This window comes from Argiope bruennichi, chromosome 8 (genome assembly GCF_947563725.1).
Source record: "Argiope bruennichi chromosome 8, qqArgBrue1.1, whole genome shotgun sequence".
Taxonomy (NCBI): Eukaryota; Metazoa; Arthropoda; class Arachnida; order Araneae; family Araneidae; genus Argiope; species Argiope bruennichi.
Window position 1 is genome coordinate 21,156,062 of NC_079158.1, and position 243,669 is coordinate 21,399,730.

A 243,669-nucleotide genomic window follows, 5' to 3' on the forward strand; every position below is an offset into this window, starting at 1 on the left:
TAGCCCATTGATTTGAGTGAGAAGAAATTATAAATGAATTTTCCAGAATCTATTCTCCAGTGGTTCTAACAAATAAATAAATAACACTATGCAGCTCTTTTGAGATATTTTTATAAATGGCAGAAAGGTATTTGATACTTGAAAAAAAATCTACAAAACATCCAAATAGATGGCATTGGTATGATAAAAATTATCACAAAATGGATTATTATAAGCAATTATGACTAAAATAAAAAAACGTTTTAAATTTAAACAATTATTTGTTATTTAAAAACATTTCTAGCGTTTCAACCTGTTTTGCCACAGAACTCTTGGTTTAGTTATATTTATGAATTTGATGTTGAGGGCCTACTTATAAATTAGTAAGATTGACGTTTTTCTTTTTTTGTTTTTAATTATATCTGGTTTGACTTCTATTGTAAGAATAAATACATAACTATACATCTGTTATTATATCCCCCCCCCTTCTGTTGTCAATATATTATAAATGCAGACAAATAACATAACTCAAAAACATGTTGAAGGAATGATTTATTTATAGTGATAGAAATTGTACTTCAACATTTTCTGACGCATAGTGACACTGAATAATTACATTGCAATCAAAATCTTTTTAATATACTGTGTATATGAATACAGTGAAAAAAATTTAAGTACATCACTTACAATTTGCGAAACAACTTGCAAAGAATTATTCATTTAAGTTAGTTAAGATCACAGTGTAATCTAACAAAGAAAAGCTTCATCCACTGAGTTACTGTTTATTATATATATATATATATACAAGTTTAAATGATAATATTTGAATAATTAGAGAAATCAATATATATGAGCACTGAAGGAGCAAATTACTTATGATATTACAGATTAAGTATTCAACTAGAAAGTAGTTTCGAATTTGTAAACTTGTCCAACATTTTACAAGAAATATGGGCAAGCTCTAAACACCATATTTAATGCATCAAGTTCACTATTTATGGTGACAGGACTAGATAAGTTTATCAGCCACATTTATATTCCATGTATATTTTAAGTGCAAAGCAATCATAAATGATATTTAGGATGTGAAACTGAACAATTTATGAAATTTACTGCAGAAAAAAAGGAATGGATTTATTCAGTTTCAGAACAAATATTTTAAGAATTATTATCTATTGGTCTTATGAGATTATGCTTGATGATATAAAAATTGATTTATAAGATTATTGAGAAATATTTTAGGAAATAAACTCCTGCTTTGATTTGATGCATAATGAAGCATGGCAACAATTATAAAATTTTCCAAACATGATTAAGATATTTGTAATATCACATATATAGATATGGATTTCCAATTATTATTCCAATATAACATGCATCACATTTTTAAATATACTGTCTTACAGACATCAAGCAATACTTATTATCTGTACAGACAGACTATTTTTCATAGCAGTTTCTTCAATAACACAATAAAAATAATGTACATTATATACATTTATTATCAAACATGCAATAGTAAATTTTTTTGTTTTAAAAAGCTGTTATGATTTATTTTCGGGTGTGTTTTATAAATATTCTTCTGTAAATGACCAATTATATAGCAAGAAAATATTGAAAAAAAATTTATAAAGGCATAATATAATATTATTAGTTTATTTTTTCTCTTAAATTGCATTAAAAATCCTGAAGAACATTTTGGTTCTAACTTCTGTTTATAAAATTAAACAAATTTAATTATCTGAAAGACTGTTTCTGAGGCTTAAAATTCAAAAATACTTTCCAAATTATTAAATATATTCTTATTGAATTCGAATACATCATTATATCTTAATATAAAATGCGGTTATTGTGGTTAAATTTGTACTTATTTGGCATTGATATTGCACTAGATTATTTCCAAGCGCATATCAAATGAAATATCACAAATATTTGGTTCTTTTCATTGAAATAGTAGAAACAAAAAACTGCTCTTAGCAAACGTCGATGAATATCGTTTTATCTCTTGATATTTATTCACCGATTTGCAAGAAGCCAATTTTCATTGTTTTATTTCACCATGGCAATAGACATATTTCACAGTAAATAGACATAAAAAACATATTTAAAGGTTATTATTTACCTATGGCTATGATGTGTTCAACTTAAATCGTTCGAACACATTTTCCTGAAAGTTTGCATGCATTCGGAAACATTTGTAAGAGTTCACAATTTCTGGAAGTGTTTTAAAATAATCTATTTTAGTTCAGTCACATGTGGCGTCTTGGTACTGCACCGAGTACGAGGATGGAAATTCATATTCAAAGTTACTGCGTTCTCAGCTGCAATATAGCTAATTTAAGCGGAGTGGGGCTGTTTTTTCATTCTTTTACCTTTGTCTTTCTGATCGCGGGTCTTTTGTTTTAAGGTTATGTTTTCCTCTATGGAATTTTTTTTTAGAAAACACAGATTCCGCTTTTGCATTTGTGGGGATCAGTCATTCAAGTTTTAGTGATGCTGTTTCTCTTTTATTTAAATACCGATAACTCAGAGACAATGTTTGAAATTTATTTCTTCGATTCCAGTTTGTTGTAGCAGATACATTTTTTTTTTTTTTTTTTTTTTTTTTTTAACCTGGGAAGAAGGAACAAATTTGAACTCCTCATCAAAACACAAGTTCCTTTAATTATTATATGTAATCATCCATAAAGTGAATAAACGACCACCAAGTTTGTTATCAAGACGAACTATAATGTTCTCTGAACACATACAAACTTTCAAAATAAGTATGAAAATTTTACGGATATTGTTGAAAAGGTTAAATCTTTTTATAATAATAATTTCTTTCAAGATAAAGATATTAAGTTCGCGTAGGCACAGAAAAATAGTTGAGCTAATTTTGATGAGCATTATTCGGAATAGATTTTTTTTCATCTTTTGCAAAAGTATTTACAACCACCATTCATTATTATCAAACAAACACAATGCAAGGTATAGAAAGCCGTATATAATCAATCTAAAACAGCCTTACTTGAGCTCTTTTACTAATCAATCTAACACAGAGATGAAAAATTGAAGTTAATGCTTTGCAGGTGAAACTTAACAATCTAAATGATGGAACCTCTTTAGTACTAAGAACGTACTGATGCCACAATATTAATTATCGAGAATAAATTCAAACCACGAAGAATCGATTTTATGTCCAGTGTCGAAATCTTGTACATTTGCTGAATTCGTGCTTAAAAAATTGTTCTCTGGGAATGAATGCTGCAATTAATTATTCGATAAATTTAAACACCTTTTCCTTTAAAAGCATTTGTGTATTTACATAAGCCGTGTACAAATTGAAACTAACTAAAATACTCTTTTCTAAATAGATGTTAACGAGTCGTATTCTTCAGTGTATGTTTTACTAAAAAATATCACTTAAGATTTGTGATCTAAGTGATAAGAAATTATATCTTTTAAGCCTAAATACCTTATAAAGTTGTGATTATTAAAAAATATCGATTTTTTTGAAAAATTGTTTTTTAATGCTTGATACTTTAATAAGTAATTGGCCCAGAAAACAGAATGGAGCATCTTTTTTTTTTTTTTTTTTTCTTCCGAATTTAAAGTATTGTTATCGTCAGAAAGTCTGAGCTTGAGATTTCGCTATTGGTTTAGAACCAAGTTCGAAAAACTTTGGAATTATGTCTGTCCGTCTATGAACAGGAAAAACAGAAGAAAAAAAAATGCAACAACGTGGCATGATGAAATTTGGTATGCGGTTTTAATACCACAATTGTTGATTTCTGTTAAATTTTAGACAAAATCCATCTGCAGGAAAGCTGTCTTATATATCTGTGTATCTCAATTGGTAACTCAATGGAAAGTATGACGGATAAAATTAAGGATTTATTTTTTATCATCAGAATTGCAGACCTATTCCATATTTTGTATAAAATTTCATAAAAGGTTCGATAACCAATCAATTCCCGTACATGTGAAATCGATTGTTTGAAGACTCAACAACTCGAATAGATTAAATTTGATTAGTAATCTCATCATCAATGAAAATCGATGGAAAAAAAGTCCAAAATGCGTATTCATATTTTTTCATTATATTAGTAAAAAACGCGCCATATTAATATGCGAGAAAATTAAGAATAACACTCCTGCTGATTTTTTTCTCGCTAGTGAAAGGACATTAGAGAATCACTCAAATTGTTTGTTTTCTTTCATCCACATTTTTTTGTTTGTCTTCATCCTAATGAAGATTATGTATTCTTATATATAGGAAATCTGAAAAAAAGTTAGTTCATTTCTAAAGACACATCATAAGATAGTCAAATTATCATTTGCTAAAAGTTTTCTCTTCTAATCATGGGTTAACCTTGGCGAATGTGCATTTCAGTAGTATTTTCACATTTTTGTACACTCGGAACTTGCAGCGTAAAATATTTCTGGGGCCAATTACTTAGTAAATCACATGTAAGCAAATTATGACTCAATCTTTTTGAAAATAATTTTTAATATTCTCTTTTGTTGAAATTGCGTCGATTGAAAGAGAAATTAATGTCTTTTTCCCATATTCTTAGAAAAAAGTGATAGAGTCATTAAATAGCTTATCAATTATTTTTCAACAAATGGCTGTACAAATACCAAAGATATATTAAAGAGTTTGAAAATGGTTTTAAAAAGGATGAAATTTTTTTACCTATCAGCCTTAAACCATTATTCCGAAGAAAAAAAAATATTATGAAGTAAAATAAACTAAGAAATTTTCAACTTCAAGTAAGAACATAAAAATTATTGTTTTAAAGAAATTAACTCCGTCCTGAGTCTAATGAAATTGCACACGGAACAATAGATAAGCATAGTACAGACAGCAAGATGAACTTCGTACAAGTAAGAACATATAATTACAAACAAAATTTGTATTCCAGCTATTATTGACTCAACTACAATATTCAACGTCCGTCCAGGCAAGTCCTTAGGTAATTTGCACAACATTCTGCAGCTGATTTTGACCGAATACAAATTGGTAGCATAAAATCTCATTGATAAAAAAACATCTTTATCTAATGTGCAGATAAACTATAAGATATCATTTACAACTTTTTAAAGACTATAAATTCATGTTTATATTTGACATAGCGTTCGTTTTAAAAAAAATCCTGTTTTAAATATTTTTATTGATAGAAGATTCAGTTTTCATAAAAGTAGCAGCAACACGAGATTATATTATAAACTTACATTACAACATTTGAATGTACAACTTTGTAACGAAATAATTTTTTATTTAAATATATTTTAAGAACCATCTTGGAATTTTTATTTGCAATCATAAATAACTATTGGTAAAGGGAGCAATGTTATAAACATAAATATATTTTTCTTAATTTAAAATTTTCTGACACTATTTACTTTTATTTTTTTTTTATTGTTTAATAATTTTGTGGTTCAATATTATATGTATATATATATACATAGTTTGCGTTCAATAGTTGTGTTTTACAAACTTTTAATTACTCCAATATATACAAAATATTTGAGCAAATAAATGTGCTGTGGAAATGACTTTCAGCCACAGCGAAGGGATATCATATTTCTTGAGTGCTTATTAGCGGTTCAAAACATTCCTAATATTTTTCGACTAAAGTAGGTTTTGCGCATCCTCGAAGAATCTCCGAATCTTTAAATTGTTTGAATTTTATCTAATTAGTCCTTGATGAAGTTCTAGGAGATCTGTGCTCTGGTCAATTCCAACCGACTGCAAAGTCCCAAACATGATTTCACTCCGATTCCGACCGATTGCAAAATCCCAAACATGACTTCTGGCCGATTTCAAAATCCTAAACACAACTTCTGCCCGACTGCAAAATCCCAAATATAACTTCTGGCCGGTTGCAAAGTCACAAACATAACTTCTGACCGATTGCAAAATCCCAAACATGACTTCCGACCAATTGCAAAATCCTAAACACAACTTCTGCCTGATTCTGGCCGATTGCAAAATCTCAAATATAACTTCTGACCGATTGCAAAGTCTCAAACACATCTTCTGGCTGATTGCAAAGTCTCAAACACATCTTCTGGCTGATTGCAAAGTCCTAAACATGACTTATGGTCGTTTCCGACCGATTGCAAAATCTCAAATACGACTTCTGCCCGATTCCGACCGATTGCAAAGTCCCAAACATAATTTCTGACCTATTTCGACCAATTGCAAAGTCCCAAACATGTCTACGCGCAACTCAAGAGATGCCCAAGTCATGGAAACAAGATGCAAGATCAATGGGTTCGCGTCTCAAAACTTTTTCCTTTTTAAAACTAGAAGCTCCTTTATCCAAACGAAGCGGTAAATATTTGAACAATCATTTTTTATGATATCCATTTATATGAAACAATTCTTTGCCTTCTTTATTTGGAATAATAAAAGCTCACCGAAAATAAATCCTTTTTTATGGATTTTGATTTGTTTATCCTACAGTTTTCAATTTCACAATCTTTAAAACATTATTTCCTTGAGATTCAAGTTTCAAAGATTCTCCTGCAAAAAGAGACTACTTTTTAGAAAATCGATTATTCTTTATCATGTTTTTAACGTCAAGTTTTTCTAATTTTTATCAGTTATATTATTATACAGATCTCATCATCAGTTTTGCCAACAAGCACTTAAGAATATGTAGAACATACTTATTTTTAAGAAAGATAAGTTTGTACCTCCATAGCACGATGCCAATATAAAAATCTAAGTGGTCAGAATTATTTCACAATAGTGTGCGATTTTTTAATAATGCTACGGGATAATAATACTAAATGTTCTCTTTATATTTCTTCATTTATTAATAACAAAACTTGAGGTCATTCTTGTTTTTATAACCTTCATAGAATCAATGGAAATCCGATGCAATTGTAAATATTTATATAAAAATTCAGAAAATGAAAGCTAAAGAAAAAGATCAGTCACAAGTTGACAAAAAAAATTACATAATACATAATACTAATAATAAAAATGAGTTACATAATTGCATGTTAAGATTTAAAGTGAAACTAATTTTTTCAATATCTGACATTTTTAATCAAGACTTTAAAAAAAAGGTACTGCCAGCAAATTTTAATTGTGTAGCTATTACTTGCCAGATTTGATACCTTAGAAACAATTGAACGTTTGGCGAAAATGGCGCGAATTTTTCAACTGGGCAATGCTTGTACTTAGTTCTAATCCTTCTTTATCTAGCCTCTAATGAATGAGATTCTGGGGCATTTCAAAATTAGTTAGTTTCTTTCCATATTGTTATGACTGAGTGGATACATCCTTAATAGCGATATTACGAACCAAGTTACAGAACAGAGTTGGAGAGCAAAAAAAAATTTTTATGCAACAATTCCGTTCCCACCAGAGTGTTCGTCAATATCAGAGCAGAGTTTGCGCCAATAGCGCAAAGATCACAGGGTTAGAAAGGAAAGCGGTCTAGGTCGATGCGTTTGGAGAGAGGAGAAAGGAATGTGTCAAGTATTTCTGAGATGAGCTGTCTTTTTGAGAAGAGGAACAGATGTGCTGGTTACGCGGACACGCCTGGACTTATATTTCTCAGATCTCTTTACACAGGCAGACGGAAAAGATCATTCCGAAAATCTGGAAGGAAAAAAAACAAGAGTAGCATTACTCCAACATCTGCTTAAGATATCAAACAATATATTAACCCATCAGCAGACGCAAATATGCAAGATATTTATCTCATACATATAACAGAACAGATAACATGTTTTTATAGAGAACAAAAATTTAAGGGTTTGCTGTAAAAAGGAGGTAACTCAAATTATTCAGTTTTGCAGAAAGCCATAAAAAACGCTTGAAAATTCTAAATTCCAAATTGTGTGAAGATTTGATGAATCTTCTTAATTGTTCCTACCTATTAAGACAGTATTTTCATTTAAAAATATATTTCGAATATGCGCGGCATATGTTGGAATGTTGGAGCTACCTCTTTCTTACACCAAATAGATAGTCTGTCTACCTCTGTGAAAAATATTTCACAGTAAAAATGCAGTTTGCTATAATATTATTTTATTTAAAGTAAACCAACAAAATATACATACAACTTGGCTTTAAAAACGAAATTATATTCCTATGAATCATCACATTCTTCCTCTGTAACGCCAGGCTCATTTGCTGCGTCGTCGGGTTGTAGGCCATCGTAGAACTACATATCATTTTGTGGGACGTATTTGCGAGCTGGTTCCATTACATTTTTATATTTTGGGCTCTTAAGTGGAAAGGAGTGGGAGTAAGATGGCTGAATTTTGTTTAACTTATTGTTTTGCTACTGACTAATCCAACACTTTCTCTACATAATAAGTTTCTTGCATTAATTTGAGATTTTTCATAAGTAAAAACTCTATATTTCGTTATCAAGTACTTTTGTTGCCATTAGAAATGATGTAAGGAGTTTTCAGGAAGAAACCTTTTAATATGTCAACGAAGTTGAAAATCATTCCTTGGGTAACTTTAGTAACAACAAACTTTTCACTTGTCGTCTCTATGATACCAGTATATGCACAAGGTAGAAAAACTCTTTTTACTTCCTTGTTTTTCAATGTTTTCAAAGGTATGATCGATAGGGGGAAATGGCGGTAACTCCAGGAGCTACCTCTAATGCAACAAACTAATGAGATAGACAACTCCATCGCATGAGTAAAGCGAGAACAAACAATTGCAGCTACATCTTTCTGGCACCAAACAAATGAAGTTTTTTTTTTTTTTTTTTACACCATATGATAGTATATGTAATTTCAAATTCCCGTAGGTTGGAGCTACGTCCTTTTTGTTGCAAATCCTTCAATTGCATTTATTTTTATAAAATCTGTTAAATGCTAGCTTCATATTGATTATATCAAAATTACAATAAGTGAAGTTAAAAAAATATATATGTTTCTACATTAGCATATCTGGAAAATATGTGTGATCTTTCACTGCGTGCCCGCTGGAGGTTAAAGATATTTTACGGATAAAGATAATTCAAAACTGTCCCAATTATAAGTTAGTATAACTAATTGCTGAAATAAGATGGTAAGATTTACCGATAATAATATACGGAAGTTTAGTTTCGTCTGTCGTGGAAAAAGTATAGTGAATAAGAATACGATGGCTAGGGTCGGCTATAAAATTTTTTACCTTTTTGTGTAAAAACTTTGCTGTATTTCAGAGCTAAAGTCGTCACTTCACTCCTAACCCCCCCCCCCCACACAAACACACACGATAAAAAGTAAAGATTTTAAAAGTTGAAGGGAAGGCAATTTAAGTGTCATTTATTTAATATTTTTAATTAATAAATTTTATCTCTATTTGTATAAAATTATATAAGCATCCATAAAAAAAATATCAAAGAAAAATATCTGAAAACTGATTACTAAAAACTTTATTACTGATTATTAAAACCCTCTCGATTCCAGCGCGGCGGTTTGGGGCGGTTTGAGAATTTGCCCTATAATATCCACGTGGGACGGTTTGGGGCGGCTGGCTAGCTGTTTTAGGGGAGATGGGTATTAAAAGAGGCTGCTCTACTGAAGACTCCAGGAGGTCCTCGTTATCTTCGACAATCGCGGCTTTTTCACAGTAGTTTCCCCTGTGCCTTAGGGCGGTAGGGGTTGAGGAGGGATTCAGTAAATAGGTTGTTGGCGTACATTTTGTATTTTGAAAGGGTTTTAGTTTCTATTTTCACGTGTTGTTAGCTCAAAATTGGAAAGATTTTATGGCCATTTATAAAAGAAATTTTCCACTGAAGCTCTCTGGTAACGATGAATGATATATAAGGATACCGACACGTTGTTTATTTTTCGGACAAGCATCAGAAGCCCTTTTCAGTAGTAAGACTATTGTAATGATATAAAGACAAACCATTGCATTGACACTGCGGCCTATTCACATCGCAGTTTTCTCACAAAATGGGTAGCGACAGTTGTTACTATGGAAGGAAGTCGTTTTACACTCCAAGCATCTTATTCTTTCATCAAAGGACTGTCGGAAATTCTGAGGCCGTGTTCAAACTACCGCTTTTAAAATAGAATTTAAAAAAAAGATTGAGAGTATTTTTTATCGCCCTCTTCAAAGAGTTATATAAATACTGAGTTCCTTTTTAGAATGCCATTCTGAAAATTTCTCTTCAGTTGTGAATTGCTACTCTTTATTTTATGTACTGCGAATCGGGTGTTTGGATTATCAGAGTAATTTTTCTATTGAAACGCTTATTATTTCTTCATTATGAGTAAAAGAAATCTTGAACACACTGAAGAAGAAATTAAAGCAATTTTACTTGATTCTGATGAAAGTGACAGTGATCTATCAGATGATGGTTGGTCAAAAAATGATACTTTAGCTGATCTCTCGTTTATTCAAAGCAAAGAAGCAGGAGATGAAACTAACGTCGGTCAGATGAACGAGAGAGAGAGAGATGAGGAGTCAAAAAATGTTATATAATGTACATATTATCAAAAATTTGCAAATGATTCCCTCGTGTGTAAATCTGGGGAAATTTAACATGAAGCTTTCGTTTAAAAATTTATCTTGTCTTAACAATACTATAGAAAACTTCACATAACATTTTAAAATCAGAAATTCAGCTTGAAAAATTCAACATGACAGTTCATACTAAAAAAGTAATATTTATGATTAATGTAATTTTAAATGTGTAAAATCTTCATATTTAGTTTATAAAGAATGTAATGTTTTAGTAAAATGTTCAGGCTGAAAACTGAAGGAATGTATTTTCGAAATATATTTCGCTGAGTAATTTTTCCTCCGAATTTTATTTCATAAATGTTTGTATTTCATTATTAAATGAAGTTTTAAAAATATGTTAACTCATCTATCGAAACAATTCGATAGATGAGGTGGTTTTGGGGAAAAAAAATGTGAAAACTTCTTTAAAAATTTAATTAAAGTTCTAAAACTTTTCTCTTAGTTTCACTATCGTAAATGCAAAATAATATTTTATATTTAAAAATTCAATAAAGATAATCGTTTATACTGAAAAAAAAAAATGCTAAAGACAATAAAAAAAAAAATCTTAGCTGAGTGTTGAAAGAACATATTATTTTCTAAACATCTTTCAAAAAGAGCAATAACATTTTTTTTATCCAACGAATGTTTTTATTTTGGTATTAAATGAAGATTTAATACATTATCTTGTTAATCACTGAAAAGCATTCACATCTATACTATGTTAAAAAATGAACTAATTGCATTGATATATATATAATGTATGTTTTACATTACTATGTAAAAAAATTTTACATGGTAATATATGACATATTATTTAATTTTGGCAACAAAAAAATGTAAAAGCCTATTGAGAATTAAATGAAACATAAAAATGTTTTTGAAATTGCTAGTAAAGCAAGTTTTTATTTAAATAGTTGTAAGCCTAACATAAAACTTACAAAAAAAGAAACATATTTTCTAAATTATAGAATAAATTTCAAATTTTTTGTAAAAAAAAAAAAATACCCCACAAAGATGATGAGCGAAACACTTCACACTAAAAAATATAAATACATTGGAATAAAACTCTTAAGCTGATGGAAAATTAATCTCGTTGTCGAAAACCGCAAGGCAATTATTCAAGGTAGAGCGTCGACAGTTTTATTACTTCAGAGTGAGGGGTTAAACTGCCCCTCAGCTAGGAAGAGTCCATGTCTTTCAGAGCCATGCTGAAAAAGTCTGGATGTTAAAGGGAGTGCCACTTGAAAAGTGCTTGGATGTTAAAGAGTTAAAAAAAAACTAAAAACTTATTAAAATGTAGTTTCCAACTAATACGAAATTCACACAATATTATGACTTTAAAATGCTATTAAAGAAATTCTATAAATATTCCAGAAAATGGAGCATTTTTAACAAATAAATTTTACCTGTGCATGCGGGAATATAGCAAATTTTTTTCTTTCACAATTTCAAAACCAGTTATCTAGGACAAATTATATAAAAATCTCAGTCGAATACCATTAAGATTCAGAAAATGTATGATGCTTCATTTACTGCAATATATGATATGCAATTCATTTATAAATATGAAGTAGCATTTAGAATGTTTCTAGCCTTTAATAGAATCCAGAAGAATTACGAAAGAAAATCTATTTGTGGAAAGACCCACATATTGTAGGTTTTCTTGATAAGCAAATGAAATTCCGCTCAGTATGATGCCGATATCTTTTTGAATCTTAATGGTATTCGGCTGGAGTTTTTATATGAATTGTTCTAAATATCTGGTTTTGAAATTGTGATAAAAAAAAAAAAGAAATATGAAGATACACTATATTTCGCACATGCAGAATTAAAATTAATTTTCTGAAAATGCTCCTTTTTCCTCGAATATTAACAGAATTCTTAATGAGGCCTTTTTAGAATAAAATAAGATAAGATCTTTATGTTAAGAATAAAGTATTATTGTTTCAATTCGTATTCGTATGTTATATGAATTTCGTATCATTTATTTGGAAATTCTTCATTTTAATAGTAAAACACTTGCGGTAAAATTTATGATTCTTAAAAAAAGCCACTTTGTCATCCTGAAAATATGTGTTATGTTTATGAAAATGCACAAAGAAAACAAAGAAAGAAATCACTATCGAAAGATTTGAATTAATATCTATTTTTTTAAACGAGGTAAGCCAAAAATTTTATTTATTTATTCATTCACCCCTTTTTTTTTTCCTTCATCAATTTCTGGGCGATTCCCTAAATATAATTTCGATTAAATAATCTTCGAGTAAAATATAAATTCAAACATACTTTTTGCAAGGTTAAACTTCAAAGACAATTCTGTTATTGTAGTTGCTTATGGCACTTGTTATAGACAAGCCCGCTGACCAATTCAGCGATTTTAAACCGAGTTTTAGAGTCTATTGTTTCAGTAGCACCTTTCAGGATCAAGAGTACGTCTTGGCTACTCATGCGTCATAGCCCTTTTCACGGGGCGGACTTCATTCCTATATTTCATTCACTCCTCTACAGATCGTAATTTAGACCTGAAACAGAGAACGATCACCTCTGATCCAGTACCCCCAATGATATTGTCTCGATTTGAAGAAATTTGTGGCTAATTCAGATTTATATGTGCACTAGCCACCTTATACACGGAGAGTCTTCGGCCCCACGGGTTCGAACTCACAACCCAAGGGATGTGAATTCAACGCCCTACCAACCAGGCTATCCCGGCCTCAAGATAATTTATAAAGATATTCTATAAAAAGCCTAAACTCGCCGAATACGTTTGAGAATTTAATGTATATCGCGCAAGTTTTCTTGCTTTTAGGCATTGAAGAAATGATATCTATTGGCGATATTAAAGAGTATTGAAGAATGCTTTTCAATCAAAAGAAATTTTTTTTATATTATTTTTGTTTACACTGACGATATAAATAATCTTTTGGAATTTTTACATACATATAAATGTACTTACTTCCAGAGCTGCCACTATGCATCCGAGACCAAGGAAAAGCATACTTTCCTCTTTCAAGTATTCTTCCAATTTGATTTTACAACCCTTGAAAAAACATAGATGTTAGATCTCTTCACACAACTAGAAGATTTTAGCATAAATCATTTCTTAGAAAATAACGTGAAAAATCTACTCAATATCTCTTAGTATATTCATAAGGTTATTAATAGAATGTATCATTAGCGAACAGGGTTTTTTTTTTCGAACTCTAATCTTAATGTAAAGTTAATTACAGAATAGAAATATTTAATTTAAATGATTATCTCATAAAAAAATAATAATTTCATCATTTGAATTTTAATATGCTCTAGAATTTTATTATATTTATGTTGAAACTTACTTATAATATGCTTATGAGCAGATTTATAAATGTGCATTTTGAGTTGTATGAAATTCAAGATTCACACACAAGAATCAAAATGAATTGAAAAATAATTTCCAAATCAAAATTAATGTTGTGTTGGACGATTTACAAAAATAAAGATGTTTCAATTTATGAAAAATCCAAAAAATAATCTTGAATCGAAATAAAATTTAGTATGATTTGATACAAACAGAAGAGAAACAATAAAGAAATTATTACTATGTTTAAGAAATTGAGAAACTTTTGAAATATTCTTCAAAATTAAATGAATAATGCAGTTTTCTACTGAGACAGTGAAAATAATTATAACTGGTCTCATCTAATTCAAAGGCATATAATGTATACCCGCAGTTCATGAATACAAGCATCCTATCGTGGAGAAAGATATCTTTTCTTCGACAACAAGGAAGGTTGTAAGCCAAAATTTAATTCAAATGGTCGCAAAATCGGTAAAAAAAGAAAGCATTATAGTCTTTAAACATCCAAATGATCCGATATGTTATAAATAACCAGAACTACGGAAAATCAAGTTGTTGGTTTTCCACCACAATATTACTCTCACAATTTCTCCTGACGTCAAATTATCTATCAAAACATCACATTTCAATATTCTAAAAAAGCTACATACAACTTTTTTTTAATGTAAAATTTGTTGAAAGAGCAACGATTCTCAAGTTCCAGAAAAGTGCAATGAGAAGCTACAAAAGCACTGGAGACAGATAATTGCAATATGCATTTACATTTTTGTATTAGCAATGATAAGAATGATTGTTGAATGGGAACTCCAAGTAAATTGGTTCTACTTCACTTGTTCTTCGGTAATAAAAAAAAAAAAATCTGGATATTTTTTTGACATAATAGTACATCTTTACTTGTTTAACAACTAAAAGCACTTAAAAAATATCCGTTCCATTCATCTTCAGTTATCCTATTTTTTTTTTTTTTTTTTTTTTTTTTCCTTCTCTAAATTAGGAATAAATCACATTTTCGAACACTTGGATACTTGGCCGCGCATTTTTTCTTTATTTGTGCTTATGCAATTTCCATTTTCCCTGATTTAAAATGATAAATTAGGCATTAATATTCGACTTTCGTTTCTCTTTTCGTTTTTCTTTTCAAAAACAAATGGCACGCGATGAATATTCCTGACGTTACTTGTTTAAGCAATAAAAAAATTTAAAAAGAAATGAAGGCGCTGAATTTAGTGAAAGTAAGCATTCAAATTTTTTGTTCCAGTGGCTGATTTAGGCATTTTATGGCCCCAGGTACCAGGCATTATAAAAATCTATTTTTTTTTTTTTTTTGACTGGCCAATTTAGCTTCACACTACAAATTTTTTTTTAATTGCTAAGACATGTTGTTTAATGCATGTTATTGGTTTATTTTTTTATTTTAATAATTTGTGAAAATATTTATATATTTAACATCTATATCAAAATTGCATTTATTCATTGCAGTTGATTATGAAGAAATAATAAATTTCAAGCAATCGTAATATTTAAAAAATATTATTTTACAGGATTTACTGAATGGAATATAACATAATCAGTTAATTGAATTATTAATATTCAATTCTAATACATACTTAAATATATTTTACTGAATTTAATAGCGCTTCAATAATTCGTTATAAACATTCATTATTGTTCTAATATTTTATAATTTATAGAATTTGTATTTTTTGCAAATTTATTTGTTAGGTAATTCGGCAAATAATATTTTTAAACTGGCCATCCTGTGGCCGCTCCTCGGCTCGAAAATTAGAAAATCGAAACAAATTGCCATTCGTTTTGGAGCCAAAAGGCAATCGTACTTATATAAAAAATAGCTAATAGGACATCTAGTGTTGGACAGATGAAGCACTTATTTTAAAATAAACAATAAAACTGAGGCCAGCCAATGATACTCACAGATTGATGTCTGAATCTCATGTTCATGCCGTCTTCTTTCTGGCACATACTCTCATTGAGGGGTTGAGGATCCATGTAGGAATCGGGCTGACCAGCATTCCTCAGGACGCAGCAGGTGGGACTGACGTTCTTCTCTTCGTTTTTCTTCTTCCAAGAGCTGTCTGCATAATCACCGCCGTCCCGGACGCCACAGCATTCGAACTATAATTGAAATAAGAGTTATGTAAAAAATGAATTCATACAAAATTACCATTTGAATAGTAAAAGATTATTTTACGAGCATTTATTGATTTTGAATCTGCTCTGACATATTGTCATGTTGCATCTGAAATACCAGAAATGTATATTCTGATGTATAATTTGCTTGAAAATCTTCAGAAAAAAAACACGATATTTACATTCTCACTTAGAAAATACAGAAGGAAAAAATATTTTCACAATAAAAAAAAATTGTCCTCAAGGTTTTCATGCAGCTAAACTCTTTAGAAACACCTGAATCAGAAAATTTATTTCTAGAATTATGTTTATCGATTTGCCGATTTGAGGGGAGTTTCACGGAGTACTTGAACTAAAGATTCTTAACCTCCGGAAATAACAGGTGAGATGGGTAATGGCATGGAAATAAGATTACTTACTAAGTGGTTGTGCAAGAATTAATTTAAAATATAACATAAATTAAAAATTAATTTAAAATATAACATAAATTAAAAATTAATTTAAAATATAACAATTAATTAATAACACATGTGAGAAAAAATTATGTTTATCAGCCTGTTTTTGAATATGATTATACAGGAATGGAAAAAGTTTTACATTTAAAACATTTAAATTTTGATAAGTTATTTTAATATTAAAACGGTAGATTTTTATGAAATTTTGCATATTATTCGCCAAATTTTTGAAATAAAATTCTAAGATGTTGTTGTTAAACTAAAAAAAAAAAAATTGCTTAGTTTCTATCTACTACTAATAAAAACGAACATGTGTGCTTGTTTTCTCTCTACAGGCTAGCCCCTTTGATCTACAATAGCCAAGTTCGATACATATATCTCTAAGGGTGGAAATGTGCACATTAGAGTGATTTTTTAAAATCTTAATTAATTGAAAATGAAGTTGAATTTCGGCGTTTTTCCGCCATAACTTTCGAAAATACTCATGCCGAAAAAATTTTGAAACGTTTGAAATTTTTTTTAAGGAAATGTCTTTTAATTCTACCAATTTAATTGCCGAGTGAATTTTTCTTGAATTTTGGCAATTAAAATTTTTAAGCATAATTTTCAGAAAAAAAATTACATTTTCTAATTGCAATTCAAACCGTTTTCACTGTTCCGTAAAATATTTAATATTTGATTTTCTTCCATTGTTAAAAGCAAAGGAAAAAGAATTCTGTTTAATATCTGTAAATTAAGCGAAGAATAAAAAAGAGAAGTTAGATGGCAGATTATCTGTATAGTTGCTTTTTAAAAGCAATATGATGTCTTGGAAATCCATATTTCTATTCAATTCCACTATTTCATTTCCTCTTGTAGGAAATATAATAAAAAGGAAGGTTTGTACTTGTCAAAAAATGCTACTTTTCGTTTTGATTAAGATTCTGTTTAATTTCAACGATTCTCAAAGTTGAAGGGATAAATCAATAGGATAAAGATTTTGCTTTAGAGACAACGATTCTCAAAATATGAAGGAATATATCAACAGGATAAAAAAATTTGCTAAAGTGGCGACGATTCTTAAAGTTGACGAAATGCATCGACAGAATAAATCTTTTGTTTAAGTGGCAACGATTTTTCAAGGTCTGGATAAATGCATTGATAAGATAAAGGTTTTGCTTAAAAGGCAATGATCCTCAAGATGTGAAAAATAGGAGGGATGCACTGGAGGAGATACCAGGAAGAAGACTTGTTATCTACATCAACATTTTTTCATGAGCGATGACAAAAATGCATAATTTCACAAGGTATTTCTTCGAAAAGAACATTACATAAATAGACTCTATCTATATTCGATCTTCCATAATGGAATAAATACCAGAACATTTTGAAAATAGTAGTGCATCTGTGTATTCTATTAGGTGCAGGATGACTAAAACTCAATTTTCATCCTGTGTGATCCACAATCTAATTTTTAGGTGTTATTCCTGAATTAACAGAAAGAAAGAATAGGTTGATTTCAGATCTCATTTTTTTAATAATTATACTGCTATTACTCACTTTTGTCTGAGCAAGGTCAATAGCTTTTGTGATGGGATCATCTAAGCCATACTTTGTCTTCAAAGTTTCTTTGAATTTGTCCTCGAGATCATAGGTGCCCTTTGAAAAAACAATACAAAAATGAACTGTCATATTGTTCAAGAAAATTAACCTTTATCGAAAACTTATTTTAGATTTTAAAAATTAGTTTGAGAATTATTAATGTTATTGCAACATGAACTAATCACATAAATGCAGAGATATTGAAAATAAATGCACCAATTGTAAGTGATTGTATTTTCTTTATACACAATAATAAGAAGATAACATTTAAACACAATACAGAAAAGTTTTATTGATTTCTTTTGATAAGACGAGCAGTATTCATGATGTGATTCAATTAACAGTCAAGTAAAGATTCATACATCTGCAGTCCGTTCTCCATTGGAAAACAAAGCAAACAATATATTCTAATGAAATGGAGAACAAAATTCAATAAAAAATATTTATTTCACATTGTTTGTTAAGAAATGAACTACCTTACAGATATTGCCCAAGTGACAGGACAAGTCGCAAAGGGCTCTTTAAGCTCCCTTCTATATTGTGTTCAATTATTTTTCGTTTAACCGTCTGTAAGTTACAGCCATTTGTAATCAGTGAAAATGTTTTGAATTACCAGGATATTCAAGTATCTAGATCCTTCCTGTTAAAATACCATTTGTTACATAATTATGATACTGTCAATTTTTATGTCTATAAGGCTTCAAAATTCGCAGCTCGACGTGAAAGGTTGCAGAAAATTTCAATATTATCCCTTGAACATGTGGTTTCAAAAACAGTCAGGAGTCAGAAATTGGACACAATCTTCTTATGAGATGCAAACACAAATTTAAAAGCGCGTCAGATATTCTATTTCTGCAAATTACAGTTTTTACATGCATTAGTAACAATGGGCACAGTTTCGAGCATTAATTGCAAAAAATACTTGTCAGCAATATTGCTGGTAAACAATATATGCATACTTACACGTGCATTTATTGTCTTTCGGGTCTCACTAAATCCTTTACACAAATAAATTTCTATGGAAAAAAGGTTTGTATTAATTTACTGTACCATCTATTAAAATCAGCCTGTTCTAATTCGTCTTGCATAGGTAGAATAGATATCACTATATAACCTGAATTTATACATTCTAGGAAGTAAACCAGAATCTTACGTGAAAAATATAATTTCATATGAGCGCAATAAAATTTTAATTTGACTTGATTTGCTGCTGATAAATAAAAGAGTCCCTCATACCTTTTCTTGGAAGACTACGGCCAGTACCCCAACAGTCAACTCGCAGCCGAGAATTATGAAAAGGAAAATGAAGTACTGAAAAGAAATTAAAGATATTATAAGTATACTGGCATTCACTAGCAGACTTAGTTCATTAATCAAGAATTTGAAATAAAAAATGCAAATTATTTTTACCAAATTCTCTTTTTAATTTCAGAGTAAGTATGTACCTTGCTTATAGTATATTTTCTTCTCGACAATTGATTATATTTTTATACATTTTTTTTATAAAATTAAATCAGCATAATGAGATAGAGTAAAAAAATGAACTTAAATAGCTGAAAGTAGAATTATCGCTAAAAGACCCTGGATGTGAAATAATTAATCGTATTTCAAATATATAAGGCACCTTGTGCAAGACTTTTACCTAATGTTTTGTCAAACTGTGTATTCATATAGGTATATTCTTGACTGAAATTCTTTTACTATAAAGTTAAATTTCATGCAATGACATAACGTATAAAAACATCTACTGGCCATGGAAAATCAGTTTTAAAAAACAGACGACTCGGATTCATGAAAAGCCAGAATTATTTCCTTAAATAGCGGTAAAAAATATCGACATTCTCTCTCTCTCATTTCAGCTTCAGGGAGAGTGACTTCAGTGCGATTCGATATCTTATAATACAGAACCGTTTATGGGCTGAAGCTCTGGGAGATCACTTTATTTGATCCTACCTGAGCTACTATTTTATCTTTTTGAATCATGTGCTGTTGTAGCTTTTGAACCAGAAGCTACTCCACATTGATGCACAGTTCCTTGTAGCTCACCTAACTGATGCACCCACTGATTTCAGGTGTGGCATACAGAAACAAGTTACGTTTACTTGGGCTAATAGTGGATCAGTCATGATGGTCCGGTGCATTGTCTTTCTTGATCGCCTGATATCTTCTTCTAGTGACATATCAAGTCATCTGACATGATGCTTCCTTTGATAATACTCATTGAGCATTGCAAGCATTTCAGTTGCTACTGAAAAAGACCAAGAAATTTCCATTCGCAGAATCTTCCAGAAAATTCATAATTCCTTGCATTCGGGTTGCAACTTACAGATGATACTTCGGAAACTTTCTTTGACCAATGCTGCTTGCCTTAATGATCACTAATTATTAAAACACATAATCCTTTGCATAATCATCTTTTAGTTTGGTATTCTTCGTATACCCTGCTGTATGTGTATTTTATCTCCGACGCTTCATTGAGTCAATCTAAGAAGTCTGGGTACATCCTGCCTTTCCTACAGATACGTAAATCTAGTCCCGAGGTACCTTAAGTGGGTGCATGTATTTAGTTCTGGGTGACTTTGCTGATTTCAATTATATTTACATATAATTTCACTCTTAAGAATAATAATATGTTTTGATGTAATTGCTTCTATCTTCCTATTTTAAAGATCATTCGAGTTCGGTTACCACAGAATTTTGTGATACTAGGGTTTTTTTTTTTTTTTCAAGGATGATAAAAATTTCCTGCCTCTCAAAAACTGGAATGATAGCTCATATTCTTTAGAGTTGGTATACAAAGAGCTCGCTTAATTTATGGCTTTTAAGCAAATGTATGATCAGACTTCCTTTGAGAATTTTTAGAAAATTTCCCTGTTTTCCAAACCAATGGACGAGCATCTTTATCGAGCAAAGCATGCACTACAAGTATTCAATTAGTCACACTTAAAGAAAGGGAGAGGGAATTTCATAATGATATCTAATGATCACTAGCGCCTGTTATAGTTTCGCTGTGCGATCATTTGGGGCCTTTCACTATAGATACAGTTAATTTGACGAGCATATTTTTATAAATGACAGCTGCATATAAAAAAAAAAAATTCGCCCGAGTTCCTGTAATTATATTTTCTATTTAAAATTTTTCACATCAAGTGATGTTTCTAATGATTAATATCACAAAATTATTCAAAATTATTTTTAAAAATTAAAAACCGGAGATAAGTAAAAATAAATCCCATTACAATGCAATATGAGCTGAATGAAATTGAAGATCGTAATAGCTTACTCACCATCACAAGCATGCACTTGTTTTCTTGCATGGCCCCGCAGCAACCGAAGAAACCAACGATGAAGACGAGCGCCCCGATTCCGATGAAGGCAAACGCCAGGTACTGCAGGTGGGCATAGTTCTCGTCCACCTTTAAAAGGCGGAACAGCGACGACTTCTCCTCCTCGATTAAGATGAAGATGCCGAACGCTATCAGGGCGCATCCGGAGAGCTACGGAAACAATCATCATTAAAAAAAATGAACGCTACAATTGTACGTCAAGAAAGCTTAGGGGAAAGAAATTAATAGGAATTCAGCGACAAGCTCGCTACAAACATTGTGACGAGTTTCTTATCTTTTAAATTATAGATTGTGGTGAAAGCTTATAAGCCAGTTAACAACTACACTACCGAGCAATTGCTTTTGTATTGTGGTCATGTTACTGAGCTGCAAACCACAAGGTCCCAGTTCTATCCCCGCTCACAACAATTCACCACATTGGTGACCTCTGACAATGAACCTTCAACCTTCGTACAGCTGTTGTGGCGCCATCTACCCACAGCAATCCAAAGTCGTTCGATTCACTTGATGCAGCAACCCAAAGTCGTCAGACTCACTTGACGCAGCAACAGCAACCACTCAGCTACATACGCTCGCCATAACGCTTGGTGCTACTCAAATGGGTACAGGCGCATTAGAATCAACAGCTAATACATCAGCACCCAACAGCCATATCGTTCGTCTCACCTCCGACTCACTGGAGGGAGAGTCTGTGGTGAAAGCTTATAAGCCAGTTAACAACTACGCTACCGAGCAATTGCTTTTGTATTATGGTTATGTTACAGAGCTGCGAACCACAAGGTCGCAGGTTCTACCCTCGTTCTTACCAATCCGCCACAAGATCGAAAAAATCTTCCTCTTAAAATAGATTACAGTTAGGAATCATAAAAACAGAGTTGCATTAGTTATGAATATAAATCTAAATTGTGTTGATGAGGTAATTTTGTTAGCTTTCAATAAAAATGTATTATTGCGTCATAGTATTTGATACTGCATAATACTTTAAGTGATTGCTTCAGCTTATTACAATACAACATCATTTACGGTAGTACATTTTCATTGTCTCTATTTTTATGTCAAAACTTGAAGAGATTTATCCCTAATTGCGAATTATATTGAGCTAACTTATTCTTTTCCTTCTAGCAAGATATTTAACTATGCTAAATGCCTGACATGGAAGGAAAATACATACTTCTGAAAGGAACAGTAAAACAATAAAATAGAAAACTATGCATAAGTAGATCATTCCGTACATCAGCTTCATAAGGGAACCAAGTATTAATGCTTTTTCAGTACAGCATATGTATCAGATCGTACGCAAAGAAGCAAAATCATTCAATGCAGCACCGCTGCGATTCTCAAAAAATTTACTTACGAGGAATGTCATTACCATGGCAATACCGCATTCATCTGCTATATTCGGAGGTTAAGAACCTAGAGTTCAAGCACTCCATGACAATTCATTAAATAAGTTATGCTAAATCATTGAAATGTTTCTTCAAAAAGCTTAGTATTGTCATATTTAAGCGAGGATGTGAAAGTTAATTAGTTGTGGTATTAAAAAAACTAAGAATATATCGAAAGACTATGATAAAGGCACTGTGTACAAACGAAAAAACGGATGACATGAAAACTGTCTATTAAAAATTATTGAAACTTTCCCATTTCGTGATGCAGAATAAAAGCCAGTAATCTAGCTCTATACAAATAAAATGTTCAATAAATAATAAAATAATTAAGGCTGAAACGAAAATAATATATATGGCGACAAAAAAGCTCAGAGTGTAGGTTTGCTATCAAGGGGTGTGGTGACTTTTGCTGCTAACATACGCCAAACACGTTGATTCATGCAAGACATAAGATTATCTGTGACGGTTTGGAGTATCTGCGCCTACGAAAGGAGAAGACACTGTCTTTGCTCGAAAAGTTCAAAGAAGAATCCGGGAAGGAATTTAAATGCCTCATTAGGATGTCCCATATATGTTCGATGGAATGAATTCGGGTGATCATGCTGGCCATTCTGTACGTAGCAGTATTTTACATTCTAAGTATTGTATGACAATATGAGTCTTGTGATCTTGGGGATTATCGTCTATAGAAACAGAATCAGGGCCCAAGCTTACAAGAAATGAGAGAATATATTGTGCAACGATGTTGCCTCTATAACACATAGCAATTAGAATGAGATAAAATTTAAGTGAAAATAAATAAAATAGCAAGGAATTAGTGAGATTATTTTTCTAGATTACAAAAAAAAAGCAAGATTGTTAGGCTTTGATGTATTCATTAAATATTTTTAAAACACCCATTCTATTGGAAAAATCCACAAAAACAATTTTAGGACTAAAGAAAACTATAATATGATATTAATTTAATTTTCTAAAATATCAAATCATTTTTTATTAATCTAATTTTAGTAAAATTTGACAAGTTCAAAGACAAAAAAAAAAATGAATTTTAAATTAACTTGGTTACATACATTAAAAATATTGAAAGTATTAAATAAATTAATAAATTAGGGTTAGAAGAGGGTACATACCCAGAACACAAGGTTAAATGTTATGAGCACTCCTTTAGCACATTTGGCACCACAGCTGAGCGCCATGTTTGAATTTGTCTTCAAGTTCTACTTTCCTGTAACACACACACACACACAAAAAAAAATTAACCAAAAGAAATATTACATAAGTAATGGGTGTTCAATATTTTTTATATAAAAGTGAGTTTTATCTGTATAGTGAATTATATATTATCCTTACTTAATAGATAACACTTATCTATATAGTCAATTATAAAGATAATTATATAATTATACTATCTATATAGTGAATTATATAGATTATGATCCTATCTCTAAAGAGTAGCAATAAACTAAATTAATTTTTTCAGTTATTTTTATTAATTTCTTTTCAAATACCTTACAAAAGAAAGGCAATATAGTTTATTTTTTAACTTATGGTATTTATAAGATTTTTTTTTTGCTTGTAAAAACAAAAGAACAATAAATATTTCATCAGGAAACAAAAAAAATCGCTCCTTCATTCCCAAATATTTCAAAAATTATATAAGAATAACTTAATTTTCTTTACAATATTCTATTGATAAAATAAAGAATATTTTAATAGTCTGGTTCTTTTAGGTTAGTCAGCGTAATTCATGTTTAAACCTTTATAACAACTTTTTTATATTTTTCTCAAATAATAATGCAAATTTTCTCAGATTTTCAAAAATTGAAAAGGCTATAATAAAACGTATTGATATTTATTTCACTTCCTTTTCACTCATGATGATTATTATGAAACATTTTCATTACAATGCCTTAAAAAGGCTCGATATGATTTAACGAGTTTGAAATACTTTGATGCATTTGTTTTTTTTATTGCAATATTACACAAAAATCTATCTCAGACGCAATGCAGAAATATTATTTTTCTCTTGTTTCCGCAGAATTTTCATAAACGCCTCCTCGCATATGCTAAAATGGCATAGAAAAATGTGCACCGACGTTGAAACAACAATTTATAATGATTTTAGATATTATCATGCTGTAAAGGGGTAAACAGAATATTAAATTACCATGTTGTTCCGAATCTACATTTTAGCATAATTTGGAATTTTCACAGTGTGCTCTGAATTTTTATTCATTTATTTATCTACCTACGAACGCATGAGGCACAAAGAAATTTTAAGGTAATAAGGGGATAGGGAGTTTGAGTACAAAAATTAACAAAAGGTTACCAATATTGAATTACATATAACTAGCCGCCTTCGGCGACCTAGATTAGATCTAGATTCACTTTTTAGGTAGGGAAACGATTAATATATATATATATATATATATATATATATATATATATATATATTAATTTAACATCCTATTTTAGAAGAATAAAAGACGTGAATTTAATTGAATCAGTCTATTATAAATAATAGGGGTGCAAGTTAAAAATTGTATATACTGCGAATGAAAGCAGGAGTGAAAACCTAACTTTGGAAGTGATACACAAAGGAGGCGATTTTTTAATCTTAATTTTAACATTAGTAAATGGATGCAATGAAATGTTTTGATGAATGGGTTTGAATTTAATTATAACAAACAGTTTATTTGATTTTTTTAACTTTTAGTTGTATTAACTACCTTTAAGCAACACTAAGGCTATTTTGGGACGACTTCGTCATTTTGAACCGCGGTGAGATGACGAGGACGATACCTGAGATGGCAGCCCCTCTCCATACCACACACCACCAGCGGCAGAACGTTTGACCCTGACAAATTTAACGTGCAACAGACCCCCTTACACGTCGGTTCTTCGGTGGAATAGGGTCTTGAATCTGAAACCCTACAGCTCACGACCCGAGACCTTACCACCAGGCCACCGTGGCCCTACAGTTTATTTGAAAATGTGAACGAAAGTATATTAACTGTTTCTGTATTTTTCATCTCATTTTTAACTTTTTGTGCCTAAGCGGAAGGATTAGCCTTGAAACCAAATTTCTTGCATTAATTTGTTTTTTTTTAGTAACCCTTAACTAATGTTAAAAGGAGGTGTTTGTCAGCGAGCTTGTCCATGGCAAGTGCCATTATAAACAACAATAACAAAAGGAGATGTTTTTGAATCTGAAATTATTTTACTTAATTATTATTGTTGATCATATTTTCTTGGATTTTTTTTTTTTTTTTTTTTGTTCAAAATGTTTTAGGTGTTGAAATTTATGTATTATATTTCTTTAATTTCATTCCTATAAAATTGTTTCCGGAACTGATTTATGTAATAAATTATACTGAAGAGCTAAATTATTAATAATTACAAAATTAGGCAAAATTCTTAGTTTTCCCCTCTACTCTAAACACTCAGTAAATTCTATTAGCTTACTTGAATTTATTTTCATCCTAAAACAATTAAATCGCCTGAAATTAATAACGAATGTACATTTTCAAATAGTTTGTCTTCCCGTTGATAGATTTGTCTCATTTCGTTACTAATTTACAATTTTGGTGATAAAATCATAAAATAAAATTAATACATTTAGCCTTTGCGGGTTTTGAATTGTTATTTTCACATAAAAACAATTAAACAGGCGGACAGACAATCAATTTAATTCTGAATCTGGACCAAAATCTCATATACATCTACACTTCCAGTGATTCCTTAGGCCAGGTACATCAGACACGGGAATAAGAAGTTTCCAGAATGGTGGTTGGTTCCCGCCGCCCTGGTAGATACAAAGATGGTATAGGAGTACCTACTCTCTACTATTCACTGGATTTGACTCACACAGGATGAGTATGGACAGTGATGGCTCATAGGACGTAACATTAGTTCCCTCCAGTGCTACTACAGCATCCGGTGGTTCAAATTTTTCCGTATTAAATGTGGCGGATCAGAGTAGCTATTTATAATATACTTGTATTGAAAAAACTAAACCAGATTTTATGCATTAGGCTTATTGTTTTTGTTATTTTAGTTTTTACATTCGCAAACTGACGTCCTTCCAAAAATCATTTTTATAGTTTCGTGGAGATTTGAAGCGTGAAGATTCATAAAACTCTCTAGATCGAATTATTGATGGTTATAATATTTTCATTTTGTGTACTCGCTATAGGAGAAAACAAAAAAGATAAACTGAGAGTAACATGCATTATGAGATAATTTCAAAATTTTAGGCGACATTGAGACACGCAAGAAAGGAATAATAAAAGGAAATGTAAGTTTGCATATTTATATTTATTTTGAGATCATTTGCAAACATCCGGAGGGAAAGCATTTGTTTGTCTCTTTCGGATTTCTAAACAGAAATTCCCTTTGTTGCCCTCCTGCCATTCAAAATGTCAGTAAGTTGAGAAAAAGGAAGAGCTCATAGTAACATGTCTTTCAAATAAATCGACCCTTTTTGTGCTCGAGTGCCTAATTAGCATCTTTTTTTTTTTTTTTTTTTCTATATCGATTCCTGCCCTTGCTCTTCAACTAGAACGAATGAGATGTGTCGGAATATTCTGAAAGGATTTATATTCGTGTTCTTTCCTTTCCCATGCTTTCAGGCACGTGATATTTTTTATTTGTAAATTGAGATTTCTAGAATAATCAGCCAATACATTGAATGAAAATGGGAATTTTCATAGAGGAAATTAGGTATCCTGAGAACATTTTGAAAAGTATTTAATTATCTTAAAACTACGAATGTGATAAAGTATAGGATATGTTCTTTTAAATAATAATATGTTAATTAATATAAATAAAAAAACTTTAAAAGAATATACTTTTTAGAACTCATATAAACACGTTATCCGTATTCTAAAAACTAGCTTTTTAAAAAAATTTAATGAGTGTGTTTAAAAAATGTTTTAAAAAATTTCTGTGAATTTAACTTATAATTCATCATTAAACTTTTTAAAGACAATTCAAATATATTTTATCACATTCACTATCACTACTCTCGTGTGAATCAAAATTTAATGAAATCAAATGATAAATTAATAATTAAAGGTTTGAATATACTAAAATATTATCATCGAGACAGTATAAGTGTATGAAATTTCAAAGCCGTAACAGTGAAAAATTGATTACAAAATTCTATCTTTACAATTATGAAGCAAGTTAAATATAAATTTTTTAATACTTAACACTACACCACACTTCCTTTCTAGAGCTTATGTGATCGCTTTCCGGTTTGGTATAGATATAGATGGATTTTATTTTTAAAAATTACACTGCAATCAGTTGGAAAGAAACAAATAAATAATAAAATGCAAATACATGAATGATGATGAAATAAATAAAAGGAATAATGATGAAATGAATAAAATGATGAAAACTTGAATGAAAATATCTGGAATACAATAAAATTGGATAAATGAGCATGATAATGTATAGTAGGAGTGAAAAAATAAGGCAATTATTAAAAGTTAGGTACTTGAGGATGCTTAAGGATATATTAAGAATTAAATGCGAGAAGTATTAAAACAATGCACGGGAAAATGGATAGGGTTAATCTAATTAAAGTAATTCTCCATGATCAATTAGGAATTTTATGATTCAGTTTTTTGGAAGATGAATTATTAAGGACAATTATTTTGTACCAAAGACTTTCTTGCGAAGATGAGGGTTTTTGGCGGTGCCATGAAAAAGTTAAAGAACAGGATGTCGTAAAGTAGATGTTATCGCTGACACAAGAGCAATAGTCAAACGATGATGAAAAGAAAGGAATGGAGCATGTCCTAAGACAAACAGGATTTATATATGAGTCCAGGAGAGTGGCTGCAATTTTACTGTTTTGTTAATTTTATAAACAAAACGGTCGGTATTTCCACTGTCCCAAGGATTTTGCTATTTTCTTATAAATATTTCTTGAAGGCACTGTTTAAGATGGCATTGGGGTTTTGCAACTTTAGTTAAAACACCTACGATGATGGCTGCTTTTGCGAGAATATTAACTTCTGCATTACTCCGAAAACGAGCATGGGCTTTGATCCATCTGATATAAATGCGTTAGAAAAAGGTAAAATTCTCTCACCCATTTTCAAGCAAAATCTAACTAATCTTCAAAAGAGAAGAAATAAATCTTCTTGTTTGGCTTTTCGACGAATCAACCATCATCCTATATACAGAGGTGCAACAGGATTGCTGAATCAAATTGTCTAGAAGACAATTAGAGTATATTTTCTGAACAATGATAATTGACATTCTAATATTTCAACAATAAAATATCTATTTCTATCTTATGCCGTGTGAGATAATAGATTGGTGCAACCCGTCAGAAATTGGTTCACTTTAAAGCTAAAAATTTATGCTTTCTTTTAAAGAGTAAGAAATTTTTGCTGTACAAAGGGTCACCGTATTAAAATTTAGCGTGACTCAATTTTTACATTTTTTTTATGCAAAGTATTGTAATCGTCAAAAAATTGGAATCCGAAATTTTGACATTTCAGACCATCCTGGGTCTAAAAAATATATTTTTTCGAATTATGTTTCTCAATATATCTATAATCACCATAACTGAAAAATATTTTGAACCAGATGAATGAATCTTGGTAATGAGCTTCAAAATAAATTTGTAGATTTATATATTAATTTTAATTAGATTAGATTTAATTAGATTAATTTTTTTAGAAATCTATTCGAAGGAAGTCTGTCTGCTCAGGTGTCCGAATACAAGTAAAGTACAATAACCGTGAAACGTAAAGAGCTAGATTAAGAAAATTCGATATACATGTTTAGAATTTAAAGAGGGTTTACACAGGTTTAATTAAAATGCATGTAAAAGCGAAAACTCAAAAATTCAAGAAGATAAATTAATGAAATAAGGTATGTCATCAAGTGCCTACAATTGTACATCTATCTGAAATTTTACATATCCGATATAATGTTTCGAACTCCAAATTATGGAGTTCTCAAACGTAAAAATTCGACATAAATCCCGAATTTGACTGTTTAGAAGCCCACATTTTTTTTCTGTTTCATATAGAAAAAGTATAAAAAGGAATCTGCTTTCCTCTTCTAGCTTGCATACAGAATTTACTAAAATCTTAACAACATATAAAGAGCATTGTATTTAATTGTCCAGTTTTCAGCCCTTTTAGATTATACGGGGACAATTAAAGAACCATCTTCTTAAGAATTGTTTATTGGTAGAAAGATGGCTATATAGACTTTGCAAATATAAAATTTTTCATTTGCCTTTTCATGATTTCTTTTCCATAAATGTACATGAAAATAAAAATACAGAAATTCTTATTCATATTTTAGTTTACATTTTTAAGGACTTTTTTTTTGAAGCAGCTAAAAGACCAGAAGGAAATTGTGAAATTAGCTAATAAGTAAAGAAAAGTAAAGAAAGGGTGATAAGAACGACTCGTATTTTGAATTATTTTTTCATCAAATTACATCAACATTTTTTTTTTTTTTTTTTTGTATTTCAAATGCGAGTGAAATTAAATGAAAATATATAAAGATAAGAATATGTCCCTTCAATTTTAAAACCCAGTCATCCTTTTTTAATTCAGCTGAATGTAGTTTTTTAATTTAACTTTTTTTCTGAAGCCAAACTTTGTATTTTTTGATATCATAAAAGTTGAGAAAACTTCACACTGAAAAGTGCTTTATTGACCTTCAGCCAACATCCATTAACGGAAGGATGAATTCTTCATCAAAATAAGCTTCATTGAATATCTTAAATGTCGCCAAATCCGGAAGAATTCCATAGAAAAACACTATAAAATGAGCAATTCTAACGTCTCTTTTATTAAATGCGAATGAAATTCAAATAAGACAGCTACGTCTAGAAATTCCTAGTCCACCATTCCATTTAACAGCGTCGTCCGTCTCATTTATTTTCATAAAAACGAATTTCACATTCATCGGAAATGGTGCTTTTTTTTTTTTTTTTTTTTTTCTGTTCGTAAATGAGTTTCGTCGCTAGTTTGACAAAGCTTATTTCGGAATGAGTGGCAACAACGACAGTAGCGGTTACAGTCAAGTCGGCGCCATATCCGGGCGTTTGCTTAGCAGTCCCTGCAGTGTCATGGCTCACATTAAGAGAAATGAAATGGCCTAAATAGTAATGAAAATAGATCCCACGGGCATTGAGTTTGTGTGCGGAAAGAATAGAAATGAAAAAGCCTTATGGTAAATAAGTCTATATAACGAATAAATTTTATCAGATATTGTGCTTTTCTTCTTTCATGTCAAAAATAAGTATAACTATTAAAGTTTTTCCAATTTATGAATTAAGTCTTTTTCTTTTCAAGTGAGAAAATGAAGTATTGGAAAAGTCAAAAAATTAGATTTCACGATTTTGGTTAATCGTGTTCAAATTGTCCCTGCATTTGACACTAAATTCAATTATAAAATTACAGCTCTGTTTAACTTTGACCAAGATAATTGAAAAGCGAAATGATTTAGACAGTTGAAATTCAATATGCGATCTTTATACTTTCTGTGAATCTGCAATTATTTCAAAATTGCCAAAGCAAATAAAATTATAAACGATATTCGTTAAGTGGAGGTCAATTTATTTATCCGCATTCATGTGAATATTTTAACTCCCAAATGTTGAATGTTTGCTAGATTAAATGTGTCATTTGGTTTTATTAAAGCATCAAATTTTGAACAAAATCTGTCAGTTTGTTAATTGACTAGTGATGTGCATATTCATGTATATATGAACTCAAAAATGTAAAACGAAAATAATGGAATTTGATAAGCGACTTCGTTACCGAAAAGGTAGATGTATATCAGATTCTGACCCATTACAATGAAGGAAAGAGGTTCAAAATGTATACATGTTTTTGTTCATTATACTATTAAACAGAAAAGAGACCACATCGAGTTAATATATGAGAATATCGACAGATGAACATTCCATCTGAATTTAACTCCTTCACATATAATGACGAGTCTGACTCGCGCCTCGAATTATTGAATTTTTGGGTGAACCGGAGTTTAACCCCCTTCTTTGCCAAGTTGCGATAACGCGCCAAAGCTGACAACCACCATTTTCTCTAGATTGGCAAACCTATTATCTTTCGCCTTTATTATGCGCTATGATTGGACATTTGCTCCCTCGCTTTTGAACATTTCGCAAAAAACACGGCGCAAGACCATTGTTGGCGAGTTGGCGATTTTTGAAAATTGCGCCAAGGGGTTACACGCCAGTGGTACCGCTTTTTTAGTTATAAATCTGCATTAAGAAATTTAAAATGAAAAAATCATTTAGAAGCGTTACAATACCTCAAATGCTCCTTATATTATTATAGGAAATAGAATAATGATAAATTTCCAAATAGGATGTGAGAGGCTAATATCTCCTTGCATCTTATAATAAATTGATATTAATTAATATAAATTTTCAAAATTTATATTAACTAATTCTTTTTAAAAGGTAGTGACACAGACAAATACTTGAAAAATGCATTCATTTTGAGTTCATTTGATTATAATTGTTAATCACAAGGAGTGGTTTTCTCCAAACCTTGCTTGCATACTGCCTAATAAATAGCCCCCATATAAAATTGTACTGCTACCCCCCCCCCCCCATAACTCGCACACTACCTACATCCTGACATAAAATTGTGAAATTCTGGGCAAAGTCGTGAATGCCATAAGTGCTCAAAATTTTATATGCACACATGAGTGTTGCGTGCTCCGTATTGTGTACTGAAGCATAGCATTGACGATCAATAGTTACTAAAAATTGATCTTTGACGTGAATTTAGCATTTTTTAATGAAAATCTACTTTAAGACCTTAATTGATTTCTGTTTGGCGATGAATCATTGGCATGAGGTTAATACACAAGTGCCAGAAATTTGAATAAGTATTTTTGGATACCGATTGAAAGTAAAATTTGACACAGAACCATATAATTATAGTCATGAGATCACATACTAATTTTCATTTATTTCAGTCATTGCATGTTAAGTTATTTCGCGCACATCCACGAGAAATACAGAATCGCAGATTGTCAACCCTTTAACATATTTGATTTCTTATATGATGCGGATCTATATTATAGATGCTAAGCATGAGTACCAAATTTTATTTATCATGCGTTTAACGTTTTTTTAGTTCTCGTACCCCTTGTACTCATACAGCCAAACAGAATACTCATACAGCCAATATCATTTAAGCAGAATTCCTTTGAATGGATTTCGTTCGAAATATGATAAAAATCTATACATTTGGTTTAAGAGTTATATACATAATTTCATCCTCCTATTTCAAAACGTTTTTGAGTTATCGAGTTTATAGAAAGAGTTAGCCTGGTTGGTAGGGCGTTGGATTCACGTCCCTTGGGTTGTGAGTTCGAATCCGCCGGCCGAAGACTCTCCGTGTGTGTGGTGGCTGGCGCACGTATAAATGTGTCGTGGTCACAAAGTCCTCCATATCGAGAGTAATACCATTGGGGGTAATGGTTCAGGGGTGATCGTTCTCTGATTCAGGTCTAAATTACGATATGTGGATGAATGAATTAATGTAGTCCGCCCCGTAAAAAGGGTTGTGACGTATGTGTAGCTAAATCGTTCTTTTGGCCTAGATGGCGCTACTGAAAAAACAACAGACGTACCCTTGGCTTAAAATAACTTCTTAAAATCAGTGGGCTTGTCTAGACAAGGGCCATTAGAAACAACAGAGAGAGTGACTGACAGGCATTGTTCCAACTATACGTTTTCCGGATTAAGGGGAACTGAACGAGGAGTTTCGTCAAATTCTCGATTTCGAATATTTTGATGATTACAATATTTTCTATTTGCATACTCTGTATATGAAAAAAATGATGAAAATTATTTCTTAATAAATCAATTACCTGTTCTTTATTGATTATCAAATTTGCTTTTTGTATTTCATGAACAAATCTAAATTTATGAAGACCAAATACTTTGATCTCAGTCGTATTGCAAAAAATGTATTGATTAAAAAAGATTTTTCAAAATCTAGCTCTCTATATATTAGATTTATTTTTTAATATACTTTTTAAACTTTTATTTTGTTTAAAATTAACTTTATAACTCAAAACTTTGATTCATTGAAACGTATTGTTGACGAGTTCTACGACAAAATATTTTCAATTTCTCTCTAGCAGAAGTTGTCTGCTCAGTAAATAAACAGGCGCAAGATTACTCAGTTGGAGTTGTTAATCTTCGACGGAGTTTCAATTTCTCTGGATATGTTTGCTGCAGAAACTTTCTAATAATGAGGGGATCAAATGATATCTTGGGCGTGCTATCTAGCTAGAAACTGAAAAGTTAGAACTTAAAGTTGCCAAGTAATATTGTCTAAAGTGACGCTTTAAATAAATATATGTATTTGAGGAATGACTTTCAGTGACTGCCATTCTGGTCAAATACGAAATCGCTCTAATCAAAGTTTTTTGAGTGGGATATGGAATTGAAAAATATTCTGTTGGACCTGCTTTCGATAAAACTGACAATTTATGTCATGGCATGAGAGTTTGGTTTAAAATCCGTTTAGTAAAAACAAACTCTAAAACAAAAATCGAATAAACCCACTTTAAATCAGTGTTAAGTATCCATTTTAGATGCACGCCATATTCTATACTTCATTATCTCTCTTTGAAAAACAGATGGTATTGGCTACTAATAAGTTGATAAGGTGTTATTACGCCACTAAATTGGCGAGAACATTGATGAAAACATTGCCAAAGTCGTAAAAAAATATTTCTAAATGCATCTAATATTATATTCTGGGATTAAACATTAAACATTTATTGATTGCACATGATTATCTTTTAAATATTTTTTGATATTTATCCGAATCATAGGAATTTTCATATTTCATATTTTTTTCAAATAACATATTTCTATTTTTTATTTTAAACTGTTTCTTCAAATTGTTTTAAGGTGCCCGTACACACTAGAAGATTTTTTTTTTAATTTTAACTTTAAAAATCCAGTTTTTTCACAGTAAGTCATTAATATACGTTTAAACTCATTTCAGTGAGAAAAAAACCATATTACACTAATTATTAATTCATTAAATAATATTTAATGAGCTAATTAGTATGTTTTTTGAAACATGATATCTTAAATTCTAATTTGTACAAACACACAATTCTAGTTGGAAATTATGCCTAATATTAGTCTTCATATTGTCTGCCTCAATCAAATTATAAAAATAAATAGTTTTTTAACAATTCTTTCATCAACGATGAATAGAAAAAGCGAGATTTTTTTCTGTCATTTTAACTTTTAAATAGCTATTAAAAATTTATTTCCATAAATATAATTTTGATGGAGGCACAAAACATCCGCTATTTCATACAGATTATTTTGATATATAAATAACTGTATTTGGTTCATTTCTTGTTGAGTTAGGATTGTTTGAAGGAAGCAACATAATGAAAAATGTCATTCTTCATAAAATGAGTTATAAAAAAACCGTAACTAAGGTTTTTAATGAAAGCACCTCAAGAAAAATAATTATAACACGAGAAATATTTCGAATATTGACAACATTTTGGTATCGTTTGAAAGCTAAAGGATCAGAGAACATTATTAAGCAATTAAAAAAAATGTTCGATATTTTGAACGATTTTCGAAGTGTGTACATACACCTTAATAATGAAATAAAAAAATTAATCAATATTTGAATTAAATAATAGCTATAATAGCATTCATTTACAGTCATGCCATCATCAGTTTTAATTTACCTACTTAACTTAGAAGTTAAGGAACTTCTAAGTTAAGTAGGTAAAACTTAGAAGTTTGAGTGGATGTACTTCTAAAAATGATCTTTTATTATTATTATCATTATTATTCTTAATGCATAGGATTTTTACTTTTGATTTTGATATTAATTGCTTCAGCTAAAAACATCGATACATTTTATTTAATTTATCATCTTCACTTGTTTCTTCAAATTTATCCATTGTTTTTCTCAATAATTACACTTCATTAATTTTTATTTAAAATTATTTTGTCGGATTGCTTCAGTTTCAAATTATTAGTATAAAGTACAACATTAATTATTACTGTAAACAAATTTTTAATTTTATAATTAATTAGATGGGCTAGTCAGCTGGTTGTATAAAGATGGCAATATAATATATATACGATGTTCTTAAAGACGCTACAAACCATTATTTCTCTAAATATTGCTGTAGGCATATTCTTTCAGTTACAAATTTTTATTAAATGATCAGGAGATCGGATTTTTCAACGATTAAAATGCTTTCTGTATGTGTTATGATATTTATAAATCATAATTAAATTCCTAATTTTTATCTTAATTCAACCCACATTAAATTCATCCTAAAATACTCCCTTCTTTCCAGATCCAATCACACTTTTTTTTGTTTAATTAATTCTAATACGCGTTTAATAAAACTGCTGATTCCGTGGTTCTCACACCTGGAACAAAAGGATAAAAATCCCTAAAACTTACACATACCTTTCAAAAATACCTAAGATTTCCCCTTTTCTAAGTGCACACGTGCCAAATAAATCCCTATCTGTAAAATAACTGAAGGGAAAATTTCTGTCACTTCGCTCTTAGATCGCAATATAAACATATGTCTTCTTATCATCACTTCTTAGTACACAAGATGCCTCCCGTGGTGAAATAAACCGAAGTAAAAATTCCAAAAGTTTCTTCTTTTCGACCACGTGAGGCCGCGGTAGTTTGGTGGTAAGGTCTCGGCTTCGGAACCGGAGGGCTTCAAGTTCAAAAGCCGGTTTCACCGAAGAACCGTCATGTAAGCGGTCTGGTGCACGCTAAATCCGTCGGGACCAAGCATCCTCTCGCTGATGCAGTGTGGAAGTTTGGAGAGGGGGAATGCCAGCTCAGGTGTCATCCTCGACATCCGACTGCGGTTCAAAATTACTAGGTCTGTCCCACAACAGCCTTAAAGTTGCTTCAAAACGGGACGTTAATATAACTAAAAAACAAAACTTTCGGCCACGCATCTTAAAAAGTATGATTACATATTATATATACCTCGTTCATACGAAATAAAACAAAAGCACAAAACTGTTTGCCTTTATACAGATTATTATAAATACAGATTTAAAAGTGAACATAAATACAAGTGGTGAGTAACTGTTCTTAGTAAATATCTCTTTTATAAGAAAATAATAAAATATTTCACAAATCGTTTAGGCATTAACATGAAATTTTAAAAGCTTTCTTTATCCGCAAAAGATTATGATCGAAGAGGGCTATTACTCAGAGAGACAACAACTTGCACTTATCTTCCCTCGACACAAGATGTTATTTATTTACTAAGCGGCCCGGAGATCAACAGTCGAGTATCGGATGGGTGTGTCTTTTATTGCAGTTCGCTCTTTCACTAACTCGCAGCACGCGAGAGGGCTTTTGAGAGTGTGTTGATGGAGTTGCTACAGGTGGTATTCCACCTAAATCGATATTTCCAGTAGCTGAGAGCAAATGTTTCTAGCTAGGAAGAACATCGACAATTTGAGCGAACTGGAAGATGTGTTCGTCTATGTTGGTTGTAATTTTATTAAGAACATCTCAGATCTGGGATTCAGATTAACTAACGAAAATTGTATCAAAAAATATCATTCACATTGGCAGAGTAGTATAGACAGTACATCTTAGATGTAAATATATATTTTTTCCCGGTTTAGGAATAGGATTTTCTGTATTCTTTATTTTCATAAACATTCAAATCAAAATTAATCACTAAAATTGGAGCGAAAAAAAAATAGCGATCCATTAAGAACATAAATGCAATGTTGAATACAAAATAAAAGTAATATTGAAAGAAAATATTAACAATAACCTTGAATTTCGTCCTGTGAAGGGAGAATATAATGAATAAGCATAAATTAATAAAAATTGTATACCGCCTTTCATTGGCCTTTGCTATTTATTTATTCATGTTTAGATCTTTCAGCACATAGATAAATTCAGTCAAGTTAAACGTTAAAAAAACTGTCTCAGTTATTAGACACCAAAACAGAAATTGAGATTTCGCATCAGATTGTTACACAGATCAAAAGGTTATGGATATTTTTTTTTCACTTCATCCATAGTTACAGACAGCGGTGAATGATTATATATAATTACTTTGGTCTGCTCATTCTTCACAGAATTTTCAAGTTTGCCAAAAATTTGCAATAGAATTGAATAAATTGAATATAAAAATAAATTTGATGAAAATAGTTTTTTAAAACACATTTTTTAATTTCTTGATACCGGAAATTAATTTATATTTCAATTTCTTTCCATGTTTTATTTGTTAATCCATAATTCCTTAATATAAATATTATGTAACCTTGCAATCGATTTTTTTCTCAAACATTTTATACACATATGGAATCAAAATTTAACAAAAATAATCGATTAACTGATAATTCAATTTTGAAAAATGTTGAAATATTGTATTGTTCTTGATAATAGTTATATGTAGAAAATTTTAAAGTTCTATTACGTCGAGGAATGAGCAAAAAATAGATTACAAAATTTCATCTGCACAAGTATAAAAGACGCCAAATTAAATAAAAGTATATAAAAAATGTATCGAGGGAATATATTTACGATCATTTTGCATCATATCAGTCTTAATTCTTTGTTTTGTTGATGTGTATTAATTATTTCTAATGAAAAAAATAGTGGAAACATTCAAGAAATGAAATAAATAAATAAATAATAATAAACGAAAAGATTTTAAATGCATCCATCCATTGTAATAGCATCGCTATTTTCAACAACCGGCATAACTATTTCGTGACTATTCATTGCGCTCTCATCTGATGACCTCCGAAAAGTAATCGATTTCTTTTTCTTTATAAGATAGAAAAAAAAGCGATTGTTCAAGACATTTATATCTAGGTAATTCAGTTTTTCCATCAGTCCAAAGAAAAGAATGCAATAAAGACGTCTGGGTAACGTCTTAAGTAATATCTTTGATTTGGAAACGCTGTCTATCAGACATTTTTATTTTAGTATGTCTTCGAACAGAAAAAAAAATTCTGCATTTATGATTCATAAGAATAAAATTTTGGTCTTTGGAAGCTAGATAAAAGCCAGTTGCCATTAATGATTTTCGGTGCCATATATATATATATTCAGTTTTCTCATTACTTTGACTTTATTGAGCATGAAATCGGTAAATTATTAAAACAGTTATTTTATGAAGTTTTTAATTCTGTAAGATCATTGTTTTCTCAGTGGCATCCTGCGACTATTGAAGCTAAGTCATATCACTGACTCTCCGACCAGCGCGATGGCACACGGATAATAAATACTGAATGATCGGACGGCTGCAACAGCAATACTGGCGGGAATTGTGAGTCCTAAGGGCCATCACCGGCTACGGTACAACCCTTCCCTAAGGAAGTACGTATCGATAAGAGGAGCCAGACCTCCACCTTTTCGTGTACCCTCCAGGATGTCGAGATCCAACCACCATGCCAGAAACATCTCCTCCTCATTTCGACGTACCCCTATTGGAGACTATAGACTCACACATAGGGACTATTAAAGTTAATGGCAGTCACACATTCGATCAATCCATTTCTATCGTTTGTGAAGAAGTTCTTTTTCCCATTGGAATATATCGTACAAAATATGACACATATGGAAAATACAATCAAATCTGCATAACTAAAAAAATATAAAATGTAAAAGAGCGACTCGCTGAACGAGCGATGTTTCGAAGAACGAGAAGAGGGGAGACACCGTGACGTCATATGCTGGATTGGCATGTATTTTCCTGTGTTGAGTGCTGATGTGAAGAGAACATCGATATCAACATGGAAGAAATGTTAGACAGACAAAATTGCCGAAGGTGACTTAGAAGAGTTCGAGGAAGTGTCTGTAGAACCTTAATCGACGATGTTTTATCTCTGGCCAATATTTTGCGTCTAGAAATGGGTAGCAACGATATCACTGAGCTGATTAAAGAACATAGCCAGAATCAGAATAAAATATGGCTCAGTAGAAGCAACAGAGCAACATATTCCATTGAAATAAAAGCGATACTAAAAGCATGAAAAATTATTGCATCGTACGTTGAAAAGTGTCACCTTTATTAGGCAGTAGTCAGGCATTCTATATATTTATTTAACGGTAATGCTGTGATTCATTTTCGCCGAATTTTGAAGCAAAGAAGACAAATGTCATTAAATAATTTTCTTGTAACGAAAAAACACATTACAAATAATAAATTACATTATTATAAATTTCTATGGGTATTTTTTTCGAATTGAAACACTTTGTCCTATTTCATATGGATTCATAGAAAAAGAAATGGCACCGTTTAACAAATATTTCGCATTACGAATATGATTAGAGGAAGAATTATGGTCGTTAAGTGATGTTCCATAATCTATATCTATATCTATACTTATAATAAAGCTCAATGTGTGTGTGTGTGTGTGTGTGTGTGTGTGTGTTGGCGCTCTACAGGCCAGGTCATTTGACATACAGCTACCAAATTTGGTACATGTATACCTTAGAGGTCGGGAATGTGCACCTGGGGTCCCTTTTTTGAAATTTTAATTAGAATTTTAATTATTAATTAAAAATTAACTTTCCCGCCAAAAAAATCTTCCATTTTCCCCACCGCCAACTTTTCCGCCAAAATAATCTTCCATTTTCCCCAACGCCAAATGATTTAGGCTTTAGTTCTTTTTTTCTCCCAACAGTAATGAGGCTAGGGTTAAGATTTTTCGGCGGATTATTTCAAACGATTCTGTTTATTTTCTTAATGTTTTATGCATTTAAAATGAAACATTGTTAATTAATCCATGTTTCAGATTCATTCTGAAGTACTTTTGAATTAAAATAACACAGAATAAAGGAAATTAAAAATGTATAATCTGCATAGCGTTACCCCAACTGGAGTAGAAAAATTCACGCATTTGCGTTACCGTAAAAGGCGAAGAAAATTCACGCATGCGCACTGTGTTCTGATTGTTGGCATGGCAACCATTATCAACGGACGATTTAAATTACTTTTAGGTTAGTTGTATGCTTTTGTAAGTAAATTGTATTTATGTTAGTTATATATTTTTTGTATATGCTTATAGTTTTAAGTACATCGTTTTTAAGTAGTTTTTTTTAACCTGTTTTCAATGATTTAAATTATTTTTAGGCTAATTGCATGCTTTTGTAATTAAATTGTATTTATGTTAGTTATATATTTTTTGATATATGCTTATAGTTTTAAGTACATCGTTTTTTAAGTAGTTTTTTTAAACCTGTTTTCGACCGATTATTTTAAACGATTCATTTTATTTTCTTAGTGTTTGATGCATTTAAAATGAAACATTGTTAATGAATCGATCCGTTCATGATGAATCTGAGAAAATTTTGTTGACAAATTCTTGAGATATTATATAAATTAAGAAAGATATTCTTTAGTGCCCATAAAGTTTAAACGCTCAGTGACTCTATTATCAGTAATCATATTATTAAAAAAAATGCTTTGTTTCAGTAAAAAATATTATTATATTAATTGCAGATTAATTCTTTACACTTTAATTTAAAGCATAAATTCTATGAGGGGTAACAGAAAATTAGAGAGATACATATCACGTTATGACTGAAGGCCTTTTTAATATTTTGAGTGAATTATATGACTATCAAAATTTCAAGTTTTATAATATTTTGCTGAAGAATCTATTAAAGTTGGAATTGCATAAAATATTTAATTATTAAAATTTTAACGAACATTAAGATTTGCGAACCGGCTGGTCGCCAAAGGCGGCTAGTACTGTAATAAAGATAATGTGCCATATGCATTATACTCTAAGTGATGGTGAGATCTGTTTTTTATACAGATGAGGAAAACAACATTTAAAATCCTCGTGATTTCCAAAGACCTGTTTGAATGGTAAGAAGTAAATAGAGACAGATAAATAGACAAAATATAAAAAAAAAATATTTTTTTCCCAACAAAAAAGATTAAAATTTCTTGAAAATCAGAGGTTGACCTTGTTAATGAATACGACACTCTTCTGTTTGTATTTCATATAAGAGAAAGTGCAATACTAATATTTCTATTTGTAGAAAGTTATTTCAACAAATACTAGTTATTTATTGTAGATAATATAGTTGTATAGTAGTTATTAAAATAGTAATTAGATAAAGTAGTAGTTATTTATTGTAATAATAGTTATTTATTTGTAGAAAGTTATTTAGATTTATTTCATTTTTAAGCCATCAACTTGAAATTAATTGGTTTTGTACGCTTTCAAAAATATTTGTACATTTATAATCCATTCAATTTCTGAAAAAATAGTGTACTAGTAGGGAAAGGGATACAATTAAATTTTCATTGTTTTTATCAAGTCTTCATTCATATTTGAAAATTCATCAAATCGAAGTTAGAGAAATGGAAATGAATTTAATAATAAAATAATTCTAGTTTAATATTAGAAGAATAACTTGATCATCTATATATTTTTACAAAAATGAGTCAATTTAAATTTGAAACATTTTTTACTCATAGATTCTGTTTCTAAAATACATTTTAGCTCACATTTTTATTGCATTTCCAATCTTCTAGCAATATTCAGTTTCATGACAGAAATAAAAAATTTTGTATGCAATTAATTAAATAAATTGACAAGACTGAACACGAGAGCTGATAAATCACTTATTTTAACGATTTTTATACCAAATTTGATGTACAAGACACAGATTTATTTCTATAAACTCCCGTTTTTCAAATTTTTGTTAAGAAAATTCAAAATTTTAATAAGAGAAATTAAATTAAACAAAAAAAAGAGAAGTTTTGACATACATACTCAAAAAGGTCATGATTAAATTCTTTTCAAAGAAAAAATGAATAAACATTTTTTAAGATCAGAAATTCATTAAGTCAACTGCCTACATAAGACTCATTACTGTTCAGAATTTTCCAAAGCATTTCTATTGTAATTTAAATCTTTCTTTTTTTTGGGGGGGGGGAAAGGGGGTATTGCATTTTTCACATTTGTTGCTGCATGGGATTTTCTTTATAGTCAGCAGTATATTGTTTTTAACACAACTTACTTTAAAAATAATTAATGACCCTAGACATTCAAGTAATCAGTCAAATGAAAATGTGAAAATGGAAACTTAAACTGTAAAATAAATTTATGTTTATTTTCAAATTATTATAAAATTCAAACTCAATACATGTTTTGAGAAATAATTTTTATTACATATACTGCAATAATTCAGTATATGTAATTTTTATTACATATACTGAATGACTTATTCTATATGAGTACGAAAAATAATGCTAGATTTATACCAGTGTCTTATGAATACTGCTTAGAAAAAGAAAATATCCATAACTTTAATGCATAAATGGAAACCTTGAAATTATCTTGTATAAAACAAATGAGTTTTGAATCAGTCAACTGAAAATATGAAATAGAAGACCTGAGCTGAAAAATAAGTTTATATCTGTGTATAAATTATTATGTAATTCAAAACGAGTATAGGTTTTGAAAAATATATTTATTACATACATTGCAATAAAATATTGACTTACTTATTCTGTATCAGTACAAAAAATAAAGCTAAAAGACTTATACAAGAGTCATGAATAATGCTGGGAAAAAGAAAATATCCATAACTTTAACGCATAAATGGAAAAACTTTGAAATAATCACGTATAAAACAAATGAGTTTTGAATCAGTCAATTGAAAATATGAAATAGAAGACCTGAGCTGAAAAATAAGTTTATATCTGTTTATAAATTATTATGTAATTCAAAACGAGTATAGGTTTTAAAAAATATATTTATTACATACATTGCAATAAAATATTGACTTACTTATTCTGTATCAGTACAAAAAATAAAGCTAAAAGACTTATACAAGAGTCATGAATAATGCTGGGAAAAAGAAAATATCCATAACTTTAACGCATAAATGGAAAAACTTTGAAATAATCACGTATAAAACAAATGAGTTTTGAATCAGTCAACTGAAAATATGAAATAGAAGACCTGAGCTGAAAAATAAGTTTATATCTGTTTATAAATTATTATGTAATTCAAAACGAGTATAGGTTTTGAAAAATATATTTATTACATACATTGCAATAAAATATTGACTTACTTATTCTGTATCAGTACAAAAAATAAAGCTAAAAGACTTATACAAGAGTCATGAATAATGCTGGGAAAAAGAAAATATCCATAACTTGAACGCATAAATGGAAAAACTTTGAAATAATCACGTATAAAACAAATGAGTTTTGAATCAGTCAACTGAAAATATGAAATAGAAGACCTGAGCTGAAAAATAAGTTTATATCTGTTTATAAATTATTATGTAATTCAAAACGAGTATAGGTTTTGAAAAATATATTTATTACATACATTGCAATAAAATATTGACTTACTTATTCTGTATCAGTACAAAAAATAAAGCTAAAAGACTTATACAAGAGTCATGAATAATGCTGGGAAAAAGAAAATATCCATAACTTTAACGCATAAATGGAAAAACTTTGAAATAATCACGTATAAAACAAATGAGTTTTGAATCAGTCAACTGAAAATATGAAATAGAAGACCTGAGCTGAAAAATAAGTTTATATCTGTTTATAAATTATTATGTAATTCAAAACGAGTATAGGTTTTGAAAAATATATTTATTACATACATTGCAATAAAATATTGACTTACTTATTCTGTATCAGTACAAAAAATAAAGCTAAAAGACTTATACAAGAGTCATGAATAATGCTGGGAAAAAGAAAATATCCATAACTTGAACGCATAAATGGAAAAACTTTGAAATAATCACGTATAAAACAAATGAGTTTTGAATAGTAGAAAAGCCTTTTTCATTAGAAACGGTAGCCTTGATTTTTTTTTCTCTCCATTTTCTGCAAATCACTCCCACTCCTTGAAATATTAACACTCCAATCGATACGAACTATTTTGCTGCTGCTCCAAAATAACTCGCTAGCTTTTGAAAGAAATAAAAGTTTCTTTCTCACGCAACTCTAGCGAGATCACGCAAATCTTCTCGCCGGTCTCTATTAAGTATCCTCACAAGTGCGGATCAATAGCAAAACACAAAAGAGCGAAGAAAAAAAAATCTGAAGAAGCGTGAAGTTATTTAACTAGTTTCTTTCTGACTTCATACAAGCACTTTATCTTTATTGGTATTACAGTCGGTACTGAGATATTCCTTGTAAAATCATGAAAATAATTATCTGGGCATCTTAAGAATTTTTAATATCTTTAGTGCTTTAATCTTATTCTTAATCTTCTCATTCTGTCGTACAAAGCCGTAAGGAGGATTGTCTTGATAAAATAAATATTCGCATATATATATTTTTTTATCTTTTTGACAACGAATTATACAAAAAAAATCATTGTGATCGTTGAAATATTTGAATATGAGATTTTGACAAATTTCTATTTTCAGATCTCGCTGAGTTCAAAAATCCATCTTTGGAATTGTCTGTCTCTGAACACAACAATTCAGAACTGCTTTGAAATAGACGTATGAAATTTGGAATATAACCTTTGCACCAAACTTTTTAAATATCTATCAAATTTTGAACAAAATCGATTCAGGGGAAATCTGTCTATCCGACAATCCGAGTAAACAAACACGATTGCTACAAAATGTCAAAAACTAAGTGGACGAAATTTAATATACAGATTTAATATCTGTAATAAAGATACGTGTCAGATTTAGAAGCAAATCCGTTAAGGGGTTCATTGCCTGTCTGCATTTTTTCAGGCATCTAAACGGAATAAATCAAAAATGTCTTGACGACTTAAATAAAATTTGGTATGTGATCTTGTCGCTATAATTATAATTTCATGTCAAATTTTGGTTCCAAGTAGTTGGAAGAAAAAGACGCCCGAAATGCATATTTCAGATCCTAGTATTTGTATATGAGCCGCTTATAAGCGATTAATCGCCAAAGACAACTAGATTCGTGCTAACGATTGATTGATTGATCTTCAGTGGCATGCAATTAAAACACAAGTACGAGTTTTCCATAATGTACTATGAAGCACGGAAACTCTCATGGGAGAAAATAAAAATCAGAGCTTTCTAGGCATTTACGGCCTTGACCACAGTTTTACGTTTGGGTGGGAAAGGGGAGAACATCTGTATTCGATTATGAGAGTATGTGAGGGAGAACATTAGCACTCATTTAGAATAGCGGTTATCCCAAATGAATTGCACTACCAAGAAAGACACATTTTTTAAAAATTTCGCTCATTCGAAATGATTGTACTAGATACATGAACATTTGTAATTTCTTTGTAAATAATAACTGGTAGAAAAAATATTCCGTCAGTAAGGTAATGGTTGATTGATTTCTTCTAGTGGTATGATGGAAAGACTATTTCCATCCTCGCCAGTATTTCTTAAGGAGCAAATTTAAAAAGATAATTTATTGTAAAGAGATCCCAAATGATGAATACTTTCGAGCAAAGCTCTATAAGTATAGATAGAAACGCCTTTTTATCTGAAAATGACTTTTCATTACTTAATTTCTAAACATTTCAAGTATAGAAAAACTTTTAGTATGAAAGTTGTTCTTCCCATGTCTTTGATAGAAATCTACACCTTTAACATTTAAGCCGCATATCACATTTTTTATTCATATCGTACATTTAATTGCATTTTTGAGGAATCTTATTCAAACAAACACACAAGAATACATTGTAAAAAAATAAGATGTACATAAAAAATACGATGTAAAAGAAATAGGTGTTAAACAGAAAATTGAACAAGCTCTAAAATAAGCTTAGCTGTTGTCAGGTGGATAATCGTTATGACTTAACTATTCCATATTATTCATTTAAAAAGTCAATAATCTGGGTAAACAACCTGGCTGCCAAAAGGAGGCTAGTTTAGAAAAAAGAATTTGTCTATAGTAAAAATTTAGAAAAGGCAAAAAAAGAAGAAATTTGCTTAAATTAGTCAACAGGATAATTTTCTGGGCCAATGAAATTCCAGATTTGGAAAATCTTCCTAATTTTAAGCATTGCATTTTGATTACAGATTGAATCTTTGAACCTTTTTCTTTTAAAATTATCTGAAGATTTATAAAGAAACTTTTCCACGTGGTGGCAATCAAAGAAATAATGATCTCTTTTCTCAGCTTTTCTGCAGAACCAATCATATTACAACACTTTTGAAACGCGAAGTTAGCGAATTATTCGGAGCATAATATTTAGGAGAATTGTAGTTGTATTAAAATAAAATCCAAAAACTTTATTCTAGAAAAAATAGGTGATTATATAAGAAATAATTACTCAACCTTTGTGCTTATTTTCTGATTTCGCACTTCACTATATTTTATATCACATTTTTAAATATATTTAATTGATATTAAATTAATCTCAACAAACATTTTTCACGCCAAAAATTTTAATTTTCGATTTTAAATGTTCGATCTTTGTTTCCATGACCGTTTCGATTTATTTCCAAACTCTTTTTTAAAAACCAGGTATTACTTTCGAAAACTTTTACCACATTAATTACCCATAACCGTGTGGCAACCGTACTTATTTATGTTCCGAAAAACAGATGGGCCTTCTCATTAACTGCAGACCACTCCGTCCCTAATTACTTACTCATTCTATAACTTAACGATTCCGGCGAGCTCCTAACTGTAACTTCAACTGGCGCCTTGATTACGATGAGTCGCCCATAAATAATAATCATCTCCATCGAAATCGAAAAAGATGCTCCGGCAGTAAACAGGAATGGGAGGGAGCGCATGCGCAGAGGGGATGGCGGTCAAGGCCATCGACTGCCTCTATCGATCCTTGCGGGATGCGGGGGATCAACGGCGGAAACAATTAGAAACCGAAAGAACCCACGTTTTCGGTATTTGCGCGGGACTTTTCGCTGCCAGTTATTTGAGGGGAACAACTTGGTTTGACAGCAAGGGTGGATATAGACATTTTGTGGTCTTAGACAGTGTATTTTAAGGTGTTGACAGTATATATTATTTTTATATATATATATATTCTAAACTAGACAATTTAGTTTCGGATTTCAAAAAAATTTTAACTTAATCAATACGTTATTGATTCACTTTTAGATACTTTTTATTTTAGTAATTTTGTGAAACTGTACAGATTTTGATTTTTATTTAATTCACTATGACTCCATACATACGTTTGTATGCAATTATTTTTAAATACAGTTTGTCGTTTACTAAAACCACTTAACTGTCTTATTTTCTTTACTATCAAATAAAATTATACCTTTTATTTTGGAAATAATTTCTTATTTTAATTCAAAGGGAAATACATTGCATACTTGACTTATCCATGTATTCGAAGTAATTTCAATATTGAATTATAATCGTTTTGAACGGCTTTTTTTTTTTTTTGCTTACAACTATCAAAATTTGATAAATCAATGCACGTATCGCATATGGGCAAAACAGTTAAGCGGTTCAAGAAACATATTGAAAAAGAAAAGGAACCGGATCATTTGTACTGGATGGTATTAATATTATATAATTCATGAATCTTAATATTTCATAATTCCTAGAATTTGTAATTTTTACTTATTTTTTAAAGGCCCGCAGTGGCCTGGGTAAGGTCTCGACTTCGTAACTGGTGGGTTTCAGAGTCGAGACCAGATTCCACCTAAGAACCGCCGTGTAAGCGGGTCTGGGGCACGTTAAATCCGTCGAGGCCAAATGTCCTCCTGCTGGTGTGAGGTGGAAATTTGGAGAGGGGAATACCAGCTCAGGTGCCGTCCTCGTCATTTGCCCGAGGTTCAAAATTAAGAGGTTCTTCCCAAAATAGCCCTAGCTAAAAATGCTAATTTTTTTTATTTTCCAACTAAGAAAACAACATTTTTAAATTGATCTATCTTGGCTCCAGGTAGATACCTAGGCGTATTCATCGTATTCAAAATAAAAATAATTCATCGTCAATAAAATCATAGTAAGAAGACGAAGAAAACAAATATGCATGATATTATAAAATCATAATATATACGAATGGATTATAAACGCAATGGAAAACGAATGCAAGGACAGTAGAATAAACAACACAGAGAACAAGTTGCAAAGATAAGCATTTTTGCAATAACAAGGAAAAATGATGACTTAATTTTTCAAAGAAAAAAAAGAAGCTCATTGTTGAAATTTTAATTTTTTATGGACACATAAAAATTTTTTGATCATAAAATTATTCTATTTAAATTTCTTCAAATTTAAGAAATCAACCAAAAATTTAAAACTCTCTTTTAAAAGCCATCGAATTGAAGCAAAACTATACAACACCTTTTAACAATCATGTTAGAGCGTACCTTCTTTTTATTTCCAATTTCATAGCGTAACATTTCATTATATACCTTATGTCTTCGAAGGAAGGTTTGCATATTCTTTTTAGAATAATTTCAATAGAATTCAATAAAAAAGATCTGCACTTTTGAATATTTACTGAATTTGAATTATAGAACTGATTCTTAAATAACACTTAGTTCAATTTTTTGCTATCAGCTCTTATAATTATAAATAATTTTCCGCTTTGTTATGAAATAAAACTAAGAAAAATGTAGATTTAATAAAAATTGAAAATTAAAAAAAAATTGAATCTCATGAAAACTGAAATTTAACAAAATGAATTAGAATATAAATTTCTATGTTTGCTTTGGAAATAAAGTAATTTAACCCTTTGTCCTCGGAAAAGTAATTGTTTTATGTTGAGTTCTCCCGTTTAATTAATTTGCATCTTCTTACTACTCTGCAGGTATTTTCAACAATCAAAATTAAATAAATAAAACATCAAAATGGGGCACCATCTTGAAAGGTAAGTAAAAATCACCATCCGAGAGCAAAGGGTTAATATGGAAAATCATATTTTGAATTATATATCTCCCAAAATTTGAAAGGTGAGAAATATTGCAAAATATATATTTTACTAAAAAAGTATTATATGAAAGTAAAATATGATGATACAGAGAAACTAAAACAAATAAACCTGAAAAAGAAACTAAATTCTAAAAACAGAACAAAGAAATATCTTTAAAATAATGATTGGGCATAAAACGATTGGACATAAAACACGCATTCTTCGCCAAATTAAAAAAATTTCTATCGTTTGCCCCAGAAGTAATCCGTTTTCAATAAAACACCAAGGATGGCGAGTTCTGGCTGGAAAAGAAATTCAAATTTTACTAGTTGTAATATTTATTACTCTAACCAAAATATCATTTAAGATTCTCCGTGTGTGGTGATAGCTGGCGCACGTATAAATCTATCGTGATCACAAAATTCTCCATGTCGAGAGTAATACCACTGGGGGTACTGGATCAGGGGTGATCGTTCTCTGATTCAGGTCTAAATTACGATCTGTGGATGAGTGAATGAAATGCATGAATGAAGTCCGCCCCGTAAAAAGGGTTATGATGCGTGAGTAGCTAAGTCGAACTCTTGGCCTTAGATAGCGCTACTAAAAAACAAGAGACGCAAAAATTTCGACTTAAACTCGCTAACTTAGGCAGCTGGCTTGCCTATGACAAGTGCCATCAGAAACAACAACAAATATCATTTAAAAATAAATAAAAATAAGAAATTTACAATAACATAATTTGTGAGTAGTAAAAGTTTTTTCCTATTATATTTATCAAACTATTTAAAAGAAAAAAAATTTGATTTATAGCAATTTTGAAATTATAACGCAATTAAAAATCTGCAATCAAAAACCAAATCATATTAAAAAAAGTATCAATCCCTAGTCGATATGAGACTATTTCATAATGCTTGGTTAACTTTAAGAATACAATTTCATTATAGATTTATAAAATAATTTATAATTTTATTATACAATTTTTTCCACTTTCTCGAATACGAAATATAGAAAAGTTATTATAATCGTCAAAAAATTCAAATTCCCAGAATTCGAAAAATACATCTTTGGCATTGTATCTGTCTGTCGGTTGGTCGGTCGGTCTCTCTGAACACAAAAACTCAAAACTGCTTTAAGCTAGACAAATGAAATCTGGTATATTTACACCAAATTTGTAGATTTCTCAAATTTTGAGCCAAATCCATTCAAAGGAAATCTGCCTATCAAGCTGTCCATGTACAAATGAGCACAAATACTATAAAACTAAGAGAGCTAGTTGGGTAAAATTTGGAATGAAATCCATCAACAGGCTGGCCGTTCTGTTGTCTCTACTTTCACCACCACGTAAACGCTCTAAGATGCAATAACAATTATATCAAATTTGGTATGTGATTTTCTGACTACAATCGCATTTCTGTATCAAATTTTGGCTTTAATCGATTGAAAACACGTCTAAAACAATTCGATTTTCGGGTACTGATAACCACATTTCATGGATTAATTGCCAAGGATCCCATGATGGAATGCGTTAAAGCGCTGGATATCCATTTTTCGTAATTATTGTTCGCCAGTACTGGGAAAAGGATACATGGCCCTTACCCGAGGTTTAAAATTTTATGCGAAAATCGGAATAACACATTTATTAGAAAATATGTGAGAATGTTTTAGAAAGCCTCCCTCTCCGCTATTTCAGTTAGATAGTTAAAAAAATAAAGCATATTATGGTTAAAATATTTAATTACACAGGGAGAAATAAAAGGAAGACAAAAAAATTAGCAACAAAGAAATGATTGATGTTTTTTATTCTCCATAAATAAATAAACAAAACGTCTTTATATTAATTGGAAATTTTACCAAAAATATTTATAAAATAAAATATCAAAGACAAATAAACCAATGCTAAAAATGGTTAAATTGAAACATAGAAATGATATATACATCTTGTGCTATAGTAATTACTGAGAAACAAATTTCGTCTCTCGAGATGTGATTAATATTGGATATAAAATTTCGAAGAAATACATCACTCTAAAAATTATAAAAGAAGCTGGATTTTTATTATTACAATGAATAATATTATTCAAAAAAATCATGAAAAATTAATTTGTTAAAACTGCGAAGGAAAATTATACAACAGTGAATCATTACATTCATAATTTTTTTTGGATTGTAAAATGGGGCAGAATTTTAGATAATGTTTTCTAGAAACTAATACAATATTTGCGTAATAGTGTAATAATATTATAGTACTGTATATAGTAATTATTATATTGTATGCAATAGTTTAGTGCAATAATAAATCTAAAATAAAATTTTAATTAACTTTTAGACATTTAAAAGTTTACAGTGATTTCTCTCATTTTTTAAAAAGAGTAAGTACTTGTTCATATCTCAACGAAATCGTATTTAAAGTGTATATTTACATAAAAGGCAGGCAGAGAAATATTCGCTTATGTTTAGAGAGAGATTTAATAGCATGAAGTGTATTAAAAAGACTGTCGTGGAATTATAAAAAAAGAATTTATCATTTATTTTTACTGTTAAGAACAATTTTCATCCTCTAAAGGCAAATCTTAGGTATAAATAAATCTTTTTATGTTTAATATTAATTCTCTAATTTTAAATCTTGTTTTAACTTTTTTCCATCATATTAAAAATTGGGCAAAAATTTGAGAAACTTTGTTTAAATTATTGGCCATGTTTTTTTAAATGAACGTATGATGAATGATTGACCATTTAATATGAATGAAATTGATGGAAATAGTCAAAACCAAATGGGGAAAAGAGAGGTTCATTTCCTTTAATATTATTTTATGATTTAGACTTGGTGTCAAAGACATGGAGTAACAAATTATATTCAATAAACAATATGAGAACATGACATGCAGTATGAAAATGATAAGCATATTTTTATATTTGTTCACATATTTTGAAATGAATAAATAATTATATGACAAAAAAGTAGCAAAAAGTACAACTAAAATCGGTTGTAAGGATAGTTAATAGTTTAAGATTGTGATGATTTCATAAAAACGAAGGATTTCTTTCTAATTCATTTTTATTGCTTTATATCTTATTCAGTATTGAATTAGCATAGAATTGCTTCATAAATATGTTTATGGGGCGCACTAGGTAGGTAATTTTTCTTACTATCTGTGTCTATTTATTTTCCGAACTTTCTTCGAATGCTAAGCCTAGCAAATACATCGCCCACTTCATCGTTCGCTCGAATGCAAAGTAAAGATGTTTTTCCCCTGCCGTAAGGTTAATGAACCCTAACAACGGAAGAAAACACAATCGTGGAGTGCTAAACGCTTTACTAAAAGAAATAAAAATCGATTTGTAGAAAGACGCTTCATATTTTATTCAAACGACGAAGTCAAGTTGTTGAGGAAGAATGGAGTGTTTTTCTCTATGAAAAATGTAGTTTGTTTCATAATACATGACTTCTTTGATGTTTATTCAGTTAGAATTCTGTAATCGGTTTTGTCACTCATTTTCTGATCGGCTGAGTTTTGAATATTCTTACGATCATATTTTGCACAATCGTGTAAAATTTGCGAAAATCCTTATAAGATTTTAGAGAGTCTTCACTATTTACTTTTTATTGGCTATTTTCATCTTTTTCTTGATTTCTATTAAGCACAGATGCTTTTCGACGTCAGGTTCAGGTGTAAAACCATTTGTAGTTTACCGAACGGACAAAATGAATTGAAAATTAAGAATGTGTATTGGAGCTAAACGTCTGAAAGCAGTAATAGTTAAAACCTTATAGTAAATAATAATTATAGATAATACAATAAATTAAATCGGCAATAACAGAAAATAATATTAAGTAGTAGAAAACATCAAGGTCCTATTAGTACATGAAGAAGTTGAAATACAGACTTTCTTATTGCAAAAAAAGTAAATTAAACTTATCTAAATGAAAGTAGTACAATTAATGCCTTTTGAGAGTTATATAGTCAATTAAAATGCATTGGACTGTCAATATGTTTCCCAAATGACTACTAGTTGGTACAACCTATACAAAACGCTCATATTTATGTGTATACTATGTATGTCTAAGTGATGTCGAGTTAAAATGATTCAAAATGTTTATTGAATTTAGAAATCCATTGTGAAAATATTGTTTCGATAACACGAAGTTATTTTTTTCCCTCTGCTCCCCCCTCCCCTTTTATCACCACTGTTTAATAGCAGAATGTAGATCAACAAAAACGATTAATCGTAGTAAGAAATTTTGTTATCGTAATCGTAAAAGATGGAGCTGACTTGCTATTTTCATAATATTCTCAACAACATATCTTAAGATGTTGATTTCCGAATCAGCCAGAAATTCAGATATGCACTAAGTTGTTTTAAAATCAATCTATACATAAAAAAATGCGAAATTTTAAATTTTTTTAATTTGTCATATAAATTTATTTTCATTTTACAAATAAGTCCTGTACAATGTTATCACGAATTTTATATTATACCATGAATTTTATATAACTTCCATTATATTTGTCTTAAAACAATTACTTTAATTTATTTTTAAAAATTAATTTTAAATTTAAACTTTTAATGTATATTATTTAATTGAAAAACTTCTGTTATTTTGTTAAAAATTCTTTAATTAATATTCATTATACTTCAAGTCAAAAATGTCACCAATGCATGATTCCATTCATTTATTGCTGAATTTAAAACTTAAGAATCGTTGGTGTTTGAAATATTTATTACTTCGCATTTTGATATTAAACTAATAAATGATTAATTTACAAAATTCATCAAGGACTTCGAAGAGTATAATTTAATATGTTGTGTTTTCCCCCATTTCGCTGATCAAAATTAGATTTTGTTTCCTACTGGAAGAAACGAAAACTTCCAAAATGCCTACGTGCTTTCTTTTAATGTGAAGCACAGCAGCGTCAGAATACGTTAGTATAAAATAAAGTTAAGGGAGAAGATCTCTATCCGGTTTGCTGTATGTAGCCCCTTTAATGGGCCCCGAACTAGTCTTGCATCATCCAAAAACTATTCTTTCTAAACCAGTAGTTAGGAAACTGTTCCATCCGGATGTGCCCAGACGTGGGGGTTGCCTCGTGACACGTTATCCATTTTCAATTTCTAGTCCAGAATGCTCTATTTAGAAGAAGCGATTTTCACGTCAAGTGACTGCCGTTCATTCATATGATTTCGACTGACGTCAGAGTTCTGACGTCATCCTTATCCGTGAGGAGGGGAAAGGAGAGAAACGAGATCTTCACGGATATCTTATCTCAAAAGCACCGACGATGGTGGATTTCGAAGGTTCATTTCATAATTCAGTTAGCAAGAGCTTGTTGAAGAATGTGACCGAACTGTAAATGTCGTACGGCAGAATTATAAATTTCAAGACACGTAGAAACACGAGAAAAACCTTAAAGTTTACAAAATTATTTATAACACGAGGGTTTTTAATTTTAACTATATTTGTGACTTTGCAATCTTTCATATCATTCATTTAATGCTCTATTTTTGCTATTTTTCTTATCTACAATGTCTTAATAGAATAGAGCTTCGCTTAATTAACAAAATTTATTTCCGAATCTTACTCGTAATGCAAAACATTTGTTAAGTGAAATCAGTTTTTTCCCATAAGAATCCATGTAAAATAAATCAATGCATTCCATTCCGAAAAAAATACTCAAACAAATTTATAATTTGTTATTTATAATACATGTTTTTTTTAAAGAAAAGTTTCTAAATACATTTGAATTTGCCTGTGTTTCAAAATTTAGCAAAAAGGAGACACAGCATTACACGAATTTGTAGTTCGCATAGCTATTGTTTAATTAAGATGATGCTTTTCAACGTACGATGCAATAATTTCCAAAGGTGTCAGCATTTCCCTTATTTCACAGGAAAGTTGTTGCTCTACTGAGGATATTATTTATTCCTTTCATGACCAAATCTCCTCCGCAGCGTTTTGCTGTGACATAAAATGCATCCCCATAAGTTCTTTGGTAGTTTTGGCTATGTTCTTCCATCAGCTCAATGATGTCACTGCTATCCATCTTTAGTTGTATAACCTTGACTATAGACACAATATCAACCATTATTCTTTCATGAGCACTTACTCAAATCTTTCAGAGTTCCGTTCGACAACGCTAACCGGCACAAATCTTCCATGAAAAATTAAAGATTCTCTTCAAACACATTTTCAATATAAACTAACAAGGGCCATTTCTGCATGTGATGTCAAGATGTCTCTTATTCACTTCTTTTGTTATTTACGCTTGTTAAGAGAGCCATTCTTTTAAATTTTGTTTTGCAGGTTACACGAATCACTCATCAAGCTGTATTTATAATTTATCATTAAAAACCTAAAACATATTCATTTTGTGTGTATTATACGTTTCCATAGTCTTGCTCCCACTGGGGGAGGGCACCTCATAATTGAGGATGAGAAGCTTCCGATATGGTGTTTAGTTCTCGCCACCTTGGTAGGTTCAGAAAAAGGTTGGGGTCGGTCGGCTACCACCCATCGGTGATGGGAAAGGTTGAACCGTAATTGGTGATGGCCCTTACGATTCAACCACAGTTCCTGCCAGTATTGCTGTTGTGGCGGCCAAATTTTTTGAAAATTATATTCATCGCGATGAATGTAATTTTTACAAGTCCTTATGAAAGTGAGAGAAATGGTATTAATATGCACCATGTAGGCAATCATTCATTAATCTGAAGGAAAGCTTTGAGGTTCACTTATTTCTCCAAATTTATTTTGCATTAAATAATTATAATTTAATAGCATAGAATTTAATATATATTAATGTAAAATACATATTTTCGAGCAGTTTCGTGGCCGAAGACAGAGAAAACATTTTTGAATTTTAAATTTCGATTTATTCCATACCCGGTGGCATAATTTATGTACAAGAAGCGAGGACGAACTGGCGACCGTTCACAAGCGATACAAAAGCAGAAGAGAGAAAACGAGTGAACGAACTATTTTCCCCAGTCATTATATACTATGAGATTCTGATAGAGATTTCTTTACATATGTCGCTTAAGGTAGCGGAAATTTGTATATTTTTTAAAAGAATTTATTTAGATCGGCAGATTTTTATCCCTTCACTCGGAGCATTAGAACCACTGATTTAAGCATTACAGAACTCTTGGAGTATTAATTAAATAAAAAAGGTGGAATTGGATCAGGATATAAGAGAACTTTTGTTAATTAAGTTAATATGTGCTAAATGAAGATAAAAATTTGGAAATTCATTAGGATTTAATTTAGATTTAGAGATATCATTACACACACACATACGATTTTTGACCATTAGAGATCGATAACTGAAACCGAAACTTCGTTAATTCCCATTCCTCAAAGGCCTAAGACGATAGCTTGAAGAGTACTAAATATGATTTCAAGATGGAGCGCAAACAATACCTAAGTGACTAGAGAGAGATGGACCACTCCTAATGAAGAGTTAATTATCTTGTCTAAAACTTGTCCCTTTGATGCAACATTTAAATGTTGATCCGAAAAACCATGTCTAATAATTGTTAACTGCTCTATATTTGAATAATTTCGTTCAAAATTGAATGCCTTCTTTAATGATCAAATATGCAGGTAGCAGAGGCGATAAAAAGAGCAAATGTGTTATACAACGCGATAAAGAAAACCAGAGATAACTTAATGAGCATAAACTTTTCTAAAAGAAAAGAGTAAAATATATAACAAATGAGAAACGAAAAGAGAATCATTCATTCATGCAATACCCAAGAGAGACAACTCAACCTTTTAGTTTCAGAGAAATAATTGGTTCCCAGGGAACAGAACACGCCAGTCAAAAAGATGTCAGAAGATACCAAGAAATGAAGGAATTGAAGTGCAATTATAAAATGTACAATATGACTGGGACTGAAAAAATTGTAAGAGGAAATCAAGGAAAAATGTGGAAATGTTTTAAATTTATCAATGTTGGATGGATTTTAAAATATACAAAAATACAACAAGTACCATAAATCTAAAAATACACCATATAACGAATGGTTAAAACTAACAATATAACTCTGAAAAGTTAACTGGATTTTACAAGAGTTTTGACAATGTAAAAGGGAGGAACTATCTTAACTACTAAAACACCGTTAAAGGCAAATTATTATTAAAGAATGTTGAATTAAATATTTAAAAAAATTGACATTAGATTTTTTTAAAAATTAGTCTAATAAGATATACAAAATAAATTCGATTTCTGCCATTTAAATGCAGTGACATTATCACAGTTTCGCCAAAAAACGTATAACTTGAGTGGTTTGCTACAGATTAAACAAAAATATCAACTTTCTGATTCGAGTAATTAATTGTCTTGCTATAAATCCAATTAGGTAAATTTTATATATTATTAGTTAAATTTTTGCAAAATGTATTTAAGATAAATTTATTGGAAAATATATTAAATTTTAAACTTTCTATGGAATTTATTCCATTTAAGATAAATTTATTGGAAAATATATTAAATGTTAAACTTTCTATGGAGTTTATTCCATTAAACTACTGATATAAAAATAATAAGATAGTTATCAATAAAATAACCCCGAATAATTAGCAAATATAAAATTCTTTCTTTAAATGCAAAGCATAATGGCCTAAATTTAAGTGTTTAGTTTAATTGTATTGATAATCAGTTCCGAGCGCACGAAAGCTATTTTGAGTCTGTGTTTTAAGCAGACTTAAAATATTTCTGAGCAGTGGTTTGATCACGAGAGCAACACCGGAGTCGGTACTTCCCTTCCAAATTTTCTAACCACATCAGCAAGATCATCTGACATTCTTCATAAAGATATTTAATGTGCACTAGGCCAACATACATTGTGGATTATGTTGATTTAGGATTTCGAGCCTAGAAATTAACAAGCAGCTCACTCTTCTTCCTGAACTTCAGAACAAATGTAGTTTGTTTGGGTTTTTCTGGAACGCAATGCATATGTTACGTTCTATATCATTAATCTGTTAAATTTATTAATAATAAAGATGAGTGCGAATGTGTACGTGTGTTTGCGCTCTACAAGCCAAACCGTTTGATGTATAGCTACCAAATTTGGCACATATATACTGTAGAGGTTAAAAGTGTGAATCTCGGTGAGATTTTTTTTTTTTTTTTTTGAAATTTTAATTATTAGGAAGTAAGCTGAATGTTGGCGCTTTTCTACGATAACTTTCAAAAATATTATTTCACAAAAATAAATTTTATAACATTAAAACATTTTAATGGATCTAATTCACTAATCATGCACATTTTTCTTGAATTTTAGCAATTTCTTTCATGTATTTTTGGCCTATCTCCTAAAAAATACATGACAATATTATCCTGAAATTCAAACTATTTTTATTTAATCGCACCATTTTCTTTCACTTTTGAAAGCTAAAGAGGAAAGATTCTGATTAATATGTGTTTGGTTTACAAGAAAAATAAAGGAGGTGAAGTTAACTATATCACGAAATTCAGAAAACAGATTAGCTTAATATTTACGTTTTAATAACACTATATAGTCATGGGACTAGTCTCCATTAAAGTCCATGTACACAATGGACAAAACATACGTAAAACAATTAAAATGACAGAGCTTTAATGGAAAAGTTTTTCAAAAGCATTTTGAAGGAATCATGATCACGAAATTGTATGTGTTGTTGCTTATGGCACTTGTCAAAGACAAGTCCGTTGTCGAAGTTAACGATTTTAAGCCGAGCTTTAGCCTCTCTAATTTCAGTAGCTCCATCTAGGGCCAAGAGAACATCTTAGTTACTCATGCGTCACAGCCATTTTCCCGGGGCGGACTTTATTCACTCCTACACAGATCGTAATTTCTCAAGTGATATTATCTCAAACCATACGATTGGCGCAGTATAGCCTACCTTTGGCTCTTGCGCCATTAAACCCGAATAAACCAACCACAGATCGTAATTTAGATCTGAATTAGAGAATGATCGATTTGATCCAGTACCCCTATTGGTATCTTCTCGACTTGGAGGACTTTGTAGCTATGACAGATTTATAGGTGCGCCAGCCACCATATACACGGAGAGTCTTCGACCACGGGGTTCGAGCTCACAACACAAGGGATGCGAATCCAACGCCCTACCAACCAGATTATCAGGACATGAAATTGTATGTAAACGATATAAATGAATGGAAATATAACTAGAACTACGCTGAACAAACTGGTCACCATAGACGACTAGTTAAGTCGATGAATGTAGAAAACAGATTAATTATTTTTACTAGATATTATTAATAATCCTATATATCATCGAATTTGATTTAACTATGCGCTAGGGAATCCATCATCAATACACGAATTTAAATTTTAATGCAAGAAACCAAATTTAATTCTTTACTATTTGCTAACAAAAAATGTTTTCATTCCTATCATCTGCCTAACAAGCCATTTACATTGCAATTGTTAATTTTTTAGAAAATTAAACACAATTTTTCTCTCTACTATTTTTCAAAATCTGCTAAAACAGAATAATGAGTCTTTTGAAATTGGTGTTGTATTACCCAATAATCATTTAATCACTTACTAGAATTAGTAACCAACTTTTGAGAAAATAATTTTCTAATCAGTTGTAGTTCACTTTCACAACTGTATAAAATGCTAACATTATTATTATTTTTTACAACTATAACAGTGACAACGGAGCGTTACATCTTCATTATCATTTTCTTGTCGGAAAATATAGAAAAAACCGGTCTTAGTTTTTGCCATGTTCATCAATAACATGCATATTTGATAGAACTTCATTAATAACCAACAGACGAATTGTGTTTGCATATAGTAGTGCATAGTAAACAAAGCGCATTTTGTTTCCCTCGCAATACATTTGGAGGCAATTAAAATTCCTCATCTTTAACTACGCAGTGTCCATCTTAAGAAAATTTACCATACCAAGGCAAACATGTATCTTAAGGTCAAATAAGTCGAATTCATCTAAGTCACGTACATTTTTCATTTTTAGGGAAATGGCGTGCCTGATATTTTATTAGATTCGTTAAAGGTACAGTAGACATCCGGAAATACAGACATCACAAATCTGGATCTTTCAGGGTAGCAAGAAAAACGGTATGGTTTCTTGTATAACTGTAATGATATGTTTCGATATAGAAATGCTGAGTAATAACATTAACATTCTATTTTCTAACAATTTCCTCTGCTTTTAATTTCTTTGTTTAAAATGCAGACGGTGGTTATATATTTTATTAAGCTATTGTAAGTGCAATTATTGTATTTTTCAGTAGGGTATTTTTACTGACATTTTATGGGTAGTTATGCTAATATTTTTGAAAGTCGAATTTTTCAAACTAAATATGTCAAGATGGTGTTTGCATTTTTATGATAGGTATTACTACAACTATGAGTTACAGTTTTTGCTAACTTCTATTTTACTTGTGTTGTTTCATCTTTATACAGACAAAATGAAATGTGATATTATCATTCACTTTTTAAATGAATTGAAATTTTATATAGATGTCTGGATGAAAAGAATCTTTTCAATAATTTATAAATTCCTTTTACATGTAAATTATACAGTGCCAATTTTCTTTGCTGTTAATTATTAGCTTTAGATAATAAACAATGTTTCGATTATTAAGAAGATAATAAACAATGTTTTCAGAATTATAGATTGCCGTTTTCCATTTTATCGATTAACTATCTAATAATCTACTTAATGAACAAAAAAATGCAGATATTTTCTTTTTATAGATTCTGTATAATCTTAAGCAAGAGTCACTAGGTCTCTTTTAGTTGATATTCAATTTCATTTTAATTTTATCAAGATGAAATTCTGCAGATAGATTTATCATTCATTTTCGGTGGATTAAAGTTTTGAAATTTTGATCACTTGCGCATTGTCGATGACAATACACTATTTTAAAATTTTCGGATTTTAATATTAAGTTAAGGGATAAATATCCTTCAAATTTTCATTCCGTACAAACTGTGATACTGAATAAGAATTTCGAGGAAAAAAATGATTCCGTAATATATGCAATAATACATATAATTATTATATAATCAATTATGAATTAAAATAATTCTGAATCGCAAAAACTCATTTCTGATATTATGTCTCTCTGCAAACATGTTAAATCAAGAAAAACTGCAATCAACAAGGATGAGATTTAATTAATTCAACAACGTAACTGTAGACTTTCCGTCAAATCTTAGAAAAAATCCATTTGAAGAAAATTTGTTCTCTGCATGCATGTGACTTTAAGAGATAAATAAATAAATTTAGCGTGCGATTTTATCAAGATAATTATACTTGATTATCATGCATTCAATGAAATAAGCCAAAAAAAAAATTACAGCTGTCGGTTTGTATACGTATTATATCTGAAGGGCCGAGTTTCGTTCAGCAGGTTTTTATTTTTATTTATTTATTGTAAAATCGTGTGTGTGTTTTTTTCGGAGAAAAATATTTAGATATGCATCAGTATGAGACATTATCAGTATATATATATATATATATATAATGATGAATATATATATATATATATATATATATATATATATATATATATATATATATATATATATATATATGAATATTTTTCAATTTTACCTACATATCAACTGCTCATTTAAATAAAAAATCATGAATGCACTTCATTTAATATGTTATTCGAAATAATCTGCTGTATTACAATACTCATTTTACAGCTTATCTATCATTATTTATATTTTTGAACTTACACTCAGTTTTATCATTGTGAAATCGGGTTCGATATGGCGCTAGATGACATTATCAGTATGAGAGCAGATAGATAAAGGCTCTAATAGTTATTATAAAAATATTTTTATATAAAATAGCGGGTTTTTTTTAGGAAAAATACCTAAATAGATAAATTTAAAAAGCAAAAGTATTAAATATGAATACATAAGTAAAAAAAATTAAATCAAAAATGCTGCTCATTCTTGTTGTTCTGACTACTATACTGCACTGTCCACATTTCGAAGCGGAAATTGAATTTTCTTATTCTAAAAGTCAGTTATAAAAAAATTTGTTTGTGTAAAATCGCATTTTTTTTTCTCCAGGAACGACACCTATATAGATAAACTTAAAAAGCAAAACTATCTAAATATAAAATTTGATCGATATCGTTAAAGTCGTTTCCAAAATACATGAAGTAAATTTATATACATACCATTATATAAAAATAGTACAATTTATGAATATGGTACAAAAATGGCGCGTTTAAAGTTATAAGATACGTGAAAGTGACAATTCAAATTATAATATCTTAGAAAAATAATATGTAGATTTACATGAAAGTACAATTACTCGAGAAAGATACTCCTACAGATTTGTTGTAAAGTTTGCCATTATGATAGACTCAATTCTTTTACGATACAGTTAAGCATTAAACGAGCCATATTCTATTAAGTACAGGAGAAAGTCGTGAGAAAAACACTCCTGAAGGTTTCTAGTAACGTTTGTTACAATTGTAGACTCAATAAATGCTGTATTTAACATTAAAGAAAGATTAAAAAATCATAGCATATTATCAATTTCCTACTTTATACTTAATTCAGTCAAATCGCGTGAGCACTGTTCTGCAGAGAATCACTCGCACACGATTGAATTGCTGAGCACGTTTTGTCAGCATTATGCTAATTGTGGCAAAATAACAGATCGGATTTTTGCGTTCGTTTTATTGTCGACAAAAGGTCACATCGTGCGTGTCGCCGAATATAAAGCATTAACTTCTTTTTTCGCGTCGCCCGTTGCATATCTTTGGCTCTCAGTGCTGCTCTTTGTTTATTGTCTCTTGATCTTCCTCCCATTTATTTATTTAAAATAAACTATTAATTCATTCACAAAAAAAGAAAATTGATTTAATATAAAATGTCTTCAAAGACCCTTTTCATTAGTGTGCTAAAATGCAAAATTTTAATTTATTTTAATTATTTTCTATTGTTTAGTCCTTTATTAAAATTTCATTACTATAAATCTTTTTTAAAACAAAATTGCTTTCCTCTCAAATTCTCAAACAGGTGTTATCATTCCCTGGAATCCAGAATTTAATCAAATGGATCGATTGGCTGGTATTTCAATTCAGGAAATACTAAAATAGAATATTGTCGCCGAGACCAAGCAACTGAGCAATATTCTAAAATTTGACACATAAGGAAGTGAATTAAAAAACGTTTGCAAAATTTTATATTTACATATAAATCAAGTCGGATAAATTTTTAGAGTCAGATAAGAGTTTTATTTTTCAAAACAGTATTTAACAAAATTTGAAACTAAATTTCTATCATCGATAAAAAATAGATCCCTGAATTTGAATCTAATTTTAGTGAAGAATATAAATTGAATTCATCAGGTTTGAGCAAAAAAAGAATTTGCCTGTATTAAAACATTATTCATTTTTCATTTTGGCTTTATACGAACCATAATTATTTTGGTTCCATTCTAAAATTCTAAATTAAAATCTTTCATAGAAAAAAGAGATGGCGATTTGGTGATTTTTTTTCACCGACAAGTAAATGAAAATATTTATATTTTCAAAAAGAATATAGCAGTTTTTTCCCTTCCAGTTTTTAGGAATTTGCATCCGAGTTTGTGACATTAAGAAACATTAATAATCATAATTTTCTAGCATTTAAAATATATAAAGAAAAAGAATTGTAACCACCTAAAAATTCGAACTCGGGAATCGAGTTGGAATTTTAGATCTAATGTTTCCAGATCTCTCCGACTCCGTAAAACATGTTTTTGGAAATATGTGTTTCAGTAACACAATAACCCGAAAAAGGATGAAATTTTTCATGTGGTTTTACCATCAAATTTGTAGATTCCTTCACATTTTACATAAAAAATATTCACAGGAAATTTTTCTGTATATTTTTACTACCGAAAAGGAATGTAATGTTAAGAACTAGATGGATAAAATTTGGTATACAGTTGTATCGTTTAACTGCAGATCTGTATAAATTTTAAACAAATTCACTAAAGAGTTGACCATCTGTCGATATGTATATTCGAATATATGTATATGTGATAATTTAGAAACGCAGGAATTTAAATAAATGAAATTTGGTACATTATTTTGATACTAAAAGTTTAGTTCAGTGTTAACTTTTGGTTTCAAAAAAATAATAAAAGTCGAAAATAAAGCATTCAAAATGAACACTCAGTTTGCTTTTTTTACAATGTTACAAAGCACAAAACAATCACGTGTCCGACCCTAAAAATAAAAGTTTCGAGGAGATCATTCTCGCTGGATAGAAGCCGTCATAAAAATCTCTCTCTATATAAACGCCAATGTTTGAGGCATAGAAATAGCTCTTATTACTTAATGTCAAATGGCAACAATCAAATGTAAACAACCTTTAGCCGAACGTTTCAGACTGCTTCAAAGAGCCTTTTTACAGCTGCACTTAATTCCATGCCTATTAGAAATGCTCTGAAGAGGGATCGCCATATCCCCAAAAGTTCAATTCAGTCAGAGGAAAGGAGATATAATAAAAATAAAAAAAATATGGAACAAACGGAAAGATGAATCGAACTTGCAAATTCGCTTAACCACCACAAAATGGTTAAATGCTCTAACTAACATATGGAAATGTATGTCCATATTTTCCAAATGTATCATCTGACAAAAATGGTTTTTGCATTATTTTAAATATGAAAAAAAAAAAATCTTCCTAAAGATATCCTTTTTATTTTCGCATTTTTTTTATTTTAACTTTTTTTAAAATTTAATTCGATATACAAATTATAACGATTTTTTTTTTATTGTTATACGGAAATTCAAATTCATCCGACGAAATATTTATTTGCATGCTTTTGTTAAAGTTGAAATGAAAAAAAAGGGGGTTTCTTTGCATTAGGGTTTATACAAAAATCGACTTTTTGAAAAACCGTTTTTCGAATTCAATATTTCCAAAAAAAAACCGGTTTTAGCCGGTTTTCGAATTTTTGTTAAAAAAATAGAATAGGGAAAAATATTTTATTTAATTTATATAAAATAACAAAAAAACGAAATCATTATCAAAGTCAAAGTTAAAATATTTTAAAAATTAAGGATTCATATACATATTACTTAGACAAAATAACAAAAATTCAAACAAAAACTTCAAATAAAATTTATTATTTTCACTCATTTTAATTTCTCCTAAAAAAAATAGGATTTTAAAAAACATAAAATATCCACAGAACGGTGGCTAAGTCTTGTTCTTATTTTGGACACAATATTGCCTGAAATTGAAAATACTCGTTCAACTAGCTACTGGGCTTGATTTTATAGTTTTCGTGGCATCAAATAACAAATCTAAGTTTTTTGTTCTTTTATTCGTTGCCTTAAATAATGAAAACTCAGCTTTCAGTGTCTTTGGATTTGTAAGTTTTCCTTCAGGGTCTTGAAGAAACTTATGAATTGATTTTTCCATGGCTTCTTTTGAAAAAGCATTACTCTGATGAGTAGTTTTTTCGATTTGCTCTTCATCAGAATTGGTTTCCACATAAGAATTCGGAAATATTCTAGACAATATCTTTCCAGATCACTTGATAATATCGGTTTTTGAAGCTAAAGAAAGTACACTAGATTACTTCGCTGAACTAGAAATGTTTTGTGGATTTTGCAAATACAGCAAAAGAGCTGCTAATTCAACTTTCTTGAATTCGTTCTTCTAAAGCATATAATAATTTCAAACTTATTTTAGTGTTTAAATTTTTTAGTTCATTTAACAGAAATTCTAATATACCTTCATTTGTTAATATATTGGCATCTCGTCGCCTTAAAGATGAATCGGTCAAAACCAATAAAATTCAAAATATTTGTTTGTTTTTATTGAAGAAGAAAAAAATCCAGGCGTTCTGGAAAACCGGTTTTCAAACGTGACAAACTTACTTTAAAAAACCGGTTTTTTAAAACCGGGTTTGAAAAACCGTCAAACCCTACTTTGGATTATAACTCCGAAGTAAGATTTCCACTGCTTTTATTTCACAATATGCATACATTTTAGCTTGCATGTACAGAGAGTTGAGTAGACTGATAAAATTAAATTCAAGTCTTTCGGTCTTTCTGCATGATAATTAAAAAAAAATAATGCATCCCGCATTAAAAATTTAATTGACTCGAAGGTCAATAATAGGGGCAAACAAGTTGGTTGCCAAAGGCGGCTAGAATAATAAAAAAGGTGTTACCAGTTAAGATTTTAAACAAATGTTTACAATTTCCGAAGGGAATTCATTTACTAATTAATTAAATTTGTATTTAACTGTTATAATAATATTCAGCTTAAAATATTCAAATGAGAATTTTTTTTAAAGGGAAATCTGACTTTTTACATGGCGACTAAAAAAATCCGAATTGTTTTTTCCGACCTTCAACGATGGTGAATGCAGCTGAAGCTTCTTTTTAAATGTGATTAATCAGTGATTATGAATAATCACCATTAAACTCATAAGTGATTATGAATAATCACCATTAAACTCATAAGTGATTATGAATAATCACCATTAAACTTATAAGTGATTAGGAATAACCATCGCTAACTACACATAATCACCAGCTTGTTACATTTACCGTAACATATGCATTCCTCAATGATCTGTGAAGAAAATTAAAAGGGCGTGAGACCATTGCTTTCTAATTTCGAAGAACGCAAAACGAAAGTTAAGCAATAAGAAATCAATATCAAAAGCGCACTTAAAGGATAGTTATTTTCGCAAACCATTACAGAAAAAAATTCTGATACTGCATTTTTCAATACTGCAGTATGATATTTCAAGTGAAAAGCTGTGCACCGGGATGCAATTGGTTCCCTTTTGGATGGTATAATACACATACACACAGGTAAAATTATCAGTGATGCGAGTTGTAAAATCCATAAAATCGTTGCTGGCTCTTATGTCTAAATATAGCCAAGTGATCTGAGAAACCACCCACGTCTAACGGAATGAATAGCCCCTTTTCATTATTGCAACCTTTGAATAGCTCCTTTTCATGTTCAATCAAATTTTAAGAATATTTTATCAGCGAAATTTTAAGCAATTATAAATATAAACATGAATTATTTTGAATTTGAAATGAAGACGGAAAAACAGAGATAGAAAATTTCTAATTGCTTTTGAAACATATTTTTCAGCTACAAAAACAAAACAACCAAAAAAGAGATTGCTTTTCTATAAGGTTTAATGTTTTATTCTGGTAGTGTATGAATTTCACATTCTTAAAAACTAACAGTTAAAGGCAAATTTGAAATATAATTTTTCATTATTTTGCCGCGAACTACAATTTTTATATAAGTTTAAACTCTGCGTTTGAGTTTTCAAAATTTTTGATAAATCTCTTAGAAAAATTTAAATAAATTTCAGTTTATCATTTGTTTACTAATTTGTATTTATGTCAAAGGATTTATTATTTCAAAAAGCTTTTCATTTAGTGGAATATCATAAAAAATGTTTGAAATTTTTATTAAATAATGCGGATTTTTTAAAAAATTTTTATATTTAGATACAATTAAATTAGTTTTTTTTTCGAAATTATTATATCGCAACTGGGAGCTGAATATTAGTTTACACATATAAAGTTCCCATTTTCATTTATTTAGATTATGCAAAAAAATATAATGGAATATGTAATTTTGTAACGTAAAAATCTTCTAACGTTTAAAGGCTGCCAATACATAAATATTAATTTTTAAGAATTAGAAAGGAAGTGTTTTACAGAAATTTCTAATTATTAAATTTAAAAAAACACCTTTTTATATGTTGGCAATTTAAATAAACTTAAAACAGGTCAGCATTTTTTTTAAAAATTTGTCGGTTAGAATTTTTTACAGTTTTGAAATCTTTCAAAAGAACATCAAATGAAAATCTGGAATGGCGAATATCAAATATAAACTTGGAATAACAAACTTCAAATTTAAATCTTGCAAAACAAACATTAAAATCAAACTAGGAATAATAAATATCAAATATAAACCTTGAAAAACAAGCATTAAAATTAAACTTGGAATAATAAACATTAAATATAAATATGAATTGAAGTCATTTCTAATTTTTAAAACGACAGGCAAAAAATGTATCTTTATGCAGAGAAATTCTAACAAATTTTTAACTAAGTATATCAGGAATTTTCAATATATTTTTGGAACAACATATTTTAAAATTATATTTAAAGCTAATATATAAAGTATTTTAAAGACTTTCCTTCATTAAAAATGGTTATAGTTTTCTAGAAACTTGCTGAATACAATAGTGATAGACTTACAGGTTTGATTTGAATTTTCTGCGGGACAATTTTTGATCGCATTATCAATATTCAAGATATTTTTCATTTTACTAATATGTGAAGCATAGAGAATATATTATAATATCACATATTAGTGAACCAGCCTATCTTGGTGAGTGTTTTTTGTCTATTCTGCCATATTCGAATTTATTCAGATGCTGACAACCAAAGATCAAGTTGTGATAAGTCTGCACCCGTTTTGTGACTTGCAGATTGAAATTTATTAAGAAAACAATTTTTTAATGTACATCGTCAGTCAACAATGACTAAGGCAGCCTAAATGAAAATTATATTATCACTCAATAGTAGCTAATGTGGCCTAAACGAAAAGTATAATATCAGCCACTAGTGACTGACGAGGTGCGAAATGAACGAATACTGCCACCAGTGATGGACGCTTTCAGTCACCAGGTAACTGACATAGTGCTTAACGTGCTGAATCCCAATCAATAATATTCGATTATTAGAACTTGCCACATGACTTCCCTTTCAACAATGCATGTTTATCAAAAGTCGCCATTTGACATCTCCGATCAATAATGCTTTAATATTGTAAGTTCAAAACGCTTCCACTCAGTAATATTTCTATACATATGGATAAATTTAACTTCTTACAATCTTTTTCATCATAATTATTTACAATTGGTTTTAAATCATAATTTGATAGCTAAAAGTTTGATCTGTACTTAGAAAAGAATTTTTTACCAATTTCCATATAATTTATAATACTAAAACATTTAAAAACTTAGTATAAGCATATAGTAATTTATAATATTCATAAGGAAATATTGTTAAATTATATCAATAATTACATTCAAAACAAATATATGTTTGAATCCAATTAATAACTCAATGGTATGGAAAGTATTTGTCAAAAATAGATCTATATTTGATTTTTCAACCATTAAACATTTTTAAAGACACATGGAAAAAAAATTCATCTTGTAGATAATTTAAAAATAAATTCATTTCTGGTCACAAATGCATCCACAATTCTATTTTAATAACAAATATATCCAGTGAAAAAAAATTGCACTCTTTATTTAATGAATGCATTTATAAATACCGAATACCTTCAAAATTCTTCGAAGTATTTCTATTATCACCTGCTCACGAACTGCGCAACAAGCTACTTTCGGATTCCTCTAATCCCAATGACAACAAATACATCCCTCCTCGCGATTCCATCACACAAACATTCACCCCTTTCAAGAACCCTTCCTCCAAGAACATAAACAAACAGCGATCCGCAGCGCAGACGAACCACCGACTTACCTGTAATCGAAAAATTCCGAGTCTTGGAGAGTGGGGAGGAAAGATCCAAAATACGATGACTCCAAACGATTTCGAAATGGAAGCTAAATTCCTCTTTTGGTGCCCGAATCACATTCTCTTAGGGAATTCTCTTCTCCCTGCTCTGGATTCTGGTGGCCGCTCTTGCGCTTCCCGGAGGTTGCTGGAGGCAGTTCCTACACATGCGCGGCCCTCAACATTCCGATTGAATTTGAGGTGGATACCGGGGATGGAGAAGGGAGTTTGGGGAGAGTGCCTGCGAGTTTGGGCTCCAGGGAGGACACGGCGCATGTGCGAAGATGGCTATCGATTGGACAGAGAGAAGGAGGGGTGTTTTTGTGCGGTTCAGAGCCTCCCAAGAAAGTGGTTATTGCCCTCGACCCATCTCTTCATCGTTTGTTGTTGACGATATTTGATTTTTTTTTCTTTACATATTTTATTTTTTAAGATGGCAGGTTCTCATAGATTCTGAAATGATGCTGGAAAGTGTTGCCACTTTGAGGAATTATCGAAATACTATTGTTAGAATAGAATAAAAAGGTTCCTTTTACAATTTTTGAAAAGGATTTCAAACAAATCAATGATAAATTCAGTTAAATTAGTAAAATTAAGAAATTACAGCAATTGGTTTCATTCTAAATGAAAGTAAGCCATTTCTTGTTTCGACCAGAATTGACAGTAAATTTTGAATATTTCGAAATTTCCTATGCATAGGAAATCATGATGTTTACTTTCTAATACTGACTGCACATGCATTGGTAGAAGAACTGTTTTCTACTCGATTTTCTAGAATATTAACACAATATGGACCATTTATACTTTTCAATATAGTGACGGAAACAGAATGCAATTTTGGACATCTTCCTTTTAACCGAAGGGAATTCAAATTAAACACAAATCTGCAATTTTGGTGCAGATCTGTGTGATTGATTTTACACTGCACAAACATTCGAACCACCAGACAATTAACCTTTTGATGGAATTGTTCAACATCCGAAGTAGATCTACTATTCTAAAAATAAAACAGTATGCAAAATTTTAGCTGATTAGCTAGAGTTATTTTTTTCTTCTCATATATAAAGTATTTAAAGAAAAAAGTATTATAGTCAAAAAGTTCGAATTTGAGATTTTGACAAATTTTTGCATTTCAAAAATTTCTAAGTCCAGAACACACATTTTTCGGACTGCATTTATCTGTCTGTGAACATGTAATCACAAAAACACTTAACACTAGATTGATGAAATCTAAAATCTGGTTTTAAAAACAGTTTTATAAATTTGTATATCAAATTTAGAAGGATATCTATTCGTAAGAAATATGCCTATCTCTCTATAAGAATGCAAGTGAGAACTATAACTTCAAAACAAAGAGAGCTAAACTGATAAAATTTGGTACGCAGTTTTCTCATTTAAAATATAACAATAAAATCCGTCAATGATTGATAGTTTATCAGTCTGTACGGTCGCTACATATGAAAATTCAAAAACGAGTTGAGTTTATAAGGATGCAATGATTCAATAACTAATGATTTGTGAATGAAATTTAATTTCTGAATAAAATTATGCTTCAAGTTTTTGTTTGAGTCGCTAGATAAAAAGTGTATACTCGTTTTTTCTTTTCATTTTTCCCCCTTAATTATAATACGAAGGGGAAACATGTGCGCGGCTAGGAAAAAAATATCTGTGTACTCTAGTGTTCACAGCCTGACCGAAAGTCCCTAATTTTTATCCGATAACGTATAAGGAGAGTAGATAATACCTTTATTAAGTAAAATGTGAGAAAATTTCCGATTGACTATTGTTACTAGTTTAGCTATATCCACACAGCAAAGAAATTACTTTTAATATATTTGGCCCAAATTTTTAAAGAAATCTATAATTTTGGTATAAAAACTATTTTACAAATTTCATTCATTTTTACATTATCTTATTTACAGACAAACATTACTAAAGGAGATTTAAACATGGAGATTTATCGAAATATTGAATCGAATTTTTACATTGATCTAATATTTTAAACAAGAGTACAATATTTTACACAAAAGTTTCCAAGTACAATATTTTCTCTTTCTTTGCGAGAAACTGGAAAAAGAATCTTTAAATTAACCCTTATGTTCATTTTGTATAGTATACTATACATACAACTTTATAAAAATATACTACCACTATAAAATAATTTTTAACTTAGTTTTATTAAACGATTTTTATTACACGATTTTTTTATTTATTTTTTGATGTTTTTTATAGCGTAAAAAAGTTACCTATATACATTTTTTTTGCTTTTCATCAAAAAAGCAATCTTGCCACGATAAGGGTTAAAAAAAAACAAAATTTTCGAATTGGATTGGAATTTTTAAAATTTAACTAATATGCTTTTACGAGAATGCATTTACAAAAATTCCACTTTTTAATTTTATAATTTTAACAATGAATAATGAAAGCTTCTAATTTTATAATGTAATCTGATACATAAGAGTTTTTAAAAAGCTTATAAATGTATACTTTCAAACAGAAAAAAGAGAAACGAATTATCCACTATGAATTGAAGTGAGTTACTACAAACAATGATTTTAACTAACATCATAACGATTACCGAAATTTAATTTTTTTCTGCTCAAATGAACCCAACTTTTAGCAAACAATCTTTTTCAAAAATAACGATTAAAAATTTTCAGATGAAAAGATAATTAAAAAACATAAGTAAATTCCTCAAATTGTCTAGTTTTGTTGAATCATCATGGAAATTATTAGAAGAGGAAAAAAGAAATTGATTTGCATTATTGAATTGGTCATACAAAACAGACCATTATTTTGCTAACTAAAAATGTTTCGAATAAAGATGGATTGAGGTGGGGATGGGGGTTGTAATACTGTTTTCACATTTTAAATAAAAGTTTATTAAACATAGAGGAAAACTCTTAATGACAAAGTTGTAGGTATTAAAAACATCTATGAAGTCAGCTCACTAATTATATCAAAAGTAGATCATTAAAAAGTATTAATATTATTTAGATCAATATTTTTTCATTTTTTGGAAAAAGTAAAGTTTTAAGAATTTTGCTCTATTTACTCGTTACACCGAAAAAAGAGTACCACTTAAAATTTTCAGATCAATATCTCTCAGATCGCTATTATTACGCTTGACACCACAAATACATTAGATTTCGATTTACGGTACTTTCTCCATGTTGAATGGAACTTTGCATTTCCTCTTTTCCCTTTGTAAATCTTCGCATCATATCTTATATTGGTTTAAAATTATTTTTAATGAATTTGTATGTTTCACATGATAATAAGAATGAAATAATGAATGATAAATAATCCAATAAAAAAAACGAGAATCATGAGCGAAATTGAGAATACAATCATGCTGGGAAGGTGGAAATAATTGATTATTTAGCAAACACTTTTCCGTTCCATATCATTCAAATCGTAAAAAAGAATTCAATGTCTTATTTATACTTTTTTAATGCAGAAACGAAATACTTATAAATGTTTCATATCTTTTAATATTTTCAATAAAATTTGCAACAAAAAAGATGAAAATATAGATAATTTTATGAATCTGTTGAAAGATATGCGGAAGGTTTTACTAATTTGAAAACAATTCAGTAAAATGTTTTTGCTAATAATATTCAAATCCGCATATAGCATGTAACTTTCCCATGCATTATTAATTAAATAATTATTTCAAACATGGGCAATCATTTGGTTAGACGCATCTTTATATTTTAATTGCGATAGGATTTATTCATTTCACGCTTTGGACATTAAAGAACTTATGCTACTTTTAATGTTAACATAAGAATCCTAGTTCATTGAACACTGTGTTTTAAAACTTTGATTACATTTACAAAATTTATACAGAAGTGACCGTCGTACTATCAAATACAAGGTTCATTCAACTAAACTTTCCCAATTCATATTCTAATAAGAGAAAAACAAGGAGTGGATTATTCGTTATCATAAGAGGAAATTTTTATCTTGCTCTGTGTTGCTCAAGCTTTTCCTCTTCATTTATATCAATTCTAATTACATAACAAATAAAAAATATTTTTCCCATATTGGATGTCTTTATGCATTGTATATGAGGTGCCCATAACAATTTAATTATCCTTTCTCAGTCGTTGAAAAACCGCGGTCTCTTTCATCCGAAAGAATCACGATTAGGACTCGTGAGAAGGAAATTATATATTCATCGAATCTGTCACTTGAATGATCTAGATCATTCAAATTTATTCCCAAAATATTCCTTTTCACTTACCTGACCTTCTCATTGAAAAAAAAATTCGTTTTTAATTCCATTCCTTGTTTTATTTCCTCCATTTTCTTCGTAGTATATTTCATGTAAATTAGGAAAATGTCTGTTGTTTATTTTATAATAACTTCATTTCAAACGGAAATATTCTCTAGATTCAAGGATATCTGTCATTCTATGTAAAAAAATTCAGATTTTTTAAAAATCTAATATACTTTAAATGATTGAGATTATTAATGTTATAAATCGTGGTCAAAGTACTAAATTATGCTTTCTTCTTCCAACTGTTTTTAGCCGATTTGCATTTCTTTTTCTAATCCAAAATTAGAAGTTCTATTTTCAAAAACTCTATAATCCATTATTTATTTCAAAACATATTATGACGTAAAAGAATAAATTCATCAGATTTGTATATTACATAATGATTCAGAAAAATTAAAGATTTTTATTTCTTCTTTTAGCTTTATGTTTCACATACTCACAATTTTGAGGCTCCGTTTATTAAAGCTTTTGTAGATTTCTTCTCAAATTTCTCGAAGCAGTTGATTCGATTCCATCTTAGTTTAACAAATTTTTCTTTGTTAATCAGAAATGAATATCTTAATGGAAAGTTACGAAAATAATACAAAAACTTTTGTATTCAAAAAATAAAGTAATGAGTAATCAAAATCAAAAATGGTTTTCTGATTTGAAGTTTTCAATTGTCCAATATATAATTTGACGTTAACAAAGGCTTTATCAATTAATCTTAATAGAATTTTACGATATCTGACGATATCTTTTTCTCAGCTTGTAGGAAATGGCAATATACGCAACTGAAGCTGAATAGAAAGAATTATGCACAGAGACATACGCTCATATTTTCAGATTATTTCACACCTGAAGTAAAAATTATACGTTTTTTTAAAATAAAATATGTTTCATTGTATCATTTATTAGAGCGGCGTTCCTTTTTCGTTGTAAGTGAGTATTAAAAAAGAGTTACTAATTATAAGCAAGAAAATAGAATTTAATATTTTAGAAGTGCTGGTAATAATTAAAAATTGGGTTTGATCATCAAAATATTTATGCAAATAATATTTAAATTACCGACCTTATTCAGAACAAACGGCATAGTTGACTTCAAAGAAAATTAAAGAACATTTCTAGATTTCTCAACCATAGAAGACTCCCCAAGGAGAGTTTTGCTAACTATGATCCAGTCTCATTTTCAAATAAGCTGTATCATTTGCAAATATTGAACGATTTTTATTTATACAAGGTGATTTTGAAACGATCATTCAAATTTGATCGGGATGTAAGGAATAATGACAGAAAACGAATTCACTTAAAAAGTTATTATCGTAAACCTCTGCATAACATAATGGGGAGCATTGTGTGACTACAACGTCATTTGATTACTACTGCTGTTCATCATTTGACAGCTGACTTCAGAAACTTAACATGAATCAATAAGCCCTTGTTTAGATTAGCCTTTGTTTAGATATAGCACATTTTGTTCCCCCAGCAGATTAGTACGACGTCTTGATTGAGTTCGTTGAGGTGAAAAGGTCCAATTAGTAAGTGGCTGTTGCTATAATGAAAAGGATTGTCTACTTTCAATCCTATGTTCTAACAAGTGGTCAAAATTTTTAGCAAAATTTTTAACGTCTGTTGATACAGACATAAATGTTATTTGATTTAAAGCTTTCCTATTCTGTTTTCTTGTTTCACTTTCTGGATATACTTTGCCTTTCTACATGATGTTAGCTTATTTACTTACTTTTGTAGAATAATATTCTTTTATTCTCCTCCAAACTTGAGCAACCAATTCAAAATAACTTTGCGCATGCGTCTTCACTATCCAGTTCACACATTTTGTTAAAAAGAACATTTCAGTGATTGATGTTCAAATAGATGGTGATGACAGTGAAAACAATAAGGCGTTATTCTTTTTTGAAGAAAAACATGATAATTCAATACGAAATTAAAAATAATTCAATATTTAATAAAAACAGTTTTTAAAATACACTTCTATGAGTATACTAAAAACAATTTTTATTTGACTTTAGTTATTTTCTACTTTTTATCTTTAATTATTATAAATATTGTAGAATATTGAAATCAGTTTTTCAGAAATTCACTACCAAGGGATATTACCTTCATTGATTATCAAAATTTAATTTAATTAATATATTAATTGCTAAATATGTTACGAAAATATTGAAATAGTGAATTTCTATCGACAACTCATATATGTAAATAATTTATAAATATATTACAATATTCATTGTTAAAATAGCGTGTTCTCATAAACAATACATTAGTACGTAAAATTTAAAAACTTTAGATCCCCAAAAAAAGAGAGAAAATAATTTTTATTTTTACAAAATGAAAACGCACGAAACAAAGTATTGGATAAAAGCACGCAATAAGCTTATTCTTAATCCTAAACTCACTGCTGTTTCTTTCATCAGATGATTCTTCGATAATCTTCCAGAAAAGAATAATTTAGAATCTTTTCACACACATTCTTTTTTTTTAAGAGATTTTCATTCAGTCAAATATCTCGGGGAATAAGCATATTGATAATACTATGCAATTTTGCATCGGCAAAAATTTGTTTAGATTATAGAAATCAATTTTATAAACTTAAAGTTAAATCATTTTTTTTCCTATTTCAATATTGACAATTCAAATGGTTTCAACTATTTGAATTCCTTTTTTTGATCTCTATAATTCTTAATAATTAAAATAAGTTATGATGTTAGCACTTTTAAACAATGAATAAAGCTATTATTCCATCAAAATAACCTGATTTCATGGGAGCGAACCAACTGGTGGTCGAAGACAGCTCGCAAAATACAAAAACCTGATATCTTGTTTTATGATGCGTCATGTGACTCAACAAGTAACAATGATAAGAAAGATAACCAGTGATAGGCATTTGATTAGTTCCCTATATATAATTAACCACTCTATGTACCTGTAAAGATCCTTATATTGTCTTTATTTTCGACAAATTTCTTTTCTTCATTTTCTAACCTTTTTATACAAATAGAAGGGAATATTTTAAGAACTAAATCAATCTAAACATATAATGTAAAAGAAATCTCCGTCATTTAAAAAGAAAAAAAAATAAGGAACAATTCTTGATTCTGCCAAAAAAAAAAAAAAAAAAACGGTAAACTATTTAAAATAATGAAATAAAACAACTTAAACAATACTAGCAGTTACAAACTTTTGGCGCATAAAAAATTAATTCATTTAATATCTTATAATTTTTTAAATAAAGGAAAGGTCTTAAATTTAGATACTTTTTTTATTCAAAAAACGAATTGGTCAAATAAAATTTAAAACCAAAACTTTCGGGGGCTCCAAGAATATCAACAAATTAACTTTTAAATCTTCTTTAGTTTTTTCTTTTGACTACTGCATAATAATATAGTTTAAATTCAAAGCCTTCCATTTTTGATTAAGATATTTCTTTAGGTTTTACCTTAACTACTGTTGCAGTGTATCTTATTTATCCAAGGCAATAAAACCTAATTCTATTACATGTCAGTTAAGGTACAAAACTATATATTTTTTTTTCATCGTAGCTGTTAAACATTTCAGCACATATGCACATTCAACAATATTGCAACTGAAAGAAAAAATTGGCTTTCTTAAAAATATGTAAATGACTAGTTAAAAACTTTTATTCACTTAAACTTTATACGCTTATGATTTAAACATTATTTGAACTAGAAAAACTACTAATCTTTTAAAAAAGAGAGTTAAAATTTAATAAATTATCTCGTCACACATTGAAACTGGTAGTTTGATTTGCTTTGGCGACAAATAAATGGTGCAGATAATATCTTGACAATATCATTGGGTTGACTTAATATTAAGATCTTCCTCAATAACTAGTCAAGTTGACCATTCCATGATTAATTTGCATGTCCTTAACAACTCCTGCATAATGTTTATGACAACTTAGCCAAAATCTACTTTTCGATATCAACATACATTTTTTGTAAATGACAAGAACAATGCAAATAGGTAAGGTTATGCGTGTCAGTACCTCCTCTTATTTAACTTTATTTCCTCTCAAACAATTATTATTGTTTTTATTGATAAAAAAATTACTTCAACGCGCAAGCAATGTATATAACTAAAAGGGTAATAGGCGAAACAAAGAAAGTGACTTGGAAAAAAGTAAAAAATATACCAACCTCACTAGAAAATTACATGGTGTCCAAAGCAACTATTTAAGTTTCACTTGAAAAATAATAAGCCGAGATGACCACTTACTAAGTGACAGTGTTGCCATTCTAAACTGAATAATTTGGGAAGGGAAGTAAAATTTTCCTTCTCCCTTTTTTAATACATCGAAATATGATTGAGATAGAGTGCTTTACTTATTCTAGTATTCTTCCCTTATTATAGTATTAAAGAAATTCCTCATTTGCATCCATGATAATATACCTTTTACGTTTAATCTTGTATTTTAGAGTTCTTATTAGATGCTAAGACCATATTCGAAATATCTTCTTTCTAACTTTCTGTGGGGTTTTTTTTGGGGGGAGGGAGGAGGTATTGCACTCATATGAACATAAACATGTGAATACTGCATGACAAACAACCAGTTCTAAGATTTGGTTTAACATTTGCAATGGATCTTGAATTCTGAACCAAATGCCAATTTCGTCTCTTTATCTCATTGAATTTTTAAATTATGATGTTCGTATGCAATCATCCGAAATTTGACCGAAATATAAAATATTGATGTAAAGAACCCATATTGAATTTCATCTTATGAAACTCAATATATGAATTCAACGAAAACCATTTTTCGGTTATCAAAAAATTGAAAAATACATTTTCTTGAAGAGATCTAAACTGGCAAATCATCCAAACCAATTGATTGAATGAATACTGTCATTTTTTTTCAATCCTACCTATATGAGCAAGTAAAAAATATATTTAAGACGAATACTGCCATTTTTTTAAACCTTTCTTATGGCAAGCAAGTAAAAATATATGTTTATGACTTTACAATGAATAATGATATTATATGAGCATGTAAAAATATCTGTTTAATACGTTAAGATGAATAATGCCATTTTTTAATAAATCCTTCTTATATGAGCAAGTAGAAATCTACATTTAAGACATTAAGATGAATAATGTCTTTTTTTAAATCCTACTCATATGAGCATGTAAAAATATATGTTTAAGACATTAAAATGAATAATGTCATTTTTTAAAAAATTCTTATATGAGGCAAGTAAAAATATATGTTTAAGATGTTAAGATGAATAATACCATTTTTTAAATCCTTCTTTTATGGGGAAATAAAAATATGTTTCAGGCGTTAATATGAATACTGCTTTTTTTATCCTTATTATATGAGCATGCAAAAATAACTTTTGAAGATGTTAAGATGAATGATGCCATTTTTTAAAATCCTTATTATATGAGCATGTAAAAATGTATGTCTAAGACATTAAGATGAATAATGCCATTTTTTTTAAAAAATTTCTTTTTATATGAGCAAGTAGAAATATAAGTTTAATATGTGAAGATGAATAATGCCATTTTTTTTTAACCCTTCTTATGGCAGCAAGTAAAAATATATATTTAAGACATCAAGATGACACACGGATTTACCTCATGGTGATCAGAAAGTTTTGGAAAAAATCCTTTTGAAACAAAGGGAAACGACCTCTCGATTTCATATTTTCTAGATTGACAGAAAAAATGAAGAAAGTGCCTAGAAGAAAGCGTTGAGCAATGGAAGTGCGTCAACAGTTATTAAACAAGTTTTCGCGAGAGTTTAAAAACTGAGGAATAACGGGGTATATTTCGCATTCTGATATTTATTCTTCTAGATAAGATGATCATGAAAATACGAAAGAGTGGTTGATGTTCGAACTTTGCCGGAATCTGGTATGTAACTCTTGAACATTGACTGTATTTACTTCAACAATTGAATTTGACATTAATTAATGCGTAAATTATCGTGTGTTGGATAATTATTAACTCAAAATCGTTTCCAATAATATTAATTTAACAATTTAAACAAAAAAAAATTGAATTTATTTTTGTATTTGTTTTTAAAGTTTGCATCAATCATTCATTTTTAAATATATTCCTTTTTAAGTAATTTTACTATTCAGTTATTTTTACAAAATTATCTATAATTTGTGCGATTTCCAATTATTTAGAATAATTTTAGAATTTTTTAAAATGATAAAATGCTTGGACTCACTTTAATTCAGTTTTAATTATTTCATATATTTAAAATATATTTTGTAATCAATTCTGCAATCTCTCTGTTTGCGCTAGATTCGGAAAATTTTGAATACGTGTGTTCTTAACGATAGCGCCATATTTCAGTGTTTTGGAAATTTAATTAATTGATATTAAATATGACTGAATTATTTAGAGTTTGATTGTTAATATTAGTGAATTCGAGAATTAATTGATTTTAAAATTTCATAATATTTAAAATACTGAATTATAAATTAAAAACTAAATAATAGAAAATAATTCAAACAAGGAAATTTTACTTTTTGTACCCCAATTCAAGTGTATTTAAAATTTTATGAAATGAATTATTATTACGACGAATTCATTCATTAATGATTTTAAAAAATAAATAATTATTCTATTTTCAATGATTTCTATTTGGCACTGGCGGAAAAAAATCTCAGTAGACTTTTTCTATCAAGAAGGAATTGAAGGGCTTTGTTTATATTTAAACTGACATTTCAGAATTAAAAGTGGTAAACGTTGTTTAGTTCCAAAGGCGAAACTATTGGGAAATCGCAAAAAAGTTTTTGCACTATTTGTACTTGCTGTTTTGGATTATTTAAAAATCTCCCAGTCACTTTTTGTTTTTATCATATTTTAAGCCATTATTAATTTGACGCTTAAAAGTGAAAAATGGTGTTTTTGGCTCTCACTTCGTATTTTTTTTAATCATTTTTAGTCTACAGTTAACTTAAAGCAGTAATTAATTTGAAAGAAAATAACTCCTCAGAGGTGTTTTTTACATTATTATTTGAATTAAAATAGCAAGAAAGAACGAGTTACATAATTAAGAGTGCGAATTATTAAGATCAGGAAGTTAAGGCAGAATATAAACATTTCTGTTTTTGTTTATAATAAAAAATATAAATAATATTAATTATAATAAGAATTTATTTATTATTTATTATAAAACTAATTTTTTAATTATTTACTATATTAATTATAAATAAAATTAATATAATAAATATTATTCAATCTGGAATGTTTTGAGATCCGTCATTTGTTGTAGCTGGTATTGTAGGTTTTAAGGAATATCATATATTTTTTAGAAAAGGCGGGATGCTAACATTTGAGAAATGAATAATAATAAACATTTAAAAGTAAACTAGAAGGATATATAAATAATTTGAAACTTCATAAAAAGTTTGAATTCTTTAGAAATCCCAACTTTTTAACAGTTTTCTTCAAAGTCTATTCACCATAGACTATTTTAAGTGTGGCAATTCCTATTTTGAATGAAAATATTATATGCATTTTTTTAATTTCTTTTATAAATTTGCCTACGATTTTCTGCTCGCAATATTTAGTTGATGTTTTTTAATTCTTTAAAAATTATTAATAACTTACGAAAAAATTATTTTTTATACTTTTTTAAAAATTGTTCGATATATAATTATTGTAATCTTTCAAGAAGCGAGATATACATTTTACGAGATATATATTTTTTGTCAAAACTTAGATTAGTATTTAATTAAAAAAATAAAATTGAAATTTGAGTGTTATGATATATTAGTGTATAAAAAGTACTTTTTATAGTAAAACTTGTATACATAAACACACAAATGTAAAAAAAGGGAAAATGCAGTAATAATAATGCATCTCATATCAATAATATTAATACTACATCACAAGTTGTTAAAAAATAAAAAAAATGGAAAACGTTTAATTTCTGTATTGTTTTTTATTATATAAATAATTGGGGATATAACAAGCTGAAATTCGACATTAAAATATTATCATTGCGCGAAATATCGGATATATCAATTGGTAAGAAATAAAATAAAAGAAAATTTTGAGCTAAATTTGATTAAAAAATCAACATATGTAAACATCTCGTCAAAACAAATGGGCCTTCCTAACTCTCTTGCAATTTTATTTGGTGACATTGAAATATTCTTTTTATTTCTTAATAATTAAGATATTTTCCACTGAATAGTCAAAAGATTTTTTTAAGCTTCTATAATGTTCCACGGAGAATGTGATATGGAAATGTTTTCTTGTAAACTTCGAGATATCATTTATAAAATAGAATTCGATGAATGGCATATTCAAAATGGCTCGATTCAACCTTGATACTCGCTTTTTATGCTTCTCGTTTTCTTCGGACGCGGAGGTATAGGAAGTGGGTTAAAGAGGAAACGTCCGTGACAGCAAGCGGGCAGATTTCGAACACAGGATACTCCATTCATCAAAACCCGTTCACTCGCTGTCAATCCTAAAACAATATACAAACTTGACACTTGACGATGATTAAATCATTTATAACAAAACACTTTCCCTGAAAAATATTTTTATTTTGGAATTCTTTCTTTTAGTAAGGCGAAGGTCACAATTCTCACAGGTGTCACGAGACAGGTGGATGAAAGATCTAATGGCAAGACCCTTCATTTTTCTGAATCTCTGTCTGAGAATCCACACGAGACATAGTGGTCGATATTCAGCTGCCCCTCGGACCCCTTGAACTTCGGCCAAAGATATCTTGGAACAATCATTTCTAATAAGGACTTTCATCATAATTGTCTTCCAAGATTTTCACTGAATGCACCCAAATTCATCTGTGATTTGGAAATTCATCAGTGCATTTAACATTGGCAGACGTCATGATTTAGAAGTCAAACATTCAGCATTATTATCATTTTAATTAAAAAGAATTAACTTTCCATTTAGCTTGTGAAAGACTATCGATTCTCATCTTCATCATGGGTTGCTTTGGAACAATTTTTGACACAATTAAACTCCTTTTTACAATGTTTTTCGATCCTTTTCTGAGATTGGCCCGATGTCTATGGCCGAAATCTAGGAAAAGCATCAAAGGGGAAATAGTTCTCCTCACAGGGGCTGGACATGGTTTAGGCAAAGAAGTCGCCAACAGATTGGCGGAATTGGGTCCAGTGCTGGTTCTCTGGGACATCAACCAGGTAAGAAAATATTGATTTTGTTATAAATTAGTCAAAATGAATGAATAATGCTTTTTAACATGTATTTGAAAATATGTTCCGTCTCTATTATCTATCTATTATTAGATATTTAAAAAATATCCATTATTGATATTATTATTATATTAATGATAAATAATTATTCAAAAATAAATTATTTATCATTGCATTAAAAACTGAGAAATAATATTTTTTTAAAATCTGAAGATTAAAATAAAAACGCAAAAGCTTGAGATTCAAATTTTAATCATGTTCATGCGATATTTTAATTTTTAATTGCTGTAAGTTTGTGATTTTTATTTTGCGTATGAAACAATAGCTTAATTTCTTTATTATATGATATTTAAAATTTCATTTTTTATATTTTTTATTTAATCCCAAAATTTTTGATAAATTATTTTCCATCTTTTAGTACCTAAATTTAAATGCAACTTCAAAAACTCTTTTCTTTTGATTATTTTCAACAGTTTGTTATCTTTAAGTATTATAGAACTTCGAAAATAATATTTTCGCAGATTCACTACAAATTACACTGAAATCTAATAATTTAATAGATTAATTTAATCTAATTTAATAGATTAAATAATAATGAAGTTCTGAATATATTAAATATATTGTCACTGAAATCACATAAATGCGGAACACTTTGGAACTTAGAAAGTGTGTGAAAAGATTAAAAAATATTATTAATACAAACATTCAATGAAGATAAACAAAAGTGCTTGAAAAATGAGATAAAAAAACAAATAAAATTTTCTGAATATAGATCTGCAAGTACTTATGAGTCTTTTAATTCACTAATTCCAATTAGGGTGTACTGGACAATAGAAATGTATAATTATGAAAAAAATCTTTTATCAAAGAAACTGATTGCTATCTTAAAAAAAATTGTTCCAATATCATTATTTTTTACTCATCTAGACATTTTTTATTGATATTATGGACTATCATATAGATATCTTAAATTTGTTTTTTAAAATATTATTAAAATGAAATTTCTTGACGCCCACTGAAAAAATAAAAAGTTTAAAAATAGCATATTGCTTGCATCTGTAGAAAGAAACTAAACATAAAGTGAATTCTTCATTCCGACCTTAAATTTTTTACTGTTTAATTTGCAGCTTGTATATTCATACACCGGTTCTTTTCTAACTTGTATAGTTTTATTATAGATTTATATATTACTACACTGCATTTATTTTCTTTACCTATTTTCCGTAATGTTGAAGAACGAAATCTGAAGCCCAAAGAAAATTTAATCTATTCATCGACTTCAATTAATTGAAACTACATCAAGAAAAAAATGGCAACTTTTAAACTAAAAATGCCAGCAAAGATTTATATTTAACTCTTTAATAAATGATACATCATTAATAAATAAAATGTAATTTTAATAAATATATTGATAGCAATAAATTTTTTAATTAATATTCACCATAAAAATTCCATAAATGAAAAAAAAAATGCTGATGAACAAAATTCTGAACACCAAAATGATGCATTTAAATTATTTTGTTTGAATATATTGGGCAACAGTGAACTCATAGAATGAATGAAGAATTCAAATTATTCACTTACAATAGGCAATAAGTACGACAGAAACCAGTTAATTTAATTCACAAAATCAATTTAGAAATGAAAATATTTATTAGTTATAAATTGACTTAAATAAACTTATACTATAGATGATATTTTAACAATATGTAAATAGAGAATTCAGAGGCCTAAAAAAAATGAATTATCAATTAATTTGAATTTAAAGAAAAACCATGAAATGATTGCAGAATTCTTCTTAATTCTTTGTATAATTTTATGAAGTTTTATAATAATGTTTCCAAATATACCATGCTTCTTGAATATATCCCCTTATTGCGATTTGAGTTTTAAATCATTTGTTTCGATAACAGTATTTTTATCGAAAAAACCTCCAACGAATTTGAAATAAAGATCAGTTAGCCAATAAATTAAAATCTCATTACAAAAGGGAATAAAAATTCTATTATTACGGACACAGTAATATTTAAATATGGGAAATGCTGATTATGGTAAAAAGTAGTATCTTAAGGAAATACAACTTGTTTAAAAAATAAAATCTAAGTCTAAACACGGTACCTTTTCAATTTCGTCCTCACCGCATAGCCACATTTCAAATTGATGTCCTCAAAAATCCAAGAATAGTTCCAAAATAAGTTGTTGATCCAATCAATGAACCAATATTTAAAAATGCCCGTTTTAAATGAAATAGATGCATTAAAGAAAACTTTAACAAAATTCTAGTAATTTTTTTAATTGTTCAAAACTTCTTCAATAGTTTAAAACTTCTAACGAAATACGAACTGATATTTATTTATAAAGTGAAAATTTAAAGCTTAACCATTTTTAGAATAGAAAAACTATTGTTAAAATATATATAGTTTAATACAAAAAGAAAAAAAAACTTTTTTCATTGCTCTAAAATGGAGAAATAATTTTTATGTAATATTTTCCATTTTTTAGTCTTAAATTTAAAGTTCATTATAATAAATATCGTAGAAAATTATTCAACTTCTTTCACGAAATTTCTATTATATGGTGTTATTAATATGGATTATTAATTAAACCAAATGAAATGGTTAACTAATAATTACATCCTAAATTATTAAAACACAGAATTTTTATTGTGAATACACGATTATACAAAATTTCAAAAGACTAACACATGAGGAAATGAGTGAAAAATTGATTAAAAACACCATCTTTATAAACACGAAACAAATCAAGTTAAATAAAACTATACCATATTAAAAACTAAGTAGTATAAAAATTACTAATAGGCCTTTTGTGAAAAGGGGAAATACAATTAATATATGAAACAAAATTTCCAATTAACAAAAAAAGGTTCTGGAACGTTTACACAACTCTTGCTGGAGTGTTTAATTTTCAGTTGTTTCATTCCACTTATTCAATTATGATGTCTGTGCGGCTTCCTTAACAAAATTTAATTGAACTCCTACAAGTCCACAATCCTCTCGGTGAATTCACTTCCTTTGTTCTTTTAGAGGAACAATTCGAAAGTCACCGAAAATACTTCGAGAAAAAAAACAAAGATGAGGAAATGTTTGGAGGTTTTAGTAATAGTTAGCAGAAATGGATTGTTTGTTTTTCGTATCATATAATTTTTTATTTCGCGGTTTAGAAGAGAAATAAGGAAGAACTTTCGCTTTCGACAGGACGTATAAAAGCACTTCTTGGTAAATTAAAGCTTAGAAATTGTATTTTGAGTATGTTTTCGAAAACAAAAATTTGTTCTCAAATAAATATAGTTGATGTCGAACACGTAGAATTGCGCATTCTTCATAAAACTATAACTAACTAGAATTTCATGAGGTAATCTAATTAGTAATAAAATCAATGAAAACTTTCCTCCATAAAAGAATGAAAGGCCACTTTTGTATGTACAGAAATTCATTGCTTGAGTTTGCAGCTATAACCGAATTTCTGTACGTTTGGAAAATTTCCCGATTTTGTAGTCATAATGACAGAGCTTATGTCATATTTAAATATCATTTTTCTCATTCTCATTTGTTTTATAAAATTTACGTTTTTTTTTACGTTATTCGTTGCTAAAATTTTCAATTCATCTTTGATAAAAAGAAACGAATAGTTTAATTTTTAAAATGAAATGTGTAATTCTTCGATAGGTGCAATCATTATGTCTCAAAGGTGGTGCAGAAATCTCTAGAATCATGTTTTTTTAAAATCAAAAATATCTTTTTAATCTTTTTTTAATGTTCTTAATGTTTTTAAATGTCTTTTTCATTTTTTAATTAAATTCCTAAATTAAATTTATTTCTGTACTCATTATTTTATTTCTACCTTAAAATAAAAACTTTTCTTCATTTTTTTTTGAAAAATTTGAAAAAATATTATAGTTTTGAAATATTATCATGAAATTATAAAAAAGAAAAAGAAAAAAAAAACTAATTTAATCATACCGATTTTAGAAAATCCTTGACAAGTTTTGGAAAAAATTCCCTCTCCATGTCAAGCCTTATTAGTATTGAACGAGTAAATAATGTAAATTTTAAAATATATAAATTAAAAGGAATACATAAGAAAAGAGCTCACGACTTTCAACATATTTATCTGAAAGATCAGTATTACTACATTATATTATACCACCTACGTCTCCATTGTTTAGTGACAGAGGCCCCCCTTACGGCTTGGATAATTGGAAGTGAAATTTATTTTTTTTAAATGAAAAGAAATTCAGCACAAGACCTAAGATACATATAAAAAATATAAAAACAAATAAACGACTTTGAAAGCAGAACTAAAATAATGAAAAGAAGAAGTAATAAAAGGAAGAAAAAAAGAAGAAGTATATCATAGATAATAATAATAATAATAATAAATCACAGTGTTTATCGAAACTTCGTTTATCTTCAATCCCCAATGATTCATAAAGATAATTAAAAACGCACGAAGTTACTGTTAATTGTTTTTCAGTATAAATGTAAAATATTTCTAGACGACTTAAGAGATTCGAGGCGACTAATATAAGGTTGTGATACTTATAAATTAGATTTTTCAGTACAATTTTCACTTTCCATTCCATTGTAATTTTTTTCTGATTTATCATGTAATGTTGCGAAATGTTTCGAATTTTACATATATATTTAGATAAAACAGAATGCAATAAGACAAGGGGAAAACTGTCCTATTTACGAATTTTTTGAAAGAATTTCTTTTCCTCATTTAAAAACAGAGAATTAACTTAAAGAATTATTTCCAAATATAGTCCACAGTTTTGACAAATGTGAGCCTTGTGCCAATAAAACCCATCGACCTCGAAATGAAACAAGCCCATACAGCTCGTAGCGTTTTCATGTTATCCTGTTCACGCATACAAGAAATGACAGATGAAAAAATCACTATTTCTTTTCTACTTCAAAATTGTGTAAAATATGGACATTCATCAAATTCTGAAGGTGTATTTTTCAACGATCCCAATGCTTTCTATAAGAATACTTAATATGAGTGGGTAATAAAGATGAAGTACCATTTGTAAACATGACCTTATAATTGTAACATAAATTGCAAAATTATTTATCTATCTATACTTATAATAAAGTTCAGTGAGTGTGCGTGTGCGTGTTGGCGCTCTACAGGCCAGACCGTTTGACTACAGCTACCAAATTTGGTACATGTAAACATTGGCGGTCTGGAATGTGCACCTGGGGTCCCTTTTTTGAATTTTTAATTAGAATTTTAATTATTAATTTAACTTTCCCGCCAAAAAAAATCTTCATTTTCCCCATCGCCAAATGAGTAAGACTTCAGTTGTTGTTGTTTTCATCACGCTAATGAGGTTAGGCTTAACATTTTTCGGTCGATTATTTCAAGCGATTCTGTTTATTTTCTTAATGTTTGATGCATTTAAAATTAAACATTGGTAATTAATCGATCTTTAAGATTCATTCTGAAGTACTTTTCAATTAAAAAAGAATAAAGGCATTAGAAATTAAACATTTCTAATCTGCATAGCGTTACCCCAATTGGCATACAGAATTCACGCATTTGCGTTACCATAATTGGCGTTGAAAATTCACGCATGCGCATTGTGTTCTGATTGTTGACAACTCTGTTTTCAACAGATACGGACTTGGTTTTGAAGGCTTAACGTTTCATGCATTTAGAGTTTCATGCATTTAAAACTAAACATTGTTAATTAATTGATCTGTTCATGATGAATATGAGAAAATTTTGTAGAAAACTTCTTGAGATACTACATAAATTAAGAAAGATATTCTTCAAATAAAAGTTAGTAATAAATGTAACCATCTCACTTCTAATCCCAACCGTGCAAGTTCTATACTTTTGAGTCAGTTTGGAGCAAGTTTCTGTTTTAAATAAGAAGTGCAAAGCGTGCTAATACCAAGGATGTCTCCTCACACCTCTTTTGAAACAGAAACCGTTCTACCAGTACAGAACTTGCACGTCCAGGTTAGTAGTGAGAGGTTCAAGCTTTCACAATATTTTATAAATCCCTCTTCATCTCGTATTACAGCGTGTATCCATTTAGGCATGTTAAGCTAAACCAGAGAATAAGAGGCTTTGGAGAAACATGGGATGGCTATATCTTTATAATATTTTCCTAGAATCCTGCATATGATTTGAAGAAACAATCAAAACCCTGTTTTTATACCAAATGGCAAATTCAATGGTTTCGAAAACTCAAAGCAAACTTCATACTTGTAAGTCTATCATAAAAAAAAATTGGCCTTCGTTAAATAATAAAAAACATGACACAGTTTTAACTCGTCTGAGAATGGGTCACACTACAGTCACACATAAACATCTACAGTGTTCACACTATAACTGTGGAGCAACCGTATATCATATCCTTATTTAATGTCCATATTTTAATGCTCATCGCTTGTTTTATTTCGGAATAACAGCAATAACTTTGTCATTGTTGCTTGCCAGAGACTCGCATGAGAATATTTTTGTCTTTTTAAAATCTATAGGATTTTGTTCCTTAATTTGAACTCATTACCATGGTTTCGTTGTGACTTTTTGTAATTTTTCATCGTTTTACCATTTTTATTTTTGTATCCTTTTAATACAGACTATTTTTGTTAAACTTAAAATTAGAAATAAACTTGTTTGGTACAGTATAATCTGCATATCGGGTCTTGTGCCATAAAACCAAACCAAACCTAATATTCTCATCAGGTTTCGAATCTAGATTTTGCGATTGCCATAGTATCTTTTGAAATAGTTTGGAATGATAATCAGCCAAGTAATACGAATAGTTATTTGGCAGAAAATGGCGGCAGTATTGTGTATGAAAGACATCTTAAAAAGGGGGATGTACTATTTCAAAGTAAACTTCGTTGCCAAAGGTGTTCATGCAACCCTTGGATGACACCCTATCTTCCAGTAATAGAGAACCAACAATAAATTATTTAAACATATCCTGCATCACGATGTGATGTTTCATATTTTCCCTTATTGGCTAGATTCGCTTAAATGATCGCGAGTTTAATCACTGGCAAGAATATCAGACGTCAATACTGTTATATCTAAACAAATCTAATATAAAAGCATTTCTCAAAGTCTAATTGTCTCCTAAATAAAAATATTTTTTTAGGTGCAAAAGTAGAAGAGAATAGATTAAAATACGCAACACCGAGTTTGTGCAGTTCTCACCCCCCTCCCTTCACTCGGCTTCGAAACTTTGAAATACCTCAAATGAAAGGAGAATAGAAAATATGATGAAGAAGAATGTATTTGATTCCTCTGCTAAACCCTGATGATCTGGTATTTCCCATCGGAAAAATAGTAAACAAAATTATATGCTGCGTAAATATTTTTAGAGAAATAACTTTCCCTTGCTTATGATATATAAAAGTTGGAAATTAAGAGAGAAAATAGAGAATAAGAAGAAAAAAAAGAAGTCCTTTGTAATTTTATTGTAAACTGAATTTCACATTTTACTAAGAGACGGCCAAATAATTCGCAGCAAAGTAAATTTTTGAACCTTCGTACTATTTTTTATAATTTTAATATTTATTGTTTAACAAAATCAACTAATTTTAATTTCTTTTGATAAACAATCTTTTTTTAGCAGAGTTTTTTTTCTGTCGGTCTCTGACTAGAACAGATATCTATTAAAAGCAAATTAAAAGGGCTTTATAGAAGTGAAAAAATATAGTGCTTTATGAAAGTGAATTATATTTATAAATAATAAACTGCATGAAGCTCAGTTCTACATATCCATTTTGATAATATTTGCTTTCGAAATGTATATATTTAGTCCAAGGTATCCATAAATTCTGAAACACATCACAGAACCCAATTTTTATCATAATTTTTAAAATCTTCTTTGCTCTCTGAGAATCAGCTATTGATGAGTAAAAATTCAGCCTTCAAAATTCTTAATAAATGAAACAAGCTCGGTCTTTTTCTTCTGTGTGTGTTCTCAATAACGTTGTAAATTTTGAATCAAAAATTAAAAATTGATTACAAGATACAAGATTACAAATATTTCGCAACCTAAATTAAAGAATTTCGGAAAAAGATTTTGATTTTAGGTGTCGTATTAATCTTTAATATCATTTCATCATTTGTTTTCCTAGAATAATATTTGAAATAACCAGAAAAAGATATTTTTATACACTTTTTCTTACTTGACGTGTTTCATGTTCATAGAGATGGAAAACCGTAATCAAAATATTTTTAATAGATTAGAATTTTCTAGTCACCCACTTGTGTCTTTTCGATAAAAATGCATTAATAATTGCAAAAAAATTATGAATTAATGGATAAAAAAAGAACCATTTCAATGGTTCGAAAAGAACCATTTAAAAGAAAATTTGAGAAAAAATTAATTTCAAGATTCTATAATATTCAATTTAATATATTAGACATTAAAGTCTAAAAAGTAATTAAATGTCCTTCTGCTTCTTAGAAAAATAATAAACTGTGATTTTAGAAAATGTTTTTTATTAAATTTATTTACTAGTCATTCTGAGCAATTTCTGAATTTTTTTTCGATCAAATGATAGATGTGACATAATAGAGTCACATGATCTCAGCAGAAAAAGGAATAATTATTTGGTGGCATTTACCAGAAGAAAAATGGAGATAACTCGCAATTATCTAGGAAGCACTATCTAATTACAGCGCATGTTGTGCTTCGTGACGACCAGAACTACTTAGGTTACAGTTTAAATATTCACGGGATATTTTAATGCTTCATTTCTATATAAAGATTTTGAAATTTACAAAAATGTACCACTTTTACAAATTAAAGCACAGTTATATATTATTATAATAAATAAGTCACAAGCTGGTTTAATATTTTATTTAAAGTAGTTCATTAATTTAAAATTTAATTTAATGTAATTTTAAATAGTTAATGGAGAAACTTCGGAAAATTGTCTAATGTTGCCGTGTGAGATCTTTTATCGAATTAAAATCCTTCGAACAGCAAAACACGCTGTTAACGAGGAACGTTTTAATTTTTTATTGGATTTCGCAAATCGATATTGTACTTTCAAATTTTTAATAATTCTTCTGTAATAATTTTATATCTTAACACATCTTAATTCTACCATATATGGCCACATTAATTGGTACTGTATTTTCAAATTTTGAATAATTCTTCTGCAGTAATTTTACATCGTAATTCTACCATATATGGGATACATTAAAGTCGCAAACAGATAATGAAAATAGAAATCTACTTTTTGTAATACAATTTAGAATTTGAATAGAATATGAAATAAAATAAACGGAAAATTATACGCAAGTATACAAAATATAAATCATTGTTTCTGTTTTGGTCTTTTTACAATCATTATTATAATAGTTTTCAAACTGTTCTGGGGATGAATCCTATAAGATTGTATGGCCTTCATGAACGATAGATTTCTCAAGTGAACCCTCGACTAAAGAAGTTGATCCTTCCGGCCTCAGAATTATATAGTCATTGCAACTAATGTTCGATACCCGATTCTAAAGAAGATACATTGTGGATAAGGGACTGGTACAAGATAAATTTGAGGATGAAGCATGCTTCCGTTGTTCTATTACTGAAATTTGGAAAATGATATTCTCATCTGACCACTTTCCAAAATGGCAATGTCCATCCCAAATATTACCCTCCTGTAGATTCAGAACCAAAATATTAAAAAAATTAACTTAAGAACAAAAATATATATATATATATATATTTCGAAAACCGATCAAATAATGAAATACTAGTATAAAAGAATAGCAAAATTATTTCTCTGATAAAGAAAATTTAACTTAATTTCCTGTAAAAAATACCAGAAATATTCAAAGGCTATTTAAAAGAAACTATGTGCTAATAAAAATTATTTTTTGTTTAATATAAAATAGATTGACGTATAAAATATACATTAATCAGTAAAGTCTTTTTAATTCCTTTTATATAGCCAGGAAAGTAACAATACCTTTAATAAGGTTACTAAGCTGAATTTATTGAGATAGATTACAGCGCCTCTGGCAAGGATATAAAATAACTCAAAAAATAAAAGAAATCGATCAAAAAAATTCAATTAGAAATATGTAACATATATTACAATAAAAACAAATAAAAAAATTCATTAAGTTGTCTGTAAAATTGAAGTAGATATTTGCTATTGAAATTATGAACTTTCTGTGATTTAAAAAAAGAGTTCGTTCTAAATTATTTCCTCAGATTCCGTCTCCTCCGAGTGCGTTTCTCAGATTTATTGTTATTATTTTTTTTTCGTTGCTTAAATTTCATTTTGAGATTGTTGAACTCAGTAAAACTGTATCATAATAACGCAGAATACATTTTTCAATCTAGAGCGAATACTTTTTCATGTCTCAGAATACTCATAATTTTAACTGCATTTACCTCCGTCAATTTTACAGATAACTCCATGAAGCTTTTCTCTGAGTTTTTATTATGGTATAGCTATATATTTCCCTATTTGGCATTTTTGGTCGTTCTCTCTACCTTTTTTTTTTTTCATTTATTTTTTGTAACATTCTTATTTTGCCGGTAGGGGCGTTGCAATGTGTCTCAATAAATTCAGTATAGTCACTTTACTATAAGAAAACTTTTTTTCTAGCTATACGAAACGCCGTTTTGGATTTAAAGCCCTTAAAAGGACTTTAATTATATAATATACAGGGGGATAGGTAGTCTCTTTTGAACTGTGTAATTCCTGTAGAATTAAGTGTGTATCTACAGGCAGTGTGAATGATCTTTTTGTCATTATCCGTTTTGTGAACATGGATTTACACTTTAAGTTATGTGCAAACAAGTCCACCCGCTGGTGTGGTGCGGAAATTTGTAGAGGGGGGTACCAGCTCAGGTGTAGTACTCGTCATCTGATCGCAGCTTAAAATGACGAGGTCCGTCCCAAAATAGACTTAGTATTCCTTTAAAACGGGACGTTAATATAACTAAATTGAACTATGAGCAAACAAAATTAAGTAATTTCTCTATCGATTTCTTCGTATAATTCCATATGAGAATACCCCTTACAAATTTTAATCGAACATTTTGTGGCAGATAATCATGATCTAATGGAAGCAATAAAATCCCGTAAGTCTATTCAAAGTCTTTTTCTCAAAGAGAATTGTCATTGTTTTTTAATTTAAGGAAACTTATGCGACGAATATACCTTTTTAGCATTCAAAATTTTATTCAGTGATTTCAACTGACGCAATACTGCTACAAAAAATGTGTATAGGATTCCCCAGAATCTATGACATACATTAGAGGATGATATGGCATACCGAACACAGCACTATTCTGAATAGAACATATGGTCACTAATACGCCCAAATTTGGAAATTGAACCGGAATGTCCATTATCTCTGATTGCGTATATTAATGACAAGCGTACTGTTCCTGATTGTTCCTTAGCATTTGAGACTGCATGTTCTCTACAGAATATTGTACCAGATGCGATATATTTTATCACTCCCTAACGTTTAAGCAGTTGTCTCTTGAAAATATATTTTCTATTATGTGACCAGCAACACTCATGCTAAAATGCCTTCCGATGATGATATATGTACAAAACAATGTGATGATATTTTATTCAGTTTCATAGTAAAGCAGAGGCTTTTTTTTCATGTAAAAGCATTCTTCGACATTTATCAGTTTATTTCAACATTCAATACACATCTATTAGTGAAAAATTCTTTTACTTTAAAACGCACATAAAATTTTACCCATTCAATTTGGGGTGTTTTTGAATTGTCATTTTCAAATATACGGACAGATAAACTAAAATTATTTCATAATTTGGTTTCGGTCTAAAAAGAGGCCTAAAATTGCAATCAAAAATTTCAAAACTAAAATTTCTTTTTTTTTTCTTTCATTCCTTTATAAATTTTTTATGCATACTTCGTATGGGAGAAAGTAGGAATATTGAAAAACAGAGAGAAAATTTTACAAGACTTTTAAATATCTTTGGAAAATATTTAGTATTCATTCGGTTTATTCTAAATATTAAAGCAGAAGAATAGAAGAAGTAAGTAGAAATAATCTTATTTCATTCATTTTCAGAATGCCAAGTGGTTTTGTATAAATGGCGAGTAAAACAAATTATATTCTCAAAAATAATTAGGAAAAAAGTACTATAACATCATTATCACACTTTATCTAACACATCATTAACACGTTATTATTTTTTTCTATTTATAAAGAAATTTCATAAATCAATTTTCTACTCACTTCCTAATATGCTAGCTTTCACATTTTAGATATTTTTATGGTCTCAATTATAAGAATATTATTTTAATATTTTCAGAACTTAATCCATTCATCAAATAATTCAATAATGGTTTTATTCTATGAGTTTAAAAATCGACTTTAGAATTAACTGGTTACAAGATTTTATAGTATTTATAAGGAATTACAAATTAAAAATTGAAAAGTAAAAAGTAATTAAAAAATAAAATAATTTCTTAGTACACGGATAGTATATTTTATCAGTATATTTTATTTTATTTGTTTTTGTCAAATTTATTTTTCTATCTCATGAATTCTTCGAGTATCAGCCAGAATCATATCAGCGCTGTCATATTTTTCAATATTATTCTTATTTTGATGTATATATATTAATCTTAACCCTCAAAATCTTATTGGCAATTAAAATGATAGGTATTTAAAAAATTAAAATACAAAATTATTTAAAAAATATTTTAACATTTTTACATTAAAATATGTTTACATTTCTTGTAAATGCCTTTTCTAAAATGGTTTTCATTTTGTCGTTATCAATAGAAATTTTGATTCGAGTTAATTTTTAAAAGAAATAAAATTATACATTTTCTCATATATAAAAATCCTATCCCTATAAATCATGGTTTTTATATTTGTGCATACTAAAATTTGTGTATTATATTTTATGATTATAAATTTATAAACATTCATTTCATTAAAATTAGTTAGGAAATAACAGTCATAATATAATTAGTCATATTATTAATATATGAATGATTTTGTTAATGGCACCAACTTTGCTCATTTGATTGTTTAGTAGACGTTTTTCGAGATAATAAACCTCGTGGGATCACGCACTCACACTTACTTTTGATTCTTTTAATCTATTTTTATGTAGTCGTTTCATAATTTAGTCCATTATTCGAAATGAATATAACAATTCTTTCTTAAAATGTATGGATATGCTACAACTGAAATTATGATTCATTTTTCCAAGGAGAAAAAAAATAACTTATGGCAAATATTTATCTCGACCAGAATGATTGAAAATGGAATATTCACAAACTAAGCAACTTTTTCATAAATTGCATAAAAAAAACCATGCTAAGATTAAGCTAGACCATGTGACCTGATTCTCTATTGGAATAGGTTATATCGTGAATAGTATTAAACAGTGTTATATAATATATATGTAATGATATTTTAAAATCTTATTGAAATCCTAAATAATTTTGAAAGTTTTGTCTCAATTTAGTCCATATTAACTTCATTCTAAAAAGTTTTCTTATTTCCTGATCCAATTCCACCTTTTTTATTTAATTAATGCAACAGGAGCTCTTCTGTGAAACTGCTTTAATCAGCACTTTCATATTCTCCGAGTGAAGGGATAAAAATCTGTCAAGCTGACCAAATTCTTTTAAAAGATATAAATAATTCCCTTACCTAAATCGACACGTGTAAAGAAATCCCTATCAGAATCTCATAGTATAAAGTCACTGGGGAAAATATTTCTGTCCTTTTCGTTTTTCGCTCTTGTGATGTGCTGTAGATTGGCTGGCTTGTACATAAATTATGCCTTCCGGGATGGAATAAAAGCGAAGTTTAAAAATTCAAAATGTCTTCTCTCTCTTCGGCCACGAAACTACTCAAAAATGTATGTTTTATATTATATATATATGTTTTATATTATCAGCATTATTCATAACCGAAAGATGGGCTTATCTCGATGGTTTGTTATTCTGTTGAAAATATCCCAGATCTGATTATTATAGATTAATTAACTGATTGTGATAGGAAATCTCAGGCACACGAGCAGAGTGCTTAATATATTTTTTAAATTATCATTTGAGTGCACTTAACATATAATTAGGCACTTTGTTTCCTTGTAAAGGGATCTTTACTCTCCATAATGTTCTCGAACATTCAAATCAAAAAATAGTCATTAAAATCAGATTGAAACAAATAGCGATCTACTAAGAGTAAAAACGCGGTATCAAATACAAATTTTTTAAAAATTCTGAAAAAGAATAGTAGCAATAATCTTCAGTTTGGTCCGTAAAGAGAAAATATAATGAATCGGTATAAATATTTTTTTAAAAAAAATTGCAGACTTCAGCTCTTTCTGTTTTTGTTATTTCTTCATGTTTAGGTTTATTTGCATAATAATAAATCAATCAGTTTAAACATGAAAAAAAAAACCTGTTTCAGTTGATAGACGTAAAAATAGAAGTAGTGATTTCGCATCCCACAAATGGCGCAGATTAAAACAGTGGGATTATTTTTAATTCCGTCCATGGTTACAGACGGCGGGGGATGATTATATATACTAAAAGTCGATCTTTAAGACTTTCCTTGTGGATGATCTATCATATCTAAAGGAATCTTATTAGCTCTGGTGAGTTATTGAACAGAACAGAAAAGGAAAAACAAGTAATATTGCATTATGGATTCCTCCTTATTTGATATTTAAATGAACGTGAATTCTTCTAAGACGCGGTATGCAGCAATGCAGTTTTTGTCGATAGAAGTTTTCGAAAATTCGGGATTTACAGTCAAATGTGCATGGGACTGATTGCATGTCATTAACGCAATTTTTCGGTGGTGAAATGATTTCAATCAAAAACATGCGAGGAAAGTTAACGTGCCTCGAGTAATTCAATAACAGTTAGTTGTGCTTGCAAAAATCACTACACCATCGGAAAAAGCATCATATGAGATATGCACATCATATGTACTCAGTCCCATACATACTCTAGAAAATATACTTAATCAATGTGTTCAGTTTGTGTGTGTGTGAATATATATATATATATATATATATATATATATATATATATATATATATATATATACATACACACACATATATATATGTATATACACCGACCTTCACTCGGCATTTTTTTTGGGGGGGGAAGAATATTTAGATGTGAATCGCATACTGATTACATATAAATATTGTTCCATCACACCTCGTTTCACATCCATCTGCGCCATCTCACAAAATTTGGAGGTACCAGTAGATTATCATCCTAAGGCAACTATACAAGTACCACAAAATTTTGCGAGATGGCGCTGTATGATATTGTCAGCATGAGAGCAGATAGAAAAAGATTCTAATAGTTATAAAAAAAATGTGTGTGCGTGTAAAATCGCATTTTTTCGGGAAAGAAACCGATATAGATAAATATTTAAAAAGCAAAACCTTACCTAAACATAAAATTTTATCCAAATCATTAGAGCCGTTTCCAAGATACACGAAATAAATTTATATATATACAAGAATTGCTCGTTTCAAGTTATAAGATACGTTCCCCCTCTTGTGCTAAATTTAGTTATCCAATATTATATAAATATTTCTGAATTAATAGCTGTATTTTCGGGTGTTTTTTTTATATTCACGAATGTGGTAATTTATCAAAAGGAAAAAAAAAAAAAAAAACCTGTGAAATCATAGTTCAACAATTTTGCTTTTGAATTTTTAACACTCATACACTGTAAATCGATATCATCCTCTTAAATTTCATTTCAAATTTTAAGGATTCCCTTTTCTATTTTATTCTCATGAATATTTTTTTTAAAAATTTCTATCTCAGACTTTTTTATGTGCATCATCCCAAACTGATCTGAAGCAATCTAAGCTCTAGGAAAAGGGATGTGACTAAGCGTTGTAAAAGTGGGTACATACATTCGATTGTAAATGCGGGTTTCGCTCACATCTTCTGCCAATGAAAACGGGATTACTGCGCAATGAACTTATTTAGAGGAATCCATGGAGTGACGTAACATATTTTGTCACTTCTGTTTCTCTTAAACATACATCGCCGCTAACTACTTCATGTCCTGTTTCTTCCAACATGTACAGCAAGTATATTCCCAACAATCCGACTTCCGTATAATCCAGCCTGGTTTTCTTTTATCACAATTAAATGAAGAAGGAAAGACGTTGCATTGGCAACATTGCCAATTAGGGATTGCAATACCGGACCAAAATTTCAATACCGGTATTCGGTATTTTTTAAATCTTAATACCGGGATACCGGTTTTAATACCGGTATTAGAAATTTTAGAAAAAGAAAGAAAACACAGGTGTTTCTTTGTTTTATTTGCCAGTTTTGTTAGAGAGTGTAAATATCACAAAAATAATTTGTAACTTATAAATTATAACAGTATATAAAGAATCACAAAATAGTAAAGGAACATCTTATTTATTTAAATCACAAAAAAAGTGTAAATATCTCTATTCAGTTTGTGGTACTATTACAAATTTTTGAAATGTGATTTTAAAAAACATAATGCATCAATTGTACTGTCATTAAGCCTGAAAAGTAATTTTGTGTAAAAATGACCAGCTGTCGAAAACGCTCTTTCGGCCTCTACGGTAGTTGGTGGTACTGTTAGCAATGCGCGATATACTTTTTCCAAGTATTTACCTCTAAATACCTCATTTTCAAATAAATCGATTTCCCGTCGGATGGTTTTGGATACAACTGATTTCTATATTATATTTTTAGTTCGTTGAAATTTTATTTATCGCTAATTCTAATTTTTGTTCAAGAGACAATTCCTTTTCACTATCGACAGTAGTGACATCATAATCTTCGATAATTGAACCGAATTCTTCCGAATGAGGATAGGTTTCTGGGTAAACAATTTTAAGAAAATTTACTCTAAACTTAATCAGATTTGAATTGGTTATTTTCTTTTCTTCTTTTTCACTTTCATTTTTAAAATCATTATAATTATGTAAATACCATAAGACATTTTCTATTTCGGTATGCCTTTCTTCTGTGAGATTTTTCAATGTAATATATAATTCTACAGATAGTGATGTGTGCTGTTCTTTCAGTGACTGCAACATGAAATTTATTTTTGCATTAGCTGTTAATAAATTAAAATCTCTCCGACATAATGCCTCAATAGTCAGTTTTATTGGAAGTAGAGCTGATATAGTTCTGGATATTAAGTCGAATTCACTATCTGAAAAATTAATTTGCAAGTTTAAGTCGATTATTACTTTTTGGATTGGACTTCTCAGTTTCAAAAATCGTTCCATCATTAGGAGTAAACTACTCCAGCGTGTTTTAGAATCTAATATTAACATTTATTCTGTTTTATTTTCAGTTAGTATATATTTTAGTAAAATATCCTTTTTATAGGGGAACGTTTAAATATCAACAATTTTTCGAACTTTATAAATTATAGGAAGCAATTCTTGATAGGTTAATATTTCATCCTCATTAGCAATATCTTCTTCAACAATTACATTGTCAATATCACTCTCACTCTTACTCTTTTCAAAGTTGGAATCCGAAATTTCTATATCCACAGTATTTGCATTCTTCTGTTCTTTATTTTTTCGGTATAACACATCTATTACTCCTAATTGAATTCCATGTGCATAGCACAACTGCTGATTTGCACCAATCAACTTTCCAACTTTTTTCATAATTGTTGCTCCATCAGACGTTATGGATACAATATTTTCTTTCAGGGATAATCCATGTTTCGCTAATTTAGATTTAAGCAATTAATTAAGCCATTAATTAGCTAATTAATTTCGCCCGTTATGGATACATAAAAACAAAAACGTATACTATTTTGCTATGTTCGCGATACCTGAAGATATAGTGGAGACAATTTTAAAAATTTCTAGTAAATATCGAAAACCGGTATTTAAACTTGTGAATACCGGTATTACGAAATTGTACAAATGGCTCAAAATACCGGTATTGCAATCCCTATTGCCAATGTATCGGAAGCGGACGTCTGTTACGATCTTCCTACATGTAGTGCGTTAAATACAAGTTATGAGAGGAAAAAAGCAACGTTCTGTTCGTTGTTCATTGTTTCGTCAGTGTATATCGGACCTCATTTGTTGTCACTATTCCTGATTATAGCTTCACAGTACGTGCAATATGCGTAAATTCACATTCTGCGTGGTTTGAGATAAATGGAGGGTTTAGTGTTCAATAAGAAATAAGAAAATATGTATTATAGCAGTGAGTTTTGATATAAAAACTTTTGATATTGGTGGCCAAAGAAATGAGTTCATAGAAAATTTGGCCTATCCGTCATTTTTGATATTCGGCCAGCCCTTCCGCCACATTAGGCCTGATACTCGGGAGAGTGTACTGTATCTGAAAATTCTTGAAGTCAAATATGTGGACCAAACTGTCATAATTCTTCCCACTATTATTTATAAGCGCTTATGTGTGTGTATTATATTATATTATACATATACATATATATGTAGTTGATTTAAATTACATTTTTAGCAATGTAGGAAATATTTTTTATTAGTTCCATTCATTTTGGCGTGATATTATTTAGAAAAAAATGAAATAATATTCGACATGCTTATTTTAGGAAAACAATGAGAGCGTGGCGTCGAAGCTCCGGGCGCAGGGCCGCACCGTCTTCTCCTACAAAGTGGACGTGACCAACGAGCAGGAGGTCATCCAGACGGCGAACAGGGTGAAGCAGGAGGTCGGGGACGTTTCAATCCTCATCAACAATGCAGGGGTGTTCTCCGGACAGCCCCTTTGCAATTTGCCCAGCCATATTATCAGGAGATGCTTCGAAGTCAATTCCATGGCGCACTTCTGGGTAATCTTTTTTTCCACCATATATTCGAAACCAAAGTGTCTCATCTTTTAAGTTAAAACTAAGTAAGCAAATTCCAAAGCATTCACTCAAAACGTGCACACTACCCTTGGCAAAGTATTTTTATATAATTCTCTTACATGCATATCAGTGAAACACTTACTGATATGTGTTATTTCTGAGAAATCTAACGATTGAAAATCTGAAAATTATGCGCATGTGCAAAAATTGCTTACGCTCAGCGCGTTCATAGTCACGCCATGCACGCTTGCTGAAATCTTTTATTATTATTATTTCCTACCTCTTCACTAAATTTAAATTATCAATTCAAAAAACTCTTGTATACATGCATTCTTTTACGAAACAAACCGTTATCCAATATTTGAGCTCCTTAAATACACTCGTCCATTTATTGCATCGTTATAAAATGGAAATTACGTAAGAATAATCATTGTTTCTTTTGCAATAAATCATTTTATCAAGGATTTATTTTGTCAAATGCATCATGCATTTGTAAAGATATATTTTACAATACACAAATGCAGATTAAATGATTACCATTTGGATTATTTAGGAGGAAATAAATATTTTATTTTGAAAATTAAACGTAGACAATCAAAAATTCGTATAAGAATCCCATATTATTAACGTGTTACATAAATGAAGAAACGAATCACCTTTAAACACGCTTCGGTAATCTTAGAAAAGGATATTTTCTTAACGCAAATTAATAATCTGATAATGCATTATATATAGCTAAAAATACTAATTGCAGCGCTTAGTGTAATTATCAATATTATAGGCCATCTTTTGAAATTTTTCATATTTTCAAAAATAAAAGTTTATACTTTTCTAGAAAATAAGTTACTTTACAGTTTTACATTTTCACTTAAAAACATTTTAATGTTGAATTAATTTTTAAAAAATAGAGGAGGGACATTTTAGTAGCAACCGAAGGAAAAACTCTACGAATATTTGACATTAGAAAAGAATAACAATGTCCATGGCGTAATATCTTTCATTTACTCATGCATGATTTCTGAACTATTTATAAAACAAAGTTTTATTTATTCAATTATTTTAATTTCCAACCCAATAATTATTTCTCAAACATTCGATATAATTCTTAACTTTATGGATATTACTTAAAACTTGTATATCTTTTTTATTTAAATGCCGTTACATAATAGTTTTTACTTTATCAAACTGAAATATATAATATGTTTGAATGATAGTTTTATATTCAGATCAGTTTAATGTTTTTCCCTCGCCTTTCTGGAATAGTTCCAAAAACAGTTGTTATTTTTAAGAGCTAGCAGAAATTAACTAAGCCTTTCGAAAAAAAAGAAAGAAAGAAAAACTCTAAAAAGTATCTAAATTAAACCTTTTTCTCTCAAATAGGTTTTCAAATTATAAGGTTCTTTTGTCATAACTTGGATATTGTCCAATGATATTTTTGAATTAATATCTGAATAAAATCTATCCTAAGGAATGCATCTTTAAGTATGAAAGGCTTCCCGATCCAAAGGTACCCTGGTGAAGAAATCTGCTATGAGTTCCGACTGTTTCTAGCTTCTCATGATCAACAAAGGAGAGAGCATGTATTGGCAGTGTAAGATTATATTTAGATGAGTTGTAGTTAATCGGTTATTCAATAGATATCAACGAATCACTTTTTTGAGCTTATCATTAAGCTTGGTTAATGTTACTAAAAGGAATTTAAAACTATTAGCTCCTAATTTAGTGAGGTTTGGTAATAGCAAAAGCTAGAAATTCTCTTCATCTGTTAAACTTTCGAAATTTGAAATTGGGATCTTAATCGTTCGGACAACAATAAGAATTCACCTCTTAAATGGGCAACAAAATTGTCATTGTTTAAACTCCAAGTAATCATTTATTCTTTTTTTCATCAAGATGAAAAGCTCTTCCAATAAAAAAAAACCTTTAAAGACTCAAAACCATAACAAACATATCGTTTTCTGAAGTTGATTCCAGCACATTTTTGAAAATGAATGAACAAATTTTCTGTTTCATTTTAATTATTTATTTTTATTTGTCAATTTTGCTCTCATTTTGGTATGGTATCATTTGTTTGAGTTTAAGAAATCTCCATTCTGATCCAGACTCTGCAGCAGTTCCTCCCTCGAATGATCGAGCTGAATCGTGGCCACGTGGTAGCTGTCGCTTCGATTGCCGGACATCAGGGAGTGCCCTACATGACGGACTACTGGTGAGTTAGTTTAATGGACAGGATGGCAACAATAAACTTCAAATTATTATTTTCATTGAATCTTTTCATTCCATGTCATTGAATATTCTAATGTATTAATTTATTGTTAGAAAAAATTAAATTGAATTTATGAAAACTTAGAAAATAAATTGGAAAATAATCTCATTTTATAACATTAACATTACATTTTTATTGGATTATTAGATTTTTAATACACTGTTATTGCATTCAAGTAATCATGTATAAAGTGTTTGCGTGTATTTTAAGCAGCAAAATTTATTGGTAAACATGTGAAGTATCTATATAAACGACGATGGTTTTAAGTTTTACCAATTTATTTTTCTTTATCGTTATCATTTTGAAAGTTTTCCTTTTTGTATTTTTGAATTATTCAGCGTATAAAGACCCCAATCATGGAACGCTCCAAATTGCCTTTTCGACATTCATTGCTTTCTTTTTTGTTTGATTTTAAGAAATCTGCAGCCGAATCCCACCAGACTCTTTTAGAAACTTATGGTGATGCTGCTCCCTCGCATCCCAATTGTCGGGTTTTGGTTTCAACGATTTAAGAGTGGTGATGTCGATGTCAATGACAAAGAACGGCCTGGTGGACCAAAAAAATTCGAAAACAATCAATTGCAAGACATTGGAGAAAATAGGAAAAAGTTGTAGAAAATAGTGGAATATATTTTTGGTTGATATAAATTTTACCAATTTTTCTCAATAAATGCCTTTTTTAAAGAGAAAAGAATGATCAAGATACATGCAAGCACCTAATATATATATTTTGACAAATTAAAAAGAGGTTTAAGAAAGGAATGTATTAAAAATATTCCTACTTCTGAAAATAAAATAAAAGTGGAAGTAAATGAGCGCATCTTTTAATATTTTCCTCCTCGTTAAGGTTTTGTGTCTGATGCTCAGAAGAATTGTTACATTTTTGGCAGTCAAAAAATATTTTTCATTTCTATCAATAAAAGTTCCTCCTTTGTTGGTAATAAATAATTACATCAAAAAATTACTTATTTTATTGATGTAATATCCAGTCACCTTTTATATTTGTTGATATTAGATTAAAAAAAGGCAACATTTACAAATAAACAATACAAGTTTCATTTATATCCGTGTAGCAAGATACAGCTTGAAACAGTTTATAGAAACTCTAAAACAGAATGAAATGTGAGCTAAAATGAAATGTACTTGAGTTAAATTCTAGAAAAATTTATGCAGGAGTCAAGTTTACCGAAAATAGCATTTGCAAAATACTTTGAGCCGAAATGCTGCGCTATCGAATTTAAAGTAAAAACTAATTATATTTATAAAGACCTGCAAATGAAAGGGCCATGCATTCGGAAGTAAAAGTGTACGAGTTAACGAATTAAATGAAACTCTAAATATGGAGTGGCAACTATAAAAATATTAAAAGCGATTGAAACTGCAAGAAATTAAACTATTTTATGGAATCTTTCATATCATTGCGATCCTTGTTTCTTTAGATATTTTTTAAGCTCTTTCTTTGAATAGCTGTATATCTCAAAATACAGCTCGTATAAGTAGTTTATTATTCTGAAGAGCAGATTTACTTACCTTTAAAACTACTCCGTTTAATATTTATTCTAAACATCTTAGTTTAAGATATATTCAACAAAAACAAAAGAAAAATCACAATTTTCGCAATATTTTAAAGAATTAAGGATTATTTAAATGCGTTTATTTCAAATACTTTTAACTTATAGAATTAAGCTTTGGAATCAGCATATTAAATTGATATTTATCTCAATTTATAAGGTAATATTTTTCTGTAAAAATAATTGCTCATTTTGTAAAAACTTAGAAAAGGTTTTAAAAAGAGTCGTCCACCAAGAGTCGTTACAAGTCGACCACCAAGTGACATGCGATTAAGTCGGTAGCCTGTGTTTTAGAGTATGCGCCCAAGTTCAATAACATATTAAAAGATGAATACTATCTCCCCTTTCATGACGGTGCTACCATAATATTCTAGTGACTGGGTAATGTATTTTCATTTTCGGCAAATTTGATGTTTAAAATATATTGCCATTTTGCATATCTGTTATACTTATTTCACCGAAATTCCTATTAGGTTACTCCGCTGAAAAGTCAATTTTTTTGCGAAATTACGAAAGTTTTCTAATTTAATATTCTTAATGTTTGAATAGGTTTCTTTATAAAACTGTTATTATTTTGTTTCTTAGTCTATTTTTGGGAAGTAACACTGATTTTTATGTTTGCATCTACATACGTTTTAATGCTATTTTATACCTTTGGGTACCATTTTCCCCATTCTAATTTTTATTAGAATTTTCATATGAAAAACTTCATAAATTAAAATCTAATGTATATATTTTTGTTCAAATTTATATATTAATTCCACAATAAGTTCTGCAGACAATAAATCTATTCCTTTCGTAATATTTTATAGTTATTTTAGTGTTTCACAATGCTAAAAAAAAAATGAAAATTTTATGTTATTTATCAGTCAAAACCCAATATTTAAAGAATGGATAAAAATACAGCTTATTTTTTTAACTCAAAAACCAGATAATATATTTCTTAAGCTAACTGCAAAATTTTAAGCAAATAATTTAAGGAACCTCTAAACTAGATGATTTTTGCTTTATATTTCTTTTTAACCAAAAAATACCTTTTTTTCGATATAAAAAAAAACTTTTGTCTCTTAACTGGTATACTTTGGTTTCATAGATGTTTTTTCAATCTTTTTTTTATGCGAATATTAAAAAAAATCTAGATATTTTCAAACGTTTTTCAAAAATAGTCATATACTATTTTTCTACCTTTTCACATACATACAAAAATGGTATGCGACTATTTTAGAAAAACGTTAGAAAATAGCTATATTTATTTCGTAGTCACATATCTTTTAAATTGCCCATTTCAACTATACAATTTCGATTACTCATTTAATAAAAAAGGAAAAAAAAAAAATGCTGAACATCCCGCTTTTTTCTGCTCGACATTTTTTCTCAGAGCTGTGTGGAATCAAAATTAAATGCATGCTAAAACTGTTAAACTGATTTCTCATTGAAAATGTTACATTTTTCAGTGCCTCCAAGTACGCTGCAGCGGGCATGATGGAAGCCCTCAACATGGAACTGCAGTTCATGGGCAAGAAGAACATCCGACTCACCACCATCAACCCCATCATCATCACCACCGGGCTCATCTCTAATGTCAAATCCAGGTGGGCCAAAAGAACGTTTTGGTGCAAATTCTCTTCAAACCAAATTGAGATACTATACAGTGACTTTATGAACTGCTTGATTAATTGGTTACGCAGGAGAGAGCAAGGCCAAAAATTTTGGTGCCAGTTTTATATATATGCCCAAAGTAAATCCATAGCACAGAATACCCGATTTGTAACCCTATCCATTTTTATAAATTTTAAATTGAGTTAAGTTAAAATATAGTATTATCCATTTCGGAAAAATATTCCTCCAAATTTATAATACACATTTTTAAGTAGATCGACTATTAGGTAGTATAATACTAATGGTATAAAAAATCAGATACAAAGGTAAATTAAAAATATAAAGTAATTTCTTTTGAATTAGGATTATGGATTGTTTAAGACTTCTTGAAAAAAAAGAGACTGCTAAGACTTCTTCATTAAAATTATTTATAACCAACCCTCATGAAAGATGAGGAGGATGTGCCTATAGAAATGAGGAATCTTGTGAAAATGTCAGCTATTTGCTAAATATGTTGCACTTTTTTGTAATGCGAAGCCTTTTTAATCAAAATTACATATTAATACAATTCTTACAAATTCAATTCATACAATTTTTTTTCTTGTTTAAATTTTGTGTCTTTTTCGAATCTAAATGTTTCTTTACGATCATGTGCTATTTAATAGTTACTGCCAAATGCAAATAAATTTATTTAATGAATTAATTTATTATTTTATCCATAATATTTAATGTATATCAACAGAAGTTTGGTGTACTGTCTGTAAAATACGACACATGAAAATAGTTACGGAAAAAATTCATAGCTCCGTTTAACCTATTGCTACTAAATTTGGCAGGTATGTACTTCATAGGTAGTAAGTGTTTATTATAAAAAGAGTTTTTAATTTTAATTAGGTTTTTCAATTAATTAAAATTAATTTTTAAAGTTTCTAAATTTCCCATTTCTTTTCGCATAAAACCAGTTTTACACAGCTTTAAAATTTAATTAAAGAAAATAACATTGTAACAATACCAATTTTTGGGGAAAGTTTTCCTTTTAGGGAATTTTTCAAATTTATTTTCATTTTAAATCGCAATAATGCCTTTTATTAATTTTAAAAATTTAAACCTAATTTTATTGTTACATCAGATCTTTCTTTTACCACTTTTAACTTTGTGATGAAAACAACAACTGCTCTCTCCAGACATTTATTCCAAAATACAATTATATTTTTCATTATTATTAACGTGAGTTTAGACCGGTTTAGTGTAATGCGTTACACACAGATTGCAACGACTGAAGGAATAAGGTTAAACGAATCAAGCTTAAAACAATACCATGCAATAACATTTCGAAATTTAAAAAAAATTCAGAAAGTTTCATGGTATAAATTTTATATAACGCTAGACTGAAAATTTTATACAATAAAATCAAAACATGCATTTATGTAACTGCTTTACTGTACAAATTAATACATTTTTTTTCTTTAAATGATGAATTGTATGAATTTGAAATTTTATTAAGCATCTAAATTAAGAATAAGGAATTCAAATTGTAAAATGGTAGGGAAATACTAAAAACCAAAAAAAAGAGGATATTAAGTTTTCCACTTTTAACATGCATTAACAAAAGTTTCAAAATCTTTTGATTTTTTTAAGGAATTTAAAAAACAGTACAAAAACATTTACAGTATTCGTGTTAAATTCATTAAAAATATTTTATACAATTTTAATTATTGCATTAATTTACCTTATAGTAGGCATTTATGTCCAACAATCATATTATATACAATTATTACATTCAGGCCCAGATGAAGTTTTGAAGGAGCCTTCAGTGATTACAAGAGTTGAAGCCCCATTTTTTCAACTTCTAAACCGTTCTTTTTTAATTAAGTTTAATTTCGTTTCTGTATAAACAGATTCTACATTTTATAGCAGGTCCCCATCTAGAAAAAGTATACTTCCATAAATTAGTGCCGAGAACAAAATATCAAAACAGTGGCCCCATAAATATCAAATCTCAATAATTTCATGAAAAGATATGATCTGTCTATTGTTCATAGCACCTTAATTATCCAAACAGATATAATAAACTAAACATAAAAATATATAACAATTATAATACAAAGAGTATATATAGTATAATATATAAATGGAATGCGTAAAAGTATTTGATAATGTATTTTAAAGAGTGATAACTGATGAATCGAAATGTGTTATATGCTTTTAATTTAGAAAAAACATCGGTGCAGAGAGATATAAATAGGAGGGAAATAATCTCCATTTTAATTTTTGAAAACTTAGAAAATAAGAGCTAGGTAAAAATAATAATTTCTCTGAAATGAAACTAACTTATTCAATTTTTCTTCCTCCGGTAATAGCGCCCGGGCCCTGCCACTGTCTTCAGATATCAGAAAGCCTAATTAATAAAATCACTGCATTTAGCGGAAGCCCATAAAAAATTAACAGAATCTGTTGCTTAAATTACCGCAAAATATACAAAACTGTAAAAAAATGGAACTGTATGTGATGCATGATACAAAATTTGAATCAAAATCTTAATAGCAGTCTTGTTTATTTTAAGCCAAATTCAAAAGCGTCCGTATGCAATAGTAATTCTTCCTCTAACGTTCACCAATTTTCCTTCTAAAAATACCAGACTACTTGAAAGGTCGAAATATGGCGTGTCAGATTCTGAATGGTTATGCCTGAGTATAATTAGGTCCTTTATAATGGTTTATGTGAATTCTGAAACCGTCATAAGACGAAAGATCACATCAGAGAACGCAAATATACTTATCTGTATGTACGATGAATTTAGCTACCCATGTTCATAGAAAGGATCAAATTACAATGTGAATAACTTTAAAGATTTTCTCAAAGATTCTCTAGAATAAGAAAGAAAGAAAGAAAGGAAAATCATATCTGGCGCCAAGAATTCGAACCTAAATTTTTACATGTTCGGTTGAAAATATCAAAGACTTTCGTTGCATAACAGATACGGGCACAGTCTTCCATGTAATTTAATGTGATTTCACAGTGAATAAATCATTAGCAATATAAAGGCGTTTACTGAGTGCTAAATATTACATACAAAATTTGTCAAGTTAATATTTACATAGATTTAAAATCATTTTAGACCAGCGGTAGTGGTCTCTCCAAAACTTTCTCGCATACTCTCTAATAAACTTGAATTTGTGCTTTAGACACATTTTTCCCGGACCAATTGAAACCAAAATTTGGCACAGAACTATAATTGAAATAAAAAACCACTTGTTGGATTTGGTTCAATATTTGACTGAAGTCAATAATATAGATATTGAATCTGTGCTTTAAATTTTATCTATCAGCTCTTTTCGTTTTGTTTTTATCATGTTAACTTATATTCGAACAGCTGAATAGATTTTGATAAAATTTGACAGAAGTCTTCAAATTTGGTCTAAAGACCGTATACCAAATTTCAACCATCTAGCTGATTAAATTATTTTTATTAATTTATCTTTATCTATCTAAGTATTATCTTTATATATCTTATATTGTCTGATAAATAAAAATAATCTGACATATTCTAAAAATGTGTTTTTTGAACGCAGTAAGGTGTAAAAATATAGAAATGCATCAAAATCTCGAATTCATTTTTTTTTTTACAATTATTATACTTTCTCTACACTTTATATAAGAGAAAGTAAAAAGAATCACTACCTTCAGCCATTCTTCAGTCTCTTAAGGGATAATGACATGGTTCTCGGAGCTCCTAGCCCCGGTCGGGGGTCTTAATCTCCGGTAGATGAAAGACTTGCATAAGGCCTGGCTTTCAATAATTGACGTGATCATCTTCGAAAGTTCATGGATTTTCTTATATAGTACTTGCAGGAATCTTAATTCTTCAAGGCGCATGCTAATCAAGGATCATTACATGACGTCTCACTTACAAAGCAGACTCCTGTGCTGCCATCTAGAGGAGGCTAAATTAAGATCCTATTTTATTACCATAATCCTTCTTTATAAAACACCTGTTTTCTTGACTCCGCAGGTTCCCTTGCTTATTGCCTCTTCTGAGTGTGGAGGAGACGGCGGACGCGGTCACCCGGGCGATCCTCAAAGAAGAGGAGGAAGTCTTCATTCCAAAACGAAGCGAATATTTGAAAAATCTAGTCGAGTGAGTATGAAACAAGTCTTGGAGATAAAACTAGTGATGTCATGTTTCTAGATGATCTCCTGTATTTAGTCCACCCTTTTTAGAGTGGCCCCTTTATCTTATTTAAAATATTTAATTCTAGAACATATTTATGGCACATGTCAAAGACTGTAAGATCTTCTGTTGAATAGATTTACATCATTGGAATTCCACAGTTAACAGGTGATTGATACTTAAATTTGGCGAAAAGATATATAAACTCGTCTCTATATTGGACATTCACTCAAATATTTTTTTTTAATGAAACCGAGCCCAGATGTGCTTCATGCCATACACTTTATTTACGTTCATATATGACTAGAATATTCTTAATTTTCGCCATTAATCATTTAGATGCAAAAATTTTGTCCATCAAAAATTTGATTGGAGAAAATTATCATTAATATCACTAATTTCTTGCTCACCCATGAATAATTATCACCCATTAATATCACTACAATCAACTCACTCATGAATAACAACATTATTTATAGACTTCACATAACTTACAAATGACATTTGTAAGTAACATATGGCAAAGTGAGAAATGCTTGTGGCTGGGTGTTTTCACGAGTAATTTTGTCAAGTTTACATCGAATTTTTTAATCTTTCAAATTTTAGTAAAGTGATCCATTTTAAATTATTTCCAAAAAGATTAAAATCTTAAATATCATGTTCTGCGATTATTCGTTTTTGAACTTATTTATACATTAATAAAAATTATTTTAAATATTACTCTGCAATTAGAGCAGCCTAATCATATGTGGCTCTTGTGACCTTCACCAAATGCAAAATACTTTCGCTCCTTTTTGAAATCATGTGTTAAGGGCAAAGATTTCACTCAACTTTTTTGCAAACTATTTACTTGGAGTTATGAAATTTGGTATATATATACATATATGCTTCAGGAAATAACTAGATCGAATGTCTTTTAAAAATTCTTGAATTAAACTCCTTTTTGAGAATTCTGATTTTAAAAGCACATTCTTTTTTCTTAATATTTTATTGTAATCTATTAAAAATTCATTTGGAATAAGACTATACTATTTTGTACCTAAATTAGACCTACTTTTCAGGAAATATTTTTATCGGTATGGCTTTTATTCCCTTATAACTGTATTTTGCTAAAATTTAGCTTTAAACTTTCCGAATGAAGGCGAATCTAAAATGGATGCACAGAGTTATATGAGCGTATAACAGAAATTCTTATTTTGAAATTTAGGTGAATTTAATCAAAGAATTCATACTGGAAATGTATTAAATGAATTTAACCTTTTGCAGTCGAATGTCTTTTCTCAGCCACCATTCAAAACAGAGCATCATTGACATTTTATTTATTTAATTTTAATTGTTAAAAATAGCTTCAGAATGTTAAAATGATATAGATTCATTTTTCAGGGAAACTCAAAGAAGTTGCACGTATTTATTTCTTTATTTAATAAAAGGTTCGTATATTAAGTGAATAACTATGCATCGAATTTTCTTTCCGGCTGCAAAGGGTTACATTTGAAAACTACATGATTTTGAGGAAACAATTAACGATATACTTACTCCTCTAAATCATTAATTATTCATTCATTTTATTCAACAATACAGATTTTAATAATAATTTATTCACATATAAGCATTTATATTGTAGATAAAAGGGAAACTTATTTTGAATCTTTTTTATCGTTATAAATTTCATTAAAAACTGAGATTTCACAAACATTAAATAAGTAAAGCTAAATAAAAGCGAGTAAAAAAAATGTGTGAGCTGCATGAATATTTTTTTAAAGTGTGTTAAGTCACTTATTGTAAAATGAAAATTCAAAGTAAATGTCATTTTTCTTTACAGATGCTTCAGCAGAAGAACAAGATTTAAGATTCTGGATTGGGTTGGTTACGGTTTCGACCCCGATGTAATAACCAAGCAACCAAAAAAGAATGGTTCCGAAATCGTCTGAAAAGGAACTGTATTTCAGGGCAATTCATTCATGAAATGATTTCCTAGAATTCATCGAAGAATTGAAGAAAAGTCATTTCCTAAGAATGAAATGTGAAGAATTTTTGAATTTTGAATCCAAAGTAATCTATCTGAATTTTGAATTAAATATCGTCAAAGGCAGAATGAAAAATAAATTCAGGACAATGAAATTCTTATGTTCTAGATAAAATGAATTCTATTTTTAAATTCAAAATTTAGGGAAAAAGCACCTTATTATCTTTATCTGTTTAAAGAAGGGAATTTATCTATTATTGATACGAGTACATTTAAAGGTTATGAGTTTGCAAATGTGTTATTGTAAATTGTTTATATGTAAGTTATATGTATGTCAGTGTTTCAATAATAAATATAGTTTCCTTAATTTATGTTATGCTTTATTTCTTTCGGCATTTTGCTGGTTTAGAGCCATTTATATTATGTTCCTACTTTCATATTATCAGCTTTTTCAACATTCAATTTTAACGAATTTTCATTTGAAAAATATATGCAATAATAACTCAAACTGCAAATAATTGTTGAATGGGAAATTAATGTTTTATGGCGCAAAAGACGATGTCGGCTATGCTGCGCCAAATACAACATTAAAATATAAAGCCCCGTAAAATGATTTGAATAAGAAAAATCAATTACTATCAAAACCAAATTTTAAACAAGGTTGCAGCTTTATAAAAAAAAATTTAAAAAGAAAAACTGTTATAAAGCTTAAAAAAGCAGTTATAGCCTAAACATTTGTGAAAACATGAGTTAAAATTTAAATTAGGAATAAAAATCAATATTTGTAAGGAAAAGGAACAAATTTGGATGGTCAATCTCTCCCACCAAGTTCTAAAAGTCTAAAATGATAGTTTTAAAAAAGCATAAAAGGGAAAAGTAAAATTCATGGCATTTTGTTAAAATTTGATCAATAGTTTTGATTTTCGTTGTCTGTTGTACATGTTAGTATTGAATCACTGGAGAGCAAGTGTTTGTTGGTATAATATGGGCATCCAATTTGATGGTGAGTCAATTTAACATCAATTCTTCGATATTAGGAAGAATGGGCTGTCAATACAATAACAGGCTTAATACGAAATAGTATATTATTAATTTACAAATCCCATCTTTCCTGCCATTTAACAAGGATATATTTCTTCACAGAATTACGAACATCTGCTAAAGAAGCGTATGTCATAAGGAAAATAAAATGTTGAAGTACGATTACCTTGTAACAGCCAATTATATTTTTTATTTGAGATCGTAACGCGACAATCGAAACACCAAGTGATTCCATCAAGATAACGTAATTGTAAATTTATCAACAGTCTAAATTAAACACTGAGATTAGCTATCACGTGTTGCGATAGGCTTATTATTGTAGTCCAATTTTATCTTGGCAACATATCTGCATACGATTTTAAAGAGAATTTTATGTTTAATTCATCCTGAAAATAGATTCATTTCAGGACACAAAACAGCTGAAACATTAATGATAAATTTTAACTGCTATCAGAATTTATAGCTTTATTTTACCGGTTCAATTCTCCTTTATAGAAAACTTTGCTCTTCTCCATTTTGCTCTTCCTCTCAAACACCTCCTATTTTAGATTTGTTTGGGTTTATGGAACAATTGATAGAATTGATCATACTGCGCCAAATGTTCGTTATTTTCGAATCACACATAAAATATAAAATGCATTACAGCAACCAAATTTAAATTATTTTTATAATTTATATATTCGGCTATAAATGAAAAGACGTTAACATGAGAAATGTCTTCAAACATATCCATTCAATTCTCTTTCACTCCAAAACGAGCTTATCTTTATATAAATAAAGCTTGCATTGGCATAATTTCGGTTTAATATTTAAAATACAGTTGCATTTGCTACACACAAATGTCAATCAGAGCATAAGAGACGTTATTGAATCAAAAATATTTATTCTGCTAAATTTTTACATTATACCATAATGCTATGCTTCCTAGAGGAGAGATTTTGTAATCCTTAATCGAAGGTTATTATTTATATAGTTAATTGTTAATATGTTTGTCCCAGGTTGTTAGGGAAGATTCGTTATTGATCTAATTTAAATGGCTTGTAAATCATTTTTATAAGAGGAACAAATAATTCTCCAGTTATTATACTGAAACATTTTGCGACTTAGTATGCTCTCATATTTCGTGAAATTCCAACATATACTTGTACTGAGAAAAATTGATTTTAATAGTTAGTGCCCGATGAAGCTCAAAGCATTTCATTATCAAAGGATGAAAGCTAGATTTAATATTTTTAGAATAAGCAATCATCTTTTTTTTTTAAATTCAGCTCAGTAATTTTTTAAGAATCCTGAATTGAGAACAAATAGCTCATGTACGCACCCAAAGCACATGGGATATATAGAGATTTAATTTCTCGGTGAGTGAAATCTGGGGAAACAAATAGCAGAACAGACATGACTATCAGATATGGAGACGTCAATGTATACTCTTCGTTTCAGTATCCCGAGACTAACATTGTTCGTCAACGATACTACCTCGATAAAGGGTGAGATGCGGAAAGATCAGAGCTTTTCCGGAGTTCGTCTTCATTCTTTGAACTTGATTTCCGACCTATTAGATACTTTTTCGCTCTATTTTTTCCCCCATGTATATCTGTATAGCACTATTCTATTGTAACTCAAAATTGCATATTGATTACTTATATGGCTAGTTCAAATGGCAAAAATATTTTATAGTTTGTATAATATCATTGAATGTGTCTGAGATTATCTATGACTTTAATCTTAAAATGTTGTAAAAAATTCAATAACAAATAAGAAAGGGTTTTAATCTGAAAAAATTATTTTGTAAAAAAAACAAACGAAATATTACATTTTGAAAACAAAATCTTCCATTTATTCTTCACAATTTAACTAACTTCACAATAAATAAAAATTACTCTAAAATATTTTACTGGGAATTTGTATTTTTTGCTACAATATCACCTGCAGTTTTCGCGTCTTCTAAATCCGAATTCACCTCATCGTTAAATGGAAACATCTCCTCCTTCATCTTTCCTCTCACCCCTATTTTGACTAAATAAAGACATCCTGAAGCATGCACAATCATAGCGGGGGGTTTCAAAATTCAAGGACGAACAGTACAAGATCAATCGTAATAGCGTTACCTTAAATTATAAAAATATTTCTGAATCTGATGTATTTGACTGGAAAAAAATGTAAAATGATCTCCAATAAAAATCAGACTGCATTTTCCACCGAGGAGAAGGTCCTTCAGTATGTGAAGTGACCTAGCATTTTTTAATCCTTAATATCCTCAAACCATTTCTAAAACGAAATAAACCAGCGGAAATGGTCTTCCCAAAACTTTCTCGCGTATTCTCTAACTTGCCACGCCAAAGAACGCCTCGCACGACCTTGGCATATAATAATTACGAAATATTAAGTTTTGGCTTGAATTTAGCATTTTTACTGAATCTGAAGTGTCCTCCTTAGCGAGTCTTTTTTTTGGCAATTAATTCCAGACATGCCTTAATACTATCCAAAATTCGAATTTTTGTTTTAGACACGTTTTTCTCAAATTATTGGGGGGAAAAATTTGACCAAAACTGCGCTTGCAGTCACAAAATCAAATAGAAAAATGGATACATTTAAAATAGTTCATTTTTGAATTATCACTTCACTCGTTTCTTAAAGTACGGACGGACAAACAGGAGGATGGATTTGGCAGGTGCCTACACTATAGATGATGAATCTGTGCACCGAATCTTATGTGTCAAGCTCTCTTCGTTTTGTTGTTGTCCTGTGTAATCATATTCAAACAACATGGCAAACAATCCACTTCCTCGAAAAGGATTTTGATTAAAATTGGATAGAAATCTGCAAATTTAGTGTAAAGACTGTATACTAAATTTCATCCTTCTAGCGCAAATTGTTTTTGAGTCATCTTTGTTACAGAGAGACAGACAGACAGTTTCCAAAAATGCGTTTTTCGAACTCAGTGAAGTCTAAAACGTGGGGATTCGTCAAACTTTCGAGTTCGAACTTTTTGAGGATTATTATACTAACTCTACACTACGTTCACAAGAAAGTAAAAATAGTATTCGTATTAGGAAGTGGAACGGCTTTAAAGAAAAGATTCTAAAATAATCAAAGATCAGATTGCAATCAACTCCATTAACTGTCTGCAGTGCTCATTTGCATTAAAAATATTATTACTTAGGTACAAACATGCGAGATAAATTGCAAAACGACATTTCTATCAGTCATCTGACAAGTAGGCTATTATCAGAATTAATTTTAGATGTTGAATGTATTATTAGATGAAAGAGTGGGAAACGACAGCGTGTCCCATCTGATACAGGGAAGAGATAGCTAACAATTGAAAATAATCTCTCAAAAAAATTCAAATTGTGTCTCATGATTGCTAAAATTCTGTCACTTTTCAAATATGTAGTTAAAACAAAGAAATTTGCTGATCCCGGAAATTTCAGTCTTTTCAACAAATTCTTCAACAACATCGAGATCATGAGCACTTGGATAGGTGACGCCATTTTTTTTTCGTAAAAAGCAATTTTTGGAATAAATATAATTCCAAAAATTAAGAAAAACAATCTAAATAACACTTGCAGAGCTGCAAACTGGTAATTTGTATTATGAAACATACATTTCTGAAAACAAAGCCTTTTTTGATATAATTCTCATAATTTTTGTTTGCTTAATATTGTAATTAGGAAATAAAATTATTCAAATCAAAAAATGATTTTAAACATTTTATATTATGCATATAAATTATTTTTTTTCTTTCGACAAAAAAATATATAGGAGTATCAAATATTTCACAGCCCATTTAACTTGTTTACGAAAACGCGAAGTTCAATATAAGTTTAAAATAGGAGATTAGGTTAGAATTTTTAAAATTACAGAAACGTTCCGTAGAAGATTTTTACCAAATTGGTCTGATGAGGTTTTTAGTATACAAAAAAGATTTCCTTCAAACGCACCTACTTACATTCTGCAAGACTAGAGAAACGAATTAGTGAAAGGGCGATTTTATAAGCAGAAATTGCAGAAAGTAATAAAAACAGCTAGTAATTTTTTGAGAATTGAAAAACATTTGAAAAGCAGAGGCACCGGAAAAAAAAGAGCATTTCGTCAAGGGGAAAGGACTTGATAAACGTTTCAATTCTTGGATAAAAGCAGAATGGATGACGTAAAAGAATTCTACATCACTTTACCAAGTGATCCAAATATGAATTATTTCCCCTCAAATGCACAATCATCTTACAGAACGAAATTATCAGCTCCAATAATCTTAAATGGTGAATGGGAAGTGGCATTATCTGAAATATCGATTCCTCACAACTGGTTTAATATGACTGCAGATCATAATAATTTCTATACGATACTGTACGATAAAGAAGAGGTTGTCGTTATGGTCAAGTTTGAACAGGAAATAAAAATCACTTACAAGTCAGAGAGCGCTGATGCATTTTGGTTTACTCTGAATAGAAAAATCGTAGAGACGATTGATGAAACTAAAATAAAGTTTAAATACGATTCACATGCTGCAACGGTCGCAGCCCACATTCGAGAAGGAGTGGAACTGCATGTTGTGAAAGAATCGAAATTGTTATATATGCTACATTTGCCTAACGAAGACAATTTTGAGCGCTTCGAGGATTTATCCATTTCGCATATCTCAACAATCTCCTGTAGAAATAGTGGTGAAAATAATTGATTCGACTCCTAAAAGCGTTCTCGAAATAGAAATGTCTGCAATGTTGGGAAGGATGACTATACACAAGCCTAGAGTTTTGTTTGAAATCTTAAACAGGCATCTAGCAGTAAGAAATATGTACGAGCTCATAAAATTTGAATACGATCGACATAAATTAGAGGTTTCCATCATTTTATCGAAATATGTCGAAGTGCATATAGAAAAGTCTTCAGGATCTTCACTGCTACGCAAACTGAGCCTCCAAGAGAGTACTGTTATTAAGCAAACGCAGAAACTGAGAGTTGATTATTTAGCTCATATGAACAGTAGCGATTCTTTTAAAGTGATCATTCGAGAATATCCTTCGTTTGTGAAATCTATTAAACATTCGAAAGATTTAGTTATTTAGCCAGGAATAACTAGAATTTACTCAACTCATTTGATATCCAACTATCGCTCTTAGAAAACTCGAAAACTAAGCTTCACGTCCCTAACTATTATGAAGTTATTCGCAAAAGCTCTAGCGGAATTGCTGAGATTTGTTAAGACTTCGTTTAAAAGCGGGAAATACGAATCCAAGTATTCACTAGACATAAGTGGTGGAATAACAAATGTTTATTTATAGCGATCTAGTGAAATCACATCACGTAGGAGACTCCTTCGCTCCTCTCCTACGAATCATCCCTTGCATTAACGAGAAAGAAGATCAAATAGTAAAATACTATGATAGACCTTGATACTTGCCAGTGCGAAAAACATTTATAGAAACAATCCAAATGGAACTGAAAACAAACTTTGCTACTGATATAGCAATAAATGGTGGAAAAACGTATTCCATACTTTTGTTTCGACGCAAACCTATAAATTAGCAGCTTTTTCTACGGACTTTTCATACATCTCCAGGATTACACAAAATGCAGTTGGACACTAGAAATTGTGAGAAATACTATCGTCTCCAACAAATTTCACTAGAGTGCCCTATCAACGTGGTTATGGAATATTTGGTGATTTGCGATGTTTCATAACTCCTGTAGCAATAAGAGGAGGGAAAATATTTAGGCGAACGGTTACTGAGAACCGGTAAGAATGTTCTAACAGAGGGCGCATCGTTCAAAGATTTTGCTCGACATCGATTAAGAGAAACCTCAAGTCGCAATAAAGACGATTTCTTTCAAAAATTTCAGCATGGAAAGGGTATAAAAAGAAAACGCTCAGTGAAAAAAACACAGTCGACCAAGTAAAACTCGACCTAGTAAAAAGCGAAAAGAAATAGAGGACATTTTTTCATGATGTAAAACACTGTATATCTAAAAAATGATCTGGATTTATTTTCGAACTCTCCTGTTCAATTTGCAATCGATTCATCGGCTTTCAAAGAGATTCAACATGTTGCTTCGGTATCCGACAGTTCCCCTATAGAATTTTTTTATTAGTGGAAATGGAGATCAGTATCTCGATTTAGCACATACAATCTTACATTTGCGAATTAAAGTCGTCAAGAAAAATGGTGGAAATCGTGCGCACACAAATCACGTTGCCCCAATAAATCTAAACACTCTCTTCTCAGAATTAAGCGTATTTTTAAACAATCGTCAAGTTTTTAACCAAGTGAATTTTTCTTATCATGCCTTTTTGGATGCTTTATTATTTTCCTCAAAATCTGCTCAAGAAATAATGCTAACCTCTGCAATATTCTAAAAGATACTTCAGGTGAATTTAGTACGATGGGCCAAAATTCAGCTAATTTAGGCTTCAAAGAGCAAACAGAATCGAAAGCACTAGATTTAATAGGCCCTCTCCATATGGATATTGCAAGTCAACCGCTGTTGCTACCGAATGGTGTAGATGTGAGAATTCTATTACTCAAACGCAAGTCAGAATTCGCCTTAATGTCTAACAGTTCTGTTTATATTTTCTATATATAATATCGCTGAATTCACTAAGCTTTCAAAATAAACAGAAAAACGAAATGGTTGTGAAACGCTTTGTGCAGTAAAAACTGAAACTACACCCATGTAGTCATTTATCGCACTATTTCCAAAAATGCAAACCTATGAGCCAAATGAATAAATTAAATCTCTGATGTCATAAAAAATATAAAAAATAAAAACTTACAATACCATGCTATAAAAGAAAACTTGAAACGGTAGTTTTCTCAGTGCACTACTAGACACAAAGCCTTACGAACTCTATAACGATGGGGAGAAACGATTTCGATTGAGTTGAGTTGAGTTGAGTTTTCAGAAAACACAATTCTCGCAAAGGAGGTTATGAGATCATTGCAAAATGAATTGGACTTTTCTATCTTATCTCAATGTCAAAAACTTCCCGAGGAGTTTATGGAAGATTTCAGAGAAAAACCTGACTTTGACAAGCTATGTAGATACCAGAAATTATCGGAAACTTTTCTGTTTGGAGAGAGGAGATCCAATAAACCTAACATTAATTTCAGAATTCCAATTTCTATCTCCAAACTTTATGCTCGATCACAAGAGAGATCCGAGCTGGAAATGAATCTCAATTTCAAATTTTGATTGAAGGATTTATCATTGATCATAATCAGCTTTTGGATATGAGTTTGGTGTCGAGATATCAAGATCTTAGCGAAAATACCATTCGACTCCTGAGTGATATTTTGGTTTGGGATATGCTGTTGAAATACAAATCCATTCCCGGCTCACTGCTTTCCCAGCACATTGACAAAATTACGCAATGCAATTCTTTGGATTTGGCACAATTACACGAAGGCGTGGTTAATCTTATATTTAAGAGAATGGTTCTGATGTATATCCAGAAAATATGTTCTAAAGCTTCAAAAAAAGTCTATGGTGAAATTAAAAAATATTGTTACGAAATTTCCTGGGTTCGTTTGGATAGTGGAAGTAATATGGTGTGAAGAACGCTCAATCACCAGGCGGCAGTAGAAAATAAAACAACGACGTTTATTTACACGAAGACACACAGGACAGCACAAAGACGACAACTATATACAGCACAGAAGACGATTATCTTCAGCCGAGACGTGCAGCAACAACAGCATACACAGCAGCATATACAAGTCCCTACTGCAGACAGTAGCGTACAGCTTAGTTCAGCACTAGCTTCACTCTGTCGCTGCTCCGCTTACCTCTGGAACGCCAGTTTTTTACCGTCGATTCCGACTACTCTTCGACTCTATTGGTCCACCACTCTCTTTGTCGCTTCCGACTACGACTCAATTCACGACCACCCGGCAGCTGCAGGCTGCTCCTTTTATAGGTCTCAGGAGGCGGGGTAGAAGCCTCTCAACCAATCAGGAACGTTCGAGGCGTAACTCAGTTCCTACTGGACGGATTGAGAAAATTCTCGATGTTTTGGATATAATCTATTTTGGCGCCAAAGTCGCCAAGCTCTGGGACTTCTTATGGAACCCACTATGATGGGAAGCCGCATCACAGATTCGTAACAATATACTTCTTTAAAGAATGTGCCATAATATGAGAAAAGGTATGTTTATGAAAATGACTGACCTTCTTGATTCAGTAAACATTTTTAAAGATTCATTTAAAAAAAGTCTGCTTCAGAATACTATCGAATTTTGTATTCGTATGCTTTGAAATATATTCATATAAAAGATTAATATTATTCAGAATATTTCAAAAAAGAATATAAACACTTACTTAATAAATTTGCTTCCAAAATAGATGAATCATTTATGCTATACACTAATAAATAATCTTTAGAACTAACATGATATCAAAATCTAAAGAGGATATATGAATGGATATCTTTCGAGTGCTCTGACGCCTTACCATAAAAATAAAAGCAAGATAAATAATTTCACGTGCAATCATGCCTTTCCTGCTTCTGAAGGTTCAGAGGGGATAAAAACAGCTTTTATGAAAAGACAATGTGAAAAGAACTTTGTTTTTAACTGAAAACGCAATATTTCTTTTTTCGTTTGTATAAAGAGTTTCAAATCAATAAAATATTTTATTAAAACAAGATTATATAAACAGAAACGATACTAACACACAGATTTCATAGAAAAAAATAGCATACATTGTAATAATAAGATATAAATACGTGGGGTTAGTCAGAATCATCCAATGTTTTGGAAGTAAAGTGTGCGGAAACTAAAACACGGTCGACACATTTATTTCGATGTGAGAAGCAGACGCTTCGATTGCAATATGAGAAACATATGCGATGCGCGCAGCAGTTGCTGCGATCGCAACAATGTCGCGATGTAGACAACAAAGGATTCAATTCTATTTGCAGAAACAAACACGATTTAATCCAGAAAATGATATGTTTTTGACAAATAGTCCAAAAGATGACAACCTATACTACTGTTATTGACACTACAGTGAACTGACTTTCAATTGTTTTTGAAGGAAGTTAAAAAGGAGGAATTTTTCACAAATTGATAATTTTTTAACTTCAATCCTAGAATAGTAAACTGAATTATATAATATTGAAAAACACCACTTGAGTACCCCCCTTATTTATGATTTAAGGGCAGTATTTAAATTGCAATAAGTGATTTGACATCATAAATAAGAATAAATTTCATTATTTCTATTATTTACACAAATATTAGAAATGTTACATAATGTAACTATAAAACTAAACACCAGGTGTCAAAAACATCATGCATTTAGGTGTGTTATTTGTAAACTCCACATTAAAATTTATTCACAGAATGAAATTTTTTAAATGTATAACGTCAATCAATAATGGGTAACAGAGGCGAGAAAAAAATTATATTGTCATTCAATACTGACTGACGTGGTTCACCAATGACTGACACTGCATGCAAAGTGTCAGATTTATTTCAAACTGAAGTTAACTACCTATTTTTCATTCTCAGTTGTAAATTCGAAATTATTAGTAAACTGTATATTAAAAACGCAAGCAATTATGCTCAATCTGCAACCACTATATAGGTTTGAATCCATTCATCTCTGAATTATAAATGTTTTTGTTTCACTTTCTTTTTTCAATCATATTAATCACTTTAATATTTCACTAACCTAATTGTGACCTCTATCCAAAATGGACTTTCTCAAAAGTAAAGGATTCATCTAAAGATCACTTAAGAATCTCTTCATTTGGAACAACATTTCATTGCTTTCCGACATTTTCATTTGATTTTCGCGCTGCTGAGTGTGAATGATTGCGCTCATTTTAATTCGTTAAAATTGACTGCAATCATCAACAAAGAAAGTTCAAATCTTAAATAAGAGGGGATAGTCTCCCCAAAACTTTCTCGCGTGCTCATTAATAAATATGTTATTCCAGTAAACGCCTTGCATAACATTGGCGTACAATAGTCACGAAATATTACCCTTTGGCGTGTATTCAGCATTTTTACTGAATCATCATGTGTTCCTTGGCGAGTTATTTTCCGATTAATTCCTGGTGTGGAGTTAATTTTTTTTTTATTGAACATTTATAAATCCCCCGTGCACCACAAAGTATCATACGGGGCTTACAGAAGTAAGTATCGAACACATTACATAAAGAAAAAGAAGAAAATTTAACAGTCATGAAGGATTACAGATGTCAACAATAAATTTACAGAAATTTTCAAAAGCACTTCTGGTGGAAATAAGTTGGTGAAAATCTGAAGGTCAATTTATATTAATGTCCTTGAGAGCCAGTCCTAGGATCTGTCTTTCTTTGACAAACTTAGAATATGGAAGGAGCACATGGTCAACATTTTCCTCGCCACCAATATTAGAATTGCAGGAAGATGACGGAAACAAATTAAATTTGTACAAATAACTTTATAATTTTTTTAGCCGGCGTCCTGGCATAGGGGTAGCGCGTCTTCCCCGTGATCTGGGCGCCCTGGGTCGAGTCCCGGTTTGGGTATGGTTGTTCTTCCGTTGTTCTATCTGTGAGATGTCTGAATGTGCCCTCCTGTAAAAAGGGGTTGTGCAAGCGAATGAGTGATGCGGGAGTAGCAAAGTCGTATTCTTGGCCCTAGTTGGCGCTACTGAAATTAAACAAGAGACGCTCCCTCACCGGCTTAAAATCGCTGTCTTCGTGACAGCGGGCTTGTTCATGGCAAGTGCCATAAGAAACAACGAATAACTTTTAAAGTTCCACGACCAGTGAGAAATTGGGTTATTTTGTAATTAGTATAAAAATGATGGCATGACAGTCTTTTATTAATGGATGGAAAAAATTTCTTTGTTAAGCTCCCTTTATTTGATTATTAGTTAATAGTATACGAAAACCGAATTTCTGTTTAAAATGCGTTTTTCCCAACCAACACAGAATCCCATACTAAATTTAATTATTTAAATCATTGCATCTTCGAGGTATCGCGTTTACATGTTAACAAAAGTACAGACCAACAGGCATTTAATCCTTAGTTGGATTTGGCACAAATTTTAATAAGCGGCTACATTATAGATGTTAAATCTGTGTATGAATATCAGCTATCCAGCTCTCTTCGCTTTGTAGTTATCGTGTTAACTTATATTTAAACAGCCGTACAGACAGACTTTCTCGGAATGAATTTTGCTCAAAATTTGATAGAAATCTGCAAATTTCGTGTAAAGATATGGTCTTTACACATACCAAACAGTCTTTACACAAAAAAACGTGGAAATTTGACAAAATCTCGAGTATGTTTTGACAATTGCTATACTTTCTCTATACTACGTACACGAGAAAGTAAAAAATTCAGTATACTGCCGTTTTCATAAAATGTTTTTTTTTTTCTTTTTTTAAAAACTTTATTATTTATCTTGATACATGTTTATTATTTGCTAATAAAAATTACATTATTAAACATTAAAAGATCGTTTTTTCTTTTCCTAAACTAAGATAAGAATGGGTGAGTTTTTACGAGGTCTGAGTTTCAAAGATTCGAGATGCATTATCATCCAAGGTCCGAGCTCTAAATGAGAACAATAGATATTAAACCTGTCTTCTGAAATTAAATCTTTTAATAATTATTCAGAGTAAAAGGTCGAACTATGAGAAGGGGTTTCACATACTACATATAGATGTAAACTACGAATTCCGTTCTTAGCAGTCTTAATTAAAAACTGAACATCGTTCATCAATCAAATCATTCCTCCATTGCACCAAACAAATTTTCCATTCAGCAGAGACACCTGGCATTGTTCTCTTCGATCACACGAAGTCTGCCTACATTTTAAAAGAATGAACTTGTCAGATGGAAATATTCCGCAGAAATGAATCACTGTTTGACATTCTCTCATTCATCGCTGATAAAATCGTTAAAAAAATCAAAGCTGAAAAAACACCGATCTGATTTTATTCGAATTTCAACTTATTTCATCAAAACAGGCGAGCAAACTTCTCCAGTTACCGATTCGGAGCGCAGATGGAAATAAGTATCCATATCATTAGCTCACTCAGATTTGAAAAGTACCGGGATAGCAAATTGGAAGAGATATCCACAGATAGATCACCAGTGTTTCGTCAACACCATCAAGAACTCGACGAATAGGTTCATTCATAGAATAAATTAGAACAGTATTTCCAAAGCTTGCAAACAAATAGTGGGTGACGTAGGACCCACTGATGGTTATGCAGCGTTTATATGAGACCAACTATTGCAGGCAGAAAAACACGCCTACTTCAAAAAAGATCACAAGATCCCCATGGGACTAGCAAATAGTTGCCCCGATGAGACAATTATTTGCCATTGTCTCATTGGGGTCGCATAATCTTCCTGAAGTAACGTATTCTTCTATTGCCCGCAGATGGCCTCATGCGAACACTGTGTTCTAAAAGACCCAACAAGGCAGACTTACAAGAAACTTTTAGTAATGCTTCTTTTACAAAATTATTATACTAGATTTTTAATAAGCATTTTACTGGCTTGTAAAATATCCAAATTAATACTTATGATGTACTTAGAATTTACCTTTAAATGTTGTATAGTACTTTAGGGGCTGACTGCATTAAATGCTTATTCAGGTCATTCTTCAGATCAAATTGAATTAATATCCTATGCATATTTCTAGACGTCACTGTATTGGCATGAAAATATGAAGTCGAAAATCCATCGTTATAAAGCAAATGGATTGCAACACCCACACCATGTTACTTAAGTTGAATAAAAGGTTTGAGATAATCATGCCATTACAGATTTTGAAAGCTTATACAGTATTATACCCTTTGCATTCGGAAAAGAAATTCGATGCATAATTATTCATTTAATAAAAGGGCTTATTTATTTCTCTGAAATATTATATATAGTTGTTTTAAATTAAATTTCCAAGAAAAATTAATCTGCATCTGCTTACTACACTAAGTATTTTTAACAATCAAAATTTTAAAAAATAAATAAAACGTCAAGATGATGTAACGCCTTGAATGATGCCCGACAGGAAACATCCGAATGCAATGGGTTAGCATTACATAAATTATAAAAGCACAACATAAATCATTTATAAAATTATTGCAATGTATTCACCTTTATATCATGTCATATTTTATTTATCTTATTAAAAATATAAGCTATAATTTGGGCAGAAAAACCAATTTACACTTTTATATTTAAATAACTGTATTAATGTTTATATAAATGTTTCTAAATATGAATAAACCATTTTTGATTTACATTAAAAGAATGACCAACTGATTTGGTGAAAAACCGTAAGTCATTTGAAATGAGCTGCGATGCTCTAACTAAACTCAGTGGCTCGACAGCCCATCACCTAACCGGGCCAAAGCCTACAGGGGCCATATCTGCTTTCTTGACGAGGGCCCTGGGGTGCAAGGCATATGTCCCAGTCAGGTGGTTAGCCTAACGTGGAACTCCAGTGTTTAGTTCCCAAGCATGGTTGGTCTTCGATTTATCGACCCCCTGAAGGGATGAAAGGCTATGTCGACCTTGCCTAGCCCGAGAATTGCGATGTTCGCTTTGTTAAAAAAAAAAAAAAAAAAAAAAGTAAAAAAAAAAAAAAAAAAATTTCGACATACTAACTAGTTTAGTATGTCGAAATAAATCACAAATAATATGCCCTATATGTTTCCAAGTTTAGTATAGTTAAACTAGTTCCAACTAGTTATGAATTGCGAGACAAATCATGCTGAAATCCCAGATCAGAACTGAACAGCTATTTAAAGGAAAATTCATTACTAATATTCACGATACTAAAAGGAAAAAAAATTGATAAGTATAAAAAAAATGAGCTAATTGATCGACAAAACTAGAACCATTGAACTCAAGAGTACGTTTGATTGACATTTGCATAATATTGCTTTCAAACAGATCAAAAGGGAAAACATTCCGAGATAAAAACACGTGACAATCAGCGTCGTCTATAAATATCTTGAAAAAGGGATTACTTCCTATCAGCATGATTATTAAAATTCGAAATACTAGTCCTTACCATGGCAGACGATAAAAAAAAAAGCATAAAGAGTTGGCAGTGAATTTCAGGAAAAACTTGACTTAGAATAGTGGCAGCAGCATCACAGTGATTGTTTTCAACCATCATCAGTCAGAATAAATGCATAAATGAATGGGAAAAAAAATCTGCCTTCCATTGACGTCACACGACAAATGCAAAAATGACTGAAGTCAGTCGAAAGCGAAGAGAGGAACAGTGAATTGATTCGAAATATCTTATCAAGTATAGTTCTAGACTGAAAAATACAGATTTGAGATTGTGGGTTTTAGAAAAAGTTATTTGTCATTTTCAAAATATAATAATTTTTTAAAAAATCCTCTCGGCAAGCTGGAAGGCAAGGGTAGATTCCTTTACATCTGAGTTACTATCTGGTAACATAAATTGTTGATGTTAGAAACAGTCAAAATTAGGGCGTGAAAATCAATTTTATGTCCCTTTCTTCTAAGATATTGCAGTTTTGGAAAAACTTTAAATACAAAAGTTGTTCTTCTTAATGAGGCACTAATTTGGTTAATTGGATTTATTTTCCTATCTTCAATATTAAGAAAGTTATAGGGAGATGAAAATTTTACTCCCCACCACCACCACCACCATTTCAATTCCTTTTGAACTAGAGGGGCCATTTATGAACTCGTCCGAGATTTTTACATTTGTAACAACATATTCCAAGCCAGTTAAAATCCAAATAAAATTACTCTAGTTATCCTGTTCTCGAAGCAACATGGGCAAAGCTTATACGCATATTACATAAAATTCTGAACGAAAGGTGGTTTTGGATTCTAGGGACCAAAATCGGTAGAGAACGGAAGAAATTTTTCGAAAGTCCTGTCATGAGAACCATTGAAATAGGTAGTCTTCCTATAGGAATCTACCAAAAATCCTTACTGTAAAATAAGCTTCAGAAATGGATCAATTAATTTAGAATATAATATTATTGTATATAGAAAAAACGATCTTGTTTCAATGCCATACTGCTAAACGAAATGCTAAATATTAGTCACAAGGTCAAAAACACATGAATTCATTAAATATTTATTAATCGCTTTTCAGAACAGTTTTATTTTATTTACGACCCATTTGAAGCTATAAAAATGTAATTTTGAATGGACTTCGTCATTTTGAATCATCATACACTTGAATCTACACCTTCTCCAAACACTTGCGCCACACCAATAGAAGAATATTTGACCCCCCAATGGATTTAACGTATAACAGCCCCAACTACCCTACGGTTTCTTCAATGGAATTAAGTTTCGAATAAGGAATATCCAAGCTCTGAAATTGAGACCTGCTAATCGGGGTCTTTAATTATTTTCAGTTCAATTATATTAATGTCCCCTTTTAAAGCAACACTGATGATGACGAGGCCGACACTTGAGCCGGTACCCTCCTCTTCTAACAGTGGACTACGACAGATCTAATGTGCACCAGACCCGCTTACACAACGGTTCTTCTGTGGATTCGAATCTCTCCTGAAACTCTCCTGTTCCAAAGCCGAGGCCCCTTAATTATTTTCAGATAACCATTGCTGATGTGCCTAGATAACATTTAATATCCTTAATTGGGATTAAATGAAAAATTATTTTATGTTATAAACGCTATAAATAATATACATCACACGAAAAATTGTTCGCTCTTAGATTATAATTAATTTTAATTACATTAACATGCGATTTCGGTCTACATAGACACGACTGGGAAACAGACATTTTGGGCTATGATCAAACAAAGAAAGCTAGCCTTGACTCGCCAAACTTTCTTCTCACCACCGTGAGGACATTTGACCCTCAGCAGAAAATTTAACGTACGCCAGATCTATATACACGACGAATTTCCGCCTTCAATCTAAATATAAATTCGTGATTCACAGATCTAAAAGCCGACACCTTGCCATGGTTTTTATTCTTTCCTATAAAATCACTTATAGATTAGACGGATAAAAGAAAATTATCAGATTATATTTTAAAGCTCCTGTTGTAGAGCTTGATTGCATTCGTCGAAAGGATTCATGTAAAATCTCTTGAAAGTAATCCTTTACACATATAGGTGGCTCTAGTAGTGCATATGAAAATAAAGACAAAAATATTATGCATACAAGCAAGGTCATAACGAATTTGAGCGCCTTCTGCTAGATTAATTTGGCGCCTCGTCAGAACAGAACTATAACCAGGAATTTCAACAACATTCACCCTTCATTTATTTTATTTGCTAATAAAATAAACAAGGTGGGAGAAAGGATATTTTTTTTTTCAGTTTGCGTTTCCTCAAAACAGGACTCAACAAATCATCTTCCGTTAACCGTTATTGTATACATGACTCACTTAATAGCTGTCTTTTTAAAATGTATTTCTATTATAAATACCTATATAGTATAATAATACAATTTATATATGTTTATTTATATTGTTTTAAATATCAACAAAATGAATTTTGTTTAAAATTATTTCAACTTATTTAACTAACGCAAAAAATATGCATTTAAAATATAAGAAAGATATTATTCAAGTAAACAGATACTGCTTATTTAGATAATATGATCCATAAATGATTCGATTCTTTAAATGATTCCATAAATGATTATTTGTTTGATGCAAATATTCTGAATTTAATTAATAAATATTTGAAGGCATTTATTAAAGAAAAATGGATCCATAATTTAAATCTGATCTGTGTTTTCCGATGCATCAGATTTTACGAATAAAACATTTAGATTGTTCTAAAAATGATCTTACACCATATCAAATTCTACAAGCAGTATTTAGATTGTTCTAAAAATGATCTTACATCATATCAAATTCTACAAGCAGTATTTAGATTGTTCTAAAAATGATCTTACACCATATCAAATTCTACAAGCAGTATTTAGATATATATTTGTAATGTTGTTCTTATATGCAGCTTCTGTTTTTGACTCAATTATTATTTTTAAAACATGTTTAGCTTTTGACAACTTTCCTGTCTTGTAAATAAAGCTTATGTGCTTAAAATGTAATTATTTCTTGGCCAACTTATTTTCAATATCAACTAAATATTCTTAATTAAAGCAGTTAGCTTATTTCGAATTATTCTGCTTTCTGTATTGATTATAAATATATACTTAAAACATAAATAGTCATATGCAACCTTTTTTTTTTTTTTTTCTTCCTACACACATATTTTACTAAAAGAATATAAAAAATAAAATAAAAATATAAAATTATTAATACGGAGACAACTCAATAACAATTTCAGAATTTATAATTTGAGAAAAATACTAATTCGAAAACCTAAATCTCCATTAAATTGTGTATTCTTTGACGCTCCTTCATCAAATCGCTTTTATTATTATTCTTATTCTTACAATAATAAACTCCTGGTAACATTTTGCCTATCTATAATGATTATATGTTCCTATAACTGGCTTTAAAGATATTTTTCCCAGCTTCTGGTTACATGCCAATATTTCTAAAAGTTTTCTATATTTTAAATTAATTCTTAGGACCAAAATTAAAATCAGAATATTAATTTTTATCCTTTAAATGAATGAAACCCCCGAGATACAACCCATTTAGCTCAAAAGGATAAAGCGTTCTACCTACATTATCAATGATCGACCAGGCAGCTGCAAGCTAACAAGCATTATCATAGTCGTGCATTAGATTTCATTTAATCGCATATGCAGAGCTATATAAATATAAGCAAAAGTTGTACTACAGTTTGCAAAGTGCAAAATGACAATTTTAATGCAATAGCGCTATTTATGAGTTGCGAATGAATTTCAATTACAGTAAGGATCGGCCATGGTTCTCTCATCCACTTGGCGATATTCAGCCAAATTTTGTATCCCGGGTTCCAAGGTCGCCCCCGGAAAGCATTGACCGGAGGTGTGAAGAAGCAGAGAGAGCAGTAAGGGACGCCATGTCCAGTAGTGTTTGTTGATGTATTAGAAATGATTCTTGACCCACCAAAGCTATACATTCTCAAAATGTTAACCCCTGTACATAATGTAATTCAATTGTAATTAAATCTATAGCCTAGAATATGGCGCTTGGTCTTTATTTATGCCGACGGGCATTTGGCCACATCTACACTACATGAACTGACAAATTAACAGAACGGGCCGTTGTGAAACGCGAGAATTCGTCGTAGCTGGACAGGAAAGTCTTACTGTTACACAATAATATATACCTCATAAATGTTCAATTAGTATAAACTGATTTTATTTAAAGTGCATCGATTTGTAAATTTAAAAGCATTAATCAAAAAGCTTATACCTTTTATTAGGGGGAGAGGGGTATATCAATTATTTTTAGGCAGACAGTATTCCAATTTGATTGGAATATTGATGTTCAAATTCTTCATTATGGTTCTGACAGAACGATAGGTTACTCAATCCAAAAGTTAATTTGGCAAAATGGGCCTTGAATGTACAGAATTTTTATTATGGGTTCAATTTAGGGCTTTCTCTCTGCTTGTTATGGTATTAATATTTTTTTAACTGACATACATGTTTATGTAATATTTATACAACAGCCTTATCTATTGCAAGTCCTTATCATATTTTATTTTTAACTCCTTGATATACTATTCTTCCTAATTAAATGGTACCTCCTATTTTGGATATTTCTTGTTATTTTGCTTCCGTATAATAATATAATGAGCATTTGAGATATTAGAGCATCTCTAATTGATTTTTGCATTTTTAAATTTTTTGCATAAATAAAATCAGTATTATAAATTTTTAGACATCATTGGACAAACATTAGGATGGTTTTTTTTTTATTTTAATTATATTAACGTCCCATTTTAAAGCCCCATGAAGGCTACTTTGGGACTGACCTTGTAATTTTGAACCGCGATCAAATGACGAGGACGAACCTGAGCTGGCACCCCCTCTCCAAACTTCCGCACCCCACCAGTGGAAGGACGTTTCGCCCCGACGGATTTAACGTGCATCAGATCCTCTTACACGACGGTTCTTCGGTGGAATCGGGTCTCGAACCGAAAATCCTCGAGTACCGAAGCCGAGACCTTACAACCAGGTCACCGCGGCCTGACGTCATTGGATGAATAGTGTCTTTAGACTACAACCTAATTAACTCATTAGATAAGACGGCTTTATTTCAAGCAATAGCAAGCCGGCACAGGTCGACTTAAGGTCGGTTATGCCGGCACAGTCCTGGGACCTTCTAACGAGTGATTCATTCTTGCATCAGAAACCGTTAAAAGATTATAAAATGAATTTGAATTTTTTTATTGTTTGTTTGTTTTACCACTTAACGTACTAAAAAGATTTACGGTTGGGAAGAAATGCTATTAACTCTCTGAGCGGCGGATACGTCTTTTCCCCTCTGATCAAATCCATAGTAAGATCTGCAGCACACAAAAAGTGCAACTGCTTTTTTTTTCTTTTTTTTCACCTTCTTTGAATTTTACAGCCAAAAGCGGCTAACACATCCTTTTCGTCTTTTGTTTTCCTCCCTTTAATGATATGCTTGACAATGAAGGATTGATGGCAATGAATTTCACAATAGAGTGGATTCTCAGAATGATAAGAGAGTTAATTTGCTTTGACGAATGAATGCTCTTTCATGTAAATGACTCAATTAGGAAAATATTTATGTCGCTTTTAGAAATTTATGAAACTTTTTCTCAAATTATTATTATGACACAAATGTTTATAAACTTTATCTTCATAATAAATCAAAATGTTTTCATATTATAAAAATATCACCAACCAATCCGAAAATGAATCGATTACCATCAAATGAACAATGAAAAATTGGTTAATTCTTATTATTTTATATAAAAATCTTTTTTGCATCAAAGTTTATCCATAACACAAATAATCGGGTATAAATCTGATAGCACAAAATAGAAACATTCATCTGTTACGAAATTAAAAGTGCTTTGCTTGATTTATTTTTCGATAAAAATGTCAAGATTTTAATTTACTCGTCAATTTTTCTTCTGTTTTCCGGGTATTGAAAAGAAGAAAAAAATAATAATTCATTACTTTAAAAATAAACTTTTGTTAACAAGATTTGAAACGCATTAACATAATAATGTGCTTCGAAATTAAATTTACTCACGATTTGGTATTAGAAAACGGTAAAGTAAAATGTCGAAAGTCTATATGAATACAATGTATTATGCGATTGGTATTGAGAACTGGTAACGGAATGACGATCTTATTCTAGGTTCTATGACATTTTCCAGAACTTTCGTCGCTTTTGTTTACCTAGCTCAGGAAAAGATTCTAAGAAATTCATTCCAATAATCCTGTTACTAAACATTATTTATTATTATTATTATTATTATTATTATTATTTGAAGAACGAAAATAAAATCTTATTTCTTTAAAAAATAGTTTGTTAAAAAAATAAAATATATTCTTATATCTGCTTCTGACAAAACAGTAATTATATTTTTTTTCTATTATTTAACAAGTTTTTCGTCATAAACCCGGTAAAAAAAAATGATAAATGAAACCATTTGTAAGGAAACGGCGATAACGTAGTTAAAGATTATTACTGATTCGTTAATTTCTCTAATAAAAAAATGACATTACTTGAAATTTTTAACTTTATAAAAATAAAATAATCTTAGAAAAAAAAATTAAAAAATACCATATTAAAGTGAAGCATGTATTACTTACAAGCATTGTTGAACAATTTTTTTTTTTTTGGCATTAAGTATTTGAAAAGGGAGGGCATTAAGTATATGACAAAAAATTTTGTTTAAGATCTTTTGATGGATACATTTTGATGTTTTTACTTTCATATCACAGTCTTGCATCGAGCAATTTAATTTCTGTGAATTGCATGATGAATAGTCGTCGTGAATGTTGAATTTGGAACTACAAATTTGGCACAGTTACTTCTTAGATAGTAGGTGCTCCATAAAAAATAGTTTTTCAAGACTAAATATTTTTTTATTTATTAAAAATGAATCAAAATTTTGATTGTTTTTTTTAATCAATCGAAAAACGATATTGACCACTTTTGCGCCACTTTAAAATCCAAGCGATTAACTTTTCAGTGATAGTTTTTTTGAGAAATTTTATTTTAATAAATTATTTCAAATCAACTTCAAACATAATTTGTAATAATATTTTTTATCGTTATAATGATATGCAAACCAATTTTTTTCACCCACATTGTTTACATTACGATTATTTTTCTAAAAATATTCTTTATATATCTCCAATTTTAAAATAGTTTTTGTTTTCGTTTTTATTAACTTGATCTAGACTAGAATGTAAAAGCCCAATGTAAAAAATGTTGTTGTTACTAATCACGGAACTGTCCAGCAAGTCTAGACAATCCCCATGAATCCGAAAACGTCTAAAAAGTCTAAAAACAGTTGAGGGTCGCGGAGAACTTCGTCTTTGTTAAAACCCAAACAAACCAAAATATGGGCGGGGAGGCCATGTCTGCTGAACACCAATGGCACTCAGGATATATTTTTTGACCCTGCCGAAAAGTGAGGGCTCTAATGTGGCCACTCAAGAAGCGCAGGAAAGCATTTTGGTGGGATCTGGGTCTAAGATGTAAGGACCCACCCGGATTTTTTGAGAAATACCATAAGTGGTTGGAAGGGGTTTTCGAAAGATTGTTCATTTCTATTTTCGCCAGGGAAGAAATCTCGCTAGAGGTGAGCTACCCACAATGACTCACACCCTCCTCAACAGCGTAAAAAAATATTCACACAAGATTTGACGCAAACAAGAGTAACTAAAATAAGGTAGATAAATCAAGTATAACACATTATGATACTACGATGCTTGTATTGGAGGCTCGAATCTTCTTTAATAAAGACAGAACTGAAGTGAATGCTAATAAAAGATTTATCACAAATTTCTATTGATTCAACCTCTTTCGTTAAACCTTCTACTTAAAATGATATTGTTCTAATATCAGTATAAATAAAACTGCTCAAAGGCTTCGTTGCGATTTTATATAGAATCAGTATAACTAAAGCTACTCTTAAAACTACTGGAAACTAGAATAAACAAAGCTACTTGACGGTTTCATTACCATTTCATACAGAAATGTTTTTGAATTCGGCTTCAAGTGCAAGAGAATGGTATATTGTTCATATTTCTATTTTGAACCATTTCCGCATAAATTTGTTTTTATCAAAAATGCAAGAACCAAAGTTTTAATCAGATAATCAGACGAGCCTCTTGATTACTTATACTTTTTTTTTAATCAACAAGCTAGTTGTCCCAATGAGACAACCATTTGCCATTTTCCCATTGGAGTCACTTGACGTTTTTGAGGTAGGCGTGACCTTCTATTGCACGCAATAGTCGGCCTCGTGTCAACGCACTTTATCATATACGAAAGAGAAAATATTGTAATCGTTAAAATATTCGAACTCGGCATTTTCTCAAATATGCATGTTTTAGACCTCTATATTACCAAGTTCATAACCTGCCATATTGTGATATTGTAGAGAAAGTTGAAAGGAGAACACTCCCACCAGATTTCATTAATGTTTAGTTATATATGAATTTATTTCTTTTAAAAGAATGCAGATTTAACATGAATGTGAATATTCTATAATTTGTAAGCTAAGCTTACTTGTTCTTTTAGCAATAAAGTGCGAAATCACAGCAGAAAGCTAAACGCTTGATTAACACATTAAACCTATGTCAAACGCTAGTAAATTATACTTAACTTTCTGTTCGTACTTCGTCAGCCACTAATGATTGACTTTCCAATCAATCACTTTAAGGACAGTATAATTTTCGTTCAGACTACGTTAGCCATTGTTGACTGATGACATATTTTTTAAAAAAATTATATTCTCTTAATACATTTTAATCTGGAAATGACGAAATAATACATGTAAATGCATGCAGTCGCATCTACATAAATCTCTGTCAGTATATAAAAGAAATTAGGTATCGCAGTTTAACCGGGATAGACGTCAAACTAAACTTAGTCTTTACTAACTAATAAATTTACTTCAAATTTCGAGTGAAAGAATGGATTAAAATTGAAAAAACATATTTCGATTGTCATTTTACATCGCTTTATATTTTCATATAAATGATGCCCTAAAGAATTTTCTTAATAAAAATTTCCCCGAATTTTGCCATTTTCTTATTTGAAATGGAAATGTTTATTCTTTCAGCTTATTTTTAATCTGTTTTTCTCGATAGAATACTTTTTAATTCAATTCCTTTAAGAATTTCGATATGAGGAATCAAAAAATACTAAAGATCAATTGCATTTTGAGAGAATCTATTTAACCCCTTTTACACCTACATGTCTGACTCGCCATTTACATTTTGTTTAATAATGATTATTAGTCCAACAAACTTGTCATGACAAGTATCGAAATATAGAAAAAATATATATAATCACATTTTTATTAGGTTTAAATTGTTGCATTGGTTACCCAAAATAGTGTATTATGTTTGCTCCCAAGTATCGGACAGGTGAGGGAAAAGAAAGAATTTGAAAATTATACGTCAGTAGTATTGTAATTGTCAATTGTTTCGCGTTTAAATGTATGTAAAACTGTTAATCTAAAAAGAAAATTGAATGGAATTTAAAAAAACATCTATAAAAGCAGTCGTCAAACGTTAAGACAGCTTAATTATGTGAGATTAATTTTTTTAAAGTCAAAATTTGAAAGAATATTTTCGGCCTTTTTTGTTGTTGTTTTTGTTCTTCATTTAAAGTAAATAAATTTTTGCAATATTTAAATATGTATTATTAAAAAGGTATTAAATATGTTAAAACTTCGTATCTGCATTTGAATTACTTTTTCGAAAATTCAGCTTTGTTGGGAAGAAAAATAGATTCGCCGAAAAGTGTCTATATCTCTCCAAATTCTGGAACCGAAAGAATATTTTATTTTAAAAGTGTTCTACGACTTCAGGTAGCATTATATCGGTGGATTTTTAAAACATTTATTGGTCGGAAATTAAATTTAAAAAAGAAAAATTATTTTATGGCGATTAGTCCTCGAAAAACCGTAAATAGTATTGTTCCCGAATATAACAATCATCGGAAAGTACATACTTAACAATTGACAAAATGTTAAAAACAAATTTATTGTCACAACATTCAACACTACGAAATTGCCGTTACATATTTTTTCATGTGAAACTACAATTCAACTGGACTATTATTAAAACCTTACACAAGGCCAGATGAAATCCTCTTTCTGAAATCGTGGATAATTAAAGTCTTGTGGGGTCCATTTTTCTACTTTCTAACTTCCTACGCCAGATCTTTTTATTAATTTTAGTTCTCTATATAAACAGGTATATGGAGTAAATTCTGATAAACTGTCAAAACATTTAACTACGGCTTACTTCAGCGATAGTTGATTTTATTATTTCCCATATAAAAAATTAGAAATTCAAATTTAAAAGCAACGTTAAGGGAAATATACATATTCGAATTCTGGCATGAGGTAAGAAGTCATTATTCAGTTTAATTTAATTTAACAAAAAATAATTATTAACTATAGAATCGGACTTTTTTAAAAATAAAGCAATGTATTTTTTTTTTAGAGATTTTTAACTCTTTGCACTCAGAAAAGTAATTCGATGAAATTTATTCACTTAAGACAAGGATTTGTTCATTGCTCCGAATGATAAATCTATATATAATTGTTTTCATTTATTATTTTCCGAATTATTTTCGTCATATTTTTACTATTCTAGGTGTTTGAACAATTAAAATTAAAAAATAAACAAATAAAATGTCAAAATGATGCACCGTCCGAGTGTAAAGGGTTAAACAGTATAATAAAACCCTATATCAGATAGTTAATTATAATAATTTTCTAACACTTAAGCGACACTTAATTTTAATTGAATCAGAGTGGACGGATTTTATGAAGTAAATGAAAATATCAAATTAATACACCTAGAAAAGGTTACAAAAAAATATAGAGAGATTTCGGGGTCTTCAGATATTGTCTGTCTATAGGCAGTTGCCTACTTTGACTATTAAATTTTAAGAATGAACACAAATCAATGATTACATTTCAGCTAACTACAAGACAATCGTTGCAATCCTTACATTGAAGTGTGTATAATTATACATCTTGTTACTTTTCTGCGGGTAGATGGTTCATTTTCAGCAATAAATTCATTCTTACGTATATTTCGATGCTGCCCAGAATGCAAATGATTCTGCGGTTAATATGATCCGGAAATTTCGAAAGGAAATTTTCATGAGAATATTTGCAACATTTAAATATTTATCTATAATTGTCAACCCAAAAGTGGTTTGCGGCGTTCTATATTTAACCAGCTGTGCTTGTAAGCCGATTTATCTGTAGTCTGGAGGAAAATGGCCTTGAACATTGCTTCGATTTCATTAATGTACTGGAATCAAAATTTAGCGTTTGCTTCTTCCCCTTCCGACCATTCCATTAAGATCACACACAAAAAAAATCTTAACCGAATATCTCGCTTTATTTTGAAATTTATTTGTTTGTTTAAAATGCAAACAATAATATAGAACACATAACGCATATGTGCAATGATTATGAATATACATTGAATAATTTGTTTTTATGCAGAATTTTTAAAACCTGTTTTAATGAAAACAGTGCTGAAATAAATTACTGAAATTCTTACTTATACCGAGTCGAAGAAAATTTGATTAAATGAATGTCGAAAATAAGAAATGAAACGTATAGATAACATTCAATATAAATCAATAAACATTGACAATAAAGTAAAAGAATTAAGACAAAGAACTTGCATCCAATATTGAACTAAATAACTAAAAAAATTTTAATAGACTTTCAACTTCTGTCTCAAAAAATTCAGAATTAATCTCAGACAGAAACTTTTGCACAAATCAATCTATGTTTCTCTCAAATCATCTCTTTCAGTCATTTTCCTCTATGAAATTAAAGCTTCGTTTGGTAACAACAGACTTTTATAAAATAAACAAAATGTAATAGATAATTAAATAAATTCTTTTTTTTTTTATGGTTCTGCAGTTTGATTCTGATTCTGAAGAGCGTTGAACAAACTATAAAGTTGTCTTTTTAAGTCAGATTTTGAATAACTTATTTTATACAATGTAAAATGATCTTGAAAAGTTTCTTTATAGAATCTGATTTATAATGATATGAAATTTTTGATAAGTAAAGAAACAACAATTCAGTTGTCGGTCCAAATTTAAAAAAAAAAAAAAAACTTTGAAAATGTGTATCTATCGTAGAAATTTAATTCAAAGGCAGAATTTTAAATGTTCATTTATAATATACCAATTTGAAATTTTAGATTAACAATAATATGCATTTGTAATCTTCAGACTCTTTATAGATTATAATGCACTTACCAGATTAAGTTGGATTTTGTTCGCTTTCGAGCGAATATTCGGATATATTATCCGAAAAAGTTTTCTCTTCCTTCTGAATATTTTCATTTATTCCTTCTAGAAGTGCGTAGTTATAGAATTAAACACTAAAAATAACCAGCAGGAATGGTCACCCTGAAACTTTGTTGTGTAGTTTTGAATTGGTATGCTAGTGTATTCTTAACAGCATACCATTGGCGAACAATAGTTATAAAAAAGCCTATTAGAGTGCGAATTTTGGCTATATTTTTGGCAATCAATCGCCAAATGTTATTATTCAAGCACCAAAACATTATAAGTGCATTTTAGACGCATATCCCCCCCCCCATTTGATTAAAACCAAAATTTGGCACAAAACTGCAACTTTCAGCATATTCTGTAACATATTAAGGGATAGAAATATTATAATCTATGATCATATATATTCAGATATGAAATTATCTTTTTATTGTTTTTTTCATCCCCAATATATTCACTTATATTCAACTAAAATAACATAAGTAATATACTGCTCAATAAAATGAACATTTGAAGATCTTAGGGGGACTAAATATATTTTAATGACTATTTCTCAGAATGATATTTTATTTGGATTTAAATTTTTAGCTTTTAATTAATTAATTTTTTATTTATGATAATAATAAATATTATAAAAATAATTTTATATTTATAATTATTTTATTAAAAATATTCTTTAATTATTTTATTAAAAATATTATTTAATTAAAAATGTTTTATAATGATGTTATAAAACAATATTTAAAAAAATGTTTAATATTCCACGTGTCTTAATATTTAACGAAATCACATAAAATTGATAAAGAGAATTTCAATTAAATATTTTTAAAAACTGAGATACTTTCTATTTTTTGAATTGTTTTAGTTAATTAAAAATAAATTTTTATTGAGGGAAAATTAAATTATTACGAAAATTTAGTGCGCGTGCATAAAAATATTTCTAAAAAAGTAACTTTTAATTGGCATTAACAAAATCATTATCAGTTTTTGCTCTAAATACATTTATATCGGATAATAAGGGAAAATAATACAAAAAAAAAATTAAAAAATTATGCTACCTATAATATTTTGTAATTTTAAAACATAATATATTTTTTTTAATTTTGAAAATAATATGTTTCATTTTAAAGATATTTTATGTATTTATATTTTAATACAAATATGTAAAAAATTTCATAACTCAAAAGGAATAATTTTCAAAAATGTCTACTAGAGTCCATTGCCCTCTTAAAGATTTATTTTAGATTATTTTTTTATTTTTATGAATATAATTGTCTTTTATTTATCTGTTTTGACTCCAAACTACCTGGGATCAGTGTTTGTATACAATATGAATGAAGAAAATGTTCAGTTTTATAAATATTGAAATAGACGAACGTAACATGTGATAAAAATCAATTATACTTGATATTATCCTAATTTTTTAACATTTATAAATTGGCTTTTAATACAAATTTATTTGACACCTAGGAAGATAAATTTTTTTTTTAATCGACAAACTTGCGGTCCACTCTCAGTTTAGTGGCCTTAGTCAGCTGCCTAACCTGCCTTGTTGAAAGTACGCCATTGCTAAGCATTATTTTCCACTGGCTCTCTGTCCAATTATCTATCTAGTACTTACTATACTTTGAAGCATTTTTGCATCATACAGTTTACAGATAGAATCAAACTTATAACCATTATAGTGTCACGTGAATTCGCATATTACCAAAAGTTGCGATGGGGAAATAAACACCACTGGCTCTCTGTCCTACAATCTACTTAAATATTTTGAAACCTTTTTGCATCATACAATTTACAGATAGAAACAAACCATAGTCATTATAATGTCACGTGAATGCGGACTTTTCCAAATGTTGCCATGGGGAAATAAAAAGGGAATTTTCTTCCCGAGGCTAGGGAAGAGAAGAAACTCGTTTCCACAGCTTTATTACCTTTTCAGCAAGTGCCTTCTTGCAAACTGTTGCGATCGAGCTGTCACACCGGTTTCGCGAAGGCTGGCATCATGAGCGTGATGGAGGTTCTCTTCGAGTTGCTGGTGGTGTTGATCAAGACGTTGGGCACCGTCTGCGTTTCTCTTTTCCGATGTGTGATCCCGGAACCTTTCAAGTCGGTGAGGGAGAAAGTGATTCTGGTGACCGGATCCGCCGGAGGACTGGGCCGGCTGCTGGCTCAGAAATTTGCTCTATTAGGTGCCAAAGTTGTTCTGGTGGACATTGATGAAGTAAGTACCTTAAGCCCAAAATGGCATATATGTTTTGACTTTTAGCAATTCCACATTGTTATGGATACCCGCCTCACTGAAATGTCAGTTACTGATAATAGAAAGAATTTTAACCCCAAACTGCAGAACCGGATTTAGAGTCTCGAAATGCTATTAACCCCTTGACTTCGAATTTTTTAAACTTTCTAATTGGATGGAACATCCTAGTTGGGACATTTATTATCTATTCCTATAATAATATAAGGGCGAAATGTGAAGCGTTTTTTAAAGTGATTTTTTTTCTTTTTTTTTTTGCATTTTGAATTATTTAATATTTTTTGCTGAATTACAGACTTAAAAGTTCAATTATTCGATAGGTGAGTCAGACTCGTCACTGTATGGGAAGGGGTTAAGTAACTTTCACAACCCACCTTTCAAAATAAATTTTTCTTTTTATTGATTTTAATTGAATCTCTTGTTAAGCAAATCTCACAAACTAAGATAAATAAGTCACTTTCGAGATATATACTTTCAGTACCGTGATTCATTTTCATGATATGTATTTTTGATATCTTATTTATTTAAAAAAATGCTAAGTTAATTTTAAACAAAATAGTGTTTTTTAAACTACATGATTTTTAACACAATTAAAACATTATTTAATTATGTCATCGAATATTTTGTTATAAAGCGATATATCTTTTAGAGATAAAGTATTGTAATACAAGACCATAAAAGGTAATGGGAAAATGTTGTTAAAAAGTGTGATTGTTATTACTTTCAATTATAACCATACTTGTTTTTAATCTGAATAATTTCGTGAAATATTTGCCCGAGTAATTACACCAAAAATATGGGGGGAAAAATCTCGATTTTTTTTAAATTTTGAGACTTTTGGCAGTTGTCTACTTTATCTGAGTGTTAATTATGCCATGCTGAACTGTATTTTTTTTAATTTAACTTAATTATTCCTTCTATTATGGAAATGTGTTTTCCTATTGATTCATCTGAGAGTCTATAGAAAATCTCAATGTTTATGGATAACCATTTTTGTATAAAACTATAACGTCTATGAATGGCTTCTTTTTAGATTTTGAAATGTCATAATTCTGTATACGAATGTGGCAGTTAAAAAGTTTTTAGAACTTATTTTTATTAATGAACTTAAAAATAAACTAATCTTTTAAATCGGAAATCGTGGAATCAATGCAAAATTGCAAAGCATAAGATTTTTAAAAATTTTCTAACTCGAACTTTAATTATTTTTATTTTAATGTTTACAAATTTTCGAAATAATCGTACTATTTTGCCATTCACTGAAGCTAAATGTCATTGTATTATTTTCATTGCTTATTTGTTTGACACATATTTCTTGTAAAAAATTTTATACTAAAGGTCTGATGAAAACGTGATTTCAAAGAGTATTCGTTAGCGTTTATAATACATTTCAGGATTTATAATTGTTATGAAATCTTGTTAGCATCGTTTTCTTAAATTCGCCATCTTGTGGCGTCATTCGTATAAAATCAAGATTTGATAAAAATTAAATTCTAAAAAATTTTAAATATATTGTCTTCTCAATACACAACTTATCTCAGAATGTGGACGCTTCAGTAACGGAGTGAAAAATCTTTTACAGAATTGCAACTTTTCAAAGAATGAAGTTAACTTAAAAGGTTCAAAAATAAGTTTTTAAGACTGTCATGTTGTCTTTAGGTGTCGGTGCTTTTTACAAATATTGAAGACTCTTTTATCTCCCTCCATTCTCAAAATTAATGAACACAACTGCATTCAATTGCACATCCATTCAATTATTTAGGCCTAGTTTTGAAAATGTTCGGAAAGTGGTATAACAGATTAAAAACATAATGCTAAAACCAGATTTAGTTCACTTTGTTTCTATCGTGCTACTGTTTATAGAGTAATGTTAACTAAAATTGCAGATGAATTTAATTGTCATTGTTTAGACATTTATATCAGTCAGTAAAATATCAACCAAAAATGTATAATAGAATAGAATGGAGAATTATACGTGCGAATAATAGAAAATATTTTTTTAAATTCTGTCTTTTAATTAAATAATCAAAATTGTAATCTAAATTATAAAATTTTGTTCGACTTGAGATTGTCGTTAAAAGGACAAGATGGTTGTATTATACATATCATAAGCCGCTATATTTTCTTATTGTATGTTCTCACGAATAAGTAAGCCTTAGCGACTTAGTAGACCTTCCGTGTTCGCGAAGTTGGTATGGTGTAAGAGTTTGCAGAGAAAGTACCATTTCACGCTTTACTCGATATTTGAACCTGTTTCAATTCCATTCTCTAACAAACTTTGATGCAATTCCAAAATAATTTGCTAATTAGGTCATTAATGTCACCCCAACGGGAAAATTATTATCGTGCTTTAGTTTAACGTCTCGAAAGATACACAGCGATATTGAAAACAATCTATAGTGTGTGTTTTGGTTAATTCAAGAAAGCGAAAACGAATCCTTTATTGTAAATAACAAATAAATTTGGGATGAAAAAACGTCAAATCTTTTCTGTCAATTTTTAACCTCTTCTACAAAAAAATGTCCTTCTCGTGCATCGTATTATTGAATTTTTGAAATTTAAATCAACTTAGTCAAAGTAACGATGAATTGGATACGAATCGCTCCGACAAGTTTCAGTATCTCTGGATCCCTTCACATTCTAATATGGATTGAAACATCAAAGATGTGCGATCTAATTACAAGGCTAAAGACGGTCATTCACGATCACTCAACGCCCGCCAGAGAAGGAAAGGCAATTGAAACGGAGGACCCTGGGATAAGTTACCAAACTGTGTTAATTTCCTCTTAGTAAAGAGGGACTGGGACTTTAGGCTCAATGGCATGGTGGCATTTGGAATGGACACTCACTGAATGCGGTTGTGAATAGGAGACTTAAAGTGCACTGTATCAAAGCATTCACCATGACCGAAACTGGCCTGGAATGCTCCAGATTGACCGATTTTAAAAAAATAGTATACACATGTAAAAGACAGATTGACATAATTTCAATAAAGAATTTTTAATCGTATTTTATTCATGTTCTTTAAAAAATGGAATTTTTCTTTATAAATAAGTCAAAACAAAATTGTAAAAGCATAAGGTGTTAATTATCTAAAACTGCATTTTTAATTTATAGTAGATATTCATCGAATATTTGGTTTTTCTTTCGTATTATATTCATTGTCACTTCAATTAAATATTGCATTCCTTGGCTCCTCATATTTTTAGTTTCGTTCTGATCTCATTTCTGATGAAGAAATATTCCATTTTATTTTTCAGAATACTATTAAAAACATAGGGAAAAAGTTTTTAAATATATCTTTTAGTCTTTATAACTTGTTAAGAATTATATTAAATTTTATGGAACCGCATAATCCATTTCCAATCGCAGATAATGTCTATTGTATCAATCATAATTGAATAATTTATTATTAGATTCTGAAGATATTAAAATATTTGTAAGCGAAAGAGCACATGTATACAAAATTTCAACTCTTGTACTTGATAAAGTGAAAGGGAAATTTGATTTCAAACTTAAAGCGAACCAGGCTAAAATAAAAGAATTATTTTTTGAACTTCACTCGCAAAGAAATTCATCAAATTCTCTTCATCTATTTTTTTTCATTGCTATAATAGAATATTTTATCCAAGCTTCATAAACGAGAAAACAAAAACGAAAATTGCTAAAAATAAAAGCAGAGCAGATGGCTTTAACTAACATGAACGAGAATCTATTTTTCTCGAAATCCTTGACATTAGACGGTCTCTGACAGCATTATGTCCTTCTTTACAACTGGTAGACATGTTGTCAGCAGAATAAAACACAATTGGCAACGTGACGTCGGTTTTTAATATGCTGTGAGTTTAAGTTTCAGGTTATTTAGAACCCTAGCCTCTTACTAATATCGCTAAATTATTCGCAAATAACATAATAAAGAAGTAGAAAAATAACAAGTTGCTGTTCCAAATTTGCAACAGATTAAATATTCGGCATCTTGGATATTTTTAGATTAAAATTTTATATAACCTTGTTGCATATATTTTGCATTTCTCGTCTTTTTGAATAAAATTTTCATCAAATATTTTGATTAGAATTTTAATGAATACCTTACTACAAAATAAGAAATTGTATTTCTTCATTAAAGGGTGTCCAAATAACTAATCAGTGAAATAAAATAATCATTCTCGATTATGTCTGACGTTGGTAAACAGCTTCTAGAAATAATATAATTATTACCAGTTTTTTACAAATTTAACTTCATGCACCTTATTACATTTTGGAATTCAAAATTATAAAACTATCAAATAACAAATCAAAAAATTAAGACTAACCTAAAAATCGATGCACTTAAAACTATAAGCATATGCGAAAAATATATAATTAACATAAATACAATTTAGTTACAAAAACACACAACTAACCTAAAAACAATTGATTTACATTGTAACCTGAAATAAAACAAAACAGCGAGTCTGTGTTTCTTTAACCCTCCAAGCGGCAACCCCGGAAAAAGACGGAATCTTTACTGCCTTCAAAACGGCGGACCCGTCTATAGACGGAAACAAAAACTCCCTTAAAACTGTCACTGCCCGTATTTTTACGGGTTCCAGTTTTTCCCTTCCCCCAATCTCAAGCTGTGAGATAATGAGAAGGGAATGTGAGATAAGGAAAAGTGAATCGTTATCAGTGGACGATATGATTGATGTCTTCCTGCTCGCGCCGTTTTAAGCATTTTAAAACCTCGCTTACGTTCTGAGGCGTTACTTTTGAGATTTTGATAATAATTACGTATCCAAAATGAAATTTAAATAACGAGAATAAAATTGAACGTATGAAAATATATACCTGGAATGAATACATACATAAACGTATTATTATTAATAATTTGAAACATAAGATTTTAAAGCTTTCTAGCATAAGAAAATAGTTAATGTAAAAAATAAATAAAAAATATAAAATTAAAATTTGACAAGTTTCTTTTTTATAACGTGCTTTCATTTAAGGATTTTAGAATTGACATTGCTTATGCAACTTATTTTTGAAAATAAGGCACTAAACTTATTTACAGAATTTACTTAACGAACGAAACTTTTTAACTTTTAATGAATTATTTTTTTTAGTATTCATTAATAAGTGTATTTCAAAACGGGGTGATATATAGAACCAATATATTAAAGTGCGATTTTTCGGAAAGATTAGTATTTGTTACATTAAATCCTTATTTTTATAACGTAATAAACTATATATGAAAATTGAATATTTGTTTCATTCTTTAAACCTTATAGAATTTCACACTCTTTGACGAATTCGAACAAAAGTGTAAGCATTGTAGAGATATAAGTTTCATTGTTTTTATATTTTTCCTCTGGTTTTTAATAATATTTTCAAAGTTAATATAAGCTCAGTTTTTAAAGGTTCTATTTTTTGTATCGAAATATTAATCTTATTTCACTGTACAATCTTATATATACATCGCACGATTCTGCTTATATGAAACTGGTTTATATTGACATTTTTACTCTTAATGCTGAGTAATTTAATCCACGAATTTTAATCCACTTGAAAGTGAGTGAATGTGTGAGTTAAATGTGAGAATTAATAATTTTAAAATTGTTGCCATTATTTTAACTCCTTGATCTAATTTTATCTCATATGTTAGCATTTAAAAATTTTTTAATGCGTACAACTGGCATTTAGACTATTTTCTTCTCCTGTTTGGTCAGTTCGAGTTCACTGGATGTGATTTTTAACAAACAAGACGGGATATGATCTTTGTTTTATTTTATTTTTGATCACGAGAGTAAAAAAAATTCGGAAACTCCCACTTCCATGTAATTTGAAATTCTTTATTCTTAATTACCTTTAGCCTCACATTTTCATTTTTTAAAAACAGAACTAGTTTGAACAAGGGTGTCAGACATGAAGGTCGCTTGCGAATATTTCTATTAAAGTAGCGAATATCTCTAATAATGAATATGAATGTTCGTATTGGCGATCTCCAGATCAAACTGTTTGACTTAGAGAGAACACACTTCGCCATTAAATAATTAGAAAACTGTTAATGTTCACCTCGAGAGGAAATTTTCAAAATTTTAATTAGAACTTCTGTTAATTAAAAATTACTTAAAATTTTACCATTTATCAGCGATATAATCCGAAATTATTCCAATACAATTTATACAATGTGTCATTTATACATTTGAATGTATCACCAAGAAAATTCATTCTTTGAGGTAAAATTAAGATCTTGAACTTTTAGTGTCTTATTTATTGAGATGCTAATTAAGGAGCATTCTCTTCATCCACATGGTTAATTTGTATTTCAGTAAAGAAATTTTTACCCCTTTGCTTTTAGCTTAGATCTTTTTAACATTTTAACTAAATCATCATCAATGGGTAAAAAGCCGGAATGAAATATAAGGATAACAATGAAAACGGTAAGTTTCAATTCAAAAATAAAATATATTTTTAAAATATGCTAAAATATTTTTAATTAAATTAAAAGTGGGAAAAAAATTTGAATTCACAATTAATGTACAAATTATTTTTCTACTGTGATATTTTCGAATAAACTTTAAAATTTTAATAATTTTTATTAACCCTTTAAAGGGCCTTTTTTCCCTAGTCATGTTGGAGTAAAATGTTTTTAAAATTAAGATTGGCCTAGGAAAAGTAATTCATTCAACTTATTAGATTAATTTAATCTGATTTATTAATTAATTTTTCCAATTAATAACTAAGAAATAAATCAAGACACTTCATTTTATTTGAGATAAACAATTGAAACCTCTAACCTACAATTGAAACCTTATTGAAAAATTCGTAAGAATTTATGCCAACTTACATAATTTTATTCAAAAATTGTTGAATTTGGTGATGAGCATACTTCCCTTGTCCCTTGAAAGGGTTAATTAAAATTTTAAAGAAATGATTCCCACTGTCCAAAGGTGCATGTAGGTGCAGATTTTGGTAATTCTATTTCAAATTGTCGGTCTGAAAAGTACCAATACAACCAGACAAATAATGACACACACACTTGTCCATCTTTATTATTAACTTAGACGAATGTTTGTGCGTGGCGTCTATTAGAGCTTCCATATATATCTTAATGGAATATGCATCTTAGAAAATGAAAATGTGTAAAATGTGTTTTTTTTTTCTGAAAATTTTTAAAAATTATGAATTAAAAATAAAATGAGATTTTGAAGTGTATTCCATCATAACTTTCAAAATTATTACAGAATAAGAAGGAATTTTTGGAAATTTTTATTGAATAAGAGATATGAGAAATCATCTGAGTCATTTCAAAAATTAAAAAGAAATATTCAGTATATACATAAAACTTTATTGCTGAATGATTCTATCCCCTGTATTTAGAAATTTAATAAGCCTGATTGGTTTCAACAAAACAGGTTTTGCATTAATTGAAGTTTGTTCACTCCCGTTTTAAATTAAGGAATTACTGTCAAGGAGCTGACAGAAAATTCAAAAAATCTGCAATACAGAATGGTACAATGAGTCTGCAATAGTATGAATTATATGACTATCACAATTTGAAATTTCAAGATGTTTTGCTGAAGAAAACATTTAATTAAAAATTTTACATTGGCTAGTAACCCCGACATAACACATGTGCTGATCACCAAAAGCAATAAATAATGTAAAAGTAATAAGTAAAAAAGATCAATGTAATTGTATTTGCAAAGCTTTTAAATTCAGATTTTTCTTTTTAATGATTCGTTTACCCCACGGTTTGTCGTTATCCGATTGCAAAATAGTAAGAGCTTTGATTCTAACCCGAAAAACTTAAAACTGAGATTTTTCAAAAATTGTAATTTATTTTAAAACAGTACTTAATATTCTGTAGGAACTTGATTTGAAGGTATTCAAAAAATTCCAGTTGCAAATGGTTAATTATGAGTCTAAATAATCTGTATTATTTGAGTCATTTTTCCAGGCCAAATTTGTATCATGAATATTAGAAAGAAATATTTTGACAATTATTTTTATTTGTTACAGTCATAAGGCGCATCGACCAGTTATTTAGCATTACTGAATAACTGGCCAATTAGCTTTGCCAATTAAATATTGTAAAGTATATTTAATTATAAAATTTTAATAATGCAGATAAATACTGAAAATCGATATATTTGAAAGTGAAACATTGCATGAAATTCCCTAATTACACAATTTCTTTTTTGAATACTGAAGAAACAAAGTTATAACGTAGTGTTTCTTATCGCAATTAATGTTTTAAACATGCATTTTAAAATATTAAAATAAATTGGCAATGCGCTGAAAGGGTTTTTTTTTTTTTTTTTTTTTTTTTTTTTTTTTTTTTTGAAATTAAATCACTTGCAGGTAAATGTCGAGAAATAATTTCACAGTACTACGGAATAAAATAATTTGCGAAACATATTGCAATGAAAAAAATATTAGACGAGGACTTTCAATTTATAAAAACTAGACTAGTATCAAAATAAACATGATAATAACTTATTCCTAACATAAATTTTATGTATTGTTTTATAAAATAATCGAAAAACCTCTAAAAAAACCAATCACATTTTTGCATTTTCAATCGATGTTATTGTCAATCTCTTCCTAAGCACTGAAAGAAAAATGCTACGATAAGAAACACCTGCTACTCACAGCATGAAATTTGCTAATCACTTCCCACCTGCAGCGCTGAACTGACCGCAAAAGGGGAAAGCAATTCTTTTGACCAAACCGCGACATTTTTAAGGTTGAACCTGTTATTCCGACGTGCCGCTTTCGGTAAGGATAGCAATCTGAAAGCCGCCGCCAGGAGGGTTAAAATCAAGTCAAGTCTATTTTATTTATTTATCGATCGAGATTGAGATAGCTACAACAGTATAATACATATATTTTTTTAACTTTTAATTAAAATGAAAACACGGTTGTCAACAATCAGAACACACTGCGCATGCGTGAATTTTCAAAGCCAGTTGGGGTAACACAAATGCGTGAATTTCTTACGCCAGTTAGGGTAACGCAATGCAGATTAGAAATTTTTAATTTCCTTTTATCTGTTTTATTTTAATTTAAAACTACTTCAGAATGAATACTAAAGATCTATTAATTAACAATGTTTAATTTTAAATGCATCAAACACCAAGAAAATAAACAGTATCCTTTGAAATAATCGGTCGAAAATATATTAAGCCAAACCTAATTAGTGTGGGGAAAAAAGCTGACCTTACTCATTTTTGGCGGGATTTGGCATCAGATTTTTAGCGGGAAAGTTAGTTTTTAATTAATAAAAAAATTAACCACTCAATTAACCGGAAAAATTAGTAGCCTATGTCCTATTCCAGACTATAATCTCTGTGCTAAATTTCATCCAATTCCGTTCAACCGTTCTGGCGTGATTGACTAACAAACATCCATCCATCCATCCAAACTTTCACATTTATAATAGTAGTATGGATATGGAGAAAGTATTATAATCAGCAAAATATTCGAAATCGTGGTTTGGACGAATTTCCACGTCCCACACCTCCCTGAATTCAAAAAAATACATTTTTCGCGATATGTCTATCCGTCAGTCTGCAAAAAAGATAACTCAAATACGCTTTGAGCTGAAATTTAGTATATAACCTTTGTACCAAACTAGGTTTTTACCAAATTTTGAGCAAAATCCGTTTAAAGGATGTCTTGCTACCCGAATATAAGTTTACACGATAACTGTAAAACGAAGAGAGCTAGATGAATAAAATTTGGTATACAGACTTAACATTTATAATAGATGCCTATCAAATTTTGAGCCTAACGAATGTCTGTCGGTCTGCACTTTCAGAAGCATGTAAACGCGTTAACTTAATTATATTAAATTTGGTGTGTGATTTTGTGACTGAAATGATTGTCAAATTTTGGTTTTAATAGATTGGGGGGGGGACGTGTAAAAAACGCAAACTCCCTTTTATTATAAACTACACTAGGGAATTTTGAGAAGAAAATTCCCGCTAGTTTCATTAACAGGTTAATTGATGAGACTTTTGTGGGAGAAAAAATGCATCTCTCCTAATGAGGTCCCACAAAAAGGCACCTGTTCTGCTCAAAGGGCATCTCGAGATTCGCGATGCCTGGCTAACTTCTCGATTGCGAAAACTCCCCATCTGTCAAAATAGGTAGACATTTGACGGCCGGGAAATAGCAAATCTGACAGCCATCATTTTTTAACGCTGGCAAATTCATCAAAGTGACAAACAAATGTGTGTCTTTTTTCGCAATAAACTTGAGTTTGAAGCATTTTTTTTTCTGGTAATTGCTTTAAAAGTGAGTGAATCGAGGTGAATATGCAGGCCAAGGAGAGGTGCCGGGTAGTCGGATTCTCGTATAGTGTTTACTTCCTATAAAATCGCTCCTGACTGACAACAATGAACTTTACTGGCTTGGGAAAAAAAGCTTTTATCCTGTCAATGGCTAAATCTCAAAGCTGTTGTCTTTCATGACAGATTATTTGTTCTTCTGGATATTCTGTCTACCATCTTTCGGGTTTTGAAACCAGGCTATAGAGCCCCCACCCCACCCCTCTAACAATAAAAAAAAAAGTTAAAGTTATCGCTATTTTTTATTGGAAAAAGAATAAGTACAGCATTTATTCTTATTTAAATAGTCATATTTGGATCGAATTTGAATGTCAATGAATAAGTAAAATCATTATTATTACTTTGAGGCACAGTAATTAAGAAAATGTTATTCCAGATTTGATAATCCCCCTTTTTTTCTGGATAAAGAACCGTATTGAAAATGTTTGAAATCTCTGAAGAACACTTTTAGAATAGATCCCCCCCCCCTTGAATCGGGATAAATAGAAATGTAGGGGTAAAATTTACTTCATGCATTTTAGCATTTAAAGAATAGATCAATATTAAATTTTGAACGAAATCCGGTCTGAATTTTCGCATGCATGTACAGGAGAAATAAAATTCAGTACGCTATTCTAACATTCAAAGAGTAGATATTTGTCAAACTATGAATAAAATCTGTCAAATGATTGTCTATCGATCTGTAATTTTGAAAGAAAGTAAAACTCGACGTAATCATGAAAAAAAAAATGAAATTTATGAAACGGCTTTATCATGAGTTGAGATCTATGTCTGATTATCAACCAAAGGGTTAGCCGTCTGTGCATTTTCATGTATATAAACTGTATAACTCGAAAAAGCTATAATTTAGGTGTCTGAAATTTAGTATGTGGTCTCTTTTCTAAAATTACAATTTTGTCAGATTTTCGTTTCAATAAATTGAAAAAAAATGGGCATCCATAATTCATATTAGCGCTCCTTTACTATACCACTAAGCACACAACTCTTATATGTAGAAATAAAAATCTGAGCACTCTTAGTATTGGCGGTCTTGGCCAATGCCGACAATTTTTACATGGAAGGAGGAGAAATAACTTTTTAGGGAGTGTGCGAGAAAGGTTTGGAGAGACCACTTCTGTTGATTTTATTTACTTCGATTTTATTTCATAATTGTGTCCGGTGCCAAAATTTCCAAAAGATGGCGCTGATTAGCACCTTGAAGTGTGAAATAAAAGTTTCATCTTTTCAGAAGCTAATTATACCGTTATATTTTCAGATTCAAAAAAGCCAGTTTTAATAAATCAATCAGTTGTTTAGTATTTACAATTATATGCATAAATAAAATTATTTCTGCTGAATTTTTAATCTCATTTAAGTAAGGATTATTGAAAGTTAAACTCGTCTGAAATTCGCATCAGATCTTCTCATCCGATCTCTAAACATTACCTGAGCTTAATTATCTCAGATAATCTCATTTATCTCTTAACATTACTAAGCCGATAATTGAGCTTCCTGAAATATTAATCATAAAATATTGTCTTATCTCATTTTAAAGGAAAAGAAATGGAATTTTTAAATATAGCTTGATTGTAATTTTTCAATATATTTAAAAAATATTATGATTGCAATATTTTTTAAATATAGCTTGATTGTAAATCAAGCTTGATTAGTATTTTATCAGAACGGCTCGATTTTATCTAAAACAAAACTTTAACAAGATCTAACTTCACTATTTTTTTTTCCTCTTCGAGATTCGGTCATATAAAATTATGAATGAATATGAAATGCACTCGAAGCACATCGGCGTGTCCACAAGAAAAGACACGAAGCCTATCCAACCGTGAAGGTCATAAGCGTGAAGTTCTTGACCCGACAATATAAACACTTGTCATATTTGATATTCTCTTGTTTCTGATATACCCAGCGTTGCAAGGGATTAAAATAATTCCTTTTCTATCAATAGAAATAAATTAGCTATTCAGATCATTGTCACGAACATATCCTTTAGTATATTTTTCAGGGCGAAATGTAAAGAGCTTGTAACTTTATAAAGATTACAATTATCACATATTAAATCAGCTGTTAGAGGTCTAAGACCCATAATCAAAAATTTAAAAATCTTCAATATTATTACTTTATCGAATTTTAACGCTCACTTAAATGGATCTTTTGAAAATATACTCCTTTTTAATGGAAAAAAAAATCCTTTCTTTTATAGTGTTCAGTATCTTTTTAACTAGCCGTCTTTGGCTACCAGCTGATTTGTCAACAACATTGGGTGTGTTTAGTTTCAGTTAAATTTCTTATACATAATTCCGTCAACAAACTGTTTATTGCATGTAACATGGGAGTGGCATCACATTACCACTCCCTTTTTATAAAGATATTGCCATGTTATTTTAATATTCTTACATCTGTTGTATCGATTACATACATGAATCATCCTAACGGAGTTATATCACATATCATATTGCTATATATTAAAAAAATATGTTATCTTTTCATATTCATCATATAAATTATTTAGATATTAAACATAATCTTTCGTCTTTAGATTTCTATAGTACTGGAAAGTCATGCGGTTAAATATTTGATAAAAGTATAAAAACGGTTTGAATTTCAGCGCAGCAATCAAATTTATTGTTAAAAAAATGATACTAAAAAAGTAATTTTTTAAAACAAAATTCAGAAAATTTCCGCACCTAAATTAATATCATTGAAAAGATGCAATTTTACATTTTAAAATGTTGTAAGAATTTTCTTACTGCAATTATACTTTCAGGAGTTATCACGTAAAAACTCTAAAATCTCGCTTTAATTAAAATTCTTTTTTTTTTTTTTTTTTTTTTTTAAGATTTCAAAAAATACCTCCGAAGAACGTATTCCCACCGCCAAAATAATCTGACAAATTTTGCAGCTGTCGGTCAAACTGCCTGTTTGTATAACTTGTTTTTTCAAACCGCCTGTTTTAAAAGCATACACAAGCATTTTTCTTTATGAATGAAGACCAAAGTAGCAATATCAGATGCTCAATTTTAAAACTTCATAACTAAGAAAATATACATATTGAGCCGTATTGCTTCTTAAAATTTCTCAGTAAGGTAGTTATTTTCCATAAATTATTGAAAATTTTCAAAAATGATTCGAAACTTTATATTACGAGTGGCAAGTCGGTGGCAAATAAGATACAGTACACTCCCGATTATCCGCGGAATTGGGTGGCGTGGCCGCCGCGGATAACAAAAATCGCGGATAATCCGAAAAAAGCTAAAAACGGGTATAGCAAAAAAGAAAACAGTCATTCCAACTTTGAAAAATCGTTTTATCTACAATAAAACGTAAAATAAACAGCAGGAAATGTTTAACTAACGCTTAATATTTTATTATATCACTCAAAACTAACCTAAAATGCATTTTGTTAATGAAAACAGAAAAGTGCTTTGTATTTACGCGAGTCGTCAAGGATACACAGAAAAATTAATACATATGTACTGTTTTAATACTGTAATATATTATGTAATTACAAAAGCATAACTGTAAAACTACACCTTTTTGAAGAAATCAGTCAAAAAAAAAAAAAAAAAAAAAAAACTTTGTGCGGCAGGCGCGGATAATCGGGAGTCTACTGTATTAAACAGATATATCTTCGTTCAGCAAGTATAATTTTTTAAATATGGTTCTTAGTTTCTAATTCATAATCTATAATATAAACTGTTTCAACTTTGTTGTATGCCTTTTAGTATTGTTTTCAAAATCTTAAGAAAATTCGGACAGTACTGAAGATTTGAATAGAGTAAAAAATATTTCTGAATTATCGTTTTCACATAAATTATCTAAAATTGCAAAGCTGCGTTTTGCTTATTATTAGAACAAGAGTCTCAACAATTCTAAGAATACGCAAATGCAGTCGAACTGTTGAGTTTTCATTTGAAAGTTTTATGTCTTGCAATGCAGTCAATTCAGATAAAGTTCATTTAACAAATGCTGTTTAAACGCTAACAAGCGCAAAAAAAAAAAAAAAAAAAAAAAAAAAAACCCGGCATGTTTTTTTTTTTTTTTTTTTTTTTTTTTTCCCTTTTCTAATGTAAAAAATGGATCGAACCAATAACTCTACATTAAAAAAAAAACAGTAGTTTTATATGCTCCCCCCCCCCTTACAACAATCAGATGTTATTTGATAAAGTAGAAAATATTAGGTACTTTTTTGAGTAATTTGATGCTGGGAGCGATAGAAACATTTCATAACTGGTTTATATCTATAGAAACACTAGACCGAAAATTTGATTAATTTAATCCAAACTATTAAATAGAATTTCAAATTCTGCCAATAAATATGGCGAAACATAAAATATATGGAGTATTGGTGATATTTTATTAAATATTCAATTCCTTATTAATAAAAAAAACTTCTATATTTCCTATATATAGGAGAAACTATTTTATCTTTAGCATCAACATTCCTATTCAATGAAAATGTTAACTATTTTGAATCATTTATTTTCTCATTTGAAATTTTTCTTTGGACGCAGTGACTTGATGCTAACGTCTTAGCCTCGTAGTCGGAGTTTTCCCAAGTTCGAAATACGACCCTATCAAATGCGTCGTATATTTGATGCATGTTAAAGATGACATCGAAGAGCAAGCCTTCCCCAATTGGTATGGAAGTTCTACTCGGGCATCATTCACGTCATCTGACCACGATTTAAATTGTCATTCATGTTGCGTGAATAAGGGACACTAAATTAAGTTAGCTGAGTTACCATTCGCAATAATTTTTATATTGATCTTCAAGGTGTATTAATAACTTATGGAAAGTAATTTGTTTTCATCGATTTTTAAAAATAATTTTACACAGCTGATAATTTTTAGAGAAACTACGAAATTTAACAAATATTTTGTGCAGCGACTGCATTTTATTTAAAAACAAAGCATACAATTATAAGATATCAAAATATTTTATAAATAATTATCCTTTTACATTGAATATATTATATATATATTTTTATTTACTTGTGCCATTAAAGGCTAAAAAATTTAAAAAAATTTCGCATATGACATAAACTCCACGTATAGATCGATCAATAGCTGATTAAATATTAACTGTTAAATATTTAAAGCTGATTAAATATTTATTAACAGTTATAACCATTTGTAACGTTGCAAGAACATCTTTACTAATGCTGAAATTTAAGAATTTTTAATGAAGATTTCGCTGCAATTAAACATTTATTTTCTCATTATTAAATGACATGAAAATATTTTTCTTTTTGAGTACCGGCAAATGGATAAGCTGGTTCTGATGCAAATTTTTAAGAAAAATAAAAGATGACCAAAATAAATCGATATTTTTTTTAATTAAAAAAAAAACTCGACAGATTATCTTGAAAAATGTTTGACGCTTTACATGGCAAGTTGTCTGATGCGAAGTTAAATCAATGAGAAACGAAAAGATTGAAAGCAAAGTCCTAAAACTGATGCAGCTATTTTACTATCACGCTAATCTTATTTTTGAAATAATCGCCTTTGTCGACCAGCTGGTTCACCTAAGATATTGATAAAATTTAATTTAAATCGTTTTAATATAACTTCATATCCATCAGACTGCCATACATTAAAGTTTTAATATTTAGAATTGTATTGTTAAAAAAAATCCAAAATGCAAGGAAAATTTGCACGATACTTAAATTCATATCATTAAAAAGACAAAATTTTAAATTTAAATAATGTAATTTTTAAGCAATAATATTTTCAGAAGATATCATTGAGAGATGTTAAAATCCAATTCAGTTCTTTAAGATAAAATAAACGTCCCCAAGTGCGTTTTCCTACCCTCCAAGATGCATGTAAGCCAAATTTCATAGCTATAGATCAAACGATCTGATAGAAAAAACACCAATGTACAAGCGCACACACATGTAAAACACTTGTTTCTTTAATATGAGTCGAGATCAACTTGTTGTTAGATAACTTACCTTAAATTTGTGGTGAATTTCCAATTAGGCGGACTAGGCAGATGCCTATGTTGGGGAAGGGGATGATGGAAGACATAGGCAGATCAATTTGAAAATGTTATTCTAATAGCCAAATAAATTTTTAAATGTTATTAACTAGTCTCCATATAATTTGAAAAAAAAAATGAAAATATGTTAATATAAGGTTATATTAACATTTGCAAATATGTTTATTTTTTATCTATTTCATTGCATTCACTTTCATTACAGTATTCTTGTTTAATATTTAGTTAAATAACAGTGTGTGTAGATGTGGATGCTGAGCAGTCACGGGTATAATAAATAAAAATTTGCATATTTTCGCTAAATTACTGAATTTTAAATAACTTTTTTTTATTTAAAAATGTTAATTATAGTTATTACAATCCCTTTATTTATAAAGTTCTTGAAACCTAACCAGTCATTCGCTTTACCTTTCTGCTGAAAGATGCCTCACGTACGTACAACTAGAAGTCATGCCGAAGACGTTCTTTCGCAAATTTTGAAGTTAACGCCCTTGAACCTTTTGAACTCCGTGAAGAAATTCCGCTGAGGCAATCTCCTTTTCTAAAAGCTACTAGGTAGTCGTTTTCTGCTAAGATTTTGTCATTTCCTCACTCTTGAAGTCGGTCTCCAACCTCGTATTTCTATATCATTAACAGCCTGTGCGTCATGAAATTTCTCAACATGCAGCTGAAGTAACTAACCTCAGTCCAACTAGATATTTCTCAAACAATTTGTTCAAAAAAGAGTGTTATACTTATGCTCGATAAATTATGAAGGCTAACTTTTAAATCAATTCAATGCGTAAGCACACGTGTGGGATCTTTTTGGTTTCCCATCTTTTCTATTTGTAAAATTATATATTTCTTTTGTATAGCGTATGGCACTTAATCATTTGATGGAGCTCTTGCTTTCACTTTCCAACATAAACAAACCACTTTAATTAGGTTTGAGTCTACTTTTTGACTTGCTTTTAGATACTATTCAAGTTAAAGAAAGGCACAAATTTAACTTGCAAATGAATCCGTTAAAAAAAACAATTTTGAAAGGCATTTAAAGAACAAAAAATAATTTGTTTCAAGTTGTTCAGTGGGCTTTGTATGTCTGTTGTGCTATGTTGCCACTCCACATATTTTTTATTAATAAATATGAATAATTTATATTTCAGATTATCTTTGAGTATCATAACGTTGTTGTTTTTTTTATAATTTTTTAAATTAATTTCTAATTTTATTTGAATGCGGAATTTAAATTCTAATGCTTAGAAAATCAACAAAGAATCTTTTTTAAACTCGCAGATTTTAATGTGCTTACTTAAAATCAATTTTCTCCATAACTATGAGGGCCGCGGTAGGCCTTCATAGTTATGGAGAAATGATGGGGTTTCGACTTCGGAACCCGAGTGTTTCGGGTTCGAGACCCGATTCTGTTGAAGAACCGTCGTGCAAGCGGGTCTGGTGCACTTTAAATCCCTCGGGACCAAACGCCCTTCCGCTGATGTGGTGTGGAAGTTTGGAGAGGTGGGTGCCATCTCGAGTGTCATCCTCGTCATCTGAGCGCGTTTCAAAATGACGCGTTCCACCGCAAAATAGCCTCAGAGTTGCTTTAAGACGGAACATTAATATAACTAAACTTAAACTCAATAACTATGCTTTCATGAACACAGACGAACATTACAAGCAAGAGAATCGCTCAATATTAAAGACATTATGCATGACAGTATAATGACAGAAAAAAAAAGGTACTTTGACTCGAATACGTATTAAAATTCGTTGACTTTAAAGAAAAATATTTTAATGGAATTGAGGAATCTTCATGTTTGTATGGGACAGGAAAGAAGAATGGAGGAGATGAGGGCAATTGACTGAAGAAAAATGAAGCGACTCATTTTCTACTTGGGTAGGAGAGGGTATCACATTACCCTCCTATGTGTGCTATCGTTTCAGATTTATCTAATCTCATGAATAGGGCGGAAATTTCAAATGACAATTTAAATATTTTTATGCAGAAGAAATGCATTTTGCATGTTGATTTTTAAAGGAATGAAATAAGTTTTTTTTAAAAAAAAAAAGAATGCAATGTTGCCGTTTTTCCTCGTTTCATAAAGATATATTTCAGATAGATACAACTATTTTTATGTTCACTAAAAATATTCATATATTCAAGGAAACTTTTCTAGTTTGAAAAGTTAATAAAGAAGCAAAAAAAAAAAAAAAAAAATGATTAGGTTATTTGAACTTCAAATCGGAATTTAAATTTTTAATGCGTAAATATAGAAAAGGATGACGCCGGGATGAGAAATCAAAATCCGTTGTCAATTTAAATAAAATGATATTTTCTGCATTCGTTCATTTTATCAATGAAAATTCAAATCATTGCTATTCTGAACTATCAACGTTAATTGAAATGCAATTACATTACTTTCTTTTCGGGGTTTATATAGAAAAAAAAATTTTTATGAAATTTACTTCAGTTTCTTATTAATACTATATAAAAAAAAATTTCTTGTTTCATGCTTTTATATATGATATTTTGTAAATGATTTCACATTCACATCTTGCTAGAAAATAAAGGAATAACTTCTGAAACTTTGTTCGTTTGTGGGTTTCAAGTAATATACTATTTTTATACTTTCAGAACTTAATTATCAGTTAATATTGTTGTCATTTTAATTTTGATCATATACAAGCGATTCTATTTGGTAGCGAATTTGGGGGGGGAGGGAAACTAATTGCAAATTTTCGTAATGTGGGTTATAAATTATTGAGTTTCGTAATGTTAAATAATTATGAGTTATAAAATGAAATAAAATTTGGAAAAAAAAAACGGGAATTAATAAAATTGGTTTGAAAAACATGCTTTTATTAGTGCGTATATAAATCAAAAGATTATATTTTTTTATGAGAAAGTGATTAAAAATCATAAAATTGCGAGAGACTGAAAATACTATAAGGAAATTAAACCAGAATGAAAACCATAGAAAACTTCTTAAAATTCATTAGAATATGACATTTATTCTAAATATATTTAAGATTCTGATTTGTTGAGAATATTTCTCCGTGCCTTACGCTTTTGCGGTTTTCTTTTGACTACCATGCTTTTTAGTTGAAAATATTTTCCTCTTTTGAGCGCTAATAAAAGCATGCCTTTAAAATTTTTATTCATTTACAGTAATACAAATAAAATAGACGAAACGACTCTTTTTTTTTTTTTTTTTTTTTCAAGCATTCCGTCTTTTCAGTCATGATTTCTCCAACTTTGTCCCAGGCGGATTGTTTGATTTCTTATCCTGGTAAAGATTTCTGTTATTTTCTAAAAGTGAAAACGAACGGGTTGTTATTGTTAGATAATACATAGAATGATTTCAGTTAATGGAAATCAAACTGTAATCTTTATTTTATTTATTACTAGCCGCCTTTGGCGACCAGCAGGTTCGCCAATCTTAATGTTCGTTTAAATTTTAATAATTAAATATTTTACGCAAATCCTACTTTAATAGATTCATCAAAATATTTTAAAACTTCAAATTTTGATAGTCATATAATTCACTCATAATATTATAAAGGCCTTCAGTCATAACGTAATATGTATCTCTCTCATTTTTTGTTAGCTCCCGTAGAATTTATGCTTTAAATTAAAGTGGAAAGAATTAATCTGCAATTAATATAACAATATTTTTTACTGAAACAAAGCATTTTTTTTAATAATATGATTACTGATAACAGAGTCACTGAGCGTTTAAACTTTATGGGCACTAAAGAATATCTTTCTTAATTTATGTAATATCTCAAGAATTTGTCAACAAAATTTTCTCGGATTCATCATGAACAGATCGATTCATTAACAATGTTTAATTTTAAATGCATCAAACACTAAGAAAATAAAATGAATCGTTTAAAATAATCGGTCGAAAACATGTTTAAAAAAAACCTACTTAAAAAACGATGTACTTAAAATTATAAGCATATACAAAAAAAAAAAATGTAACTAACATAAATACAATTTACTTACAAAAGCATGCAACTAACCTAAAAATAATTTAAATCATCCGTTGATTGTCATGTCAACAATCAGAACACAATGCGCATGCGTGAATTTTCTTCGCCATTTATGGTAACGCAAATGCGTGAATTTTTCTACGCCAGTTGGGGTAACGTTAGGCAGATTAGACATTTTTAATTTCCTTTATTCTGTGTTATTTTAATTCAAAAGTACTTTAGAATGAATCTGAAACATGGATTAATTAACAATGTTTAATTTTAAATGCATAAAACATTAAGAAAGTATACAGAATCGTTTGAAATAATCCGCCTAAAAATGTTAACCCTAGCCTCATTACTGTTGGGAGAAAAAAAAACTGAAGCCTTACTCATTTGGCGGTGGGGAAAATGGAAGATTTTTTGGGCGGGAAAATTAGTTTTTAACTAATAAATAAAATTCTAATTAAAAGTTTAAAAAAAGGGACCCCAGGTGCACATTCCCGACCTCTGAGGTATACATGTACCAAATTTGGTAGCTGTATGTCAAATGACCTGGCCTGTAGAGCGCCAACGCACGCACGCACACACACACACACACACACACACACACACACACACATTGAGCTTTATTTATAAGTATAGATTTATTTTTACAGCAATCTTAAATATATTCTCAGTGTTTCTCATCCCATTTTTTCTATCATTTTATTGTGAAGAAATTTCTACCCATTTTTCAGACTCAGAGTAATATACATTATTGAAATATCTTTTCAACTTGGGTCTTTTTTATTAACTTTTATCTACATGTAATAAATTATCTCATTGCATTTTGGAAAGATAAAGGGTTCATCTCAATTATTCATCTAGGCTAATAAAAGTAGTTGATATATATAAAAAAGGAATTCAAAATAACATAGCATAAATGCGTTAGGTTTGATACATTTGTCTTTATAATGTCAGATTTTTAAATTTATTCTTAATTAAAACAACGGATGTGTGTACAGGAGAATGTATTTAAAAAGACGAACCGTATCTCAAAATAAATAGCATGCTTGCAATTTCATCTGTATAGATATTTACCATAAATCCTACAGGTTGAAAGTGCTCGATGATGCCAGCATTTCTTGAGTACGCTACAAATTAATTTGCAAGCAGTATCCGGCTTACAAATATAATGATGAAAAATTATATCAACTAGCTCGATACTCGCATTTTGATTATGAATAAAAAATTTATGAAACATGGTTTGGCTTCTGAATTTAGCTATGGCAAATTAAATTTATCTCGTAATCTTGGAATACATGATCCCGCATTAATATTTCCGTTTAGAATCTTCTCCCATCATTTGCAATACCTTCGTTAAATCCTTTTAAATTTACAGAGCATTTTTACCTTTGATGGTTTCCCACAGTTTACGTTTTCCCTGCTTTATAGGGTCGCGGTGCCCTGGTGTTAAGGTCTCGGGTTCGAGACTTGATTCCACCGAAGAATCGTCATGTAAGCGGGTCTGGTGCACGTTAAAACCGTCAGGGCTAAACGTCCTCCCGCTGGTTTGGTGTGAAAGGTTGGAGAGGGGAGTGTCAGCTCAGGTGTCGTCCTCGTCATTTAATCGCGGTTCAAACTTACGAGGTCTGTCCCCAAGTAGCCCTAGTGTTGCTTTAAAACGGGACGTTAATATAACTATAACTAAAACTAAACTTCCCTGCTTTATTCTACTATCCATTTGGTTCTTTGAAAAGTGTAAAAGAGGAATAATACTCAATTCAATAGTAAAGGATAAATTTGCAGTAATTTTTTACGGTAAAAGTTTTAAAAAAATGTCTCCTGATATAAATATGAGTCTTCAGTAAAACTTTTTTTTTTTCATGCCTGATGCTTTATTGTAAAATATGTACTTTCTTTCATAGGTCCGCAACAATGAAACGCTTCAGAACATTAAATCGATGCAATGTAAAGCTTATGCCTACACCTGTGATGTCAGTAACGAAAATCAGGTCGAATCTTTAGCCGATAAAGTGTTTCGGGAGGTGGGGGATGTAGACATCCTCATCAATAATGCTGGGGTTTTGCCAGGAAAGCCACTCTTTGACCTGACCAATGCGCAAATAAAGAAGACATTTGCCATCAACTCATTGTCTCATATGTGGGTAAGTATAAAACTAAATGGTTGCTTTTGCTTTGCAGTTTATTCTGGACATTCAGAAGGAATAATGGTATTACGAAAGAAATAGCAAAATTTGAATTTTTATGCGCATTTTTTTAGATATTCTGAATATATATTTAAAGTCCATTCCTTGAAGTAGTGATATACTGTAACTTTAACTATATAGCCTTAAGCTATACAATAGTTCGGTCTATATCGGGCGATCCGGGAATCGGATAATGGATTTGAATTGTAGGCTGTGTGGTGCAAAGAAGCAAAAATAAATTATTGAACTTAGAAGTTGTGTAACAACTCAACTGCTTTGTTAATTTACTTTTGTTCGAGAGCTTGATATATGCATTAGCGTTACTTCTGTTAATCTTCGATCGTTATATTTAATGCCATCTAAATATTAAACGTTTATGTCATCTTGCTTTTAGTTTACTCATTTTAATAAGAACACGCCTAAAGTATGACGGCACGACTTCTTCAGTTTCGCTTGAGTCATTACAACTGTTATAAGTTAATAGATAAATCATAAAGAAGAATTTCAGTTACTACATCAAAAAAAAATTTTGAAGTTTTTAAAAATGCTTTCCAAACGTAAAAGGAAGTTGTTTCGGGCAGAGTAAGTGAAAAATGTCATGTGATAGTATAGTGGGAATGAAAAAAGTACATTTAGATGAAATATGCCAGTGAATGGGAGTAATTTATGGCTAAATACAATCAAAATCACTTGCAAGAGAAGAAGCCAAATCGCAGGTATTCCAATACATTTAGATAGCAGCTCGCAAGTTTCTTCTGGTGTCAAATTGCTTGTCAAAACATATTCTGATGCAAATAGCTTATTCCTCTGATTTTGACTCATGCAACTCCTCAGATTAAGAATTAGCTTGAAGGACAACAGTTCTCAAGTTCCGAAGAAGTGCTTCGAAGGCAGAAGGCATTGAAGGAATTGGTAGAAGTAGGCTGTAACCCATAGTATTCTTTGTATGAATGATGTCAAAAACGTATATTTCGTGAGTAGTTACTTTGAATTTTTTTAAAATATATCCTTCATTCTTATTCATAACATAATTTCAAGAAGTTTTTGACCTTATAATATTATTATAGGTTTATTACAAATAGAATAAATCAAACAACAGAGAATTAAAACAAATTTTAATTTTTTTACATATATTGCAATATTGTGACAATAATTTTGTGAGCAATTCAATAGTGTCGGTGCATTAGAAATTTATATATTTGAAATAAATTCTCCAATTTTCAGATGATTCGGCAATTTCTTCCTCGCATGTTGGACCGAGGCGAAGGACACATCGTGGCAATAGCTTCAGTTGCCGGCATCTTGGGTTGCTCCTACCTCGTGGACTACTGGTATGCAACTTCTTGATTATTGTGTACATATAATATATTGAAAAATATAATCCAAAATATTTCTATTGTCATACATTTTCCTTAATTTCTACAAATTTTACTGGAATTAAGTTATTAATGTAGATGAGTTTCTGACATAGCATTCTCATTTTCACTTTCTCGTATATGAAATATAGTTAAAGTATTGTGAATGTCAATAAATTCAAAGTTGAGATTTTGCGAATATCAACGTTTTAGATCCGAGCTCGAAAGGCACATTATTCGAAAATGTGTCTGACAAATATAATACAAAAACTCTTCCAGATAGAAGGGTAAAATTTAGTATACAGTCTTTGCACTCAATTTGTCTAATTTTGAGCAAATTTAAAGTTTGTCTGTCCGGCTGCTTGAATATAAATTAATACGATAACCACAAACCGAAGAAAAATGGATAAAATTCGGTACATAGATTTAACACTTATGGTGTAGATACTTATTAAACGTTGAGTCAAATCCGATTAGGAATTGACCGGCGGTCGGTCTGTACTTTCAGCAGTATTGTGGTGAAAGCTTATAAGCCAGTTAACAGCTACGCTACCCGAGCAATTGCTTTTGTATCGTGGTCATGGTATTGGGCTGCGAACCACTAGATCGCAGGTTCTATCCTCGCTCAATTCAATTCGCTACAATATGTAAACGTGAAAACCCGAAAACGCAGTGATCTAAATATTCCAATTTGGTATGGGATTTTGTAGTGTAATTTTGTGTCAATTTTTTTTCAATCGGTTAGGGAAAACGCATCTAAAGCCGAAATTATATTTTCGGATATTATTACCCGGATACCTGCTATTAATTGCCAAATAATTTGCTAATGCTGACACAACAGATGCAGTAAAAATGCTAAATTCACACCAAAAGGTAGTAATTTGTAACTATTGTACGAAATGTTATGTAAGACATTATCTGGGATAAAAATGTTATTAGAGTATATGCAAGAAAGTTTTGGGAAGTCCTCCTTCGCGGGATCTTGCTGGAAATCGTAATTTGAATTGATATGACTCCATCATATCAATTTGATTTTTTTTTCATATATTAACCCTTTAAAGGGCCATTTTTTTTATAGTCATATTATGTTAAAATATTTTTAGACTTGAAATTAGAATAAGAAAAGGGATTCGTTTAGCTTATTGGATAAATTTAATTTAATTTGGTTAATTAATAATTAACTAATTTAAGACGCATGATTTTGTCTGAGATAAAGAACTGAAGCATCTAAGTTTCTGTTTTTCTAAAAATATTTGTTAGAACTTATGCCAACCTACGTAATTTCATACAAAGATTGATAAATTTGGTATGAAGCATACTTCCGACGTCCTTAGAAAGGGTTAAACAGTATGTTTGCGTAAGTTGAATCGCTGATAATTATAGGACAACTATAAAAAAAAGTGTTTTTCGCCAATTTGTTTCTAATTTCTGTCATGATGCGTAGTTGTATCCAGCAGAGAAATTTATTTGAAACCACGTCGAGACTCGAGGACATAAATATTAATTTACCTCCCACTTGAGAATTTTATTTATACTTCCCAAAGAATCTTTATGCTAATTATTTCGGCTAAAAATAAATTTTTGCGTATTCAGGAATGCCAAGGGTGACATATAAGGTAATTCCTTTTCTGTTCAGTATTTCCATTAAAAAGACTTTTGAACCGTTTTTTCGAAAAGTAGAAGTTTTATTTTAAATTGAAAAATGTTCGTTAATGCGTATTTTTAGTGTCTTGAACCTTTTCTTCAGTTAAGAGATGAAATGTGTTAGAGTTATAACAATCTATGCAATACCAATCCATGAGGTTACAGTTTTGATAACAGAAAAAAAAAAATGTGCCACCATTGAAATTTAGAGAGAATTCATTGCGACACAAATATTTCTTTATTAATCTGATAATGCTAAACTGCTATATAAAGAAAAAATTATTTTATTAAAGCCAAAGAGGGAAAAAAGGCCCATTTAACCCTTTGCATTCCAAAAAGTAATTCGATGCATAATTATTCACCCAATACAATGATTTTTTTATTGTTCCAAAAAAATATAAATTGTTTTAAGTTGAATTTTTTCGTTTAATTTGCATCTTCTTTCTACTCTGCAGGTATATTTAACAATACAAATTAAATAAGTAAATAAAACCTCAATGACGCATCGTCTTGAATGACGAGCGAGAGTCGCCATCCGAGTGCAACGGGTTAAAGCATCCAAATTCTTGAAAATATAATATTTTTAACAATGGATTAGAGTTGAAAAAGCCTATTTTTATTTTCAAATATTTTCTACATTTTAATGCACTAATAAGTATGCTTTCGATAAATGTTTTCATCTTATTGTAGACTCTTTCATAGCAATGAACAAGTATGCATACAATTTCATGGCAATCACCCATTTAGTATGCAAGGTATCTCTTGTTTCGTTATCGTAACATCAATTTATACGCATGCGAATTGAATTTTTCATTCCAGTGCATCCAAGCATGCAGTTATCGGATTGATGGCAGCCCTTCGAGAGGAATTGCATGAAATGGGAAGAGAAGAACAGATACAGCTGACAGTTATTTGTCCATCCACCATGAATACTGGAATGGTGCAGAACCCTAAAACAAGGTAATAGTGAATCATTTGAGCAACTTCTTTCAATGCATGCTCATAAAATATTTTTCATTACAATAGAAAAAATGGCTCATTTCGATTTCTTACATTGAAGGTTTCCATCCCTGTTGCCAATTCTGGATGTTGATAAAGCATCGGACATCATCGTCCAATCTGTTCTCCGAGACAAGAGATTCGTAGTCATTCCCACCTTTGTTCATGTGATCTACAAATTTTTCAAGTAAGAAATATTCATTTAGATGTTAGATTCGTCGCTAAATTCTGTTGAATAAAAATGTCTGTCGCCAATGTATCGCCAAAACTTTGAAGTGTAAGCCTTTTAATTGGGCGCTACACCACGTCTGAAACCTTGATTCAAACATTGGATTTGTTGCAGAGATAAGTGTTTATGTTGCACGATGTGGTAAATGTTTGATCCAATTAAATTCGATCCAACCCCTAATTGCACAAGACATTGTACGATATCTTCATGAGGTTCAATATTCGAAATGTCGGACAATATCGTGAAAATATCGTAAAATATTGTTTAAATTCTTGAAAAAATTTAATAATTCAAAAAAAAATGAAATGAAAAATTACTTACCTGATCAACGATAGCAAACTGGATTGTATCGTGAAACCATATCCACAAAACGAATATCGTATTTCAAATGTTCGAGAGTTCCTTTGACTCTGTTGTAAAATACTAACCAGCGAAATATCTTCCAACATGAATGAGGGCTGCGATGGCTGGTGGTAGGGTCTCGGCTTCGGAGCAGAAGAGTTTCAGGTTTGAGACCAGATTTTACCGAAGAACCGTCGTGTAAGTTTATCTGGTGCACATTAAGTCCGTCGGGACCAAACGTCCTTCCGCTGATATGGTGAAGTCTGAAGAGGAGTGCCGATCAAGTGTCGTCCTCGTCGTGTGACCGCGATTCAAAATGACGAGGTCCGTCCCAAAATAGCCCTAGTCTTTTAAAACAGGACGTTAATATAATTAACTAATCCAATACGAATTCTCGAAGAGGAGGTTAACATTAAATTATTCAAAAGTGAAGCCCCACCATATGATGCTACAACGTTGAAAAGTGTTCATAGCGTGTAGCGCCACCTTTAAAATAGGTGTGTGCGATTACTCACATCTTTGATTCTATTCATCTGTATGGATTGATATTCCAAGCGGAAATACGGATAAAAGGACGCACTTAAAAGAAATTTTATAGCATAAAGGGATCTGTCAGCAATGCATCAACTAGTCGGCTTTCTTTTGTAAACCATAGATACTGTAACGAATTTTTTAATCAATCTAATAACCATAGTAAAATTTAAAATGTTTCTCCTTTATCAAAGCGGGATTCTAGTTTTCGCCTCGTATTGTCTAACACTTGTTAACCCTGTTGAATGTATGGTAAATATTCCGTAAGCTATAAAAAAATTTTGTTGATTTTTTTTTTTCTAGCTTATTTCCACCTCAAGTGCCATTGCTGCTGCAAAGATTTCTTGGTTATACCATTGACCCTAATGTGAAGTAAGCCATTGACTGGTGTCTTCATTTAATTTGTTTCACAGCAACTAACTTACTCTCATTTGTGTTAATAAGCGGTTGATATTTGTACATACTTTTTAAAGTATTTTTTATTATGGAATTCTAAGTTTTGACAGAATAAACTTGTTTAAAAAAATGAACAATTATGTGACTTGGTTTTGTTGGTTCACAATTTTAAAAATAGATCTGAATTTTATTTGAACATAACAGCGTACAGACTCTTGTCGTTTCAAACATTTTCGTGTGATAATTGTTTGCATTTACCATGCCTAATAAAGGAGAATACCAACGTATATTTCAAGGCTGATTATGACTGTTTCAAAATTTCGATGCAACACAAGTAAATTTCGATAAAAAAAATCTTTTAATAATTTTCATACAAATCATTTACATCCCAAACATATTTCCATACAATTTTTTTTTTTTAAATCATTACAAATTAATTTTTACTTAACTGCACCTTGTATATATATCTTTTACTTTTATGGTTTCTCAATAGTTTAATAAAATATTACTTTCATCCCTTCGAAACATGTTCAAGTTCCAAAAACTGCTGGATTATAATTAAAATCATACAAGATTTATGATCAATAAGACATTGAAACAAAGTTTCTGAATTATTTTTCGAATATATGTGATAAAAAATAATAACTATGAAAGATGGGCTGCCAATAAAAAGGAATTTTATTATCAATTGTCCATGGGTTTCCTAGTAAGTTACAAGGACTGAAATTTTGTACTCTTGTATATTTTCGATGTGCTATTTGAATATTTTCATAATTATCAATTTCGCCAAATTTTGATTCCATATGCATGGCACAATTGGAAAATGTACTGGAGAAAATATTGATTTTTAGATTTTATAATATTCATGAATTATAGATTGAAGATTTAAAAAGTATATAAAATAATGAAAATAAAAAACAATTATTTTTCAATGCACTAATAAAATACATTTATAAAAACTACTTTTAATGAATGCCTTCAATATCAATCAACTGAAATACATTAATTTTTCCATAATTAGTTACAATAGATGTATTGTGTATGGATTTTCCTCCAATAGATGCATTGCAAAGGATTAGCAATATATCTATTAGGAACTATAAAATTTAAGATTAATGCATCCATATTTTAATTATCTAATATTTGGAATAATTAAAATCTTGATGCTTTAGCAAGGGATTCGAAAGAATTTCTCCCAGTCAATACTTAGCAAGTATATGAAAGGAATGGGATTTAAACATTTAATAGTTTTTATCTACCTCATCCCTAAAGCTATTTTTATCATTTACTTGGAAGATTTTGTCATCTTTATTAGAAATATTTTAAGTATAGACTGTATTAATAATGTTATAGGTATTAATAAGCTGACCTTCCATACAGATTTATAAATTGAACAAAGGTCAATGTATATAAATCTAATCAAAGAGCTATTGTCAGCAGTAAATAGACAATCTACAACCAAATGTAAGTAGGACATTTTATTTCCACAAGTGTGGATTGTTTTCTGTGTGTATAAAAACTTAGTTCTTATTGTACTTATAAAACATCGAATATAACTGTTAGACACAAGCACATACACAAAAACCCTTCAATATTTCTAAAAACTTTATTTTCCAAAAATATTCCATTATAAAACAAAATTGCATTACAAAAGTGTGTTCGTTTCCATGAAAGAAAACACTTTAAAATCACAGAAAATATTTTTAAAAACTATTCAATACTGATCATTCTTTTCAATGTCTTTAATGAAAAGAAATCATTTTAATTGGTCATTGAAGATAACTCACACTGAAGAAACACAGATTAGTTTACCTTTATAAATTTTTTTGCTAAGAAAAACGTTAACTGTGCAATTTATAAAATTACAAATATGTGTATATATGTATACAGATTTGCTAACAAAAAAAAGCAAGGTGTTACTTTCATTTGAAAGAAGACATTAACAATTATTTCTTAAGAAGATGCAATTACTCTATATTAATATGTGTGGAGAAGGGGAACAAGACATTCCCTTATAACAATGTAATGTTTTTTGTAAGTCAATAAAATATTAATTTAAATCCTATTAGATAGTGTAGTAGGTAAAAAGTAATAGTGCAGTAGGTCTAACACACTTCTCCTTATAAGTAGAAACTGAAGGAAATCATTTCCTTCATTATTACACAGCATGTTTCTCACTAAGACAATGCCATATGATATGCAGCTACAAAACACTTTTCAATTTTTCAATTCACCATCAAGTAGCATTTTCTTGAAGACCATACAGGTTCTCTGTCATAATGTGACAACAGAATTATTTTTAGAAAATGTTCTTTTCCCAAACTTAATGATAGTATTTATAAAGTATGTTAATGCATAGAATTCAGCACCGAATGCCATGGAAGACAATGATCATAAACCGGATACATACAAATATATGCACATATATACAAATTTAATTTTAAAAGATATGTCTTTTCATGGCTATAATTTTTGCAATAAAAATCTTCAAATCATTATTGGATTGGGAACCACAAAATTCCATGAGATTCGCGAATTTGTAATGAATAATATACAGATTATTCTCGGACAAATGTTATTTACATCATAAAAGATATACATAATACACTAAATATACATTTGATGTTAAACCAATATTTCATAATCAAGAATTATTAAATGTCTCCTTTTAAAATCCACTTTTCATCGTAAAAAATATATTATAAAAGAATGAAAATTGAATTCAAGAATTAGATTCAAATAATAGTAGTTAAAAAGGAAAAAAAGTTAAACAACATATCCATTAATCAAAAGATGTGCAAAGTACAAATATGCAATATTAAAAATGTAGAAGTACAGTATCATTTATTAATTTTTATCACAAAAATAATAAGTAAACTGCAATTATATTATTGTATTATGATCACACAAAGTACAATATTCTACAAATTTTTATTCTTCATCAGTATATATAAAAATAGTTACATTGAATTATATATTAGACACTCCTTTATATTAAAAATTTCAAATTTTAATTAATTAAAAAATACCTTCTTATCAATACAAAGAACATTTGTTCTTATAGATATCTCTTAAAACATAACGAGTTACTTAAAATACAATATGATATTCAATTGCATGCAAATTTTAAACACATTCATTATGAATGATAAACATAAGTTTGTAATTCTTCACATAAAAGCCATGTTGCTCAATAAATAAAGATGATAGACATACAAAATATACAGTTTGGTTCGATTTTTCTTGAGGAAAATATTTTGAAAGTCTGCAAAATTAAGAATAGTAACAACAGCCAAATATTTAAGTCATTCAATCCTAATCACATTAAAAATATATAAATTTATTTTGAAAGCTTGAGTATATGAAATGCTTTGAACATGAATTTTCAGAAATTATACTAATGAATTAAATTCCAACTTGATCATTAAAATAAAAAAACAATTATTAAAATAAAATTATATCTTATTCAAAACACATTTAAATAAAAAATTTTTGCATGAAATGAATGTTCTAATTTTTTTTTTTATCAAACACCTTGTATATTTATTTGAAAAATAAATAAATATATACGTATTATTTACATTATCTACAAGTTTAAAGGTAATCACTGTTTCAAATATAGTATTTTCAGAAGATCACAATTCATTATGGAATGCCATAAAAGTATATCAACAGAAACAGAAAAAAATATTTTAAAAGAATTTTTCTGTTTTCTTACAACAAAATTTTACAAATAAGAAATTAATAAAGTGTGTACTGACAATTACTAACACAAATAATATGTTGTATGCAAACAAAAATTTCTGTTGAAAAGCAAATAGGTGCAGGAAAAAATAATCATTCATTTAATATAATGAAGTGAAAAGCAATATATTTTCAATCCTACACTGGCATTCAATGCTTAATACTTAGAGAAAAAAAAGCCTGAATTTGTTCATTTGCATACAGTTCTCAATATCACATTTCTGCAATGCCTAAAACAAAACAGCAATCTATGCAACTGCTGCATTCTGACTTAAGAATAACTATGTATAACCCATCAAACACAATCAACTCTTTTGTGGCAATAAAGGAGACTGTTCAGACTTCCTCACTTCCTCCTCAGATTCTACATCTGATGTTGCTTCAATTAAAGTTGGCAACTTACCGGCTGGCAACTTGCGTTCTGAGCTGTACCACATACCATACCCAAAATATATTAGGAAACCTATAAAAATGAATTAAACACATTTATTTGTACATACATATAAAAGGTAGAGCAACAATTTTGACATAAATGTTTTCGTTAGTGATAAGCATTTCTAAGCTAAAGTTTATAATAAATTCTTTAAAGGATTTAAATATGTTACAATATATAAAGAAAAATTCAAAACAATCTAACAAACTTTACAGTAAGCAGAAGTTACTAAAACAAATCAGTATTATGAAAATATTTAATTAGGAACTTCATATGCGAGCTAGAGAATATTGTTAAGCTTAAATTGGATAAGCAATTATTGCTTTAAACAAAAACAGAACATAAGCAAGACTAATCAAGCCAGGATGGCGAACTAGGCTATATGGATGTAATATTTTTTTATCAGACTGAATAGAATAAATCAATCAAAAACAATTAAGGTCAAGGAAACTACCAATCAAACGAGTTCAAAAACTGATACCTGATACTCTTTGTCTATATCAGTTTTGTGTCCCTGACACTTCTGTATGCCTAATCATGTGGATACAGTATCATCCAACTTTAAAAGGACTCATAGACAAAGCATCAAACTCTCATTTTGTTTTAAAATCTTTTCTATGCATTGCATTGATAAGGCATAAAAGTATTTTTGAGAGGAAAAAATATTTCTATAGGGGTTATACAATAATATAGTTTAGCTCTTAGTAATAAAAAAAAAATGATAAAAAGTATGGAAATTAAAAACAGTATACCCTTGCAATCTACAGAATTTAGGCGATACGGATTTCAGTAGCATCCCATGAAATATAATTACATTTACTTGGAAATTTTTATTTGTAACAGTTTTTCAAAACTAATTTTCATTGCTTTATATTAAAGAAAGTGTTATAATCTGAAAAAAAGTTAATAATAATCAGATAATACATTACAAAAAAAATGTAATTGTAGAGAATTCATGTGAGATCATGACTGAAGCAATCTAAGGAATTTTAAAAAATTACCTTGTGATCTGGATTTTTCAAATATTTTTATTTTGTGGGGATATCCACTACTAAATTAGAAATAAATGTTAAAAGCCATTCAGCGATCAGCTTTCTAAAAAAATTAATGCTTTCTAGACTACATACCTATCAATTTAAATGACATATTTTTTTAATAAAAATTTTAAGTTTATCATCAGTCGAATTTATATCCATTCACATCCAAGAGAGAACAAGTTAATTTAGTGTTCCAACATATTTCTTTTGATTCAAAGATTTATTTTTGAACCACTAGAAGAAAAGGTCAAAATCTTGGTAATAATATAAATAATCCTAAAAAATAAAAACAGGTTGTGTTTTTTTTAGAGGCTGATTTAAAATTTTTTTTTTAATGAATAGAGAAAAGAGAATTTAAGAATAGTTTTAAAATGTCCAAATTTTTTTAAATTCCCTCTAAACTTGAAAATTAAACGAAAAAGGACTTTAAAATATAAGCTTTAAAATAAAATAATGCATAAACAAAATATTATGTATCTTTTTGAGTATAGGAAATACAAAAGCAGATAAAAAAAAATGTTATTAGACTGGAAAATAAGCAATAAAGCAAAAGCACAAAACAATCTGGAATGAAGTACTCACATGCGAGATATTCCCCAATTTAATTTCTCTTGAATACCTCATAGGATGAAAATTTATGTAAGCAGTTTAGAGCTTTTAAATATACAAGTGATTTTTCCGTAATAAAAACATTTATTGGCCTCAATTTTTTTTTTTTTTTTTTTTTTGTTATCAAAATAGGGTACTTGCCTAGAGTAGGTTGATTTAATTAATTGATTGCAAAATGTTGTTCTAGCTGATACTTTAAAAACAAATTGCTCAATACTGATATTTTTGTCTTTTTGCAATGCCTCTTCACTTCACATCCTTGAGTAGAGCATAAATTCTTCTTTATTAAAAAGGATTAAAAAACAATATTCTTTATTTCAATAATCTATATTTTATTTAATATTTTGCAGAAAAAGCATTTGTTTATTTCACTCGAGTATACAATACACTAATTATATAAAATGTAAGAAATAAAGCACAGTTTATGCATACTTTGCCTAGACATTAAGTACATTACTGGGAATATTTACCATTTTTAAAGTTATAACTGTAAGGTCTAAAAAATTAACTTTTCACTTGAAAAAAAAAAAATTCAATGAAATTTGTAACATTCTTAGGAAAAGTTATATATTTTTTAAAAAGTTACATATTTTATTTGTGGAATTTTAATAAAATTTAAATATAAAAAGAATATAATCATAAGTGAACCAATTTTATATTCAACATAAAGAACATAAAACCCCAATTGGCCATTTAGAAGATTAATTATGTTTTTAACATTAAAAAAAATGAAACAAATTTCTTGAATGACAGAAAAAATATTTTACACTAATATAAGAAAAAAGTGATTTCTTATTTTCACATTTTTATAACGAATTTTTGAAGCATTTAGCACATTAACTTACCAGCAATCATCCAATACAAGAATCGATACCAGGTATCTATAGATAACTTAAGCATGAGATTGATATTCACAAATACACTCAGTATGGGAATAAATGGCACCCAAGGTACCTAAAAAGAAAACAAATTCAAAAAAGCAATTAGAAAATAAAATTTCTTCCAGTAAAATGCAGTCAACATTAACAAAAACAATTCCCATGAAAAAATGCATGGTCTAAAATAAAGTACAAAGTAATCAACAACTTTCAAAACATCCATTCAACAAAAGTTACAGATCATCCCTATTACAAACTCATCAAGAGAAAAATTCCAACATGATACAAATGGCATTTCGGGTGGGGGATCCCTGCCTGTGCTAATGTGTCATATAGATTGAGCCATAACTATTACTGCAGTAATTAAGCCATGGCTCAGGTGAGTGAGGCGGGGTAAAAAAATCATTTCAAATTTGTAGATTGGAGATCTTACCCTAAAAAAATTAAAAATTGACTAAATTGGTTTATATTTTCGATTTTTAAGCTAAGAAATCATTTATCCATTTAGAAATCAAGTGAAATTTTAATTTAATAAAAGAATAAAAAATCTAAATTCATTCAAAGTTACTGAATTATGCCAATTTTTCTACTAGATGACAACCCATTATAGAATACTAGTAACTTTAATTGTAAGTTTCTAGGATAAACTAGAAGTTACCAAAATGAATAAATGGAAAGAGCATTCTGCTAGAACAAGAGAGTTCTCATAGTATCTAAGCATTTGGACATTCTAAACTAACATTAAGTATAAAAGGGAGAAATGAAAGGCACTGATGATAATGTGTTTTCTTATCTAGTAAGTAAATTTGTGATTATAGATAGCAATCAGCCTGCCTGTGCATCTTATTTCAATTATTATAATGATTGTTATCATAATCTAGTTTCTTTACATGGGGTGCATTCTTCATTCAATAGATTAATTAAACTGCTATGTATACGTATTTTTACTGTACACACAAAAGGCAAGAAGAAATCTGCAAAAAAGTTTATTGAGCTTTACTTCTCTAAATAGCTCTCAACCTTTAACTCACTCAACTAAGAATGTAGATAAGACAAGTAAGATTTATACCAAAAAATTTATTGAGAATTTAATTTTCTATACTGTAAATTCTGCCACATAATATAGCCTTTATTCCTCTGCTCATTCATATTTTTTTTAATAATAATACAAATGGAAGAATTTTTTTTAAAACATAACAATTTTAGATGAGTTTTATAAATCATATTAATAAATTTTAGAAGAATATAAAGATTTATTTAGACAGATTTATTAACATGATAAATATTCTTACCTTAAAAAGTAGTATATAGAATAAGCTTTTTTAAATAATTATTTATTTTTATCTCTTAAGTAAAATTTACTTAAATTGAAATCTCCAATCGATAAATTTGTTCTCTTTACAAACAAAAAATGTTTCGATTTGCTATTGTTCCCCACAATTTAAAAGAATTTTTTTCCTTTCCTAGAGTTGAAGATATTCTCTGATCAAAATGTTGAAGCAACAAGCGAGTTTGATGAAAGGAAAGCATTGTTTAGTAGATAGCAATGGTGAAATTTAACTAAACTAAACTTTTCAAAAGGAAACTGTGTATTATTTAACGACATTATGCAGAAAGAAAAGAGAGCTATTGATTATGATATCTTTTCTAACAATGTCACTTAGTCAGAGATGAAATGCTAAATTATAATAACTGATACAAAATAATCTGATGGCCCTTTTCCAAGAGACTGCAAGTTAATAAAATAATACATATACTATAAGATAACAACTATACTACTTACCTTAAAAGAGAGTTTCTTATTGTCCGAAGGCTGCCGTGCTAATGCAACTGTCAAAATGACAACAATAACGAACATACTTCCAACAGAAAACCATGCTCCAGGATCCATTACATATAGGTCATCTTCTAAAACCGTTAACAAAACATCCAAAATGATGAGGAAACCACCTAAAAGTATATTTGTAAATTTTCAATGCTCTTATTATCATCTACATAAAAATACAATTTTACTATATGAGCCCCCCCCCAAAAAAAAAAAATCTGTACAATTATTGATGAATAAAAATGAATCAAAATATATCGAAATAAAAACATTTTAAAATATATTTCTTTAAAGAAAATTCATTAAATATCATTTTAAAAATTAGTTTCTTGTATATTTATATTATCAAATTATACATTATAAACATACATTTCATAAGATAAATTTGGATTTTATCTTTAATGATTTATATTATGCTTTTTGTGTTTGATACACAAATGTCATTTTTGAACTATATGAACTTCACTGAACCATACTTAATATAGCTGCCTTTCCAACTGAATAATGAAATGTTAAAAACACATTCACTGTTAAATATGTTTGTAATTGATCTAACAAAAAAAATTAATCTAGAGGAATATCCACTGTACATTTCAGCTCACTAAAATATTCATGGCAATTGAAAACAACTGAATAATTAAATATTTTATGTACTTTCTGTAATAAATATTTTATTTACATTACGAACAATAGTCAATTGATTTGTAATAATAAATTAGTATGATCTTAAAATTATTATAAAGGAAATAATCATGAAGATTATTCTTTTATATATATATATATATATATATATATATATATATATATATATATATATATATATATATATATATATATATATATATCAGCTTAAAAATTAGCTTTTAAAGCTATTTCATGATTTAGAATATTTACATGAATTTCTAACTTCAAGAGAATTTGGAATTTTGAAGGAAGCATGTATAAAAAGTGAAATATTTTTAATTATTTCTAAAAGACACTTTTTTTGTAAAAAAGAATTCAAGCAATGATTTTTTTTTAACTCAAAATTTAGGTAATGAATTTGGAAGTGCTCAAGAAATAAAAATAAACTAACTGAATAATGAAAATTTAGGCAAAAAAATTTTGAATATATGCTAATAATATAATAAGGAAATGATGGGTGTTGTGATTCTAGTAAGATTTTACTTTAAGATTTTATTAAATGTTTTTTATTTGTCTTACAAAGCATACATTTTTTTTTTTTTTTTTTTTTTTTTTTTTGAAATTTAAAGAAAATTTATTCTCAATAACAAAACAATTGTCTCATGTATCTAAGGCAATTTTACAAAAAACTTGCCAATATGCCTTCTGTATAATTCAAATTGTGCTTATTGTACAGTTCTCAAAAGTTATTGAATATTTCCAATTAACATAATTTCATACTGCTTTTTCAGAATAATTAATTTCTCAAATAATTTTTGTGAGAAAGTCATCAAGCAATACACAAAATTTATAAAAATCTGAAGAAATAAAACTATAAAACAAATACCAATGGCTGTAATAATCCACATGCTGACCCGTGATGATAACTTTGTTTGAACTTCAATATTTTCTCGATTAAATATTTGTTCAAAAATATCTCTATAAGAATAATGCTGAGTAGACTGGAGCATGGTGCTTGTGGAGGATGTAATAGCACTCATGATTTTCTTTGCCATTTTCCTAATATAATATGGATTATCGGTAAGTGTTGATGAACTGGCATCAATTGATGAAGATTCAAATGCATCATAACTGAAAAAATATAAAATTTACAAAATTAATTATTTATAATTTCTTCATATTTTAAATAAGTAAACATAGAAAAAAGCAAAGAAGCTTGTATATGCTACAAACGAACTTTTGAATAAATTTTTTTGTAATTCTGCTTAAGGATACTATGAAACAGAAAAAAGGTTTCTACAAATGTTCTGTAACAATTAAATAATTAATCTTATATTAATTAAAAATTGTGTTTCCATATATAGAAAAAAAACTTTTATTATCAGTATGGGATTCCCTTCGAATGAAAATATCACAAATATTTTAAATTATTTATTTAACTCCAAATTTCTTTTAAAAAAATTTTTGTATTATTCTTTAAAAATTATCATAATTTTACAAAAAATAGTTTTTGAAGCAATCAATATTTTCATTTGAATTCAATATAAAGCTGTAGATGACAAGAGAAACTTGTGTATTATAATATTTACTATAAAGGTATTTTTACATTAAAATTAAAAACTATATATGTATATATATATATATATAATGTAAGAATAATTTTTGAAGCAGAAGGCAGTTTCAAAGACAGTGAAGAGACTTTCGATTTTAAAGTTCATATTTATTGTAAGCCGGGAGGCAGGTTTATGTACAAGCAGAGCGGACAAGACACATCTGCTCATAGCACGGCACTAGAGTAGATGAGCATAGAAGAGTGAGAAATAAATTATCCCTGGTCTTATATAACATAAAATATTGATAGGAAAAAAAAAATTTCACAATGCTTATATACTATTAAGATTCTGATAGGGATTTCTCACACATATCGATTCTGATAAGGCAAACACAGTAATCTTTTAAAAGAATGTGCATTCTGGACATTTTACTATCACTTCACATGGAGCATGTGAAAGTGCAAATGTAAGCATTTTTTCAAAGCTTCTCTCGAATTAATTTACAAAAAGAGGAATGGGATCAGGAAATAAGAGAATATTTTAGAATGACTTTGATATGGGCTTAATTAAACTGAAAGTTAAGAAATTAAGTATAATTAAATTTTAAAATATCATTACACACACAACACACATATTAATGTGTTTATTTCATATGCACTAGTATTCCTTGAGTGCTAATATTAAATATACTTCTACTTCCTCCCAAATGATGTTCACATAATACAGTTATCTGCTGCTGATTTTTATTTGCAATAGCTTTTACTTCTGATAAGAAATTCAAATTTTGCTCACAAGTACTTCAAAGTAAGGAAGATTATAGTGAAGATAGAGAGAAAATTATTAAATAATCGACTTTTTTTTTTTATCAATCAAAGTCATGAATATTTTCATCTTGAACAATGTCATTTATTTTGCTTGCAAATTTATTCACCTTTATGCCAAGTTATTAAAAATAGGTTTTTACATAAATTTAATTTAAATTATCAAAATTTATTTTAATTAAATTAACTATGAAAATTCTTTTTATATTAGATTATATTATATTAATAAAATTCTAAAATCATTTTAAGGCAAGCAAAAAGAAATTTTAGTTTATTAGCAAAACATCACAAACCTGGAAATAAAAAGATTGTGATAATTAAGAACAGTTTAAAATACTATGCTTATTTTGACAAAACTAATGGAACTTGTTTAAAATATTGCATTTATCTGATTTATAACATTTAACGAAAACAGTACTTTCCCCTACTTACTCAGTTGTAGAACCAGACAATTTTCTATTGTTTATAAGTAATGCAGACATCGGTATAACCTCCTCATCAACACGATACCTGTAAAAAATTCCAGAATTTAGACATAAATATAATATAAATTAAAATTGCAATGCCACAGCTTATATATTTTCAAAAAATTTGAGATACAAAAATCAAACAGATTAGAAAATAAGTTTTTTTAAATGAGATTTCTCCATACTCATGTATTAGATAGAAATTTTTAAAAAAAAATACTTTCTTAACTCTCAGATTATGAATCCATTGTGATTTGAGAAGAAAATAAATATATAAAAAGACAAATATTTCTTTTCAAATCAAAGGATGACGAGATCTTATCAACCCATCACAATGGAATTATTTATACTTGTCTTTCTTATTTAGCAATACCAAAAACCACTGCACAAAAATGATGATTCATTCAAGTAGAAGAGTAAAATGATAAAAATAGTGATTAAAGTATACAACAGATAAAAATCTTTAAGGAGAGAAAATAAAATTGCAATACTAGAACAACAGTTATACAAATTTCTTATATAAAGGAAGGGAAAAAAAAAAAATTGCTGTTACAGCTCCTGGACCATCCAGAAGGTTATGGCTGCAGAAGCTCATCAATAAATGCTCACAAAGAAATTTTTCAGTTAATTTTTATTTTCTGTTTTTCATGTATATATTCAACAAATAATTAATAATTAAAAATAAAAATTTTTAAAGGAATTCTTTTATCAATGTAAGTTCTCTTTAAAGTAAGAAAAAACTGTTTAAAAAAAGAACTCTTAGAAACAAGTTATTAAGAGTTCAATAAATTAGACTCTATTATTAAATTTCTGTCATCAGTTTGAAACTAACCGTAAAATTAAAACAGATACAGCAACCAAGGTGTAAGCCAATAATGTGCCAATAGACATCATGTTAGCAAGTGTCTTAACATCAAACATCATTGCCATGCAACCTAAAAAAAAAAAAAAACAAATAATATTCCTATTAATTCTGAATTAAACATAACTTATACATTTATGTAAAACATCTGACATTAGTAAAAAAATAATTTAAAAATAATAAAATTTGGTAATAACTTCTTACCAGTAAAAACTCCACTAATGTAAGTTGCAATCATAGGTGTTTTATATTTAGGATGTGTTTTGGCTAAAAACTTGAAAATCAAACCATCATGAGCCATAGCATATAAAATCCTAGGTAGAGGAAACATTCCACCAAGAAGGCTAAAATTTTAAAAACATGTAATTAATTATTCAAAGAAGCAAAAGTATAATTTATTCAAAAATTATTAAACCCAAAAGCAATTGTGTTAAAAAAATTGTGAAACTATAACAGAAAGAATTTTGGCATTTGCCCAAACAGATCTAAATTAGTACAGTCAAACATCAGTTAACAAACACCTCACATAATGAATGCTTGTATAATGTGCAAAATAGAATGTAAAAAAGGGACTCGCTTAATGAATGATGTTTCACAGATCGAGTGTTGAACAGACCCCCATGACATCACATCAGTCCATGTTAAACACTTGTTTGAAGAGAAGCATTATATCTACATGGAAGACGTTTTGGCTGGATAGCATTGTTGAACGTGACTCTAAGGGGTTTGAGCAAGAGCCTGTACAGCCTTAATCAATGAGATTTCGTCTGAAGCCAAGAGTGTAGGTGAATGGCCATAAGCTAGTAGAACCTCCTAGGACTCCAAACAGCTCATGGAGCTGCATTCTATATCACAACAAAATGCTGCTGAAGAGATTTCATCAACAGAGAAAATAGTAGAAGCAACAGAGCAACAACCTTCAAACAAAACAAGGGAAATGCGGAAAATATGGGGAATTGTTGCATATTATGTTGAGAAAAATCATAAGATAAAATAGTAACTATGCACTGCACAAATTCATTTAATGTTAATACCGTTTCTCTTTTTAGCCAAATTCTGAAGTGTATTCAAAGACAAATGTCTTTATACAAAGTTCTTGTAAAAAAAGCATACATTATAAATAATAAATTATATTATTATAAATTTGCTTGAATACTTTTTCAGAATGGAATGCATCGTTCTATTTTACATGAGTCTCTATGGAAAAAATTGTTTCACTTAAAAAGTGTCTCAAATTACGAGCAAGATTTGAGAACAAATTATGTTTGTTAGGTGAAATTTCACAGCACTTAAAAGAACAATTGTGTCACTAATTTAAGTTTTAAAAAAATTATAATACCGGACTTAAAAAATATAAATATAAAATTGTAAATCAAAACTTCGCATCAAAATTTGATTAAGCCCAGAAAACTTTAAAATGTGAATGCTTTGGAAATCCTATATAAGAAACACTTCTTCCCTAAGAAGCATTTTCTGCTGAATCCTTTTGAAGAACTAGAAGATTAATAAATTAATCATTCAAATTGGGGGGGGGTGAAAGATTAATTTCCGAATGGCCATACGCTGGTAACTTCTATATCAAAACCATAATTCAAGTTCAGTGAAAAAAATTAATAAAGATTCATTGAATTTGGAAAGCATACTATAAGGTTCTGTTTCTCTTCATTCTATAAAATTTTTCTTTTGTAATTAGAAGCAGATTTTTAAATTATGGATAACATTTCATAATCTGAAAGTTTTTTACAGATAATATTTATGAAATTTTAGAATACCTCGTAGATAGTCCAGCCAATGCTCCAATAGTTATGACCCATTTGGCTACTGGATAGCCAACCATTTGAAAAACATATGGTAAAGGAGCCGCTACATCTTGAGCATAATATGGCCACATCAAAGTTTGGATGGATGATATGCTAAAATATGCTGCAAATACTATCATCAATGAGCCAATGATAGCTATTGGAATTGATCTTTGTGGATTCCTAGCTTCTTCACCTGCAAATTCATCAGTTCATTTGAAAAGAACTTTACTAAGTTTACAATTGCAATGGAAAAAAATTAGCTGTAAAGTAATTGCTTTGTCTCTAATTAGACATTTTTTTCTGTCTCTATTCATTCAATGTTGTTTATATTATTTGCATATCAGCAGAGATGGCAAAAATCAATTTCATTTTTAACCACAGCAAACAAGTCATCACATTCATGTCAAAAATTATAAATCAGAATATAAAATATGCATGCATATATCAGAAATATGACATACTCAAAAGCAATATTAAATTTAAAAAAAAAAAAACCGAGGACAAAACACAAATTGCAAAATTTTTCCAATCTTTTTTTTTAATAAAATGTGAAAATAATTCACTGTTGTCAGATTATTTCTGAATTAAAATGCCCTACTTTCAGAGAAATTCTAATGTTCCTAAAAATATAAGTATGTGTGTTCCTAATAGCACATATAATAAAATAATGAATTAGATTTATTCCAAATCTTTATCCAGAAAAACCAGTGAATAAAAAGAATTGAGTTCTGACCATTAAATTCTTAAATACATATACAATATAAAAATATTTTCTTAAATATTTATATGTTAGAAAAACTTTAATTCTATGACTAATCAAATTTCCTAAACTTCAAAATCTTCCCATTTTTTTATATCTGTGTATCTACATGCTTGCATATATATAAATGAGTAATAATAATATTTTAAGACACTATTTTAATGTATTCATTTATTTTTCAATTACATTTTATCTATTGAAAATTCTAATCTTATATTACTGCTTTATCCTAGTGTTTTCTTTTTGTTCTAAAAATTTTTGTGATGCATTGTATCTCAAATGTATCAAACATTTAATCATAAGTTATGGGATACTATTTTGAATAATATATATAACCAGATAATCACAAAAAGGAGATAATTGCAAATTAAAACTCATACAATGCAATTTGACAACTTTATTTAATAATCATATAAGACATACACCATACAAATTTTTTAAATTATATTTTAAGTACTCTTTTTTTTTAATTTCTTACAAGAAATAAAATGCTACTTAAATGATTTCAAGTAATCAAAAATGATTTTCTAAGCAATTAAGAACACTTTTAAATGTTAACTTTCAAAAAAAGATACTCACCTGTAGTAGCAATACAATCAAATCCTACATATCCATAAAAACAGGTTGCTGCACCGGACATTACTCCTCGGAACCCATAAGGGAAGTAACCTCCTGTCCCAAAATCTTTACTTGGTAATTCTTCAGGAGTTAATTTCCAGTTATGAATATCTACCTTGAATAAACCAACTATCACAGCATAAGTTACAACTAACAAGTTTAACACTGTGCACACATTGTTAAAGACAGAAGATCCTCTGACACCCATTGACAGCATCACTATAAAAAAAATTATATGATAATAAATTGTATCATTGAATAAATTAGTAATATATTTTTATTATAAATACAATTTTCAAATAAATGAAATGTGAAGTACAGGTTTAAAAAAAATGAAATTTACAATAACAAATATGGTAATTTTTAGCACATCAAAATACATAACATAATATTATTGAACTAATAGAAATTGCTTCCAATTTTTGAATTCAATTTAATGAATTTTTTCCCCTTCCATCATTACAAAGCTCTTAGTAATAACCAAATTTTATCCCTTTATATCTCCTTATAAAAATAACATAGCATTTATTATACCTTATTGTCCATTTCCCAAAATTTCAATTGTTTTCACTAAAAAATCTTGGTTATATTTATTTATTTATTTGAACAATATAATATCGCACATAAAATATCCAACACAAAACTTATAGCTTTAAACGAATTCAAAAGATTAAAAGTATTTAAGGCCAATTAATAGTATTTAAAAGTCAAAATAATTCTTAGAAATATTGAAAAATGAGCATAAAGATCAAGAATATATTTAAGCTAGTAAATGTTAGATAATTAACAGTACCAATAATAGCAATTTGCATATTTTAATTAAATAAGTGTAAATTCACCATATTAGTTTATTAAAATGTCAAAAAAGCGATGTAATAATTGTCTTTTAACAAACAAACAAAAAAAAACTATAAGTTTTATTTATTAATGCCCAAAATTTTAACAAATAATATCAATCTAATATTGAAACAAAACAATATTATTATGTATTGATATGAAACAAGTAATATATATAAAAAAATTTAAATCAATTCCTACATAGGTAAAAAAAAAATTTAGTTACTTTTTATTAAATAATTACAATTAATATAAATATGTACATACATATGACAGAATTACAATATTAAGTGGCAAAATAGAGTTTGAGGACAGATTTGGCGACCAAATAAATTACTGGACAAATTTAATTAATTAATTAATATTTGAAAAAAACTGTATTAACATCAAGTGTCATCCACTACAAGTTTAAAAAAATGTATTTGAACTCCAGTGGTTGAATAAAAAGTATTTTATTAACAATTGAAAATTTGAACTATATAGAGAGAATGTGAGATAATAGTAGGAATTGAAAAAGAATGAATATTTCATAAGAAAGCTATATTAATAGCATGAATTTATTCTATATAATGCTTTTTTTTTAGATTCCGTTGAATATAAAATGTTAAAGTAAGATACTATAGTGTTATTATTTTTATCATTATATTTAAAACAAAAAATATAAAATAGTTTTTCTTACAATTTTCTAGAACAGGATCTAATGAAGAAAGTTAGAATGTTGCATCTAAACACAAAGCTAAAAATCTTTAAAATATGATGATTTATAACTTGCATTTTTATTTAAGATGCTACATAAAAGAACTGCAAATAAAGATTGTAAAAAAGTAAAAACATTTTTATTAGCTAAATTTGTAATAGCTGCTAATTTACCCACCACAACAACTGTCACTTAAATTATGTTGAACTAAATTCAAAGTAAATATATTAATGAAGGAACAGGAAAGTGTCCCTATGTCCTCTTTTTATTCATATCAAGGTATAAAAGTCTGTTTCACTTTATGTCTGTTGAATTATCTACTCTTAGAAATTCAATAGACATAAGAATAAAAATCTTCTCACCGTTTATTGAATTATCTACTCTTGTCTCCCTTCTTTAAAAATAAACCTATCCATCATGTATCATAATAAAGAAGAACAAGACTGTATAAAGGTATGTATATATAATTCAATAAATTAGTGCCATGAGGGAATGAAATTCTAATAATTTATGCATACACATACATATATAATTACAGGTTGATATATTATTCAACTAATATACCAAGCTGTTACAATTGGTAAAAGTATTTCTTGCATAGTTCAAACCTCCCGTAAAAAAAGATAGAGGGAAAAAAATTGTATATCAGTTTAAAGTATACTTACCAGTTAATAATAATGTTATACCAAAAGCTAAAAAGTCAGGATATGATGAAAGTGATGGAAGATTAATAGGCAAAGTTGCATTTAAATGCCTTGCTATGGTTTCATTAAAAATAGAGTCCAAATAATTACTATAGCCTCGGGCTACTGAAGCTGTACCTAGAAAAGAAAAAAAAAAATCTCAGTATGATTACTCATCTCAACATGCATATAATTTGCAATTTTATATTTATTTTTCTATTTGTAAAATGAATAAACATAGGAAAAACTATAAAAGTATAGTTTTGAAATTTTTGAAATATTTTAAAGAAAAAAGTACTTTGAATAAATTGAAATTTAATTAACAAAGAAAACTGGAAGTTAATTTATCATAATATAGCAATTATATAACTATATAAACAATGTTTAATAAAGTCCCAAAATAAGAGTCCTCCCTCCTAAAATAAAAAGACTCTTTTATAAAATTTAAAAAACTATTCTTATATTGAATCCAATAATTACCAATAAAATAATGCATGCTTCCCAGCTATAATTATTAATATACAAAGAAAAAAAAATGTCTTATTCCCCTTAATCCTGAGACCAATTTAAAATCATAAATTTTGTCAATTTTTAAAGTATTCAATTTTAAATATAGTACAACTTGTTTTAAAAGTATTTAAAAATTCATTTCATTTTTGGAGGTATTCATTTTTTCCCCCTGAGAAAAGTAGTGTCCCATATATGAGATATAAGGACCTGTTCAATATTAAGTAACAAATTTAAATTTGGTTTTATCTATTTCATATCATTATGAAATTTAAAGGCATTTAAATTAATATAGATAAAGGTTTTGGTTAGTGTCTCAGATGTGACACCAGGACTGTAATTCAATGTAGTAACAAATAACAAGTATAAAAACTCAAAACTAAAAGATTATGTGTTATTCTTACCTATCACATATTCTAACACCAAATTCCAACCTATGATGAACGCCATGAATTCTCCAACAGTAACATAACTATACACGTATGCTGACCCAGTTTTAGGAACTCTGGCTCCAAATTCAGCATAACAAAAGGCTGAAAATGTTACAAAAGGTAACGAGTTCTAAATGAATTCTAACTTTTTAATATTATCTTAATCTTAATTATTTATTATTTTCTAAGCAATGAATTCAGATTTTAAAAAAAATCTTGTCATAGGAAAAAATATATACTTATATACCAAAGAATGTCTCAGAAAAATTCAGAAAAAACAATGTTACAAATTCAATATATCTATTTCTTTATGAGATTTAAAAAAAAAAAATAATCCTGTCATAGTACAAAATATATACTTATATATCAAAGAATATCTCAGAAAAATTCAGAAAAGAAAATGTTACAAATTCAATATATCTATTATAATCAAAAATTGGAAATCAATAAATGAAAATGAAATTTCGTTTGGTTAGATATTTATAACATAGAAAGTTTTGGAGCAAGAAATTTCTCCAAGACATTTCTTCAAGAAAGTATTGATTTTATCACACCAATTTAAATATGATTTTGTAAATATATTTTTAAATTTTTTCATGAAATGCTTTTAAAAGTTTTTTTCTTTTTTAGATATTTTTTTATGAAAAATGTTTGTATCAATTTAGGGGAAAGTTGTGCAATGTTTTTTTTTTAACAATTTTATGGAAAAGATAAAATGGCAAAAAATGTTAATATTTTCAAAACAACATAAATAAATAAAAAAAAATACTGCAAGATCAATACTTAAAAGTAGATCAAAATAAATTGAGCTTTTATATTTTAAAATTATATTAGGAAGCAAATCACAATTTGATTTAAAAAAGTTTTTGATATTTACAAATGCAATCATAAAAAATTTGGGCATTCAAAAAGACAAGCATATGCAAAAAATTAATTAATAGTAATATTATTCATTTTCTTTTAAAATGATATTTTATATCAATATTCATTAATATTTCTATGAAAAATATATAGTTAAGATAAATTTCATACAGGATTTTTACAATTTTACTTTTTTTTTCTAATTGTTCTAAGAAATTAAACCAATTTAAAATGAATTTCTATTTTCTTTATTCAAAAATGTAAAACTGCACTATATACACATACATAAAGGAAATTTTTTTATATTTAAAAAAAATGTAATGGTAAAAAAAGGATTTATTTATTCAACATTATGATAGCAACTTACCAGCAAAAATAGATGCAACAGCAGCAATGAAATATGAAAGAGCAACAGCAGGTCCAGATATGGAGCTTGCAATCTGACCAACTAAAATGTAAATACCCAGGCCAAGAGTACTTCCAACACCTGTTTAAAAAAATAATACAAAAATTTTCAGTAGACAAAATTTTTTATATAGTTTAGAGAAATAATAATATCTTATAATTGCAGATTCTTTTAAAAATAATACTTTATTAAAATTTCATCAAAGAATGATATTAAAAGAATTTCTTCAACATATAAATATCAATGTTATCTATTAATCATTACTTAAAACCAAAAAGTAGTCAACCAAAAAAAAAAAAAACAAAAAAACAATCATTACCAAAAAGTAGCATTAAACTCAATTTTTGAATAATTATTATGAAAATTGGAATAATATCACTTTATATATCACATAACAAAATTATTATTTTTTACATTTCAGTCATTTTTATCTTTACAGCATTATGCTTTTCTCCCAATTTCTCTACAAAACCTACTATACAAATACAAAATACCACACAAAAACTGACATGACACAATGTACTAAAAGTATTCACCAGTCCTCTGTTAGTTAATAAGTTGTAGACAAAAAATAAAATATAAATAACTAAAGTTATGTCTATATTCATTATACAAATAAGCAATATTTTATTTATGATCAGCTTACATAAATTAAAAATTAAGCTATAAAATTATGGTTAGCAACAAAAGTTTGGTTATAAACATTCATTAAAATCATAATTACATTAATAATTACTATTATCAATGGAAAGAAGAATTTAAACACAATTTAAATACCTTTTTTGTTTAAATAATTTTCCAAAACAATTCAGCAGCCCTTGATTTAGATTACTAACAAAAACTTTTAATTACTAACAATTCTCTCATAAGTAAATTAAAATAATATTATAAGTGCTATAGTTATAAAGTAAAAATCTAGAATAGAATCTATAATAACTAATAAGGAAAATTATTAGTCTCTAATTAATAGTCTTAAAACTATTTTATTTTATTCCTTATAGCATATTATGTTTTCCTCTAATTAGAAGAAGAAAAAAAAAACATTAATATATTTGATACATGAAAGTAATTCTATTATTTTTATTATAATGTTTTTTTATTAATATACTCAACATTTCATTGATAAAAATGGAACCTAGACGAGCAGAAATAATTTTTTAACACATGAATTAGTTTCAATTTGTATTGATAATATGAAATCTCTTATAAAAGTCTTAGTAAAAATTATTTATGAATCAATTTTACAATGTCATATGAAACTGGAAAAATTAAATAGATCTTACCTAAAAATGTTAAGTCAAATGTTGATAAACAACGATCAAGCTCTGTTTTGGTCAAACTTTCGTCAGGGATGTATTTCCTTCGTGTAAATGCTTTGTACATGGAATTCAAAGACATATTATCCTTACAAGCTTTTCCACAACGCGCTGCAAAAAGAAAAATAATTTGTTTGAAACTAACACAAATTACAATCGATTCAAACCTGTCCCGTCTCGCACTAATTATAAAAAATATAATCAGTAACTTTCAAAACATTTCAGCATATCCTACCATAAAAATAATTTAAATCATTTATAAAACGTTGATGATAGTTTGATGGATTAGAACACAAAACTTATTTAGTAAATTAAACAATTAATATATTTCATAACATATCCAACAAAGACAGCAGGAATTAATCCAAACTTGTTCACTCGCTTGAGAGACAAGTCGAGGGATGATCCAAACTTCCTTCGGGAATTTTTTTATTTACGTCAACAATGCAACAATTCACTTCACTTCACTTTTTGCCAAATTTTTTAAAGAGGTCGCCTACACAACATAATGACTAAATGAGAATATCTACACTTTCAAAAGAAAGCAATATAGGCCCTTTCGGCGATCTTGGTCAAGGAAGAATGATCATTTTATCTTCATAATTTATCCCTTATGCATTTTATTTAGAATAATTCATTGCATAATGAGCAAAAATCGAATAGTTCTATTTAGAAAATAATGAAGATTAGAAGATGGCCATGTTATTTCCAAGCAGTGCAGGAAAGGAGCGTTTGAAACCGAGCTACATAGTTTAATAAACTATTTGAAATAAAAAGAAACACATTAGCATTTCGAGAATTTGACAATGGCTACAGAGTTAAAATTACTGTAGTCCGTTGATTGAATGAGAACTTTGCCCCATCACTTCAGAATGAAATGAATTTCAACATAGCTTTTTAATTTTAGAAAGGGAAGCAAAGGATATTTAATTTTTGCATGAAGGAATAGCTATTCATAAAAAAATTTTCTCGAAGAGAGATTTTTTTTTGTTGGTGAATTAGAAAAGAAATTAAGGTTATATAAATATATGAGAAAAAAGAAAGGGGCCCGCGCTGCAATGTCGTAAAAAAAGACTTCTTTAATTCAGGAAAAAAGCTGATGGACAATTGATAACAAGTAGCGAAACCCGTAAATAAGCATAAGATAAAATTATAAATTCTTTGAATTATAAAATATCAAGCTAATAGTAACAATTTATCAGGTATAATTGGTCAGATGACTACATGTTTCATTGTGCTTATTTCGTTATTAAAATATTTATAAACTCCAAAGTTTATTTTAATAATATTCTGTACAAACTTGGATCCTAGGTAGTTTGGTGTTATAACGGATAAATTAAAACAAATACATTTTCAGAAAGTTATTAAAATGCAAATAATCAAAAAGAATCATTTAAATATTAAGTCAAAAATGTGTTGAAATATGAAAACTAAATCTGCCAATTTAATAAAAGAGCTTCATAATGCGAGGTGCTAATGACGGCAAATTAGTTTTTGGCGAAGCGCAGTTGGACTTTTTGAGCAATTAGCACAAAAAGTTCAACAGCATGGTTGCAATATCTTCCTGATACTCACAACATCGAAAAACAGTGTAAAGATACCGTACAATATTTTAAGCCAATAGGAGCAGAGTAGAGACTGCTGAACATGTTGGAACAAATTTCTAAAAATCGAAAAGACCCATTCCACCACACTTAGTTCGGTTAAGAATCGAAACGTCATCTGTTAACTAATGGAAAATGATTAAATGAATATTCCATAATGGCACGAACCCATTTCGGGGAGCATGAGATTTTAGATTATAAACAGATAGATCCTGAAAAAAATTTCTTACAAATTAGAAGCAGTTAAAAAAAATTTTAACTTTAATATCGGTGTGTAATCATTAATTTCATATTTATTTCGATGGACTTTTCTCATTCACTTTTTCCTTCATTACATTCTATATAATCAAGGTGGCAATTCCTTTTTATTATTATCAAAAAAATTCATTGTGTGATGCATGAAAAAAATTAACTTTAAACTACTTGTACTTAAAAACACTTTTTCTCAAATGGTCAAAGTTCACGGGGATTTAATAATATTGTTTCAGTTTCAATGTGGGAAAATCGTAGGTTCAAATCGTCATTCCACCGAATGTTTTTCATATATGAATGCCAACTTAAATGTCTTCATCACCATTTGATTACCGTTTTAAAATAAATTGGATTTATAAAAATGCTTTATTGTTGCTTCAAAATGAGACATCAATCACTTCAAATTAAACCTACTTCCAAAACAACATAAATGTTTCTTCCCGAAAACATTGTTCTAGAAAACAACATGTTTTAAATTGTTTAAGTAATGATTTGAAGGTGTACAATTCGATGAAGTTATCTCCGATCACATTTACTGGGAATAAATTATCTTATTAGCACAAACACATTGTACATCTGTACACAGTTGCTCAATGTTCTAAACATTGCATAGTAAAAGAAAGACTATATATATTATAAAAAGAAAATATATTATGCAAATGAACCTACAAATTTTCAATCATTTATGCTTTTATTTCGTAACATAAAATTCATTCTCTCTTAAATCCTCATCCCAAAAGTATTCAAAAATTACATCGTGGAATTATTGTACAGTATCGTCAGCTAATATGAAATGTGAAAATTTTCAACAAAAATACCAAATCATAAAAAACAACCGTTTAAGAAAATTATTTTTTTTTTATTTCGGTGATTAAAATCTCTGGCGTTTTAATTAAAATTATACATGAACAATAAATGTAATATAACATACTCATTTTTGAAATAATACTTCTAAAGTCTGTTAAGAACTTTGCATCAATCTGTAAATAAAAGAAAACATTAATTAAACAAGTATTCATATATTGCATGCACGATGAATGATCGCTTAGCAAGCAACAAACCTACTTTTGTTTTTCTTAACTGATAAGGAATATTTTTTATGTTTTCTTATATTTGTTATGAACACAGGGTCTCATAATTAATGGACTTTCACCGAATGTGAAAAAATAGAATTATTCTTAAATTACTGAAAAAAATCCAATTATATTTTTTTCTGGCAAAAGTGCGATAGGTGATAGATATTACATGTTAATTGATGATATTCAAAATACTATCCTAAATTATTTTTTTTTCAGAATAGCATCATTAAATCTTTAAAAAAACTTACATTCGGTTCTATTTAGTTATTAAATATAAAATTACTTTTAAATTATAAAATTTTATTACTGTTAAACGAAATTTAAAAAAAAATTAGTCAGAGTAAAATATTACACAATAAATAAGGTTTAATTGTTAAGCATGTTAACTCGCTCAATATATCTGAAAAAATCCTTGTTAACAATTCTTGGGTTTTAAATGACATTGGCGAAACTGGTTTCTGTCTTGTTCCACATGTTCAATAATATCACTAACCAGTTAATTAAAATATAAAAGAATAAAATTCAATAAACTAACATAAAATTATCTCGATAAAATTGCCATTAAAAATCAAAGGTACAGTCAACATTCAGAGCTCAAATTTTGACTTGCAGACAAATATAAAACGCAAATTAGGAATGAAGTACCTGGAAAACCGAGTTTCAATCGGCATTTTATTTTATTTATTTATTTATTTATTTGTTGTTGTTGTAAAATTGCAAATAAAATCCTATTCTATGGCTCGTTTAAGGTCATAAACAAAAGCTAATTGAAATTGAACATGGGAAAAACCACTATATTCCACCTCTGATACGCTTACGCAGGTCAGCAGGTCATGTATAGCCACATGTCAATATCTAGTTTTTTTTTTTTTTTTTTTGAGTTTAAACAGTGTTTTTAGGAAAGACATCTTTATAAACTTAAAAATGCAAAACCCTATCTAAACATAAAATTTGATCCAAGTCGTTAGAGCCGTTTCTGAGTACACGAAATCAATATATATATATATATATATATATATATATATATATATATATATATATATATATATATATATATATATATATATATATATATATATATATATATATATATACGGCTCTAACGACTTGGATCAAATTTTATGTTTAGATAGGGTTTTGCATTTTTAAGTTTATAAAGATGTCTTTCCTAAAAACACTGTTTAAACTCAAAAAAAAAAAAAAAAAAAAAAAAAAACTAGATATTGACATGTGGCTATACATGACCTGCTGACCTGCGTAAGCGTATCAGAGGTGGAATATAGTGGGTTTTCCCATGTTCAATTTCAATTAGCTTTTGTTTATGACCTTAAACGAGCCATAGAATATATATATATATATATATATATATATATATATATATATATATATATATATATATATATATATATATACAAAAGTATTAGAATCAAGTTAATAGGAAAAAAAAACCAAATAAAAATTAAACCAAAAAAATTATTAAAAAATATTAAAAAAGAATCCGGCCTGAAGACTTTTTCAAGGGTCACCCTCAGGCAGGGATTCAAATAAAGGGATTTTTTCTGTGAGGACATACAGACATTAAGTCTAATAATGATTCCTCGTGACCCGAAAATCCCCCGAAATTATGCTCAAGAGATATACCATTTTAACAGAAAGGAAATACAAAATAACAAATTAGAAAAAAACCACAAAGTAAAAATACAATAAAAACAATAACAATAAAAACAAAAACAGCATTAAAATTAAAATTAATAAAAATAATATATATATATATATATATATATATATATATATATATATATATATATATATATATATATATATATATATATATATATATATATATATTGTTACGAATCTGTAATGCTGCTTCCCAGCATAGTTGGTTCCACCATCGGAAAGAATGTTTTACAGTCATCTGTACTGGACGGAGCCCGGTGTCGCGTCGGAGGTTCCAGAGCTTGGCGACCATTTTGCGACTGGGCGACTTTGGCGCCAAAATAGATTATAAACGAAACATCGAGAATTTTCTCGATCCGTCCAGTAGGAACCGAGATACTCCTCGAACGTTCCTGATTGGTTGAGAGGCTTCTAAGCCCCGCCTCCTGGGACCTATAAAAGGAGGAGGCCGCAGTTGCTAGGGCAGAGTAGTCGAAAGCGACGGTGAAGAACTGGTCTTCCAGGGATAAGCGGAGCAGCGCCGGAGTTAAGCTAGTGCGGAACTAAGCTGTGCGCTACTGTCTGCAGTAGAGAGTCTTGTTATATGCTGCTGTGTATGCTGTTGTATGTTGCTGTGTCTTCTGTTGTTGCTGCACGTCTCGGCTGAAGATAATCGTCTTTTGTGCTATATATAGTTGTCGTCTTTGTGCTGTCCTGTGTGTCTTCGTGTAAATAAACGTCGTTGTTTTATTTTCTACTGCCGCCTGCTGATTGAGTGTTCTCCATACCATATAACTCCCACTATCCAAACGAACCCCGGGAAATTTCGTAACTATATATATATATATATATATATATATATATATATATATATATATATATATATATATATATATATATATATATATATATATAAGAATTGTTCGTTTAAAGTTATAAGATTTCAGTAATGCAATTAAAAGACTACTAACAAAATCAATAAATAGATTTTTATTTTAGAAAAATATTCTTCCTCTATACCAATAATTGCAGAATAGAAATATACGCAGCAAAATAACGATTATAATGATAAATTATTACCTGACGACCAAAATTTCACATGGAACTCAAAAATTATGAGAACACTGAATTTACATATTCATTTACTGCTGAACTCACATGCATACATTAACACTTTTACAGATGTTGTAATCGGTTTCTTTAACGTAACCCAATTACAGATTGACAGTTATAAGAATTTAAAAAATAAATCAGTGTGATACATTATCTTTGCGCTGTGATAATTTTTACTGTAATTATCGTTGTTATGTCACATTTATCTGAAAGTAGCAATAAAAACACTCCATCAAATATGTGATTCAAGTGAACAAAAAAAAAATTATCTTTGTTACTTTTCGTCCCATAGTTCACTGTCCGATCAATGCATTAATAAAAGATAATACAAGAAGGATTTAATTCTATTTCACTGATATTCTAGATTGCTCTTATCAACGATAGAGCAAACATAAAATAATACAGATTTTTTTTTATAAATATAAAACTTATAACTAGACAGGGTTTCTCAACTTCCTGCACGTCTGAAATAAATAAAAAAAATAATCTTGTAACTAGAAAATACTTTTCAGTTATAAATAGTAACTCAGATAAACCAATTCAAGCAAGGTTACTACCTAACAATTTTAACGAACATTTATTTCAATAATATAGCTGCCATCTATTATAATTATTTTGAGTTAAGGAATTAAAACATTTAATGTATAATATTTCTACATGATATTCTAGATAGCTGTTATAAACGACTGAGCAAAGAGGAAAATAATACTGATTTTTTTTTTTTAAATTCTAGACAGGGTTTCTCAACTCCTTGCACCTTTCAAATACATAAAAAAATAATCTTGTAACTAGAAATTTTTAAAGAAAAAAATAGTAACTCAGATAAACCAATTCAAGCAAGATTAATAAGAATACCTAACAATTTTAACAAGAATTTATTTCGATAATATATCTGCCATCCATTATAATAATTTCGTGCTCAGGAATTAAAGCATTTAATGTACTAAATTTCTACATGATATTCTAGATAGCTGTAATCAACGATTGAGCAAAAACGTAAATAATACTGATTTTTTTTAAAATTCTAGACAGGGTTTCTCACCTCCTTGCACTTTTCAAATACATAAAAAAATAATCTCGTAATTAGAAAAATTTTTAAGAAAAAAAATAGATAAACCAATTTAAGCAAGGTTAATAAGAATACCTAACAATTTTAACAAGAATTTATTTCGATAATATATCTGCCATCTATTATAATAATTTCGTGCTCAGGAATTAAAGCATTTAATGTACTAAATTTCTACATGATATTCTAGATAGCTGTTATCAACGATTGAGCAAAAACGTAAATAATACTGATATTTTTAAAAAAAATTCTAGACAGGGTTTCTCAACTCCTTGCACTTTTCAAATACATAAAAAAATAATCTCGTAATTAGAAAAATTTTTAAGAAAAAAAATAGATAAACCAATTCAAGCAAGGTTAATAAAAATACCTAACAATTTTAACAAGAATTTATTTCGATAATATATCTGCCATCTATTACAATAATTTCGTGCTCAGGAATTAAAGCATTTAATGTACTAAATTTCTACATGATATTCTAGATAGCTGTTATCAACGATTGAGCAAAAACGTAAATAATACTGATTTTTTTTTAAATAATTCTAGACAGGGTTTCTCAACTCCTTGCACTTTTCAAATACATAAAAAAATAATCTCGTAATTAGAAAAATTTTTAAGAAAAAAAATAGATAAACCAATTCAAGCAAGGTTAATAAAAATACCTAACAATTTTAACAAGAATTTATTTCGATAATATATCTGCCATCTATTATAATAATTTCTTTTCAGGAATTAGAGCATTTAATGTATTATATTTCTACATGATATTCTAGATAGCTGTTATCAACAATTGAGCAAAAACGTAAATAATACTGATTTTTTTTTAAATTCTAGACAGGGTTTCTCAACTCCTTGCACTTTTGAAATACATAAAAAAATAATCTCGTAACTAGAAAATTTTTTAAGAAAAAAATAGATAAACCAATTCAAGCAAGGTTAATAAGAATACCTAACAATTTTAACAAGAATTTATTTCGATAATATACCTGCCATCTATTATAATAATTTCGTGCTCAGGAATTAAAGCATTTAATGTACTAAATTTCTACGTAATGTTCTAGACAGTTGTTATCAACGATTGAGCAAAAACGTAAATAATACTGATTTTTTTTTAAATTCTAGACACGGTTTCTCAACTTCTTGCACTTTTCAAATACATAAAAAAATAATCTCGTAACTAAAAAAATTTTTAAGAAAAAAATAGATAAACCAATTCAAGCAAGGTTAATAAAAATACCTAACAATTTTAACAAGAATTTATTTCGATAATATATCTGCCATCTATTATAATAATTTCGTGCTCAGGAATTAAAGCATTTAATGTACTAAATTTCTACGTAATGTTCTAGACAGTTGTTATCAACGATTGAGCAAAAACGTAAATAATACTGATTTTTTTTTAAATTCTAGACACGGTTTCTCAACTTCTTGCACTTTTCAAATACATAAAAAAATAATCTCGTAACTAGAAAATTTTTTAAGAAAAAAATAGATAAACCAATTCAAGCAAGGTTAATAAGAATACCTAACAATTTTAACAAGAATTTATTTCGATAATATATCTGCCATCTATTATAATAATTTCGTGCTCAGGAATTAAAGCATTTAATGTACTAAATTTCTACGTAATGTTCTAGACAGTTGTTATCAACGATTGAGCAAAAACGTAAATAATACTGATTTTTTTTTAAATTCTAGACACGGTTTCTCAACTTCTTGCACTTTTCAAATACATAAAAAAATAATCTCGTAACTAAAAAAATTTTTAAGAAAAAAATAGATAAACCAATTCAAGCAAGGTTAATAAAAATACCTAACAATTTTAACAAGAATTTATTTCGATAATATATCTGCCATCTATTATAATAATTTCGTGCTCAGGAATTAAAGCATTTAATGTACTAAATTTCTACGTAATGTTCTAGACAGTTGTTATCAACGATTGAGCAAAAACGTAAATAATACTGATTTTTTTTTAAATTCTAGACACGGTTTCTCAACTTCTTGCACTTTTCAAATACATAAAAAAATAATCTCGTAACTAAAAAAATTTTTAAGAAAAAAATAGATAAACCAATTCAAGCAAGGTTAATAAAAATACCTAACAATTTTAACAAGAATTTATTTCGATAATATATCTGCCATCCATTATAATAATTTCTTTTCAGGAATTAGAGCATTTAATGTATTATATTTCTACATAAGGTTAAATGAATTATCGCACCTTTCAAATTAAGATGATTTATACTTAGATTCCAAAACAAGAAAATTTGAAATTTAGAATCAAACTATTTATCTATATTAATAATAAAGATAAACGTGTGTGTGTCTTGGCGCTCTACGGGAGGCCAGACAGTTTGACGTACAGCTGCCAAATTTGGCACATGTATACCTTGGAGATCGGAAATGTGTACACCGGAGCGATTTTTTTGAAATATTAATAATAACTTTAATCAATTAAAAATTAAGCTCAATTTTCTGTCCTTCCGCGAAAACTTCCAAAATCATGATAGCAAGTAAATAAATTTTACACCTTTTCAAAATTTTTAAAAATTGTCCTCTTCATGATACCAATTTAATAGTTATGCGAATTTTTGGTGAATTTCAGCAAAATTTAAATATATTATTTTGCCAGATTTCCAACAATAGATTATCAACATTGTTGCCCTGAACCGCTTAAAACTGCTTTCACTGTTTCATAAACTATCTGATCGCATGATTTTTCCCATTGTTGAAAATTACAGAACAAGGTTTCTGTTTAATATCTCTGTAGTTAACGAGACAGATAAAAAAGTAAAGATACAATATCGTGAAATTTAGACGACAGATGAACAGATATTAAAGATTTTAATAGCGCTATGAAGTCATGAGATTGTCTTCATTAGAAATGTTATGCATATAATAAACAGGGTATAAATAAGAGGCAATTAAAATAACAAGGCTTTAATGAATTTGTGGAATTATTTACATGAAATAATATCTACACGATTTGAAGAAAATTATTTGGAATTTTCTTCAAATCATATAGATATAATTAATAATCGTGTAGACAGTTGGTCGCCAAAAGCAAATATTTTTAAATAAAAATGAAAGTCCATTTTGTTGAGACTAAAATTTAGAGAATTGCGAAAATCTGAATATCATGTAAATGCTTATAAAAATGCATGATTTTAGAACACTCCATGACTGTCTCAAAGAAGAAATGCCGATCTATTTCCTCAAGGCTTATTGGTCTAAGTTTATGAAAATGTTCAATGTTCTAAATTTTTAATATTCAAAACTTTGTAATTCAATCAGATTTGATTGAATATAAGAAGATAGAAACAGTTATTATTATTATTAATAAAAAGTTGGTGAGTCAAGAATATTTCGCAGAATATGATTTCTTAAGACCAAAGAACTGCACAAAATATAGATCTAATAATTTTTAAATCATATTTATTAATCGAAACAAAAAAAAATTATTATTATTTATGACATTTAAATTCTTTTGAAAGTTAAATTAAAAAGTGAATTTTATGATGAATCAGAAAATCTTTTATTAATTAATTTTTTTGAGACATTACATAAATTATGAAAATTATTCAAGTGTATACATAATATTTGCCGAACGATAACGAACTTCCACTTCACTTGAAATTTTAAAAGATCTGACAGAGAATTAGAGAGCTGGCAGTGCAAAGAACGTATTAACGCAGTACAAAAACCCTAAGACTTCTATAATAGTACGAGTTATATGACTATCAAAATTTGAAGCTTAAAAGTATTTCGATGGAGAAGCTATTTAGAGACCACGTATCATAAAATATTTAATTGAAAATTTTAGAGAGCATAATCTCAGAGAATCAGCTGGTCGCCAAAGGTTAGTAATAAATATTGATCATTCAAATATCAAAAAAGTATTGAATTTTTCTTTTTGAAATGATTCGAAAAAAATATTTCATTCATTTTTCCGACACTAATTAAATTAATAAGCTGTATTACTACTATTACACAGTCAACTATGTTAAAATTGAAATGTTTTATATTGCATCTATCTATACGACAAAACAGCAATATAGTTAAAAATCGCGTTCCTCTTTTTTTCCCCAAGAGTAAAATTATGAATTCCATCAATCAATCTAAAGCGTTCATATTATAAAATTCATATATTTCCTTGTGCACTGAAGCTTCCATTTATATTATTGGATTGCAAATATTCAAAAGTCATATTTTAATACACATATAAATTTATTAAACACTCATTGCATTTGAGGAGAAACTAGTTCTATGAAAATAATGATTGCTACGAATTTTGATGAGATATTTTATGTAAATTGCTCTTAATAGTAATTAATAATATTGCTCTTAATAGTCCATCAATAAAATATTTTTAATCTTCAAATTTTGATAAACATGTTATTGTATCATTTTAGAAGCCTAACCCTATTTCGTTCATTGTGTTATATAATCTCTATCAATATAATTTCAAAATGTGAACTTTGATTTGAAACGGTAGTGATTCAATTTCAAATAATGCAATGACATCTTTTCTGAAACTAAGCATATTCATTAACAAGAAGCGTTGTTCAGCATTGAAGTGTCGTGTATACAACAGAATAAATATCTTAATTTAAATATTCATATTTATGTTTTAGGGGATTATTCAATAAAAATTTCTATAATTCAACTAAAAAACTTAATGTATATTAAGACAAAATATTTTCATGCATGCAATTATATTACAGAAAGACCAGCAGTATATAAATCAGAAAGGATATTAAAAAAGATCCAGCATTGCTTGCTTGTGAAGTTAATTAAAAGTACAAAATTCTTAAAAAGTTTAAGGAAAAAATTATACAACATAGAAAAATAAATAGTATCTAATAAATAGTATGGAAAAATAAATAGTAAAAAGAATAGTATACCTTCATTATAAACAATGTAAGAAAACTCCAGGATAAAATATTAGTAATAATAATGAAAACGATTTCAGTTTCATTGTAATAACGAAATATATTATTTTATAATAAAATATTTTTAAATTAATTAAAAGTAGATAAAAAATATATGACAGTGAAACCAGTATCAGTAAAAAGATCATTTCAATGGTGTAGAATTTATTTTTTTTACAATATTTTAATAGTTAAAATGAAAGAAACTACAACATTTTGCTTAATTGTTTAAATTAAAATTTCAAAAAAATATTACTCTAAAATACACATTTACATCTAACCCACAAAATATATTTGTGTTAAATTCATTAATTTTAATAAAAAGAATAAATGCTCTTTCGCACCAATTAAATCAAAACTCTCTAAAAAAATGATCAAAATTCGATATTTTTTTGAAAAAAATTTCAAAAACTTGTCCATACGAAGACTTACTTCTCATTTCTAAAAGTTTAAACAAATAATTCTAAATGTTTAAATAAATAAAACATTTTTTTTATTTTATTTGTTTTGGAAATGTAAATGAAATTACGAAAGAATCGCCCTTATTTTCTTTTCCGATAGTTGTTCAGAATTTTAGAATAAGCACAGGTGCTGCTAATTACATGATTTCAATATCATATAAATAATTATAAGATTTTATAATAAAGAATATTAAGAATTTTTAATTCATTCATTTTGTTGTAACTTTTTCATTTATGCACATTTGATCCTAAAAATGAAGTCGGGGCCAACAACATATGCAATTTTTTCATGATATCAAATGTTAAGAAATAATTCTTATTCCAAAAAAAAATTGTGAAAATATTAAAAAAATAAATATTTTGCATATTTTTTTAAGTGAGAATTATTTTCGGAAATCTATTTGAATTTAGTAAACAAATAGAAAATCCTTTCTTCACATAAAATATTTATTTCAATTTTCCAATTATTCAATTTATTTACAATATCTGAGATTCTTTAATTAAATATAGTTGATTTTTTATGATTATTTAACGAAGATTAAATTACAAAAAATGAAAAGAAAACTAAAAACGCTGATGAAAAATCAAAAGTTGACAGTGAAATGTATATTTAAATTAAAACAAACGATACAATTTTGTAATTTTTGAAAATTTGAGCGCATTTTAATCATTTCTCTACTCGGACCATTGTTATTTACTAATGTTTATTAAATTAATTAATGTAATGCATTTATTACAATTTTGTGACAAACTTAATAGTTCCGCAAATGGTTATAATTGTTTATTCTTTAGCTGTTTAGTTTAAGATGCATAAAGAAAATGGAAGAATCGAAAGAGTATTCGTATAAATGGAAAATTAGAATGGAAGTTGAAGATTAATCATAACCAAATAGACCATTCAAATTTTAAAAATAAGTAAAACAAGTAGAACAGATCACTAACCATATAGTGAAAGAATCGAAAACAGTCTGCAGGAGGATAATGTTTTTTTGCCGGTTCATCATTATCTAAGTAGGTTTCACATCATTTAGGTTATCGACAAGCGTTTAATTATTTGCTTTTTTTTACCTACATTGGAGCAATTCGGATTCCATCTATGATATTTAATCAGTTGCATTAGTCTAACAGGTGAGTTATCATGAAATTTGATATGGGTATTAGATATCGACAGTTTGTGCAATCAATGTCTATGCAAGCGTTTGTTTTAAATCTTCTTTCAAATCCAGAACAGTAAAATGCATTCATTTTCAGGACATAAAAAATTGAATTAGAACGGTTTTCAAAAATATACTTTTACTAGTCTACTAAAAATAAAAAAAATTTCAGTAGACTTAAGAATACATTTATTATTATAAATATTATGAATACCTGGAATAAATTTTTTTCTGAAAATCACGCACAAATAGCGCTTTAATCAAAAGAATTTAATACATCAATTATCTGATAATTTCTGACCATCTTGCATGCAGAAATATATAAAATTTCAAAATTTTTGTTCATCGGAAATGAGAGATATAAACTTTATAAAGATAGAGCAAATCCTAAAGAAGCCTGCATAAAAGAATTTAAAAGCAAACCTATTGGAGTTTTAGAAGAAATCCACCAGTCATGTGCATTATCTATATCTGCAATCTACCTATTAATCAAATCACTGTTTAAATTTTTTGAAACGAAAGGAAGTGCAAATTGTATTTCTGATACAGAAAGAGCGAGATATATTTTTAACTGTTTAAGTGTAGACATCGTTTCAGCTACAGAAAGGCTTTTAAAATTAATTAAAGAATTTAAAGCAGTCTTGTAAGATAATTTAAATTTTTTTTATCGAAATTATGGACATAAAAATAAGGAGTTAAAATAAAATGAAATCAATTCATTGTAACTTGACGTGGTGCCAAATCAATTTAACTCTGAAATCCATAGTGCATTTCGCAAGAGAAAAATGACGCTGTATCCTGGTACACAATAAGACAACGTGATATATTAGGTAGTATGCGCAGTTATATTTTTCATGTGATTTGACTTTATTAATATTTTACATTATCTTGAAAAGTAAATAGGAATCTTATTTGAAAGTATTTATTAATTATTGCCAGATAAAAAACAAAATAAAGAAATGAGAAACATGTTGATTTGTTTATAATACTCAGTTTACTTTTTCTGATAAACTTTTGCAAAACCATTTTTAATTTCTTGATCACCCCAGAAAATAAGAAAACTAAGAAATGCAAAAATTATAAAATTAAAGTGGAAATCCGATAGAGTTAACTTTACTTGGCGTCATTGTCAAGTGGAAAAATAAGTGCTACAAATATCTAATTGCATGTTCATCTACATTATACAGCGATTTAATGCATCATGATGTCAATAAAAGATTCGAGGAGAATTTTAAAATTATATTGAAACGATAAATTTTATATAAATCTTGCTTATTTTTTTAAATTTAAAATGGCAGTACAAAAATGATTTCTGTGCAATAATATGCATTCTGTGCAAACATTAAAATTGTGATTAATTTTAATTAAAAATCTAATTGTAATTTAAAAAATTATTTCTTTAGCGAGCACTTAGAATTCAAAGAATGTGCCAAATTTGATTTTCCAGATCCAACGATTTGCTCCGTTGAGTCTTTTAAAATGATTTTTTATTACATATGTCACTAGTTATAGATAATATACTAGCCTATAAACATTATGAATTTGTTTGTGTTTTACCAGTAGTATTAAAAATGAATTAAAATAATAACAATAATAATAACTTTTTTAAATTTTGATTGTACAAACTAATTTTAAAATAATTTTTTTAACAAATTACATAGAACACTATAAATATTAAATCGCCAGCTTCTTTGAACTTTAAGCAATAACATATAGTATAAAATATAGAAATAAATATGTTATATCCAATTCTTTGATAAAATTTAACAACAAAATGCTTAAAATAAATTCTAAAGCAGAATCTGAACTATTCAAATTAACAGTATACTAAACATTATACTCAAAATAAGCAATACGTTTTAAGTGTTATTGTCACAAAAAGGTTGCTATTAAAGTTTTGTGTCGAGTTCATGATAAGTGAAAGAATGATTAATATCTAAGCAATTCGAAATGACTTTTTTCAAAAATGGTAACGGCTGAAACTATTAAATTAATTCATAGAAGAAACGATAAGAAGTATTTACCGAAAAAGAAATTATCGGGTGAAATCCACGGCCATTCTGATGTTTGAATGAATTTCATTGAAAGTCTTTATCTTATTTCTTTCTTGCTGCGATGATAATTCTACAATATTTTCCCATGGATATAATCTAATATTACATAATATTTTATTGTTTGGAGAAGAAAATTCTTGAATCAATGGTTGGTTGGTTGGTTGATTGGATTTTTATGGCGCAAGAGCCATGTTTGGCTATGCTGCGCCAAGCTTATGGTAAATAAACACTATACTGCGCTAGACGTTTGGTATTCAAAAAACATGTCAAGTACAATTCAGACATACAATTTAAAATTACAAATTCTCGTGATAAAATGAAAAACAAATAAGGAATAGTATCAGTATTCTTACAAATGCAAATTATATCCCAGAAAGTGAATATTATACTAGCGCAAGATATATCCCAGAAAGGGAAAATTTTCCAAAAATGTTAAAACATTAAAATATCAATGAAAATTAAAACGTGAGAATGCAAATCTCATAACATTAAAACATATGCAATATACTTCAAAAACAAGTTAAAAAATTCATTGTAATCTCTTTATTCGATGTTTCTTTAAGTATTTGTTACGAATAGGTGTATTTGAAGATTCATTGTAGAATTTTTTAAGATCAACCAATTGAACCGTACATTTTTGGGGACTTTGTCTAAAAACAGTTTCATTAACTGCAGTGAAATCGGTAGAAGGTTCCGGAGCAGGTGGGGTTTCATCGATTGTTTCGTGAGGGTTGTATTCAATAGTATTATCCGATTCTATTTCAGTGTCAGTATTTTGATTGAGCTTATCTGTGCACATGGTTTCAAACACGGAGTTGGTTTCATCCATTTTATCAGCTGATTTGGAATTTATGGTCTGCGAAGAGCTAAAATTAGAGGTTGGCATAGATTGGGAGACTTGTCGAGGTGAAGTCTTCCAGAATTTAGAATTCGATATATTTTCAGAATTGTGATCTTTTTTATATTTTTTCTTATATGTAACAGTTTTAAATTTATTCAAGTCCTGTGGTATTTCACCGGATGGGACATTACTAGTTTCGCCAGTTGGCTGAGGAACATCAGTTCCAAAAACTGCTGGATCAAATGCAAGTTTCGAAAGGTTTGTTTCTTTGCAAACTGGAGACATTTTACTTTCCGTTTTTTCAGTTCTCACTTCATATTTTGATTTTCCTTTTTTCTTAAGATTCTTTGCAGTTCGTGAAGGAAGGTGTTGAGCAATAACGGGAGTACATGAATTAGTATCTGGCTGTGATTTATTAGTTGTGAAAGGTTGTAACTTTGTAAGTGGAGGACAAACAACTCGAGTTAATTTTTCATCTGTCTGAGTACAACCAGAAATAGTATTTTTGACTACTCGTGAGTAGGGTAATGAAGCTGATGTATTGGAAGGTTGGGGATACACAAGTTTCCTTGCCTCAGAATATGATAAATTTTTAGTTACTTTTAACTCTTGAATTTTTTTTTCCATTTTCCACTTATCGCAATCCTTGGAATCTGAGGTGTGGGGTTTATCACAATTAACACATTTGGGATCTGCATTGCATTCTGTACTCGAATGTCCGAATGATGCACAGCGGGAACAAGTCTGTTTACCGCGACAAGCATTTTTCGAATGGCCGAACCTCTGACAGTTAAAGCATCTCAAAGGAGTTGGAATATAAGGGCGAACCTTATATCGTGCATAACCAGCAAGAATAGTTTTCGGAAGCTGTGGAGTACAAAAAGTTAAGATTATGTGCTTCGTTGGAATTAATTGACCATTACGCTTTATTTTTATTCGGCGGGCTTCACAAACTTTTTGGCTTTTTAGCTCAGTTACAAGTTCAGACTCTGAAACAGATTCGAGGTCAAGTTCGGAAATAACACCACGGCAATAGTTCAATGATTTATGAGCATATGTTTTCACAGGAAATTCTCCTAAATACTTCAAATTTTTAAGAACAGATATTTGTGATTTTGTGGCTGCTTCAATCAATAAATCTCCAGATTTAAGTTTCTTAGTATTTTTGACTTCTCCAATGGTTGAGGCAATAAGTTTCTGAATGAGAAAAGGCGAGACTTTATGGAAGGTTTTGTCAGTATGTAAGATGATAAAAGGAGTATTTTCAGTAATTGAATATCCGGACAAAGACGTTTCGAAAAGACCCATGCAAAGTGCAATTCATATTCGGGTTTCGACGGCACCGCCCACCACGGAGCCCAACAAGGGAAGGCAGCCACCGGCTCTAGGCATCCCCAGCCTCGGCGCTTACCTTGATGCTAATCGGAACCTATACGCTAAGGGCCACTTCCAGGAACGTCTACCACCCTTAACGCAGAGCCCCAGAAGGTGACCCCTTCGCTTGATCCCTAGCAAACTAACCACTCTGGTGGTTAGCTACCGACCGAATTGATACACTGGAGACCAACAGTGCACCACCCGTCTAATGGGTTGCCACGCACGGTCAACACGTGGGGTTTTTGGCTGTCCATGAGAAGCAAGAAACAAACAGAGCGGCGCCAACTTCTCATGGAGAGCTCCCTCGCTTGCCGTCGAGGGATGGAAGGATCAAGCAAATAGCAGAAGGCGTAGAGGAGAGTAAGTATGAAGGGAGTAAAGATCCCTGGGTACCTCGGGATTGGGACACCAGTACTCACCTATAGTAGGAGAGCCCCTGAGGGGCCTTGAATCAAAATAATGGAATTAGAAATTAATTGCCAAATACAGAGCGTTTTGAGAACAATAATATCAGACTTGTTACCGGGTGACCCTCAAAATAGGTAGAAAATGTATTTGAAAAATCAGCGGCGGTTGTACGTTGAAAAAATAAGTTTTTAAAACATAATCCATACAAAAATAACTAAATAAGAAACAAATTTGTTTTTATGGAAGACGTAATATCTGTAAAATTGTAAACTATTAATTGCATTTAAAAAAAATCTACTTTTGTCTATATCTAAAGCTTGTAGATTCTATTGTCCATTCAACTTCATTAATATTTTTGTCAATGAAAATACTATTGATAATTTATGATAATATTTTGTTCAATAGGTATCATCAAATACAGTTTGTATTCAAATTTTCAACATTCCAAACTTTTTCCAGTGCGAAACTTTCAATAGTAGTTGATTTAAATTAACATATAATATATTTAAATTCATCATTAAAAGTCAAAAGAAATTTTCCTTTTCAAATAACTAATACAGTATTAAAATTTCCTTCTGAAAGAGAAAAACTACAGCGGCACTTGTTTTTATGCAGCATCCATTTCCTCTAATTGCCATGCGCTGAAACAGTGCGTGAACTTTTTTTCTATTATGATTATCGAAAAGATGAATGTAATTCGAAGATCCCTTTTTAATATTAAAATTCCTCTCAATTAAAACTATTGGGAAATAAATATAGAAAGTAATTTAACACAGAATTCTAGATATTAAACAAGATGATACATATATATTTTTTAAAAATAATGTGTGTCTCAAAATTAACGCAAGATTTGAATTTGCTACTTTTCGTGAAGTACAGTGTTGGCAACCTTATTAAAAAACCATTTCACAGTTGATAATTTAAGGTTAGTAAAAATGGAGCGTTACACGATGGAACAACGTATTTTCATTGTTGAACAATATTTCAAAAAGAATGAGTCTGGCAACCACAGATCGAAATTTGAAAATTGACCTCCTAGATCGTGTGATTTAACACCATTGGGTTTCTTTTTATGGGGTTATTTGAAGTCAAAGGTCTATGACAACAAGCTGGCAAGCACACGTGCATTAAAGGAAAAAATTCAACGCTGCATCAACGAAATTCAGCCACATTTATGCAAAATGGTCATGGAAAATTTCGACAAAAGAGTGCATATGTGCCAACAAAGCCATGGAGTCCATTTTCCCGATATGTTATACCATACATAACTCTATCGTGTGTGCTTTACTATTCAAAAAAAATATATATAACAGTTTGATGGAAAAAAAAACTATGCTTTATACTTAATTCAAATCTTGCGTTAATACGTTGTTTTATCGTATAACGCTCTATTTTTACTAAACCTAAACTCTCAGCTATCAAATGGTTTTTTTAATAGAGTTACCAACACTTTACTGCACAAACGGTTGGACATTCAAATCTTGCCTGAATTTTGGGACGCCCTTTATCAGTAGCGGAAAATGACTTTTTTCTCCACCTTTTTGCTTTTCATAGAAATAGGTGGAGAAACCTACAAAATCATCTAGGCGGAAAAACTGCAATAGACGTTGCTATTGTAGCTTCCAGATTCCAATGTATCATAATTAAAAAAAAAAAAAAAACTGCATAATTTTATGGGTATTAATTTTGTATTTATACAGTGATAATGTTGGGAACCTGGCGAATTAATTAAGATTAACCTCGCATGTAAATTGCTTGATATGTCATTTGATGAAAAAACACACACACACATTTAAAATGCTCTCCAATTAATATACTGATACCGAAATTCGGAAGGTAACTCTCACTATGAAAGAATTTACAAAATTTTAATTAAAAATTAATAGAAATTTGGATATTTTTTTCTTCAAAATATTATTTTCTTCAAACCAATTTACACTATCTTAAAAATTAGCTTTTTAGTGATACCAATTTTTTGTAAATATGTTTTAGCAATTTTAATAAATTTTTGAAAATAGCTTTTGTATTAATTTTATATCAATATTCTTTTTATTACTACGTTTAGACGCTCCCACGCGGCAAAGACATTAAACTCATTATGTGAATTTTATCGTTGCCATAATTAAAAGTATAATTTTCAAAAAACATAAAGACAGAACCTAAATAATCTTAAATTTTATGTTATGATTGTTAGGTTTACAGATTAGAATATTTTTCCCAGCACGCTATTGATATAGTGACTAAACACTATATCAATATAAGGTTTGCCCACTATCTTATATTTGATTTTGTTTTTTAATATTTTATGCATTGTCTTATTCATTAATGAAATAATACTTTCCAAAAATAATACTATATAATTTTTGTACAACATGTAATTTTATCCTAATAATATTTAATTTATTTTTAGTTTTCACAATTTTTTTTTAATGAATGGCGAATTTCTTAGAAAAATTTGGAATCTCAAATAATAATTCTTTTATTTTATTATTTCAAAGAAAAAAATTGGAAGTCTTATGAGATAATTACATGATTATCAATAATTTTTATTCTTATTCCATATATAGAATAAATCCATTAGTGTCATCGCATAATAAACATTATTACATAACAATAATTAAAATAATTCCTTCGAAGTTCCATAAATAGATTCTGTATCGATTCGCGGGTGATTTTTCAAGGTCTGTCGATGTCGATTTTTTATGAGAGTTAAAGCGAAAACAGGTTATTGCGTGCCAATATCAGTGTCTTTGGCATGGCATAAATTATAGATTGCTGCTCAGATTTGCATTGTATTTTGTAATATTTATTACAGAGAGTATAACTTTCTGAAAAATATTGTATAGTTTGTGCAGTAAACATACGCAAGAATTTATTTGTATTTGGGGAATTTAGAACGTTAAGTTCAGAAGAAATCACGAGGTCAATATAGTTGATGGGTGCACGTTTTTATCTTATATACTTCTTATAAAAAAAGTGTTCACTCCCGAATATTGTTTCTTCGTATAAATATCACCTAAAAGTAGCTCCTTAACATAAACAGTAGCTCCTCTCGAATATTAACATTTATTCCGTAATTAAAGATTCTATTGTTGTAATTTTATTATAAAGATCTTTAAATATTGAACATTTAATTATAGTGTTGATTTAATTAAAAATATAGTAGAATTATATGTAAGAATCAAACATGTAATATCTCTAATACAAAATTCAAAAAATAAAATTATCCTTTAAGATCTCGCTTAAAGAAGAACTATTCGGTTTAATGAATTTCTTATCTGACTGACAATTATTCCCGATTAAAAAATAAAATTTGTTCTTTTTAATAAAGCCTGATATACTTATTGATTTAAAATGTCATCACGGATTCGTGTATAATAAATTAGAGAAGTTCTTTTAAAATAGTTTAAAAAACAAGGTTTCATTTTATTCACAATAAAAATTAATTTCCACGAGCGGGAGCAACTAAAAAGGGTTAGATAATAAATAAAAGTGGAAAATGTTGGAAATGTTTGAATTAAAAAAATAATAGAATATTCATAATTTGATTAATCTCATATTAAAGATAAATCAGTCAAGTTTTATTATTTTCTAAATTTTCGAGAAATTAAAAAAAAGAGTTATTTTTTTTTTTATTTAATATACATTCACTAAAGGTTAACTCTATTCAGGTCGAGTTTTGAGCAAACAAAGTTTATTTTATGTTAAGAACTATTTCGAATTATGAAATAAAATTTAACATCTACATCGAAAAAGATATGCGAAATCGAAGTACTCTAAAAAAATTCAGTTTCTGCAATAGAAAAATTTCAAGAAGTAATTAATTAACTATATTGATTAATTATGTTAATTAATTACCTATATCGAGCGATATTAAGTAACTAACGATTAACAATGCAAATTATTCAACCGTTTTGAGCAGTATTAATTACTATGTTAATGCTAATTAATTTAATTAACTGTAAGTCATTCAGTTAATCAGTGTATGTCGATTAGAACTAATATATAACCTCGAATCCCTTTCATCGGTTCTAATTTTATGATAATGCAATTCTAAAAACGTTACGAAGGGGTCCTATTTTCAAGGTATCACATGGTACCTTAGTAATTCTTAATTTGTTTAACTAATGTTAGCTTAAACATTTTTTTATGAGAGTACACAGATTCTCATAATTAAGCTTTAAAAAAGGAAATCTTTTTTTTCTCATCCCTAATATTTTATTTCAAAAAGATCAAGTCGGTGAACTTGAAGTTAACGTTTTAAGTTAAGGATGATTTATTTTGAAGCAAATTAATCATTCACATGGGATACATCGTGGCCTCACTGACATCACGTTATTATCACGCTGTGCCTAAATTAAGAATGATGATAACTAAACAGGAAGTAAGAGTATCCAATTACCTAACCTAATCGTATTTTAAAAACAGTAAAATTAAAAATTAAATACACGATTATCAGTTCGTTGTGTCATATATACGCGAATAAGCGAGGAAAATGGATATTTTTTTCCTCTATGCCTTCATTAATAGGTATAATTATTTTTTATTGCACAATTACGATAAAAGAAATGTATTTTAGCATGTTTAAATTTTTAAACTGAAGCTACTTTTATATAATTTTTAAAATATTAGCAAAAATTAATGGTGAATTTTATTATTTTGCCATTAATGTATTAACATATACATATATCCATGAAATTTCTCAATTTAAACAAATGCATGTGGCGATATAAAAAAAATACAAAATATATATAAGTTAAACAACAAATTTACGCTGCATAAATAACACGTTACATTACATACCGGTTACATTGATTTAATGAAACAATTGCAAATCAAATTTTCCTAAACGAATCGAGGTAGCGCATTCAAATATTAAGAATTTCATTGGATTAAATAAAATTACCTTTTCAGTACAATTATAATAAAAAACAAAGCTCATTATAAGCTATTAAGTACATGTACTGTTTAATAACAAATTTTTAGGAGGCAGAAATCGTGAATGTTTCGGAAATTATTTATATTACATACCTCAGTATTTTTGCATATTTAAATACACTTTTACATTCAATTTCAATTAATATCTTTATATTTTATTAATTGGAACTAACTGCTAACTATAGAACAAAGCAGAATAGGCAGATGCTAATAAAATTAAGATGGAACCTATGAATAATAAAGTTGCTCGAAGAAAAATAATAATTTTATATAATACATTTAAATATCAGATTTTTAATAGCATTTTTTTCATGACAGCCAATATTCCAAATAATCAAAATTATAATTAAAAAAAATACTTACATATTAGTGAAATAATTAATTTACACTTAGGAAATAAACCGCCTTCGAAACATACAAACTTTTCTTTTAATTAAATATTGATTAAAAAGTTTTCAATAAGAACATCGTTTAAGAACACATGTTATCGAACGGTAGAAATCTGCTACATCCGAACGTCATCTAAAAATCCGCCCCAGCTACGATTTCAACACGAATTCTGCTAAGTGAAGAAACAAACAATACGAAGAGCGCATATTTTCGAGCAATGGTGATTTCAGATTCATCTCGTGACGCTGCGTCAGAGTTATGTTATAATAGAAAAAGCAGAGCAAGAAAAAAAAAAGTTTTATCAGCTGGCGCGAAACAGAAAACTTTCGCTTCGTTCGAATTAATAGCAGGTTTTTAGCTCAAGTTCGTTTTAACATCTTTTCGCTCATCACTATGCTGCTAGCTGGCAAGTTTTTTAGATATAACACAGGCTCTTAACCTACTTCTCAAGGTTATCCAAAGTTTTAAAAAAACAGCAGCTGGTTCAAGGCAGTTTGAAAAAAAAATGAATAAAAAACTTATATTAATGGAATATCAATGAAATTAAAAGATTCGACGGCGGACTGATGTGTTTACTTCAAAAGGAGTTGACATTGAAAATTCACGTGATATCAATGGTCAAACTTATATCTTCAAGTTGCTGATTCCATGTCTGATAGCACGTGATTATAGTGACTGATCGAGCAGAAGCTTGTTTGTCAATATACCAAGTAACTTTAAATATTTAACAAACAGAATGAAATGAATTTGCTCATCATCGTAGAACATCTGGTTTTCATCGCTGAAATTTTACAAGGCATGCAATTTTATCTGACAGAGTTGAAAAGCTTTCCACAGTAGCATCATTCTGTTTAAATTTCTTCAAGTATTAAATATAATAGTTATATAATGGGATAGATATGTAGAAGCTATATCTTTATATTATTATCTTTGTTTTCGCACGTTTGATATAGCTGTACAGTACGTTATGTCTTCCATCCTATGGACGCTGTGATATTATTTTTATGCTTATGTGTGCTACAGCTCTCTCTATGTTCAATATTTTTCAACTTAGTCTCCTGAACCCAGAATTGGTTTGCTAACTATTTAATTTAAATATATTATTTTAAGTAAATGAACTATAATGTATACCCTTATTTACTGTTCATATTCTGGCGATGATTCTAAGCCTTTCAATAAATAAATAATGGTTTTCTCACGACGAAAGGGTGTAAGACTTTTCGGGTAGGCAGGTAATCCTGGGGTAGATGAAGACCAATAATACTGAAATAATTTTTGCTCCAACAATGTAAGATAAATATAAGCAAACTAATTATTAACTTTCTTTTGACAGTCTTTAACTGACGCAACTTAAAATAATACTGAGTATGCTTATGATATTATACAATATATTAATATATTACATAACATCATTAAATATTTATGTTATTTACAAAAGAATGCTTGATAGATATGAAAAGTTTGCATAATGTGAACTTATCTTCAGGGTTAAATGTTAATCTAAATAAAATGTAATTTATCTTTATGAAAAGAAATCACTCCTGGAAAATCCAGAACTTATCATATTCGTATTGTGTTAATATCGAAAATAAGCATTGCAAAGGTTTCTACACGAAAAAAAAAAAAAAAAAAAAGATAGAGGAGATTTGCAAGACAGAAAACGTTAATTTTATCAACTTGCTTTTTTTTATCGTGTATTTTTCGAAATAAATTCTATGTTTATATTTTGTTTTGGTGTTGTTAATGCTAAAGCCCATGGCCTACATACTCAGCTTGTTTATTTAGTTCGCGTTAACCTTTAAATTTAATCTATATCATGTAGACTGTTGCTCAAGCAGTATTTGCAACATCTTAATGTTATTTTCACAAGACGTTGATATTTTATATTTTTATTCTAGAAGGTCATCAGCAGCTAAGAAAGACTTAAAAAGCGAGATTGGATTGAGATATTTGTCATTATGAATTATGCTTGTTTAGTTTTGTGCGAATATCTGTACTAAATATTGCAAAATGATGTTGTAGTGAACGCTTATAAGCTAGTTAACAGCTACGCTACCCGAGCAATTGCTTTTATATCGTGGTCATGTTAGTGGGCTGTGAACCACAAGGTCCCAGGCTCTATCCTCGCTCATACCAATCCGCTGCAATGAACTACAATAAACTGCAAAAGTATAAAAACATTATATCTTGTTTTGGGCTACTTGAGTAAGGCATGATTATATCAATGATTGCGCCAAAGTTGGGTATACTAAAAACACTTTTACTAATTCATTCTGACTTAAAAAAACAATTTGAGCACTTCTAGAAGAGTTTTTTTTTTTTTTTTTTACAAAATTCGTCATATTTTTCCATGTTTGTAAAGATTGATTAATTTTTTTTTTGAGGTAATGTTTTAAGTTTTCGTGAAAAACACCAAACTTTTGTTTAGTTTATAATAAATTAAAATTCTCATTAAAATTTCAAAATACTTTTCCAAGGCGCATATTTTCACTCTCTAGGATATACTCGCACCAAAAATGTTATTTCAAGGTCGAATTAAGTGGCCCGTGGCAGCACGCATAACTTTTCATTTGTTATTGGCAGAAATAAATATTACTCATAGGGATTGCAAGACCGGAATACCGAATACCGGTATTTTGAACCATTTGTACAATTTTGTAATACCGGTATTCACAAGTTTAAATACCGGTTTTTCGGTATTTACTAGAAACTTTTTCAAATTGTCTCCACTATATGTTCAGGTATCGCGAACATAGCAATATAGTATGCGTTTTTGTTTTTATGTCTCCCTAATGGGCGAAATTAATTAGCTAATTAATGGCATAATTAATTGCTTAAATCTAAATCAACGAAACATGGATTATCCCTGAAAGAAAATATTGTATCCATAACGACTGATGGAGCAACAATTATGAAAAAAGTTGGAAAGTTGATTGGTGCAAATCAGCAGTTGTGCTATGCGCATGGAATTCAATTAGGAGTAATAGATGTATTATACCAAAAATATAAAGAACAGGAGAATCCAAATACTGTGTATATAGAAATTTCGGATTCCAACTTTGAAAAGAGTAAGAGTGAGAGTGATATTGACAATGAAGATAATGACAATGTAATTGTTGAAGAGGATATTGCTAATTAGGATGAAATATTAACCTATCAAGAATTGCTTCCTTTAATTTATAAAGTTCGAAAAATTGTTAAAATATTTAAACGTTCCCCTATAAAAAGGATATATTACTAAAATATATACTAATTGAAAATAAAACAGAATATATGTTAATATTAGATTCTAAAACACGTTGGAACAGTTTACTCCTAATGATGGAACGATTTTTGAAACTGAGAAATCCAATCCAAAAAGCAATAATCGACTTAAACCTGTAAATTAATTTTTCAGATAGTGAATTCGACCTAATATCCAGTACTATATCAGCTCTATTTCCAATAAAACTGATTATTGAGGCATTATGTCGGAGAGATTCTAATTTATTAACAGCTAATGCAACAATAAATTTCATGTTGCAGTCACTGAAAGAACAGTACACATTAATATCTGAAGAATTATATATTACATTGAAAAATCGCACAAAAGAAAGGAATACTGAAATAGAAAATGTCTTATGGTATTTACATAATTCTAATGATTTTAAAAATGAAAATGAAAAGAAGAAAAGAAAGTAACCAATTCAAATCTGATTAAGTTAGAATAAAGTTTCTTAAAAATTTTTTCACACAAACCTATCCACATTCAGAATTTGGTTCAATTATCGAAGATTATGATGTCACTATTATCGATAGTGAAAAGGAATTGTCTCTTGAACAAAAATCAGAATTAGCGATAAATAAAAAAATTTCAACGAACCAAAATACAATACCGAAATCAGCTATATCCAAAACTCTCCGACGCGAAATCGATTTATTTGATGATGAGGGATTTAGAAGTAAATACTTGGAAAAAGTATATCGCGCATTGCTAACAGTACCACCAACTAGCATAGATGCTGAAAGAGCGTTTTCTACAGCTGGTCATTTTTACACAAAATTACTCTTCAGACTTAATGACAGTACAATTGATGCATTATGTTTTTTTTAAGATCACATTTCAAAAATTTGTAATAGTACCACAAACTGAATAGTGATATTTACACTTTTTTTGTGATTTAAATAAATAAGATATTTCTTTATTTTTTGTGTGATTATATACTGTTATAATTTATAAGTTACAAATTATTTTTTTGTGATATTTACACTCTCTAACAAAACGGGCAAATAAAAAAAAGAAACACCTGTGTTTTCTTTCTTTTTCCAAAATTTCTAATACCGGTATTAAAACCGGTATCGCGGTATTAAGATTTAAAAAATACCGAATACCGGTATTGAAATTCTGGTTCGGTATTGCAATCCCTAATTACTCACTGCATTTAGGAATCTGAAGACTTCAGCAGAAAATTGTTGAAGTGTGTTGCAGGAATGGTTTGATCCCTTTTTCTCCATATAAAATTGTGGACCTTGAGGGAACAATAGTACGAACTACAGATCTTTGATCTTTGGCGTGAATCAAGCCTTTTACTGAATCTATTGTGCGATCTTTGACAATTAATTAATGGCATGCGATTAATGCCCAAGTACCTGAAAATTCGAATATTTATTTTGGACGCCTCTTTTCTAAACGATTAAAAGCAAAACCTCACACAAATAGTTGTAATCACAAGATAGCATACCAAATTTTATTTATTTAAATTATTGCATTTATGAGTTATTACATTAATTTGCATGTGAGCGCACAGACCGACAGAAGGCCAACCCTTTCACAGATGTAATTGAAGATTTGAAATGGATCCATTCTTTGGATGCTAAATCTGTGGACTAAATTTTATTTATCTAGTTTTTTTATGTTTTGTACTTATCGAGTTCATTTTTAATCTAACAGTTGGGCAGACATACCTCCTTTGAATGAATTTGTTCAAAAGTTGACAGATATCTACAAATTTTGTACATGATAGATATACCAAATTTCATCCAGCCAGCTCTAAGCGTTTTTGAGTTACCTTAGTCACAAACAGATATCTTCTAAAAATGTGTTTTTCGAACTCGGGGTGGTCTGAAATTCAGAGACTCGTCAAGATCTCTATCGAAGTTTTTGATGATTACAGTAAACTCTCTTTGTATACTTCGACAAAATAAAAATGAAACCAAAATCCATTTGAACTTTTAATTAGCTTTCAACAATTAAAGAGAAACACAATAAAGACTTTCGTATAAATAATGAAAATGGCTTGAATTTCATTTTAACAAATCAAAGTTTCGTTATAAAATGCACTTTTTTTTCTTTTTTTTTTTTGAAATTTATGAAAATTAAGGAATAAACTGAAGGATAACTAAACTGAACATTAATCGACAGCATTAGAATCAGTAGAAAGGGTGAAATTTCGGTCATTTTCGAAGAAAACTTGAATTAATAATTCAAAATCTGGCACCTAAATTCTTCGCTCCCGTACCTGAAAAGGTTTTCATATTTTCACAATTTGATGCTTTCTAGCCAAGAACGCAGATATATTCCAAGCAAGCGTAACATTTTTTCCCATTACATTACTAAGATTCATTAAATGTTTGGAGTAAAAAGCGAGACGGAACCGCGTGTGCAATTGGCAACGTTTTAGAATGGCTCTACAATAAATATTAAGAGATACTAGCCACATTGAGCGACCAGATTGTTTGGCCAGATTATTGAATGCTTAGGCTACTAAATGATTAATATGAAATGTCTATTAAAAACACATTTCATCTTATTGCTTTATACAAATGAAGAACATTATTTCAATTGAATCAATTTACTGAAAAAAAGAGTATATATATATATATATATATATATATATATATATATATATATATATATATATATATATATATATATATATATATATATATATATATATATATATATATATATATATATATATATATATATATATATTACAAAATAAAAGCTGAAGTGAAAATCCTATTATGGAGTCAATGACTGCCAAAAACATGCGACTGAATGCCTTGATGGATGAGTTTCAATTTCGTCATAGGATTTTAAAACATTGTTATATACAGTGTAATAAATTGAATTGAAAATATTATTAAAATTAAGGAGGAAATTCTACGGAAAAAAATTGATATCATTAGAAAGTTTTTTTTTTTAGCTTTAAGATGATATAAAGACTATCTTAACAAAATAATTGTTTCGGAATACATGAATATTGTTACAAACCTATAATATTGCTACCCGACACGAATAGAGTCATCGTAAGAAAGACCGTTGTACGATCAGTCCTGTACGTGCTGAGATCAATGAACTTAGAGCTTGGCGAGCATTTGGCGGCTTGGCGATAAATTTGGCGAGTTTGGCGACTAAATGGATAATACCGGAAAGTTCGAGAACTTTCACGATCCATCTAGTAAGACCCGAGGTACAGCCAGGTACGCCCTGATTGGTCTGGAAGCCCCGCCTCCCGGAACTATAAAAGACAGGCACTAGGAAGTCGTGTGTATCGTCAGAAGTTGTGTGGATCTTCAAAAGTTGTGTGGAGTGAGAGGAGTCGGAGTCGCCGACAAATAAGAGAAATTAGAGGATGAGACAGCAAGCAAACTGCTGAACTATAGCAATTAAATGTGCTGCGCTATTACAATTGATTAGCGGTATTTGTTGTAGAAGAAAAATTTTGTAACAATATCAATATCCATAGACAAATCACAACTAATAACCATCTTGCGATGGCTAAACCTATTTTTGCGTTAGATTAAACTACCTATTTGAAGCCTATTTCTTTCTTTCTTTTTTTTTTTCTCTATCTTCTTTCCTCTGACTAAATACACTTTTTGGTATCATGATGAACCGTCTCCAGAATGTTTTTAATAATATTTTACAATTCTATTAAGTACTTAAGCAAACTGTTCGATTCAAATCAGTTGTAAAAACAAAGCAGACTGAAATTCGTTTGATGGCTTGTTTACATTTGATTGCTGCCATTCGACAATAAGTAAAAAGCGCGATTTTTGTGCCACGTTTATTAACTTTTTATATATAGATATAACTATTTTTGAAAAAAATTACAGAAGTTTACATACTCCCAAAACTGATAACTGTGTTATAAGATTTCTTTTTATATAAGTGCAGTATCGGGCAGAGGTTTAAAATTAGTTTAATTTTCGTAACAAATAGATACAGTTTACATAAATAATGATTCTGGAATGTATAAATGACAATTTAATCCCCATTAAAATTTCAATTAGAAGAAGAGTACAAATCCAAGAACAATGTTACAGTTTTACAATTTAATTGTAAGGCAATGTAAAAATTTCACTCGCTTAGCACATTGAATTTTTTTGCTTTTCTTTATTCATAAAGAGATATGTTTCCAATAATGAAAAGAGTTTTAAACATATACTGTGATATTTAATGCATTTTTTAAAGATATACTGCCATTAATGTTCTACAAAATTGAATTCTTTTCTTTTATTTATTTTTTACTTTTTCGGGTTTTATTTATAATTTATATTATATATATTATCAGACTTTGAAATAACTGTCTTCCCAGATTCACTAACAATTGATGCCATTCGTATTGGATCAAAATTCATTTAAGTCAATGAATTAATTTATAAGTTCTGAAAATTTAAAAATAATGCATTATTTGAAAATATATAAGAAAACGATCCTAACACATGTGTAAGTGAATGAAAAATAGATTTTTAAATTTTATCTTCACAAACTCTAAAAAATTAAATAAAAGTTTTTAAAAATTATTTTTTTCGAATTCAGATAAATCTAAACCGAGGCAATGCATCAAAAATTTGAGTTCGAATTTTTTGAAGTTTACAGTACTTTTTTTTATATATTATTTCTTCAAAAAAAATACACACGAATTAAAACTATTAGAATTATCTTGGCATTTTCCCTTCGTTATTTCAAAAGTGTAGCATTATTTTTGTACTCTTTTAATGCAAATGAGATTCGGTTTCATTCAAATGCACGCTATTCAGAGAATGAAATGTGTGATGAAAAATAAGAACTCGTTACCTTGAACAAGAACTTCACTCTGCAGTAGAAACACCAATGGTGGCATTTTGCAATTCGGTTAGCGTTTTGCATATTTTGTTGGAGTATTTTTATATTTATGCTGTACATGAAGGTAAATGAATTTTGAAATAGCTCATTAAATTCCATTCATGCGGTAGCAAAAATTTTATTTAAAGATGAATAATAAGTAGAAGAATTTAAAATTAGATGAAGAATTTTTCAATGATGAGTTGTTTCGCGTGTAGTTATACTTTAAATCACTTTCTCCTATACGAAATATGGAGAAAGTATTGTAAACATCAAAAAATTCGAACTCGAGAGTTTGGCCACGTATCAGATTTTCCTCAATTTGAAAAACACATATGATAATTCGAAAATGCGTTGAACTAGACGGATAGAACTAATACATTGTGGTATGCAATATTTACCATCACAAATATAGATTCTAATTAATTGTTAGACCAAATATATCAAAGGGTTGACCGTTTGTCGATCTATGCTTTTGCATTCATGTAAACGCAATAACTCATAAACGGAATGAATTAAACCAATAAAAATCAGTATGTATCCATATGTATATTTATTATATGTCAAATTTTCGTTTCATTCAGTCAGCAAAAAATGTTCAAAATACAATTCGCAAGATAGATTCAATTAAAATGTTAAATTCACACCAAAGATCTAAATTTCGTAATGATTGTTCGCTAATGACAATTGTTACAAAATACAGATCTTCGCATTTACGATTTTAACAAAGGTTCATAGTTTTATGCGGACGGGGAGGTGACGACCTTAATTGGATAGGATACGAGAAAGTTTCGGAAGACCAACCCTGCTTTGTTTTTTCATTTGTTCTCTTCGAAGTGCGCGTTTATCCAGCATCTAAAACACAAAACAAAACCTGTGGAAATGATATCACCAAAAATTTCTTGAAAACTCTCAAATAAAGGAAGCAGTTATCCAAGAAAACGGTTAGCAAGGCATTTGCGTACAATAGTTACGAAATATTAATCTGTTGAATCTAGCATTTTTACTGAATCTATCATGTGATCATTGATGAGATAAAGACCTTATAAGCCAGTGGTGAAGAGCTTATAACCCAGTTAACAGCTACGGAATACGGGCAATTGCTTTTGTCTTGTGGTCTTGTTACTCGGCTGCGAACCACAAGGTTCCAGGTTCTATCCTCGCTCATACCAATCCTCCACAAGTATTTCGGCGATTAATCCCTGGCATGCAAAAATCGAATTTCAGACACATTTTCTCCCAACCAACTAAAAAAAAAGAACCTGACTCAAAACTTCACTTGTAGTCACAAGATACCATATTAAATTTTATATATTAAGTCATTGCATTTTTGAGTGATCGCGTTTACATGCTTTCGAAATTACAGATCGGCAGACGTTAACCCCTTGTCGTATTTGGCTCAAAATTTTATAGGCATCTACACTATCGATGCTTAATCTCCGTACCAAATTTTATCCATCTAGCGCTCTTCGTTTTGTAGTTACTGTGTTAACTTAAATTCGAACAGCAGGACAGACAAATTTTCTCTGAATGGATTTTGTTAAAAATTGGTAGAAATCTACAAATTTGATGCAAAAACCCATGTACTAAATTTCATCTGTCTAGCTCAAAGCGTTTTTGAATTATCTCTGTCTCAGATAAACAAACGGATAAATCGACATAATACCAAAAAAAAATTTTTTTTTTAACTCAAGAAGGTCTGAAACAAGGAGATTCCTAAAAATCTGGATTTCGAATTTTTTGACGACTGCAATACTTCCACTACACTTCGTATACGAGAAAATAAAATGGAATCAGCTGGCCGCAGTCGAAGTCAAGTGTTGTCTTTCTGCAGCTCTAGCGCCTCTAAATTCATAGAGAGAAAGTGTTGTTTTTGATCTTCAGATAAAATCATTTAGTTGTAGGCGGCTTAGCTGCTTTTATGGGCTGCATGTCGAACAGCCCTTATCTTCATTCTTCTTGCTTGCTGATTCAGTTTTCTGTCATATATTTATGCTTTTATAGCTATTCCTTTTTCCATGGATTATCGAATTCTCAGAATGGAAAAGTACAGAAAATGTCAGTTAAAAAATAATTTCATGAATCACGGACGATTCCTTATTCGCCTAACGGACGATTCGCCACAGAATATATCCATTATAAATGGCCTGCATATTGACGAAAACTCCAAAAATGAGACACATTTGTTATGCTAGATCTTCAAACCACTTTCATCTAATTCGATATAGGATGGCCATATCGAATCTGATAGCGCACGACTATCTGATAATCTTCAAATATCCGGAAAAATTCCAAATCTTCTGTATCGATATCCTGAAGTAAACCTATCCCAATAAGCTCTGATTTAAATATCAAATCAAAATCACAGTTTCTGTTTCAAGGATTTCCGATTAAACAAAATTCTTAATCCAATTTTGATATAAATTGAATTTGATATAACATTAAACACATTAACATAACTTTTGATATAACATTAAGGATTTCCGATTAAACAAAATTCTTAATCCAATTTTGATATAAATTGAATTTGATATAACATTAAACACATTAACATAACTTTTGATATAACATTAAGGATTTCCGATTAAACAAAATTCTTAATCCAATTTTGATATAAATTGAATTTGTTATAACATTAAATACATTAACATAACTTTTGATATAAATTGAATTTGATATAACATTAAATACATTAACATAACTTTTGATATAACATTAAAGATAACAATTGTTGACAAAAAACAATTAAAACACTCTAACAATAGAATTACTGAATGTAGCATCCAATTAATAAGGAAATCGTATAGTGGGTTTATGATGAATGAAACTCAGTACGTAGGATAATGGAAAAAAGACGCTTTATTCCACAAATTAAAAAAAATGCATAGCACAGACTACAAAAACATAAATAAAATTTAAGCAAAGAACAACATTTGTAGATACTAACAACACGAATAGATAGCAAATCGCTAATAAGAGAATATCGCTCGGCGACCACAGCTAATTACCTCTTACAAACACAACTCCAGAGATATTCATTCCTCGTACAGGGCTTCGGCTTATGTAGCCTTACTTAAGTGCATGACGTCAATTGGAATTCTCTAGAATAATCTCCGGATCTCAACTCCTAATAAAGATATACTCATGATTCTTGTATTTTCCAGGACCATCATTTTTGTCGTGAAATAGTCACGAAGGCCGGAGGTATTCAATAAGAACATCTGTAAATCTATTTTTTCAACTATGAAACTAACATTGCAGAGAAAATATATAACAGATGCATGACAATTTTATAATCATTTCAATGAGGAAAAAGATGGATTTATTAACAAAATAATGCATGTTTCCAAATCTTTGTACGATGAAATCCTGTTTTGTTTCCAATCATACTCTATACTCAGGCTATATCCTTTTGAGAAATTTTGATTCATCTAACAAAATGGGAGGTATTTTTTTCCTTAATTACAAAACAGAGATTTACAGATGAAATTGAAATTATTATTATATAGCAAGAATTTCATAATCAATTTTTCATAAATAAGGATAAAGTAGATTTTTGAAATTTTGTAACACTTCTGTATCTCTAACGACAAAACATTATTTTGATATTTTCAAAATTTAATTATCAAATAATCAATTAATTCATTTAAAATTTCATACCATGAGCATAGCTTCATCTGTTAGGAATTTCGAAAAGAAAATAGTTACCATAATAAGATACCACAGATACCATAATACTTATATTAAAGAATTATAAATTAAAGGTCAAAAAGAAGAAAATATATACTTTAAAATGTTTCTGTTGTGTAGCATTATTATAAAAGTAAGGCTTTAAAAACTGTTTTTCTAAGATTTGCCAATAGCATTTGAATTCATAATGATATTAAACATCTGATTTTTAAATTTATAGATAATCTCATTATATTTCACTGGCCTTAAAATTTACACGTGCTATAGATGGAATTGTGCCACTCATGACTTCAAAATAGTGATCCTAATTTCCGAAGGATACATAGTTTCAATAACTATGCAACCTGAATTGATTATGTAGTTAAAGAAATCTGAAAGAAAAGTCCTGCTGACCTAATAAATTTTTAACTTAGCGATTACTTTTTACGATAACTGCAGATTACGCAATCATCTTCATCTAATTTTTGCTGACATTTCCATATTATCAGACGTCAACATCTAATTCGAGACATTATTTTATTTATAAGATACTTCGACCTTCAATCGCTCAGATGTGATATACCGCATTCGGAAGGTTCTTGATAATTCCCGGGCTGTAGTGAAAGATGTGGATAAACATGGAAAAAGATATCAACAAAGGAAAAGTGGAATCTTTCAGTGAGTTTCATTTAAGAAAAGAAAGGAAGCAAAAAAAAAAAAAAAAAAAATATTATTTCAATAATAGGACTTTGAACAGAGCAATCATAAGTGAAATTGAAATTCATTTCTTAGACACCTTTTGCTGTGTAAGCAATTCTTACAGTTCCGTTTGGTTTATTTATATTAACGTCCCGTTTTGAAACAACACTGGTGCTATTTTGGGACGGAACTCGTCATTTTGAACCACGGTCAGACGACGAGGCAGACACCTGAGCTGGTACACCCTCCCTCCAAACTTCCACACCATACCAATGGGAGGACGTTTGGCCCCGATGGATTTAACCAGACACGCTTACACGATTGTTCATCGGTGGAATCGGATACCGAACCAGAAACCCTCCAGTTCCGAAGCCGAGACCTTACCAGCAGGTCGCTGCGGTCCAAGCAATTCTTCAAAACATTTTAACTATAATGTTTGACCTATAGATTATTTTTTAAACTTAATAAATGTTTCACGCTGACATTTTATAAACTCGTATACGAAATAAAACAATGAAAAAATAGAACGATTTCAACTATTTGATCTGGAAAGACATACCATGCACGTCAGAATGTTTTTATCTCAAAATCGCTAACGATGTATTGTTGTACACAGTTTTATCACAAAAATAAAAATTATGTTCGCGAACCCTGACTGAATATAGCAGAGTTTATCCGCAGCACAGCATCCAGTCGAAAATTAATTCATTTAGAAGATATAAATCTATTTCCGATTTCTATCATGTATCGGATACTTTGAGTGGCTTCGTTTCGAGTTACAGTGCACTCACTGCTTTGGCGTGTGCATCTGTTAATCTTTTGTTAGAGCATCTTTACATTTTAAACTTTTGACCAACAGAGAAGGAGGGGGAAGGGGATTATGTCGGATAAATATCTGTGAATATGATAACGCAAATTTGGTATCAGTGATTTGGTGACATGGAACAGAAATTTCAGTTCCGAGGGTCAATTCTACAGAAGAGCTGCCATGCGACGGTTTTCCGGTTTTAGTTTTGTTTAATATTTTAGATTTCAGTGTATAATTATTACTGAAATCCTTCCCGTTTGCCAGTATCCTTCATCATACTTTCATAGGTAAACAAAGAGAGGAAAAAAAAAGAATTTGTCAAAGATTTAATATATGCATATATATCTTACTCTATTATGTTCCAATAAAAGATGGCAGGTGTTCCAATGCACCACTCTCTTGAAGTCAATCCTTTCATCACAACTAACACTATATACTGTCCAACGACACCACATAGGTATCCTGCAATAACTATCGTGCAAATGCAGATAATTATCGCGAAACTGTCTGATCTAATTACAACAAAAATAATCTGAATCGGCCAGTCCTACTTGCGGCAAACAAAAGAATCTCGATTAGACGCCCGGACAGCATAGTACCGATCTTTTGTCATCGATCAAGTATTGAAAACAGTGTCATGAAATTGTATGGCAAAAAAACATTGTACTTTATACCCAAAAATTTTAAAATTTCTACCATAATTCAGTAATTTTATGCGCATTCTTTCACCATAGTCTCTAAGAACTTATTTGGGAACTATGTAATCAAAAAGCGTATTCAAATAGTAAAAGTTTATCGTGAAAACTGCATTTATAAAAGCAGAAAAGACAATTGGGGTTGGGATAGCCTGGTTGGTAGGGTGTTGTACTCGCATCCCTTAGGTTGTGAGTTCAAACCCCGCGTCCGAAGACTCCCCGTGTGTGTATGTGTGGTGGCTGGCGCACGTATAAATCTGTCGTGGCCACAAAGTCCTTCATATCGAGAACAATAACATTGAGGGTACTGTTTCAGAAGTAATCGCCCTCTGATTCAGATCTAAATTACAACCTATGGATGAGTGAATGAAATGCATGAATGAAGTCCGTCCCGTAAAAAGGGTTGTGACGCGTGAGTAGCTAAGTCGTACTCTTGGCCTTAATTGGCGCTACTGTAAAAACAAGAGACGCTCACTCGGCTAAAAGCAAAAAATTTAGCGGGCTTGTAAAGTGCCATAAGTCACAACAAAACTAAAGTTTATCGGTCATTAACTTAAAGGATTTCGATCGATTGTTTATTTTCCGATTTCTGAATTGAGAGCTAAAAGTGGTAAACATTGTAAGAACCAAATGCGATAAGGTTGGAAAACTTTAAAATTAAAGGGGAAAAAGAAACATTGATCACTCTAATTACGTGAATGTCACGCTAGCGACCTATTTACAGGAATTTTTGAACTATTTAGAGGAAAACCAGGTAGTTTTCAGATTAACCATTTTAAGGATCGCAAATCAATAATAAAAGTGGAAATAGATGTAAAAAAGAATGTGAGTGTGAAATCAATGTGCGATTGGCATATTAATTTCTCTGCAAGGAATGGAATTAAAAGTCGATCGCTTTGTTTCTCAATTTTACATTTTATTTCCACTTTCACTATTTATTCACGGTAAATGAGTTTAATTAAGATTATTAAAAGTGACACATTTTTCTTTCCACTAACAGAATTGTTTAAGAATCTTGGATAACCAATGCATAGTAAAATAAACTGAATATAGGCTTTTAATTCTCTAGAGAATTGTATTTGTTAAGCAACCACTAGCGAATGTTATGACTGTTGGTTATAAAACTTTTAGTCGTCGTGCCCTAGCTTAATACGGGCATCGAAATACGCTTCTTAAAATTAGAAATTCTTCTGAAATGATATTCATGAGACAATGAATGCGACGTATAGTCTCCAAAGCCTGTATGACACACGTCAATGCATTGTGCCTCTCTAAGTTTGAAATCTTTTGTGAAGTTCACTCGAGAAACAGGAGCTCACAACGAATACAATGTAAGGCAGTATGAGGTGAAATGCTAGAATATATTTAACCACATCATTACGCTTATTAAGTGACTGTAATATCACATAGTGGTTCTCATGCATAATAATGTCACGCTAGATAGACTTTATTTTAAAATATGATAGAAAGTTGAAAATTATTATCAAACAATTTTGAAGCGTATTTCAATATTTTTCAGAAATTTAAGCACGATTAAAATTTTGAATTCAATTCAAATAGTATAAGAAAACTTAAACAACAAAACAAAAAATGCATTATATTTTTTTCTGTTCTTACAATAATAGATAACATTCAATATTTCAATAATAATTTCTTTTTCTTAGATCAGTTAGTTAAGTGGGAAATGGTTTGTCGCGGGATTAATTTAAAAAAAAAAAATAATAAAAAAAAAATGCATTCAATACTTAGTTAATAAAGTTTTAATTCTTTGGCCATTTAGTTAATTTTACAAGTCAAAAGTTAGCTAAAGCAATGAAAACTGCTAAAGTTAGAACAATTTTTTACTTGTATATCATTTGATAATATGTACAACGTTTTGTAACCATTAATTCATAAAGCGCTAAAACATACAGCGATTTGCAATGAAATGAATGTAATGTCGATATGTAACTGAATTCTGTATGAATAATGCATTTAGTAAATGAATTCTGTTTGAATTCTACATTATCTTCGGAAATTTCGATGGTCAAAATAATAAATTAGGAATTTAATAAGAAAATTATGCTAATAAATTACATATATTGATTGATAAAAATATAAAAAAAAAAACTTAAACACCTTTACTTTACTTACGCAAATAAAACTTTAAACAAAATAATTAATTTGTTTTAAGATAGCGTTAAGGATATTTTTTCCTTCATTAACGCTGAAGATCATTGATTTATAACAAAAATTTAAGTACATAAATTTATATATTTGGAATGAATATTACAAGAAATTTATAAAAAAAAAAGTGTGATTACTTACAATTCCGCATTTGGATGTCTAACACCGGAGGATCATCTAAAAGGAATCATAAAACCATAGCTGTCTTTCTGAAAATAGCTGAATGTGTTTAAATTTTTAATGCATTGTCCCGCAGCGGACGCTCAACTATTGTCTGGCTAATGAACCAGACTCGACGAACCCGCATATTATGTCTCGTGAGAGAACGATAAACACGTCAGTCAACATTTCGGGGCGACAAACAGGGTCTCCGAAACTATGATTCATTGACCCAAAAAAAAGATCTACAACTAATCGAAGTGGTAGCTTATCTATCTCGCAGAATTCGAATATCAATATGTTAAATAAGAGATGGAAGATAGGATGTAATGCAATACAATACTAGTATGAAACATTTAAAAAAAAAGATTCGAAACTCTTATACAATACATCGCAGTATGACAATGTTTCATGCTTCATCAAACTGTTTTGATTGTATTTGCCATGATATTCAGTGTTTATCAATTTTTACATCACGCATTAAACACAAGTATTCACAATTCGCGCAAATATATAGATAAGAAAAAAATTAAAAACTTTATGAATGCAAGTATGTACTAAATTTCGAATCTGTGGGCTGTTTTCCAGGAAAACTTTTTCTGATTCATAAGACTTGGTAGAATTTTGACTTCAAAGAATTCAGTATTAAATTTTCTGATGTCGACATACGAATCTTTATTTGAAAAATAAAGAAATGCTATTTACAATTTTTAAGCTTTTAAGGACATCAATATTCATGGTACTGAGAGTTTTCAAACACCCAGTAACCATCTTTTTCATATCATGTACTAAAAATTGATAGTCTATAAAGAAAAACGTTGGATCATTTCGGTCAATGACGCAAAAAACCTCTATTTGAAATATAAGATCTTTGTTGTATTTAGACTAGTAACCATCTTTTTCATATCATGTACTAAAAATTGATACTTTATATAGAAAAACGTAAAAAATGGTTGGATCATTTCAGTCAATGATGAGAAAAACTTCTATCTGACATATGAGATATTTATTGTATTTAGACTGATTATAAACTGTCGTTTTCGACACATAATATTAAATTGTTCCTCATTTTGATTGCTAGTTCAACAGTACCTGCTTTCTCTAACACCTAGTTCTCCAAAAATTCTTAGGAAGTTTTCCATTCTTTAAAAATTTGAAGTATAATCTACTTTTCTCGCCAGCGAACTTTTGAATAAATAATACACATAAGATAAAAAGAGATTCAAAACCCTAAGCATGCTACAACTAACAAAATTTATTAACAAAACTGAAAAATCTTTTATAATTTCAATATTCAGGAAGTCAAAATTTTCCAATTTACTAGCAGTCTATCCATTGCGATAGATAAAACCCTTCTCAAATCTAATTTTTCCATGAAACCGAAGTTCTCGTAAAACACTGTTGGCCATAGAATGTATGGAAGTTGGATTATTCCATGGTTCATTCCAATGGGCTATGGAATAGTCCCAGATATGTGCTTCAACCTCGTTTGTTTCCTTATTTTTTTTCATTTCGAAAAAGAATATGCAAGATTTTTTTTTTTTTTTGTCTTTTTTCAGGATTGGCTAAATGTTTATCAAGAATTTTACTATATACATTTAGATCAGAAAGACTCTTAAATAGAACAAAACCCTGAATTTATGGAACACTGACAAATATATGCATTTTTATAAGAACTATGGGAATCATAACTCTCTCTACACTTGAAAGACCATTTCAGTTCTGCATCTGAGGCTTCATAATATTATTTTTAATGCAGGAATTATTGAAAATTCTTATGAAAATACGGCTTGCTGTACTTTCTTTAAACTACAGAGAAAGAGAGAGATTAAAAATTCTTCCATATCAACATATCTTTTCTGTTCGTAAAATTCTCCAGGTAAAACGAATAGTCCAATCAAATTATTAAGGGAAATGTCAAAACGTGGAAAATATACATAGCACCACTTTATTCGTTTAAGTTGTTCAGTTGGTCCTAGAAAACAAGCCTTTACGTTTGCACCTGAATATGTTACCAAATTAAAGATCGGGTGAGAATTCGAAACATTGTTTTTTGACTTTAAATAAAAAGGTTATTCATCTCAGAGGAAAAATTTAAATTGAAAAGCTACTGATATTAAAAATGCCTATACAATGAGATGTCGAATGTTAAGATAGCTTAATTGGACTTAATTTTTTAGAAAAGCTTAAATTTCCAAAAAATACTTAATTTTTTAAAAATTTGAGTGGAATTTTTGTAATTTTATTTAAAGATGTGTTAAATAGAAGGAAATGCCTAGTAAACATTTTAAATTTATGCCTTCATTACGTTTAAAAAAAATCGTTTTTTAAAAAAGGGGAAAAAACAGAATTGTTGAAAAATAAGTACGTTTCTATTTATCCGAATTCAAATACCAAAAAAGAACCCTATTAAAAAATGTTGTTCTACTATTTCAGACGATATAATAACTATAAAAAAAAGTGCTAAAAAATTAAAAGTCTTACTTAACGGCGACTGGTTAACGAAAAACGCCAAATAATGGTGCTCCCCAGCGTAATGGCCATCGGAAAATGTATCGAGACTTAATAATTTGAGACAAAATGTTAATTTCAAGTTTAATTTTCATCACTTTTTTCCCTCAAAGTTGATTATTTTAATGACATTTGAAATTATAGAGCAATACTATTATAATATTTTTCCCCGACTTGAAAATGGAAAAAATTTCGCTTAGTCTTCGAGAACTTTACAAAGAACTAATTAAAAAAAATCAAGTATTTTTCCAGAACCCTGAGTACAGCGAAAAAAAATTCAAGGAATTTTGAAGGATTGTGGAATTCTGATACAGAGTCGGGACTTGGGGTGGAAGAAGTCATTTAGGGCCCTAAATCTTTGTAAAGCAAAAAAAAAAAAAAAAAAAAAAAATTGAACATATATTATTAATGCATATTTATTCAATGCGCGATTTTTTTTTTTTCTGTTTATACATCAATTATTTCAGAAAAATTACAATTTTTTTTTCGAGGCTTCATACAGCAAGTGCATTTAAGCGTTTTGAACACATGATTGACCGAAGATAATTTTTTATTAATTTTAATTTGCTGAAAGAGCGCTCAGCTCTTGCTGTAGTAATTGGCAATGTAATGAAAAGTTTTAACACAGTTAATACATTTAGAAATAACTCATTGTAATTAATATTTAGTATGCATTGCAATATGTCTTGTGCGTTATTTACATCTTTTTCATTCGAAATCAAATCCCGTAACAAACAAATTTCTTGGATTAGATTTTCATCTACACCTGTGTTATAAAACTTTACAAAGTTTTTTTTTAACATTTCTCTAATTCATATTTTTTGTCCTGTGACAAAGCCTGACGATAGCTACGCAAACACCTTCAATAGCTCTTAATCTCTCACTAAGAATAAATTTCAATTTTTCTGGCGTCTTTGTTGTTTCTAAGGGTTTAAGACTTGAAATCATGTATAAAGCTTAAAGAATAAATGTAGGAAGAAGGCATATAAATTTTTTATATCATTTTTCAAAATATTAAATTTTTTCATGTATAAAACAGATTCCTAATTAAAGATGAGTTTAACAGAAAATGGAAAAAAGCTACAAAATACTAATTATATTTAATACATTCCATATCATTAAATTTTAACAAAATGAATTATTGCATTTCACTTTCCAGGTTTTGAGCATTATTTGTGCCACTTGAAGCTTCAATTCAGTTTCTGGATACTTTTTATAATAAGACACAGTAATTAAAGGTTTGGTAAGATTTAAGATAAATGTCCATTTACTTGCAATACATGATAAAATCGTGCCATCTTTCTGAAAACTCGTCAACAGTCAATCAAATAAGAATGGATTGACGGTCTGCCTAGCCAGGATTTATAATAGTTAAAAAATATAGTTTATGCATAATAGTTTAAGTATAGTTTTATAGTTTGCACTTATAATAGTTTTTAAAAGAAATTCGAACTCCATATTTTGACGAATCAGCACGTTTTAGATCTCCCAGAATCTCAGAAACTTATTTTTTAAAAATAAAATAACGCCTATGAGTGAACAAAATTATTCAAAAGCGTTTTCAGCTTGATGGATGAAATTTGTATATGGTCCCGACCTCAGATTTTTAAATTTTTATCAAATTTTGAAAAATGTGCATTCAGAGGAAATTTGTCAATTTGGTGGTCTGAAAGTAATTTAACACGATAGCAACAAAACGAAGAACGCTCAATTTTTAATATTTGATGTACAGATTTAACATCTGATGATGTCGTGTCCGCTTTACAACGGAAAGAAGGGTCCAGTAGCTTCTAAGGGTAGAGATCCTTGAGCAACCGAGGGCAGATGTCTGACTTCCAGCTCATATGAAGATGGCACTCACACACTCGCGTGCACAACCCCTTTTTACAGGGGGGTTCTTTTACACACCTCACAGATAGAAAACAAGGGGAAGAACAACCATGTCCGAACCCGGGGAAGACGCCCCCCCCCAGGCCAACATACCGGTGATTTAACATATAAAGTATTTCAAATTTGGATTGACCGTCTGTCGATCTGCTCGTTCACAAGCGTGTAAACGTAGTAACAGAGACAATCTGATAATTGATCTTATCATTAAAATAGTTTGGTATTGAATTTTGAGTTTCATTTGGTTGACAAATGAGCGTCCAAAATGCATGTTCAGTTTTCTTCATTATTGTACGAAGCACTAAACGGTCATGTAAGGGATTTTGAAAATTGGTGCTTCTTGAAGTTTTTTTTCTACATTAGCTTCGCGTGAATTTTATCTTCCAGCATATTTTTGCGCGTTTCTTCTCTTTTTCTTTTACCTTCCACTTCCTTTGTTTAACTAATTACTACACTAATATGAGATGGCAATTTACCTCAAATACAACACAGGGCAGAAATTGATTTCCTAACATATTAAGTAAAAAGGAAATTTGTTCTCAAATTTTACTCAACACATTTTTTACAAATTTTAATCAATTTCAATCTCGATCGATAGTATTCGTTTTAAATCCCTCATGAAAAATCTAATTAATATTCGAAAAAAATATATAAATTAAAACCCATATAATATAATTAAATATTAACTCCCCTCTTTGCCCCCTCTAGTATTCTATGCTCGATTATTAGATTTATTCCATTGTTAATTTAGTAATAATCATTGGTTATATTTCACTTGTTATTGGATGCAGAAGGTTTCAACAATCACTCTTATTATTGTTGTTAGCAGAAATACTACTGCTTAATGTTAAACAAAGGCACAAAATATAAACAATATAATAGATGAAACAACGAATCCACCTTCTGCTGCTTTGTTAAGAATCATTTCTCTTTTTGCAACTGATCGTTGTGTGACTTTTTTTTTTTTGCTGAGCTATGCTTGGTGCGTTTTGTGAACATTTCAATGAGGCTACGGCCATCATTGGATGGATCGTCTTTTGGACGATCTTGGAACTGTTGAAATATTACATGTTCCCTCACTTACCCTCAATCGGAGATCTGTTTTTCGATCCCGATTTGGATCAAGATGTTGATACACCATCTGATCCACCTGCGACTAGAGTAGAATCCGTCCCAGTGGTTCGCTCCTACACGGTATTTAGGATTTGCCAGGCTTTAGAACTTCCAGCGAAACTGGCTCCATCTACAACCCAGAAGTTAGATATCCCTGTTGTAGAATCCTATACGGTCTACAAGCTGTGTTCTGCTCTGGGTTTGCCTGCACGGATGGCTCCTGTCGGAGTGCCAGTCGTAGAATCCTTTGCGATCTACCAGTTCTGTTTAGCCTTGGATATTCCAGTGAGGTACCGGTCGCAGAAGGACGCAGTTTAACATCAAAACTGTCGTCAGCTGCCCGATGCAGTTTTCAGATCGGAACTGTCTTCGGATGCAGCGATGGAGGGTGGGTGGGCGGGGAACAAAAGTAGCCCACCTCCACGTGGTGTTCCCTGGGCAACGGTGCAGTTCTTTGGAACTGCATCGGCTAAGAGGCTACTCAAGTATGAAACAAATAGTGAACTTTTTATTTAGTTTGACAAAACTACACACTTAATTTTTGATTTTGCGTTTTAATGCCACAAAATTTTATCACAAGCATCAAATTCAGAACATGTATTTACGGTAACAACAGCTGCAATGTTTTTTAGATATACGTAAGAATTATATATTTTTTACCCTAAAAAAATAAAAAAGAATTTAAAATATGTTTTTGACAAAGAATTGTTGTCGAACTCACACATGCAGAAAATCAGTAGCGTTGACAATTATAAATCTGATGGAGGAATTTTAATGATTTAAATTTGAAAAAGTATAGTGACAAAAATTTACAAATTCATAACATAATTCGTCGCCATATATTTATAGCCAGTTATGACAAAGTAGATTAAAGGTCTTATGGTCAGAGCCAGTCTTCTTTTCAAAGGGGCCTGGGTGCAAGAAGTCATTTGGGCCCTAATTTTTTGTGAAGCAAAAATAAATAAATAAATAAAAATTACAAATATGAACAAATATTATTAATGCATATTTATTTAATGCGCGATTTTTTTATTTTTTGCTAATACATCAGAAAAATTAAAATTTTTTGCAATTTTTTTTCGATGTTTAATACAGCAATTGCATTTAAGCGTTCTGAACACATGCTTGACTGAAGATAATTTATTAATTTCAATTTGCTGAAAGAGCGCTCAGAACTTGCTGCAGTAACTGGCAACGTAAAGATAAGTTTTAACACAGTTAATACATTTAGAAATAACTCATTATAATTATTATTTAGTATGCATTGCAATATGTCTTGTGCATTATTTACATCTCTGTCATTCAAAATCAAATCCCGTAGCAAACAAATTTCTTGGATTAGGTTTTCATGATCTTGGATTACAGTTGACAGCTTTCTCCAGTTATTATAGCCACGAATAAATAGTGTAGTTTGGTAATTTTTTCTTCTTTTGGAAAACAGTAGACAACAAAAACAAAACACGGAGTCTTGCGTTTTTGAATAAATTAACCAGCTGCGAAGTTGGGTTTCACCATTTGGCATTTTTAAAAAGTATTACGATGTGGAAAATGATCTATCTTCATCGTTTTTAGCAAAAAATCCTTTGTGTCTGCTTTAACACAAAACATTCTAAATTTATCAGTTATAATACTTGGCCATAAACCAGGATCATTTATACTCTCTTGATCGCATATTTGTTATTGTTATTTCCGTCATTATTTTCTGACTCGGTCATATTTGTATAAACACACGAATCTTCAACAAATTTCACCGTTCCAACATTTTCATTGCAAGGCTGTGTAGTAGGAGTAGAAATTTCTTCCCCAGTTGAAGTTTGAATTGTAATTTCTGAATCTGAAGCATTTATTTTCCAGAATTACTTCGAAGCCAAGAAAACTGATCTACTTGTGAAGTTTCGCTTTTCTTCCTTTCTGGCAATTTTCTTTTTTGACACCCAGAGCGATATTTCATTGGCATGACATGTTTATATCTAACAGTGTTAAGCAGTTTATAGAATGAATTATCAAATTAATATATGCTATACTATACGTTAGTACCTAATAAGTGAAACAAGTGACTGTAATTATTTACCATATTTGCACACTTGTACTAGACTATAATATATACTGTAAACTTCGTATATTTCCAAATCCGTCGATTGCTCCATTTAAACTTCTTCCTTAATTCTTATTCCGTTCGTGTCTGGTGAAGAAGTAATGCAGTGTGCATTGCTAGGAGTTGATCGTTTAATTTATCTTCGTTATGCTTTTTGTTTCAACAACTAAATATAAACAAATATGCACAGATGGACACATAAAATATATGATTTACAAGTCCATTTGAACCCAGCCTCATCTTCGATTTCTGGGAGCCGCATGCGCCCAGAAGTCGCACCGCTCTGTCTTAACATGTCTGAATGGGATCTCCTTATTCATAAACGAACTCTCACCATCCCTTTTATAGGTATCACTGCGATGATAGCCCAATAACAGCGTAAGTCGAAGCTCAGCCACCCACGTGGAAACAAACATACTTTCTAACGAACGCTGAAACATAACTGAACATAAACTCTATTATTGTTCAGAACACTATTTTAATTCTTCATCATAGCGGGCCCCAGTTCATAGCATCCACCGCCCCCCCCCCAGATGGCCGGCCCTGTACTCATAGAATAAGAAAATCACATTTTATGTATTATTAATAATTCAAAAAAATTCAGCTAGAATATTTCTATACGAGGTTTTTACCACATTTAATATTAAACAGACACAATGCATTAATTATTTGCAGGCAAAGTATGTTACGAAAACCATCCATTATTTTCAACAAAACTTGCTGATACTTTCGAATTTTGCTCTGACTATTAATTTCTTTTCGATAGTGAAGGAATCTGAATTTCTGGTATTCAACTGTATCTTTTGAAAAAAAAAGTTTTTATTTATCAGCTCCACTAAAACTCTTATCAAGTGCCAGCTAGTTGTCAGAACAAATAAAGATAACAATCAATACATAAGATAAAACTATCGGCTAATCGAGATAAATTAATCAATCTACAATTCAAAATTATCTTCCTTTAATAAAATAAAGAATAAGTGAAAAGTCCATTTATCAGTTAAAAATATTTCAAAAATCACCAAATTACATACCAACTTTGAAAGTGCTTTGGCGAGCGATTGTAGAATCCAATAAGAGATATGTAGAAAACTTTTAAGTTTTAATTATTTGATGCTTAAATATAAAGAAAAATAATGATTTCAAACATACATTTTATTTGATGTTCATGCATACAATTGTGATCAAAATAAAATTTCGACTCCCCCCCCAAAAAAAACACCTCTTCCAGTACACTAAAAATAAAATTACACAAAATTTAAATCACATTTATTTGATACAAAGCATAATAAAATATAAGTTTTACGCCATTTAATAGCAAAATAAATCTATTGCATCGAATATATTAATGAGAAGTAGACTTAATTTTTTCATCGAAAAAATTAATAAAAAACAGTCTGTGAAATTAATTTTTTGTCAACATACAAAAAAATATTTCTTAATGTTATTCTTTACTTTTAATTTCTAATTCAACATTATAAATATTAGGGAATTTCAGATTAAATTTTTTTCAGAGTCATCACCAGATGCTGCTTTTAATATGGGATAAAATTTTAATTGTTAATCGAATAACTTTAAAAGCTAGTGCACAAAATTTCAATTTCATAAACTTGAAAAAAGAAATTGTTAAAAAAATTATTGAATGTACTCACCTCGAATACTTCTAAACTTGGACAGCGCCTCTTACAAAGCGAAGTCAAAATCGATTACACTATTTTTATGATTGATTTATGTTACAAAATCTTGAGTTCCATCAATAAAAATTCTATAATTGCAAAAGAGAGAGAGAGAGAGAGAGAGAAACTTCATGACAGTTTGTCATAGTTTATTTTTCCAATTTCAGTGTTAGAAAGGGATAACTTTCATATATACAAAAACTGGCTTTAACTGGGTTACATTTTTATTAAATTTCTACTTTTGCAAAAAACAAAACAAAAAAAAACCCACTGCATATTTCCTAAAAGTGTAAAATTTTAGTCAATCTAGTTTAATCATATTTAAATTCCATTACATTCTATTCCAATCTATTTTTAAATAGATCATGCAATTTTGAACAAGTCGGATGAAAAGGCCAATATTCAAAATGTCACCGTTCTTCTCTAAGATTTTGGTATACATCAAAGGGAAAGTATTAGGATTCAACATGCATCAGACCGGCTTACACAGTGGTTCTGGAATGGAACCTATTTTGAACTTAGAGCCCTCTGACATAAAGAAAAGACTTTACCACCTGGCTACCTAAATTTTAGTCATGATTTTTTCTCTCAAGCAGTAATGGATTCCTACACTCCTATTCAATTCTTAATCATTATTCATAACTATATTATAAAAGGACTGGCTAACTAAGAACAACATGCAGAAAGACATTAAAAACCCATAATTAGGGATTGCAATACCGGCATACCGAATACCGGTATTTTGAGCCATTTGTACAATTTTGTAATACCGGTATTCACAAGTTTAAATACCGGTTTTTCGGTATTTACTAGAAATTTTTAAAATGGTCTTCACTATATGTTCAGATATCGCGAACATAGCAAAATAGTATACGTTTTTGTTTTTATATCTCCCTAACGGGCGAAATTAACCAGCTAATTAAGGACTTAATTAATTGTTTAAATCTAAATGAGCGAAACATGGATTATCCCTGAAAGAAAATATTGTATCCTTAACGACTGATGGAGCAACAATTATGAAAAAAGTTGGAAAGTTGATTGGTGCAAATCAGCAGTTGTGCTATGCCCATGGAATTCAATTAGGAGTAATAGATGTATTATACCAAAAAAAAAAAAAAAAAAAAACAGAAAGAAAAGAAGAATCCAAATACTGTGGATATAGAAATTTCGGATTCCAACTTTGAAAAGAGTAAGAGTGAGAGTGATATTCACAATGAAGATAATGACAATGTAATTGTTGAAGAAGATATTGCTAATGAGGATGAGATACTAACCTATCAAGAAGT

At 29.3% G+C, this 243,669-nt stretch overlaps 4 protein-coding genes across 8 annotated transcripts; 2 read left to right on the top strand and 2 right to left on the bottom strand.

Annotated features, from left to right (window-relative positions):
* Positions 1-518: 518 nt before the first annotated feature.
* LOC129981195 (CD151 antigen-like) lies at positions 519-141,598 on the bottom strand. 2 transcript variants are annotated; one of them, XM_056091932.1, is made up of 8 exons: positions 141,449-141,598; positions 23,834-23,928; positions 21,256-21,465; positions 19,205-19,279; positions 17,927-18,025; positions 15,717-15,917; positions 13,404-13,487; positions 519-7,582 (listed from the first exon to the last, which is right to left on the bottom strand). In XM_056091932.1, exons 2-8 carry the CDS (start codon positions 23,897-23,899, stop codon positions 7,538-7,540), a joined length of 780 nt encoding a protein of 259 aa, XP_055947907.1. In that variant the 5' UTR covers positions 23,900-23,928; positions 141,449-141,598; the 3' UTR covers positions 519-7,537. The 2 variants fall into 2 exon arrangements, with proteins under 2 accessions (XP_055947907.1, XP_055947906.1); XM_056091931.1 differs by lacking the exon at positions 141,449-141,598 and adding an exon at positions 70,134-70,359.
* LOC129981194 (17-beta-hydroxysteroid dehydrogenase 13-like) lies at positions 60,619-114,327 on the top strand. Its single transcript, XM_056091930.1, has 7 exons — positions 60,619-60,672; positions 83,007-83,609; positions 102,220-102,459; positions 104,580-104,686; positions 107,769-107,906; positions 111,926-112,051; positions 113,907-114,327. The coding sequence occupies exons 2-7, from the start codon at positions 83,391-83,393 to the stop codon at positions 114,013-114,015; spliced, it is 939 nt and encodes a 312-aa protein (XP_055947905.1). The 5' UTR covers positions 60,619-60,672; positions 83,007-83,390; the 3' UTR covers positions 114,016-114,327.
* Positions 141,599-143,396: 1,798 nt separating the features above from the next.
* LOC129981840 (short-chain dehydrogenase/reductase family 16C member 6-like) lies at positions 143,397-171,852 on the top strand. The gene is made up of 6 exons (XM_056092862.1): positions 143,397-143,708; positions 165,938-166,177; positions 167,444-167,550; positions 170,038-170,178; positions 170,279-170,404; positions 171,623-171,852. Exons 1-6 carry the CDS (start codon positions 143,490-143,492, stop codon positions 171,693-171,695), a joined length of 906 nt encoding a protein of 301 aa, XP_055948837.1. The 5' UTR covers positions 143,397-143,489; the 3' UTR covers positions 171,696-171,852.
* Positions 171,853-173,398: 1,546 nt separating this feature from the next.
* On the bottom strand, positions 173,399-217,151 carry LOC129981059 (high affinity cationic amino acid transporter 1-like). Of its 4 annotated transcripts, none has more exons than XM_056091690.1 (15): positions 206,597-206,615; positions 196,274-196,322; positions 193,454-193,597; positions 192,132-192,251; positions 190,877-191,005; positions 189,948-190,103; positions 187,710-187,967; positions 186,341-186,563; positions 184,773-184,912; positions 184,539-184,641; positions 183,672-183,749; positions 181,752-181,996; positions 180,200-180,366; positions 178,384-178,492; positions 173,399-175,922 (listed from the first exon to the last, which is right to left on the bottom strand). In XM_056091690.1, the coding sequence occupies exons 1-15, from the start codon at positions 206,597-206,599 to the stop codon at positions 175,765-175,767; spliced, it is 2,082 nt and encodes a 693-aa protein (XP_055947665.1). In that variant the 5' UTR covers positions 206,600-206,615; the 3' UTR covers positions 173,399-175,764. The 4 variants fall into 4 exon arrangements, with proteins under 4 accessions (XP_055947665.1, XP_055947668.1, XP_055947667.1 ...); XM_056091691.1 differs by lacking the exon at positions 206,597-206,615 and adding an exon at positions 216,790-217,150 and having other exon boundaries at positions 173,400-175,922; XM_056091693.1 differs by lacking the exons at positions 196,274-196,322; positions 206,597-206,615 and adding an exon at positions 216,790-217,151.
* Between the last annotated feature and the right edge of the window lie 26,518 nt (positions 217,152-243,669).

Bases quoted from the DNA above. Each gene is read 5' to 3' on its own strand.
- LOC129981195 (XM_056091932.1), bottom strand. From the start codon at position 23,899: ATGGCGCTCAGCTGTGGTGCCAAATGTGCTAAAGGAGTGCTCATAACA. The intron at 18,026-19,204 runs GTATGAGGGACT...GTTTTTTCAAAG, and splicing joins CCGTAGTCTTCCAAGAAAAG to GGCACCTATGATCTCGAGGA. The intron at 7,583-13,403 runs GTAAGTACATTT...TTTTCCTTCCAG, and splicing joins GCATAGTGGCAGCTCTGGAA to ATTTTCGGAATGATCTTTTC.
- LOC129981194 (XM_056091930.1), top strand. From the start codon at position 83,391: ATGGGTTGCTTTGGAACAATTTTTGACACAATTAAACTCCTTTTTACA. The intron at 104,687-107,768 runs GTGAGTTAGTTT...TACATTTTTCAG, and splicing joins CCCTACATGACGGACTACTG to TGCCTCCAAGTACGCTGCAG. The intron at 107,907-111,925 runs GTGGGCCAAAAG...TTGACTCCGCAG, and splicing joins ATCTCTAATGTCAAATCCAG to GTTCCCTTGCTTATTGCCTC.
- LOC129981840 (XM_056092862.1), top strand. From the start codon at position 143,490: ATGAGCGTGATGGAGGTTCTCTTCGAGTTGCTGGTGGTGTTGATCAAG. The intron at 143,709-165,937 runs GTAAGTACCTTA...TTTCTTTCATAG, and splicing joins TTCTGGTGGACATTGATGAA to GTCCGCAACAATGAAACGCT. The intron at 170,405-171,622 runs GTAAGAAATATT...TTTTTTTTCTAG, and splicing joins GTGATCTACAAATTTTTCAA to CTTATTTCCACCTCAAGTGC.
- LOC129981059 (XM_056091690.1), bottom strand. The intron at 187,968-189,947 runs GTAAGTATACTT...TTTTTTTTATAG, and splicing joins TATAACATTATTATTAACTG to TGATGCTGTCAATGGGTGTC. The intron at 175,923-178,383 runs GTAAGTTAATGT...TCATTTTTATAG, and splicing joins CTTGTATTGGATGATTGCTG to GTTTCCTAATATATTTTGGG.